The sequence below is a fragment of the Leptinotarsa decemlineata genome, unplaced genomic scaffold (assembly GCF_025532065.1).
Source record: "Leptinotarsa decemlineata unplaced genomic scaffold, Ldec_3_MD MMD2_tig00000199_RagTag_RagTag, whole genome shotgun sequence".
In the NCBI taxonomy this organism is placed as follows: Eukaryota; Metazoa; Arthropoda; class Insecta; order Coleoptera; family Chrysomelidae; genus Leptinotarsa; species Leptinotarsa decemlineata.
Genome location: NW_027412544.1, coordinates 6,620,238 through 6,908,595, shown reverse-complemented (window position 1 = coordinate 6,908,595; position 288,358 = coordinate 6,620,238). Strand labels below are relative to the sequence as shown.

The following is a 288,358-nucleotide window of genomic DNA, read 5'->3' as shown; positions in this document are numbered from 1 at the left end:
TGTCGCCATCCCATCATCAGTCATGACCCATTTGTCCCTCTGACAAACATCAGTCAAAAGGGTAAGGGAGCCAGGCTCCAACCTGTCCGAAACCAAGGTGGATGTCGGTAATGCATTTGTGGTTCAGCCTACCACCACTGATAAGACCTAAAGTGAGTCGAACCAGAGCTGTCCGGTGTTGAATAAAATATGCGTTGTCTCTGGGTACTGATCGCCTTGGGCAGCCTCGTTTATCTTTGACATTTGAGGATTGACTTCTCTGTCGATCCCATAGACGGCGTCTTACTGCATGTCTTACTGCATCTCGCCAATTTTGTTCTGTAATATGTTGTAAAGACTCATATAACAATTCACGTACAGCTTGTATTTTATATGACTTATTGTTTCTAGCCACATAGCTTTTCATTTGTGCCAAAATGAGTTCAATTGGATTTTATTCGCAGTGGTAGGGTGGAAGTCTAAGGACTGTGATGTTTCGTCTTTCCGCCATTTTGTCAACTACGTATTTCTTGAACTTAGATTTGTGTTGCCGGGCAATTTTTAAAAGTTCTGCTTTAACCATTCCATCTTCGTAAGGCAGGGACTTATTCCGCAGCCAGTCAATGATATCCTGTTTCTTCCACGCAGTCGTTGGAAGTCTTTCAACTAGTCGTGAATGATAAGGTGCATTATCTAATACTATAATTGAGTTTGGTGGTATATGTTCAATCATCTGCTCAAAATACTCTTCGAAAACATCAGCTGTCATCTCCTCGTGATAGTCTTTTGTGCTTTTGGATTCAAATTCCAACAAACCATGCTTAGCAAATCCTTTTTCACTGCCAATATGAGAAACTATTAATCTACTGCCTTTACCAGAGGGTGGGGAAATACCAGTAGACCAACCTTCCATAAAGGCTTGCCTGGAGCTTGATATATTTTTATCTGTCCAAATTTTTGTGAGAGTATGACCTGCGTTCACCCACGTTTCGTCCTGATAGTAAATTGGCCTTCCTTCAGTCCGAAATTTTCGTATAAATCTTAGATACTTTCTTCTCCAACATATTATCTCTTCCCGGTCAATCAAAAGTGATTTTCGGTCTGATTTCTCCCACCGGAAATTTAATTCTTTTAAAACTTGCCACAATTTGGTTCGTCCGACATGAGGCAAATCCGGGTCGTCTCTAACTTCTTGTAAAATTTTGTTTAAGTTGGGTATTTCTTTTTTGTAAAAAAATTCGTGAATTTTCCTTCGAATACCATTTTTGGCAAATTCATCAATTTCAATAGGTTTTCTCCCCCTCTTTAAGTATTCGTTTGTATTTGGGTTAGCTATACCTTTTTTTTTCTTTCTGATAGGAACCTATATATTGTTGACTCCCCTACGCCCGTCATGTTGGCACAACTCTTGATTATGTTCTGAACAGTGTTTGTGGGATTCTGAGAAACCAGAGCATCGTGAACGTTCAAAACAATAGTCTTCTTTCTTGGTGAATAGACAGACTTACTGACTGTACGCAACAGTACCGGTGTAAAACTTGATGATGTTGATGATGATGACGAAGCCATCGCAAGCAATCAAACAAAACAAGCAGGAACGAAAGGTACGTATATGTTTGTAGGAATATGGAAAACAGTTACTCACGCACTGCACAAAATTCGCAAAATAAATATTAGAGACGTTAATTACTGCCGTAGACGCCGAAACACCAACGAGCCGAGCCGTAAATTAAATGCGATTAAAAAATGTACTAAACCAAAAATTATTTTCGTTCGTAACAACTTCACCCTTTCAAGGCAAGTTTCGAATATAAACTGAAGCTTTATATTTAATGAATAAACACCTCAGGAACCTCCGCCTATGATTTTACGAGTTTTACGACCGTTTCATGACTTGGGCCCTCATTTTGTGCTATCGACAAATTATGAACGGACTATAGAATCAGATGCTGGGGAGTTTCTATGATAGCTGACCAGATCAGGAAATAGTTCATTAAAAACATTATGGGGAAATACAATCAAGTACACACATACTTATACAAAAGAGATGCCTGAAAAAAAAACATCAACAAAGCAGACGACTCAGAATAATTACAGTACTAACTGGACACTGCCCATTCAGAGGACTCTTGAACAAAATAACATTGCATAACGGAGCCTCACAATCAGGTTATGCAATAAACGGACAGATACAGCTCGTTATGTTTAATACAAATATGAGACACTGGATTTATGGAGAGGAAAAATTATGTCCAGAAAAATATGACAAACATCAAACAAATGATATGTACAAACTTCGCTGAAAGCACAAATCGGTGTAGTGAACATGAAAATGCAATAAACTGGTGAATTGACGAAGTACGGTAAACATATTGGTCTTCCTTGATTTTATTGTCCTCCCAGTTGTCGTCTACAGCTGTAGTTCTACAAATAGATGCTTCCTTTTCTTCTGCTCGTCGTTAATGTGAGCAGTCATCGGGACATGATCAGACTTACGATTGCACCTTCTCATCGACCCTCTCTAGTATTCCTGATTTGGTGTTGATTCTTTGAATGCTTGGGCATTTGCTACGCCCAATTTTCCCACAGTTCCAGCATCTTATTTGTTTTCTCTCGAGCAACACTCCTTTTATTACCTTTCTAATGATGGCCTCAATATCAGCAGGCAACTGTACATCTTTTTCGATAGTTCAATCTTTGCTCTGATTCTTACAGGATTGTTTTGCAGCCTCAAACTCCAGAGCGTTTGCCAGTGCACGAGATGTTTGGGACGAACTAGTGCCAATGCCTGCCTCGTTTCTTGGTCGATAAGTCCGTCCAAGAATGCCTGAAATGCTAACCGCTCCATTACATTTTGAGGTGTAGCAGAATATGCCAGACGAACCAATTGAGCAATGTCGGCTTCAAATTCCTGTAGAGATTCTTCTGATTTCTGGCAGCGGATCCTCAGCTGTGAATGTAAACGTGCTCTAGGTGCAGACCATAGCTCAAGATGCTTTATAATTTGGTCATAGTCTTCCTAGTGTTAATGCTACCGCCTTTTCTCCTGCATTTCATCCATTCGCTCTGGCCGCAGCTTCGAATTGTCGGCGGTAATTTACCCAAGGAGTTAGGGATTTAGTTTTGCAAATTGCTAATTGTTTCCTTCATCTTGCCGATTTCTGCTTGAACTCCGCCTTTGATTTCCTCTACTTTCGTGTTCATTTCCTTCCTGATTTTGCCTATCTCTGTCTCGCTGGTTCCTATCCTTTCTTCGAGTAGACACGCCACACCACAAAGTTTTTTTTTTAAGCCTTCAGCATTTCCTAGAAGTTCTTCCTTCGAGAATTCTCTAGAAATTTATCTTACAAACTTTTCAAATTTTTCAGAAGCTTGTCTTCTAAACTCTCGAATTTTCCAGAAACTTCTCCTCCAGGTACTTCGAATTTTGTTGAAGTTCATCTTTTGAACTCACCGAGTTTTTGCGAAGCTTGTCTTCCAAACTCTTTGAAGCTTCTCCTCCAGGCACTTCGAATTTTCCAGAAGCTTCTCCTCCAGACTTACCGAATTTTGTTAAAGTTCATCTTTCAGCGATTTGGTATTCTCAACGAGTTTGCTCATTATTGAACTCAACTCACCCTCAGAAACTTCGAATAAATTTGTTTCGGGATATTCTCCTGATTCAATCAAGTTATCCCACAGTCTCTTCTGGAGTACTGATTTCTTTCCAGAACAATCTAGCTCCCTTTCCTCCAATTTTTGCTTCCATTCGGCGACTTCAAAGTCCACTAGCCGCACTTTCCTCTAATTGTCTATTTTCCACAAAACTGTATAAGTTCACTTATTTTAATCGACTCCGAAAACACCTATTTTTCGCGAGAAAGGTCTAACAGTTTATATTTCCGTAGTCCGATACTGTCCACTACGCGAAACAACGAATCACCAGTCTCTCTGCCTGAACAAATAAGTCTTATGGTCAATTTCAACGAAATACAAAGATTGTTCACCAAGCGCTCAGATTTATTTTACAAATCCCCTTCTGATCACCAATTGTAACAAATTAAAGAATTAACTGTCTAAAACATTTCACTAACCACAAACTAATTTATTTACAACACTTAGCAACTAACGCTTAATTTATTTCCTCTATTTGAATTTCTGATTTAGCCGCTCGATCCACTTTCTGAACTGCCCTCTTGGGTCGGGAAGTCGTGCTTATATCAGTAACGGTCCTTTCTAGAAATCTGTAGTCGGTTCGGTTCTAGAGTTTTACCGGCGAATCCCGACTGCATTCTTTCGCGGTGATGTCATGTGTTTGTTCGCTGGCCGACATATCGGTCAGGGGGCGGCTTCAGATTCGTTACAATATATGCATATGACCATATGGATATCGTCAGTAACTTCATATTGTTAGCAATATCGTTTGATAATTCAAGATATGGTAATTGAATCAGCTATTACAGTTTCTTGCTGTTCGGGAGTCGTCTGTCGTTTTACGGAGCCTGAAAGAACAGGCTCCGTAAAAATAAAGAAGAGTTTTACCTTCAACAGGAGTGTTTGAAGCTGGAACAATGTGAAATCAACTTTCTACACAGCAAGTTGCAAGAAAAGTTATTTCTCATAAATTAGTGTGGAACGTATAAAAGCATCAAAGTTTTTTTGAGAATTAGACTGATGAAACATACGAAATTAAACTGAAGCTGAACGAAAGACAAAAATTAATATTATTGAAATAATAAAATCCAGCACTTTCTCATGAAATAATATATTTGGTATCCTCAAAAAAAAAAGTGGGCTGGAATTTAGACTGTGTTACAGGGAATTATTTCAAATTCTATATGGAGAAATATATCCCAATAGGTTAGATGGTACGACAGATCCTTCAGTTGTAAACCATTTATGAAATTAAATAAGTGAAACTAGGCAACAAAACATTGCACTAATACGGCCCTGTCAGAGATATTATTAAGACAACCGTTTCATTAGAAAAGTGAAGCCTATCTCAGCGGTCAAGAATAGTGAAATATTTTCTGTGAAACTGTCCATAGTAACTAAGCAGTTACTCTGAAATCATTAAGTCCTAAATCGTGTCGAATGAAATAGCTAAATCAATTTTATTTTTCAAGTATTTCAGACAAATAATGAAACTTTGCACTCATGGAGTTCTTGATGTCAATTTTTTTATAAATATTCCATCTGGCAACTGTGAAAGTTGACACCCTCTATATGAAGTAAAAAAATTGTACACATGTTATAACTTTTAATCGCAATTAAAGGCCTTTAAGTGCCTATAAGTGCCTATAAGTGCAATCTGAAACTTGAAACTGAAACTTAAAATAAATGAATTGGGATCCTCATAGCACAATACATTATCAACATTTCTTATTAACAAATATCAACTGTTTCAGGTAGTGATAAATATCCAAAGCATAAAACAACTTTTTGCTCTGAACTGGAAAAATATCTAATGTTTGAAAGTTTGGTGCACATCTAACTCCATTTTATAAAACTAATCAATCAATGAAAACAATTCATTGATAATTTTGATTATTATAACTATTTGTCAAAACACAATGATATATTTTCGGTCAACTATTTAAATATCCAGAGAATTGAGACAACATTCTCTTGTCTCTCACCACTGAATAAATATTTTTTTGTTTCATTCTATAGCGAGTATGAATTTTGGAAAGGAATACATCAACTTGATTATATTAGAAAAGAACATGTTGAATGCCAAAACATGCGCCAGAGAAATTTTTAATGACGAAACATTTTTCAATAACTTGAATCGCCAATGTTTTCACTCATGGATTATAAGAGAGATTTTTGTATATATTGATGTTGAAAATTTCAAAATCTCAGCTGTGGAAGTTCATCTTGTCCCTTTCTAGGGCGAATGTGGAATGAAGTTAGCAAGTCGATGACCTTTTATATTTCAAGTTCAATAAGTTATCTCCTTTGAACCACAATATGTAGTTATAATTGATTGATACCCTCCCGAAAATTATATAAGATCTGAATACTCACTGTTATCAGTTGACAATCTCTTCTCTCTTTCAATTGTTTTACTAGAGAAGGTCCTCCTTTCACAGGAATTGTAGCAATGACTTGAACTGTTTTATTATCGAAAACTTCCCTAACGTTATTCTGAAAGTTTTTACTAAACATTTCCATTTTTCCTATTTCATCTATCACCACGATTTTTTGTAGCTGAAATTTTCGAAAGTTACCCAAATAGAAAATAAAAGCAATACAATGATAAACTCACATTCTCAAAAACAGGCAATGCAAGTTTCTCAAAATCATCCACATAAACAGCATATTGACCAACTAATGGTCTCTGTATTCCATCCTGAGGGGGACTATAATAAACAAAGGTACACCTTATACAAAATAGCTTACCTCTGAACTACGCAAACAGCAATCGAAAGCAAATTAGGTACCCCTACATTCGATATCAGCTGAGTGCTGATGCGGGTTGAACCTTACATAAAGAGTTATTCTGTTACATTGTTACAGTCTGTCGTTTGTCATTTTAGAAGTTGAAGAATTTGATAAGTCTTTAGTATTTTGGGTAAAGCAAAAACAATAGTACTTTTAAATATATCTAAAAAAACATTCTTTCACATACCCGAACACACTCTAATTGGAGTCATACAGAAAAGTCGTATGGAAAAACGAAGAGGAAAGTAATAGACCAAGTAATAGACCAAGTAATAGACCAAGTAATAGACCAATAGAGGCTCCTAGTGAATGAAATGCTCATATAATCCCAACTTACATTTCACGTTACAAATATTGTCCGCACTTTTTGTACAGAAAATGATATTTTTCAACGCTTATAAAATCCAAAACTCATTCAAGAAACTCAACTGAAGAACGGTTTGGTATTGGGATAATATTCCAGTAATATTCATTACTACACCAAAGGTTCCAAACATTGCATCACAAGTGAACAAGACAGCTTGAATAGTTTGGCTTCAATGGCTGTTCATAGTCACAGGTAATGGACTAGTTCACACCCAAAAGACCAAGAATATTGAAATTTTTGATCCAATATATTTTTATTAGCGTGACTTTACTGTTGATTGTCTGATGAATTTTAGAGAACATTGAATGTAGTTGATTCCTGTGAAATTTCATTACTCATCACTGAGTATTACCAGTTGCTGAACATCAATGATTTGAGAAAGTCTTCAAGAGGAATTGAATAAGGGAGTACTCACTTACATTTGCACATGTGTAATTTTACTATTCACTTTTTTTTGTCCAGTGAACCTCCAAGAATTTATATTTTCTGAATTAGGAACAGCTGTTCGACCAACATTTAAGTACCAAGCACCTGCTAACTATGTATAGGTTACGATTCATAATTTTGTTAGTCTGCTCATTTGTTATGTTCAGTCTGAAGTCTAACAGAACTGGTGAATATTTCAAGAAGGTGTAATAATAAGTTATGAAAATGCTTGTTCCAAACAATAATTTGTAAATACTTGATACCACTTACTATATTTCAATATTTCATTCAATATTGAGGGTATAATCAGACTTAAGAAAGGAAGTACATAATTGAGGGAGATTTGTATGTGAATTACTTTTCTACACTTCAGGTTTACACAGTGTACACTACTACCTAACAATTCAACTTGATTTATATCACTAGAAAGACACTGAGATCTAATTGACAAATTTGAAAATTTCTGAAGATCATTTCAATGATTTAATGAACTATGTGCATATAGGTATTCCCAAATATTACAACCCATTGTACAGTAATTGCAAATTGTGGGTATAAGGTTTCCATGTTGACTCCTGCATTATTATCAGTGTAACTTTCTAATAGCTCAGTATGGATACAGAAAACCCTACATTTTTAAAAGTGCTCTTGAAACTGTTTCAATATGTAATAATAAGCAGCATATCTGCTTTTGATAAATATGTTTTTATTTGTCTTTTTTATATGTAAGTATTGATTGTTACAAAGAGTTTGTTTTGACATTATTTCAGATATAACTGTCGATCCTCATTAACAGGTCCATTATAGAAATAAGATGTGATTATGGTCTGTAAATATTACAACTAATCAACTAATCCAATAAATTATTCAGTGTATACAGTTGAAAATACCACAGTATCAGAAAATCACAGACAACTTTTTCCATTTCAAAACTTGAAGTTATTCTTGGTAGTAGGAATAGTTACCAGAACAGTAACTTTTATGTTGGAGTTTAAAAAGTCCTTATACACCTTGTAATTAGTACCTTCCCAAGATTTCTGAAATGACTAGTCTCTGAGCAGCTCACAGAATTATCCTTACATAATATTTCTGCATGATTTATTTGTCAATATAGTTATAGGGTGATCAATCTGTCAAAAAACTATACAATTAAACTATACAATTAATTTCAATAATTCATCTGTACAAAAGATCAAAAGATGTTATGTGAGGTGCTTCGAATAAAGTTGAGGCTACTGGTACTGAACTGTTTTACAAATATCAAATGGAAAATAATAAATGGAATGACAGTACCGTAAGGCATTTCGTCAGGTTCAAATTTCATTGATTCTCGAAAACTTCATTTGATCTGAACAGCCAATACTTTTCTGATTGATTCGGCCGTTACTTGATAAAGATCCATAGTAATTTCAAAAACTACACCTCACAATTTCATCTCCACAAACTTTATTTGAAAAATATATCACAACATGTATCGCTAACACAGTAGATTTGTCAATACTTACTTTTTCCTAGATAATATTGCCCTTTCGCCATTTAATGTCACAATATCAAATCCTATCCTGCTATTATAACTTCTTACTTCTTCTGTATAAAATCCTCCACATTCAACGTTTGATGTTTTTAGTCTATGGATTATTTTCTTTACCAAAGTAGTTTTTCCTACACCTACAATACTTCAAATATACTTACCCACACATTTTTTCCTTATAAAGAATTACCAGGTGATCCTGTTATCAGTATATTGTTCATATCAAAAAATTTTGAATATTATTTTCCCAATACTTATCAAATTCATAACCTATAAAAGTTGAGGTTATGTATACAGCCCAAACTTTTCCGAAATTAACACTACGACCTTTCTGACTTATAAGTACATATATTCAATTCATCTTGAAGAAATGTTGAAACTTTTTGAACCGTCCCCATAAAACAATATTTGTTGTCTGTTATATTTTTGTAAGAAGTAGCAGATGTGTCTAAGATATCGGCAACGACCAATTACTGGTACAGTGGCAGCTGTACAGTGGTACTTGGTACTAGGTGGCTCCGCTAAAATGTCAAATAGTACGGTAATCAACTTTTAAATTGTACAGTTATGTTGATTGATGTATAAGGTCACCTCAGAAAATTTACGTTAGCAACATTTCTGTCGAATAAAATCATGTAATTTCTATATATAGGTATTTATATGTGATCGCATTATCATTAAAAGACGGAAATATACGAAATGTGCATTTTTTATAATCAGAAAATGCTTGAACTTGTGGAAGAATCAAACCCAAAGCGCATGTGTGGTGCGGGTTCTTACAAATATACAAACCCAGGACTGTTCGAAACAGGAATTGATAGCTGCCCTGATCTTCTTCTTACGATTTCAATCATTCAATCCTCATTGGCTTTCGCTATTGCTAGCTGCATTGTCGACTGTGTGCAAAATATTTTGCAGATTTCTATGTGATTCTCTATTTTGATTCTCAGATTCTAAAATTCCTTGGTGTGGTGAATAAAAAATAAACACTCTACCATTATACAATGATTATACTCTATACACACAGTCGGTAGTCGATATTACAGATATCCTTTTAGCCGAACAAATCTGAAGTGACTTACCAATAAGGAAAACGTTGTATTTTTTTCCTTCTGAATGAATAATGTGGTCTTCAGATATCTCAAACATTAGGAGAAATTTACCTGAACTAATTTTTCTTCGGAATATTCGAATTTGTAAATAGCCTACGAATTGAACTGAATTTGACGTTGAATTCAAAATGAGTTGCTCAAATTCTTGTACCACTCATCGTGTTTATCTCATGAATATTCATAAAAACATTATTACAATTATAATTAAGTATCAGTAAGAATACAGTCGTCAAGTCTAAAGTAACAGAAAAACTAATTAATACAGTTTATTGTATGATTTTTACTATAAAGGGTTTTACAAAAACCGCGACACGTGTTTCGCTATACAATAGCCATAGCTGGGCATTAACTCGTTAATCCGTTAATCGTTAATTAACGAAGTTAACATTTTGATAACGAATTAACTTTTAAGTTAACTTTTAAAAATGTTAACGGACATGTTAACTTCCGTTAATATGCAGAAGCCCGTTAATCGTTAATCTAATGCCTACTATTTACCGGCACCGCGGCGCGGCGCGAAAAACAGGTTCAGACAAGTATGAAACGAATGACAAGTGCCGAGCGGCGCGTGGCAGCGCGTGAAACAAAAACAAAACTAGGTATATTTTGCCGGCACGTGTGAGTGAGAAAACTGCGAAGATATTTTTTCGTTTGATCATTTCATTACTTAGCGCCAGTGCTTAGAGTGACGAAAGTTTTGTTTGTTGTTATTATAAATTACTCTCAGTGATCATTTGCGTGTTGATAAAGAAGAGTGAATGTAATTTAGTTAGAAAAAGTGTAGGCTGTGCAGTGTAGTAATTAAAACCATATCATGGAAGACATGGAATCGGAATTCAGCGGTCCTGATGAGAATCCATGGCCACATTTGACTGAGTATGTGGAATTTGTATCCAGATCGGGCCAGCAAATAATTTTTGCGTGTAAGCGATGCTTGCCGAAAGACACCAAAATAAAAGTTCATGTATCAAGCCTGAATAATTTGAAACAACATGTAAGAAGGGTACATGAGTCACAGTACGTACAGTTTGAAGAGATTGTTAAGGCGGCCTCTAACCGGGGCAAGACAAAAAGGAGAACTCATTCTGCCGATGATGATAGCACAAGTAGCAGTAATCCTAATCCCGTTAAAAGAAGAATTCAACAGGGTCGACAGCTGAGCATCGGGGAATCGTTCGGGATTGCAGCTACTGGCAGCGGTGTACCCCAAGCCAAAGTGGACAAATGTATAGTAAATTTATTTGTTTCAAACATGATTCCTTTACATGTTGTCGAAAGCAAGTCTTTTGGTGCGTTGATAAAAACGTTAAACCCTAGCAAAAATTCAATTTCAAGAAGAACTTTGGGTAGACGCATTACTGACGAACACATTGAATTGAAGCAACACCTGATTAGGTAAGTAACTAAAATAAATACCTATTTTCTATTTATTTTTAACAGATAAACGTCGCCTTACGTATACGTATACCTACGTAGGTATAATTTTATTTGAAAAAAGTTAAAATAATTAGGGGTTCATAAAATAGGTATGCATGCATATACATATGTATATAATTTTCATTTATTATTAGTGCATTTTTTTACGTGATGTGTTTATAATTTTAATTTCAGTTTACTTGGAAAAATTGATTGGGTGGCAACGACGGCTGACTGTTGGTCAGCTCACAACAAAAGTTATTTGGGCATGACAGTTCACTGGTTAGATGCTATCACAAGAGCCAGAATGCATGCAGTATTAACGTGCATACGCCTAAAAGCTCATCATACATACGACATCCTGGCCCAAGTAATGATAGATATTCACTATGAATTTCACATAGATAAAAAAATCACAAGGTCAGTTAAGTCTATTTTTCGTGATGTGAGTGATGTGACCTACGGTGATGTGGATCGGTTACGTAATCCTTACTTAACATTATAAATGTGAATGTGAGTTTGTTCGTTTGTTACGCTTTCACGTAGAAACTACTTAGCCGATCAACATGAAATTTTGTACACATATTCTCAACGTAGGCTACCTTAAAAAACAGGCTTAATTTTATTTTAGGACTACTACGGATAATGGCAGTAACTTTGTAAAGGCATTTGTGCAATTCGGCTCGGAGATCGACCAAAAAATTATGTTGCAAATATTACCTGATTAGGTTAAAAAATTCACAACTTACCCCAAAAATTGTCACTGGTTCCTTTCTTTCACCCAAAACGTTGGCAATTAGGGAAAATAGGAAGGTGAAGTAGGAAAATGAAGGACATATGAATTTTAATCCGAAGATCTTCCGATAATTATTCCCCAGCACACAAGTAATTAAATTCAAAATGTATCACGAACCGATTGATCAACCAATAATAATACACCATAATACACCATAAGTTCCGTCTCTCATAAACGTAAAGAACATACTAAGTTGCCATCATGTGATTTAGAGTCTGAGTTTGACCCTGATATTGCCAATCTTTTAAATCCAAACTCAGAAGAAAATGATGACTTAGAATTTAATTCAGTAGAAAGCATACTGAATGCTCCTGATCGTCTCCAGTGCAATGAAATCAATGAACAGATATTAGAAAACTTTAATACTTTGCCAGTTCACATGAGATGTGCTGCACATACGTTCAATCTGGTCGCTAGCAAAGATGCAGATGCTGCTCTACAAATAACTGTTTTCAAGACTCCCTACAGAAGTGCCTTAGCCAAGGCACGTACTCTCTGGAATCAGCAATCACGTAGTACGGTAGCGGCAGATAGCATTCATGCTGAATTAGGCAGACGACTTGTCCTTCCAAATACGACGAGGTGGAACTCTCTGTATGATGCTATTGTCGTTCTCAACAGTATATTGGAAACAAAAAGGCCTTCTCTTCACAGGGTTATGACTCAACTAAAAATTCTAACTTTCAATGACCAAGATGTGACTGTAATGAAAGAGTACGCAAAGGTAATTTCATATATGTATATAGTTTAAATTAACGTTTTAGTAAAGTTATTTTCTTTCCACATCATATCAATACTTATATTAAATACTTATTTACAGGTTATGGCACCTGTCGCGAATGCCCTCGATCGTATCCAAGAAGAAGCTCAAGCATATCTCGGATCACTACTACCGACGATTGCAGCAACTGTCTATAAATTAAAAAATATTAAATCTAAGGGCCTAGTAAATTGCACAGCTTTAGCCAATGCCTTATTAAATGGCATAGAGAAAAGGTTTGGTCCACTCCTGAATGATGAACAGTGCCTACTTGCCGCGGCATTTCACCCAAAGTTCCGTTTGATATGGCTGGAAACGTATGACAGCAGTAGAGTGGATGCAGTAAAAAAGGTCATGGAAAAAAGCTAGAAGATGCTTTACGACAAGAAGCAGCAGAAAATTCGAAGGACAGAGATAGTTTAACTGGCGGAGGGAGCAATGCGAGTAACAACGATGATGACGAGGAGGAAGACTTTTTCAATTCTGTCACTCAGTCTATAGAAAAACCAAAGAGCTCCAACTCTTTAAAGTGTAAAGCGCAAAGTCTCGTTAAAATGTGGCTGGACATGAAATCAAAAGACTCGTTCAACGATGCTGCATTCCTCGGGGAACAGATATTTATAAATCTATTTATTAAATACAATACTGCTATACCCTCAAGCGCTGCAGTTGAACGTCTGTTTTCCACGGGTAAAGACATTTTAACACCAAAACGAGCCTCGCTTTCAGACGAGAACTTCAACATGTTAATGTTCATGAAGGGGAATATGCACCTTATGCTCGACGATTAAATTACACATTTGAATTATACAAGTATTTTGTTTTATTCCTAACCTGTTAACTTCTAGGTAGAACCTAAACCAACAAGTTCACTAACGCAACGATATAAAAATGCAATTTTACACATATTAACGGATTAACGATTAACGTTAACTTGCGTTAATTCTTCCGAAATGTAACGCTTTAACGCTTAACGAAGCTAACTTTTTTTGTAGTGGATTAACGATTAACGAAGTTAACTATTTGATTAACGGTGCCCAGCTATGACAATAGCTTCCTCAACCGCTTGATACTTTGCCAGGAGGTCAACGGGGGACATTTTTAACATTAACTGTAATAACACAAAAAGTTAGTGTTAGTTTAGTTGGCTTTCTGTTTGTGGTGTAATTGTTTGCACGGTTGAATAGAGAATATAGAGAATAAAAGCCCCTTTCAAATGAGCTATGAACTACCTATTCATACAAAAATGTACATTGTAGAAATAAAAAATCGACGTATTTCGGCTGCGATTCTCCCAACAAGAGTTGAGTAACGAGTTAGATAGGGGGTAACATTTATCATGCGCACTGTATATTTGGTCTGCTTTTACATTTTCCTACACTTATTTGGGTCTATTAGAGTATGGGTTTATGGGCGTAAATCATTTCTCTTTTGTGAAGCGTTGCGGCATCTCTGTGTGAGTAACTGAAACACATAAAAGGCAAGGAAGATCACTTCTACTAAGGTCCATTTTCAGGTATAATTATTCAAGTACTTGCAAAAGGTGTCGTTATACTGGGAACGAGTAGGAAACTGCTATTTAAAAAAAATATATAGCACAATTACCAACTAATTTGTATAGAACCAACCAACCCAATATGTAATTTAAATACAACAGTAAGTGATATTTGAAATTGGTGGTGTTCAAAAACATTTTTCAAATATGACCTAGAGTGAAGTAAGTTTCAAGACAATATCCATTTTCACAGGTATGTTTTCTAATAAACTTCTGAAACATGTGATATTTTCTATAGAAATTTCATTACTTATAACTGCTTCTCCAAGACTTCTAAATCTCGTTACTCTTGAAGTAGTTGAAGGAATATTATAATATATTTCATTCTAAAATTGGTGTTTTTAGAAATGCATTAAAAATAAAATATACTGCTCTTTTGAAATTGAAGACTGACAAAACATTTTTTATTGGAGATGAAGTGATTTTTGAAGTTGAAATGAATAAATTTTTGAACAAGTTTTAGAGCTGAATGTATTTTCTAATTATAAAAATATCAGTAGTTGAATATTTGCTAATCATGCAAACACAGTCTTGTACCATTACGATGAAAAAATCATGGAATTTTCGTACACGGAGTTCAATAATAACTGTTTTTACTAGTCACTTGAAAACAATATTCACAACTCAATTTTTCAAGTGCAAATCTCAAGCCAGAGTTGGTTAAATTAGACAAAAGTTGGCTATTTGGAAAAATTGACGAATTTTGTTTTTTGGCTCCATCGCCTTCACTTCTAATAATATTATAATTAGGCAGATGAATTTGTCAGAACAATTTCTCAATGCGACGTTCCGTTCATCGGTTTTCTTCTATCAAATACCTACCAAAATCTGGTAGCCACTTTTATATCAAATCCTGCCATACATCATATTCACACAATACATTAAATACGTTGAGACTAATATATTGACTTCCACCTGAGCGCTGTCCTATACAGGGTGAGTCAGCAAGATTTCCTCGGTCCATTGGTATCAGATGGAACAATTTTTCGAACTGTTAAATTTTTTTTGCAGTCACGTCGATAAATACTATATTTGAAAATTATTTTTCCGTATAATTGGTGATTCAGCCAAGCGTGGCCAACCAAAGTTATATTTTTTTAAATGATACATTCAGTATATGAATACGTCATTCCATTCCATATTTTGTAGCTCTCTAAGGAATTTTTGTTCTCGAATTTCCATTGCGGCATTGCCAAGTTATTCCAGAAAAACCTATTTTGTATTCGCCACCCGCATGTCTGTAGTAACTGAGTGGATTTTTTTAGGAATAGTTAGTCAACATCACTATGATAATTTCTGGAGTCTCAATTTTCGATAACAATATATAGGGTGCTCGGTAAAACCGGTCAAGTTTCATTCATTTTCAAACACACATAATTCAACTTTTTCAAATGGAACACGAAAAACAAATTTGAGTATTCACTTACTCAAATTTGTTTTTCGAATATTCAAACTAATCCCTAGTACGTTAGCTTTTTCATACCATCCAATAATAGTTATCGGCGATTTCCACCTAAAGAATATTTATACTGTTTTTTTCTTTAAAAACCCAGTTATTCATGACTGACATGATTGACGTCAATAATACCATGTGTTAAAGTTTCTTTCGCGTGTATATTGAACCATTTTCATTATAAATTATGTATTGGAAGATATGGTGCAAATGGTCTATGTTTTGCATCTAGGATTTACAAAGAGAAGTTCCCCGAAAGAAGACAATCAGATGGAAGGGCATTTCAGGATCTAAAAACAAGATTTCAAAGAACTGGTAATGTCAATCACAAAAAGTTCTAAGGTGACGTGTCTACCCTGTAACAAATGAAGAGAATACGTTTCAAATTGCTCTTCACCTTGTTGAAAATCCCCATGCGATCACCCGAGAGGGAATTAGGCGTTTTTCAAACCAGTGTGTCTTGAAATATAGGAGCAAGCAAATTTCATCCTTACCACATGCAATTGATGCAAGAGTTAATTAAGAGGAAGAGCTTTTGAAAAACGTGTTTAATTTTGCCGATGGGGCTTAGAAAAGATCAATCAGGAAAATTATTTTTTCAATTTCTGTTATTTTCTGATGAAGAGATTTTTCATAAAAATGGAACTGTGAATCGACCCCCATTTTGTTCGTTGCCTGAAGCATCAACAGCGTTGGTCACTGAATCTGTGGGGTGGAATTCTCGGAAAAAGAGTTTATCGGTCCATATTTTTTGGATGGGCATCTCTCTGGAAAAAAATATGTAAGATTGTTTCGGCATGAGTTTTTGAATTCATTGGACGGGGTTTCATATGAAACAAGACTTAGAATGTAGCTACAACAACAAACCAGAACAACGGATTAATGAATCCTCTGTTCTGGTTTCGACTGCGAAATGATCCTAAACTGTGTTGAACCTTCCCGAATCGTTCTTGCTCTCGAGTTTGAACTGTTGAGAACTGCGCATTCATATGGAAATATGTTTGGGCTATATCCTAGGATGTGTTTTTATTCATTTGATTCAAATAATTGATGACTGTGGTTGGATAACATTTGAACTGACTACAAGGATACGCTTCAGTGTCTAGTGATGTCTAGTTTCTGTTCTTTTTAACATTACACATGGGTGAACTAGATAGAGTATAGTGTTGTTGGGCGAAGAAGACAGTGATGATACAATGATATCCTTTCTCCTAATGCGTTAATGGAAAATTATATTATAAGTAAAAATAATTTATTATCACATGGGAAATTACATAAATTACACTAAGAACAATTCATAATATACAAATTTACATCCTTTCAAGCAGAATATCTGTGAATAAACTGATAGATCTAGAACTTCTGTGAATTTGAAAGGAATTTTTCTAATTTTCTCCAAATGGTATCTGTCGATATTTAATGTTATGAACTTACTACTTGAAAACAACAATTGAATTTTCTGTTACAAAAAAATTGCTACTTTGTGAAAAAATTGAAACATCAAAGAGGCAAAAATTTTCTATGAACAATTTTTATATCTCAATTAAAACATCAAAAGGATTCTACTGGTCGACAGGTAGAGGCTCATGTAACCAAGTACGATCTCCGCCTTCCGCAAAGTCAGCTGCGGCGTGATCAACCCCATTCAAAACCCACTTGGTGGTCAAAAGTCCTTCAACACCAACAGGACCTCTAGCATGAATCCTAGCAGTGCTGATACCAACCTCAGCTCCCAGTCCAAATCTGAATCCATCCGCAAATCTTGAACTAGCATTGTGGAAAACACAAGCACTATCGATTTTTTTCTGGAAGGTGGCAGCGCTTTCCTCTATAACAAATGAATCCAAAAACCATTATAACATGTTGAGACATATACAGTATGTCTCAGTAAGTTGGAATCGTATCATCCACATGAAAAACTGTTTCTTAATAATTTTAGAAATACAGGTATTTGTCATAAAGAGTTCTGCAAGAACTAAACACTGAGATGCCACCAACGGTTGTCAAATTTTGTCAGTTGTATACGAGGTGTGTCAAAAATTATTAATTTTGCTTAGGAAAAAAGTACTTTCATTTTTGACGATATCAAAAGTTGATTTTAATAAAATATCACGTACAGATGTGCAACTACATTGAGAAAAATATTTTGTTCATATAATAACAACTGAAGATTCAATTATATTTATTAGATATCTAAAATAGTAAGAAGACATTGATTTCGAAAAATAAATGATCATTATTGGAATAAACAAAATCAAAATAAATATGCAACAGAAATATTGGTAAAAAATAACAAAACCTGATTTTCGATGACAATTACCTTTTCTCCTAAAATCAGTTATCTATATGGTTCCAACTTACTGAGACATAATCTCCAAAAATGTCTTTTATATTAGGGAATGCAAATCAAAATGGGACACATTATTCTTCTTCGAAATAATGTTTGATTAGATTTTAGGAGGAAGCCATTTATTATTTCACTTACTGTAAATTTTTAATTCTTCTATAGCTTTGCTATTCTACATATGGTTCGTATAGTTTCCTATTGATTTTTTTTTTGAATTATTTTCATCATCATCGAACAAACAACTATCTTCCAATGCATGCAGCTTCTCATACAAAAAATCTGAATAATGAATATTGCTCCGGTATCAATGAAGTTCATATCAAGAAAGGCATATCACGATAAGGATAAACTTGAGGCATTGAAAGGGATATCAGCAATATCAGACAATATTTCTAAAGGAGATGGAGAAGAACTGAAGACATCGGGAAATCATAAAAACTGGACGTGTTCAAAATTTCGACGCAAAAATGAAAAATCTATAAAAAAATTTAGTCTGCCCCAGATAACAATACAAGTAAAGCGACAGAGTCTCTCCAGAAAAAAAACAAGAAAATATTCAAAACATTTTCATTTCAGAAACGACCTGAATCAACAACTGATAGTGGCACAGCAATCAAAAAAGACCACAGAGACAGAAAAGTGTTCCTGCAAATATGAACTACACACCAATTGATTCAAAATCTTACGTTGTGAATATTCATGTCACAATTAGAGAATGATCAATATGAGGAATATTCAAAACGAGGTTCACGTTATCAAAATTCCAAAAGACTCAAAAATCTAAAACATATTGTTGAGGTAACGAAGCATTACATATACATTATCATAGAAATACGCGGCAGCTCTAGTTTGGATAATAGTTTGTACTTGTTACCCAGAAGAGGAATAGCTATATAGTGGGAAATGACTTACATTTCGAAGTTAATTAAAGCCAATAATATCGTTTGTAAGGTATTCTTGTAAATTGAAACGTTTTTACGCTTTCAATTCTTTCTAAGTTCACAAATAGTTCAATAAATTGATGGATATAGCTGTTACTACGTGATAGGAAATCATAATGAAGAAAATAGAAATGAAACTTCCTATGTTTTTTGCCACTTTTAGTGGTAAAAAAGATAGAAAGTTTCAATTATCTTTTCTACACAAATAGTTGTTTACTCAAGTTTAAAACTGTATTCATTTCACATTGAGTAAATATTATTTATTTTCAATTTCACTTCCAATACTTTGTTCACTTATTTCGGATTCACAAATTGATAGCGCATCTGTAATTTTTTGTTGCCCCAACTGTAGACAAAAATACAGCAATATTTGAAATAGAGCAGATGAAGGTATACCGGAAAAATGCGTGACAACAGCAATCTATCAGTGAAAAAACTGTATAAGAGATCACACGAAACAATTAATGTGATACAATATTATTTCGCAGTTGAAAGATTTGTTTTATAGTATTTTGAGTTCCAATTAATTCATTTTAAGAAAATGCTTTTGTAATGTGATGGTATTAAAACTTTAAAATATTCACATATCACTTATTCATTCAATTTATTCATTCAGTTATCCAAGCAAGTCTGCTATGCCTAATTACATGAATCAAGTCGAGTATACCTCTCAAAAATGCAGTGAGTCTCAACAAACTGTGAAGCAACGTGAGGATAGAAGGTAACAAGTGAAGATTAACTGCAATTCATTCAATGTTGATTCAAATTCATTTTGTAAAAGGTAGTCGGAAACATACTTTATTCTATATACTATTCACTAGTTAACTGTATCAGCTATTTGAAGTATAACAAGAGGTGCATAAGAGTAATGGAAAAGTATACTCGAAAACACACACGGAAAATTTTTCATGAAAGGATTATCTGAGAAGAGAACGGAAGAACTACTTCAACAAAGTAGGGATCGACTGAAACAATTACAGGGTTACCCACTGGACACTGTTCGTTGAGAGAACAACTGACCAAAATAGGGCTGTGTAACAAAGACTTAAACTGCAGACAATGCAACAAAAAGGCAGAAACAGCTCGTTCCTATTTCAGAAAACCAGATCGTTGGAATTAGTGAAAAGAGGCAATAAGCCCATATGACTACAATTGATAAAGTATCAAGGTTGTTAAAATCGGTACAGATTGTTGGACTGCGTGTCATACAAAAGATGGGGAAAATACTCAATAAGCCCATCAAACTTTTGCAATTGATCGAGGGTTTCATTCTAGATCATTGGAGTTGGTATAGATTGTTGAAATGGGTGTCATACAAGAGATAAGGAAAATACCCTATAAGCCCACAAGACTCATACAATTGATCGAATGTTTCATTCTAGGTATTATCCTAGAACTAATCAGCTGATGAAAAATGGGCAATAAAGAAAATGTTTCGATGATACTTTATCGAATTCGATAATATATCAATATGCTATGAAATATCAGATTCCCAATACTACCATTGCTTGATTATTAATCAAACCTGGACAAAATACATTAATAAGCAACAGGAACCATCGGGAATATAAAGTTTTAAAAAAAAATCCAGTTATTTTCATAACTTACTATTTTCGGTAATGATTACTTCAGTGTGGCCACTTCCGAAGGTATGAATATGATTGATGGCTTCATCCATATTCTTAACAACCTCAATGCAGCACTCCAAAGAACCGTACTCATGTTTCATGCTCTTAGCCAGAGGAGGGCCGAAAGTCAAAAGTTGATTTAGAACGGGCCCTGCATTGATTTGAACCCCTTCCTTCTTGAAGGTGTTGCATATTTCGGAGAAAAAATCTCCTTCCATGAGGTCTTGATGAATCAAAAGGGTCTCCATGGCATTGCAAGCTGCTGGATAATCACATTTCGAATCGCGAATAATTTTAACGGCTTTTGATAGATCGGCGTCCTTATCCACGTAGACGTGACAAATACCTAAAAAATATGGATCCTCACAATTCAGAATGATACACTCAGATTTATAATTCAGTGGAAAACAACAATAAATATATAGCTACCAGAAAATTGAATTCAAAATAAAATGCATTTTCAAAAAACTTCTATAATAGTTTTGGGCTTTATTGAATTCATTTTTCTGGCCTCAGCGAGTTCGCAAAATTTCATCTTTCAATAAAAGGGAGTAGACATAAAGTGCAGATGTAATTATTCCTTCCTATTATCTTTTGAACAGAACAAAATGTCAATATCGGATGATTTAAATAAAATGCATAATTTTTGGTAAAAAAAAGACAGTGGTATTACTCAAGTGGGCGACCCTTTTTTAGGAAAATGGGGCGTTTGAGGTATTTCAATTATTCTTCTGGCACCTTTTTTTTGAAAATCGGATCAGCCGTTCCTGAATAAATAGCAGTTCGTTTCATCTGAGACAAGTTTTTTCACATTATTTCTGATGTTATGAAATCTGATACATTGTTTCTATATGGATTCAGATATCAAATGTAGCAAGCTATTCATTCAAACTTGTAACTTCATTCAAACTTATAACTGTTGATAATAAGACATTCTATTTTGAACAAACGAAAATATTAATTTTATATGTTTCTAGTATCGTTTCACATCTCACATAACGTCATTTCAATCACTATAAAAATTAAGTGATTTTTGCTATTGATACCCTAGTTTGCTTATTCAATGCGAAGTTTCAAAATGGTCGTTGTAAAGTTAACACAGCAACATCAACAACTCGATAAACGTGGAACTTTTCAATTGTTGATCTGACGAATGTACGTTGTAACATCAAATGAAATATTTCAAATGCTTCATTAGAATATCCAACAATCCAATCTTTTTCATGAATGTGGAAAGTTAAGTTGGTATTGTTTGAAATATTATTACTTCGGTTTCTTAAATCGGCCGTCACTGGCCGTCGTAAATCAATTGTGACGTGACCTAGAATGTGGACACCCCAACCAGCGTTTCGCGGTTGTTCGATGTTCGCATCGTTTCGATGGAATTCCGGAGAAGTCTCCACCGCTTTCGACGCACTTCGACTGCCATATATATAAACGCTACCCACGTGCATATCGATATAGTCAAGTCAAGTGAAGTCAAGTTTTCCGGACAGAGCGGTACAGAGCGATCTGATAACGTAATGTAATGTCCAATGCATCCATGGAAAACTTTCTTCAATCATATGGAATACGTATACTTTCTTCGCTATGTCATTGTTGCTGAATGCCTTCATGAATGCATCTACAAATGATTTTTGATCCACGACTACCTTGCCTACACAGTAGCACTGCTACATGGGTAAGCGAAGACAGCTCGTGACCGTTACCATTTGTTTTTTTTTTTCGATTTGATGAACTCCTGGTATGTTTTTTCAAAATCATCTTCCGATTTTTGCGGTGTTGACCGCGATTCTACTTAACTACATTTGATTCATTATAATAGTATCAAGATTCACAATAAGCAACCAAATGCCTCAAAAAATTTTGATGTGTTTATGTGTACAATGTTGATGATCATTGTACACATCACTTGGTGATCAAAGTACGTGTCGAAATGCTAAAAATAACGGTTTGATATTGGGATAAAACTTCAGTAGATAATATTCACACTATCAAAGTAAACCCCATAATTTATTTTTCAGTTTCAGTTTTGGTCTAACTTTTTTTTGCTGTGTTCGTAATTAGATATGTTATAGTTCCAAATGTGTTGGGAATCACACGTTAAAAGGTAAGACTTCGTCATTCTTTAGCTCGCACAAGTTTCTCAACTTCTGAGAGTTGTCGTTTATATGGGGGCGACAGCTGACTAACGGAAAAACAGATTTTAAACAGAATTATTCTTTTTTTCTTTCCCAACTATAAACATGTATGTTTCTTAAGGAAATAACTTTTTATCATCAGTATTATTGTTATTATTATTACTCTTATTTTTCCCTAAGGTTGCGCTGGTCGGGTCCTACATTCCCTGGTACATTCGGAAGGGCGCGTCAGCATTATTAACCAAAAACCACACCACACCGTGGGGTAAGTGAACATTGGGTTCGAAAATCATGTACCCCAAGCACATTATCATTATTACCAATATTATCTAAGTAATGGCACTCATTTTCAAGTATCATACAACTAGGTAAAACTGTGATAAAAACAATTATTTCCATTAAAGAATGGAAATTAATTTTACTACATCTAACAATTTTACTTTATCATTTCTTTCTTCAATTTTTGTAGTAATAATACATAATGATATATATTTTCAATACAAATTTTGAAATTATGAAACAACAACAAAACTTATTTGGCGCTCCGGAGCAACTTCATTGATTCCAGTGGCGCATTTGCTTTTTCAGCTGCAGGAAAACCCGGAGAAACCTGCAGCACCACATCATCTGAAGACCTTGATCTGCCAATGTCCTCTCTTTCCTAAAACATCGCCAAAACACTTGATACACGTGATATCTTACGACTATCGTCAAACTTAAACCAGTCCGTTTCGTCTTTGACCAAGGCGAAATAATGACCAGATTCAACGCCAGAACCACAGTGAACAATGACTGCTTAAAGATTATAATAGTAGTCGCCTAGATTCAAAAGCGTAACAATAAAAAAATAGCGTGAAATATTCGTGGTTAACTGGTCTTTAAAACACTCGAAAAAACCGCTCGTATTTTGAAGGCTTCAAATTCCACTCGTTCTTGAATATACTGAATATACTCGAATAATGATTTTACAATTGGGTTCTACCTTCAGCATGTCCCATGACTGGTATATGTTTACTTTGATCTTGAATACTGCGAACCAATTCTCCACTGCCCCTTGGAATGATCAAATCAATGTGTTGCTCCATTGACAACAGATCCCCGATTTCTTCTCTTGTTGATACCTAAAAAATAATTGTAAAATCTAGTGCAGTGTTTTCAGTAAGTGAGCCGTTGATTTGTACACTATACAGATCTACTACAAATACCAAGTCTTTTTAGTAACCCGAAATGTTTTCTTGTAGTCTTTCTTATAGGAAAAAAGTGCATTTTCATAAAATTTTCACAAAATATTTTTTTTTCAAATTAATTACATTTGAATGAATATTGCTGAAACTTTAAATGTAAAATTTTATCATCAATGTTTTTATAGATATAGTTAGTCATTCAATAAAAGTAAATTCCAACGTTTTTCTTCACGAATTCCTTGACTATATGAAAGGGCTACATATTTTTGAATTTCTAAAAGCGAACTTTTTGTAGTTTCAGGTGGCCTTAGTAAATATTGAGTTGTTGGATCCGTTCTCATTGATTTTAAACAACCCACAGACAATACTCTTACAATTCGTTATACAACAACAAGTTGTTTGATTTTGAATGGTCTAACCTTTTGAACGATAATTGCGATGTGTGTGGTATTGTAGTTCAACCAGCCATATGAAAGCAAAATATAGGTCTTCATATAGGTCCCGTGCAAGGGATCGCACATTGGAAGGTAAGATCTCATTGATCCTCATCTCTTCTTCTACTTCTCTGCTACTTCTAAGGATTCGTAGAGAGATAACAGCTGGTTCGTGGAGGAAATATTTGAAACATATAAAATTTTCCAATACCCAAATATCTAAATTATTGATTCATCTTTTTTCCTTACTAATTGCATTTGCCCTGGTTACATTCAGTTTCGTACTTGCTGACCGCACCAACTCTACAGCATTTTTCAATGAATCGTTGTCGGACTCGCTTGCGACTAGTTTCGTTTCCGAAAACAGAAAAAAGTTTCGAAAACAAATTCGAAACTTGAATTCCAAGAGAAACATACAAAAACTAGACTGACTCGTGTGTTTTGTGTGAAATGTTTTTAGTCGTGTCCACTACATAAACAATTTTCATCATAGCTTCTCTAGACTATGTTTTAATAATAGGCTGCTCTTACTATCGAACTTTTCAAGCGAGAGGAAAGTAGAAAGAAACAAGATACTAGATAAGATCATTGTTGAGAAGATGAACACCGAAACCCCTTGATCTTTTCGCCTACCGAGGGAACATTTCGTTGTTGACGAAAACAGTCGACCGTGATACAAAGTCTTCAAAATGTTTCTTATTTTGATAACTCAAGTTTTTGTTTTGTCGAAATCGACACAGTTGCAGTTTTGTTGTGTTTTGTCCATTTGGTGGAATTCCGCCTTTAGGTAACACTTAAAATATATTAGTTCTGTGATATGCAATTCATTGCGGTTACCTTGAAATATGAGAAACTTCAGGTTCTGTGATGTACGGGTGTTGGTCCATTGATTACCAAACCTGTAAACTTAAATTTATCCACCACATTGCGAATAGTCCTCTCAGAAGGACGATTATGGCAACCGTAAAACGGGCAAAGCGCGCGGTAAGTTGCCCAAACAGAACATCCATTTTGATGAAACATGTGATTTTATTATTTGCACGCGTTGTTGAATGTTATATCCGTCCATAGTGATTTGGCAAAACAGACTGAATAATTGACAACTAATTTGACAGACGTAGCTTCAACAAAATGGCCGTTATCAATTGTCAAAAATTGGAAGTCCCTGTTGTAAGACCTTATACATATATTAGGTATATTATTATACGACAGGTAGTTCAACAAAATGTATCGTCTATGGGCTGCATTACTTTGAGGGAAAAAGAATTAGTAGTGATAGCCTATCTACCACTATTCCTTCTTTCGAATGGTCTCAAAAATAAACGGAATCATGTTGTCAGGTTGTCACGTGTTCACTTTCAGTTGAAAGTGACGCTGTTTTTTGGAGAACATTTATTTTGATTAGCTATGAAAATCTCACCACGGATATTGAATTGCTTATCTGACAAACGATTGAATTATGAATCGAACGACTGGACCGATTCTTGATTTATTGGATTTGTCTTCACCCGGATTAGTAGAATAGCTTTTGAAACATTCGAAAAAAAATAAATGAAAGACATTCGGTTTGTTAAGTAATGACACTTGTTTATGGTTCGCGCACAGACATTTGAGGTTATGACATTTGTTATTGTGCGAGCGCATGAATAATTGTTATGTAATAACAGAAGCGAAGTCAGCAACAATCAACACGGTGTTATCAAAAATACCGCAAATGAGAAGATATAATATTTCCCAACAAAGTCGTAGTGAAATTAGTCTGCGGAATATTGCGAATGAATCAATCGCATTTGAATTAAAAATTGCAAGAGTGCACCATCTTCAGTGTTGCCAGGTATACTGTTTCTGCATTAAATATCCTGTTTTGGCTTTCGAGCTACTATTCTACTATTGGAAAGTTGAAATTAGCTGAAGTGAAAGATGAATAATGCAAAAAAATGCCTGGTTATCCATCACCCGTAAACAATTATAAATAACTTGGTTCGAAATCTTTTATATATATATTTTTTAATTTACACATTAGCATTCTTACAGTTTTTGAATTTTCTACCCATTACTTACTCGTTTTTGCTCAATTTTTTTGTTTGAAACAAACTCACTCAAATATTTTGGTGCAGTAATTTCTAGTATTTTCAATAATTCAAATATACTATTCATTCTCATTTCATTTTCTCTCAATCTGTTAACACCTTCCATAGATAATGAAAGTGCGACTTGTCAATCACAATGTTCTCTTTCAGACGCAATATTTACTGTTAAGCATGAAAATTCCCTGATGGAGTTATTATAACCCAGCTATCAACTTAACTCATCATTTATTATTTCTGAGGCGGAACGATGTTTGCCGAGATAGCTAGTATCATGTAAAATCAGAAAAAGTCATACCAACGAAATAGCTTCGGTTGCCCCTACGGTGTTCAAAGCCTCCTTCACCAGTTCCATCAAGGCTTTATTACTGTGTGCAGCTTCTTTGCCTCCTTTGAGTAACAATCCGTTTCCAGAGGCAATTGCCAGAGCAGCAACTTGCGGTAAAGAGTCAGGTCTCGATTCGAATATGACCATGAGTACGCCGATAGGTACTGTTATTTGTTTCAATTCGAGGCCATCTGCAAGCTTGGTCCGCCTAAGCACCCTTCCGACATTATTGTGACTGCTGTCTGCAATTTGTTTGAGTCCAACGGCCAAATTTCGCAGTTTTGCTGGAGTAAGTGATAGTCTGGATAACAACGGTTTGGCCAATCCCGATTTGGTGGCTTCTTGGAGATCTTTTTGATTGGCATCCAGGATATCAGCTTGTTTAGATATGAGGAGATCTGCTAAAGTGTGAACGCAGGATGCTCTCTGTTCGGGGGTTATTGTTGCTAGAATGCGTCCTCCAATTCTTGCTAGAAAGAATATTCAATTTAGAATAATAATGACTATTCGTCTACATAATGAATTTTGCACTCTGAAATGAACTGTATGATTCATAAACAATCAATAATAGTATACATAGTGGGCCATCAATAAAGTATCGCCAGGCAAAAATCAAAGAAGATGGCAAGTTTAATTGTGATATTGGACTGAAATTACCCAGTAACATTGAAAAAGGTGATGGATATTTGAATTTTGATTTAAAATCAAAAAACAAAAGTTTATATTCGTTGCCTATCACTGACACTGAAGTGATTGAAATGATAAATGATTAAAAAAATGAATCTGCTCCAGACCCTGATGAATTAAATAACACCTTACTAAAATCTGTTAGGTAATTCAAAATTCATAATGTCATACCAGTGTAAAAGAATGGAGATGAAAAATTTATTGATAATTATAAACCAATATCATTGACGAGTATTATTAGAAAAGTGTTCAAAAAAAAAATGGTCAGTTACCTTTCTTGCAAATGGAAACATTTTGTCAACTAAACAATTTGGTTTTAGGGAAGGAATGCTAACAGAAGATGCAATTTTCACTGTTACTATAAATATATTAGAAATATATAAAATAGTCTGAATACTAATAAAAAAGTGATTGAAATATTTTTATATATAAAGAAAGCTTTTGATACTGTATCTCACTATAAACTCCTGATGGAAGGAAATAACTGGGATTATTATTATTATTATTATTACATATAAATAAAGACTGAGAACAAAGTCCTATGTAAGCCTAAAAACAAAGGATATCAACAATACAATACAATACATGCAAAAAGAAGAGAAAAATAATTAATATATGCATAGAACCGATTAAGCAAATAAGCAAATGTCTATTTTGTTTTTGAAACTGTTCACTGAGTCAAAATTCATAACATCGTTGGGTAAATTATTCCATGTTTCGAAAATACGATTCACCAAAAAATATTGTCTCTGCCTCGTTGCGAATTTTTCCTTTCTTAATTTGAGTGTGTGGCCACGTAACCGCGAATCATTATTGAAAACAAAAAGTTCTTTCTGATTAGCATAGTTATACTTAGCTATACGGAAAGATATGATGAGGTCCCCACGGAGTCGACGTTGGTCAAAAGCTAGCAGTTGTGCCATCCTCAGTCTTTCGGGATAGGTTGGACGCACTTCACTAAAAGTCATACCTGTGGCTCGACGCTGTACATTTTCCAACAAGTCCCTATCGCGCACCAGAACAGGACACCACACTGGCCCTGCATACTCCATGATTGGACGAACGTAGGTTTTGTAGAGTTTTATGGAACTTGAATATGATAGATGATGGAACATTTTGCGGATGAGGTAAATCAGTGTGTTTGCGCGTTTGCATGTGGATATTATATGTTCGGACCAAGTTAAGTCGGTATTAATAGTCACTCCCAAGTCTACATGTGAGGACACTGTACGTAACGATTGGCCACTTATTGTGTACGTATGAAGTGGATTGTTCTTTCCTTGATGAAGTACGACGCATTTGTCGACGTTAAGAGGTAGAAGCCAATCCTTGCACCACTGACTAATCGAGTTGAGGTCTTCTTGAAGGGAATGATATTCGACTAAGGCATTTCCATACAGTTTAGTATCATCGGCATAAAAAGACTTGCTGGACTTTATGTGAAGAGCAAGATCACTTGCATAAACAACGAAAAGGAACGGGCCAAGAACAGATCCCTGGGGAACTCCACTTGTGACGTGTCTGTGCGAAGAAAAATAGTGACCCACTTTGACTGAGAAAGTTCTATCTGTCATGTAATTTTCAATCCATAGGTTTATTTGGCCTCGAATACCGTGTGTGTCAAGTTTGTGCATTAGCCTCCTCACTGGGACCCTGTCGAAAGCCTTGGCAAAGTCAAGATAAACGATATCTGTCGGTATTTTTCTATCGTAAGCTGTCGTCCAATCGTTGCATTGTAGTAGATTGCTGGTGGTTGATCTACCTTTGACGAAACCATGTTGTTCTGGTGGTATAACTGCGTTTTTTGTTAAAAATTCTGACATATCTTCTACGATAATGGATTCCATTACTTTGGAAGGTACAGATAAAAGACTAATGGGGCTGTAGTTAATTGGATTGAAACATAACTTGAGTTATGACTTGCTCGCACTCAATATCACGAAAACTAAGTTCATGACATTTTCATGTAGTGAAAAATATCAACCAGAATTTGATGAAATAAAAATTCATAGTTCGAAATATTCACAGAAACATTTTCAAAAATGCAATTGTATTCTTGAATTGGATAGAACCCCAGAAATGAAATATTTAGGAATTTATAAAGATTGTTGCATGAAGTGGAAAAAACATTCACTTGAATTAATAAAAAAATTAAGAAAATGTCTTCATACGTTCAGACTTCTGAGAAGTGAAAACTTAATTAATGTTATATCATCCATTATTTTTCAATAGTATGACCTATAAAATCAGCTTGGGGTGGTTTATATAAAAAATTCATTGAAATCTGTCAAGTCTATTCATAATACTGCATATGTATTGATTGCAAAATTCACAATATAAATCCACAATGAATTGAAAAGTTGAGATAAACAGCATTCAAAAAAACATTACACAATTGGATATTAGATCAATTATTGAAAATGTGCTCACATTAAAATAATTCAGTTCAACAAATAATTTATTTCATCCTCATTCATAACAAAATACTATTGTTAATACATTTCTTCATTTCAATTTATTTTTTCATAAACAATATATATTAATAGTTGGCATAATCTTTATTTTTCACCTAACCCAGTCAAACACAAGTGTTTACATTTAGCAGACTGTGTTTAAATATATATATGTACTATTTTTTTCAATATTTGAATTTTGATTGAGATGAGTGTTGACTATTTCAACACTTTCAACCCTCTGAGGATGAATGGTACTTTTGTTTTTTTTTTGAAAAATAATGGGAGACAAATGAACCTTGATTAAATGAAGTTCACGATTCGCTATCCATTGTTGCTTCACTATTGACAAACGGTATACTAATTCAGAAGATATGTAGCTTTGAAATACTACCTACTGAAAAAGCCAAACTTCGTAATAATTTCACATAAAAACTTATCGTATTGATCTAAATGTTAAAGATAAATTCCGTCAGAACAATTCAATTCAATTCAATTTTTTTCGTTAACCAGCTGTCGCACCCTTACGATCGACACCCCTCAGAATTCAAAACTTGTGCGAGCTAAGAATTAACGATTGTTTGAAGGTGATTGACAATGTTTCGTGATGAATTTCACTAGTTCGGACTTCCATTGTCTATTATATAAAATGATTTGAAATCCCTGAAACAAGTAAAAAAGAATAATTAAAAAAGAATAGTTGAAAATAACAATTATATTAAGCAACAATAAACCTGAAATGAAATGATAGTAAAATAACCTACAAGTAAAAATATAATAATTGAATAAATAAAAAAAATTAAAGGAATGCAAAAAGAAATTAATAAAAATAAAAATAAAATAAAAATAAAAATAAAAAGGTGTAGAGATTCCAAGTCACGTTAGTTCACGACGTTTCGATTGTTGGTATCTACAATCGTCTTCGGATATTTTTATTAATTTCTTTTTGCATTCCTTTAATTTTTATTTATTCAATTATTATATTTTTACTTGTAGGTTATTTTACTATCATTTCATTTCAGGTTTATTGTTGCTTAATATAATTGTTATTTTCAACTATTCTTTTTTAATTATTCTTTTTTACTTGTTTCAGGGATTTCAAATCATTTTATATAATAGACAATGGAAGTCCGAACTAGTGAAATTCAAGAATTAACGAGTTCTTACCTTTTAACGTGTGATTCCTAACACGGGTTGGACGATAGCAAGTGAAAATCGATCGTTCAGACTAGGGCTTGAACCACCGACCAACAAGGCAGTCAAGCCCTAGTCTAAACGATCGATTTTTACTCGCTATCGTCCAACGTGTTAGGAATCACACGTTAAAAGGTAAGACATATCAAAGACCTTAATTGGGTCTTTGATGTGTTGATTTTTGTAACGGGGCAGCAGAGGTTTTCCTTAACGTCTGTTTTTGGCTTGTGGCCCTGTAAACAGAAGTCGCAGCGTGCGTTCGTGGTAAAAGGTTTCCATTTCTCTTTGGTGCAGATAGTTACAGGAGGAGGCCTATCCGCTTATTTCGTGTTTCAGCCTGTGTCTTGTGTTCTTGTGTTTCAGCCAGGGCATCCGTGTCTTGTGTTCCATTGATTCAGGCAATGGGTCGTCTATTGTGTTTAGATTAGCCGGCTCGGCAACCTGTGCTAGCCTCTGTCTGGAGTCTTCCGGCAACACACCCGATTGTAGTGACGAAGCGTGGGTTTTTGGGTTGCTGGTCCGATCGATCTGGGAATTTCCGGACTTTTTCTCTTTGGATTGTTGAGCTAATCTCGGCTTTCTTCATAAATTTTTGCGTTTCGCTGGGAAACTCCGTCGTGGATGGGATTTTTTTTGGAGCTTTTGCCTCTCGGTTTTTTTTTTGACATATTATCATTGAAATCCATGTCACTGATGTCTGTCTCACTATCAATAGGTCGGTGAAGTTGGGGTTTTTCGTTTCTCATGTCCAGGTCCAATTATTGCATGAAATTTATATGCATCCACTAATTCTTTGCTGCTAATATCGCAGTAGTCTATAATTGTGTATATTTGGCACAAATGTACTGCTGGGCCCAACTGGACAAGCTTGAATAGGTGATGGCAATCACACCTCCCTTTTCGGAGACGTCATCTATGAGATCCACAGAGAACTGAAATTTTGAATATCGAAGATAAACGAGGCTCCTCAAAGCAGTTGCGAAACCAACCTTGAGCATCGATCGTATAAGTTTTTCTCATGAATGCATTATTTTTTTTTTATTACTTCACTTTAAACTGCCAATTTTGGCTCTTAATGAATGATAACCAACCTTCAACAAGCAATCCCGATTGTTTTGAATGTACAGATACCATAAGACCACCATTATTTGTTTTTCTAAGCTATATTTTTACTGACAGTGATATTGTTGATGAAATACCTACTTTTTGAGTTATTCTCGAAAAACGCCTGAAAACGTGGATAAATTGATTGATAAATTGACACTTTCGAGTCAAAAAGTATGGAAAAAAAACTTTGAAGAACAATATTAGCTAATCTATCTATTTCCGGCCTTATTTTCGATTAAACATTTTCTACCTCCGAGAAGGGATGGCATCCTCCCCTAGGGTAGAAGCAACTCCCAGTTGAGGGTCAACTTCTAAGTAGAGAGTGGAAATTGAAATGGGAGAATGGTAATTTGCTGGACTACGAAGGTGTGAATCTAGTATGAAAATCAGTATGGAGCACACATAATTTCCAATAAGCACAGACAAAGATCGCTTTATCAGAAAGTAAACAATATTTAACAGCCTATGGAACTTATTTAATTATTAAATGTACTGTAATAAACCAAAACTATACCCACCATTTTCTGCGATCACTTCCGTAGGGACACCACCACTCAAAGTATTCTCGGTGAAGAAGGTTCCAACTTTTCTTCCGGACAATATCGTTTTTATTGCTTTGTCCAGCATACCATTGCAAATCACCACTGAAACACCTCTGTCCAGCGCCCACGTGGCAGAATTAACTTTCGAATCCATACCGCCAGTGCCAACTTTAGACTTCTGTCCAAACTCAATCGTGTGCCTCAGATCTGATGTGAACGTATCTAAAAACTTGGCTCCCTGTTCCCATGGTGGTTTGTTATAGATACCGTCTACGTCTGACATGAGAATGAGTAGGTCAGATTGAACCTCAGCTGCCAACATGGCCGCTAAGCTATCGTTATCCTTAATTGAGATCCCTCTTTTACCAGCCTTACCACCAATAGGCTCATCAACTTGTGGAGGTGGTGATACAGCATCATTTGTATTAATGATAGGAACGATGTTGAGGCTGATCAGTTCTGTCAATGTACTTATCAGATTTTTGCGAGTTTCTTCGTTGTAAAAGTCAGGTTTTGTGACTAGAACTTGAGCTATTTTCACTCCGTATTGGGAGAACATGGCTTCATACAATGACATAAGACCTGATTGGCCAACGGCAGCAGCTGCTCTAGGTTCGAGAAGTGTGGAAGCATCCTTAGAAAGAAAAAATGCAATTATAACAAAAATTAATGTTTTTCAAGAACATCCTTACCTCTCTCGTATGATCTAGCGGTGAAAGTGTTTCTCTCATAGAAAGGGACATAAGTAGTTCTTGAGTAAGTTTCTGCTTCCCGAAAGCTACAGCACCACTGGTCACCATTATACACTCTCTGCCCTCAAGTTGACATTCGGCTACCTGTAAACAGGAAATTCGGTCAATGTAATATAAACACCATATGGCGAACAAAAACTCCTTGGAGTGATTTTTCATGCAGAAATTACAGATATATTTTTTGCCCATAGCTGGTAATGCTTGAGCTTCACTTAGGATTGTCTTTTTTAAACACAACTGAAACGTTAGATTCATTACCCAGCCATGCGCCACGGATCAACTCTGTCTATTATTTGATTACAAACGCAACGCTATTCATGAATAATGTGCCCAAATTAACATTTCATCGCCGTCTAACATTAGAATGCTATGCTATGAAATCTTCAATAATCCTGTATTCCACGGTACTTTTGATCCGAAGTGACAAATCTGTGTAAAAGTGAGAGAAACGGGTAATCAAATAGGCAATCAAAACCTCCTCTACATCTGTTTTGACCTGCATCAATTTTATACATTTTTTTATATTTACGTAAAGATACTAAACTCAGCTTGTTGGGCTGTATTGCCACTTTCAACACCAAAACTCATATCTTGAAATGCTGCGATATTTATTTATCGAATATTCCAAAGAAAACTTCAAAGCATCTTCAAATTGTGGAAAATAAGAATACTGAGGAAATACACCAAAAAACTGATGAGTCTACAATTAATGACAATAATATGAATGAATAATGAAAGAAGTGTAGATAAAACATGATAATAGGGGAGCCCAAGCGGGGATTTCTGGATTTACTAAAGCGCGGCAGATTAATATACAGAGGGATACCTTGTACATGGTTAAGTACCTCTACCAAATATGAGCCCCATATATAAGGCCGCCCGTGAAGGATAAAGGATCAGATTAGTAAAAAAAAATTGATCAGAAATTCTCGAGTGCGTCAGCTTAAGGTAGGGTGAGTTAATTACATGCTTAAAAGTATATATTCCAGTAATCCAGTAATCCAGTAATCCGACAATTTGAGAGTGACTTAATGAAAGGGGAGGGCAGCAAATTAGTAAAAAAATAACGTCATTTCGACATTCTCGAGCGTGGCTAATTTTTTTTTATTTTGAAGGAAATAATTCAAGGATAACGAAAAATATATAATCTGACGATTTCCGCAAGCCGAAATAACAAAAATTTGTCGATAAAGTTCAATGCGTGGAGCTGTGTGATACCTATATCTCCCTCTCCAAGTTTCTATTCCTCTTTCACTTTTTCCCTACCTATTACTCCCTCACTCCGTCCCCACTCTGAATTCTGTTGCCATGACGTCATCACAGATATTCACAGAGATTCTTTCGTGATAAAGATGACGATGATGATTAATTAATCAATTGATTATAAAAAATTAAATCTTTTTGAGCATTTTAAAAAAAATTATTTTCTTATAAATACAAGTATTCTACTTAAAAAACATACACTTATTTATTTACATGCTATTTCCTGAGCGTTTCAATTATTTGAGTTCAATGATTTGAAAAAAAATTAAAAAAATATTTTTTTTATCAGATTACGCAAATCCCTCTAGATAATCGTCAGATTATCTAGAGGGATTGCACATTATAATAATGGCCGCGAACTTGAGTCAGATCGAAATCGTCAGATTATTGAATGAGAGCTTTTTTTTGTTGCACTTAACACCTCCTTAGAAACGCGCTCGATTAAATTTTTTTTTTCACTTTTAACCCTTACGTACAACCACCCGCATCATGCAAACGATCAGATTAACATACGAACATTATTAAAAATGAGTAGGACATTGATGCTATCAATATCTGACGCGATCGAGTATGTCCATGCAACAGTATTTTTTTACATATTAAAAGTCTATAGCCGCTTCCCCCACCGATGGAAAGGTATATATTATATAACATTTTTATCTTCTTATCATCTGAGCTTTGCAACCTAATATGTCTCTGTGACGCTCGAATAAATCCTCATTTTGCATCGTGGGCTCCCCTACTATGACAGACAACTTCAATTGCTGTTACCATTTCTTACTGGCGAAAGTTAGTTGGTCTATACATTTTAATGATCATCCGAATGATCTTACTCGTGTTCAGAAATACATAGTGTTTCTCCCTACGGTACGAAACTTTAGAGGTTGATTCGTTAGGTCGTTTGAAAAAAAATTCTGATGAACTTATGTCCGGAGTTGCTTCGTTTCTGAGATACAGGGCGTTGAAGTTTAAAAAATGGCATTTATTGAATATTATAAAAATCTTTATACCGATTCAGTTGAAATTTGCTACAGTTATTTAAACTGATAAGATGCCAATTCAGCCTCAACTAGATTGAAATTAATAGGTTTAGTGGAGTCTCAGTGGACACCACAGCCAACAATATTGGTAAAAAAATACGTCACTGACTTGTTCCTGTAGTTTTTCATTTTTTTAAGATTATTAAAGTTTTTCGTCGCTTGTGCTTTCTTTATATCTAGTTTCGTTTTCGAGAAAAAAAAATTGAAGCCAATTTGCATATCATGAACATCTGCTTTGGAGACCAGCTCAGAGTGACAGTGTTGTCATATCAGTGAAAGCCAGAGTTTATTTATTTATTTATTTATTTATTTATTTATTTATTTATTTATTTATTCTTTTATTTAATTGTTTATTCAATACATCCAGCAGGCCCAAAAGCCCATTTATAGGTGTATACAATTAGAATTATGATAATTATACATATAGTAAGATCAATTTTGAATGAAACGGAGAACCTATTTTTTGAATTGTTTGAACGTTGAAAAAATATATCTACACTAGGGACATTATTAACACTTCTAAACATAGTAGTTATGAAAGAATGAAAATGATGCAGTGTATTGAAAACCGGGATATGAAATATGCTACAGAATCTAGATGAAATACGCGGTACACTGAGTGGCATTTGAGACAATAGAGGCGAATAGAATACTGTTCACGTATTATTTTGTATGCAAAACACATATCGCGGCTTTGCCTGAATTTTTTTAGAGATATCATTTGGAACTCTTCCAACAATGAGTTATAACTATAAACCCTCTCGGGATAAGCACCATGTTTTTTGCAATATGCATATTCCAAAAATTGTTTGAACATTTTCTAAATATATGTTTCATATGGGACGGGTTTCAAACGACACTGCAGTACTCTAATTTACTCCTGATCAGTGTTAGTAAACTGTTTTCAAAAAATGAAATGTCTTAAATTCCTTGCAGTTGCGTATCAAGAAACCCAGACTTCTCATTGAAGTTGATATTACATTCTGAAAATAATTGAAAACGTCAGTTTTTGATCAAACAAAACCCCCAGATCGTTTGATTCCGTGATTCGCGTTAAACTTTCATCACCCAGTACATAGTTGAATGTTACACTGTTGTCAATTAGCAGTGATTCCATCATGAATGATCTTACTAAAGATTAAATGCCTGACATATACTTCATTTATGAGTTTTAATAGAAATGTGGGTGGTGGAAAACGAGACTGTAACAACGCCTAAACTAGAAGAAGCTCTCTATACCAGGAAGATTGCACTGCAGCTGGAAGTCAGCCCAAAAGTCGTATGGACAGTTCTAACAAGAAACCCATATCACATACAGCGGGTCCAAGCTCTACTGCAGGTGGTTCATACGATGGCACAGAATAATAATTTTTTACCAAATATTTCATTTAAGGACTGAGAAAATTTTTCACGAGATGCTATTATAAGGTTTCACAATGACCATTTTTGGGTCGACAAAAATCCACACATTATTATTAAGTCTTTTTTAGCAAGAATTTTTGCTGAACGTTTGGGTAGGAATGAATGATGACTACATAATTGGCCCATTTTTTCTACCATCAAGATTAACAGATGAATACTACTCGAACTTTTTGCGATATCATTTACCCATTTTGTTAGAAGGAGAACCGGTTCTTGTAAGAGGTAACATGTGGTTTATGCACGACGGAGCTACAGCTCAGTTTAGTGTTCTTGTTTGTCAGCATCTCGACATCACCTACCCAAATCGCAATCAATGAAATATCGATTGCAGTTGTCTATTTTCTCAGAAGGTGGACATTTTGCTCATTTACTTTTAGGTCGAAATTGTTTATTATTTGCTTTCGGTTTTCATTTCATGTTGTCTACGAATAGTTTTTAGGAGTTATTTTCTTTCTCGAAAACGAATATTGATATGTAGAAAACACAGGCGATGAAAAAGTTGTATTTTTAGTTGCTTGATCTAAAAAATTAAAAAAGTACAAAAAGGTCTGTGGCGTTCCTTCTTTTCTCAATATTGTTGGCTGTGGTATACACTGAGACGCCACTGGACCTAATAATTTCAATCTCATTCTGGCTGAATGAGTGCCTCATTACTCCAAATAACTGTAGCAAATTTCAACCAAATCGATGATATTGACGTTATTTCATAAATACCCTTTTCTTCAACTTCAACTCCCTGTATCTCAGAAACTAAGCAACTCCGGACATATGTTCATAGGAAATGTTTTCTCAAAACACCCTCTGAAGTTTCGTATCGTAGTTAGGAAATACCCTGTATAGTAAGATTGTGAACTCTACGTTCAAATGTACATACCTGTTCGACAATGGAAGCTAATCGTCCTAAAGCCAAACCGTGTTCATCTTCTCTTGTGATGACAGCACTGCCTAATTTTATTACCAGTCTCCTTGCATATTTGAGTTGACTTCTTTCGGTAACAGTTGATTGTTTTTTTTCTAGAATTCCTTTTTTTTCGAATGCCACCTGAAGAAAAATTAATGTTACTAGTGATATGAACGAAAGTAATTTTTTGTGGAATAAATCCCAGTTTTTTATCACCTTCTACAATCTGAAGGGAACCAGTGAAAAACTCACACCACTACGAAAGAGTCTTTATCAAATAGTATCTTTAGATTCCGAAGTAAATTCAATGATAAATATTGTAAGAAAAATAGTTGAAGTACATAATGACAGACTCAAATATTTTTTAATAGTTTCAAATATATTTTCGTAATTGTTGATTATCGGACTACCAAAATTGGATCCTTGGATTTTCTATGAATGAGTGGAGTCTTCAAATTTATATAACAATCGCTCCAAACTGCTAACATATATTGATATCTCACCATATATACCAACCATTAGTATATTCAAGAACAATTTTCAAAATTTAGAGAATCAAAATGCTTATGAGAGATAAAATTCGAATTCTGTCATTCCAACATGATAAAATCAAGTCATTATTGTGCGTTTTCTTGAATATTTGAAAGGTTTTAACATATTGAGCGGTCATCAATATGACTTTCGGAAACAAACATCAACAGGCGACCTTTTATTTTATGTCACCCATATTTGGAATAATGCAATCGAGAAACATGGAGAGTCATGAGCTGTAGCGCTTGCTAATTCTAAAGCCTTTGACCGTGTTTGACATGAGGGTTTGCTGGCCAAACTTCGATGCTGTGTCCTGTTGAATCATTTTTGTGTATGGCTCTCCAACTTCCTGGAAGATATCTCTCGAAAACTTTCACCATCATCGCTGGTGTTTCCCAGGGAGTCATATTATCTCCAACCCTCTTTTTGTTGTATATCAACGAATTATCGGAAAAACAAATGTGCTGACAACAGCTCACTTATCTCGCTATTCCATTTGGATTCCAGGACATCGGCTGCGGATGCACATCTTTACCGGCAGCAGGAGGTAACATATCTCAATCAGAATCTAGTGATTTCGAATTGGGGTGAAAATAACCAGGTTCAATTTAATGCTACGAAAACCCAGTTTTCTCCAAAAAAATGAATATCTCCTAAACGGATATAATAATGTCAGGACAGACAATTGCTTGAGGCGAAGAAAGTAACCAGGTTCAATTCAATGCCAAGAAAACTCAAGCATCAATTTTTTCCAAAAAGATGATTGTCTCTGATCCGGATACAGACAATTGCTTCTATAAGTTTGTTTGGGGTTGAATTGGAAAGCAATATGTCTTGGCACAATCATGTTGCTGGAATTGCAAACACTGCTTCTCAAAAGCTTGAAACACCAGCAACTTTTGATGCTTTAGAAAGCTCAGATTAGACCTTCTTTGGAGTATTTTCACATGTATGAAGCTTCCCAAAGAATACCCTGAAGCTGCTGGATTCCATCCAGAAAAGAGTTATCCGCCTGCTTGGAGACACGAACATTACTTGCGAACTTGATAATCTAGAAGTGACTTGGCACATTTGATTCTACCAAGCGCGGTACATATCAGAAATACGCGACGGACTATGGCTGTTCATCGTTTTTAGGTTCAACTCAGTACACCTCGAACTTCACTGTTTGAAAACTCTTCCATTTGCAGAACTGCACTTGTGTGGAATGAACTTCATGAGAACGTTTTTCCAAATGAATTTGATTTGCAGCGATTCAAATCCAACGTGAATGCCTACTTTTGCACAGGCACCGCTCATAGACCGCTTTGAGGATTTGATTTGGTTGAGTATTTGGTTTTGGGTCAAAGTTTTTTGTCTTTTGTCATCTACTATTAGTATAATAGTTGAAAATTGAGGCTTTGTAATTCCCTTAATGTTAATTTACGCCGGCAATGTAGTATTCTAAAAATATTGAAACCAAAATTGAGTAACATTGTAATCATTTTAACTCACATTTGAAAAAAAAATTCTTTTTCCAACAGACTTGTAAACATTATCAGCAAAATGAACGTCATGCAATCAACGATCAAAACAAATTACAGTTATCTCTCATATTGATAAAACCTTTGGAATGTTCGGGCCAAAGTACAATCCAACCAACAAAATCATGTAATCGAAGTGAATTTAACGTAAACTACCAGTATGAAGTGCTTTAAAAAAGTAACGGATAATTTCCATAAAGTCGTTGACAAAAATATTTCATAAAATCATTCAGAAGAGTCAATTGAAATTTTTGAGTCCCTAGTCGAGCATGAAATTCTCAAGCCCTCATCCCTTCACCCTTGAAAGCTAGCAAAACAAAACGTTATTCCAGAAAAGTTGTTGAATCGTCCAAACAATGTTTAGTGTATCAATTTTTCACGATTCAAGAAGTAAGAGCAAAGTGAGCAGTAAAATTTTTAATGGAAATATAATTCGTACCAATGAAGGATTCAATATATTTCTCAACAAAACTCCCAAAAATTGTCTTTTATTACTGCAATCAAAGGTAAGTCGCGATCTCGAAAATGAACGAAATAAAACTAGGGTCAGATATGATTCCACCTTAAATACTTTTTTATGGATGCAAGAATTTTCTCACTAAGCATCGAATGTGGTACATCAAAAAATTCAGCGTCCAAACTGTTTCTCAACTTCAAATTATATCCATAAAAAAATTACTTCCTACCGACAAGAATCTACCGATAAATACATTTCATTAACAAGCACCATTTTTTAGGAAAATACTGGATTTTCTCAATAAAAGTTCTGTATTGATTGGAAATATCGTCTATTCTGATGAGGTAACACTTTAATTAAATGGTGCCACAAATAAGGAAAATTGCTGTTACTGGTTTTCCAAAATACACATTGAATAATTCCGAACACTCAATAGGTAATCTCGTGTGTTCTGAAAATATTAAAAGGAACGTTAGATGGTCCTCGACCTTCGTTCAAAGAACTTTTTCCTCTCAAGCAGCATTGTCTTCCATTGCAGGAAATTCTAATACACAGAATTTCAGGATGTCATCACACCAATGCGCTTTCCATTACAAGTCCAGTACAAGAGAGATTTGTGAATGGAAACTTTCGAAGGGACAGCAATATGTATAGGTTTGATAGGTGTATAGGTTTTATGAGGCAAGGGTTCTCACATGGAGAGAACAATACAAGAAACAAGGTAACGCATTCATTCTAGCAACTGGCAACTTAAAAAATTTATAGAGCTACAAGCATTCATCGTAATAACCAGTGTAACAACCCGCTTCACGGTGAAAATGATGAATGATATCATCTCCCCCTATGAAAACGCCATATATAGGACTCAATTCACGAATATCAAGACAAACTCTGTCTGGTGTTAGATAACGAGCCTTACGAACATATTTCATATATTTGCTTTGCAGTGAAAGACAGAGGAAAAAACCCATTCAGCGGTCGATGTTGAAGATTTGATTCTGCTATCAATTACGTCGAAACCAGCGCTGTGTGGTGTTGAGTCACGAGCTCTCGGACCCTGGTTTCATCAATTCTATCAGTATTGATTGTTGGACTCTCAAGCCAGTAACTACAATTATTTGGGTCAGGTACCTGAGAGGACCTGAAGTCTTTTTTTATTGGAGGCCATTGCTATTGGTGCCTCTAAAACGCATTTGGCATGAAACCACCAATGTTGGAATATTTTTTGAAGTATAGAAGGTATTGAAAGAAGGGATGAGAAGCAAAAGTGCTGGAGTGACTTTTTTATTTTGCCTCATGTATGCAAAATAAAAGACAAAATTCACTTCATTGCCTGATCAAATCTAGTAGTCGAATAACCAAAGTACATTCAGATGTTTCAATTACATAAATGAAATTGGGTTAGAATCTAGCAATGTGAGAAGCTGAAGTTCACTAACATACTTTTGTAGAGTACTTTCGCCAACAACAAAGAATGTTCAACATGTTCAGGTAAGTTCATTGAGGTGTGTTACTCACCAATATATAATTTCTGATAGCAATCTGAAAAAGTGGGGTAATGTCAATAAGTAATACATTTTCGCCTGTCGAAGTGTTAAGTAACATCTGATCCATACGCCACCAGCGATGACTTCAATTTTCTAAAGAAAACAAAATCGACGACAGTTGTACTCATCAATTTCTACGTAATGTAGAAAACTGAAGGGACTCAGGAACGATTGAAAAGCCATTTTTGAAAAAAGCCCCTCAAGGCCCAGAAATTGACTGTTGTAAGAAAAAGTATAGCAATATTATTACTCAATAAAACAGACAAGTATGTAGAGAGTATTAGTGATAGTCGATTGAAAGTAAAATGAAATGATTCCGTGGAATTTGTAGCAACTGACGTGAAGGAGCGCCACCAGCAGAAGAAACGAAATATCTCCTGGATCCGGTAATCGCTCACATCCAAATATTGCCTAAATATAATGCTAATTGTAGCCAAATCCAAATGTTCAAAAAATGTAAGGGTGACCTCCATAATGAAATTTGTCAAGAGTGCAACCGAAGTCCCGTGAAAGAAGCTCACTACCAGCATATTTTCAACAGAGACTTGAATTCGTGATTTCCCTCATCAAATTCCGATAGCTGCAAAATCAATGACAGTTTGAAGATTACTATACAACAACAACCCCAAAGCAGAATGAAAAGTAGAACTGGATCTCTGGCGCAGGATAATTACTAAATCAAGCTACTTCACCTTTTGAAGACGCCAACTTAGTGGGTGAAACACGCGTCGAGAATAGTGTTGTGATTCTGGTGTTTGAGAACAGTGCTTGTTTTGGACCTAAAGCCTAAATTCTACAGCGAAAAGCTAAACAAGCAGTTCGGTCTGTACAACAATACAACTAGATGGAGTGACATTTTGTTATTTCACTCCAACTTAGGAAGAGGAATGAAATACTCTGAGAGAATTCCGATTTTCAATTATGGAATATCATTGACTTCGGGTCGATGATGGTCACTATCTTGCACTGATGAGTGGCTAATGAGCCCAAAACCGGCCTGCAAGTGTGCCCGTTCCAAAATTGAAGGTCGACTCTTTCACTTTTATTGCCAATTGCATATGCAGGAAATTTTCTGTGAAGATTCTGCACTGACGCCTGTCGGATATAATCCAACGCCCTTCGTGGTATTAGCCAGGGTAGTAGTTGTTTTCTGATAGGCGTCAGTTCATTTAACCTACTGTGTAGGTATATTAGAGACTGGCTTGAACGTTTAAAGTTTCATTTCTTCAGAAAAACATTTATGTACATTATTCACTCTACACATATTCAGAAAATCGATTATCAATTTTTTGTTTCGAGACATTTCTTCACGGAATATAGTTAAAACTTCACCACAATTAAAAAAAAGAAGGATACCTCCAATAATTTCTGTCAGGACTAGAACAAAGCCATATAATTTTTGTTCCCACTATTGAAATATCAAATTCAATTTGTTTTCATGTATTTTAGAGTTATGGATCCTAAATATGATTTCAAAAATATATCACTTGAACGAAGAATCTTCAACTAGTATTTCTACAGTAAATATATTACCCTATCAGATGAATTTTTCTGCACATTTACTAAAAGATGTTTAAAAACGAAGCACTAACTGTACCAATTCCACCACAAATTAGAACCCCAAAGCAACTTAAAATGTTGAATTCCATTCCTTCTTTACATTTTATACAAATCTACCTTATACAGATGGTCATGAAAGGAAATAAAAGAAAGACTGTTCAAATAAGAGGATACATACGAGAAATCACAATTAGGTCGCCAGGCACGGTTGGAAGAAGAGTAATTTCAACTAGAACACGAATATATGTTAATCGAGTCTTATAGTGAATTAATATAAGTTCATTATTATGAACATCTTTTCCAAAAATATTTTCATATTGCTTCATATTGCTTCATCTTGCTAATATTTTAAGGGTCAAAACCGCCTAAGTGCAATTTTTTGCAAAAAATAAACAACTTTTCTGACATTTGCTACTTTGAAACAAATCATTCAGTTCAATGTATTTTTTTCTTGCATCTGTCTAAATATCCCTACTACATATTGAACTGTTTTTTATTAGTGAAGCCTCAACTTCTCTTACAATGTCATTTCGTAGCTTCTTCTGCACTACTGGAAAATATTTAAGGCGCTCTAAGAGCGGTACCTGTGCGAAAGTAACGATTCACATTGGCTTTGAATCGTTGGAGAATAAATCCATTTGAAAAAACGTTCACAGGAAGTTTATTCAGTGGAGTTCGATGTGTACTGAGTTGAACCTCAAAACATTGACCAACCACAGTTCGTCGCGTATTCCTGAAATGTATCGTTTTTGGTGGAATCAAATGTGTCAAGTCATTTGAACACTTCCCGTGAAAGTATCAATAGAAGACAGACAAATTCCCAACCTTTCTGCGATGTTCCAGACTATCAAGGTTGCAAGTGATGTTCGCGTCTCCAATCAGGCGTGGCTCTTTTCTGGACGAAATCCAGCAGCTTCAGGGTATGCTCAGGGCGGAGCTCTATACATGAGAACAATACTCCGAAGAAGGTCTGATCTGAGTTTTATAAAGAATCAAAAGTTGCTGAGGTATCTACAGTTTTCTGGTTCGGAACAGTGTTTCAAGCTTCTGAGAAGCAGCCTTTGGAATTCCAGCGACATGGTTGTGCCAAGATATATTGGTGTCCATTTCAACCCCAACAAACTTATCGAAGCAGAAAGCTGATCTGTCCTGACATTATTATATCTGGTTCGGAGATATTTATCTTTTTGGAGAAAACCGATGCCTGGCTTGTCATAGCATTGAATTGAACCTGGTTACTTTCACCCCAATTGGAAATCACTAGAACCTTATTTAGACATAACTAACCTCCTGCTGCCGGTAAAGATGTGCATCCATCCGTACCGATGTCCTGGAATCCAAATGAAATGACGGAAAAGTGTGCTGTCGTCAGCAAAATAATATATTGGATTCTTCGTTTTTGCTTCTGACCCCTTCATATGTCTTTTGTCCTACATATTTCATTCATGCATGTCTCTGTTTCTAATATTTGCCAGACGTGATTAGGGATTGAGGGTATTTCCTAATCTTCCTTGTTTTTTATCTACTTCGTTCATGTATATTTGTATTTTTGTCTATTTTGTTCACAAAAGTAAGTATGGTCACAAAAGATATGTAGCACCATGGACGGATAGTTTTATAGAGAATGTCATTAAATGCACAAGATATTATCTCGGGACTTTCCAAATATGAGTCAATATATTATGCTTTCAGTACAGAATGACGAAGAATATATTTTGGAATAGAAATTGACAAAAATGAAAATAACATAGTAATATAAATGATTGGGTACAAAAATAAATGGAAACAATAGGAGACCCCGATAAATTTCTTCTAGACAATGTTCTTCAAAGATTTGTAACTGAAACATAAAATTACTTGAAAATTAATGGCAGTTTTGAACATTTAACTCAGCTTGATAATTTTTTAGTACAAAATTGTTTTTGAATGATTTATTTCAATTTTGTTTTCTCGGTTGCATTTGAACACGTTTTAAAAAATATCAACTAATTTGAAAAATGTTTTCATCTCTGCATTGAAAACATTCATCAATTGAGCTTTGACAATTGGCATTTGAATTTGAAGTTACGGTTGACAGCCATTTGGAAAATTTCTGAAATATTTTATAGATCCCATTTGTAAGTTTTAGAAAACACTATAGTTGAAAAGTTGAGAACCTTCTGCATCAAAATCTGTTTTCGTGAATATGTTTATCATGAAACCACGAGCAAGGATTTTTTTCATATGTTCATTAATCTTTGACCTTCAATTGAGTTGTTGCGAGTGTTTATTCAGTCAGTAGATATCTGAACAGTTTTTCTTTTTGCCCTGCATTATATAACGAATAATTTTGAGAAATATAAACTTGCTTTGAAGATGATATTGAAATTATTATTCTTATGATAAATTACTTTTCATTGAATCTGTTTATATCGAAGGTAAATGTCGAACACAATTTTGTGACCGATGGAAGTAGAATACTGTCGTTCAAGACAGTCTGTAATTTTATAAAATACCACTGATGTCCATTACTGGCCACTTAACCGCAAATTGAGGGAAGTAGTCATTTTGCAAGAGTTGAACAAATCAATAATTTTTAAAAATAGGTATTCAGGAATGAATTGATTTGTTGATGAATATTGATTCTACACAAATATTCTTCAGAATTCTTCATAATTTCCTTCACTAATTTCGCTAAGGAATGTTGTTTGTATTTTTTCTTATTCGTCACAGACCTCTGGAAAAAAAATTGAATGCAGGGACTCTTATAGTTATATATGTATCAAGGGAATTAGGAGGGCCTTAATTACCGATAGCAAAGTTTGCGTCCCGAGGGCCTCTGGCCCGAGGGACAGCAATTGCCTGAGGTTATTAAGGCTCATTAATTCCCGTGGTACATAGATAATTTTATTTCTGACCGATTTCAATAAAATTTTGTTCATTTTTGAAACGGAAAAATGTACCAATTCATTACCTTCCCGGTATATTTGAATCAGGTACCGTTGATTATAGTAGAGTTTTCTTGTTGCTAGGTTGTTGCTATGTTACTTGTTTATAAACAGAACTTTGTTATCAAGCTGTGTTTGCGGTGAAAACGTGTTTTCTACCCCAAATATAATGGAGGATATTTTGAAAAAAGCTGAACAAGCAAGAGAATCATTAATTCCATCGAAAAGTGAAGCCGTATACCAAAAAGAATACAAGATATATCTGGACTGGCTGACACGGAAAAATGTTATGGCAAAAGATGTCACTGAAACTGTATTTCTGGCATATTTTCAAGAACTGGTAAGGAATTTTCTATGTTTTTCGGTAGATTTGGTAGTAATTGTGTTTATTCGTTTCAGTCAGAAACGTATAGTCCGAATTCTTTATGGACTAAATGGTCAATGCTAAAATCGATGGTGACTATACATGAGAAACGAGATATCACCAAGTTCAATGAACTACAGGCTTTTTTGAAACGGAAGAGTAAGAGTTATAAGCCGAAAAAGTCTGCTGTTTTATCTCCTAAAGATGTTATCAGATTCCTAAAGGACGCTCCTAATGATATTCATTTATTGCATAAGGTAATTTTTTTCTTATTTTCCTTTTTGTGTGTATTTATTTCCTTTTTTTGTTATATGTTGTTTTGATTATGGGTTATTTTGGAGGATGCAGAAGTCAGGAACTTTTGAATATGAAGATATCGGATATAGAGGACCGGGATTCCGTTATGGTAGTGAACGTACCGGAAAGTAAAACTGGTGTATCGAAGAAATTTACAGTTGTGGATGAAAAAGAGTTCTCCGCTTTGCCTTTATTAAGACTTTATATGTCTTTGCGTCCTAAAGGTATTGAACGATTTTTTTTGAGCTTCCGACAGAATAAATGTACATCTCAGCCAATTGGAAAAAATATGTTTGGGAAAATCCCCAGCAAAGTCGCAATGTATTTAGGATTGCCAAACTCATCTTCCTATACGGGACATTGCCTTCGTCGCACTTCTGCTACTGCTCTAGCCGATGCAGGAGCAACTATGACTAACTTAAAAAGACACGGAGGTTGGAAAAGTTCCACGGTGGCGGAGGGGTATTTGGAGGATAGCATCGAATTGAGAAATAAAACGGCGCGTATGTTGTCTACTTTGTCATCAGAAGAGGCAGGTACCTCGACTGTAGTGAACAGAAGCTCCAGCCATACAAAAGAAGAAATTGTTTCCAGTGGCGGAAGTAATTTTCAGGGAACATTTCAAAATTGTACATTTATTATTTGTAATGACGTGAATAAATAAAATATGGTTCAGTTTTCATTTCTATTTATTTTTACTTGTGAAAGGTAGAGGGAATTATAAAATCTATAATGTCCCAAGAGAGTTATGACCCTCTTTATTGATAGCGTAACTATGACGATATAAGCTTATAATATCCCGGTCAGAAATAAAATTTTTAATTTGAACTTAATGATGATAAAGTTGATAATAAGCATATTTATTACTTCAACGATATTCATGTACAGTATCAAGTTATAATTACATATTTGAAATTATAGCAAAAGGCGAAGTTCAATTTTCCCAGCTTTGCAAATAATTGCTACTGTTATTCAACTCAACCTAAAAAAAGTTTGTGATTGGGAAATAAAGTGGCACAGAATCGACATAAGTAGATATATGAATTAATGAAAAGATATCAGTGACTGACGATGTAGCTAAAAATATTATGATACAAAACAGAGCAAACAATCATTGATCATGAATCACCCAAATAGGAAAAAAATAATAGAAGAAGATAGAAGAGTGGAATGATGAAATGTTCATTGTGTGAGAGGTGTTAAAGAGCCTTTGAACCAGATGTTAATATCATGAACATCGAATCGAAACGTCACTTTTCTGTGTAGATACGAAGGGGCTTCATATAAGATAAAGACGGGCAACATGCAGTTTTCTCCTATTTTCCATATTTAGCCATCCAACTTCCTTGAGCTTGTCAGATATTCTGTTTCTTTTTCTTATTCCATATATTTATAAATCTCAAACAAGAATACCGGTTTCTTTGGTTTATAATGACTTGTCAGATTCGACCCATAAAGAGTATCAGAATTCAATTGTGCTAGCACTAAGCTCTCACATATTTTTCAATTCTATTGGCAATGCCTGTTACCATATATTAGTTTGAGGGAGGCATAGGCTCATTGAATGAATTGGTGTGTTTTTTAAACCTCACATGGGAATCAAATTAGAAATATTCAGGCGTAGTTATACTTATCGAATGTGTTCAATATACAATCAGGTCCCTACCATGTTCAAATCCTACAGTTTGCAAAGATTCAAGAAGGCCTATAAGAAACACTTATTTTTGATGCAATCCTGATATACGTACGATGAAAATTAGATTAGAAATAGCTGTAATTGTTTAACCTTGATTCTTTTATTCTTTTATATTGTTAAGTTCAACACATCTAGCGATATACTTGAGATTACGTGGAAGAACAGTTTATCAGCTGATTTTATGTCATCTTATAAACTGAACTTCGCCTTTTGCTTTGGGCCAAATTCACATTATATATGTATTCTTTTCATTCTATATATAGAAGCAATAAAGTCGTTCATTATTATTATTGAATATTTTTTTCTGTCAACCAGAAAAAAAGTGGAAATCGATCGTCCGGCCTTGCGGTTCGAACCACGGTTCACACAGCGGGCGATTGAGTGAGTGGAGCAAACCACCCACGTCAAACCAACCGGCTACTATCTCACCTTACTCTCCAGCATTACTGTTTTTCTGCTCGACAGTGACTAAATAAGAGGTTCTTCAATACATGTATTGATAGAAAAGGAGCAATTGAATGGTATCCGAAATCACCCGATTCAATTGTCTAAACTACTTTATTTGGATACTTTTTGAAACCGTTGCTCGAATCCCAATAGACTTCATTATTATTTTTATGTGAGACAATCCATGAAGTAATCATGATATGTCAAATCATGGAACCATTTTATTCAACAACAATCATGTGAGATAGCCTCGAAATATTTCATAATTTGAACGCAATGAAAAATTAATGCCAATTGAGTTCCGTTTCAATAACGCTCCTTTGAATGAAATTACAGAATAATAAATAACATGAAGGTTTTCCATTCAGGGCATACGAGAAGTCTAAAGGAACAGCAATACTTGCACTGGGTTTTTTTTTTAGTGGGACACCATCACAGGGGATTTTGTATAATTTTTCCAATGCACTAGTTCCAACAATAAATTTCGTGATGGGCTTCAGAAACTTTTGTGTTTCATTAGGGTGGCCCTGTAATGAGTAAGGATGAAATATGCATGATTCTGCATCCTAATTGAGAACTAGGTTGAACTATGTAGGAACGCATACACACTAGCGATCCGCCCCGGCTTCGCATGGGTACTAAATATAAATTCACCCACCGGAAATTCAAAGGTGTGGAGAAACACTGATGAACAAGTAACTTTATTTTATGAACTCGCCTTTTCCCCCTGCGGTAGGCGCCTCAGTTGAAATATTCAAAAACCCTTTCTTATCGCACATCTACAACATAAAACGAACCTACATACAAAATTTTAGCATCAGAATATTTAGCGGTACGGAGAATCAGTGATGAAAAGGTAATTTTCATATGTAAGAGTTATCCTTTTATCCTCGCCCCAGTTGGAACATTTGAAAAGTTCTTCTTATTGCACATCTATAACATGAAACGAACCTACATACAGAATTTCAGCCTACGAAAATATAGCGGTACAGAGAAACAGTAATGAAAAAGTAATTTTCATATGTAAACGCTCGCTCCCCTTTGATACCCCAGTTGGATTATTTTAAAATCCGTTAGAAGAACCTTTATTATATACTAAATTTCAGCTTCCTAGGACTCACCAGTATGGAGAAACAGAGATGACTGAGTGATGTTAAGTGAGTGACTTCGCATTTATATACATATATAGATTGATATAATCATAGAAAACTGAGACAAAACAACAAATAATTGTTTCGTTATTTCAAAATTTTTACACCAAAAATAATCGGAAAATGTTTTTTTCTTGATTTTTACAGTATCGTATAATTTGTATTAATATTCAAAATTTTGTTCACCAATTGCAATAATATCATATTTGGAAAGAAATTTTGAAACATGATTTCCGAAAATTAGGTTAAGCCACTAAAAATTCACAAAGTCAAGTATTATTAATACAAAATGTTTTATTATGTTTTTGTATACATAAACAATATCAAAAATATTTTTTACCTGAGCAGGTGTCCATAATCTAGTGCTGGATGAGGAAAACCTGAGCCCAGTTAGCACTGTTGGCCTAAGAGCAGCCACTTGAACGGGAACTTGAAAAATTCCAACTCCACATATTCCTAACAATCTTGGCCCCAACATTCCAATAATATTTTAATGATCGACTTCAACTTGTTCACACTTTCACTGTTATGGAGCCACTGGAAAATGTTTTCCTTTGGAAAACACTGTTTATTCCAATGTTCGGACTCTGGCCATCGATTCTGTGCTTACACGTGAATTCTAGATGGATTTCTGTTTCTGTTATTATTATGGATTCGTGTAAATATATTGAGCTTATCTCTTTTACGTATATATCTTCATTTCATAAATATTCCGACTAATGAGTGACCTATTGACGGGATGGCAATCAATGTGTTGATCATACAATTTCAATTCTTAGTGGAAAAGATAACTTCGATAATAAGCTTTGAAGGAAGGCGGAAACAGTAAAAATATTAGCAAAGTGAATTACTCTTTGAAATGCCGGTAGAAAAAAATAAAAAAACCGGTTTTACGTGAAGCTCCTCATGATATGTATCTACTAAAGTAAAATTGTTGACAATGGATTTTTATTCCACCTATCGATTTGCTTCTATTTGTAGAGTGCAGCTTTGGTTGATGCTGTTCTATATGCACATGGTTGCTTTTCTTTGGACACTCACTAATATATTTCTATATATCTTTTTTCTCATGGCTCTTTTCCAGATTGTTCTGCTATAGAGCATGATCGACTGGTCGACGGAGCAGATAATCCTTCTGCTATTTTCTTGAGGGTCCCCAACGTTGCGCATTATCCTGCTTATGTTGCTTGTGGTTTTCCCCGCCTTTTTTGCTATTTTTCTGACATATGCTACCATTTTCATGTTTCGGTCTATGTGGGTAACCAAGTATTTAATGAATTCTTGCCTGCAGTTGTTCATTTCCTCCAATTCAATTCTGAACTTTTGTACTATAGTAGTACTACTAGTACTATACTAGAACTATAAGTTTGAAAAAGAAAATATTGAAAACATAACATTTCTGACTTCAGCACTTCTGGCTCATCTATTTTTCAAAGTGAAAATTCCAAAATTTAAACATATACTTTTTTAAGAAGGACATACTAAGACGTGGATTACCTGATAAATAATAATTAAGGGAAATTTTTTAAAAACAATAGAGTCAAAAGTACAGTGTTGGAAAGATCAGGAGTATATAAGTTAACTTGTTCTTACTCAAAACGTAATACAGTGTGTCCAAGATAAGGATCCTAAGCATGGGAATCTCAGTACCTGTTGGAGATACAGCTTAGGTTAAATTAGGAAAAAGTTGTGTTCTTCAAAGCTTATTTACATGCCGTTCAGAAACTTGAAGAATTTTCATGGCTTGCTGAGATATTTGGGAAAAACGAGAATTTGACAATATCAATTTTATTTTTTTCTGACTTTATTTGAAAAGATATCAGAAAACGAATAACACTTTTTCATTGGCACTTTTGAGGTACTACACGATGGTATTTTTAGATTTTATATCCGACGTTTCGTTTTCAAGAAACCATCATCAACTTTATTTTTTTATATGACCCGAAACAAAAGTACACCCTGTATCTGATTCCATTTTTTATTACGAACTCAACGATGTATCACATGCCATTGTTTTCTTTTTAGTTTAAAGGAAAATTACATTTTTTCTATTTTTAAAAAATCTTTAAGTAGGCGTTGCAAACAAATGCTTTGACGTAAATACCTGTCACCGAGCCTGTCAAATATTATTTAATTACACGATAAAATAGTAATTGTCGTTGTTGTTAGCCTGTTTGTCGAGTTGTTGTTTTTAGAGTTATTGTTACTGTTGTCGTTATTATTGTTTATTGTTGAATAGATAATATTGTGTTATTATCGTCGAATATGCCGGGTGAGCATTATAGCCATGAAGAAAAGTTTGACATGCTAACGTGCTACATTTTGTGCCACAAAAATACTGTAAATACAGCAGCAATGTATCTTAATACATATCCAGAAAGAAAGCAGCCAAGTAAGTCCATTTTCTTAGAGCTGGCTTGAAATTTAAAAGAATATGGTTCATTTAAAAAGCCTGTTTTATCTCGAAAAAAGGAATCTTCAGAAGAAGCCCAAAATAATGTTTTACAAGCAGTTGTTGAGAACCCTGAAATATCAACTAGGCAAATCGAAAATAATGTAGGAGTAGCCAAATCCACAGCTCAATTTATTTTGCGTAAAAATAGATATCACCCCTATGAATTTAGGATTTGCCAAGGACTTAAACCAGGGGATTTCGAACGGCGCCGAAATTTTTGCGAATGGTATACACGCGCGTGTGAAGAAGATTATAATTTCCCTTCAAAAATAATATGGTCCGACGAAAGTATGGTCACTAATAATGGTATCTTCAACCGCCGCAATACGCATTACTGGGCTCAGCAAAATCCGCGTGTTAAGAAAATATCAACTTTATCATGATTGGCTCCATGACATGATCCTCAAACCACATATTCATATCAGTGTTACTATGGATGGATGCGTTAGATATTGAGAAATACTTATAATCGTTGAAGATTCGATCGCCTTTGACAACCTCAAATTCTCCACCGAATGTCATATTAACCTTTAAAAATGCATCTTTTTTCAAAGCATTTTGAATTAGTGTCACAAAAAGGGTCTTATAGTCGATCAAAAATGAGGTAGGGTTCTTATGCTTGAGATTAGTAATCACTTCAGTCCGGATACGCGAATTAAAAGCCGATTCTGAATCATCCCAATGTACTCGATTAGAGGATGCCTCTTTCCGGCTAATCAGGCCTGCTCCTTTCTTCATCTCAAATTTCATCTGAATAAGAATGCTAGTAGATTTTATTTCCCACCCATAGTAGTAGTATTTTTCAGATCTTTTTTTATTCGTTTAGAAGCCTTATAACACTGTTCAAGTCTATCCTTCACTGTTTTCTCCTTGTATTCATCAATTATGAGGCTCAAGATAGATGCGATATATTTCATCAAATCAGCAAACATTTTTCAAAATTGCAGAAGCAGGTTCAACAATGACTGATTGACCGAAATGGAGAGCCAGAAAAATATTCCTCGAACAGTAAATTAGAAACAGCACTACCTAGCGGGGAAAACTTTGCGTTAGAAATAATGTGACCAAATATGAATATGAATAAAATCTGCTATTGAGACACATGTCTTATGGAATCATAGTATATCAGAAAACTGAATTTCTATGATGATATATTAGTCTGAAACACTATATTCACAGGAACAACACTAAAAATGTTGACAAAAATGTTGATCACGCTATTACAGTACCCAATTCGATAGCGACAAGTTGCATTACTGTATCTTTATCATGCAGCAAGTAAATGTTCTGTTTCTGTTTGAAATCTGTTTTTCTGTTAATCAGCTGTCGCCCCCTTACGAACGACAACTCTCAGAAGTTGAGATGTTGCGAGCTAAGGACTAACGAGGTCTCACCTTTTAACTTGTTATTCCTAACACGGTTGCAGAATCATCGCAGCTTCAACCATATAAATTCTCTCGAGAAAAATACTACTAATGTGGTGTGCAATTTTAGGAACTGAAATACTAGGTCCGTTTTTTTACTATAATTCTTTGACCGCCGAACGATACCATCATTTATTGCAAAACTATGTAGAAGACTGTTTAGATAATTTACCTCTGGCACAGGCCAATAACTGTTGGTTTCAACAAGACGGTGCTCCTGCACATAATTCTAGACAAGTTCGAGAGTATCTTTCGCAGCGATTTCCTGGAAGGTGGATTGGAACCTTTAGTGAAGTGTCTTGGCCAGCGCGATCCCCTGACTTAACTCCTCTGGACTTCTTCATATGGGGTTTTGTTAAAAACCGGGTTTACCAAAATTCTTTTGAAACTGAACAGCAGTTACGAGAATGTGTAACTGTCGCATTTAACAGTATTACACCAGAGATGGTACGTGATGTTTTAAGTTCTACAGTTAGAAGATCATACTTATGTTTGGAAAATAACGGAAACCTGTTTGAACACTTCCTTTGAATTAAATAAAAAATGCGTTAATTTCTTTGTTGTTTTCATTACTTTAAAAAAATCATTATTAACCTATTTAAAAATACAGTTTAAAAATAGAAAAAATGCAATTTTCCCTCGAACTAAAAAGAAAACAATGGCATATGTTACATCGTTGAATTTGTAATAAAAAATGGAATCAGATACAGGGTGTACTTTTTTTTCGGGCTATTTAAAAAAATAAAGTTGATGATGGTTTTTTGAAAACGAAACGTCGGATATGAAAACTAAAAATACCATCGTGTAGTACCTTGAAAGTGCCAATGAAAAAATGTTATTCGTTTTTTGATATCTTTTCAAATAAAGTCAGAAAAAAATAAAATTGATATTGTCAAATTCTCGTTTTTCCCAAATATCTCAGCAGGCCATGAAAATTCTTCAAGTTTCTAAACGGCATGTAAATAAGCTTTGAAGAACACAACTTTTTCCTAATTTAACCTAAGCTGTATCTCCAACAGGTACTGAGATTCCCATGCTTAGGATCCTTATCTTGGACACACTGTATTGTCCAAACGGGGGAACCTTTTTCCAAAGAATAAAATAACATAGAGGTAGTTTCTCAAATGTGAAGACAACTTATACATTTCCAATAATTTCAATCTTTAGGAGTGCCTAGAAATTAACAGATTTGAGAATTTTGGAATCAAGAATTTACTGAATGATCGAATATAATAATTTGTTACCGCTTCTGAATCTATTTTCAATTTTGGTAATTGGTAGTTAGGTTACAAGTTCATTTAATGCGTAGGAAAAACTCTCTTTCGTGATGTTTACATTTTTAATTAGTTTTTACGTAGACTCAGGTGAAATTGTTGTTAGTCATCAAGTAGCTAAAACTATGAAGAATTTCCTTTCGCAGCCTTAATCAATATACATATAATATGAAGAAATCTCCGAAAAAATTAATGGTTTGGTTTACAGGGACCGTCTAGTATGGGGTGCCCCACCCTGTATATAGTTGTCGTTCAAGTTGACGGAGTATCAGAATTTGATGTAAAGTGAAGTGATATAGAATTTTTCAATCCAAAATAGAAATCAAATTGTTAATTATAAATAAATGGCGAGTTGTATGAGGATTCACGTTGTATAATTTTTTTTATTTTCAGCGCCTTTCGAATCATATTGTTGTTTCAGTTAGTATGTTATATATCCATTGTGTTTTTGAATCTTGAACTGCGGACAGAAACCACTGACGATGAATCAGAGTTTCAATAAAACAAAGTTGTACCAGGCATAACATTGAATAATAAATGATTTCTCACTTCAGAATGAACGTATAATTTGTTCTGTTAATCATTTGGGTCATTGGAAAGATAATAGGGGTATGACATTGTTCACCAGTTATTTACTGATGAAAGCATGTATTCCTCATTTGAAGAAAATGTGGTAAGGAAAATGATTAGTGAACTCGTATCCAAAATATCAGGGATATATTGATTGAATTCCTATAGCGTGTAGGATTTCCGGATTTATCTAGAGTAATAATTTGTGTATTCAAAAAGAAAGCTTTACGGCTTTCTGTCTCTTCATATTTATAAAACGTGAGGGAAGGGAAGAAAACATTTCAATAAACTCTGTTAGGAATCACACGTTAAAAGGTAAGACCTCGTAAGTCCTTAGCTCGCACAAGTTTCAACTTCTGAGGGTTGTCGTTCGTAGGGGTGCGACAGCTGGTTAACGGAAAAATAGATATTTCAAATAGACAAAGATCATGCATAGAAGTTACTTTCAGATTCAAACTGATGAAACTGAGATGAAGTCTTCTCGAACACATTTTTTCAAAAAAAAAAATTATATTATCTAATTAAAATGGGGTGATATACATTCTATATCAAAAGTAATTTTCAATTGGTCATCAATTCTTATAAGACAGGGACACTTTGAAAACAATATATTATTCATTTATTTTCAATTCCACCTTCTTTGGGTATGTTCACCTTCCACAATCAGAAAAATTTGAAAATTGTAAAGAAGTACTTTTGAAAGCACAAACCTTTTAGGTCACCTTGAGAAGTTACTGTGTAAATTCGCAGTATTTCTCACAAAAAAAGATGTTTTACTTATCAGTGAGTTATATTTATTCATTTTGCCAGTCAAAAAAGAAGCTAAGAAATTATACTATACTTCTCTTAACGTTTCGGAGGCTAAAATCTGCATCCGACAAAATTTACGTTCACAAGCAATATTTCTCTTGCTGATTTTTTCATTTCTCAACTTCGTCGAAAGATGTAAAACGAATTTTTTCGTTCCGGAATTACTTAATATGACGGAATTGTCATACGTTGTATACTATATTCATTTTAAAATAAATGTGAGTCAGGTTGGCCGAGCGGTCTAAGGCGCCAGATTTAAGCTCTGGTTCCCGAAAGGGAGCGTGGGTTCGAACCCCACACCTGACAAATTTTTGTTTGTTTTTTTTTAGCATTTTTAAAATAATAGCGCAATCAGATAGAAGTTTTTATAACTCATTATAGTATATCGAAAGTAAAATCACAGCAATATGTCATGCAATTAAAAAACTGAAATATGATATACTATATAGAATGGGATACGACTTATTCTTCTTTTCTTTATTGATCATTCCTTCCTCTAAGGCATAGTAGACCAGTCACCTCCTTCGTCCGGGGATGCCAGACCGTCTTGCAGTGTGATGCTACATCCATATGGTGTTGATAGACACAAGTGTCCACGTGAAATTCTGCTTTTTCTGTTTCGTAATTGGTTCGATCATCTATTGCAGTTTAAGTACTGACCGGACAAAGATTACACAGATGGAGTAAGAGATGGAAGATTAATTTCGGAAAAAAGTCAGGTTAACCTCAACTCTCCTTCTATAGTTTAATATGGTTTCAGGAAGGTCGCTTCTTGATTTCGTTGGACTCGCAAATTATCCGAACTTGTAATGTTTTCGCTGTGGCGATGGTTTTAGTGTTCTCAAAGTCAATATACCCCAGTATATAAAATTACAAGTTCTGATTGCCATAGAACATATATAGGCCAGACCAACAGACGTGTGACAAGCGGAGTATACGAACATCAACTTGCTGTTCGAAAGTAAGACCCATCCATAGCAATGTGCAAACATCTATAAGAGACAGGACACCATATAGACTTTGCGAACACGAAGACCATCGCCACAGCGAAAACACTACAAGCTCAGATAATTCGCGAGGCTATCGAAATTGGGAAGCGACCTTCCTGCCTGAATAAACACGACGATGGTCAGCGACTACATTTTGTCCTACTGTTTTTCCAATATTAGCAGCACCTATTTTTTTACTTGTCTATCATAACCCTACCTAGTTAGGACCCTTCATTACTTATTTTGTTTTTGTCAAAAACTTCCCTACCCTGTTCTACTAATATTTTATTATTTTCTTGGTGATACCTAGTGTTCAGTGTCGAAAATTCTTGCGGTTCTATATTTCAATTTCAATACTGTTTGTAGAACAACACTGCTGCTTCATATACTATAGAAGGTCATTTTTTCACGTATTTTTTTTGTCGTTCATTTTCTAAACATAGTCTTCTATTAGACTTGTACTCATGACCATCACAAAAAAGGCATAACACAGTTTTTATATTCGTCTTCTACTTCATGATGTGTTGTGCAAGAGAAACATTTTCTTCGACTTTTATAATTCTTGTTCCATCTTTATTAATCAAACGTCATTTCATTCGTTTCTAGCAAGCTTTTTTCCTTGACCATTTTTGGAAATTTGAATGTCGATATTGTTTTTGCTATTGCTATGTATGTGGATGGTTCGAACTTGCGGGTATCATACACCATACACAAAATGGCTGCCTACAACGCATTCATATACAGAATGCTGAGGATACCACTTAGCAATGAAGCCCGGAACGAGGAAAAAAATATGTACCAAATAGCAAACGAGAACGGATACACCCAAAAGACTATAGATAAATTAGAAAAGAACCAAACAAAACATACAGAAGAAGGATCAAACTACTCCAACAGATAAAGCAACACAACAATGGACTGCATTCACATACATAGGTCACCAAACTAAAAAAATAGCAAACGTCTTTAAACTCTTGAACATCAACAGCACGTACAAGCTGATCACGAAAATAATAAGAAGAAGACAAAAACCTAAACGGAGTGTATAGCATACAATTCTCAGATTGCAACAAATTCTATATCGGCCAAACCAAGAAAAAACTGATCTAAAGGTACGACGAGCACAAAAAAGCATACATAAACCCAATAACATATAAATCAAACCTCGCAACTAACACCATACAAAAAAACATAACGTTTCCCTACAAGAAAACATCAAACTCATAAAACAAGTCAATAAAGGAAACCGCATGGACATCTGGGAAAACCTAAACATCCATAAATTCAAGAGTCATAATTCCCTTATCGAGGAACAAATACAAATCAAAACACAACAAGACCTAACATTCAATATACCACACAATGCAATACATATTCTTAGAAACAATGAAACTAGAGAAACTCCAACACAAAGGATATTACCTGATGTAACCCAAATACACGCAAATTTAAGGAGTCATCCGGATGACAGGAGAAGATAAATACATATACATATATTGAAATAGGAAACCTAATATATACATATCTATGAGTGTAATAATAACACTAGCACAATGAAATATAAAAAAATGTATGCAAACATTTTTAAATTTAAACAATTTGAGATTTAAACTAGCATGTAGCCAGACAATGAACATTACATATAAAGATTTCAGTATCATAAGTTAAATAACATTTAAATAGATAATGAAATATAGGTACATATATACAGTAAATTATTATTAAAACAGTGATATTTGGTTTTATCACAGATAGAAATACCCTAGTGAACAATTAAAAACAATAGATGATAGCCAATAATGTCCCAAATAATTCCACATAACTATACAATTTGTATTCTATTACTTTTTTTTAAATTATTTAAGAGCTCTTTTAAAATATTTTAAAATGGATATTTTTTTCATTTCTTCCAGTAATTCATTGAACTCGTGGAAGCCCTTGAAAAATAACGAATACATGGTACTTCCGAGTGCCAGTCTGTTTATATGTATATTATTGAAATTTCTTGTATTATAATCATGAACGTTTTTATTGAATTTGATGTAATCTTTAAAATATTCTGGTGCAATTCCATTTACAATTTTGTATACTAGAGTCATTGTAAAATAGTAGAGTCTTCTTTCAACTGATAACCAATTCAAACAATCAAGCATACTTTTTATAGGAGTACGGCGATTCATTTTCAAGATTACTCTCATCCCTCGATTTTGTAGTTTTTGTAGCATATTTAATTCATTGAGGTTGAATAAAAATAATAATGACGCACAATAATCAAAGTGTTGTTGAATAATGGTATTGTAAACTGTTACTTTGGGCTGCATTGACAAATTTTGTGCTATTCTACTGAAAAAATATAGTTTTTTCTATGTATATATTCAAAGTGATTGTCAAAATTTAAAAAATTATCCAGTTGAAAACTAAGGTATTTGACTGATGACACAACTTCAATTTTTTCGTAATTGATATTGAGGTTTATGAGGTTGATTTCTAGAGAACTGTATTTATATTTCGTGGTGAATATCATTGCTTTTGTTTTTGTTACGTTTAACTTCAAAATATCATCAGCAAATAGGTTTATGAACTCAGATTCAATAAAAAGTTCAATACCGTTCAAATATAAAACAAAAATAAGCGGTCCCAGAACACTACCTTGGGGAACACCTACATCAATGTCTTTTTCATTTGATAGTGCATCATTTAAACAGACTTTCTGTTTTCTAACACCTTTCCATCAATCCCATACTGAAACATAATTTCTCTATCAATTGTCTCGAAAGCTCTTTTTAAGTCTAAAAATACAGCAATAACATATTTCTGGCTATCCAAGTTAGTTTTAATTTTACATATTGTGAGCTGTAATACTGTTTCACATGAGAAGTATTTACGGAAACCCTGTATAAAAGATTCATGGATATATTCTGAGAGCCCACATCAAGTGGCAATAGCAAAATGTGGACAGATTTTCAATATGTCTGCGAATAAAGAAGATATAGGCAAATAAATAATTTGGAATTTTTTGGTTTTTCCTGTATATCTCCAGAACCAAAAGAGCTATATTCGATTTCTTCACATCATTGAATAGGTCTCTAAAATACGCAACTTTGCCATAATTCAACCGACACTCTATCTCTTATCGTTTACGAGATCCCCATGTACAGAAACGAATTTGAGTAGCCCTATATACCGGGTGTCCCACATTTTATGTGACAGGCAATATCTGGTTTGTTGAAGGAGATACACAAAAATGTTTTATACAAAAGTTTTTAGGAGTTCATGAGAGCTATATTTTGATATAATTTTCAAATAGACAAGGTGTTTGGTGTAGGTGCTACAGACCAAAATTCCATTTTTTAAAATAGAACGCCCTGTACATCATTACATATTCAGATGGTACGTTAAATTCTGATATCATTTCAGGTTTGATTTTTGAAATTCGGTTACGGCGTTGTTGAGTTATTGCACTTTTCCTTAAATATAAAGTTTCAAAAAAACTTATTTACTCGTACACGAATCCAGTCTATATCTTTTATTAAATTGAACTAGACTACTACTGAATACAAACCATTATTCTCACCTCTACGATACGATATCGATATCAGTTGAATATAATATTGAAATTCTTGAGAATGTGACTAACTTGAGGGTGAATTGCTTTATATTGCACAATTTCATCTAGTAGCTTATGCTTGTTGATTCCATAGTAACAAATGTTGTTGAATTGTATCTACTTGTCAGTTCGATTCAGTGATTCTTTGCAAAACAGTAACTGTGTTCTTTGTGCGAAAACTCCAGTATGCCTTTCGCGTTTAGTCCAAGTGATTGCATTGATATGTTATTAATTTTTGGGGAATGTCAGAAAAACTGCCGTCAAGCAAAACGTCTATACCAAGAACGTTTTCCAGACAGACCCATTCCGTCACGAATGACTTTTTCGAGAGTTGTAGAAAAATTGCGAACTGGGTCATTTCCTTCTACTATAAAGCATCGTCATCATACGAGATCTGTTAGAACTGAAGATTTAGAGATCAATGTGTTGGCTTATATTATTATTCATCCACATGTTTCTATCCGTACTCTTGCAGAAGAAGTCGGTGTGAGTAAATCTAATGTACAGAGAATTCTGAAAGAAAATAAATACCACCCATTCAAAATTCAGTTGGTTTAAGGTTTGAAACCGACGGACTTTGAACGACGACTTGAATTCATTGCTTGTATGCAGGTAATATTACATGAAAGTCCTAACATATTCAGTCAGTCTCAAGAAAGTCCCCACTGGGTCCGCGAAAGTAATTTTCAAACTACTTGGGGTATTAATGTATGGTGTGGATTGTTCAATGGCCGCATCATAGGACCTTACTTTTTCAATGAAAATCTCAATGGATTGCGATATTTACATTTTCTAGAAAATGATTTGATCCAGTTGATGGAAGATATTCCCATAGCAGAACGACAAGGAATTTGGTGGCAACAAGATGGTGCTCCTCCTCACAATTCACAGGTTGTTACTGAATATCTGGATAGAACGTACCCAAATAGATGGATTGGTAAATAAGGGTCCAATTCGGTGGCCGGCTCGTTCCCCAGATTTATCACCGCTTGATTTTTTCCTATGGGGTTATTTAAAAGATATTGTTTTTACTACTCCCCCTTTGAATGTGGATGATCTGAAAATGAAAATTCGACTAGCGTGCAGTGATATTACGCCTGATATTATAAGAGCGACTTGTACGAGAGAAGTGATTCGACGTTTCGAAGCCTGTATAATATCTAATGGGCACCACTTTGAACAATTTTTATGACTTATTTCTAGGTACCTACCATTCTTATGAAATGATTTATCAAGTTATATTATTTACATTATTATTAATTAAAGATTTGTTTTCGAATACACCTCTTTCAATTTCGCAATTGTTTCATATTCAAAATGATTCCTGACTGAATTCCACAACTCAAAATTGAAACCATTACTTCGAACACCCAAAATTTTGACTAATTTTCATGTGATCTGATGCAGAGAGAATAATTTTGTATGAGATATTTTTAAAAATAATAGTCGTTCTCAAGACTTTACATTTCAAGCAATAACTCAACAACGCCGTGACCGAATTTCAAAAACCAAACATGAAATGATATCAACAAACCAGATATCGCCTGTCACATAAAATGTGGGACACCCGGTATATATATATATATATATATATATATATATATATATATATATATATATATATATATATATATATATATGTCACGCAGGTAGCTATAGCTGCCTACGTGGTCATGTTAGATGTAGCCTAGGAATTCTAGGTCTTCTAACTGGAACCACAAATGTACGATTGGCTTCTGTTGTTGACTCCGTGCGTATGTGTTGTTTTCTGCTTTCGGCCAACAAGTGTTGCCCATCTTTACACTTGGCTGCACCGCGCTGATGAGGCCAATAGCCAGAAACACGTGTCCGCGGTTTGCCCCTATTTTTTGAGTGTTGTGTCCACGAATTATTTCATTGTTGATATATATATATATATATATATATATATATATATATATATATATATATATATATCGTCAGTACCGAGCAGGCAGTCCTCGATTGAAGACAAAATGTGAAAAACCAAGAAAACAACTGCGTAAACGCAAGCGAGACATAAGTGAAACATTTTGTCTTCAATCGAGGACCGCCTGCTCGGTACTGTCGATGCCCAATAGGCTGAAACAGTGTTATACCTATGACTCTTGAATTGAAATCAATATGGGAATGATCAGAATGTTACTTATGTATTCATATTTTGATTTTCATGGAATTATTTTTCAGCAGCTTGATTGCATTAACCTATTGCATATATATATATATATATATATATATATATATATATATATATATATATATATATATTGGAGATGTCATTGTAACAAAACAAATGTTTTTTCAAAAATGTCTAAAACATTTTCTAACAAAATGTGAATCCTCATTCAACCTGTTCAAAATTTAGAGTGTCTCACCCGAAACCCATTTTTTGATTGAAGACGATTGCTGTGACTTTTGGAATCAATATTCTTCCATCTGTTAAAATGTGTAGCGATAATATTTGTTTCAGTTTTCATATTGCACTTGCATGAGAAATTACTATGGTATTCCTGCCTTTAGTCAAGTTAATGTGTGAGAAATCACATGAACTTTTCCAGAATATTTGATTTTGTTTCTAATTTATGTTCCGCTCTATACACGAACAGCTAGAGTAAACTGATTCATAGAAAATAATAGCTTAAATGGACCCTCTCTTAACCCTATTGCTTTTAAGAGCGGTAACGATATGCTATAACACGGTGAGAATATACCTGTCTGGAACACCTGTTTAAAACTGTATAACCACCCGCCTGCTCCAACCAAGCATATGACAGCCAATAGCAAACAGATAAATCACCGTTAAAAGCTCTTCAGTTCCCTCTTCAATGCCTACTGTGTTCGCAAACTGTTTTTACCATTTGATACTCATCTTGTTATACGGCAGGATTATAAAAATGTAAGATGAATATCATCTGATGAATCAAGAGAGTCCCCAAAAACAATTTTCTAGAAGGGTCATTTTGAAAAATATTTCTTTAGTCAAATTTTGATTTGAAATAGGTATATTTCATTTAAAATGCCAGAAATATCACGACAAAACGTGATACGTCAATCTTAGCTTGCTCAAGTTTTTACCTTTGAGGCTTGCACAGAAGAAATATTATCGTATGGCCAATCACAATACCCGTTGATTTGATGAAATAGTGAATCTGCAGATTTACTTCGGAATGTCTAAAAGATTGAGACTATCAAATCTTTTTATGTGATATAAATATTGGTATGCTCAGTGTCTCCGACTAGGTTTTGGAATCCGAACCAAATTTGAGCCCTGGTGCCCTGACCAGAAATAAATCGTCAGCGCCGTGGAATATATAAACATTGCTTGAAATATTTGAATGATCTCAACCCGTTCAGTTTGGTTTCTATGATATCTGTATTCGAAGGATTGCAAAGTCGTGTCTGGATTATTTTCCAGAACAAACAGAATTGAATTCTACTCTTCACTAATTATGATCGCTGACATAACAGATCATCAATGAGATGCATCATAGAGCTATGATTATAGATACTTATTCTATATTGATTACATAAAAAGTTGGAAGAAAATTTGAGTAGAATTATTTGCCAGTTATACTCAGATGTCATAACATAGAAGAAGCTGCAGATCTATTCAAGACTATATGTTGAATCAAAAATACCTCAAGATAAACGGAAACAAAATTAATTACACAACACAAAAAAAATATTTTTTGAATGTTTCCTACACTAAATTAGTCAATTTCTACTAATTTTGGGGTGATAAAAACGAAAATAACAATGACAAATTTTTATTAGCTCTGGTTTTTGAGATACACAGTACTTAATCTTAAAGAGTAGTTATACTATACGTGAAAAGTGAAAGTACATAAAACAATATTGTTATGTTTCTTTTAGAATATTTTAAGTACAAAATTAATAAAAAAAACATTATTCTTAGTGTTTTGACAAATAAAAGTAGTTTGTACCACCAAATTTCAATTATGTCCATCCGATTCATTGTAAGATCGCTGTCGTTTAGCTTGTCTTTTATAAAACACTTCTGGAGCATCCCTACACACAGACCAGCAGTAGTCTGCAAGCATTGCTTCATTCCAACGGCCCTGATATCTCTGTTCCATTAAGGCAATGTCTTGATGGAATCTTTCTCCATGTTCGTCACTCACAGCTCCACAGTTTTGTGGGAAGAAATTAAGATGAGAGTGAAGAAAATGAATTTTTAAGGACATGTTGCATCCAAGTTGGTGGTAAGCTTGAAGAAGCTCTTTAACCAATGCTGTGAAGTTATCATCTCTTTTGTTACCTAAAAACCCATGTACAACCCCCTTAAAGGCTTCCCAGGCTCTTTTTTCATTTCCTGTTAAAATCATGTCAAAAGCAGGATCATTTACGATTTCACGAATTTGAGGCCCAATAAAGATGCCTTCCTTGACTTTAGCATCACTCAACCTGGGAAACTTTGCTCTCAAGTACTTAAAAGCTTGTCCTTCCTGGTCCATGGCCTTCACAAAGTTTTTCATTAGTCCCAACTTAATATGTAATGGGGGAAGGAGAACATCCTTAGGATCTACAAGAGGCTCGTAAACTACATTTTTCTCATTAGGGTTTAGGTCTCGTGTAGGCCAGTTCATTTTTTTATAGTGAGATTTTCTATCCCGACTGTCCCACAGACACAAAAAACAACAGTACTTGGTGAACCCTAATTGCATTCCTAGGAGTATAGCAATGACTTTCAGATCACCACAGATGTGCCACTTGTGTTGTTCATATTTGATTGATTGGAGAAGTGTTTTCATATTTATATACGTTTCCTTCATGTGAACTGCATGACCTATAGGAATAGAGGGTAGCTGATTTCCATTATGCAGAAGTACAACTTTTATGCTTAGTTTTGAAGAGTCTATAAACAGTCTCCATTCAGATGGAGTGTGATCCAAATTCAAGCAGTCCATCAAACCATTAACATCAGAACAAACTACGAGGTTTTCTTTTTTCTCAAAAAAAGGAAGCAAATCTTTTTGACGCTGTCTGTACTGAGATATTTTCACATCGTGTTTCAGAAGATTCCACTGTTGTAGTCTTGACCCTAACAGCTCAGCCTTTTCCTTAGACAAGCGAAGATCTTTTATAAGGTCACTCAACTCTGCTTGACTAATTCTGTGCGGATCACTAGACCTATCGCTTACCTCAAAATCAGGGTCATAGGATGTAGAAGGATGGGTTGCTCCTTCTAAACAGTCTTCATCACCTTCCTCTAAAATTTCATAGTTTTGGGGTGGAGAAGGGACTGGCAAATTGTCTGAGTGTGAAACAGGCCGAAGAGCAGATGGGAGATTAGGGTATTTAACCGTTCCTCTTTTCTTCATAGATAAACCTTGCTTAATGGGAGGAGTTAAGCAGAAATAACAGTAGTCTGTATGATTGGTAGGCTCACGCCAAACCATAGGTACTGCAAAAGCCATTGGTGTTGGTAATGAAATATTTCATTTGTTGAAAACTCAATATACATATATATAATATAATGATACTATATATTGAAAACAAAAGCTAATATATAATTTTTATGGTCACTTTCGGTTTTAACACGTGGACATACATTAAAATCATCTAATTTCAACCCCGAAACAAAAACTTTGTTGTGTTGTGTAATGGAAAACAATTTTTTTAAATCAACGCAACTGAATCCAAATAACGTGGAACGGAAATCAGAATATAACAAGTTTAAAAAAATTTGAAAAAATCATACAGAGAGGAAAAAATAAATGTTATAGGCAGCTCATGCTTGAAAACACAAATAACAGAATGAAGCTTTAGGAAGCAGTACATTTGTTATAGTCCAAATCTGCTACTACAACATTTCACCAGTAAAAAATCAGTGTGGGGAATGAATGATAGAGTCAGGATATATCCAATGAGTTCAATCCATCAATTGAACTTGGAGGAGAACTAGCTGTATAGGAAACAAATTACACATTTTAGCCTTGTCCCACAAACGAAGATGGAATAAGAGAAGTCATTCTTCATCTCAATGAGAGAAAAACTTGTTCTGACAACGCCAAAGCAGAAATCATGGGGCGATATGGGATCCACTTACCTTTATCTACCTAACAAACCGTAGCACTGATACTGAAACGTTCAATATAATATTCAATATCGATCTCAACCCGTTCAGTTTGGTTTCTATGATATCTGTATTCAAAGGATTGCAAAGTCGTGTCTGGATTATTTTCCAGAACAAACAGAATTTAATTCTACTTTTCACTAATTATGATCGCTGACATAACAAATCATCAATGAGATGCATCATAGAGCTATGATTATAGATACTTATTCTATATTGATTACATAAAAAGTTGAAAGAAAATTTGAGTAGAATTATTACTCAGATGTCATAACATAGAAGAAGCTGCCGATCTATTCAAGACTATATGTTGAATCAAAAATACCTCAAGATGAACGGAAACAAAATTAATTATGGAAAACAATTTTTTAAATCAACGCAACTCTATCCAAATAACGTGGAACGGAAATCAGAATATAACAAGTTTAAAAACATTTGAAAAAATCATACAGAGAGGAAAAAATAAATGTTATAGGCAGCTCATGCTTGAAAACACAAATAACAGAATAAAGCTTTAGAAAGCAGTATATTTGTTATAGTCCAAATTTGCTAATACAACATTTCCCCAGTAAAACATCAGTGTGGGGAATGAATGATAGAGTCAGGATATATCCAATGAGTTCAATCCATCCATTGAACTTGGAGGAGAATTAGCTGTATAGGAAACAAATTACACATTCTAGCCTTGTCCCACTGACGAAGATGAAATAAGAGAAGTCATTCTTCATCTCAATGAGAGAAAAACTTGTCTTTAAATACTGTGAAATGTTCTGGAATACTGTTTGAAGTTCTTTCAGATGAGTCGTTAAGGTTCAAAGAGCCTATGGTGCACTAAGATTACTATATCCTCATAAAATGTACTTGAATTTACCCATGAAGAAAATGTTATGTGAGTCTCCAGTTTTATCACGATTCAATTATTGTTCTCCGATCTATGTACCTTGTCTTGACTACGATACTTAGTCAAGAGTACAACGTGTTCAAAACCCTGTATTCGTTATATGTATATATGGAATAAGGAAGTATGAACATGTGTTGCACAAGCTTACGGAACTAAACTGGTTCATCATGAAAGGTTCAAATTTCATTCAATATGTTTATTTCACATTATTAAATAATACACATGCCCACAACACAAAACCTTAGTTTGCTAGAGAAGCTTTTCGTATACGATTTTTCATCTTTATAATTCTATTTCCGATTCGCTAAAACAACACAGTAATTATGATTAATTCAAAAAAGAACTTGAAGGTTTTCTGCAAGTTAACACAATTTGATGCATTTTTTTTCGTATATCTCTTTTTTTTTTGTCAGCCTGGGTTTGACAAGTATTCATTTCTCATTATCTTCCATATTACTTTTTTTGTTGTCGTTGATGATTATTCAAGTGACCCAAAAAATACCAAAAACTGTGTGATGTAGATTTATGTTTTTAGATTTATGTTTTAGGATCAGTTATATTAGTTTTGGTGAACTTCCCCTTGGGATTTCTGAGTAGGGTAAGGCGAATATCATAATATACCATTTTATTTTTCATTGTAAATGAAGACATTATTATTATTATAATTATTATATGGGTTGGGCCACCCGTCAGTAGGAGAACATAAATCCAGATCTGTCGACCTCTTGTAATTTGAAGATTACATTCCCCTTAGCGAAAGTTATTCAGTAGTTGAACGAAAGTCATTTTTTGTAGGGAAAAATCAGTTTTTTATGGACCTTTTCTGGGTGGAAATATCCAAAAAAGATTGATGGAAAACGTATTTAGTAGCTTACTATAATTGAAGCTTGTACTTAAAAATGCAGGCAAATAATTATCAGGTGTTACATTTTTCTCAGTATAAGTATACTCAATAATTTCAATTGCTTTATTTGCTCATCTAGATCTTCAGCTAGAGAAAGTTCCCTAGAGCAGAATCAAACTGTGTACGAGTCCGTTCACTGGCTTACCAGATAGGTATCGTAGACGTTATTTTTTTCAGATTTTTTTTTAACAATTCACTCAAATAAGCATTCACAATGGAGTTTCCCAGGGTTCAATTATGGGTCCTATACTCTCCATACTCGATACACATTAATATTACTGGAGATATTTTCCCAACACCAAATCGTTATTGTTAACACCTCGACACGTGTTTTAATCAGTTTTAATCTTCCTTTTTGAAGATGATCACTTGGTGATCGAAACACGAGTCGAGGTGTTAAAAATAACGATTTGGTGCCTGAACATCGTACCCGACGATGCAAAAAACTTGGGAATCATACATAAATGATCTTCAGTGCTCACGTCAATTGAGTTATTTGGCGAGTCTTCTGCAACCTCAAGCTGGAAAAAGTTAGTAAAACTACGCTATATACGGCAGGGCCGTTTCGAAATGCAATGCCCAATGTCTTCAACTTGTGCCGAATTCTTGTGTGTGATTTAGGAAGCCTGCTTATGACACCTGGCCTGTGAAGTGCTGGGCTGTATTCATCAACGTAATATTCATCAAGAGCCATATAATACCACTTTCGTAGAACGATTTATCTTTTGCCTGAAAATATGCATCAGTTTCAGCAATAACCTCTTCATTCGAGCAGAATTTATTACCGGTGAGCAGTTTTTTGAGGTCTGCGAACAGCAAATAGTCGCTGGGAGCCAAATCTGGGGAATATGGTATATGCGGGAGCAATTACCCATTCCATGCAATTTTATCCTCGTTTCTATTGATTTGTGACACTGTGCATTGCCTCGATGAAACAGCACTTCCTTTCACTTCGAAGGGGATCATTTTCCGCACTTTCGATCTTCAAACTATTCAGTAAGGCTATATAATATTGACTGTTGATGGTATGCCCCTTCTCAGGCTAATCGATGAATATTACACCAGGCACATCCCAAAATACCGAGGATTTAACCTTTCCAGTCGATTGTTATACTTTTGGGTTCTTTGAACGAAGTTCACCAGTTGCTCTGGACGAGGTTCACCAGTTGCTCTCGTTTTGATCGTTTTGATTCCGGAGTAAAGTGATGTATCCATGTTTCATCCATTGTCACACATCGATGCAAAAATTTCGGTTTGTTATATCTGAACATAGCCAAACACTGCTCAGAATCATCAAGACTTTCCTGTTTTTTGTCAAGAGTGAGCTCGTGCGAATTATATTTCTCGTTCACACAAAAGGGTTTTTGAAAACTTTTTATTTGAACAGAGTAACAACTCATAACTATGAAATATAAGTACTGGCTATTACAAATCAATTGCACCTATTTATATATAAATTATTGCCGACTTTGCAGATATCAGCAAAATAATTGATGTCTTCGGGTCATCGAACAATATCCTGCCGATGTAAGGGGTTATCGAACTGTAACTTCTCCATCCCCTGGGGAAGTCTTGTAAGGGACGAACAAGACTGAAGATGATGCTTCGTGTTCGGGAACTGGTGGATCATCATTGGATGGTTCTTTCTTCGTTTGCCTTTTCAATCTGTAAATTACGTACAGAATGAAGATGGTGATTGAAATGTAAATGGGAGTCATCCAAAAATGGCTATTATCAGATTGTCTGGTTTCTTCTGAGATGAGTTGTAACCTCTCTTCTTCTAGGGTCAGATGTTGTAGTTTATCCAGGGGAATCTTATCTAATTTCAATGGTTTGAATTTCAGCGAGGAATTGATGTGTTGGTTCACATGACTTATTATGTTCCTTTGGTTGTTTTTTAGGGAAGCAATAGCATTCTCATATTTCCTTGCATCTTCTTGGTGCAAGTTTCCAGAAATTGCTTTGATCACACTTCCTAAGCCATTTATGAGTCCTCTTTTGGGTCTACTGAGATGATAAAGAGTCTGTAGCTTTTCCTTGGCAGTTTTCAGTTGGTACTTCAGTCCTTGATCGAAATTTTGCAAGAAGAAATAAGGGTCACTTAGTCCGTTACGAATTGCTGTGGAGACGGCATCATATTGGGATTCTATAGCGAATATCTCTTCGTGGATGGGTTGAAGATCGTAGTAGTGGATGAAGTCGTGGGTACTAGTCTTGATCTTTGCTTGTCCCATCTTGAGGAGAGCAGTCCTGGATTTGTCTTGAGATTCTGGATTTCGATCTCCTGTCCTCTCGTCAGATGAAGGCTGTAAAGGCACGAAGAATTTAGTTATCTTATTAGGCAAATGTCTTATATTTTTCTTGTGGACGTTTGCATTTTCTGTCTCGACAGTTACTGTTTGGTCTTTTTGGATGGATTTTGGGAAGAAGGGTGGTAGCAGTTTGTTTCTTTTCACTGTTTTTCTTGTGTACACCTTGGTGCAGGGTTTGTAGGTAATATGAGTTTCTCTTTTCTTGTTTCTCTTCTCTATGATATTTGTTTTCTGTTTCTGTAAATCTTCGTTGATTTTCCTATATATTTCCTTCGGTTTATCCCTGTGTTGTTGGACGTAGTTGTTAATCAAGGCTCGTCTTATGTCGATATCGAATGGGTCTTGACTATTGAGATGTCCGTTCAGAAAATCCAAAGGTTTCTGTCTTGTTGCTGAATGGATAGAGTTGTTGTATTCTAGGATGGCATAGAGCATCTGTTCTTTGATATCTCTTTCCTTAGGCGTATCTCTCAATATTCTCAAGTGCTCGATCAATGTGGAATGGAATCTTTCGACTATCTCGTTTGACTGAGGGTTTTCTGGAGTGGTATAGTGAATGTTGACTTTATGTGTGTCAACAAATTCTTGGATAAGTCCATTTTTGAATTCCGTTACATTATTATTAGTGACGCATAAGTTTCGCATAAGTTGATAGTTTCTTCGATATTTTTTTTTATATTGGGCCAATAATACAATCTTTTGATCCGAGTTTCCGTTTCGGTGATTCCTCTATGGTTTGTTTTTCCTTCATGCTGCTGCTTGATTATTTCTTTTTGTCTAGCTGAGCAATTGACATCTTCCAAAAGGCGGTTGCATTTTATGAGATCGAAAGAGGAATTCTTGAATGTCTCTCTCAAGAATCTGCACATTGTGAGGTAGAGTTCTTCATCTTCGAACATCAAAGCGTATTTCCTTCCCGGGCTGATATATTCTTTGGAAAAGTTGAAAATATTTTCGTCCATATTGTCGTTTCCCAACTGAGCATGGTATCTTCTTTTATTTGGGAATATTTCTTCTATCACCGTTCTTGCTGGGTTATAGCTTACTCGTTTGAAGATGACTTGGTTATTGAAGACATTGAGAGGTTTCTCTGATATTGGTATTTCTAATATTGGACTTTCTCTGGCTGTATGGTTGGTGATGCCACTAGTATCTTCGTCTGGGGTAACTTCCGGGTTCAGGTTCACGCATTCCTTGTCTCCTTCGGTTGGGGGGTTCATTCTGAATTTCTTGTTCTTGCAGTGTGGGGTCCTTATCTTCAGGAAAATGGTGATGAAAGCAATCTTTAAACAGATCGTTGATGATGTCATCTGCAGACTCACGAACTTCTGATGGAGGATGGTTGAACGAATGTCGTCGTCGTAGTTTGCTTCATGGAGCTCCTTTGTAAGTATCTGGAGAGCGCATCAGCGTTGGTATTGCTTGTGCCTTTTTTGTAGACCACTTCGTAGTCATACTCTTCTATCTTCAGGCGCCATCGGACCAGTTTTGAGTTCGGTGATCTGACAGAATTTTGAATTTTCTGCCGAAAAGATAAGGTCGGAAATATTTGGTGGCCCAAACTATTGCTAGCATTTCCTTTTCGATGGTAGAGTACTTCATTTCAGTTTCGTTCAGGGTCCTGGATGCATAAACTATTGGCTTGTCTTTTCCTATGGGTCTTTGGGACAGAACGGCTTCTATGGCGAAATTGCTGGCATCTGTGGTCAGATTAAAGGGCTTTGTGAAGTCCGGATACTGTAGTAGTGGTTCATTGGTAAGCAGGTTTTTACAAGTTTGAACATATTTTAGGAATTCTGGCGTATGCTCTATATGGGCATCTTTCTTGAGACAGGAGGTTAACGGTTTGGTAGTCTTGGCGAAGTCCTTGATGAACTTCCTGTAATACCCTAGGAGTCCTAGGAATCCTCTGATCTCTTTGACAGTTCGAGGTACAGGATAGTCCATGATTGCTTTGACTTTTGCTGGGTTTGGTTTTATCTCATTTGGAGTGACGATGTGTCCTAGAAAGATGACTTCTTTTTTCAGGAATTCGCACTCGTCTACTTGTATTTTGAAACCAGTTTCTCGTAGACGTTGGAAAACTTTTGTGAGGTTGACCATATGCTCCTGCAGAGATGTAGAGAAGATGATTATGTCATCCATATAAACCAAGCAGATAGTCCCTTGTAGACCCTTTAGGACATTGTCCATAACCGTTTGAAAGATCGCTGGGGCATTTTTCAGTCCAAACGGCATACGCAGTTACTCGTAGTGTCCGTTTCCAACGTTGAATGCGGTCTTAGGGATGTCCTCCTCTGCCATCTCTATTTGGTGGAATCCGCTTGCCAAATCCAGGGTAGTGAAATATTGACACCGGTCGTCTATTGTCTTCTCGTTGACTTTGCGGAAATCCACAACTATACGCCATTTTGCTTTTCCAGAGGCGTCCAGTTTTTTTGGAACGAGCCAAATTGGTGAGGACCAGGTTGATTGGCTAGGTCTAATGATTCCTTGGTCCAACGAAGTTATTTGCTTCTTGACTTATTCCTTGTGTACATACGGATTTCGGTATGATTTTGTGTAGACTGGGATTTCGTCTCTGGTTTTTATATGTTGTTTGACCTGATTGGTGAATGTGAGTGAGGAATTTGGATGGTGAAAAATATCAGCATATCTTCCGCATACTTTTCTGATATGCATCTCCTCTTCTGGATTCAGGTGGTCTGTTCTGATTAGATCATCCATGTTGTTGATTGGGTCTCTGTTTCCTGATGGGATTATGTCAGCAGAATAGATATGATGCTCTTGAAGATTTATTGGGCTGCTGCGTACTGGTTCGGCTAGAACGATTTGGAGTTTATCTGGACTGAAGTTGACAATTTCCGTCCAGGCTAGATGATCACGGGCATCAATGAGAGCTTCACGGATGTAAGCGCTTTGCAGTTCCTGTCTTGGTATCATGATAGTTCCATTCTTCTCCTTCACCGGTAGTCGTACTTGGGTCACGCTGTCTGGCTCCAATTGAATAGAGTAGAACTGGGTCTTATTGGTTTCGTAGTACTGGATTGGGAGAGAGGAGTATTCGGTTAAAAGGGGGGATTCAGGAAAATTCAGTTCAGCTTTGAGAAATTTCAGGTTGTCGAGTCCAATGAGGCCATCAAAAGTTTTGTGGAATTCGAAGAGATAGAATTTCAGAATGCCGTTTGAGTTAAACTCAGGAAATATGGGAATTTCTGCACTGTAATCTTGAGAATAGTTTTGGAAAATGGAAGTGACGACAAAGGGATCTTTTATGATGCAATCTTTGCTAAGCTAATTCAGAACTGAGAAAGGATTTTGTTGATCCGGTGTCAATGAGGAGTTTGAGGGGAGGATTTGCAATGGTTATATAAGGAAGTTCTCTCTTATCGTCGAATGTATGCAGTTCCACTATAGTTCTTGGTTTTGTCCTGAATCCAATGGAAAATTCACATCTGGTTCCTGTTGGTCTTCTTGAACCTGGAATTCTTCAGTTGGTTCTTGATTGGAATAAGAGCAGGTTTCTTCAATGTAATAGGGGTTTGCTTCATATCCAAAGTCTTCGTCATGTTGCTCAATGTTGAACATGGGAGCTGGATTGAAATTTGGTCTTGCCTGAGGTTGGGTTCTCATGCTCCTCGTTGGTGCTCCATAAGTATTTCTGGTACTGATGCTCATTGGTGTTGGTTTTTGTCCGTTCTGCCTGTTTGGTTGATTCTGTCCAAAACGTGGTTGGACTGAAGGCCACATCTGTCTCTGTTGAGTATTTGGTTGCCAATGTGGTCTGAAGGTCGGTTGTTGAAATTGTGGTTGGATTCCCATTGCCTGATGAGGTTGTTGTTGTCCGGGTCGTTGAAAGTGTTGCATGGGTTGATACATCCGCTGTGGTATTGATTGTTGGGCATATTGGTGATTTGCAGTTCTTTGCTGGGTCTGGAGTGGTTTCTTGGAGACTGATGGTGGTCCAAAGGTCCTTTAGTAAATAACGAATATTGTTTTCTTCTTGGATGTACTGCATTGCTGTTGCCAAGTCTATTGGTTTCATTGCTCTTATGGTGGATCCCATGGGCTCTCGTAGTCCGGCTAGGAATGTTATTAGAGCTTGTTGATGGAAAAAGTTTTTTTTGCTGATCTTTATCGTATCATCGGCGGTGTTTAATTCGATATAGTTTGATATTGTGTTTAAAAGTCCCATGACTTTTTCGTAAAAACGTTGTGGTGTTTCGTTCTGGTCTTGTCGCAGGTTTACCAAATCTCTTGTTAAGGAATTTTCATTCCGTTGGTCGGCGAAGTTTTGAATTAGAGTTCCTTTGATGCTGTTCCACTCACTACATCCATAAACTGAGATGACGTCTTTGGCTCTGCCTCGTAGCTTGTTGAGTAGTCCTTGTATCAATATATGGTTCTGAAAACAACCGGGGTCTTCAGTATTCCAATATTCGTTCAGAATCATTGTTGATACGTTGATGAACTGGTATAATTCATTTGGGCTTCAATCGTATTCGGGTACAATCCAAAAATTCTTCAGGTCGAATTGTTTTGCCATGTTGATGGGATTTGAAGGTTGGTCAATTGTTTGAGGAATAATGGATGGGAGAGAATTGGTATTTGAAGGTGAATTTGGTGAAACTAAGGTAGGGGGACGTAAAATAGTATTTGCAATTGATGAAGTTGAGTTCATTCATGCTTACAGGATGACGATGATGGCTCGTTGCATATTCTGTCACCAAAAACTTATTTCTATGTAGATATTCCTTGACGGACGATAGTGAAGAGGTATTCTTGTCTGAGGCCGGAATTCTTCCTGGAGTACTTGCTTCTCGGTGGAACTTGGTTCGGGAGAATAGTGGATAAACGTTTGAGAACACGAGGATCTTCTAAGGACTCTTCCACTATCCTACCGACTGCGCCAATTATATTTCTCGTTCACACAAAAGGGTTTTTAAAAACTTTTTATTTGAACAGAGTAACAACTAATAACTGTGAAATATAAGTACTGGCTATTGCAAATCAATTGTACCTGTTTATATATAAATTATTGCCGACTTTGCAGATATCAGCAAAATAATTGATGTCGCCTTCGGGTCATCGAACAATATCCTGCTGATGTAAGGGGTTATCGAACTGTAACTCGCGGCACCCACTTTGAACAGAGCTTTCTTATAGTCAAATGCTCATCTAATATATAAAAATAGATGTTTTTGTTGAAAAGCCACCATTTTCATAATTTGTTTTCGTTCACATTGTATATGTTTATAGGTAGGTAAGAGATTAATTTTGACATAATGAAAGTGTGAGTTGAGTTATCTAAAAAAAATTCCTTCATTCAAGAGTTTACTTGAGAAATTTCCTCTACTTCAACATGGTAGCAGAGCGTGGTTGGTTAGCCTGAGGTTCCGGAGTATAAGAAATATTTCCAATCATAAGAAACTGCTGGAATTTTCTTGCTGAAAATTTTTGACATTGATACGTGTTCTGAAGCAATCGTTTTATTCAGCCGAATCCAAGCTCTACCAAAAGCAAAATGGATGCAACTAAAATACAAATACGATTACTTGAGGGCAAGTCAAACTGGTCATCATTGAAATACAATACAATACTATTACGAAGTATTCAAGGCGGTACTGAGGTAGTTGAAGGAAAATTAACTTTACCCGAACCTTTACCAGAAAACGCAACCCAAACTCAGAGAACAAAGTATGAGAAGAAGTTGAAATACTTCAATCAAGCAGACAATAATGCTTTACTGGTTCTTACAGTAAATATAGCTCAAGAAACTCTTGCAAAACTGATAAGGTATAGTACTGCTCGTGAAGTGTGGCAAGAATTACACAGTCTGTATGATGGTTATGTTGAGGACAAAACATATGACACATGCATGCAATTCTTCAGTTACACACGACACGCAGAAGATGATATTTCATCTAATATTTCGAAACTCAAAAATCTTTGGAATATTCTGCAAAATGAAATATCCAAGGATAAAGTAGTAAATGGAAACACCTGTAAATGCAATCTACCAGAATTGTTGGTCATTTGCAAGATTTTGGAGACTCTTTCTACAGAGGATTATTCATTCAAGTCAAGTTGGATGTTAATGTCGAAGAACGGTAGAACAATTGACAGTTTAACTAACCAACTTTGTGCATACGAAAAAGCTTTATCATCCCAATCCTTGGTCAAAGAGGAAGTGATGTTCTCGGAAAGTAAAGAAAAATTCAAAGGAAATCACAATATGAACCTGTTTTGTAAATATTGTAAACGAAAAGGGCATAAAATAATACAGTGTTTCAAATGGAAAGCAGATGGAAAACCTTCAAAACCAGGAAATGAAAAACATAAAACTAGTGATACCAATGTGACTCTCGTAGCAGAAACAAACTCCGTGTTGTATTATATGAGTAATAAAGACATTTGGTATGTTGATAATGGTGCTAAGAATCATATCACCGATCAAAGTGATATGTTTCAAGAATACACACCTTTTGATGGAAATCACAGGGTCACAATAGCTAATAGAGATTCAATCCCAGCTCTAGGTCAAGGTACTTTGAAAGTGAAAGCTTGTGTAAACGGAAGAAAACAGATTTTCGCCATGAAAAACGGATGGTATGTTCCAGAAATGAACAAAAATTTTTTCTCTGTTTCATCCGTGCAAGATAAAAACACGGATAGCCTATTTATTCAAAGTGCTGAAAAATGTCAAATAAAACTCTCCGGAGAAACAATTTTTGTTGGAACATGAAACAGATATGGAGGATTGTACAAACTGAATTTGAAATTCGTCAAACCTCAGTAGCTATTTCCTCAACGGAAGCTGACATAGTAGCTGCAAGTGAAGCTTCCCGTGAACTGGTTTGGTTGAAACAGCTATATGAAGAATTATTGGATATGTAATGTAATCCAGTATTGATGGTCGATAACGAAGCTGCAATACGCTAGGCCCAAAATCCGGAATATCAAAGACGTACCAAACATATTCATATAAGACATTTCTTTGTAAGGGGACTGGTCTTAAATGGTGCTATTTCAATTCAAAAAATAGCATCAAAACACCAAGTAGCAGATGCACTTACCGAACCGCTGTTGAAGCCAAGATTGAATATTTAATGACAAACAATGGGATTGAACAAATTATTCGATGAGAGAGGGTGTTGAAAAACCACCATTTTCATAATTTGTTTTCGTTCACATTGTATATGTTTATAGGTAGTTAGGAGATTAATTCTGACATAATGAAAGTGTGAGTTGAGTTGTCTAAAATGAATTCATTCATTCAAGAGTTTACTTGAGATATTTCCTCTACTTCAACAGTTTGTTGGTTGGTCGGTTGGATGGTTGGTAAGTGATAAACTTCTATATCGCTCAACCGATCGTGATGAAACTTGACATGTGTGAGTAATTTTTCATAGTGAAGGTTTTTAGGCTATCAATTTTTCTGTAACTCGCCACTAGATGGCGCTGTAAAACAAATTTTCGAAAGCATTGTTCTATAACGCTGCGCACGCCTAAGTTCGTTGATTTTGATTCTGTCAAAACATTGGAACAGCAGCGATACAGCAACATAGTACTGATTAATACTACAACTACCAAATTATACGCGGGCGAAGCCGCGGGCAACAACTAGTGCAATATAAAGCCCACACATTCTTTTGATATCTTAACAATGTCGGCTAACTCACGCACTTCACTTTTTGATCATTCAAAACGATTTTGTGTTTTTTTATGTTGCCTAGTGTTACTGTCTCATTTGGACGTCCACTACGTCTCTACGACCACGTTTGAAGTCAGCAAACCAACGTTTAATTGTTATTTTTGGAGCGGACTCCTTATAACAAACACTTTTCAAGGCATTGCTTCGCTTGAACGGTATTTTTCTCATCAAGAAGCAGCGCGAAATTAAAACACGAAATTGTTTTTGATTCATTGTTTTGAAAACAACAAAAGTAGTGTCACTCTCAACACAATAACGCACAAACTCATGAGTAGAATACCATGGAATTTCAATAACTTTCTTTTGAAGGTTAGTACTAATAAAAAAATCGGTAGCGCCATCTATGTATTAGGCTCGAGACTTTTCATTCCATGTAGTATTTCAGGTCCTTCAAAAGAGCTTGTTTGGCTAAATTTGAAAAAAAAAATGGATAATCTTACATTCCGGAACTTTGTTTTACAAGATTATTTGTACACATGAGCCACGATATCTGTACATAAAATTTATTTCCGTAATGATGTCCATCTCGTAAACATTAGATTGAATTCTAAGCTCACACCACCTCACCATACCACAACCCAGTTTCGAAATTCTTTTCCGTATATGATCACACGGCTGTAGGGGAGACCGGGCATGGTTGTCTCACGGGTTGGTTGTCACAGCGGCCATATTGGAAAATTCAACGAACGGAAGAGATTATCTTTATCGTACAAAATCAGAGAATCGCCAGAGTAATATCTTCATCCTAACGTCACTTCAGTTCACTCTCATACTGTGCGAGGGGGATACGTACATTTGTTTTTTTCGGACGGCAAAAGTAACTTTTCCATAGATACTTAACATTTCATGTATTTTTGATGTGACATCTGTGGTTCATGATATCACTATCCGTTTTCATGAATGAATATTGATTCAGAGTTATTTCAGGGGGTTATGTTTTGAAATGTGTTTTGGGGCTGGTTGTCTCAACTTAACGGGGACTGTCACATATGACAACCAACACCATATATTTGCTGCATTTTTTTTTGCTTTTGAAGCTTCTGCACATACATTTTTGTTTATTTTAGAGAAAATCATAGAAATATCCTAGCATCATATGAGCAAGTGTGATCGACTAATATTACACGCAGTGATAATGCGTGCTGCAAGACAAGTGATTTCGGGATTAATTATTATCGCACTCTGACACGGTTTTGTATAAAATTTACTATCGAAGACAAAAGCAACACGGTGTCATCAATACCATCAACAAAAATTGGTTATCAAAGATATAGGCTAATCTTCACCAACAAATAGAAGAAAGAATTAGAAAAATACATATTTACGGCTTCAAGTATTTATTCCGGTTCATCTCTCAAGGATATTCGAAAAACAGAGTTACATTCACCAGGTTACATTTGCCATACCAGGCTACCAGGTTACTTTTATCATAAATGTAATTTCGAATCTCCATTGGATTTTAGACTGACTAAATATAATTTCGCTAAGATGGGTATGTTTTGTTTACGGTCTGATTAACTTGAATTTTTGGTATTTTATTTACCAAAAGGAAGTAATTTATTCGGAGGAAATATTTTTTTTCTTACAGATGGGACACTTTTCTTCTCTTCTTGGATATTATTAATTACTTATATTATTCCACTTTCAATTGATATATTCATGTGAATGCTTTTTATACCCCTCAATCAACTATGTGACTACCTGCCCCAGATACTGTGACAACCATCCCCGATCCAGGGTTAAAAGTCATACTTTTTTCTCCATAAGAATTGTTATATTACCTCAATGGATGATGTTGGAGAAAAAAATAAGATTTATTTGCAAAATAGTATAAAAACCCTATCGACTGATAAAAAAAATCATTGATAAATAAAGAAAAAGAACACTAAATATGCACAAAACAAAAAATGTGACTTCAAACCCTGGTGCCCCCAACTGCTGAATTCATGATGAATTCGAAAGATCGAATATGTTGAGTTTCAAGCGACAAATGGTAAGAAGACTTCACGAATGTGAGCTGAACTTCTGACAGTTCTTCTCGGTACTTCAACTTTTCGATTTTAGTTTTTTTTATTGTTGCATATCAGTTCGTTTTTTGTACTTTGTCTAAATGATTTTCTATAATGGGTAGTAATCTCATAATTGCATACATATGAAGAATTTTATCATTAAGTATTGTATTCCAGCTATAGTTACCATTTTTTTTCTGTTCTATCTTGAGGTGAAGTGTAAGACAGTATTCGTCTATCTCTTGTGGTACCAGTACTACCCTTTGATTGACATTCTCCATCTGTCTGTTCATTTATCTCGTGTTACTTCTGTATTTTTACGAAGTTTACATGAAGTTAGTCATAATTGAATCCCATGATAAATTTGATTTGAAGTTATCGCTCAACTCAATGCATCAAAAAACAATTTGACGAAAGTCTATAATTTATTTTTCTCTAGCATTCTGTAGGACTCCCTACATAGAATCTGCTTCTTGAAATTTGTCTCACTTTTTTGAAGTGAACATTTTGTGTCAGTGGCTTTGAAAATTATTCTTAAGTCAGATATTCCTTTATCTAAAATGAACTATATTTTGGAACCTCTCCTATGAAACCCTGAATTCCATCGACATTATAGATAAACATCACCTATACCATCGCCAACACGACCTCGTATAAGAAAAATCCAACTCAAACTAACTTTATCTGAGTGCAACTCGATATTCCGTTCAGGGTCTAACTTTTGTCTGTTTTTAGACGATATTCATCTCACCAGGAGCTCAAAACTCACAATATAACAAATATCTCATCTTTCTGTTGATCAAAGCGAATTACATCAATTACACTATTCATCTTTTAACTATATACTTTGTTGTTGATCAAAGAATGTAAACTTTGAAAACCGTAGATAACTGTGTCGAAGCTATTTTCGGTTTTTTTGACCATTCTCTGCATGTTTTTATGCCTGACGTTTCGTCTACTACTGCTTTAGACATTATCAAAGGCGTGGTTCGGTTTCTCTGGAATCACCTTACTTTGGATTACCTGACCTTCTATGTGTACAATTAAAGACAGGTAGTCAGATTTTAGTATTGTTCATTGCCTCTTCTTTTCTATTGAAAAACACAGGAATAATTTTAATAGGAATGAAGAGGCACCCGGGCTACCTGTCTTTAATAGTACACAAACAAGATCAGGTAATCTAATTAAAAGAAACTGAGCCACACCCACCTTTAATAATATAAAAGCAGAGTCAAATATCAGAATCATAGTTTCTGCGTTAGGAACAACAAAAATAACAACTAGAGAATTACATAATGTCTACTACAGTATTAGACGAAACGTCAGAAATAAAAACCTGAAGACAATGACCAAAAAGCCAAAAAACTCAAAAAATAACTGACCTAACTTAGTTGTTATCATAAATATTTCTATTAGGTTATTGATACATTTCGCTTACTCAATGATATTAATATCTGTTCATACAGCCCGAGTAGGCCAGTATACAGGAACCTAAAAACATAATCATTATCCCTGAGCCTTTCACTTCAATACCAAAACACGTTATTAACAGTATTTCGTTAATTAATGAAATTTATTGCAACACAAATAAAACAAAAGGTGTTAAATACATTATTATAGCCATCAATGTAAAATTTTGCAGTTACGAGTTTGAAATCTGTCAAACAAAACCTTAACGCAGAACAAATAGGACGTGATAAAAAACGAAGTGTGAAATTTAGCGGCAGCTTCACAATTACCAGTAGGTAGGAAACAAATCCTCTACGTAAGGATAGGTTTGAATATTACAAGCAGGCCAAGAATATTCTGTTGAACTATTGTGTTGAACAATAATTTGCTTACAAATGTATTCACCGAATCCTTGAGCAAGCATATGTAGAGTTCTTGAGTATCAGAATGACATTCGGTAGTTTGAAATCTGATCATTACACTTTCAGTTAATTTTTTTTCGATGAGATAAATGAGAACACGTATCTAACTTATTACTGACAGACATAACGTATAAAGTCAAATACTGACATATCAAACAATATAATTCCCAAATAACTATTAGTATCTATCTAAATCTGACTTGTATACTTTTATCTAGAATAACTGTTGTCTAGTTCGATGTGTGGAGTTTAGAAGGGTTCTAAAATATATGTAAGACCAACTACGTTTTTTTAAATGAATTTTCGAAGAAACTCTTATATTTTCACTTCATCATGAATAATCTTTGATTAGTTATTTGGACTGGACTGAGCTAGTTCCAGAACATCAAATCATTGATTTTCATGACGATTTAGGGTCTATCCAATTCGTCTGAAACTTGAGGCCAGTTCATTTCTTTCTCTGAGGTTCATTTTAAAGTTACTTGATTTTCTGATAAATTCATGAAGTTTGTCTAGCGTTCGTTTGTATGTTTATTCCTGATGCAACTGATAATAATACTCGTATACCTACACCAAACGGAAGTTTCATTTCAAGAGGAGATACTAAAGTTGTATCCTGTCGCCTCTTTCTTGGTGTCTCTAAGACAAAAAAAAGAAGTTCACTATGTCCTCGGCATTTCATTTTCCTAAAACAAAAATTGATAGGTACGAACTTGGATCTTCAGGTCGGACATAATTTTGATTGTGCCGATATTGTTTGTCTGTAATCCAGTGCCTCACGCTGATATAACAAATTCTCTCTGACCCTTTGTTGCAATGTGCAGTGTGTAACCTGTAATTTCTCTGAACCATTAATTGCTCTTTTGAACTTCTTAGGTGTTTTCTCAGATGTATCGTCATAGAGGTTTTATCGCATTTTCGCACTTTTCCTAACTTGATAACAGCGGTTACTAAAACTAAATTCGGCCACCAAACCATAAATATATATTTCATCATGTATCACCATGTATGTTTAGGACATATCTCCGGCACCAGCTCACATGTCAATGAATAGGTTAATCTAGCCTGCATCTATCTTCGCCTTCGTTTATTATGTCTAAATGATGATTTCAGGTCCTTCAGTTATAAACTATCGGATATTCAATCTATCACGATAACTGTATGTCTTTACCTTCAAGTTTTTGGTCTTCTTGGTAGATATTGCTACATATACTTGTGTAGACTTTTTTAGTTCATCTTATTACGTTTGCCCGAAACTAGCATGACTACATCAACATAAGTCACTACTGTACATCTTTTATGATTCAAAAAAGTGGTTAATTTTCCAATTTTCGCATAATATTGGTATTTAAATATCAGTCTATCCACCTGCAGCCTCGCAATCTTTCTGTCTTTGACGTTTGGTTTTGAGTACGTTTTATTAAATACACTTAATCATTATTATATCCAATAAATTACTCTGTACGAATTTAAGTCTCGATTTAGAGGATTAGCCAGTACATCCCGACCTTTCTTCAGCAGAATAAATAACGTACGATTATAATAATTTAAAAGTTTTAAATAAGTGTACAACCAATTTCATCTTTCCAAATCTACCACTTTCTTTTCCTCTTACTAATTAAAGAGTTTCTGTTCTGAATTCATTCAGAACTGCGGTGTTGAAGCAAGTTTTTTCATTTGTTTTTTAGGCTCTCTGTTTCCGGGAAATGTGATAAGATTTGATTAAGGTTAGGAATCTTCCTGAACAATGATGTGAACAACTTTTCTCATAAACACATTTCATTTCCGAACAAAGTTGCTTATAAGTAACATCGTATTTGTATTCAGGTAATACTGTAAAGAAGTTTCGTAACGTATATTTTAGATTTCCAAAATCACAACATCAAATCTAAGGTCGTCATATCGGGTGATCCAGCGAGTCATTTTTATTGGACTACTTTTGCCTATCCTCCGGTTTGCATAATAGTCATCCAGCCACTTTGAACCGGTAATGTGGAGGTGCTTGAAGGTAACATCAGTTGGGTTTTGTCAGATAGGCAAAAGTGGCCTTTAAATGGTCCACTACTTTACATGATGAGATAATTCAAGATATTTTTGAGGGGAAACGTGACATCTACGAGTAACGTAGACGATATACAACCACCACGCCGTTCATTTCTGAATTCGTGGATAAAAAATAAAGTGCTGGCAATGGATTAATTCAAAATGTAAGAAATGAATTCGTAAACGAACTTTATTATTTTCAGGAATGTAGTATACATCTACTTGAATAAACTGGATTAAGCTTTGAGTGCATTATTTTTCGAAATTTTGATATTCATCTTTTGTTTACACACTTATGTATAAAGAATTGAAATATCTATCAAATGGGAAATAACAAGAAACTTTTTTCTTTGAAACATTTTATATCTGGGTGACAAGTAATGCAATACTATTGTCTTTCATATCAAATAGTGCTATGTAATGTAATGTTTATTCACCAAATACAAATAGAAGTTATATATATTTCTCTCGTATAATATACATATACATATGAACGAATAAACAGGGTAATCACTGAATCTGAATTGGATACAGTTTGGGCGTGATGATGATGATGTGTAGAATTTTTTCTATATATAAACATGTATAATTGCAGATATTGATGTAATGTGTGAAGAAAAAACATGAGAGGTAAATAGCTTAGTGAAAAGTAGAAGTTGAACGAATATAAAATAAAATATCAATATAAAATATTATAAAAGTTAAATATAAATAAAATCTACATATTACATAATAACATAATATAAAATTACGAGTAATGATAATTATAAATGTAGATAAGCACTTTGAAAAAAAAATATAATTATAATAATTACTAGTAACATACAAACTTCAGAAAACGTGAGTATAGAATATAAAAGTTGATAAAAAAGACACTATAAGAATGTAAATGTAGAAGTTGAAAGAATATAAGATAAAATATTAATATAATGTATTGGAAAAGTTAAATGGAAATAAAATGTGCCTATTATCTAATAACTCATAAAAATACGAATAAGGATAATTATAAATGTAGATACGCATTTTGAAAAAAATATCACATAATAATAACTAGTAACATACAAAGTTCAGAAAACTATTGAGCTTATACAGTATTTGAGAGTGATTTCTTGTAATTTATTGTTAACTATATCGTGTAATATAATCGTTCCGTCTGTCGTAACCATTTCTTTTTATGAGTTTTGAATGAGTTGAAGTTTTCGATGGATTTCAAGTGACCTGGTAGGATATTAACTTTGGACTCAAAAATTCAATACTACGTTGCCTCACGCTTTTTTCACATTTTGGCACTGAAAGTTTCTTTTCTCTGCTTCGAGTACAATGACCATGTTTGATAGGATCAACTTTAATTTTTTTTTGGTGGATGCTGATTATGATTTTGAGACAGAAGAGTTGTCTCGGGTCGAAAAGTTGACGTTCCCTATACAGTGACAATATTATTTAAGTGACAGTCATTTATAACTCTCCAACCTAGTATACCGTACGAAATTTGAGACTGTATCAGAAAAAAATAAACGGTTTTCTAATGAGCTATGTCCAGTATTTCTCTCAAGTATTTGAAACGTGAAAGGAAACCTCTCACCTTGTTACAAATATGTTTTGCTTGTAAGTCCCATCTTAGGTGCCTATCAATAAGTATTCCTAAATATTTCTCTTCAGGTATTATGTTTTCCCGATCGACAACAAGATCACCAATGTTTGGTAAGTTTTTTGCGTATGAAGTGAACGGAAGGTATTTTGTCTTTTCTATATTAAGGGTTAGTTCGTTGTATCTCAACCATTCCTTGATTTTTTTTTGAGATCCAGTTCTACTTCATTTTTGAGGGTCTTCCAATTTTCAGATTGATGAAATATTGCGGTGTCAGCAGCGAAACTAAGGACACATCCTTCTATATTCATCGATAATAAGCTACTGATGTAAAGCGTGAATAGTAGTGTCCCAAAAACAGTTCCTTGTGGCACACCATTTGTGATATATCTTATTTCGCTGATGGTACCATCTATACAGACTTGTTGTTGACGATTTGAGAGATAGCTCTTCAATAGGGTCTATGCGTTTCCCGTAATCTCATATATTTACAATTTTTTCAACAATTTTTGATGGCATACTGTGTCAAATGCTTTAGAGAGGTTCCGTTTTCTGTTGAATTCATCCGACCTTGAAATTTGGTTCAGTTGAAAAGTTAGAAGCCGGGGTTTGTTTACATCCGCATTGTATGTAGTAACAAATTGAGTACAAACGTTGCTCTCATGAACCGGCTCAGTATCACTTCTGAGATCTAGGACACTACTCTATTTGGGATTGTCTGAATAAAAAACTATTCGGCTCTGGTATCACCTACTAAACGTAAACGGTGAGTACTCGAATTCAATATAGAAAACCATTGATTTCCTCTTGTGGATACCTAGTCATTTTTTCAAAATGAATTTAGTTCAGTATTAGAAATTCTTCATTTATTACACGGTCAAATGTCTCAAAGGAATCAAGAGTAACAGAAATAAAACATTCTTGATTCTAATACATATTCTTCTATGAGTGATTGAATTAGAACTTGTAACAAAAAAACACATATAGCGTGTCTAAAGTTCGGGGAGAGTTTCGTGATACCTTGTCCCGAGGTTGGGGACGATCCACGTGTACGAGCCATATTTCTCCCACACTACTCAAACCGGGAGAGTTTTTCATAACAGCGAGATATAGCCACATTAAGGGCCTATTGTGTTAGTTATTTAATGCGAACTGGTTAACAGGATTTCTGCCTTTGCGAGAAAGACGTTCAGAGGCGTCGGAGATGAAAAATTTCATTTTCGAGTATTTGGTATTTACTTAATATCAAAGTACTTTTTCAATGCTCCATGTGTTGAGTTTCAGTTCAGTATTAGACATGCCTATTTCAAGGTAAAACACGTGTTGAACTTTTGTAAGATAAATGGTGAATAAGTTCCAATGAAATTTTATTAGAAATATATTTATTTCAAAATTTCATCGAGTATCTGTCAATTTCATCGTATTAAGAGTACTATTTATTTATTTGATCTCCACAAACTTTATTTGAAAAATATATCACGATATGTTTCGCTAACACAGCAGCTTCTTCAACAGTGATTTGAATAACTAATCAAATCAAATTCAAATCACTATTGATGAAGCTACTGTGTTAGAGAAACATGTCGTGATATATTTTAACAGATAAAGTTCTTGGAGATCAAATCGTGAGGTGTAGTTTATGAAATTAAACTGATAAACTTCATAAATACATTGTATATTTCTTCATCTATTGAATTATAAATTATGAGATTTCAAATGAATGATATGAATATTTTGTTGAATACTCCAGAACCCGAAAAAACTTTCAGCGCCTTCTCTACTATTATAAGAAAGTGATAATTATGTTTCAGATTTTGTGGAAAAAAATTGTGAAATTCAAATTATCAACTCAGTGATAAATGTAAATTCCTAGTCTTTTGCTGAATTTTTGTTGAGGAATCTAATTTTATTTTTTGTGAATGGCAAATGTGGATAAATAGTGCAATCACGAAAACCCACATGTACATTTTTAGAGAAAGGCATATACAACGGTCACAAAAGGTGAACTGGCATTTTTGGAAATGCCATTATTGGTCCCTTCATCTTTGTTACCCTAGCATGCCCGGAAACACAATCGCTCCTCTGATAGCTAAGGGTCTAGAAGAGCATTTCTTTCATTTTTGGCGGTAGGGTGCCTTTCCTCATTATTTTGTATATGTTCTTTGCTTATAAAATCCTGCAGATATTCAAAATCTTGAAAATGAAATAAAAGCTGCATGTCTATCAATTCTCGATGCAATTTTAATAAATATAGGGGATAAAGGAAACAAGTTTGAACTATTCAGAGCAAAATAAACAACATTTCAAACACTTTTCAAGAAAGTAAAAATGTAGGTTTAATTCTTAATTTTTTTTCAAATGGAAGTTATTTTTGTTAAAGTATCAAGAAGTCCCACAATAAACCCTTGTGGGACTTCAAACTTATCTACTCTCCTACCAACAAAGGCAAAATGAAAGGTCTTTTCAATATACATGAACAATTCTGAACAGCAGAATCTTACAGATATCGAATTTGTTCCAATGTTGTTGAATGGTGACCTTTACTCAACCAGGTGTGTAAATGTTATGGGGTCTAATAACTAACTAAATCACTAGATTCATTATTTTACAGATTATTTTGAATATTCATTGAGTACTACTTGAATATATAATTTATAATCAATTTAAATAATGAAGTAACAGATCAGCAACTGCTACGATTTCTGTACTTGAAAAACTACTAAATTGATTTTCCATCATTGAAAATCAAATAATAAGAACACAAATTTCCCATAAATAAAATATAAATGAGACTAATAAAAGGTAAAACTGGAACCTCTGACTTTGTTTTCTCCTGAAGACGCCAACTTGGTTGGTGAAACATCGGGAAGTGTATCGTATTTCTTAGGATTGGGAAAGGTGCTAGTTTGGATTCATAAATTCGGCTCCATAAGGCACTCCTCTGCAAAGGATGGGTTAGGTTAGGTCCAAAGTGAGTGGGCCTATTCGACCTCCACCGCAACCCGCAAGGGTTTATTGTGGCTCACACATATTCACACTCGACTAAATAAACCCAGTTTCTTAACGAAGCCGATTAGTTTGTACGGTGAGTGCTCTTTCAAGTCAGATGGTAAGAGTACGGCTTTGCCGAACTCTGAAAACCTGATTCGGTCCTCAACGGGGCAGGCACAAAGTATATGCTCTGCTGTTTCATCGTTAATGAGGTAGTCAGATAGTCAAGGTGCAAGATTCCCACCTTGATACCCGCGACAACCTTCTCATATGGGGGTTTTTGCACGTCAGCTACACCTGACGATGCCTTAGATTCAACCGTGCAGGGCTTTACCACTTCTGGTTTTGGTGAATCATCAATGGAGCGAAAAAGTTTGCTAACCTGCTCATGGGGGTTTGTTCCTCCACCTGAGACGGATTCTGCTTACGCCGCTCAAGAATTTGGTGCGAAGCGGTTTCCTAAAGTACCCACTCTTGAGGAAACGACTCAATCACCACCAAATCTTTTTTTAGGTTCAGTTATTGGATCAGGAGTTGGAGAGTTGAGAAGCTCTCTCTCCTGATCTAAACTTACAAGGAGGTCAGTAGGAGTCGTGAGCTTGACAGCCTTCTGCTCTATAGACTCACTTCTGAATTAAATTTACAGGGAGGTCAGTTGAAGTCGTATGCTCGACATCCATCTCCTCTGTAGACTTAGCACCAGAAATAATTTTTAAGTTTACTCTGTCCATAAAGAGGCTCAGCTTAGGATTAAGCCATCGTTGGAATGCCATTCAGTTAGGGAATGACAGAACCGTAAGCGATTCTGTCATTTCCGTATCCAGCGGGGCTATGTGGAAGCAGGCATCCGATGGCCGGTTTGCTCAACCCCCACATCCCATGCCAATGCACTCGCCAAAAACAGCATACACAGTGGTTCAGGCAATGAAAGATGAACAAGGACAGCCTACCCGCCTCCCAATGCAGGGCAACTAGTTGAAACCAGAGACCAAAAAACGAAGTATTCATGATCAGTAGTGCTAGGCCAAGTCAAGATTGCAATGCTGGACTCAAGTGTCCTTGAAGGACAAGTTTGAGAGAGTAAAGGCGATGCCATCTGCCCTTATAAAGCCGTCGTCTGCCCTTATGACGACGACAGGATACTCACTCCACGAATATCAAAAATAAACGTGGCTCTCCATAGTGTCCCGTCGCAAAGCCAAACTTTGACATCATTTGCCGAACGGAATTCGTCCTCGGTCTTTCACTGATGAAACGTATGTTGTGTAGTGTTGGATCACGAATGCTTTGTTTTTGAGCTCTGATTTGAATTATTTTTCTTTCAGTGAAAGCTGCTATGAAAGTCAGAGGACGAATCTCATTATTCGGAGCTCTACTTCGAAGCTTGGCTATGCAAAGGACTGTTTTAGAGATCCTTGTTCATCTTTAATATACGTGGATATATAGTTTTCTGTAAAATTCATAGAGGAGATGTCAATGCACTAATGTTCTTGGGATTATCCTTCGAAGAAAGTTGAGTTTATGCATTAGTGGTTCGGCCTTGTACCATTGAAGTATCTATGATGGTTTGATACAGTGCTGTCTGGTGTTGGATCACGAATGTTTCCTTTTAGGCTTTGACTTCAACTGATATTTTATGAATTTATATTAACCTTACTTTTTGAAAGTATACCCATAATAGATTCATTTTTTTAATCAACTATTTAGATTAGTCACTTATACACCTGCTTCAATCAAACTGATTAGCATAGCATCTCTGGCATATGGTCATTTCTGAAAGTAATTCCAGCAGTAACTCAAGTTGTAATTGCATAAAACGAAAAAATAAAAAAAAATCATAAATTTCATCCAGATGAATTTCAACCATGAATTAGGGAATGACATACCTAAAACGAATGAAAGTGAAATTAAAATCATAAATTAACCCGATTAAAGTTAGTACGTACGCCAGTGAGTGCATTTGACAGCCAGATATAATTTTACAATGTGAATCTGCATTTGGTATCTTATTGTTTGGGTAATTGATACCACTTATTTTAATGGATTATCCTGTGGACTACTGGGTAGAGATAATTAGTTATTCAAGTGGTTAAAATTTGTACTGAAGAAATACGTGTAGAAAATTAAATGATGTTTTTTCAAGAAATAATTGTGAGATGATCTTTTGACAAATAGGTACATTCTAATTATTAATTATTAACTCTCTAAAAACAGGGTACTTAATTCACATATCCTGAAAGTAAAGGCAATGAGTTGATTAGAAACACAGATTCGAAGAGAGTCAAGATTTACCAGAAAATGATATAACAGAGTTATATCATCTTAGTACACACAAAAAAGCTAGGATCAAGTTCAACTCTGATTCATTCTGAAAAAAATAAGGTCTTCCAAAGTGTATTTGATTTCATCTTAACTCCTATGACAAGAGACAATCATCACTTGTGTAGTATTCAAATGAATATATTATAGGTAGAAGAAATTTATTGGGAAAGAAAGTTTTTGGCTTCCTACTACTCCATATGATAAAAAAAAGGGATGAGAGAATCTTCCAAAGAAAGGAAGGAAGTAATCAATTTGAAACTCATACATGAATGTGTAGATCATGCAAAGAAGTAACTTTCAGATACAAACTGAAAGAAAGTCCTCCTGAAACAGCTACTTTCATATAAACATTGAATTACACGAAAGAAAATAATTCTTTCGAAAAAAATACTTCTATATGAACACTGAATTATACAGAAGATACTTTTCTCTACTCAGTTTGTATTTCAAATATTTGTTGTGGAATAAGAATCAGATATCATTCACATGAGTTCTACTTTGAATCTACTTCATTCATGAATGAAGTGTGTGTATTTTCTATAATGTTATCCAATTTTGTACTGAAGAGCCTTAGGGCAAGTGTCTTAAGGCGAAACATCGGTGTATACCAGTAAGGGTGACAGTGTTCTATGTGAGTACAATTTATTACCATTCATTCAAAGTAGAACTCATGTGAATGATATCTGATTCTTATTCCACAACAAATGTTTGAAATACATACTGAGTAGAGAAAAGTATCTTCTGTATAATTCAGTGTTCATATAGAAGTATTTGTTTCGAAAGAATTATTTTCTTTCGTGTAATTCAATGTTTATATGAAAGTAGCTGTTTCAGGAGAACTTTCTTTCAGTTTGTATCTGAAAGTTACTTTATTGCATGATCTACACATTCATGTATGAGTTTCAAATTGATTACTTCCTTCCTTTCTTTGGAAGATTCTCTCATCCCTTTTTTTACATCCTCAGATTGACTGTACATTATGTTAAAACAATTCTGAATATTATTTCAAGTTCACTTGGAGTTTACATGGAAAAAATCTGGACTCGATTTGACTATAGTTTGGAGTCATGAAGAATTTGATTTAGTGTCTAGGGAATATATGTTATTTATAAATATGTATCACTGATGTTAAGTAGAACTTATTTTATACTCATTCCTTAGCGAATGTTATATTTGGTTTGATCAATCTTTTGAGTTATTGACTACACTAGAACTAATATCGTTTCAATAATGATATCCATTCACAAAATGAATTTGAATTTTTATCGTACATATAGAGACTGGGTAAATTAGTCAATAATTTCCCATTATGGGGAACTAGAATAACCTCTTTTCAGATCTTAAATATCATTTGTTTTTTTGAAATATACGCCAGCTGATTTCAGATCTTAAATATCAGTGGTAGTTTTTGAAATATTCACCAAAAACTAGAATTGTAGAAATTTGTTTTCTGGCTCTACCGCCTCCATTTCGAATGATATTAAAGTACAATGGAAACCAAGAGGCCCCACACACACACAGCGAGGAGAAACCAGCAAATCCGGAATAGCAGAGCATGTTTGGACTCATCAACATAACATCAAGTGGGCTCAAGCTGAAATCATCCACAAGGAGGAACACTGGTTCAAAGAGGCCGCATATATGTTGTCCAACAACGCATTCAGCTAAGCTAGCGTAGAGATACGTAACATATGGAAACCTCTAATCAAGCTGAACACGACCAACTCCCGCCAAACGGTCAGCTTTCGCTAAAAACCAATGAAGCGGAGGGAGGAAAAAAGGGATAGGTGAAAGCAGTCGAATTACCTATAAATAGTCAGATCTCGAAGGAATAGGTCCAATTATCACCCGAAGACGATTGTGGATACTAACAATGGAAACGTCGTGAAATAACTTTGGAATCTTTTAATTTTATATTTTACAATTTAATTTTTTGTTGATGATTTTTTTCAGCTCGTGTTAATAATTCACTTTTTTAATTTTTTTGGTTGCTACTTGTATGTTATTTCATTTGCTTATTGAAATTGTTATTTTTCAGCTAATCTTTTTCAATTTCTCACAGCTTCTTTCAGGAATTTTAAATCAATTTATATCATATTAGACAATGGAAGTCCGAACTTATGAAATGAACTCAACCAGAATTTCCGACAAGACTTATAAACATGATTTTCCCGTCAAAGATGTCTCAAAAAAGTAGGGTGTCTTTCACACAAATGCCAAACATTGACTCCTGATCTCTCTTGAAAATTTGTAGCTCAATGTAGAAAGCAATTTTCTTGTCTCAAGCTCAATGTAAGAAGCAATTTTTTACCGCCAGTGATGAATTTTTGTTAAACCATCCATTATTTGTGAATCTACTCTCATCACACCATAATTTTTTTACAGATTTCATTATCCTGATAATGTGATTTTTCTTCTGTCATAGTCCGTTGAACGCAAGTGGTAGATTTTTCTGACTTTGTAAGGTCAAAATTTGTTTTTTCTCATTTTTTTTCGAACTGACGCAGTCGATGTGCAATTTCTCTCAATGATACCTCTAGTTTTTCGATTTTTCGGTATTCCACAAATCCTGAATCGAGTGAATATCACATTATTACTGAACTTTCGCTAACCGCCAATTCCAGTGTCTTCCTTTTTGTTACTCTACAACTCTTATTCGAGGGTTTTTCAAATGAACCATGATTTCATGAACTTCTCTCAATTCGTTGAAAATATCTCTTGGATGGCTGACATCTCTCATGCTACAATTCCCCATACAAAGCTAGAGATCCAGTAGCATTTCTCAAACATCTCGCGTATATGAAAAGCATATCAACTTTCCCGTCATTAGAAAAATTTATGTTTTTTCCCTAACGAATTTACACGAATCGAATGGTTATATAATATGTACAGTAAGTTTGACAATTATACATATTCTGTTAATTCATGGCTAACATTAAACAAATCAATTCATTTCAGTACTCTCATAAATTGTTTCTTCACAATTTTTATTTGCCAGGAAACATCAGAAACAAACATTTATGTTTCATAAAAATTGACTCTCCCCTGGAATGTATGGGCGTTCACGTTTACTTGCAAATTTTCAAAAGATGTGTGGAATTCATGTATCTTTGAGTTCTAAGATATTTATTTCTACCTTTTAAATATTACACAAGTATTGACGATGTTTTTTTTGGAGACAGACGTCGTAAAACAAATGTGTTGTAATGCATAGCTGAATTTATTATTACAGTGGCTATAAAAAACTAGATTAAAAAAAATTATGATGAAATCTAATGAACGAAACGTCGCATTGCAAATTGATCTATATCAGATTATAACAAATATGAAACAATATCAAAAGTCCCTCTGCCTTTTTTTTTATAATACTCGAACTGTAGGTGGTGAAGCCAAAAATCGAATTTTGACAATTCTAGTTTTTGACGAATATTTCAATAGCAACCACTGATATTCTCAACTGATATCGGAGAGTACCTTGTATTACATCGAATATTTCAGTTGTCAATCAACAACATTGACATAATTTCATATTTCAAAACTTCTTTGACATCTGCCGAAGAAGTGAAGGAATAAGCTCTCAAAAAAGGAAATACTGCGTATATATTCGAATTTTTATCCATTTCTGAAGACGGAGGCAGATTTTGGCCTCCGAAACGTAAAAAATAAGTATAATTTCTTAATAATTTTTTTGATAGGCAAAATTGTGAAATACGACAAGTTACTGATAAATAGAAGATTTTTCTATGTGAAAAATACTTTGATTTTTACGCAGTAACTTATCGGGGTAAACTAAAAAGTTTGCCCTTCTACACTTGTATAAAGTTCTCCATTATAATTTTTATATTTTTTCAGATTGTGGAAGGTAACAATTATCCAAAAAAAGGTCGATAAAAAACTGATTTTCTCCTCCACAAAAAATGACTTTCGTTGAATATTTTTTTCTAGTAGTTGGTCTCCTGAGGTTAGATATCCTCCATAATAATAGGGTAAATCCTATTATTATGGAGGATATCTAACCTCAGGATTTCGGGATTTACTCAAGCGCGGCAGATTATTATACAGGTGGATACCTTGAACCCGGTTAAGTACTTCCATAAAATATGAGCCCCATAATCTGACAATTTGAGAGTGACGTAAAAAAAGGGGAGGGCAGCAAAGTTATAAAAAAATAACGTCATTTCGACATTCTCGAGCGTAGCTAATTTTTTTTTCTATTTTGAAGAAAATAATTCAAGGATAACGAAAAATATATAATCTGACGATTTCCGCAAGCCAAAATAATAAAAATTCGTCGATAAAGTTTAATGCGTGCAGCTGTGTGATACCTATATTTCCCTCTCCGAGTTTCTATTCCTCTTTGACTTTTTCTCTATCTATTACTCTCTTACTCCGACCCCATTCTGAATTGATTATAAAAAATTATTTTTTTTTGAGCATTTTTCAAAAATTATTATCTTATAAATACAAGTATTCTACTTGAAAAACATACACTTATTTATTCGCATGCTATTTCCTGATTTGAAAAAAAATTAAAAAAATATTTTATGGCAGATTTGGCGAATCCCTCTAGATAATCGTCAGATTATGAGACAGCACGTCTAGAACATAAAGATATATATCTAATCTCACGCGCTTGAGTAATTCAAAATGGCGAATTTTTTTTCACATCATAATAATGGCCGCGAGTTTGCGTCAGATCGAAATCATCAGATTATTGAATGAGAGCTTTTTTTTGTTGCACTTAACACCTCCTTAGAAACGCGCTCGATTAATTTTTTTCTTTTCACTTTTAACCCTTACGTACAACCACCCGCATCATGCAAACGATCAGATTAACATACGAACATTATTAAAAATACGTAGGACATTGATGCTATCAATGCTGACGCGCTCGAGTATGAACTTGCAACAGTATTTTTTTTACATATTTAAAAATCTATAGCCGCTTCCCCGCCGATGGAAAGGTATATATTATATAACTTTTCTTTTCTTCTTATCATCTAAGCTTTGCTTATAATAAATAATTAAATTTCGTCACTCACAAAAACAGTTGGCCATGAAAGTCATATCATGCGGAAAGAAAGTAATATGTCTCTATGATGCTCGAGTAAATCCCCATTTTGCATCATGGGCTCCTCTACTATAACGCAGTACCAAAATGGATTGTTTGAATTTAGTATTTTGATTAATTTAAAATATTCCATTGGTCTGAGTAATATTCATTCCATCATTTGATATTTGTTATAATTCATTGAATTAATTTGATTGAATCCACCCATTTATTCAAGTCAAAACATCCAAATTTCAGTAAACTGAAAATATCTGTCAGTTCTATTCAGTTGAAATAAATATTCGATCTTTTTTTCTAATAATTGTATAAAATGCAAAAAACGTCATGAAAATTTCATTTAGTTTTATTAATGAAATTTGGTTGTATTAAAAAATATTTCTGATGTTCTTATCTTTTATGTTCAAAACCAAAGGTAGGAGACACTGAAATATGTGAAATATAAACTTGAATGGTTATGAACATAATACTTATAATGTTATCCGTATTTGCTACTGAATTAAAATCAAAAGATTGATTTGAATTGATCAGTTCGGCATTTCAAAAGTCTAGAATACTGATCCGATTCAAAAAACTGTATACACCTCAGCAACCTTTGATGCTTTATAGTGATCTGATAGTATTGTTCTCATATATGGAGCTCCGCCCCCAAATACACCATGAAACTGCCGGATTCTTTTCAGAAACGAGCCATCCGTTTGATTGGAGACGCGAACATCACTTCAACCTTAATAGTCTGGAACATCAAAGAAAGATTGAAGATTTGTCACTCTTTTATGGATACTTTCACGGGAAGTGTTCAAGTCACTTGACACATTTGATTCCACCAAGAGCGGTACATATCAGAAATACGCAACAGACTGTGACTGCTCATCGTTTTGAGGTTCAATTCAGTACTCCTAGAACTTCACTGTTTGAAAACTCTTTTTATTTGGAGAACTGCGATCATGTGGAATGAACTTCCTGAGAACGTTTTCCCAAATGGATATAGCCTCCAACGATTCAAATCCAATGTGAATCGCTACTTTCGGACAGGCACCGCTCTTAAAGCGCATTGAGGATATTTCTATAGTGCCTATGTATTGTCCTTAAAAAATATATCGATTGAATATCAGCTCATTCTTTCATTCCCAACATACAAGTGGGAATGAAACTTGCTGATAGTCTTCTTGTAACATTATTCGTCAGTTCCTACACAAAAGTGAAACTTTATTTTCAACAGCATATTCAAAATTAGGAGCAAATCTCATTCCAACTGAGTAATATAGATATAATGAGAAAGTATCTAGTTTAAAAAAATAGTATACCTGTGAACTAAGAGAAAATTGGTATTTAACGAAAGTCATTTTTTGTGGAGGAAAATCAGTTTTTTTATCGACTTTTTTTGGGTATTTGTTACCTTCCACAATCTTAAAAAAAAATAAAAATTATAATGGAGAACTTTATACAAGTGTAAAAGGGCAAACTTTTCAGTTTACCCGGATAAGTTACTGCGTAAAATCAAAGTATTTTTCACAAAGAAAAATCTTCTATTTATCAGTAACTTGTCGTATTTAACCATTTTGCCTATCAGAAAAACTGCTAAGTTTTCAGAAATGGACAAAAAATTCTAAGATATTGGCAGTTATTCCTTTTTGATTATTTATTTCTTTACTTCTTTGACAGATATCAAAGGAGTTTTGAAATATGAAATTATGTCAATGTTGTTGATTGACAACTGAAACATTCGATGTAATACAAGGTGCTCTCCGATATCAGTCTGTTGCTATTTCGCCACTATGCAAATTTTCCTTCAAGGTGAGTAGCCAAGTACGTTTCTTAGGAGCTGTTCGAAATAAAATGAGAATGTATGCTGATTCTTTTAGCTTACGTCTCTTAGACTGAGGCTCATTGGTAATCATTCTTGTCCTATTCCATTCCACTCGATGTTCACCGTCTGATATTAAAATGTGTTCTGACAATTTTTATATAATCTCGATGTTCATTCTCACGCTCTTTCAATGGTCTCATGGTTTCACTAATGTAACTTTCACCACAAGAACAAAGTATTTCATAAATAAATTTTTTTGTTTTTTCTTCAGTGTTGTTGGATTTTGTATGTGTAAGAATAGATCTCAGTGTATTTTTTGTTTTAAAAGTAGTTCTAACATCATACCTATTTCAAATTCGTCTTATTTTTTCAGATAGTCTTAGAATGTAAGGTATAATGTTAGTTGTGAAAGGTGTCAGTAGATGTTGAGTCGGTAATTGTTTAGTTGGATGTTGTTGAATTTGTGAAGCTGTTTGTAAGTTCGTTTGGTTTTTAATTGACTCTTAATTTTTTTATTGCATTTATCGTTGAATTTATGAACGAATCTGGATAAGCATTATCTTTCAAAACAAATTTAATTAACCAAACGAACATGCAAACAATTTCACAAATTCAACAACATCCAACTCAACAATTTCCGACTCAACATCCACTGACACATTTCAACACTAAAGTTATACCTCACATAGAAGATTTTTCTTTGTGAAAAATACTTTTATTTCACGCACTAACTCATCGGAGTAAATTAAAAAGTTTGCCCTTCTACACTTGTATAAAGTTATCCATTATAATTTGTATTTTGATTCAGATTGTGGAAGGTAACAAATACATTGATGGATGTAGCCGTTACTATGTGGTAGGAGATCATGATGAAAAGAGAAATGAAAATTTCTATGTTTTTTACCACTTTTATTTGTAACTAACGTTACTGCAGTTTCGTCCTATACGGACATTTTCAAACTTAAACAATAAACTAAGAATGACTCATTACATTCGCTAATATATACCATTCAGGTACTTGATTGAGTACCTTAATTTACAGCTCACAATGCGCATGTGCCAATTCAAAAACCGGAGAGTAAAATAAATCGATTTGGTCATTTAACAGGTTGCACCCGCAATGTTTATGCTTGTGAATTTCCAAGGATTCTAAATGATTGAGTTTGCAACCCTTTCTTGCATAGTGCAGAATTTCCGTATCGTTTAGATTCGGAAACTTGCGGTTGCATGCCAAGGAATGGTTTGAAAACGTCGAATCATTTTTTCCCAGTCTGAAGGACCTTTCATGTTCCCCATACCGTTTTTGGAAATTTCGTCCGCATTGTCCCACATAAACACTATTACACTCCGGGCACTTAAGCTTATAAACTCCAGATATTTCCAACTTGTCGACCTTATCTTTGGCATTGAAAAGAAAATGAGATAACCTGGCATGTGGTCTGAATGCTACTTCCACATTGTTCGTTCTGAAGAAACCTGCGATAATTTCTGTTCTTTTCCGAAAATATGTTAGCGTTACCCATTTCTTGATTTCTAGTTATTTGACCTGAGGATATATTGATCTGCAAGTGAATTTCCGGCTTTGTTTCCTGACTAACTTCTGGATAGTATCACCCCCCACCTCACAGCAGACAGTCATAAATTAGCAGCCTACAATTCAATGTTGCACAGAGCATTCTCACTGCCTTTGTCTGCAGACAATCTAGCTAGGGAAATTGATACAATTACACAGATAGGTCATAATAACGGTTTCAACGCAGATACTATCCAGAATTTAGTCAGGAAACAAAGCCGGAAATTCACTTGCAGATTAATATATCCTCAGGTCAAACAACCAGAAATCAAGAAATGGGTAACGCTAACATATTTTGGGAAAAGAACAGAAATTATCGCAGGTTTCCTCTCCTCAGAAGAAACAATGTGGTATATATTAGCGAATGTAATGAATCATTTTTAGTTTATTGTTTAAGTTTGAAAATGTCCTTATAGGACGAAACTGCAGTAACGTTAGTTACAAATAAAAGTGGTAAAAAACATAGAAATTTTCATTTCTCTTTTCATCATGGTAACAAATACCCAAAAAAGGTGGATAAAAAAAGAAAACTGGTATTATCGATCCAAGAATGCAGTTATTCGAATTCGAATAAATTGATATGTTACTCTAAATTCAGACGTATTTTTATGAAGTTATACGTCTGAAATTAGAGTTATATAATCTGAAACCAACTAATTAATTATTCGCATTTCAAAAATATATTTTTGAATCGAATATACCCATGATTAAAGATAAGATGGTGATCGAAACACGTGTCGAGGTGTAAAAATAACGATTTGGTGTTGGGAAAAAACTCCAGTAATATTCATTACTACACCAAAGGTTCCAAACAGTATATCACAAATAACAAAGCCAGGCCGAAGTACCAAATGTTCTGTTTGCTCCTGCGGCTGACATCATCACTGGTGTATTATGTGTTGACTGCGAGGTTATATTTTGAAGTATCAGCAACGTTTCGAAATAAAAATGATAGGAGACTTACATCCACTAATTATCCAAGTCTAAAATGTGAATATAATTTTTAGGGTCCGTTCATTCATTTTATTATTAAATTCAAATTAATTCAATTATAGTATCAAATAATCCAAAATAATTGAATGAAACTAATTAACTGAAATATTTCAACTACTATTTTTTGAGTAAAACGTATAGTAAAATAGTAATTTTGCTTCATTCGATGAGTTTCACTTGCAATTTCCAAATGAAAAATATGTTTAACCGAAATAAAATGCATTTGAATCAATAACTTTTTTTGTTGTTTTAATTTCCAACGCCGAAAGTGTACATTCATTGTAGTTGATCAAATTGTCTCTCATACTATTTAGACTAATTTAGATTCAGGAGACACTGTAGTTTGTAACACAATTTTTTCATTAATGAATAATTGGCAAATACATGAGAACGTTTTGCACTTATATGGAGAATTTGGGAAAATTTCAAAACTGAAGTCCTTAACAAAGTCGAGGGCAACCTCTTTTAATCAATACATGCTCAATACTAAAAATGGGTGAAACTCAAGCTCATTGCTATGGGCCAGATGTTGATTAATAATTACTAACATCTCAGTTTCCGTCCATTAGTATATCAAAATATCAAAAACATTGAACATGATATTAAACAAGAATTAGCAATCATGGTATTACAATGCATAACAAAATGTACAAAAAATTGTACATTCCCCTCCCCACGTTCATATCAACCCAAAATAACATCGAATGAAAAATCAAGTACGTCCTTTCATACCAGAAATGATAAACGACCCAGCTCCAACATGAACTTATAATAAGGGTGGTAAACGGCAGAGAACACATGTAAAAGGAAGTGAAAAGGTGTGAAGATGGATTTTAGAGGAGAACAGACACGCAAAGTGCCAATCTGCTGCGGCGGCAGGTAAAAGATTAGGGGAAGGGAGAAAGTAGGAGGAGTCTAAGAGGTGTTAGATCATCTCTAATGGACCACAAAACGACAATACGGTAGCTAGTCTTGATTCTTTAGTCCCATCTTGGGAATTTGTGCAACGTATTCATATCGTTTGATCTCTTCAAGATGGAGCAGAGTGATCTGGATCCAGTTTCTGATGAAGAGGTGAATACAGACACAGATTTCGAGGATTCTGATGACGACAGTGTTGATATAGTTTCCACAGACTGTGATGTCGATAATTTTCAGAAAGAGGAATTTTCTTGTGCTGTTGCCGATAGTAATTGTAACAAATTTTCTATTGACAATATTCTCGGACTCAGTGAAGTGAAACACAGCTGTAATGACAAGAAGGACAGTGAAGATGATACTGAAAAGTGTTCCGTGGTAAGAAGAGTTAAGTGTGTCAAGCCAACTCCCATTTCAGCGGCAAGAAGTACAGGTTGGCAACATTTATTTGTTGTAGTGAAAGCTCAAAAATAATATAGCCAATAAGTTATTGTTCATAGTAGTAATCAGTTCACCTGCAAATAATTTTCCATCACAATCCGAATGAGAGAAAATGTTCCACTTCACAACATTTTTAATCTTATGATTAATTTAAAATGCAAGTCAAGTAGTTCAAGTATTATTTCAAGATATGACGCCAAACTAATTTCAAATTCGAAAATGGAATCGCATAATGTTAACCTCAACATTTCTTCTGAAGTGAATGAAAAATATAAATAACTAATGAGAATTCAATATACAGAGCGTTATTTTATATGAAATAGATTGTTCTTATACTTATTGGTGAAATGATAACATCTGCAAAGTGGCAGAGAAAAGTTGCAAATAATAATCTTTAGATTTTAATTTCAGAATCTACAGCATTCACATTAGAAAAATTTCATTGGCGATTTCTCATCTTTCTAGCGGAAATATTCATTCCTAAATATTTGCTGTAACAATTATTTCAAAGTAGAGATGAAGAAGGTATCTATATTCAAAATGTCATCTGATCAGCAAAAAATTAGTTCCGTCATTCTGAAAATTAATAAACCTGAGAATTGGGGCAAATATAAATTGTATAAATTGAAAGGGTAGGTACATTTTTAGGAGAGATTAACTTTAGGGAAAGAAAGATTTTGGCTTTCTACTTCTCTATCTTGATACAAAAAAAATTTGGGAATCTTGCGAAGAAAGAAAGAAAGCAATCAATTTCAGAAATTAACTCTATACAAAGATGTTCAGACAAAAACCCTAAGAAAAAGCTCTTTCGAAACAGCTATTTCTATGTAAACATTGAATTATTTGAAGGAAAAACACTTTCGAAACAAATACTTTTATGAAAACGTTGAATTATACGAAAAACATTCATTTCTATTCTGGTTGTATTCCTAATATTGGAATCGAATCAGATAGCATTCACAGGATTTCTACAAAACATAAAATATATGTTTTTTTCATCGAACTCTTGACATGAACATTATTATAGTATTTTCATTTTTCATAAGGAAACAAATATTTCCATTTTTCATAAGGAAATAACTATTTGATACATCCATTTCTCTCAAGCTACACAGTAGATTCTGATAAATGTATGTCGGAAACAACTACATGTACAGCTAATACCACGTTGAACATTGGATTATATCCAACAGACATTTATGTACGATACTTGACAGTCTTACAGATTTTGATGATCCATCCAGCTGCAGAGCCAATCTGAAATATTGAAAAAAAATTTACAATTTTGGGTTTGTGTATTGATTCTATCCCAGAAAAATATTTTCAACATAGCGATACCTCCATTCAGAGTTCTCTCTTGAAGATGCATTTTGAATCCTCTCAAATATCATATTTTAAAACGTTCAGAGCATTCAATAACTTCACTGAAGTTGATGCAGATAATACTTATTCGTTTTTTCTCAGACCCTCTAAATAAAAGTAGGTAACCAATCAAATGAAATATATACAACGTGGTAATACCAATATTTATTTTATGTTCATATTATGTAACATGTCATAAGGGTATTGAATGAAAGTTAAACAGTGTTGATTTTATTGATATTTTTTAAAGGTGACATTTACCAGTCAATTTTGGATCTTCATAAATACGGACGCCCGGAACCACAACCACCAGATCCGGGTTTGCATCAATTTCTACCCTCAAAGTTATCGCCTAGCAATTCAGAAGCATCATACTTGCAGTATCATCTTCAGCATGGTATTCCACCTCCATCCATATTCTATTCAAATTGGATAGGAGCCTCACCAGAAAGCAAAAACTCTAGTCACTTATTCGGATTACAAGGTAAGAACTTGTCATTTTGAAAAAACATTTTGGTGAAAAGAGATAACTACCTCGTCAACGGGCGGTAGTTCAAAAATCAAAAACCAAAAATTGGTCTTCACGGTTGGAACGCACCTTCAGCTCGTCGTAATTTTGTTGATATCATACAAAAAATTGTGTTTAGGATTATTTGTTTTGAATATCCGCCACAATATACCTCGAGAGAACATAGCAGATTTATTTTGAAGATCAAATCAAGTATCATATCAAAAGTGCACCATATTTAATCGACTAACATGTTTGCAAATCCATAACTTTTGAGGTTTCGCTAAGGAAAAAACTTATTATAATGTACGAAAACATTTGCTTATTTTGAATACTCTATCACTTAATAGAAATTAATAACACTATATCAATAATTTTGACAATAAATTTCATTCAAAACGCTTATCTCTACACGGTAGAGTTACTCATCAGTTACTGGTATAGTTCAAGTAAACGATATAGTTCAACCTACCTTCTAACAGCTCCCCTTTAATAATATAGTTAGGAGCTAACTAATTTCGTTACTCAATAATCATTTCTGATTATATAAGAATCACAATAATTATATAATAAATGAATAAATATATATATATATATATATATATATATATATATATATATATATATATATATATATATATATATATATATATATATATATTAATATATGTATAAATTGTAAACAAATTCACAACACAGTAAGATATAATTTCATAGATTGGATGAGACTACTTACTATCGTGAGTTTGAGAGAAGCTAGTTCCTTCATAACAATCAAACTTGTTGGTCATCTTATGTAGAACAGATAGTATGAAAGTAGTTTTGATTTAGATATTCTCTCTGTTTCACTATCACTGTCGTCATAAAAATCATTAATGAATTTCCTTCCACCATCAATATGGTGGAAGGTCTTTTTCAACCATATAGTCTTTTTCAACTAAAATTAGTTTCTTAATCGTTTTTCGCCAGTCTTCTTCGGTAATATTAGAGGATTCTTCTTCAATTGAGTCGACAGAATTGAAAACACAAAAATAGGGGGGAGTCTTAGCAATACTCTCAAGGGCATACACTTTTTCAAATGTGTTTGTCTGTAAAATTTCAAGTTGTTGGTTTTTGGTATAATGATCTTCAAAATACAAATTGTTATCCATTAAAAAACTTTGTATTTCATCTTTCCTCGAATATTCGGTACTTTGATGAGCTGTCGCGAATAAAAATAAGCTGTCGCGTTGTCAAGAACTATTAGACTATTCGCATCCAAATTTGGAATCAAACAATTCCTCGAAAATATTAGCTTCCATGTTCTTATGATATAGTCAACATTACAGTTCTCAAGTTTTTTTCCACATAATTTCAAAGAATTCGGAACCCATCCCTTACTTCCTCCGCAATGCACCATGATTATTCGCGATCCTTTGTTTGCAAACATGTTAGGCGTACACATTCTCAAACCATTAGTCCACCCTTTCGTAACTCTGTCGTAAGTGTCATATCAAGTTTCGTCCAAATAGAAAATTTGTTGTTGTTCTTGTCTATATTTATAGTTATTTGTTCTAAGTATTTGTTACGTAATTCCACTATTCTTCTGCTTTCCCAAACTGTTTGACGTTTGTTTATTATTTTGAATCTAAATCCTAGTTTCTTTATCCAATTCTGAAAGGTTTTGTCACAGCAGCACGTTATGGCCTCATTATTTCAGTTGTAGAAATCTCATTGCTTTTGTAATAGTCGTATTTTATTAGATGAATATCTAAAGGTTTTGGTAATCCCGTATAACATCGCGTCTTGCCTTCATAAGGTTTGTTTTTGACTATTTTACGTACAGTTGAGAAAGGAATTCTGGTCAAATCTGATGTTGGTTGTAAGAGTTTGTTGTAATACATTGAAACATACTCTCTGTGTTTCAATATTCAAATGCATCTGAATCCTATTCACTGGTATCTCTTTTCAGCATTGTTCACCATCGCTATTGGAATTACTGCATTCGAAAAAGTCTGCGTTGTTATCACACTCGTTATTACTATTAGTACTTGTCCAAGGGCGCCACTTTTCAAACAGATAACAAAAATTTTAGGTAATTATAACTACACCAATATCGAATTACAATAGTCAAATCGCGATTAGTTCCTGATGAATTGAACATTGATGGCACGACGGCGATAACCATCTCCGCATTCCCCGTAACATGACTTCGAATTTAATTTTATCAGTCTTCAGCCAATCATAAAACTCGGTTAGTGAAAATTATCCAATACGAATCGCCAATTCTACGGTCCACGTGGACTACTTCGCACCAGGTTTATTTTCATGTATTGGTTTTTTGGCCTGTGAGAGTGCCGCCAAGTTTAAGAGTGCACAATATCGTTTACTTCGACTATACATGAAACTATTTTATAATATATATCTATCATATAACAGTGGGTAATTAGAAAAATGATTAAATACGGTAAAACAGTAAATATCCTAGAAGTAATAAAATATTACTTCTAGGAAACAGATACAGATATATCAAAAATTTAACAGATAAATGATTATTTGTGGCAAAACAGGTAGATTTAGAAAACACAAATGAATATATTATTTTCAGGAAAAGAATCAATATCACAAAAAAAATGTATTGCTTAAAAGCACAATTTTTCATATATTCATTAATGGAGTTGCACGCATTATGATTGGTTCAACCTGGTGTACAGGGGATTGATGTTGAGATTATTTCCAGAAAAAGGATAATTAGGAACTCGAAAAACTTAAACTCAAAATTACTTAGGATTTATGTGAAATATGAAAACCGATTTATGTTAATTTCAATCGGATAGATGGTCTAGTCATCTGATCTCTGTATAATAACTTGCAGGAAGAGGGAAACATGGGCTTGTTTGGGTGGATTACAAATTGAAACGAGCCACAATAATCTCACGCATGTTGCAGTGGAGAGTTGGCTCAACACTTTCAACCAAACTCTAGCTAGTTGAGATCTAAAAGTTTTGTTTCACCTAACGAAAACCAAAAAAATTGTGGAAAACTTCCAATGGAAGAAAGCAAGCGACTAAGTTCAAAGTAAACTTTTTTCAAAAAGGGTCAGATCATGCATAGAAGTCACTTTCAGCTGCAAACTGGAAGAAAAAGTCTTTCCGAAAGAATTATAGTATCGCATGAACATTGGATTATACAAAAACAAATTGTTTTCCGAAATAACTCACATGAAGATACCTATGATTTTATACGAAAATCACTTTTTCCTACGCTGCACAATATAATATGTGATCTACACATTTTTGTAATGAGTACATTTTGAACTCGTTTGCTTTATTTCTTCCTTCCAAAGTTTGCTACAATTTTTGGCAAGAAAATCGAGAAGTGAAAGCCAAATCGTTTTCCTGAAAATATACCCCTTTCAATTTATTTATAGTTACATTTTTGTTCTGCCATAGTGTCACATCACCTTGTTCTTGAGAAATAGTCCCGTTTTTACCAGAAGGACGTGCTTTTGAAGATATAAAGCGTGACAATCTTCGCTATCTAGAAAGTCTTTGAACATATCAGAACATTTATTAGTGTGCGAAAGTATTCCACAATTCGCAACATCCCGGACTATTCTGGAGTGTGATGGAATGTACTTTATTCCCCATCCATGAAGAAGGATCTTGTTTATTCCTGAAAGGGTGATTTTATAGATATGAAGGCTATAATTATCTTAGAACTTTACAAGTTTCCAGAACCTTTGAGAGTATTGACAAACATTCCACAGCATAACAAAACATCGCGAATCATTCTGGCATGTTCGAAAACAGTCTGTAAATTTCAGGAATATCTTAGGACTTTTTCGTAGGTTATTGCGGAAAAGTCTTGAATGCTAAAGAATGCTCTGGGACATCGTGGTTCAATCGAAGCTTTTGCTGTACGGGTAAGGCTACCATATGATAGGGATATATAAAGCAGGATACGTTGGCTTCTTATAATTTGAAGTTTATACTTCTATTCCAACTACCACGCAATATCATATCATCTCTTTGAATGACACCGGGTAGCACTGCGAATTGTTCATAATTATTACTTTCAATTTCAAACTAGGTGAATATTTATCTTCCAAAAGACAAAACCAAAATACGACTTTCACCTTTGCCACCTTTCTCCATCACGCCTGTTGTATCAGTCTGGAAGGCTTGCTCAATAGTAAATGTGGCCAATAACTCCTAAGATATCAATTTGAATTATATGGTGTAAACGGCATTATAATGTCTATGTAATACAGCAAATAATATACTCATATCGTATGAAATTGCTTTCAAATTACTACTTCATATGTGACCATTAATTCAAACATCAAAATGGGCAAGCCAGTATTGAGGAATACACATATACGAGTATCATAACGTCAGTACCAATAAAAATATTCCAGTGAATTTTATATTATAACACAAAGGATAAGACAGCGTTCTCGATGTTAGCTCGCAAGGTAGCACCACCGCCCCATAACATCATCAACTAAATCACACAAAATAATAATACATTAAGGTGGAGTGGAGTGAGTGCAGATTGGTTTTTATAGAGTTAGACTTCAAACCTATAAATTTCCAATGTGTAACAGAAATACGTTATATCGCTGGTGAACAAAGCATTATGTAAGAATTGTTTCAGAAAATTTGTTATCACTGTCCCCGTTTTTACTTTTATACTCACATAATAATAGAAAATTTCATTACATGTCGTTAATCCGCACTTCCTCATCAAATCGGCACAAAAGCGTATATGCCAGTTAAAAGCATAATGAAACCTCATTTAAACTTCTTGGGGCAAGAGCGTAATTCATAGCAAATCTATATTCAACTGCTTTTCGCCGCATTCAGTTATCTTGCTTGGTTTCAGAGTTGATTTCTTTGAAAAATACAGACATCTTTTGGTGAAATTTTCAGCAAGGTTTTGGTTGATTGAAACGTCTGCGTATTGTGGAATATTCAAGCAAGCTCTATGGTACTTGTAAATAAACTGTTATGCAGTAAATATAAGGAAAATACTCTAAAACAAAATAAACTAAGTATGTATATACTTATACTGCCACTGGTCCCAAATATTTTTGCCATTGAAAACTATTTCGTCCAGGTTCCAGATTCTACTAGATTCGTTTTCTAACTCTAACTCCTTGATTGTATTTTTCAACAATGTGAAATATGTGTCGATTATGAATGGATTACAATTTCTTTTGCGGGCTACCTCCACGCTTTGTGGCTTTTTTATCGACTAATTATTTCTTTTGGCAAACCCAAGAAACCAACAACGGGGGTTCCGTCCTTGAAAGGAGTCCTGATCTTGTTTGACTGAACGAACTGCCCAACAAGCTGAAGTACTTTTTTTTTGGACAAACCAAATCCATATGTCTCCAACTTCAGATGACCCTCTGCAAGTCGTTTTTCGCCTTGAATTGGAATCGCGATGCTTCTGCCAAAATATTTTGGCATTATTATGTTTAATGGTATACTATATTGCTTGCTAGCTTTATAAGCATTATTACGTCCGCCTTCAATCTCCTTAATAGCTTCTTCTAGCGATTCTCTCGAATCACCCCTGCTGGTTTTTGTAACATAATTGCGGACCATGGGAACCCTAGAATGAAAAATTTAACGAATCGCAAAAAATCTAAATGAAGTTAATAAACAAAAAAATCCAAATGAAGTCAAAATTCTTCGCCAAATTCCAATGGTCATTCAAATAAATTAATAAGTAAGAGTAAAACCAAAATGAATTCAACAAGAAACGAAGCTGGGGCAAAAGCAGATCGATTTGCAGCTTCCCCGCCACGTTGGTCTGCACAAGCCCCAGATGGTAATATCAACGGGGCAAGAGCAGAGTAATGATTTTTGAGTAGATTTCCATGTCTAAAATAGAATTCGAACTATATTCTCATGTACTTACCAAAATCGCCACAGCTTGCAACATAATATTGTCCAATTAATAAAATAACTGAAACAGCACGAACAACTTTATTGTATACCACAAACTGACACCTGTTTCTGTCGGTTGGAGGCAGGAGGCTTTTTCACATTTCACTGAGCTACCTATATTAAAGAGATAATAGTAACCGTTTGTCTCTTTCTACATGTAAATAACAGTAATTCAATTCATATAATAATAAATATAGCTGATAAAGGCACTTGCCCCCGTTATGCACTTGCCCCCGTTACCCCACTTCACTTTATACACATACCTAACGCTTTCATTTGATTGATATCGTACATTGCAATTGGTGAAAATTGTATGAAAATCCTTTCCGTATTTTTTTGGCAGACAGACACGACTATGTTTATAGTCATTCTGATCGCTGGCTGTATATGAAAGGTATTTGAAAAAATACTATTATCAATAATATAATTATCGTAATGAAAAGGAAAATAATGATATTTAGATTTTTTCTCTGCACAGGCCGTTTCCTTTATCACATGGTAACATTGCTATATTTTAAACCGTAATAGATACGAAGACAATTGAATGGGAAAGAAAGGTGATTGTCATCGGAAACAATACAATGGTCGAAGAAAATTTATGAGTACTCCAGCCCTTCTTGAATTATACGGAAAAACCATTTTTCTTTTTTTTCGAATGGAATTGTTATTGTTACAGTAATATTAAAAAAATGTGAAAAAAAAATATTATTGTATTCGAAGTGTACTATGACGTTGTAATAATTAATATTCGATAAAACATTTCGTGTCAACATAGCCACCATCAACTTTTTTTTTAATACGGACTTGTCTTTTTATTACAGATATTGATGAAGCAATAAATTTAAAATCCAAGGGTATATCACATTTGATATTTTTATAGCACTGAATTTGAAGTAATTCCCAACTAGCGTATTTTATAAAAGTTGCGGAAACGTTTCGGAGAAACAAATTATAAAACTACATTTCTCCCAGAAATGTTTTCATGTGTTTATAAAACTGCTATAAATAGGAAATTGGCACCGTTTCATAAAACATTATAGTTATTATCAATATTTTGTAAGGCCTTTTACAAACACTACAAAACAGTTTTACAAACATTTTGATAGTTACTATAAAATTTGTCTAACACTTATTAGAGTTTTTTAATAGTTCCAAGTAGGCGTTATAAAATATAATACAGCCTAAAACGATAACAACAAAATGAAAAGGTGTTAAAAATGTTTTCTTGAAGACGCAAGAAGTAATTTTGTATTGGACACTAGGAAAATATAATTGATATGTCACCAACTGAAAACTAAGAAATAGGAAGGTTGAAGCCATTTTAAAATTTCACTTTTGCACTCATAAAACTGTTAAAGACATTGTTTGTGTTTCAAAGATTGATATTTTTACTGCAAATGAAATTTTATTGACAGATATATAGCCTATCATTAGCAAAATTTAAGCGCGCCACTCATTTATAAATGTTTTCGGTAGAATTATTAATTATACAAAAATTCACTCTGTCGAGGTATTAATTTTCAAGTCACAAACTTAACTCACTTCATTCTAAATAATATAATATTATAATATTTATGTATTTTTCAGCTGTAAATATCACTATATGTGCGGTATTTCATATTTTCAACTCATCTAATTTCAGTATCCCGGATCGCTATCATTTTAAATAGCGTCGTTCTATAAAATAAATTGGTATCAGTAGCAAGCATTTTAACGTATTTTAGCCACTATGTTACCCCTATAAAACTGTTAAGAAACACTTAGTTCTGGGAGTGATGGTATTGCGGCAGAGTCGGACTACTTTTAAAGCTGTAGGTTTCTACAAAAGTGCTTGTATGAATAAAGAATTTCTCACATACAGTTTGGATAAATATTATCTGTCTGGATGTTTTGGCTATAAAGTTTATTTCAAAGATTATAAAGGCTAAACGACGGGTTTTAACCATTATAATAACCTTTTCCTGTTTTTCGCCCAAACAAAAAATTGAAGCACTAGGCTAGGTGGGAAAGTTTTCAGTGTATTTTTTAGTATTTACAATATACAGGGCGACTCAAAGCTTCCAGAATTTTTTTTTATGGAACACCAAGTCATTTCTTCGTCTATTTGAAGCACCTTGAACTGAATCTAAAACTATTATATACCCCCCAATAAATGTTCAAAATTGCCGTCATTGAGTTATTATTTATTTTTATTGAAATATTCGGGATACAAACAGAAAAATCCACTACAGTATCCACACAATGGAATTATTATCAAATTGAAAGTATAACGTATATATGTGTATATATATATATATATATATATATACATATATATGCATATCATAGTGTCTAAAATTAAGGATGAATTAAAAATATTGAATTTACTTATGGGGTACCTATATACTCAATAAAAATCAAATATGTAGAAGTTGCTGAAGAACTAATTTTCACCACGATATCGATGGTGTCCCACTAGAATAACTAAACAAAAATATTCTTACTGAACATAACTGAAATTTTCAAGAATTTTTCAAAGATGTGATTGGGAATCGATGTCAGCTGGTTGTTCTTAAATGCTGCATTTTATTCTTGGTGGCAGCAAATATATCTATTAGCAGAAGCAATTTGATTTTATAATAGTTATATTAGTGTTTTCGAATTGTAGTTAATTTACTATACTATAAAATAGTTGGGAAATTTATCATTGAAGTGACAATATGATAATGAAAATAAAATAAAATCTGAAAGCATTCCAATGAAATAATTTCATTAAAGCTACAGAAAACAGTTATAAAATGAGCTTGAAATAGTTTAATAACTACCATAAAATCTCGCAGAAAAGTGTTATAAAACTGCTACATAACAATTTACTTTTATAGGAAAGTAAGTTTTATAAGTTACTTGCAAAAACGTTTCTGAGATAATTTCCTGACTATTTTATAATGGTTATTTAATTTTATTTCATAAACGTTTCTATGACAAATTTATAAAACACTTTTATTGCCTACAACTGTATTGTGTTCACCAATCATGTAATATAATCCATTAGCATTTTGGAAGTAATTATAAAATACTAATAAAATAAAACTGTTGCAACACCATGAAATTATAAAACAACTTTGCTGGTTGGGCTACTATCATCAGCGACAACAGTTTTCAATTACGGTGCTGTCATTACTTCTTTTTTGAATTGTTTCGATTTCTTCAAAATATAATTCAGCCAATCCAATAAATTCGAGAGGTAGGTACAATGAAAATTCGTAATTTTTCGTTTTGGAAATTTTTGTATTGCGGTAATCCTTCTTTCAAGGCTTATTTCTCCCTAATCAATTATAATTCGTAATATTTTTATGATTCTCAATCCTGGAAGTAACGAAAATATCAGTTTTTGGTCAAAATTCGATTGTTGTATAATTTGGTATAATCAACTAGCATCTCAATTCATTTACCATCTTTCTATGGCAGGAAAAATTAAAGCGTTGTTGATATCTGTCAGAACTGTCAGACGTTCATGAACATATCAAAAATGTATTCAAATGATGAAAGAACTGATATGCTATTTAGTTATGCAAAATCAAATAAAAATTTTCAAGGAATATGTATGTTGAGCAATACCCGAATCGTCGTATTTCGAACATCCAGATGTTTAGACGATTAAAAAGAAATTTGAGTTATGGGTAAGCAAATATTACTACAAAAAAAGTTACACAGTGAAAACATCTCTTTTTAAATTAAATCTTACCACATGGTATAAGAAAAGGCCTGTATAAGCGTTTATGTGCGATAACCTCAAATAAGGCATATAATAAGGGTATAGGTAACTGATTGTTAATGTTCCACATGGAAAATATTTCAAAAAACTATTATTGGGGGTCACAATTAAAACAATAGAACTCAATTCAAAGATTTTCAGTGCGTTTCATGTGCATTTATACGCATCAATCTCAAAAACGGGTTAATCGATTTGCGTTCACTTTTCACCAATGTACGGGTATTGTGGTGAGCTTCGCATAACACGTTGTTGGATTTATTCAATTCGGTTCATAAATGTGAATATTATGATTTGAAGAATTAAGCCAAACATTTGTTGAAAAAAAAATTAATAAAAAATACTGTTTCGTTGATTTGGCAAAAATTTTGGTTAATTATATTTTTAGTTTGTAAAACATTTCCTTGCTATGAATCCTAATAGACAAATACATAGGAATATTTCGCTGGGAAAAAACAAAACATTAGAGTCCACGCGAAGGAAATCGCGGAAGTCCACAGAAGGATGTAATCCTTAACAAATACGCTGTCTTTTCAAAAAAATAGGGTGAATTTTCATTTTTCTTAAAAAATGTTTATTCATCATCATTTTTTATGTTTTACCCTTCAAAGTAGTCTCCCTCAGGTATAATAAACTTATGCCAGCGTTTTTTCCAATCCCCAAAGCATTTCTGATATGCACTTTTTGGTATATCCTTGAGATTTCTCAGTGATTCAGTTTTTATCTCCTGAATTGTCGCAAAACGTCGTCCATACATGAGTCTCTCCAATTCTGGTAACAGAAAATAGTCGTAAGGGGGCAAATCTGGTGAATACGGTGGCTGAGGCCAACAAATTACGAACAAGTGAGAAAACAGTGCCATTATACGTCACCAGTTTCGACGCTTTTGAGCAAATCTGGATTGCCATTGACGGCATTCTACAATTCCTGAGCGATGCTCTTGGTCAAAATTAGGCAACTTTGGAATGAACTTCCCTGCCACTCGCTTCATGACCAACATTTTCGAAAAAATTGCATGACATGAGCCAACAATATGCCGGCATCCTCAGCAACTTCTCTAACAGTGATTCGATGATTCTTCATGATACTTTTCTCAACTTTCTCAACATTGTCATTGATTAATAATGTGCTGGGGCGTCCAGGGTGAGCGTCGTTATTCACATTTTCTCGACCTTCTGTGAAAGGCTTGTACCACTCGTAATCATGTTTCTGATTCAGAGTACAATCACCGTATGCCATTGTCAACGTTCCAAGTATGTGTGAACACTCAATTTTATTTATCACACAAAATTTTATGCAAATAGATTCTTTGATCCACTTCCCTCGATAGCAGAAAATCGCCGGATACGCAAAACTGTGAGCATATGTTCGACACGAGTGTACCAATGTAAAAATAAGAAAATCTCTAATCGAATGAACGTAGCCCGCAAAATTTGATCATTCATCTTATTTTTTGAACAGTCCACTTATACCTGTTTTCAGTATTTTCTGAAAAACGTAACTACCAATGCGGCTTTTCTTTCAAATATACCTTGCCTTCAGATTAACTTTTGTAGATACCAGAAGAAAAAACTACCCGTTTAACTCTGGTTCTCTTATTTCAATGGAAATTGTCAAATGTGTACCTACTGTTCTTACAACGATTATTGCAAACCCCAACAACAATGCAATTTATCGGCAAATCTTTTTTACTTTTTATTGACGTTAGTACATTGGCAAAAATTGACAACACTCATAACAGAAAATATTTTTTTCAATTAAACAAATATTACAGGGTGGTTTCATGGAACGCCGTTATACTTTCTATTGTCACAAATATTCATTCCTCAATTTATTTAACTAACAATTTATTTGTTCGAATTTAATTGATTCATGCATTTGTTCAACACATTAAAAATGACTGTTCCCAAAATTTGTTCTATTTTAAATGACAAATGATTTAAAACAGTTATAATATAGATTCATTGTTTAAAATTTTTGGAAGTAAATGTTTGTCATATATACTTTTTTTGTAACTATCGAATACCTAATTCACTTCAATTTCTGTGAAACATAAATAAAATTGTTTGTTGATAATTATAGTTACGTGAATTAAAACGATTGTTGATAATTTCAATTCGGCGCTAGTGTCGAGCGGATTCTTGCAGAAGCTGAATTTTTATATCTGGCAACATGATAGTCTAGTGATAGTAACACAATATTCCGTCCGACCACAGCGCCGAATAAAAATTATCAACAATCAATTTAATTCATGTATCACCTAAAAGCAACAATCAAAACAATTCATTTTTACAAAACACCAATAGAAAGTAAAACGACGTGCCACGCCTTTCCAGTGATACAAGAATTAAATTGATTGTTGATAATTTTTATTCGGCGCTGACGTCGGGCGTATTTTTGTGGAACTACTCAACTGCACATATGTATGGCGTTGGTCATAGTACAGTAATAATTCGTTCGACCGCAGCGACGAATTAAAATTATCAACAATCAATTTAATTCATGTATCACCTAAAAGCAACAATCAAAACAATTCATTTTTACAAAATACCAATAGAAAGTAAAACGACGTGCCACGCCTTTCCAGTGATACAAGAATTAAATTGATTGTTGATAATTTTTATTCGGCGCTGACGTCGGGCGTATTTTTGTGGAACTACTCAACTGCATATATGTATGGCGTTGGTCATAGTACAGTAATAATCCGTTCGACTGCAGCGACGAATTAAAATTATCAACAATCAATTTAATTCATGTATCACCTAAATGCAACAATCAAAACAATTCCTTTTCACAAAATACCAATTATTAATATTCCTTTGAAATGAGCTGAATTATTTTGTTTGTTGAATTTCAATGATACATGAATTGAATTGGTTGTTGATAATTTTTATTCGGCGCCACGGTTGAACGGCGTTTTGTCGTACTATAAATGGACTAGCATGTTGCCATATGTAACACTTGAAGTTGTTGATAAATCCACTCGATACCAGCGCCGAATTAAAATCATCAACAAACGTTTTTTAAATCATCAAAAAATTTAATTCTTTGTCAGAAATTAGCTTTTTAAAAAGATTGATGAAATAAAATGATACTTGCTTGAGAATGTTTTGCACAAAATTGTAACCAAATTTTAAATTGAATGCATTAAAGTGAATGTTGGAAATATTCAACACTTTCAATAAAATTGAAATATAACAATCTTTATTATTCATAGAAATAGTATGGAAAGGTAATTTGCTATATTTTCAGGAACAAAAGTCTATTTTTATTACCAAAAATGTTTCATGGGAAAACTTTGACAGTCATTCAAATATATCTATTCATTGAAATTTTATTCCCAAACTTACTTTTGGAAAGTGAATTTAAATTTTTATTATAATTCAACAGTCATATAAATAACTAACATTTTATTGAAAGGTCAAAATTATATGCGGAATTGAAACGTTTGTTGAATTTACTCGAATAATACATTCCATTGACTGTTGAATAAAAATGTTTGTTCATTGCTGAGTTGAACTATATGTATATAGATTATTTTTCAGCATTATATATAGTAAATTGGCGTTCCATTTTTCTTTGGAATCAATAAAAGCTTCAAGTTATTTCATTAGTATTTTTTATTCAGATAACAATTTTATTCATGTAACATTTTACTGGCCAACGTCTTCAGTTCAATCGGGATTTAGCATGTAACATTTTAAATCAAGTGTCATTTAAAATAGAACAAATTTTTCGAACAATCATTTTTAACGTGTCCAATAAATGCATGAATCAATTAAATTCAAACAAATAAATTGTTAGGTGAATAAATTGAGAAATCAATATTTGTGACAATAAAAAGTAAAACGGCTTTCCATATGGTTTGCTACAAAATTCATAATAGATTATTTGATATTTTCATAACAACTATTCTATATACCCGTAAATCAAATAACTTTTTGATATATATCATCACAAACATATAAACTGTGTTTTAGTTTGTTTTGTGCGTGTCTAAAACTAATTAGACAATGAAGTGATTTTCAATACATTTATCTTGGAGTTTCATTATTCATACTAAATATCTACTTTTCAATCAAACATGAATATATCTCAATATTCTAATATTATATCAATTCAAATCTTCTCAACTCTTGTATGGTCGTACCTCCGATGTTATTCAACGAACAGAATGAAAAAGCAGTGTCACCCCGTTTCATAATAAGTATTCCATTTATAACCAAAATTTGATCATTAAGCATCCCTATTCGGAAACAAAACGCGGAGTTTCACGTAATTAATAACATAATAAGAGGAAAATTGTAGTTCATTATAAAAGAGAACAAATGCAGGTAACAACAACGAGAAGGATAGAAATCCACCAAATGGCCAAATAGCGTGATGGATATAATGGACTTGCGGATTAGGTGTTATACAGACAATATACAAATCGTTCCTGTTATCGCCGATTACTTTTATGTGTGAGTTTATTGTGAATGGCAGTGTATTGCAGATTGTAATGGAAGGAAAGAGAGTGGGTAGGTAGGTAGTCACATCTTTTTTTGTGAATAAGGAGGAGTTTGAAAGGAGTTCTCAGCAGTGTAGGGAAAACACTCATCGCCTGATTTGAGATGAGTTTACAGAATCCAATTCTGCGATTCAAAACAGCATCATTCTTACCTCAACTCATTTCTCTCTTATCTGAAAACCTTAGAATGAACACCTTTTCAGTTCAACGTGACCCTCCATTGATCATGTCTTCATTTGTCTTTTTTGTAGACATACAAGAGTAAGCTGAAGTATTTCACTTTATCAGTTGACCAGGGCTGAAGCCTTCAAAAATGGTAAAAAGTGTAGGATAAAACCCATTAGAACAGGGAGGAAATATGATAAAAATGAAAGGAGAAATAAATTACGGATGGTCTGAGTTCGGGAAATGGGAGGGGATGGGTTTTTAAGGGTTAAAATGGTTTTTTTCGATTTCCGGCAAAAATACAAGACCTATGGAAAAAAGTTGAATAGCAAAGTTGTATTAGGTAATAAAAAGATCTACAACTTTTGTAATCATAATTTTTTCACATAACCTCAAAATTTATGTGAAAAATTCAAATAACCAAGTTTTTGGTTTTTTATTTTTATCTTTAAAAAAAATCCTACAAAATTTGGTGAAAATTCACCTTTTTACGTCCCAAATACACTAATTTATTTGATTGGAAATATTTGTTTTTTTACCTTATTTTGATTTAATATCAAAAAAGCACCCTAATTTCCAATCGAAAATTCTCACGTCAAAATATCAGTTTTTTTCAAAAAGTCGGTGTGCTTTTTGTTCGTTCAAATCATTACTTTCTGATGGTGAAAAAAATACATTACTATAATAAATGTTCTCAGAAAATGCAAAAAATCGAAAAAAAACTCGAATTCGAAAATTGTTTTTTAATCATTATGTACAATTTTGAGCTATTTATTGAAATTTACACTTTGATTACTCAAAAAAACCAAAGATTCCAATGTCACATTGATAAACATTGTTGGAATGAATTTTGGCACAGTAAAATATAAAAGGAAAAACAAAAGTCATGCCTCTAAAAACGGTTCAATCTTCCGCTTCATTATTGCTATTTCAAAGTATACCGTTAACGATCGACAGTAAAAAATATATAGAAACTTATTTAAAATACGAGTTTGCACCTTTTCCACTGTCAATTTTTACAGAAAAAGGCCTCAGGAAAAATTTAAAATGTCAACTTTTCGAATTATTTGTGACTGTGAATAGACCAACACATTCTGACGGCATACTGCATGTCGTCGACGGTGGATTTTTACTGCACAAAGTAATATGGCAGAAAAATGAAACCGTGGAAGAGATTAAGGATAAATATGTGCGCTATGTAGGAAAACATTACGCAGCAAGTAGCTATATTGTCTATGGATACCCCGAAATTGAAAAATCTGTTACTGTCACAACAGTAGCAGCAGCTACTTTAACTAAAAGGGGGACGTAGTCGTAGAAAAACCTCAGACAATATTCCAGAGTTTGATTATCAAAACCATACAAAATTACCATTTTTACGAGAAAAATTTTTATCTAACGAGAAAAACAAGGTCAACATGATAAAACCTTTAATGAAAAGATTATAATCACAAGGGTTTTCCTGTAAACAACTAGAAGAAGATGCTGATGCTGACATAATTAAAACCTCGATAGAAATTGCCAGAGACACTAATAAAAGTGTCATTGTTGTGGGTCAAGATATTGATCTTTTGGTCCTTCCCAATCAAATAAATTCAAATAATCATGACATGTATTTTCTCAAACCACATGCAGGAAATGTAAAGAATCTATCAAGTCTAATAGTTTCAAACATGAATCCTTCAAAAATATTGTTGCATTTCTGTATTGTTTTTCCAGTTGCGATACAACATCTGGATTTGCCGGAAAGGGAAAGAAAAGTATCGTGAATTTTTTGCCAAACCTCCCACTCACAGAATGAGTAGCAGGACAACATTGTTACAAGGCATATTATCAGCTTTGAAATTGGTTGGGTAACGAGCTAAAAACAACAGATTGGGCCAACTTTACAGAAGAGGAATTAATTCCGGTATCATTGCTTAAAACTATTTGCTGCAGCTGTGAAAATGGATGTAACAGTTTGGAATGTGGGTGTCGAAAACATAGTTTGAATGCACACATTTATGCTCAAATTGTCATGGTTCCGAAAATTGTTCCAGTATGGAAGAGGAAGTTAATGATTCAGATGAAATTGTGGATGAAGAACCAATGCAGACTGGAAATACATTGGAGACGGGGAAGGTGATGGTCTTGAAGATTTCGAAGATCAACTAGAATTGGAAAGGTTTGTCGAATCTAACGATAGAGAAATGCCATCAAAGAGAGAAAAAATTGATAGATAAGGGATTGAAATTCAAGATAAGGTATTCATAAATAACAAGAATTACGTTTTGAAAGTGTTATAATTAATAACGTGATCAGAATGAAGTATTTAAATTCAATAGTACGATTTATATGTATATTTATATTTTATGAGATTTCCTATGACATTAATGTAATTAGAATTTATCAAATAAACTTTTTAACTGAATAAAATTGCAGCAATCACAATTTTCTGATGAAATTATACATAATTATTTTTAAAACATCGACTTCGAGTTTTTTCCGATTTTTTGCATTTCCTGAGAACATTTACTGTAGTAATGTATATTTTCTACACCATCAGAAAGTAGAGATTCTAACGAACAAAAAGCACACATACTTCTTGAAAAAAGCTGATATTTTCACACGAGAATTTTCTATTGAAAATTAGAGTGCTTTTTTGATATTAAGTGGAAAAATGAATATTTTGAATAAAAAGAATTACAGTGTATTTGGGACATGAAGAGGTCAGTTTTCACCAAATTTCGTAGAGGAAAAAATCTTTTTTGAAAAAGATATAAATAAAAAACCAAAAACGTGGTTATTTGAATGTTCCACATAAATTTTAAGGATATGTGAAAAAATTGTGATTACAAAAGATGTGAATATTTTTATTACCTACAACCTCACCATTCAACTATTTTTGATAGGACTTGTAGTTTTGCCGGAAATCGAGATAAACCATTCTTCACCCTTAAAACACTCACCTCCTTCCATATTCCGAACTCAGATCGCCTGTAATTTATGTGTCGCGTCTTCGAATACTTAACAAATAATAAAAATGAAAACAAGAGTGGACTGTAAGAATTGTGGCATAAAGCGAACTCACCGAATTCCTAGCACAAATCCTTGCTTCTGAAAGGGCCCTTTCTTGGAGTGTTCTTTCTTCAGCTTCACTGGATTGTACAACAAAACGGGAAGTTAAAATGAGTTACCAAACAGTCGAAGATGACACAGAGTCTAGAGCACACACGGTGAAATAAGTAATTAGCAAAAATAATAGCGATTCACGTAGCGTACTTAGCATGAGATCGTAGATAGGTCTCTATTTATATGGTATAGATAGATAAGCATACTTCAATTGAGTTTTGAGCATGCGCCCTTAGAAGTCGCTCCATGCCAACAATAATAATAGTAATAAAAACAGAAAATTACAAATAAAGACGCAACATTACCGGCCCCCAAAATGCATATGATTAAATATGCATTTCCCAATTCGCCATATAATGCGTTGATAATCTTGATGATCGGGAGTGATTAAAATTATCCTGTACATTTTTTGCACGTCTGCACATGGGGTATATTTATGTATGCGTAAATTTAACAGGATCGTGACAATATCACGTTGTAATTTGGGACCAGTTAATAAATAATCATTAAGTGATAATTCATTTGGATCACGGGCAGACAGACGCATTGAACACTACTCTCAACTTTGTTGTTGAACTTTGAGGTTTAATTACGCAATGGTGCGGTATATAATAACTTTTCATTGGTACTTTGTTTTCCGAAATTAATTCCATGTTATTAAGGTCTAAGTATTCTCGCATAAATGAACAATAATTTTTATATATATGTGGTTGTTTTTGTAAACGTTTTACAAGGGCTAAAAACTCCTGATTGCAAGACATCTACTTCGGGAAAATACAGGGGGTGAGTCTCGAAAAGGTAATGAAACAATGAAGCGCCTAGACTGATCCCTTGTAGTTGACATTTTATATAAATCTTCAGCCATCTCATCTTCTAGTGATAAACAGGTTACATCAGGAACAAATTCAAGCTCCCAAAATTTTTTAATATTGTTTTCTAGAGTATATAATTGATCTTACAAAAAATGAATTTAGTGAAGGCGAAGCGTCACAGTTGAAATGACCCATTACAACATAACCAAATACTGTTTCCAAAGCGTACGGTTCCCCATTTCCACCCTTCAAATGATTTCCTAACAAAATTTTTGGAAATATATCTGCGCCTAAAAGGAGATCAATTTGACCTGGCCATATCTGCCAACTCGATATTGGAGATATGTGGCCATTTTGTAATAGAAATTTTGGTGGAGGGAAGTTTTTCACATATTTTTGGTAAAATAACAGCATCAGTTGTAAATACAGGTGAAGTTTTTCTATATGGTTTCTATACACAATGTTGCCCCACCTGAACTAGTAACAGTTTTAGTTTCACCTAATCCTTGCACAGCCAAAGACAAATGATATTTTGGCAAGCCTAAATTGTTGAAAGCTTTTTGAGTAATGAATGTACTTTGACTCCCTGGGTCTAATAAAGCACAAAATTTGTGATAATTTCCCCGATTACTCAAAATTTCAACGCGTGTTGTTGCTAACATTACCACTGAATTGCGCTTCGTAAATCCACATCCACAGTTGACAGTAGCAACTTCTTGAGCAGCAGGCGTGTTGCCAACAGTAGAATTAGATGTAGATGTTTGGGTTTGAGGCGTTGATGAAGTTGATTTTTCCATCAAACGTAACAAGGAATGATGTCTTTTATTACACCACCGACAACAGACATTTGACTTGCAGGTCCGAATATCATGCATATTTCTGACAATTAAAACATCGATGTAACGATTTACAAAGATTATAGCGATCTGTAACAGTTTTCTCAAGAAAGTTAGGGCAGGTATATAGTAAATGTTTGCTCTGGCAAAGTGGACACTGATTATTTGAAATGCGTTTTTCAATTTTAGCAAAAAATGAAGCATTTTTTGAAAAATTACCTTTACCTTTAGAGCGGAAATTCATACTTGACTTATTACTGGTATCTGAACTTTTATTTCATTTTGAAGTGAATGAAAAAGCTGAAGCTTCCATGGCGGTACATTGTTTATCCAAAAAACTATATAAATCCATGTATTTTGGAATAGAAGTAGAACAATGAATTCGCTCAAAATCTCTCATCATTTCTGGATTAATACGCTTAATCAACATTTGAACCAAAATAAAACTCCACTCATCAATAGGAAAACCCATCTTCCTTAACTCGGATAAATTTTCTGAAAAAACATCCAACAGATGTCGAAACGAAATTGGATTTTCACAATCAACTTCTAGACAATTTTCTAACTCATTCCAGTGAGCCGTAGCTCTGAATCTTTCTATATTTCTTCACAAGACTTGCATATGCAGTTGCATAACTGGGTCCTTCTAAAGGATGCATCTTTACTAATGCTAAAGGAGGTCCGTCTAAACATGATACTAAATAATTGATTTATTCAGAATCATTCAGTGATCCGTTATCATGAACCGTATTGTTGAAAAGATCAATAAACAATGGAAATTCTTTGTAATCACCAGAAAATGTCCTAAGTTCCATTTTAGGTAACCTTATGCGCGAATTATCGGAAATTGAATTCGTATTTTCAACAGTCTGATTCAATTGTAAACTATTTTCAAATAGATCTGTGTATATTGTGCGAATATCATAATATGATTCTAAAAATGTTTCCTTTGAAGTATTTTCCTGATCCAGCTCAAAGTTTGGATCGCTAGATAAACTAACCAAAATATTATTATGGTGTTTCATGAATTCATCTCTGAGAGTTTCTATCTCAGCATATCTAATTTTGAACAAAGTATGTTGAGATTTATTAGTCTTTGCCAAATTTGCGATTCCCTGCAAGGAATAAATTTCGTTAAGTGCGCTAGTCCGCCAAGACTTGTACCTTTTCAATTTATCTGCCATTATTGAACTCTAAGCCAGTACAAATTGTAAACAATTTGAGCGAATGCGATAAAATGAAGAGAAAAACAAATGTTTTTTTATAGATTCACTGTTCGTGATAAAGAAACAACTGACACCTGATTTGTATACTGCGATATCCCCACTACGATCTCTCCTTTGCGCCTGACTGAATGAATGGAATGCAACTGTGAGCGTTATCAAAACAAAAAATTGGATTGATAAAAAAATATATTTTCAAAGTAATCCGGCTCGAAGGACCAATGTCGCGTCTTCGAATACATAAAAAATAATAAAAATGAAAACAAGAGTGGACTGTAAGAATTGTGGCATAAAGCGAACTCACCGAATTCCTAGCACAAATCCCTTGGAGTGTTCTTTCTTCAGCTTCACTGGATTGTACAACAAAACGGGAAGTTAAAATGAGTTACCAAACAGTCGAAGATGACACAGAGTCTAGAGCACACACGGTGAAATAAGTAATTAGCAAAAATAATAGCGATTCACGTAGCGTACTTAGCATGAGATCGTAGGTAGGTCTCTATTCATATGGTATAGATAGATAAGCATACTTCAATTGAGTTTTGAGCATGCGCCTTCAGAAGTCGCTCCAGGCCAACAATAATAATAGTAATAAAAACAGAAAATTACAAATAAAGACGCAACATTATGTTTCCTTTCATTTTCATCATATTCTCCTCGTTTTTTTATTGGTTTCATTCCACTGTTGATATTTTTGGTTTCAAAAATGATCGACCCTGTTCTACAGGGATGATTCGAAGGATCAAAAAGTCACAGTTCACAAAGCTGAGGAGACATCCCAGCTATCTAAATGGAATGTGCGTCGAGAAGAGTATTGCATTTCTGGTTATTGGTAAAAGTGCTTGTTTTGGATTGGCCCATCCACTACTTTATGCGAATGTGTAATTGAGTTGAATTCTTCAAAATAATGTGTCAGAAGTATGCTAGTCCTATTAACGTTGAAGTTCTCTATCGAAATTAAAATCGACGGTGTTTCAGTTTTTTTATTCACATTTCGGAGATGAGGTGAATGAAAAACATTTGCTGGAATAACACTATATATGCCGTATAATTTACCACAAGATACAATTTTCAAAATATTCAAATCGCTTGTTCTTTTCAACTAAGTCTTGAAACATTTCAATAGTCGTGAATGAAATTCAACTATTCCTATACAAATACAAATATTGCCACCCAAACTTTCAATTTTTTCGACATTTTCAGGTATCTCTCAGTAGTTGCAGAACATAAACCCAAGTCTATAGCCGTATTTGTCCAAAAAATTTTGGCCTCAGTGTCAACTTCCTACATACATTGTGAAATGCTAATTTTAAAACTCCTAATGATCTCCACACAGTCCTTTAAGGCCTGCTTCTGTTTGACTTTTTAATAATTACCAATTATTCATAATTCCAAACATCTGCTCCCAAAAGACATCTTGGAAGTAAAACTGATCTAATATGCTCAAACTAAACTTTTGTTTGTAGGAATTGTTAAAAGTTTGTTTAAAACGAAGACGAGAATTTTTTTATTGTTCACACCCTTTGCTTTTCCAAGAATGCCGTTGTGTACTTTGTCCAATTCATATTTGCTCTATTCTGAACGCGAAATAGGTGGTCTGAAATTTACTTCAGATGCACACAGTTCAAGCGACAGCCGTTACACAAAAATTTTTATAATGACATGCAGTTATGAGGAAAGCGAAGTTCAATCTGATTGATATTTCAGAAGTTATCATTTCTTCTCAGATAATAAGTAATAGTAAGAGTAATAATAATAATTGTCCACTTAACCTCAGAATCAAAATGGTTTCCGGATTAAATGAAAAAAATATTGGGGATGATTTATTCTGGGACTAATGAAATACGATTGGGTCAAACTAAACGGACTTTTGAAACTCGTTTCAAACAGATCACGGAACATATTCGATTTCGTAGAGACAAAAATCTAGTTTTAGGTTACATATTTCATAAAATAGCCTTTGAACGAAGAAACGATCTTCAAAACTAATGGGACCAATACATCACTAGACTTATTGAAAATTACAATATATGGCATGTAAACTACGGAGTATTACTGAACTATTTTGAAACTGAAACTGAATTATCAGCTGCTAATTTTCGCTGCCTGATAATATTGGTTAATCGACAGGTGCTACTGATTTAATAGCTTAGGATATGTAGGAATTGCAAAGGAACAATTCTCCAGGTAGCTCGTTAAATGTGGGGTACCTCAAGTCACGATTCTCAGTCCTGTTCTTCCTTTGTATGTATACATGTGGAATGGGAAACTGACAGAAACATCCATATGATGATGGAATAGTTTATTTTTATTTTCATCCACAGGACTTGTCACAAATTCGTTAAATGAAGATATTGAATGCGTATTCTTCTCTGTTTCACTATCACTGTCGCTATTTAAAACAATAATGCATTTATTTCTACCATCAATATGGAAGTATCCAATCTCCATATAGTCTTTTTCAACTAAAATTACTTTTTTAATCCTTTTCTGCCAGTCTTCTTGGGTAATATTAGACACTTCTTCTTTAATCAGCTCTATTACCGTCTTATCAAATTTTGGAAAAGTATTTTTACGCCTGATGCTTTGTTCCAATTTTCCCCAAATGAACTCGATAGAACTGAAAACACAAAAATAGGGGGGAAGTCTTAGCTATACTCTCGAGGGCATACACTTTTTGAAATGTCCATGTTCTTGTCCTTTGTATGCATACATGTGGAATGGGAAAATGACAGAAACATCCATATGATAATGGGATAGTTCATTTTTATTTTTGTCCACACAATTTGTCACAAATACCTTAAATGAAGATATTGAATTCTTATTTTCAGAAGCACATTGTCAATTAATTGAACAAAGTCAAAAACCATGCAATTCGGAATGGATTAGGGTAAAATACATCTGGATTTGCACATGATTTAGGTGATGTTATACAAGAGAGACAAATTTAGTTTATTACCTGATAACTGTCTATGTATTAAACCACATGTGAATGAATACTGTCATACCTAGAGATTATATATCCCAATCGACGTTTTCGTTCCATAACCATAACCCTCAAATAATTTGTGTATACGATACGTGCAAGAAGACTTCAATAGATTTGAACGAATTCTAGCCGTTTTTTCGCGATTCCATTTTTCAAATGATCCAATAACGCTATGTAATAGTCGCTGTTGATGGTTTTTCCCCTTTCGAAATAGTCGATAAATATTATACCATTCTAACTTTGACAAATGATAACGGCCATCTTATTGTGACTACATCTGTCAAATTAGTTGTCATATCACTCCCAAAAAAGCTACACCAGGTCCAGTTGGGATTTCACAGTTTCGCTAGAAAATCCTAGCAGTATCCATGAAATAATTGGAATGTCTAAAGCTGTGTATCTAGATCTGCAGAAAGCTAAAGGAGAAAATTACAAGATTACTTATCTATTTCTCTCCACAAAACTTTCACATATGAAGAAAAATCATCAGATGAAATAAAAAAACTACTAATAAGAGAGAACATCGACATATTAGACTAGTAACTCCTTGTCAACATGGACAAAAATAACAAATCAGGGATCAACAATCGTACCCAAAATCAACTCAACCTATGTGTGTCAGCTTTCGGAGAACCACCACAATTTCGACATGGAGTACGACATATTACATATAGAAAACAAAGGACTGAAATTGAACCAGCTGAAATCTCTCCATCATGAAATTGAAGACACTGAGGAATAGTTGAATTTGCCATTTCGACTGATAAAACTACCGTGTAGTGAAACTCGTCTTGAATTAATTCATAGTTCAATAATTATATAATCGTCATCATGGATCGTGCTATTATTTTTTTCGTTTCAAACCATATTCTCATTTTCATTACTATAATTTTTTGTGTTACCTGAAGAATCTGAAGATTTTGAATCAAAGAGACTCTGGTTTTGTTTATCAGTAGTGTTTTTCATTAAAATATGGTAAGATTTTGTCAATTCTGAGGGTTATGTAAAAAATACTATTAGATGATTTCTTCATGAGTTCATTGAGGGATTGGTGAGACTAGCTATAGGTTTATGCGGCAAATAGGGGAAATGGCAGATGAGGGACACAGTAGTGTAGTGTCAAGAAACTCAGAGGAGATATGCTCAGGATTATGGAACTTTGTACATCTTACCGGAGACCAAGTACTCGATTGAATCCAGCAACTTCAGGGTATGTTTGGGGGTAGAACTCCAAATATGAGAACAATACTCCGAAGAAGGTCTGATCTGAGCTTTATAAAGCATTAAAAGTTGCTGAGGTGTGTACAGTTTTCTGGTTCGGAACGGTGTTCCAAGCTTCTGAGAAGCAGCCCTTGCAATACCAGCGACATGATTGTGCCAAGACATATTGGTGTCCATTACAACCCCCCAATAAACTTATCGAAGCAGAAAGCGAAATTGTCTGACCTGACATTATTATATCCTGTTCGGAGACATATCTTCTTGGAGAAAACCGATGCCTGGATTTTTGTGGCATTGATTTGAACCAGGTTACTTTCACACCAATGTCTAGATGAAGAAATATACCTAGTAGGGGATGATGAATATCTGGGAGTGAAACTAGTTCCCAGTTGACCAGAAATCAACACTTAGGACACGAAGGAAGGTGGTGGCAGCACTAATAAAAAATTAGGGGTATAAAAACAAACATCATGTCTATGGCTATAAACATGTGATTCAACCAATAACAACATATTCACTCGGTTTGGTGGTGGAAAATGAAACAAGCGGCAATACTATCAACAGACTAGCCAATGACAGCCACAACAACATCACCTCGGAGATAATTTATATCTTATAAAGTAGTGGATGCTTGTGTGAGTCAAATTATACTAACAAATTCAGCGATCTGCAAAAACCTGAAAAATAAATATTTCAGAAAATCATCACTCATTACATCAAAATAGACCTCCGTTACTAACTCCACAGCTAAATTCACAAACAAAGAGGAGCAAAAAATGAACACTGGTCTCAAGAAAATGCTCAGCAAAATTACTTCACATACAGATGGGGTGAGCACTTTGAGATACTAGAGAGACCCACACTATAGAATCAACAAACTTCATGAATTTTCAAATGAATGTATAAACTTAACTCTACCTCATTTTGCAGCAGACCTTGTTACTAAAAAGTATGGATGTAGAAGTTGCCAAGCGCAATAGCCCTAAAATGAGAATGAGAAGAAAAATAATCATGTTTCTCGTCAACAAATATCCAATTTATCTACAAGCAAAACTCCTTCATCTTTTAATATCCAGAATTCTAAAGAACAACTTTGCCATCTCTAAGTGGAACTGAAATAGTTAATTGAAAGTTCTACAAACAATTTGTGTTTATGCACTGGACTAGTATGTGGAACAAACTGTCAATAAATGGAATAGTGTCGATAGGATATACCAGTAATATTCAAGGCTTATAGGACAACACTCGTTTCCAATAGGATTGCCAGACTCAATTAGGATACAAATAACTTGGAAAGTGATTGTATCAACCTAGCTTCTAAAATGTATACCTTCAGAATAGAGGGAAAGATTGACATGTCTATTGGGTTTAAATGAAGTACTGTTAGTGGTGTCAGAAATAATTTGAACGTTTAACGAAATAAGCAACAAAATTATCACTTGAAGTTGATAGCAGCAAAACACGAGTTATAATTGATATTTTGCGACGTCATCCGAATGAATGTAACATCATGATTACATTACGACTGTCAATTGCAAATCAGGATAAATGTTGTTTCAAGATAAATTAGTTCGAATTCGGTTGCATTTTGATTCGTTCGAATGAAGATATGAAACATATCAAGATTGGGAAGAATATATATCTTTGCAAAACTTTTGTCAATGGCGGGGATTATTTACATTTTCTACAGACTCAATTACAAGAGTTATTGAAAGAAATTTCGATAGTCATGTGACGTCATATATTACACCAAAATGGTGTACCTGCGCAAAACAATATGATTTTCAAGGAATATTTGGATTACTAATAGATGAACTGAGACACATAAAACACTGGAATGGACAGTGAAATAGCGAGACATGACACAACTGGGCATTCTACTCGGGTAATATTCTTGAATTTGTGTAAAACATGGTCGTTATCAATTTTGAAACTGTTGTTGTACTCATTGTTATTGGCTTGAATTTCCGGAAATTTATTTCTTGGTATCCCAAATATCTTCCACACGACATGCTGCACGATAATTGAACCTATTCCAAGTTCAACTATTATAATTGTTTGAATAAACAATATTTCGAAATAATCGGTCTGTATTTTGGTTTCTGTCATGTCTGGTCATTATTATTCTTTGGTGCTGGAGGTTCTGACCAACTTGAGTTTTGTGTTGTACTGAATCCAGCTCCGACATATCAGTTGCTGAAGTACCTACCCCTGAACTGGAGTAACACGGCTTCCTTTACTGAAATATCTTTTATGAAATCGACAAGAAAACTCATATAACAAATATCAAAGAAGCGACTTTCTGAAAAGTCAAGCTTCAATATCTTTCGCCGAATGAGAATGCTGTGGTTCATCCAGTTTTTTCTACACAGTTGAAAAGAAGGTGTCTTCTGGAGAAAGACACCTTGAGATATTTATCCAGTTCTTTTCCATTGTAATATTGCTTTTTTTACAATATTAAAGAAAAAGTGTTGAATGTTGTTTTATATAATATTTCAGGTAGGTATAATCCTTGAATGGAGGTATGAATTTTTTTTCGACATTTTTTGGTCGGCCTGTAGCCAAGCGGTTCGGCGTGGGTACTTCGTTCACTCACTCGAATTGACTGCCGTGTTGGTCGGTGGTTCAAGCCCTAGTCTGAACGATCGATCTTCACTTGCTATCGTCCAACCCGTGTTAGGAATCACACGTTAAAAGGTAAGACCTCGTTAATCCTTAGCTCGCACAAGTTTCTACTTCTGAGTGTTGTCGTTCGTAGGGGTGCGACAGCTGGTTAACGGAAAAACAGATTTTTTTTTTACAGATGTGTCGGTGATTGGAAAAATTGTTTGTTCTGGATATACCATCCAAAATGAAATGAAACTTGATTTCTCGCACGAAAAACTTAGAGTCTGAATGTTGATTGACGGTCCCATTTCCAAGAATTCAAGAAAACGTTTATCCAAAAATCGAAATAAAACGTAACTTTCACTCCCTAATGTGTGTATATTTCTCTGATCTGTTTTGAGATGCGGATACATATCTAAAACAACAATACCAGATCCATCTTCATTGCAAAAAATAGAAAATCGGACATGATTCCGTAAAGGAGTTGAGGTTATTTGGTTTTAAATCACTTTCATTGAAAATACCATAAATCACAACGCAGGTATATCAGGAACGTATCACAGGCTAACATAACACTGCTCCGAGGCCAATATAGTACAGGGCGCTGAAGTCAACGAAAAGGTTTTCACGTCGGGATACGAAAACAACAAAATACTTTCGGTTGCTGTGAATCATCTCGGAATCGCGAAGAATCCAGATCAACGAATTAATCCGCTCATAGACTGCATGCTCAGGGCAGCAGGACGTTGCATATCTTAATGAGGATCAAGAAGTGATTTAGAATTGAGGTGAAAGTAAGCCGGTCCAATTCAATGCCAAAAAAACCCAGGCATAGGTTTTCTCCAAAAACAAAAAATGTCCCAGAATCACTTTCTGCTTCGATGTGTTTGTTGGGGGTTAAAATGAAGACCAATTTGTCTTGGCACAATCATGTCGCTGGAATTGCAAAAGCCGCATCCCAAAAGCTTGGAACACTGTTCCGAACCAGAAAACGGTATACAACTCAACAACTTTTGATGCTTTATGAAGCTCAGATCTGACCTTCTTTGGAGTATTTTCTCATGTATGGAGCTACGCCTCTAAGCATACCCTGAAGCTGTAGGATTCCATCCAAAGTAGAACCATCCGCCTGATTGGAGACGCAAACATCACTTGCAGCCTTGATAGTCTGGAACATCAAAGCAAGTTTGGAGATTTGTCTCTCTTCTACACATACTTTCACATTTGATTCCACCAAGAGCGGTACATATCAGAAATACGCGACGGACTGTGGCTGCTCATCGTTTTGAGCTTCAACTCAGTACACCTCGAACTTCACTGTTTAAGAACTCTTTCATCTGGAGAACTGCGTTTATGCGGAATAATTTTTCTAAGAACGTTTCTTCAAATGAATTTAAACTCCAGCGATTTAAATTGAATGTGAATCACTACTGTCGCACAGGCACCACTCTTAGAACGCCTGTAGTGCTTGTGTTTTGTCCTTGAGAAAGTATTGTGTTCCCACTGTTATTGAACGTCGTATTTAGAAGTTATTACATGTTTTGGACCGTAATATATAGAGTACGTACTATGTAGACATTTTGAGCAACCTAGTCCAAAAGGCAAATATGATAATATAATGAGGTAATGCATGCTGCAAGCTCTGAAACGGAATGGATCGACGGAGACGGATTGAAAATGAGCCAAATGAAATCGAACATATTATCATTCACCAAAAGGACCAATGTAGAGGGACTATGACCCAAGTCTTCTGAAATTTCAAGACGGAGAGATACAACTGTCGGTGGAGAATATACTATTCTTTTCTTGTCCTAAAACCAACATCTGGAGAAGATTAAAAAAAATGCGAGAAAATGAAGGAAATACATGGAGCTGAAACCATACAGATGTACTAACTAAACACAATAATGTTAAATGAAGCCCATGGTAACATACCTACGCAAAATTAACAAACAAGCAGTTTATGAAGACTTGAGTGGATGATGAACAGTTCTCCCTCAGCAGGAACTCCTGGTATACACACAGGTCGATCGAAAATCGAATATATGACGGAAGCAAAAATTCACCATTCAAGTGGAAATATAATATTTCAACAGGAGTTGATCAATTCTATTACAGATATCAAGTCTGCACTCGAGACTGCTCTGGAAATACCATGAAAACTAAAAGATACAAATAGGGTATCATGGCAATTAGGAATCAGAGAATACACAAAAGTTGATGAATATGCAGTATGACTTAGTTGACTGTTAATTATTTCACGCAAATTATATCGTGAACAATAACATTTGTTATGCACTGATTGAAATCTTTGGGATAGTAATGAATATTAGTGGATTTTTTCCACAACACCCAACTAAAACTGAGTTTTAGGTTAATCTTTTTCTTGAAGATGATCACTTCGTGATCGAAACACGTAGCGAGGTGTTCAAATACCTCCAGTAATAACCATTTGATTACGTAACTAAAACCAAAATTAGACTCTGAAGTTTAAACGAAAGTATTTCCATCCTATACATGTCGAAGGGTAGATTTGATCACCAATAACTTTCCTTCAAATTCTGTAAACTTCTATGGAAAAAAAAACATGTCGAAAAGTAGCTATTCTTCATTGCAAATACGCCTTGATAGCCTTAGGGAACAAGATGAACTGAATTCAGGTATCAAATTAGATATTATTGACAAGAAAAGGGTTTTCAAAGCCCAATCATTCATATCTAATTATTTAAAGGTGGATATCTAACTATATCTGACTATGTATAAAACTTCACGTTCAAGAAATGAAAATAAATGGAATGATCCTATAAACAGAATTATTGACTTTTTATATTAGATACCTTCTAATATAACATGACAAAGTGTCCACAAGGCAATCTGAATTACGCAAAGTGAAATCCCTGAGAGGAATTCACTCCTGATAAGAATTTGACGACTATTTCAAAGAGTTGACCGAAAAATAACCCACAGAAAGTTATTCTGAATATTGTTTTACAAGTAACGTGAAATTTTCATCTGACATTTGACATTTCACGGTAATGAATTTGATGATGAAATATCAGATGGAGATGAAAAGACAACAAAAAAAGCTTACAAGCACCCCACCAATTATTATAATGTGAAATGGTGAGAATGAAGCATATTCTTCTGAAACTATACCTGACAGTCACAGGTAGCGTCAAAAGCTGGTTACATATTTTTTTCATTACCGCAACAATTTTTAAATGTAGTTAAACATCAACATCCTGACTAATAACAAATCATAGACAGATAGGCTAGTTTCTATCACTCGTTATCAGTTCTGCAGTTGTGTACTACAGAGTAATGTTCTATATAGTTTTTGCCCTCTTCCTCTCTCTCTTGTTGAACTTTCGAGGTCAGAAAAGACTCCGATGGCTATAACATGAAGTTTTTAGGCCTTGAGCCAAGCCTCTGAGACTTTAAGTTCTCAAATTTTGGGAATATCGACTCATAAGTCTATTTTGAAAATTATTTGATAACATCTTCAATGAGGTGATAGCCTGATTATTATTTAATAATGAGTGAATATGTAATGAGAGACATATTCATCTGCGAATAATTTCTTCTTTTTGATTAAATTAGATTGGATTAAAGTCCAAAATGATTTCGTTGAAACCCGTCTATCACAGAAAATTTTGCGTGGCAAAGATAATTTGTTGGAGAGAGAGAGAGAGGACATATGCAGTCACTTTTCATGGCATGGAGAATCCACATGAAGGTGAAGAGTTATTTGATTCTTAATAATTTTAGACCAATATCCTAATAAGAATACTCCTAATTGATACCCTCAAACTAGTGGTTGAAATGTAATATTCTAATATTAGGTGAATATAACGTGAAGGTTCTTTCGGAAAAGTCGTGGACCTAACCGAAGGTCAAAGTAACGTAATTCTATCTGAAAATGTTATTTGGGTCATTTGTAATATGCTTTTGCTGTCTTTACTACTTTTGAAACACGATAACATCCTTTTCTATATTGTTGCCTGCACTTCTAATCTCATATGAACTTGTTTCAGCTCCAAAACCAGTCAACAGAAGGTCTCGGAAACCTGGTTTAGATAGAAAACCTCGTCAAGCCTACAGCGCCAAACAACTGGAACGGTTGGAAACCGAATTTAAAATCGATAAATATCTCAGCGTCAGCAAACGCATGGAGCTCAGTAAATCCTTGAATCTTACAGAAGTACAAATCAAAACCTGGTTCCAGAATAGAAGGACGAAATGGAAGAAACAACTCACCACCAGACTAAAGATGGCCCAAAGACAGGGACTCTTCGCTCCTCACTATTTTGCGCCGAGCGCGGTTCAACAGTATTCACCTTTATTTGCTCCATATTGTGCTCCTTTGGGGTGTGTGTTCGGTACTTCGACAATGGAGGGCGCTGATAGTATAGCAGATAATTCCATTAAAAGGAACACTTAGATATTTTTATGAATATTGAAGTTATTTAAATTTGTTAATTTATTCTTCATGTTACTATTTTTTTTGTATAAAGTTTGAAACCGTACAGAGTTGGAAAATATATACCACTAGCTGACCCAGCAAAAGTTGTTTTGCCACATAAATTATTTTTAGGTAATTTCTAGGGTAGAAAATTATAACTAACTCATTGTAAATGTGTGTCAAAACAATAACACTCACAAATAATATCAATCACTTAATGCTTTAGTGTGTACAATATTTTTTGTCAGTACATGTTTGGCCTTTTGAATTTATAATAGTGTAAATGCCAATCTAATTGGAAATTTCACAAGTCTGAAATGAATTGGCACATCTATAGGTATAATAGGGATTCGTGGTATTATTATATTTTCACCCCGGAACTTGCCATTCAATATGCTGGTTTCGACAACATTTTTCATTAAATTTTCAATTATTTATCGCGTACGTTGCTCAGCCGTGGTGGATAAAAATTACGGAGCGATCCAACCTTTAGTTGTAAATTTTGTGGTGGCTTGCCGAGCAAAGTCAATGAGTTCAAAAATTCTGTTGGATAATTCTCATCTTCCGTGACATCACAAACTGTATCTACGCTCGATGGATAAACAATAATAGTGACCAAAAACTGTATAGTGATTGAGGGAAGGCTTATTGCATAAAAGAGACTGTCACTGTTCTTATCCTTACTCCGTGATATTTACTGAGTGAGAAGTGACACCGATAGATGCCTGGCGTGAATAATTGATCTAAGATCAGGGTTAAAAATGAGTAAATTACTAAACTGACTATTAAAAAATAGAGATTGGTGATAGAATGGTAAAAATTGAGGTTTATATGTATTTTCTTATGCAAAATCATACAAATTTTGCCAAAAAAATAAAAAATAAATGTTTGGGGTGGAGCACCTTTATTATGAAAAATAGATTAAAACCTATTCTCAGATCTACCAAATATACGTATGAAATTTCATAAGAAGTGGTCCGAGGAGTATGGCAACTAACACAGTGACACGAGAATTTTATATATAGATTAACTGATTTTGTTAGATATATATACTTGTATCAAAGGAAAGCGGTTTCTTTTTAATTCAAATTCGTAAAGAGTACCCAATAATTCACTTCTTAAATAAGTTTGTTAAATATAATATCGTGTTATTTGTATTGGGGAAATTTTTGAACAAACTCAACAGAATAATAACAAAAACTATAATAAAAAAATTTTGGTATAATGAAGGAAAATTAAAATATTCTTTCGAGAGAAGTGAGCTCACTATTTCACTGTTCAAAATGTATTTATTCAAAGGAGTGAAAAGATCAAAAATACTCAAATAGAACTGTCAGCAATACTCTGATTTTCATTATGAAGGGTTTACAAAACATGTGTTTCGCTTGACAATAGCTTAATTGCAAGATTTCCTGCTTGAGAAAACTATCGTCTAGCGAAATAGGTGTCCCGATTTCATCACGAGTCGAGTTACATTTACAAGTATTCTCGATGAAAAACTCGGATGAAATATAATTCAATCGGAATCCATCCGAAAATGATAAATATTTTAAGGGTAATCTGGAGTTTCAAATGAACTGAGTTCTCCGTATCAATCAATAATATATTCAGCTTCTTTTTCGACAGAAAAAGTTAAATATTTAGGAATATTCGTAGATGCACTCTGTGAAACTTCGAAACGTTAAAGAAAATATTACAAAAAAATAAAAATGGTGCTTTGAACATTCATAGAATATCATAGCAGACGTTCTATGTTGGATGTTTTGAGAACGTTCAGAAAACCTATTAAGAATACTCACATAAAGTTAGGAGAATGTCCCCAAAACATTTCGAATGACATATTTTTAGCATATTGAAGAAAGGGCTTTGAAATATTCTTTGCAGTTAGGGACGTATGTTATTAGGTAACAAAATTATTTCAACAAAAAATGTCAAAGTATAAAGTATGAAATGAAACGACTTCTCTTTGTATTTGTATTCTTTGCGAACGAATGATTGCATGTTGGCCTTAACAAATGAATTCATCTTATATTTTATAATTATAAAATAAGAATTTATTGCTCTTCATAATACAATAGTACATAAGGTGAAAAGACAACAAACATAGTGACATTTGACACGTCAAACAAAAAATTCACACACTATTTGCATTCACATTTGAAATATAAGAGAAAACAGCGCCAAAGACATCATTTATTTTGTAAAATGCTTGGATGTGGCTTGGCTTACAAGCGCTCGCTGAGTTTTTTAATTGAAAAGTTTTTCCACTCTTGCGGAAAAGTATTATATATTTTGCTGAAAAAATGCTTTGGATTGTTTTTCAGTATTCACCAAATTAATTTTAGCTGTTCTGATGGTCTCCTTGCTTTTGGTATTGTATTCGTGTATCATTGCCCCAGTAGTGTATTTATCTTTATTTTTTTCAACGTATAATATACCTTCAAGTATAATATAAACGTGGGACAGTGAGAATCTCCAGATCAATGAAAAAAGGTTTTTCATGATCACGATAGTTTGCTCTAACCATCTCTCTGAATTTTTTTTTCGAAACGGCCTTTGGATAGTTTTTTATTAACTTCAATGATGTGTGTTTTCCAGTTTAGATTGCTGTCTATATGAAAACCTAGTAGTTTTTTTTTTGGATTTCACTAGTTCGGTCTTCCATTGTCTAATATATAAAATTATTTGAAATCCCTGAAACAACTAAAAAAGAATTAAAAATGAATAGCTGAAAATAACAATTATATTAAGCAAAAATAACCTGAAATGAAATAATAGTGAAATAAAATACAAGTACAAATAGAACGATTGAACAAAAAATATAATAAAAATAAAAATATTCAGAAATGAAAATGAAAATGAAAATAAAAATAACAAGATTCCAAGCCACGCTAGTTCATGACGTTTCGATTGTTAGTATCTACCAATCGTCTTCGGGTGATGACTGATATATTAGACAATGAAAGTCCGAACTAGTGAAATTCATCATGAAACGTTGTCAATCACCTTCAAAGAAAGGTTTTTTTGGTTTTATCTTTGTTCAAACTCAACACATGAAGCAATCTTATGAATAAGTAAGTACTATCAATACGTTACGAATTTACTGAAAATTTTGACAAGTTCAACATAGATAACCTGAAATTTTAAAAAAACAATATTTGTATCTAATGAGGCTCCCAATTCTACATATCGAATTCCATAATTATGGGTCTGTAATTCATATTATTAGGAACAACCATCACCGATGATTAGAAAAATAGTAGGTACACTCATTATATACATAAAATGAAATTCTGATGTCTCAAAAAACTATTGTGAACCCTACGTAAAGCGTGTCTCTCACAAATACTGTTAATACCTACCGTTTCAATGTTACGTCTGTCACTGTCATTGCGACAGGACGGAAACATGACATGAATCTTCGTTTCTGTTTCTATAAGGTTCGTTCCAACCAGCGTCAGAAACAGTTTCTGACAGTCAGGATTCTGCGCAGTAATGTGATTGCGTTCCAACGTGAGTTTCCAACCATTAGTAAACTATCAGTTTTCTGTTCCATCCAAGATTCAAACCTGTTCGAAATCTATCAGAATGGTTTGAGGATTATCTTCTAACCATCAATCTGACGCATGCGTATTCCGTATTACTGTTTCTGTTTTATGTTCATGCAACTTACAAACAACATAACCTGCAAAAATTGTAATAAAATAAATTATATATTTGCTGGCGCAGAAAAAATTGGGAATTCTTTAAGTGAACCTATAATATGAACATCTTCAATTACACAAATTAATTATTGCGGTGACCTCCCAGTTCCATGTTGATAAGTAAATAGAATAGAGATATAAAATACTGCAACCTTCTTTTACTCTCCAGAAATACACTTGATTAGATTTATTTTTAAAGAATTGAAGGGGTTATATTTTCAGGAGTGACATTCGTTGTGGAATGTTTGAAATACAAACTGAGTAGAGAAAAGTATCTTTTGTATAATTCAGTGTTCATATAGAAGTATTTATTTCGAAAAAATATGAAGGTAGCTGTTTCAGGAGGACATTCTTTCAGTTTGTGTCTGAAAGTTACTTCTTTGCATGATCTACACATCCATGTATAGAGTTACTTATTTTCAAATTGATTACTTCCTTCCTTTCTTTGGAATATTCCCTCATCCCCTTTTTTTGTATTAAGATGGAGTAGTAGAAAGCCAAAAACGTTCTTTCCCAAATTATTTTTAAAGGTTATGTTGAAATTCCATGCCAAACTTCAGTTGAACTATCAGCTGTTCCAATCAGAAATTTCAAATTAATCAGAAACCAATATTTACCAGACATGCGCGTTGACAACGATTCACAAACAGTTGGAAATCTGTTTGTGACTCAAGGTTGGAACGAACCTATAGTTTCTTGTAGCGGGACGCGCACTAAGAGAAACAACGGACAGGCACATACCAGGACAGGAACAGGACGCCCCCCCCATAAGAAACTATAGGGAAACGAAATTTCTTGTCATGTTTCCGTCCCGGCATGCTCACGTCCACTGCTCCCTGTGTGGCATGTTATCATAGAACTTAAGCGGGGTTTATTGAGAGCAAACAGTACCGCATCATCACACCATACACTATCGCTCAGATTGAGTTTGTACTATTAGTCTGGGCTATAAGTTTAGATTCGTGTTAAATGGACATACTATTAGTAAAATTAAGTGGTTAGACTCATTCGATCAGGAATATTGTCTAGATCATTGTAAAAAAAAGGAAATTAGTTCATAAAAAATTCTAAAAGTTATAAACAATTGGAGATTGTTGTTTATAGTTCGTAAACTATAAATATTTTTGAATTTTGAAATAAAGATCCTTGAAGAGCAGGAAATTTACTAAAAAAAAGTTCCGACTCCCGAAACGGTATCTCCACTATTTATAATTTTAATTTAACGCTAAAAATAGCCATCCGCGCGTCATTTTTAGGTTGCGCGCACGGGTTTTAAGCGAGTACATAACTTGAAAATATTTTTTTTAAGGTACTTTAAGTAAATAGAAAAATTTTAAAAATTCATGATATAATCTAAATACAATGGAGAACTGATTTCCTTTGAAATATTCCATTAAAGTCATTTTTTTAATAATCTAGACAACTGTTAATTAACAAAATTTTCTAAAACTTCCTTTATCGTTCAAAGTAAAATAAATATTTGAATAATTACCATAAAATGTTTTCCCTTCGTGGAGCCCTTTTCAAATACATACAAAAGAAGATTGCATGATAGCAGTTCTGAAAATTTTAATACTTTGTTCATAATAATTTTTTAAAGTAAACAAAAAAAGAAAAAACAATAATGTTGTAAAAAATATTTTTTTCTTCATTTATCACTATTTTATCGTTTTTATGTCGATAAAAGACATTTATAAACTAAAACGAATAATTTTGATCTCCATTTGTTTATACATTTTTTATTAACAAATGGACTATTTCAATAGTTTGATCAGACCAGATCAGGATAGTTTCAGTTATTTATTTTTTTGGTCTAAATATGTATTCTAACAGTACTCATTCTATTTTTCCAACAAGAAAAGTTCCAGTTTATATGTTAATATTGTCGTAAATGTTGAAATGCCTTAATTTTCATAATCAGTTATGAAATATGTTTTGACCTTTCGTAACTCATCAAGGACATTCATTCCGTAATTATACTTTGATGTAGAAATATTGAAACATTATCGAATAGTTCCGAGGTACTGAATTTATTTGAGAGACCTGGATGAAAATAAAATCTCAACAAGCAGTAGTTGGACTGAAAAACTCGTAAGCTAGAATAGAAAAAACAATGTTTTGGTAAAATTTGATTTCATTGTGCAATATGGTTGCCTTCGAAGACAGTACAAAGATTGTAGCAGTCTATTTTTGAATATTATTTTTATAGTACGATTCGTCTTCAGCCTCAACATAGGCCTCAGTTTTGACGATTACCGCTTTATCCGCACAGTGGATGCGAAAGCAATCAGAAGCCCAACTAATGCAATTATGCCATCGTTCTCATTGATTTGTGACACGGTACTTTATCTTGATGAAATAGCACTTTCTTCTTCTTCAAATGTTGCAGTTTTTCCACGATTCACGCTCCAATAACTTTATGTAAAAATAGCTGTTAATGGTTTTCCCTTCTCAAGATAGTCGATGAATATGCGCATCCCAACCCATAATCTTGTCAGCCGTCTGTTGCGTCTCTGTAGGATTTAGAGTTGATTCACCATGTGCTGTCCAATCAGAATTATCAATTTTGTGAACTGTGATCTCGCGCGGCACCCACTTTGAACAGAGCTTTCGCATACCCGAATATTCATGCACGATGTGTCCAACACATTCCTTTGATATATTTAGAGCAAAAGCTTTCTCTTTGCTTTCACGTTGCGGTCATGCAAAATCATTTCGTGGACTTTTTTTATGTTTTCGTCGATAACAGCCTCTTTGGTGCATTCACTGCGTCACCTCGTTTAAACTTAGCAACCCACTAATCAACTGTTGATTTTTCTGGTGCAAAGCCCGAATAATGTTTATCAAGCCAAGTCATGACTACAACAGTAGTTTTTTCCACCAAAAAATGAATGCTCCATCAACACACGAACATCCTTTTCATCCATTTTCTTTTAAAGTAAAAAAGTTGCTTAACCCAAAATGTTCTATCTCACAAACTGAAAGTCTTCTGACAGCTGTGAAATTTGTACAAGTGTCTTTTGAAAGTTAGGGTCAACTAATAATCATATGAATTCAATACTAGTGGCGCCGTCTGTGTGTTAGCCTACGAACTTTTCAGCCCATCTAATAATGATCCAATGTCGACAAAGTCAATAAGACATTAGTATAGATCCTGATAACAAATAGTTGAAATGTTAAAAAGCTTGCAAAATTCAATTCATCATTCATTAATTCATTGGGTTAGCATATCCGGGAATAGATTTTCAAATCCTGAGTACGATTCTATACAAAAACAACAAATATTCGCAGATAATATTTAATTTTTGGTAATTACAATGTTCTTTTTCGAACATTGAAGTAAGTGTTACTTCCATAAAATTATAATAAACAATTAATCACTACGGAATTCTATATTAATCACTTATGGTCAACATTGTTTTTGTCGAAAAAAAAAATGTGAATGCACGTTTTCACCCGTTTGTTCTTAATAAATGATTAACGCTTACCTAAACTTTTCTTTTTTTGAAAGCACTTTTGATATACCTAATAATAATAACGTTTATTCACATTGAAAAAATATACAAATACATATTACAAAAGTTACATACAATGTTGGTGTAGAATAAACAAATTACCCACAAAAATCTTAGATTGAGAGTGGGGTTTCATTTATCTAGTATACCATGTTATGATCTCTATATGTATTAATATACCGAAAACTTATGAAATACATTAATGTAACTAAAATTTGTTTCATCTATACGTATGAATATATACATATACATACACACACACATATATGGGTAGATAGTGTTTTTATTAAAAAGTTACAATGAATGTATCTCTATAAGAGAAAAAAAGAAAAGAATAAAAAAACAGTTTTTCTTCCATTTATAATTTATACCTAACAGTTTAGAATTTCAATCATATATCCATATATGATAAGATGATAAGATAAATATAATGAAAAAATTATTCGAGAAAAGAAATTATTAAAAATATTGAATTATTTTGATTTCCCATTGAACCACATATTTTTCCTAACAAAATAGGCAACATATTCGTTAAACTCATTATTCGGATCAATCAATTTACGAATATCCATTCTATTTGAATCAAGCAAATAGTTTTTCACTTTGGTTCTGATCAATTTTGTGCTATTGATTCCATATTTAATATCAGTTGGCAGGGTATTAAATAATCTTTCTGCAAGGTGGAATCTTTAAGCTAGAGTTCTTGTAGCCGGATTTGTTTTGAGATTTGCATTAGTTTTGTGCCTGGTGGAATATCGAAGATCTACAAATTGCATGTTTTTTTCTCTGAATTGGAATGAAACAACATTTATGAAGTAGAGCTGACTTATATTGAGGAGTAGTGCCTCTTTAAATAGTGCTTCTGAAGCGTAAGTTGAATTTTTTTGGTACATTATTTTTATGAACTTCATTTGTAATGATTCCAAGTTTTGCAGATGGGTTTTCGCAACTCCACCTCAACCAAGCATACCATTACCTCAACCTAGATTCTACAAATGCACTATGAATGATTCTCATTTGTGGTAAATTAACAATAGTTTGAATATATTTGAATTTCAATAGTAGGCTTCTCAAGTGCGAGCAACAGAGTTGACATGAGCTTCCCACCTAAGACATTGGTCTATAGTTATACCTAGGTATTTTATTTTCTCAACACGCATTATCTGGCTGGTTTCCCCTGTGTTATCTTCGATGACTCGATTATCAAAATTTGGCAAACCACTCCTGCTGTTAGCGAAAAATATAAAAATAGTTTTCTTGTAGTTAACCGTCAGCAACTTGTGATTAAATCACGTTACTATTTTCTAGAGGTAATTTTCAACTTTTTGTTTGAGATCGATCCAGTTTTTCCCATGGTATACAATAGCTGTCTCATCAGCAAAACTTTTCTAGAGGTAATTTTCAACTATTTGTTTGAGATCGATCCAGTTTTTCCCATGGTAGACAATAGCTGTCTCATCAGCAAAACTAATTATTATTTTTCCACGTGAGTTTATATATATATATATATATATATATATATATATATATATATATATATATATATATATATATATGTATATGTATATGTCATTTATGTCATTTATATATATATATATGTATATTTATATATATCACAGCATCACAGTTGCAAGTGTGATAAAAGTTCTGACTGGAACTGAAGTAAAAGTTTGACAAATTCATTCAAACTTACTAGCAAGCTCTATTGATAAACTGCCACCACATCTATAAACACAATGGAAAAGCTTTCTGGTTGAGAAGAAATCCTTTCTTCGCCATGAAACAAGCAATTGAAGAAAAACTTTCGATCAAGAAATATCTATCTACCCGGAAACATTATCAACACGGAATGATGAATATTCAGGTTCCACCAAGAAAACCTGCATAATATGTGAATAATATCCGACACCCAGTCGAAATACGCAATCAGTTCATGTCTTCTGACGTACAACAGCAATATAAATTAGCATGCCTAGAAGATTAATGCTTGTTTTTGTTGTCTATAGTCTCACCTGAAGGTGTTTTAAAGAAAGAAAGCTTGCAACATCAACTTGATAAATTATTATCCACTTTTTCACAAAAATAACCAACATAACGCATTTTCCTTAACTTCTGATCCAATGTTTGTATTGAAGACATTCTGGGCTCAAGATTCTTTCAGTAAAATTCAAAAGCTCCAATATTACGTTTACTGTACGTGCTTGATTGGATGAAGGAAGTACTGCTACACTAATTGACTCTTCAATTGCGAAACCAGAATTGAGTAACCCAGTTATGCCTTCGCGCTGTAAATGGACAGGTACCTAACATTTGTCATTTGACAATTCCAAACTAGTTTGAACAAAAATCACATTTTATGACCTTGAATTACCTGAACATTTGTTCGAGTTGGGTGCCTACCCATAATAATTCACTTTCTGAAATGATGTAGTTCATTGATTAGTTCTTTCTGCGATTCATGATAGGATTCCCATTCCAGTCAGAATCAAACCAACATTTTTGTTAGCAGAATAAAAAAGCCAAATACGATTTTGTTTCTTTAGATGCATCGAAATTGTATCGTATTTTTCATCAGATGTGAGAATGCTTATTCATTCCTTCAAATTGATAAAAAATTTGAACGGCCGTTTCTATAACGAAAACCAATATTTCCTGAATTTTCAAAGTCAATTTTCTGCAATCAATGAATCAATATTTAAAACATATTCTTTGATCCACAGCAGCCAATACAGTGGTCTAAGTTAGGTTAGGTCCAAAGTGATTGGGTCTATTCGACCTTTCACCGCAATCCGCAAGAGTTTATTGTGGCTCACACCTATTCATACTCGACCAAATAAACCCAGCTTCCTAACGAAGTCAATTAGTTTGTATGGTGAGTGGTATTTCAGGTCAGAGGGTAAGGGTACGGCTCTGCCGAACTCTAAAAACCTGATTCGGTCCCCAGCGGGGCAGGCACAAAGTATGTGCTCTGCTGTTTCATCATTTTCCAAACAGAGGCGACACACACAGTGTCTTCCGACTGTCCGAGTCTCTGCATATGATGATTCAAATGACAGTGACCTGTAAGAAAGCCTGTTAGACATCGTAGTTCATCCCTACTGTAGTCCAACAACTGTTTGGTATCAAGCTTCGAAGGGTGAATGCCTTGGAACGCCTTGGAGTGAGCCAATCCTGGAAGATTCTGCCAGAAGTCCATAAATCTTATTGCCAGGTGTTCAATATTTATTTGGCAAAGGCTAAAGGGATGCCAATGACAGATTCTAGTCTGATGAAGCTGCTTGCAGCACCCTCTTTCGCAAGGGAGTCAGCAGCCACATTGCCTTCCAGGCCAGTATAGCAGGGAATCCAGACCAGAGACAATATGTTCCAATGTCTCCTAGGGCCAAACGATATTCAATACTGAATTATATTCAACTATACTGGATGTTACAGATAAGCTACAAGAAATAAATGTATATTTGTAAAATCCCAAATTTCTCACAAAGGCGACTGATATTTATTGCATACTGTACCAACTGTAGCACTTTACCAAGCATTTTTTTGTAACAGTCACTTGGCACGTTGATTAATTTTCGGTTATTCTAATAACTATTACTATTTCCACATATTACAGATGAACGGTTTATAGTATAAAATAATACATAATTTTTTTCAACACGTCATACCGCTTTTTTGTTCCTGTTTGTTGTTAACTTGAAGAAAAATTACCTAAAACTCTTCTTGTGTTCCCAATTTCTTGTCTCAAATATACCTGGATGATAAATTTTTTTAACGTTTCTTCTGGACATATTTCCAAAATGTTTCTGACTGTATTTTGTTGTGCTTTCTTTTGAAACTCACGTTTTGAACCACTCCAACAAAAATAAAATTACAATCTTTAACTGAACTCTCGTTAATACGATGAATTTGGAGATTTGCGAACATTGAATTTAAAGTTCAAAAGAATCACCAATCTAAACATATTTTCCTCGAATGTGTTCAGCTTTAAAAACTGTATTCACCTGCCTCAAAGTATGATGGAATTTTTTTGGTACATTGAATAAAAAAAATGCATAATGGATGTATAATGGAATAGTCTGATTTAAAAAAAAACATCATGTTCGTGCAGTTTTATTTGAGGTTCATATACATGCTGAATAAAAGATAATATAAATAAATTAAATGAAAAATAAAGGAGTCAAAATAATACTCATAAATATCGAATGTGAAATGTACAAGTTTGCAAAACTTAAGATCATTATATTTATCAGATATATTATGTTGCATGAGTGAAAACAAAAATATTAACGTCAACAAAGAATAATAATTTGTTTGAAAGAGGTTAATTTTACTAATTTGGACTTCCGTTGTCTAATATGATATTAATACGATTTGGAATCTCTGAAAGAAATAATGAAATTAGCTATCTATATTAATTTTCAATTTTATTTGTTTTTTCAGAGATTTCAAATCATATTAGTATCATATTATACAATGGAAGTCCATACACCAAAAGAAATGCTATCTTGACTCATTTTCTCGCACTGCTCTTTACATAAACAATACATTCGAATTATTGTTACATTATAAAAATATGCTGCTTCATGCAAATTTCATAGACACAAAAAATAACATAAAAGTACTAAAAACAATGTAAAACTAATAATACATACTATTGCAGCTCTCTTCCATCTATAACCTACGTAATCAAATACAATATTGTTTATCACAATGACATACCGTGTATAACAGATGTTGAGCTTGACCAACTGGTTACTTTGCGTTTATAATAAAAAATAGTTTGTTTTATAATTCAATGAATTCAAATTCTGTGTACGGAACTCATCTTTGTCATACTTCACTACCCTTATCTGGTTTGATGATGAAAACTCAATATAGGATATCGACTGAGTGAAAAAAGAACTAATATATCGCATCGTTTTTCTGCACAATACACGGAAATGCGTCAATGACTTTATTTTTCGATACAAAAATCACGTGAATATTTCCCAAAGCAAATACAATAAGCACAGCGGCAGATATAAGTTGGATAAAATTTCAATTTACTTCACCATATTCAAAAACTGAGACTCGCCGAGAATAGTTCAATATTATCGATCAAAAATCGACTCTCACAAAAAAGTTTTCATGTGAACATTATTCAACAAATATCATCATTCACATGAATATAATGAATCATTAATAATCAGATATACTATCTTAAATAGGCAATACTATTAGTTCAGCGAACTAGCTTTGAGTAAACTCAGATCAAAGTCAAGTTTATAGTTTCAACAACATACTTAGGCAGGGCTTTGAACAAAACCGATAATCAGTACTATTGTCAACTCAGTGTGTTTGAGATCCTTGAACACGGCATCAATACAATATTCCCAATAGTTTATATATTTTGGTTACTCCAGCGATCCCTTTCCTGTGTTTGGCAGCATCAAACATAAAAGCCCGCTTCCTGAAAACGAAAAGATAGTGATAAGATAGTACAAATAGTAAAAATTTCTGATTCACTCGACCATTACTTGATGAAGATCCATAGTAATTTCACAAATTTCATGCTATCACAATAGCTTTTTCGTAGTGAATAACATACTGAAAGTTAATTCTGCACTCTAAATTATACAGGGTGTTAATTGAGTATGTACCATAAATTTAACAAACGATTCTTCAGGTAATTTTAAGACGAAATGTTCACATAAACATGGGTTCCCAAATCCTTCGTTCTCAAGATACAGGGTGTTAAATTAAAAAAAAAAAAGTTGTTCGTAAATATCTAAAATATCCTTTACCTAATTTTGTTGTAATTCGGCAATGGTATTTATAACATTACGGAGCTAATTTAGCCCGAACGAGATTTAATTTTTTAAGTCCAGTTGCGTCTTGAGCGGGATTTGAACGAATATTTTTGACTTTAAAATGTACGCCACTGACTTTTGTGCAATTTTTATTATTTCTTTGGATTAGGCAATTATAAATACAACTTCTTTTGTCTCCTGAATTTTTGTCGTATCTTGCTTTGTTTTAAAGAAAAAAAAGTCGACCTAATTGCATATCACTGGACCTTACAAGGAATAAATGGGGAATTAAATGTTTCTTTTGAAAATTATTATTTATACAATTTTTCATTACTAATTATGTAACAATAACAACACATATTGAATAAGATTAACATCTAGACTAACGTATTGCACTACATTAAGTGTTGGAAATGGCCTCCTTCGGCTTCAATACAACCATCTAGCCGCCGCATCATTAAATTCCGCACTCTTCTGAAAATACCTGGCGTATATTTTATCATGTCAAATGAATTAATGATTTTATTCCGTAAATCCTCTTCACTTTGAATGGCAATTTTGTATACCAACGCTTTGAGGTGTCCCCAGAGAAAATAATCTAAAGGATTCATTTCGGGCGAGCCAGGTGGCCATGGGTGTGGGCCTGCTCTCCCAATCCAGCAATTATGGTAATGTTCATCTAAAAATTGCCATGCCACTACACTAAAGTGTGGTGGAGCACCATCGTGCATGTACCACATACGGAATTTTTCCATGACTGGAATTCCTTCCAAAAGTCCAGGTAAAACAAATTCTAAAAACCTTCGGTATTCTTCTCCATTAAGTCTAGGTGGAAGGAAGTGTGGCGCAATGAGATGGTCACCGACAATTCAAGGCATGTGGATTGTTTTCGGCCCAAATGTGATTATTGTGGAAGTTCATAATTGAATTGCGAGAAAAACAAGGTTCATCTGTAAACAATATTCGACTAAGGAAACCTGGATTTCTTCTTATTTTACCACGTAACCAATTAGAAAAAGCTAGTCCTACAGGCAAATATCTGGGCAATAGAGCTTGCACACGTTGCTTGTGATAGGGATATAGCTGCTAGGCTCTTAAAATCTGCCACACTGTGACATGGGTAATATTCAGTTTTTCAGCTATTTGCCGAATACTGGTATGAGGATTTACTTCAATCTCATTTAAAACAACTTCTTCAATTTGAACTGTTCGTACCGTTGCAGGCCTTCCAATGACAACCGTCGATCTTTTAAAGCTGCCTGTTTCAGAAAGTCGTGCATGGAGACGTACAAAAGTTCTTCTATTAGGCACTACGCGCTGAGGAAATCTTTCATGGTAAATGCGTCTTGCAGCATTCGAGTTTCCGTGAGCCATTCCATAACAGAAATGCATATCTGCCATTTCACAAATAGTAAATTGAATCATGTTTTACAAAAATGGTTCGAAAAGCAACCACTAAACACACTTTTATTAACAATTATAAATTGAAAGCTTATAAAGTTGACAACAACTGTCAAGTTGTTTATTAAATGCTGCAATCGTTTTCCAAGGCAACTTTTGATTATTATTTATGATATTTTCAGAATCGTGCGAAATTCATTGATGCGGCGGCTAGACGGTTGTATTGAAGCCGAAGGAGGCCATTTCCAACATTTAATTTAGTGCAATTCGTTAGTCTAGATGTTAATATTATTTAATATTTGTTGTTATTGTTACATAATTAGTAATTAAAAATTGTAAAAATAATAATTTCCGAAAGAAACATTTAATTCCCCATATTATTCCTCGTGAGGTCCAGGGATATGCAATTAGGTCGACTTTTTTTTTCTTTAAAACTAAGCAAGATACGAAAAAAAATCCAAGAAACAAAGAAGTTGTATTTCTAATTGCTCAATCAAAGGAAATAATAAAAATTGCACAAAAGTAAGTGGCGTACATTTTTAAGTAAAAAATGTTCGTTCAAATCCCGCTCGAGACGCCAAAACTTGCCAAGTTTTTATGACGGTGTTGGCGGTTTGACTAATCAACCGACAACTACGGTAGCAGAAATTTGGAAAGCTAACCTGGAATAGCATCGGAAAACGAATCCACATATTTCTTGGAATGATGTGAAATCGAGAAAGGTTAATGTCAAGATGCTGGAAAATAATTCCATGAAAAAAAAAGTTAAATAGATAAGTACTATTTTGATCATTCCCACATTGATTTCAATTTAAGAGACACCGGTAGTGAAGAAAGACGTTTTAAAGCCTCAACCAACTTCAAATTCGGATGTGTTCAAAACCGTCAGTTAACAATAATAAAGACAAAACATCCAAATTCGAGAAATCAGGAGTATATGAATTAACTTGTGGAACATATCCTAGGGTAGGTATATATTGGTCAAATTGAAATAACTTTTGAGAATCGAATTCAGGAACATCATATCTTGTGCTATCTATTTCAACAACTTTTTTTTCGGTCTTATATTGAATCATTCATGCATTCTAATAGTCAAATATAGGATTGAAGCTTCCCATTATCAACTACATTGCCACCTCCTAAGACTGGGTTGACATACCCGAACTCGGGGTTGAAAATTAGATAAGGCTTCTCTGAAAGACATTTTCTCAGTGTTTCACAATCTCAAGAATAAACGAAGAGGAAGTAACTATTATTGAAGAAAAAAGTCCGAAACAGTTTGTAGAAAGAGCCCTCAATGAAACTGTTGGAAACAGTATTCAACATATATATATATATATATATATATATATATATATATATATATATATATATATATATATATATATACAAATAACACAATTATTCATCATAAACCTAACAACAACACACGTATCTCACAAATAACGTCATATATTATTTTCCTGGTAAGTCAGAAAATTTGAGATGAATCCGTTACAGTTATGATGTAAAAATAATGTTTAAAACACATTGAGATCTCTTCTGACAGAAAATAAGTTCGATAATACAGTTTAACACATATAAAGACAGCTGGGCATATTCTGAAATTATCTGGTTTACACGCAATAAAATGGTGTGAAACAAAAATTGTCACCAAGAAACTTCACGAGAAAAAGGGAACATTCAAAGGTACTGCATATATTTCATCATCTGGTAAAAAGTGTATTCCAAAATGTATTCTGTTCCTGTGGCTCAGTTTACATTGGATTTACCAAACACAGCATCAATACCAGGATACAAGAACACAAGCGTAGCGCCGCCTCATGCAACCATGAGGGGGCAGCTACGCCATCACGAGGCGGCAAAAATTCACAATTCGTATTGAAATACTGAGAAATTGTCTTGTCTAATTCAACACATTACTACGCACGACGCCATAAAGGGAGGCCATTGAGATCTATAAGCAACCCAACAATTCCAACAACAAAGAAGTTATGATAATTTTTCAGATCGATAAAGGTTGAACATCCGAAAAATAGTGGGAAATACATCTTCATACTTTTTTCTACGAGACAGAGTGTATTTGGAAAAATTTTCACATAGTGTAGGAGAAAGGATCGTGCAATTTATGAACAAATCTTTCGTTATTATACAGGGTGTCCCTGGACTTCCTCTTTTCCTCTCGGGAATGTATAGATGGGGTCAAAATATCACCAGTACTTCATATAACTTTTTTTCCTAAAAGTCTTCGTAACCAAGTTACGGGCCCTCGAAGTTACACCCCAAAACTTTGAAATGACAGATATTTTTCAATATTTTTCAACAAAATAAGGTTACATGGACAATTTTATGAATAAAAGTACTCGTGTGGAAAGTCGATCGGAGCAACGAGTCTTGATAAAAATGTAGTTCTACTCGACGACATCAAACCCGCTCGTCCACCATTATTTGAAATGAATAATTATCAAAGCAGAAATAATAATGATAACGTTAATTCAACAACATTTATAACAGGAATAATACAAAGTATGCTAAAATGAAGTCGTAAACAAAAAGTACAGTATCTACATGGAAGTTTAAGTCACAATTGTGATAGCAGATATTTTTTCAAAAGAAATATCAAGTTCTGTAGATTCGTGGTGTTTTTAAACTAACAAGCTATTCTACTATGAAATATCGAATTCATTCCATATTTTGTATGTACATAATACGTGTTGAATAATCACGTTTCGTGTTGATCAGTTATCTGAATCTCATGAAACTCAACATTCGAATGTTTCAAATTCTTCTTCACAGCTAAACTGTTGAGGAGTTTCACTGATAATTATAATATTATGGGAGAAATTCTTTAACACGAATCTAAATTTAGCTGAAAAAACGCACATCGGAAAAAATATTTACTATACTAATAAAAATCAAACGAATGAACTACAAAAACGGCTGCACATGATCAGGTGAAAAATATCCAGGGAATAATTATGTTCCATTCCTTTCACAGATGTTGACAAAAAAACCTTTTAGAAAGTTTTGATAAAAAATGAGAAACTGGAATGCGATTTTGTTTTGTTGAGTGGTGCGTTGTCATATGACATTGTATTGTCAATATTCTATAGGATATTTTGAATTTTTTTGATATGGCCGAAAAGTTTACATTCAATGAATATGCAGATATGCATGTATTTTATGGACGAGCATTTTGTAATGCTGCAGAAGCTCGTCGTCTGTATTCCGAGCATTTTCCCAATCGAACGGTACCGTCAAGAGAAACATTCGAGCGTGTCGATCGCAGCTTTGGGGAGACAGGTATGTAATAATTGATAATTAATTTGAGCACGTTGTTTTATTTCGATATTATTGTAGGTACAGTTTTGCCAAAACGAGGTGGTGAGGGCGCTCCTAGGACTGTACGTATCGTTGTATTGGAGGAAAATATTTTGGAAGCCGTCGCTGATGATCCTTCAATGAGCATCAGAAATCTATCAGAACAGTTCCATACATCCAAGTCCACTATTCATAGAATAATTAGGGAACAACTGCTCCACCCATTTCACATCCAGAAGGTACATGCCATGACACCTCAAGATTTTCCAGCACGACTGGAATATGCCAATTGGTTCATGGATAGGCAAAGAGAGGATATGACTTTTATTAATCGAGTTTTATTCACTGATGAAGCAGGTTTCAGTAGAGATGGAGTTATCAACTCTCATAATCTCCATATATGGGCCGAAGAAAATCCCCATGGGATATTGCAAACCAAACACCAACGGAAATTCAACGTGAATGTTTGGGCTGGTATCATAGGAAACCATCTTATAGGACCATTCGTTCTACAGGACCGATTGAATGGAGAACGTTATTTGGAGTTCATTCAGAACGATTTGAATGGACTTTTGAAACATGTTCCATTGCAAACCCGAAAAGATATGTGGTTTATGCATGATGGCGCTCCTCCTCATTTTAGTTTGATTGTGCGTGACCATCTGAACCATATTTTCCACAATAGATGGATTGGTAGAGGTGGGCCATATTCATGGCCATCGCGGTCTCCGGATTTAAATCCATTGGATTTCTTTCTGTGGGGGCATCTAAAAAGCCTTGTTTACGCTACACCTATTCACACAAGAGATGCATTGTTGAATAGAATAACATTACATTGTGAAGCCATACGAAACGACCCTGGAATGCTATTTCAAGTACAGAGAGGGTGTCTTCGCAGACTAAGAAAATGTATAGAGAGAGAAGGTGGTCATATCGAGCAGTTTCTGTAGCGGATTTTTCATTTCTGTTTGCTCTTGAGGCTCTTGAGTTTCGTTAGTTAAACGTGTTTGCATTATAAAAATTCGTTATGAACATCTTACCTATCATTTCCATTTTCCTTAAAAACTAATATTTTCGAATAATGGTAGACATCTCAGGATAAATGTTGTTGAATTAACGTTATCATTATTATTTCTGCTTTGATAATTATTCATTTCAAATAATGGTGGACGAGCGGGTTTGATGTCGTCGAGTAGAACTACATGTTTATCAAGACTCGTTGCTCCGATCGACTTTCCACACGAGTACTTTTATTCATAAAATTGACCAAGTAACCTTATTTTGTTGAAAAATATTGAAAAATATCTGTCATTTCAAAGTTTTGGGGTGTGCACCATCGGGGGTAGTCCGTTCCTAACTTTGTAGCAAAACAACTGACTCCTGCATGAAAGCTCATCGACGGAATTCATTTGTTTAGTCAATTATCAAAATTTGGATGATTTTGAATATTTACTTGAAAAGTTATCAAAAAAAAACATTTTTCATTTTGTAACTTCGAGGGCCCGTAACTTGGTTACGAAGACTTTTAGGAAAAAAAGTTATATGAAGTACTGGTGATATTTTGACCCCATCTATACATTCCCGAGAGGAAAAGAGGAAGTCCAGGGACACCCTGTATATTTCATGGCTTACCCAATAACATGCAGGAGAAAATCACAATGGGCACCACACAATTCAAGTCTATCAGAAAACCAAACAGAAGGTTTCCTAATAATGCTCCGCCTCTTCCAAAAGTGAGTGATAACGCAGCTGCCATTACCCTGAAAAAAATAAATATTTCAAATTTCAGGGTTGAATTGAATGTAATAAATATGAATCTTTTGATATTTTTGATATTTTATTCATAGAATATACTTTCTCTGGAATATATTAGGGTTAGTTATATTCGCAGTTATTGTTTTAATTCTCATTAATACAGTTCAATGTATGATTTTCACCATAAAGGGTTTTACAAAATCCGCGTTACGTATTTCGCTAGACAATAGCTTTCTCAAGCGTTCATTTGAAAAAGCGTTTTTTCATTATTAACTAATTTCATTTCAACTAATCTGTACTGAGCCTGAAATTGTGTCGTTATGGTGTCGTTATTCATCAAAATTATCTTTCGAAGAATTTGTATTTTCAGGCAAAAAATTGGTTCGCAAATTCGAACTTTTGAAAAAACTGCTCTCATATGAACATTGAAATATACGAAAACCACTTTTCTCCATTCATTTTGTACTCCAGACATTCGTTATAGAATCGACACAGATATTAGTCATAGAGGAGCATTACACAATATAATATACAGAGTGGTCCAACGAAAAGTATGCACCTTGCTTTTCTCCTTTTTTTGTAGTATAACGCAAAAATGCTTGAACAGGTCAATTTTGCTTTTGAGCGGGACACATTTTAGATGTGCCTTCAACCCCCTAGCGAGGGTGAGTAACAACCCTAAAATTTTAAATAGAAAGTGGGTCGAGTGATATATCATTTGAAAGGGCACAAAATTATCTTTCCAATGATACCTGATTTGTTGTATTTCACTCAAACTTAGTAGAATCCTACTTCAGCAAGTGCTGAAAATGTGACCCATTTGCTTCCATACAATAATACAGATTTTGTTCAAATGTATTCCTAACATTCTGTAGCATATCAGGTATTATACTTCTGCACTCTGCTGTAATTCGTTGGCGAAGATCTTCTATGGACTCGGGCTGCGTAGCAAAACATTTATTTTTCAAGTGTCCCCAAATGAAAAATTCTAAAGGCGATAAATCAGGTGACCTGGCAGGCCATTGGATGGAGCCTCTCCTTCCAATCCACCGTCCAGGAAACCGGTCATCTAAAAACTCTCTTACCGGAGCAACATAGTGAGGAGGTGCTCCATCTTGCTGGAAATGAAGCCGATCATCATTATAATTTTGGCCATTTTCAATTATTTCTGTTATAAGAGGATCAATTTTATCTTCAAGCATGTTCAGGTAGACCTCACCAGTTAAATTTCCAGGAATAAAAAGTGGCCCTACGATATGTGAGTTACTGTCATCCCAGTAACGGCAATTATGCCTATTCACAGCTCCATTCAAAAAAAATGTACTCTCATCGGAAAAGCACGTGTTGAATGATAGGTGCGGATCATCAATTAGTAGCTGGCTCAGTTGTTCACAAAATTGCAGCCTTCTATCAGGATCATCTTCATTGAGTTTCTGTACTAATTTAATTTTGTACGGATGAAATTTATAGGCTTTTAATATCCGTATTATGGACGAACGGGAGACACCTGAGGCTGCAGCAAGCTGACGGGTACTTTGAGTATGATCCAATTCAACATGTCCTAAAACAGCGACTTCCACTGCTTCATTTCTGATCGATTTCCGTGGCTGGTGTTTCACATTACAGACAGATCCGGTATCGACAAACTTTTGGACTAACTTGGCAACGTACGAATCATTCACATTTTTCCGGGATGACTGTTATTAAAGGGGCGAGCAGTAAGTCTAGCATAACTATTATGTCGATAATAAAGTTTAACAATTTCAACTCGTTCAGAAATGGAATAAACCATTTTTACAGTAAAGTTGAAATAATTTCATAAGCAACCGAACTGAATCAATGACCGTTTGCCTAAATTCTTTTTGTACACTTATCTGCTAATGTTATTTGAACCAAAAAACGCACGAGAGAAATTGAGGAATGTAGTAGTGATAAAAATGCCGTTTTTTCCGCATTTTCATTAACACCAAAAATATCGAGTAAATGTTCTTGCTTTTTTTATAACTATTCAAGTAAATACAACAAATTAAGTATTATTGGAAAGAGAATTTTGTGCCCTTTCAAATGATATATCACTCGACCCCACTTTCCATTTAAAATTTTAGGGTTGTTACTCACCCTCGCTAGGACGTTGAAGGCACCGGTAGAAAAATACATCTAAAATGTGTCCCCCTCAAAAGCAAAATTGACCTGTCAGAGCATTTTTGCGTTAAGTTACAAAAAAAGGAGAAAAGCAAGGTGCATACTTTTCGTTAGAGCACTCGATATGAAATGATATCATCTATCATGACCACCATCCAAAATGGCATAATTTATAGTTTCGGAATAAGACGCCTGATCCATCACCTCATCGGCACCTTTTTAGACAACATTACAAAACGAAACACTTATTTCATTCATGATATTACGACTCTATGAAAGTTGTTCTTTGGAACAACTTTTTCTTCCAGTTTGAATCTGTAAGTAACTTCTATACAGGATCTGTAAGTAACTTCTATTCATTTCGAATGAATTGAAAGAGGTATATTTTCAATAGATATCAATTATTTGGGAAGCAAAAATTTTGGCTTTCTGCTTCTCCATCTTCATTCATAAAAAAATGTGGGAATATTTCAAAAATAAAAAAACAATTAATTACAAAATGAATTCTTAACACCGATGTGTAAGTTGTGTCAAGAAGTAACTTTTAGACACAAACTGGAAGAAAAAACCCTCTCGAAACAATTACTTTCATATTATGAACATTCAACTTAACAGCTTCATTTTTTCCTCCGGAAGTTTCCCACATCTTTTGTATAAAACTAGAGAAGTAGAAAGCTTTCGTTCCAAAAACTAATTTCTCCTGAAAGATATGTCCCATTCAATTTATAAATGTGTAATTTTTTTAAAAGCACTCATTTCTATGTCAATTTCATCCAATAATGTGTTTACTTTTTACATCCTTTGGACAGTCCTGTAGTACTCTTAGATTCAGTTACGGTGACTGTCGAAAGTGGTGAAAAATGTTCATTTCTTGGATATAATTTTCATTATTGTTGTGAATGAGTAGTATTTGATTTGATTTATGTATTAATGCCACTTTATAATGAATATGTGACTTCTCTTTGTGATCTTTTTAATTGACATCTATTTGACAACTTGATAATAATTTCGACTAATGATATAACGGGTGTACCAAATATATAAATATATGTAATACACAACAATCTCCCACGCTTATTGAATTATTTTTTTCAACTACATAATCGTTGAGGCGCGATGGAAGTTTAACAGGGCGGCCTGATCTTCTCAACTTTGTTACGTTGGTTGGTGGATGAGGTATTTGATCATCAGGTACTTCAATTTGATCTGGTTCAAACACCTCATTTTGAATATTATCGAGTTGATTGGCTTGTTCATCTCGCACTGGAATCGTCACCAAATCAGTTATATGAGGCTGTTTGGATTGATCTTCATAAGTAACTTCTACTTCAGGTGCGAAAAAGACGGATTTACTTTTGGGCAAGTTGGTCGACCTTATCTGATCAATATATCTCTTCAAAATATATCCATCATCGAGTTTCACTTGATAGTGAAGAAGCCCAAATTTCTTGATAATTTCTCCTGTCTTCCATGACTGTTTTATTATTTGTGTAATACCTTATTTGAACTCTTTCTCCCACGCTAAATTGTCGTGCCTTTTTATTTGATGGTGCTGATTTTTCATGAACGGCTTTCAAAGCATCCAGCGTGATACGAATCTGTCGATTAAGAAAAAGCTCTGATGGTGTCTTCCCATTAGCCAGTGGCGTTGCTCGATAACGAAAAAGTATCTCACGAACTTTCTGTCGCATAGAAAAAGGTTCGTTAGCCATAGCAGCAAGTCTGTGTTTAAGGGTTTGAACGTTGCGTTCCGCTAATCCATTCGTAGCTGGGTGTCCTGGTGCGATAAATTTTTGAAAAATACCTGCTGATTGGCAAAACTTTTTGAAATTTTCACTGGTGAATATAGTTGCATTATCGGAAACCATAACATCCATTACGAGCCCATTTGGATTTTGCGTCGATAACGACAAGAAAATGATGATTCTGAAACGGTCCTGCATAGTCGATATGTATTCGCTGTCAATTATTTTCTGGTTCCATCCAAGGGTGCAATGGTGCTCTTGAAGGGTTTGGCTGAAAAGATGCACATGATGGGCAACTTCTTACCATGTGATCAATGTCTGTATCAATAGATTTCCAGTAAACGTAACGTCTGGCTAATTGTTTCATTTTAGTCATCCCAATGTGAGTATGATGAAGCTCTTTCAAAACTGCTGCTTGTAAAGATGTAGGTATAACAACACGCTGGCCTTTGAATAACACATCACAGTCTACAGTGAATTCTGCTTTGCAATTTGAATCCTGTTTTAGATCTTTCAAAAGTGCTGACAGTGTTTCGTCCTTAAGTGTTTCCTTTTTCAGCGTTTCATAAGACAATTCTGATGTAGTTATTTGTGAAATGTTTGAATTACATAAATGATGAACTTCGTTATTGATTACTGAATCCATTTGAAGTTTTGCTGAAAACGGTGCCCTTGAAAGGCAATCTACATTTGAATTATCTTTTCCTTTCCTGAAGGATAATGTGTAATTGAATCCAGACAAAAATGTAGCGTATCTTTGAAGTCGAGCTGAAGTCATCTTGGGAATCTTTGCGTTCTGATGAAAAATTCTTAGAAGCGGTTGATTATTCGTAATGAGTGTGAATGGGCGTGCAAACAAATATTGGTAAAATCGATCCACAGAAAAAATGATGGCCAAGTCTTCTCTATCGAGTTGAGAGTAACCTTGTTCTGCAGAAGTCAAAGACCTTGAAGCAAATGCGATAGGCCGTTCATTTTCATCCACAACGTGTGACAATATTCCAGCAACACCATTAGGACTTGCGTCGCATGCAAGTTGCACTGGTAACGATGGATTGAAAGGCATAAGAACTTCGTCACTGGCAATTTCTTGTTTGAGTTAGATGAAAGGTGCTTCACATTCTGTTGTCCACCTGAATCTGACATTGTTTTTCAGCAGGTGACGAAGAGGAGCAGTTTTACTTTAATTGTTAGGAATGAATCTTGCATAATATGTAACCATGCCTAAGAATCTTCTGAGTTCTTCCACTGACGTCGGCTTCGCCATGTTTATGATTGCAGCAACTTTTTCGGGTGATTTTGAATTGAATTTAATAACATGTCCCAAAAACTCAATTTGATCTTGAAAAAAAATTTGCATTTGCATATATTGAGGTGCAAGTCATATTTCTGGAATTGATCAAAACATACATTGAGATTTGTTGCACATTCTTCTCTACTATTTCTATGAACCACTATGTCATCAAAATAAAATTCGGTCTTAGGCACTTCTCGTGAAATCTGATCCATAATACGGTTGAATTCTGATGGGGCTGTTTTTATCCCAGAAGATAATCGATTCATCTTGTATGTACCTCTGTGCGTAGTAATTGTTTGAATTTCACTCGATTTCTCATCAACCTTGATATGAAGATAGGCTTTGTATGAATCGAGCCTACAGAAGAATCGAGAATTACGTAGACTATTCAAAATATCTTCGATTTTCCGAATTGGATAATGTGAATTCATAAGTCGCTCGTTGACTCCGACTTTGTAATCGAAAGCCAAACGTACGCCTCCATCTGACTTTGGTATTACGACTAATGGAGATCCCCAGTCAGATATCGATATTTTTGTTATGATTCCTTCATTATCAAGTGCATCCAACTCTTTTTCAACCGATGTGCTGAGTGCGTAGGGAATTTCACGTTCACGATGGAAATATGGCTGTACACCTTAACGTAACTTGAGAACAACATTGAAACCTGGAACATATCCAATTTTCTCTTCGAAAACATTTGGATATTTTGCGCTTAGTTCGTCTACACTCCACAGGATGAATCTTTCAGAGGATACTAAAGTGTTTTCTTGACTTAGTTGATTCAAATCTATCTTAAGGCGTCGGATCCAAACTCTACCAAAAATAGCAGCGTAATTATCTGGCACAATATAAACATCTTCTTTTATTTTGATGTTACCATAAGAAACGTTAACTACAATCTCCTCATCGGGTATGAAAACATCTTGAGTATATGAGCGGAATCCCATGGTTGCTGGTTCGAGAGGAATATTCAGATTCAAATCTTGTAATTGTTGACGTTGAAGAAACGTATAAGCTGATCCCGAATCTACTTCGAATTTGATTGTTTTTCCTTCTATCTTGACGTGGGCGTAATAACGATTCATATCAGTGCCAGAACTATTATGATTTTGATGAATATCAACAATATGTTGCACAACATATTGTCGTGCGATTTCATATGAATCGTCGCTTTGAATTTCAGTAGTATTCGATTCAGATTTTGTCTTTTTTGCAACTGATGAAGTGATGCAGACCTTAGAAACGTGACCAGTCCTGTTGCATAAGGTACATTTGAGTGAGATTTGTTCAGTGTGACAATCTTTTGTGATATGATTGGATTTCCCACACCTAAGACAAATATTCTGCAGTCCTAGTGATTCCAGGGGAATATTTGCTACTGAGTGGCCTATTGTACCTCGATTTTGTATTTCTTGAAGGGATATATGAACGTGAATGAGTTCTGTGCATTTTATGAACATGTTGGTGTGAACATTTGACTTTATTGATATCAACTGTTGAAGATGACGTTGAAATTGTTTTCTGGGCAATTTTATGAGCATCAATTTTCGAAGATTCTAGCGCAATTGCTCTCGTAAAAATGTCTTTGAAAGTTTTACTATCAGACTGAAGTAATTGTTCACGAATGCTATTATCGTATAAGCCACGAATGAATTGAGCTGTCAGGAAGATTTCTGCAACTGATTTCTTGCACTCGCATGTAAATTCACAGTCACTTATATTACTCTTGAGTGTACTTACAAATTCTGGAATTGATTGTTGTTCATTTTGATAGATTGACAAAAAGTGATGTTGAGCAACTAAAACGTTCTTCTTTGGTGCAAGATGTTCTTCCAATAACTTTATCAATTCATCATACGTCAACTGATCAAGAGTTTTAGGAGCAGCCAAAGCTGTAATCATGTTGAAATTTTGAGCTCCAATAGAATTAATAGCAATTGAACACAATAAGGCTTATTTGTATTGATCTGCTTCATTTGAAGGTAATTTTGGAACCTGCTTTTGTAATTTCTTTCTTGCTGTCAAAATTTTCGAAGTTAGCTAAAATGCTGTATTCATCGCAATTTCTCCCTTGCTTGACGATTCACGGTTTGTCTGACTCTGTGAACTTTGTAATTGAGAAAAGAGAGTAGATATCATTGCAGTTTGAAATTACATGCATTCTTTGAACTACTGGGCATCCATTCTTGAATGTTTTTTTTTTCGAATATTTTTTATTTTTATAATCTTTCTAATTCACCTCGTCCCCAAAACTGTTGTGAATGAGTAGTATTTGATTTGATTTATGTATTAATACCAGTTTATAATGAATATGTGACTTCTCTTTGTGATCTTTTTAATTGAGATCTATTTGACAACTTGATAATAATTTCGACTAATGATATAACGGGTGTACCAAATATATAAATATATGTAATACACAACAATTATTGCGGCAATGAAAAATGGATATGTTACGGGTAATGTTAGAAGACGGGGTAAACCCGGGTTGACTTAGTATTACCCAAGCTTTTTGGGTAAAGTCCGAATAATGAGTAAAATAAATTTCAATACGGGCTTTACCCATACTCACCTAGGTCTACCCAACTCTGGCTGGGTAATGTTACGTGTTGCGTCATTTTCGAGAACCCGGCACACTTATGGTTTAGCAACTGTTTCGAATTAACTTTCAAATATTCTCCAGGTTAGGTTAGGTTAGTCAAGTTACATTCAAATTGTACTATTAAATATTCTTATTCACATTATAGGTTCATTAACAAAAGTGCGCCGGTACCTAAAGTAGGTAATCCCTGCTTTCAGAAGGTCAAGGTTATGAAAGGTGTAATTGCAAAACAAAATGTGTTACAAAGGAGTGTTCATGCAAAGCTGCAGAAAAAGTTTGCAATTCAAAATGCCACGTTGCCACAATGTCAATTTCAATAACATTGATCAGTAGTACTTTTGTAAACTAATTGTCATAGAAAATTTTAATATAAGTTTGTGTTATTAAATGTATAATGTTCTGCACCCTGTGTTTACGGTTTTCAAGCGAATATGCGCCTTTGTGAGTTTAATTAATAATAACAGTATAAAAATGCCCTTAGATTTTAATTATTAATTAATTTTATTAATTTTCAACATTACCCAGTCAGCATTGAGTAGGTCTAGATGGAAATGCGTAAAACCCGAATCAAAATTTATTTTACTTATTATTCGGACTTTACCTACCTAAAATGTTTGGTTATTACTATTACCCGGGTAGGTATACTCCATCTTCCAGCTCTACCCGTAACAGATATATCAAGATAACATTTATTCACAATATGAACATCGAATGTACCAGTACCTGCATAGGTTTTGCAGAATTTTACAAATGAAAGGTCAACTTTCAAAGTTCATTGCTAATTTCCCAGCAATTCCGCTCTGTCATTATTCCCTTATGGCACACTCATGTTAATTACGATGCGGCACTCGAATTCATTGTTCTTTCTACCATTCGAGGAAAACAAATAAAATACGTCACAAACCTAGACATACCAATTAATGTGATACAGCATTCGAAAACAATTCTAATATAAGATAATTGACTATTATTGCACGCAGCTGACACTTTTGAATTCCCAAAAAAATTAAACGGCTCCGATACATCGGTTCAGTTCGGTTTACACCACTAACAATTGAGACAATAAGTTTAATTACTCAAAATTATTCGAACCGGATTGAACGAACTTTTATCGGATATACTGAGTGCTTCAATGGAAACTTACTCTATAATGAAGCAAAGGTTTTTTGTTCATTTTTCTGGACAGTTAGTCCAGTAGCGGGCAATAAATTCTCAGAAATATCTGATGTTTTCGCCTTAATCTGTCTTTTGCAATGGCGTATGTAAATTATACTGAACAGATGAGGATGATAAAATGATTCAATCTATATATATATATATATATATATATATATATATATATATATATATATATATATATATATATATATATATATATATATATATATAGAATCACAACCTTGACAACAATGTTTTTGATTTAATGTAATAATATTTACGAGAATTTACTGCCTACTATTATGGAATTTTTTTATAGTAGAGGATTTATGGGGAGCTGAAGGAACTGCAGTTCAGATCAACATATTCGAGAGGGTAGCTAATTCACCGCTGATTCCATCAGTCAGAGCTTTATATTATTGTTTCTTCAAGTGAGACATGTATTATGTAACAAAAAGTATTCGTAAATGACTACTTGATGCATATAAGTTATGAGAGAGTGCCACTGACCGCCTATATGCAGTTCTCTTGTCATGGGCAGTTGCCATTACTGTGAAAATCATTCCCATAACGCCAATAAGTATTAAGTAAGGTTGGTAGTGATATTTTTGTTGTAGATGAATAAGTGGAGAAACTAACAATGTTTTCTTCAGATCTCGATTGAAATAATCTTTGATCCAATAATCCAAGTTTAATTGACTAACTAAACGATCAACATGGAGTGAACAACTTTTCGTAAATGTTATAAGAAAATAAAAATAAATGAATTGAATTCACGATCTGTCTTTCTAAGTCAATGATGACTTTTGCAAAAATTCAATGATCACAGTAATAGATTGTGCATCTTCCATGACAAAGATTTTCAAGACCAGAGGAATTTGCCAATGAGACAATACATTTATTTTCGGATTTTCGAACCAATTCGACGAAAAGGAACGACCAAGAACCATTCTCCCATTGTATGAGATTTTGCGTGAAGACAACCTCCACGAAATGTCCCCTTACTGGTAAAGGCCTTACATAAGCCAAACATTACATTGTGTCTACTATTCATCAGCCCTTCTACTAATCAATCAGTAGAAACGGCAGTTCATAGTGAAAATCATACAATAAACTGTATTAATTAGTTTTAATATGGATTGTCATAAAGTATCGGCCAATTCTATTCAATTAGAATGGACAATTTTGTTCTGAAACAGATAAAAGATTACTCCTCCCGTTCTACAATGAACAAAATGTTCCAGATCTCGAAGAAAACAATTACAATCTTATTGTTTGAAATCGTCAGAAAGAACATTTTATGTTTGCTATTACTTCAAACGCATCCATCAATTTGTAAATTTTTTTTGTCGACATTTTGAGTATTTTCACCTTACACAATCTAAAATAATGTCATGGGGTTAGGCAAAGATTCCAGTAGCGCAAAATCGCATTGTAAGACTGATTTTTGATATGGAAATAGCTAAATACCGATATTTATAAAAACGGAGTATCATCAGTACCATCAATATATTTGTTCAAATGTGTTTTATGGGAATAAATCTGTCTACTTCTACACCCAATGCAATCTCCCGTAATTTTGCACTTGGCATGGCAATTTATTGGTAATACCATCCCGCATCTCATCAAAATGCAAAATCTCTCCCAGTACAATGCTAATCCGTTTTATAATTGCCTCATTTTTCCAGAAATCGAACAAAATACTCAACAACAATTCTAAGAGATTTTTGTGTACAGGAGTATCTAGATGGCCTCTTCAACTGAGTGTTGTTTTTATAGATTAATAAACTCTCATTAAGATTTATCAACTATATTTCTTTATAATGTTTTTATAGTTTTACATACTATCGCTAAAGTTTTTTCAGTATATTTCACATATATACTTGGTATAAGTATGGTATGACTGAGTTGACGTACTTTATGTACATATTGTATCCAGTGCATTGAAAATTTATTATGATTATTCTTATTATTACAAGCCAAATAAAAACAATGATGAAATCAAATTATTACCTTAAATTTGTCGGAAACAAATCCACCATAACACAGTACACAGTACTAATTCCCAAGCTCGTTAAGGCCTCAAATATACATGAAAGGACCAAATTCGACATTGTTGAGTTGACGAAATAGAGTCCAAATGTCACAGTTCCGGCTACGATCAAGCTGAATACTGAAAAAAAAAAGATTATGTTCATTATGTATTCCATTTAATGGAAAAAATATACAAAGCATAGAGATATGTTTTTGCTTCTGAAGAAATGAAAAAAAAATCCGTTTCACTGATTCCTAATTTTATCGGTATAGATGTTTGTGCGGAAAATTGTTCGATATCATGTTGAAAATTTCCCAAAGAAGTTTTTTTCTACCAATATATTTGTTTTTCCAATGTATAGAGTTTCATTTTTATCATTCCATATAATCTTATTTTAATACGTCATAGGAGTGATTGAAATCATGCTCCTATGGCTTAAGATTGTTTGCAAATGAGGAATTGATCTTCACATTGAAAAAACTACTCCTATGGTCTTTCGTTCTTTAGCAAAAAGTGTTGCCCGTTTAGCCAACATAAAGTTTCGGGCAAGAAGGACAAGTCAACTTGTATACTCCTGACACCGAAGTTTTGTCTTCGTTATATTCAATAAATTTTCTTTAATCAATATTTATTCCGTAAGCCACGTCCGAATCTTTATTTTTCAAAAATCGAGTGATATTATTGGTGGGCATACCAAAATATATCAATATCCTATGACGTTTATTTTCGTTTCCGGTGAATGGCTGGTTACTGAATGATCAAATCTGTTTCTGTTTAAAATATGTTTTTCCGTTAATCAGGTGTCGCCTCCATACGAACAACTCGCAGAAGTTGAGAAACTTGTGCGAGCTAAGAACTAACGAGGTCTTACCTTTTAACGTGTGATTCCTAACACGGAATTCTTCCCCAAGGTTTAAGCTGTTATGTAATGTGGAAATTGTTAATTGGTTTATTACATGTCGTTGAAATGATCTGGTTGAATTTATTTTGTAATGTTTACATTTTTGATTAGTTCATACCTGAATCCAGGTAAAATCATAAGTTATCAAGTATGTAGAACGTCATATGATTCAAGTTGTAATACACCATATGGGAAACTTTTTTTTCAAAAAGTTTTAATCAAGTTTAACTTCGGCACTTGTTTGTGCTTTGAATTTAACTTAAAATGATCTTTTTTTTTAATTGAAAAAGTGCATTTCTAGATAGAATTTAACAAAAAGTTACTTGAAAAAGTTGTGTCTACGGCTATTTTATATCCATATGCCAAATTTTATGCAACTAGGATGAAGTTAACGTTTTGCTTACTTTTGACAGATATCCCCTTTATTTTAAAAAACAAGTTCGGTTAATTATCATCAATTCATGTATACATAACAAACTCATAATGGAGTTTAACTTTTCTGATACATTTTTACTTATACGGACATTTTTAGAGAGAAATTAAAAATTTGCTATACAAATTTTAACATGACTGGTGCAAAGTTTCAAAAAAAAGTTGAATTTGACAAACACTGAACGTCAGTGGGTCGCAGTTGGCCGCATCATTTTGAGTTAAATTTAAAGCACAAACAAGTGTCGATGTTAAACTTCATTGAAACTTTTCGAAAAGTTTCCCATATGGTGCGCACTTTAATGGTGATACTGTATAAAGCACTAGTTATGTCGAATTCAGTGAATATAAACACGCCTGAAATAACTTTTGTATATCAAAAAATGTGTTACGGTTTTGTAAACTGTTCACTAGAATTTTCACAATATCTGAACGTTTATTATGGTTCTCTAGGTCCTCAGTACAGATATTCTGGTAATAGTTATTCATCAACAAATACGTTCTCGGTGTAAATAATAAAATGTTCTTTTCTACTTACCTAAGAAGAATTTTGCACCCAGCCTATGTACACAAAGTGGTAACCAGAAACTAGTTGGAATGCAGGCTAATCCAATGATGAGCGTATGGAGAAAAACAGAGTCAGCAATAGGTTCCCCACAAAATTCTGTCTGCTGCAAACTTGTGTTGTACGGTACCACCACTGAAGAAACTTCGCAAATAGAAGCACTTTCGTTGGGATGCAAATTTTCAAACTCCTCGAAGCGATAGAAAAGCTCAGGAAACCATATCATCAAGGTGTAGTAACTAAAAACAGAGATTTATGAAAATAACGCTCATGAAATAAGGTACTTAGGTTAATGCTGAGATTTTTTCAATGAGGAAAAAATTAATTTTTCATGATTGAATATAGCCCACCCTGTATCAAGAGCGGATTCAGATCTAAATATCGAGGGATATAATTTCAGGAGGAAGAATCTATAAATGAATATGCGTATGTGAGTGTATATTATTAATAATAAATGCTTTTATTGAAAGGTTACTCAGTACAAGGGATACTAATCTAACCTAACAAATGGTAGAATTCAACGTCTGCGCATGGCGAATCAAGGCAGAAATTGCTCTTCCATCCAACCAGTAAGAGATAACTTATAATAATACACATTGTTTGCTTAATTAAAACTAGAAAGAAGAAGAAAAAAAAAAGGAAAAAAGAGAGAGAAGCAGAAGAAAAGTAGAAAAGAGAGGCAATAAACGAATAAATGAAAATTATATGTTCTATGTGTGGAAAATCATGTTACAAATATGATGATAAATTTGATGATTTCTTCATATTTATTGTAAAAACATATGTATAGGTGTCAACTGATAACTGTTATAAAAGAAGACAACCGGATTGTAGCATGAATCTCTTCAAATTTTTCTTGAAACTAAGTGGTGATAGGGATTTGAATTCAATGGGTAGCCGATTATATAAGTGTGCAATGTTATAAGAAAAAGATCCTCGAAAAAAAGAAGTTTTATGTTTAGGTGCAGTCAAGAGATGTTTAAATCTCAAATTTAGATTATGTACATCGGTTCTAAAGGACAGTTTCGTGAATAGGTAGGCAGGTTTCCCAGTGGATATGACCTTATGGAATAAACTAGCAGAATGTAGTGTGCGCCTAGCATCCATGTTCAGCCACCCGAGTTGTTTCAAGTATTGAGACACATGCTCACGTCTCCTTACGCCCGTGACGAGTCTTATGCACGAATTCTGCAGTTTTTGAAGTCTCTGCCTGTCAGATTTCAAGAGTCCTGGACCATAAACATTATATTAAAATACCGATATAAAATATTCCTAACAAATACTGATGTTCCCAATTCCCAGAACCGCAACAATTTTCGACGCGCGGTTCATCAACCAAATTGGCGTCACCAAGTGATGAAGTAAACTAATTGCTTAGTCTAAAACTGGTCTTTATCTAACAGGATACACTGCCACATCGAAAATTTTGGGTAGGAAAGGAAAGAAAGGAAGATTTGGAAATAATTGAATGAGAAGGCAGACAAAGGCAATACAGTTATGATATTGGATAAGTGACATTACTATGAAAGAATTGATGATTCAATTGAGAACATATGACCAAGAAACCCATTGCCTGAAATGGTGTGAGAAATGGAAAACATATCGAGAAGCATAAAAATTGATCGCACCGACTATAAAAGGCTACAGGTTTCTAATCATAGAGTTCCTAAAATATACCAAAAATCAACACGTCTGTCAAGTCGGTGCGACCAATTATCTCCGCCAAAAGTCTGCCTACTTATAAAATTACTGATTGGCTAACCAAAAGCTCTCTCAATCTCACAATTGAGTTCAAGTATGAATTCATAGATTATATTAAGGATGTGGTGTTGCGAAGTGGAGAGATATACCCTTGTTGTTTCCAAGAGTCCTGATATCAAAAACCATTTCAATATTTGAGGGATCTTCAGAGGGTCAATGGTTTCAGTGAAGAAGTAATCAAAGACGACACTACATTTGCAACGATCCAAATTGTCTTCAGTTCAACAACTGTTTCTACAGAGAGCATGAAGTCACGGCAAATTGAAAACAATAAAGGAGTTATTATTCTTGGATGTCTTAGTGATTAGAAGTAACCAGGATCTAAAATTTTATGTCTATAGGACATCACAAAATGACAGGACTAAACTTTCTTGTCCATAGGATTGTTACGTCTCCTTTAAGTAAAGAACATACTCTCTGTGCAGATCCTTCGATACCGTTTTTATAATGAGAACCGTCTTGCCTCTCAAAATAGCCATCAACTGCCGACATCACTCCTTCGTTGAAAAATCTTTGACCACAGAGCCATCTTTTCAAGTTTAGGAACAGAATATAATCCAAGAGGGCTAAATCTGGAGAAAAGGGTGCATGAGGTAGCAATTCAAACTTCAATTCATTAATTTTGGTTACTGCGATAATGGATAAGTTCTCACAAAACTCGCCGTTGATAGTCATACCTTTTTTCAATGAACATTATCCCACGTGCATCCCAAAAAATCCGATGCCATGACTTTGCCTGCAGATAGAACGATCTTCGCCTTTTTGAAAGCCGGGTTCTCATGTCGAGTCCACTGTTTTGATTGTTCTTTTGTCTCGGGTGTAAAGTGATGGACCCAAGTTTCATCCATGGTTATGATACGACGCAAGAATTCTGCTTTGTTGTTAAACTTCGTTAAACACTCAGTTGAAACATCTTCACGGCACTGTTTTTGCTCGAGTGTGAGCAAACGCGGCACACAGCTGTGCCATGTCCAAATTTTCAGATAATATATGATGTACCCCAATTTTTCAGATGCCTACTGAGTCTGCTTGATCACGCACTTTCAGTCGACGATCATTCAATTCCGACTACTGCAATGCTCATCTTGGCAGCTCGTACGACCTCATTTAAACTCTACTATCCAATATTTTACTGTTGTAAACAAAGGTTGGTTGGGCCAAGGCCTTTCAAATAAAAGTATCGTACCACGTAACGATGACTAATTTTCTCCATTTTCACAAATTCACCGAAAACGTTTGTTATTGATGGCTCTCAAACAAATACTAAACAACGCAGAGTCTTCAAACTTGAAACATATGTTTTATAGCCGTCGAGAAGAGTGTTACAGTTTAGGGCTTGTTTTGGATTTATTTCACACCAGAGTTTCCAGTTCTAGATATGATCGAACAGACCAATATCCGTGATGAAAATCCATTATAAGCTATTCAAAAAACACACTTTGATGTGAGATTTCCACTTGAAAGATTCCAAAACAGCGACTCGTGTTTCCCTATAAAATAGCATACCCGGGCGTCACAATACTATTGTACGAGTATTGTATACGGGTGTCACAATACTATTGTACTGTGACGCCCGAAGATGTTATTGTATAGCGAAACACGTGTCGCGGTTTCGTAAACTTTCAAGTGGAAATCTCACATTGGAGTGTGTTTTTTGAATACGTTGAATGTTGATGTGGAGAAGGCGATAATTATCCCCATAAATCCCCCATTGGCCTGTACCAGTAATAAATGAAACTTGTGAGTGCCGGTAGTGCGAAATATCAGTTAATGAAGTTCGTCATTTATGATATTTCATTCAGTATCATTTCTTATATTTCCTCATGAAACTCACTGACATTTTTTTATATTTCCTCATGTAACTTACCTTGTCGTCAATCCAAATTGTATCATACAAGTTATAACGGTGTATCTGAGATGAGGGGGGCTACATAACGCCTTTGTTTGTTCCCAAATTTCTCGTAATAACAACTTAAGTTCCTTTGGTTTTCGGATCCTCAAACTACGAACACTTCGTGTAGATTGTTGGGAAACCACGCTCATTGTACGTATTTTTTCTCTCAAGCTAGTGACCTACAAAATGTATATATATTAACAAATATTGAACCGACCTATCCGATTTCTAGTTGTTCCTTCCATGTTTTTGTGAAAAAATGATTTTCAAAAATTTGTTGAAGTCAGAAGGTTGAAAATGTATACGACATAGAAAACAAAATTCACTCTAATTGGTCTTAATAAAAATACATTTTTGGCGAAATTGCAATTTTTATCAAATACATGATATAGAACTGACCGATATTTGATGAAAATCCATCATAGAGTATACAAAAAATCACTTTTCAATGTCAAGGGGAAATCTCATATTGGTGTTTTTTCAATGCGCTTAATCAGATAGGTCTATAATCAAATTATTTGATTGTTATCTTTTAAATGAATATGATATGCAAAAAAACAGATTGCTTCGCTTGAAATTCGTCTTCAGTTTTTCTGCTTAGTCAAACTGTTCAGTTATCTTCCAAAACAACACGTGAAAGTTTTTATGAGATCATATTACAAAATTGTCGATACAGCAATCAATGCATTTGAAGTAAAATTGGCCACTTCTTCAATTAGAACACAATTAGTCCAGTAATTTTGTCCTTAGCTCGCACAAGTTTCGACTTCTGAGGGTTGTCGTTCGTAGGGGTGCGACAGCTGGTTAACGGAAAAAACAGATTTTGAACAGATTTTTTTCAAACAGATCTTATAAGCATCATATAAGCTTGAGCCGAGCAAGTTTCAAAAAATCCAGAAAAAAAATCATCCACCGGTCACAAGTTTTTTTCAAATATTTCATTGAAAACGTATTCGATTTTTATTCATACTGAGTTCACTGACTATAGATCACGATGTAATATTGACAGCAATAACTAATTCCTCGAAGAAATGGAATGAATATCTTTTGTGTTGGAATTCAAAAAGCAAGCCAAATTATTAGTTGGGCCGAAAAGTTCGTGGGCTAAACCACAGATGGCGCTACTAGTATCAAATCCATTTGACATTTAGTCAACTCTACCCTGCAAAAGACACGTGTAGAAACTTCACAGCTGTCGGACTATTAGTTTGTGGGATAGAACATTTCGAATGAAGCCACTTTTGTAAGTTTGAAGAAAACGGATAAAAAGAAATTTCGTGTGTTAATAAAGCACTGCTTTTTGGCAAAAGAAATACTGTCGAAGCCAAGGCTTGGCTTGATAAACATTATTAGGACTCTGAACTAGGAGAATCAACCGTTGAGAAGTGGTTTGCTGAGTTTAAACGAAGTGAAATGAGCACGCAGTGGACGCTCCAAAGAGGCTGTTACCGACGACGAAAGCATCAAAACAGTCCTCAAAATAATGTTGGATGACCGCAAAAAGAAGTTGATGGAGATAGCTGTGGCTCTAAACATATCAAAGGAACGTATACGACATAAATATTTGGGTATGTGAAAGCTCTGTTCAAAGTGAATGCCGTGCAGTGTTTGAAGCTGTTACACCACAAAAACTTGAATTTATGCGTCATTATGTGATATCATTTTAAAGCGTGCAAAGACGCAATAATCGACTGGCAAACTTATGGTATCAGTATTTTGGGATGCGCATGGTATAATATTCATCGACTATCTCGAAAAGGGAAAAACCATCAACATCGACTATTACATAGCGTTATTGTAGCGTTTCAAGGACGAAATCTCAGATAAACGGCTTCATTTGAAGATAAAGAAAGTACTGTTTCGTCAAAACAATGCAACGTATTCACAAATCAATGAAAATGATGGCAGAATTGCATGAATTGGGCTTCGAATTGCTACCGCATCCACCATATTCTCGAGATCTGACCCCCATCGACTTTTTTCTCTTCTGAGACCTCAAGAGAATGCTCGTTGGAAAAAAATCAGTTCTAATGAAGAAGTATCCATGCAAACCGAGATCTATTTTGAGGCTAAAGACAACTCGTACTATAAAAATGGTATCGAAAAAAAAATTGCATGACCTCTATAATCATTGTTTCAACTATATTGAAAGATGAAGTCAACTTTCATCAATTTTTTCCTATATGGTAACCTTCGAATTTTTCAGCCAAACTGTTATATACATTGCCTTGAACTGAAGAGTCTTCGACTTGCACATGATAACTCCCATTCGTAAGATAGAACTCAGTGTGTGCTAAATACTCAGTGGAGTAGTTCCAGTATTTTTTTAATAAAGAGTATCGAAAGTTTTGTAGCTTCGACTTCATCTATTGCATCGTATATTTCATTAAATACTTCCATCATAACATACTGTGTGGACTTGGTATTACAAAACCTATATTGCATATCACAAAATATTTCATGAGTATTTCTGAAGGAAATTTCTATTTAATCTTGAATTATTATTTCGAATACCTGTACGATATAACTGATTAGTAATTTGGATAGATACTTCATAACTTGCTTCTTGTAAAATAATTGATTATGGAAGTGAGAAGTGATTTTTCAGAATTATTGATGAATTTCAGAAATAATTCCGTGTATACCAGTACGTCAGTTTTCAAATTCAACATCATTTCATGTCAAAACCGCATTTCATTGTCTAGTGGTCTAACATATTAACGTAATAAATGATTGGATAGACCCAAATTGGACATCATGTACCGAACTCATATCTACTCTACGTCGAGTCATTTAGACACTTGACACAATGTCACCTGATCATTTTACATTACTTTAAAATTAGCTGAAGTATATATCAGGTACAAACCTGAATTGAATAAAAAGATATCATTCAGTGTGGAAATTATTCACTTACCGGAAAATTTGCACCATCGTCACCTGTATTACTTGCATACATATCCCTGAGTACGTCGAGAGCAGCATCGGCTTCTCCACACTCCAGGAGAAACTTGGGACTTTCAGGAAAGAAAAATAACCATAGTCCTATCATTAGGCTTGGTACAGAACAAGCAGCTACAAACAAGTTCCAACTTGCAAATTTGAAATTGTCCGTTATATATTCAAATTCCATAGGAATTATAATCCACGCGATGCCTAAATAAAAAGAAGTCAGTTGAATATATGTGTATGATTGATGACTTGTTTATTTTATGGTAATTCATGATCACTTCAATGAAATGAATGAAAACACTTTTGTCCAATTACCACTAGTTGCTTTTATTTATACGACCGGTTTCAGGTTTAACCCCGTTATCAAGTACAAAGTTGACAAATTTTCCTCAATTCAGTGAAGACCTAATCAACAGTCAGTTAGCGATTACTTTGGTCAAGTATGCTACACAAATGTGTGACTTGGGAAGTAGGTGTCCTGTGGCGTATTTCATGGCTGCACGGTACAAACTGCACTCACAATTCGGGAGACGCACTTCTGTTCCTCTTACATAACCTGTAGCTATCCTGACTGGAAGGTAGCGTTTGCTGGCCTGCCCAAAGAGAGTTTGTTGACAGTATCAGGAGTTGATGAACTGAGAAGCTCTTTCTCATGATCTTTTGTAGACTCTGAGTCGGATATTCGGTTACTTTCTAATGCCACGGGCAGCTAGGGAAAGATGGTCCATCATGACAGAGCTCCGCATTACAAAGCTTTCTAGATCCGAGAGGGCCGTCAGTATCTCGAAAGTTTTTTAAGTAATACTGACAATACTAAGTAATGCATCCTTTCGGCACGGAAAATCGCACCTTAGGATGCGGTCCTCATTTATTTAGGAGGTTTTGCGTGCAAGCAATTTCGTCAAAACGGCTCGGCATACGTACACTTACTTCGAGTAACGTTTGATTTCGAATGAATCGAATGAATTAACTCCATGGTCTTTCCAAACAATTCTGATGTTATTTATCATACAATTTGATGTATTTAATCATTTCGGACTTCCATTGTCTAATATAATATAAATTGATTTCAAATCCCTGAAAAAAATTTTAAAGAATCAAAAGATTAACCGAATATACCAATTTTATTAAAAAAAAACTGAAATTAAATAATTAAAATGAAACGAAAATTAAATTATTGAAAATTAAATAACATACAAGCAACTACCAAAAAAAATAAAGGAATTTAAATATTAATAAAAGCTGAAAAAAATTAAAAAATATTATTAACGAAAAATGAAAAATAAAAATCCAAAAATTAAAAGATTCCAAACAAAGTTACGTCACGTCGTTTCGATTGTTAGTATCCACAATCAACTTCGGGTGATAACTGGACGTATTCCTCCGAAATGGCTATTTACAGGTCATTTGAGTACTTTCACCTATTCCCTCTTCCCTCTTTCCGCTTCATTGGTTTTAGCAGGAGATGACCGTTTGGCGGGAGTTGGTCGTTATTCGCTTGATTAGAGGTTTCCATATGTTATGTATCTCTATGGTATCTTGACTAAATGCGTTGTTGGTCAACATATACGCGGCCTCTTTGAATTTTCTCCTGAACCAATGTTCCTGTTTGTGGATGATTTCAGCTTGAGCCCACTTGATACTATGTTGATGAGTCCAAACATGCTCTGCTATTTCGGATCTGCTGGTTTCTTCTCGCTGTGTGTGTTTCTTGTGCTCAGCAATGCGAACTTTCAATGGCCTCTCTGTTTTACCGATGTATGATTCTCCGCACTCGCAAGGTATCCGGTAAATGCAATTCTTGGAATCGCAGTCCGCGTTTGGTGGCCTGGTTTTTGTGAGGCTGCTACGGATGGTGTTCGCAGATCTGAAACAGGTCCTGATGTTATACTTGGACCCAATCGTTCTTATCCTTTCCGATAATCCCCTGATGTAGGGAAGTACAAGTACTGGTTGTGGCGGCTTCTCTTCGTTGTGAAGTTCTTGCATGCTTTCTAGCTGAAGCCAGTACAATCACCCTAGAGTAACCATTTCGTTGAAGGTCATTTTTGATGATGCCTAGTTCTTTTTCGAGACTTTCCTTTGTATTACAGAGCTCGAAAGCACGGTCTAGTAGGTCTTGATGATTCCTCTCTTAGTCGATAGATGGTGGTTGGATTTCTGGTTCAGATTCTGTCCTGTGTGAGTGGGTTTTCGATATACAGATGTTTCCCATTTAGTGTCGGTCCTCTTCACCAATACGTCTAAGAACGGCAATTCGTTGTGGACTTCCTTCTCCATTATGAAAGTGTTGGAAGGACTCACGTTGTTGATGTGCTTCAGGAAAGTGTCTAGTTCTGCATTCCTATGATTTTATAATATGAGGCGTCGTCTACGTATCTCAACCACACTCAAGGCTTCTTGTGGGCTTCTTCAATGACCAGAGTTTCAAACCACACCACATATATATTGGCTATAACCGGTGAAAGTGGCGATCCCATTGGCAGTCCCCCATCTTTTGGTAGTTGCTTGTATGTTATTTTTTGTAATTTAAGTTTTTTGTTTAATAAAATTGGTATATTCGGTTAATCTTTTAATTTTTAAAATTTTTTTTCGGGGATTTGAAATCAATTTATATTATATTAGACAATGGAAGTCCGAACTGATGAGATAAACCACGAAACATTGTCAACCACCTTCAAACAAACATACAATTTGATATCATATCTCTGTTTGTTTCACTTTGAACGTTATTACTGAGTAGGTTCCCCACAATTTACGAATGAAGTTGAGAAAATGTTAAGAGTTAGTATTCAGTATATGATAAATTTTACCTGGTAAGACAATAACGCCGAAAGTCCAAAATAGTTCCATCCAACATAAAATCATTTCTCTATATTTGTTTGGCTGAAATTCTCCCAAATATGGGAAACATATTCCCATTGCGCCAGTTATACTGGAAAAGTACATAAATTTTAAAGTAAAGAATAAACGAATCACATTTCATTTAGAAAATTCAAATTATCAAATTAAGTGAATATCACGAAAAAACTATTTTACAAAGTACTTAATATAACCGAGGAAATTACGTCTATGTAAATTTTGTTTTGTCATTTTATATAAGTGTTCATGTTGTTCATTGATTCAATTCCATTTCCATTTAATTTTTGTGAGTAGATATCTTTATTCTACATTTTCATATACTAACCAACACATATTTCACAGAAAGTCTTGACATATAATATGATCAAGTTCAGGTGAAAACATCTCACCTTTTCCTCTCATGTGAACCTACGATTTTGTAGGTACGTGTGGCAGATACCCAATAAAAAAACAACAACTTACCCAGCTAATTTCGCGCAGAATACTGAAAGTGAAACCATCGGGTACCTGTGCAAAAGTGTTAACGAGTGTATCTGATATAAATCACAAAAAGAGGTGAATTAGCTAACTTAACTCCCAAAAACTGTGCAAAACTGCGGACACGTGTTTTTACTGGTCAGATGCAGCGATGCCGCCAAGTTTAAGGATGGGCAACATTTATTTGCCGAAAACTACACATATGCACGGAGTCACCAAAAGGAGCCAACCGCACATTTGTGGTTCCAGTTAGGAGACCGGTCATTTATAGGCAACAACCACGTGACCACACGTGTCCGCGGTTTTGCCCCATTTTTGAGTATTATACTCGTTAATTCACCTCTTTGTTTGTTTTAAATCAGACCCCCTCGTTAACACCTTTCTGTGTATTTATAATATTTATATTTTGGACCCGGATGGCACGCGTGGTCAGGTTGGTTGTTGCCTAACTGTGCGGTTGGCTCCTGTTGGTGACTCCGTTCATATGTGTAGTTATCGGCAAACAAGTGTTGCCCATCCTTACACTTGCCTGCACCGCGCTGACAAGATCAATAGCCAGAAACACGTCTCCGCGGTTCTGCTCTATTTTTCCATTCAGTTTTTTCGAAAGTAAAAGGTAGTTTTCACATGATTAGTCATGAAAAATTCAACAAAAACGTTCAATTTTGAAAATGTTCCTTTACTCTTGTACTTCACTGTCTGTCTCTAGTACACTACTGCATAACGTGATGTAGATGATCTTTCAGTCATATACCTGGGTAGGAATACAATTTGTTTATTCTGATGAACCAGAGAAGATTTTATTAATAATGTACAGTAATGACACTTCGTAAATCCATACGTTTTTCAGTCATCTGTCGTTCAAAATGTAATCACATTTCAGAGTCCCCTCCAATATGCTGATAATCATCTTTCTTAAGTCTCGGCTCGGCACACATTTCCGTTTGATTTTACCTTCGTATAAAAGGGTAATGGAAACGTCAATTCCGTTCAATCTATCTATCTCTATATTTCAGTGCTGTGAACTATTCTCACTCTATATGGACATATACTCTTTTAGGTGTATTTCACTCAGCGATGAAGTTTCGGATGTCAATAATTTCATATGCGATATCATTCATACCAGAAACTATTTTTTCATGAATGGAAAATACATGAAACGAAAAATATATACATTTCATACTCACGCGAATCCATTCAAGAATCGCATCAACATAAACAGCCAGTACACCTGTGAAATACTTGAAAGTAATCCACATATACCATCCATAAGAAGGGCAGCAATCAGTACAACTTTTCGTCCCCTAGTGTCAGCCAGGCATCCCCAAAAATATGAGCCAATGACCATTCCTGAAACATAAGAACACAATTCATAATCATTTGATGATCTCACGAACAATTGGACAATATTACACGTATTCATATTTTGATTTTAAATTTTCAGCAAATGATCTTACTTTTTTCATGTATCAAGTTTACACAAAATAGAATATTGTCATTTCTTCAAGCAACTGGATATTGACAAGAGATAGAAATGGCTAAAAAGCAAGAATATACTTGAGAAGATGTAGGAGAAAAAATTTGGAAAAAAAATGACTGCAAAATTTTCCAACATTAACTGGTACATAGAGACTATTCAGGTGAGCAACTTCATTCATCATAATCCAGAGGAAAAAACAACAAAACTGGAATTCAAGCCCTCCAAGAATTACTTCAGTAGTTTTGTCTAGTTTCTTTTCAAAATGTCAACACAGCAACTATTTTGTCTATAATCAATGGCTGCAGCGTGACGTCATAGATGTAAATTTCATGACACAACTTTATAAAGGTAAGGAAAAAGATGAAATGGGTTTGGTATTCGAGAAAAAATTCACAGAGTTGAATCACACGTTAAAAGGTAAGACCTCGTTAGTCCTTAGCTCGCACAAACTTCTCAACTTCTGTCTGAGAGTTGTCGTTCGTATGGGGGTGACAGCTGATTAACGGAAAAACAGATTTCAAACAGATCTTTTAAATCTCAGTAAAAAGTGGTATATTTCAAACTCTACCATTGAAAGATACTATGCTGTTCATTTTTTTGTGCCAGTAAAAAATGAAAGTTTCAAAGCTGATCTGTGTCTTTGTGAGATAATAACTACTCGCTCCCTTTCTAAACTCCAACGTGTAAGTACACTTCCATATTAAAGTTTAGAAAATACCGCTTCCAATCAATATCTTCCATCACTGCATCAAGTTATTTGACAATATTTCTATTGACGGTTTCTATTAACGCCATATTTATTGTGGTGAAAATGACATCTACCGTCATTTTAAAAAGAAATGGTCACTGAGAAAGAGTTTTAAATATATCCTGTCAAAATGGTCTAAAAAAATCACCATATGCCTATTTGGAGTTTTTGACTTGGATTCATTAATTTATCCGAAAATTGTTTTATCGGTGGATAAATCAGCTCCAAATAACGATACCTTCGTTTCTAATTTCACTTCTTCTACTTTACAAACCAGTGATTAGCATCGTGTTGTACGTGACAGCCAATATGAAAAGCCAATATGAAAAGAAAATATTGGAAAAACTAGCGAAGATGCAGATCAGACCAAACTTCATTATAATTTTAGTGAGGTATCTATCATAATTCTACTGTTACAAATAAAAAAGTTTCATCTTCTGCAAAAACTGTGATGTTTTCAAAATCCAAAATAATTTGGAATGTTTCATTTCATCGGCAGTGTAGAAACTAGGATGAAATAAACTTAATTTGACTATATTTATTCCATGGTGTTTATGAACGGCATTCCGTGAATGATTTCCAAAAACGAGAAAGTTCGTATCGATCACGACAATTTGAAAAAGAATATAATGAACTACATGATTTTAAAAAAGCATAAAGTCACCCACATTGTATTTAAATTAAGAAATCGCTACGGAATACTTTGCCAACATGTTCAATTTCGGGTTCCGCTGTTTGTCATTAAAATCTGCATTTAGAACTGAAATGCTAGCGGTAAAATTTCTGTTTTTCATGTGATTGTTTACCATGTTTCAAACTGAGTTATATTTTTATAATTTCATTGCACGGTATGAGGAGGAAGTGGAACATGAAATTAAATTGAAATTAATTTCAGGCTACAAAAAACTTTTCAATTACAAAGCGAATAGAGAAGTGTTTTCCAAATTATCGATCGAGAGCCCCTGGGGGTTCAAAAAAAAATATTTTTGTTGAGAAGATATTGATTGAAGGGCATTCATTGTGGGGCTAACACAAATTACCAAAATTTTAAAAAAATATTCATGGGTCATATTCATATTAATTTGAAGTGTGCGCTTGTTTTTCGTTAATCAATTTCTCTCATCGCAGAATCGATTTCAGATTTAGGATCGAATCGTTTTTCAAATTCAGTCGATTTCTCTGTTCGCTCTTCAGTGTTTCTCAAAGTGTGCGCCGCGGCGTCCTGGGGCGCCGTGGAACCTTTACTGGGGCGCCGTGGGCCACGGGTGAGTCTCAAAGTACAACGTTTCACAACATAGATAACTGAAAGTAAATGTAATACGTCGGTACCTATTAATAAAAATCCTCTGATAATATGATAATATCGGTAATTGCAAAATGCAATCTGTTCAGACAGACCTACCTAATTTTATTAATTAAATATCTAGTGTAGTCTTTACGTTCGGGGCGCCGCGATAACCTTCAAAAAACATAAGGGAGCCGTGAATTCGAATAGTTTAAGAAACACTGATTTAGGCCATTGACATGAGTACCAATTAGCATATAATATGAAATATTACGGGAGTTTTCTTTCCCAACCCCCAACCGTTATTTTAACACCTCGACACGTGTTTCGATCACCAAGTGATCATCTTCAAGAGGTAATCTTCCTCTTGAAGGGAAAGAATATCGTTTGGAAGTCGATGTCGAAGCTTAGCCTTGCAACAAACCATCATTGGGAGAGTACATAGGTTTCGTCCTCATGAGAAGACCTCCATCCCCTTCTCTTCATCATCATATATTATATACTAAATAGTAATGTAATGAAAGATGTGCCTGTACCGAAAGCATAGCTTGAAGTGTATTAATTGCTGACAACTATTTAAATTAACATTCGAAAACTAGTTGGTCTGGCCAACCCAGCTCTGCCTTATGTATTATTTATATAGTGTATCAAACTTGATGTCAAATAAAAAAATACAAACACATTTTTCGTCAAACAAACCTGTATAGGAACATACACACATCGGAAAAGTCTAGGGATATTTTTATAACATACTAAATATCATAAAAATAAATGCATGAGGTCGTTATATTTCGATTGAATTGGTACACTCGACCACCCTGTTGATTTCTATGGGTTGAACAAAGCCTGCAAAAACGGTAACTAATCTTTTTACAAACTGTAGGTTTTCGGCTAAAATGAATAATCTGAAAGTGTCGAGTTTGTACATTCTATGCAGTTCTTGCTCAGCAATTAAACTGGAAATATTGTGCTTCAACATGGAACGCCATCACTTACCATTGGCTGAGATGAATAGAGCTGTAGGGCTTCTTCAAGGTGGCATGCGACAAAATGATGTAGCTCTTCGTTTGGGGGTCTCCCAAAGTGTTATCAGTCGATTGTGGCGGCGTTTCCGTGAAACTGGCAGTCCAGCCGAACAACTTCCAGGGCGAGGACGCGCTACAACTGCAGTTCAAGACCGATTTTTGGTCTTAACCGCAAGAAGACAACCGACAATCACAGCACCTGAGTTGGTTAACGTGTTGCAGCAGACGCACCAGGTAACCATTGGTCGTGATACTGTCAGAAATCGACTGCATGAAGCAGATCTCCACAACAGAAGGCCACTTAGATGTCCACCTTTGTCGAGAGGCAATCGCGGTAGAAGATTAGAGTGGTGTCAAGAACATCAAAACTGGGATGCAAATGATTGGGCCACAGTTTTGTTTACAGACGAACCCAGATTTGGATTTCATCCAGATTCTTGTCGAGTACGACTGTGGAGACGACCTGGAAATAATCAACGTTTGAGACACGTCCAGGAAGTCCACACATACAGAGGTGGTACAGTAATGCTATGGGGCGGAATCATGATCGGCGGCAGAACCGATCTCGTTTTTTCAAATCACTCCCTCACAGCACGACAGTACCTCGACACCATTCTTCTACCTATCGTCCGTCCGTTTGCTGGTGCTGTTGGTGAAAACTTCCACCTAATGCACGATAATGCTCGTCCACATGTCGCGCGTCTAGTGACTGACTGGCTCACCAACGAAGGAGTTGATGTATTGCCATGGCCAGCACAATCACCGGACCTGAATCCCATCGAGCATGTGTGGGACATGCTTCAACGAAGAATTACTCCGCATATGGGAAACATTCACACAACGTTTCAATTGAGAGAGCTTTTAATCGCTGAATGGGCAAATGTATCTCAACAAGGCATTGACAATCTCATTTTGTCGATGCACGATAGATGTAGGGCCGTAATAAACCAGCGTGGAGGCCATACTTTGTACTGATTCCAATTTTTTTTGTATTATGATTTTTTTTCGGGGTGCCAAAGAAGAGCCATATTTTTTTTTAGTTTTGCTTATATGCGTACTCAGTATTTTTGACCATTCAATAAATTTTGTTGTAAGTTACATTCGTTTAATGATCACCCGTCAACTTTTTTTCCCTAAAGCGATATAAAAAAAATTATTGCCATTTTTAAAAATATCCCTAGACTTTTCCGATGTGTGTATATTGGCATGACATATATTACACGACCTACTCTCATACCTAGCAAATATACCTACACAAAAATATCATATAAATCGGTCGAATCAGACCACAAACACCGTGACACGAGATTTTCATATATCGGATGGAATTGATGCTAAAAAAAAATATTATTTTTTAATAATTAAATACTAATCATTATTTATCTCATTAAAGACTAATAATATTAATTATAATTTGATTTAATTTATCTCAATCAATAAATAACATCATTAATGAATCCAATTGAATGGACTCTATTTAATAATTCAGTTGTATCCAACTATTTGAAGTTTAATATCTTATTTACATAAATACTAAACGAATAGAAATATTATAATTATTGAGTTTTGTGGAGTTTTCCAGTTTTAAGCAGATCAATGGAGAATGAATCATTACCATAGACCATTTTCAAGTAAGCATTCCAATGGTTGACTGAGTATTAAATTCTAACAGAAAGTCAAGAAACGTTTTTGTGGAAACGTTTGTTCTATTTGAAAAAAAAATATAAATATGTCGGAAACTATTCGTTTTTCATTTTTTTTTAATCATTCTCATGTAGCATATATAAAGTTATACATTCATACATTTTTATTTATATTGAATAATTTTTGCGGAAGAAATATAAGGAAGAATCAGTATTTCGTGATTTTTCCCGAAAATTTGAGGTTGTGTTGAAAAGTAATTCATATAGAAGTTTTTCAATTATTTTATTATGTATGACTTTTTCATTGTAGAATATTTGGTCCAAGGAGGAGGAAAATGAATATTGGCCGAAAATTGACAACCCTGAACACCACCACTAGTGGGTGATATTTTTGCCTGCTAATATTTTTTTTAATCTGTTATTTGTACCAGCCTATGAGGCATGATTTGATTTAAATTTTTCTAATGAATCGTATTTTCACTTTCTCTTCATTTTCATTTCAGTCTATTCATATTGTATCTTAGTTTTTATCTGTTTTACATTCTCTCACATGATGGAAATGGAAACGTTTACGTTTCAAAAGAAAATTTTGTCAACCTCATTAAATTGTGATCGAATTGATGAAAGTAAACTTCAATATTAATTTTTCTAAAAACGAAACAGAAATACGTGGTTCACTGTATAATGGCATTCCTGGAAAAACATTGAGAGAAAATGAGGCATCTCATTATTTCTATTAAGTCAATTCATATTGGTAGAACGTTAATCAGATTCCACTTTCAACCATTAACCAAGTTTAAACTCATTTTATTTAGAATTTTAACTCATTAATGAACTGTTTATTGGATATAAATCGAATGAGATTTCATTCAACATTCATAAATATATAATTACGTTTCTTAATGTCCAACATGACATTTTTCTCTAATGTCTTATCCTTGCTCTAGTACAAGGCATACCGGATCAAGAGGAGTATCGCAAGTAATCAAGGTGAGCGATTTTCAGATTTATTGCACGATATTTTTCAAAAACAATTAAGAACTCGATTTTAAATTGCCATTCGCGACATTGATACATATCGGCAATTAGATACGATGGGAATTTGGCGGACTTCTTAATATTCTGTTACACCTACTGCCACGATACTAGGGGTATTCTTCAGGTTTATACACATATAGGCAGATTCATCAGAAATGTCAGATGACACTCGTTCGAATATAGATATAAGTTGTGAGTCAGAGTGTTTCAGATGTGATTCGGCAGGATTCCTACTGATCTTGAATACCTACAGTCACTAAAACATTTACGAGGGCTGTACTACAATTTCATACGAATACTAATGACACGATCCGGCATTGCACGGATGGCAAATTATCTATCTATTATTAATTTCAAAATAGTTAGAAACTTATCTACCTAGAAAAATCTGAAATGAAAATTCAACGTCAACCTTCGGAATGATTTACTATTTGAAACAAAACCAACGTAATTGCAACCTTTCTTCATCACGCGTGTCGCATCGGTTTGTTAGGTCGCTTGAATTCATTTTATTGCCGGAGTTTACATATTACGATAACTCTCAAGATGTTAGTTTGAATTACAGAGAGCAATTATGTGTCCACAATATATACAGTGTCACCATTAAAGTGCGCACCATATGGGAAACTTTTTTTTCGAAAAGTTTCAATGAAGTTTGACTCCGGCACTTGTTTGTGCTTTAAATTTAACTTGAGATGATGCGACCAACTGCGACCCACTGACGTTCAGTGTTTGTCAAATTCAACTTTTTTTTTGAAAAAAATTGAAAAAGTGCATTTCTAGATCGAATTTAACAAAAAGTTACTTGAAAAAGTTGTGTCTACGGCAATTTTATATCCATATGCCAAATTTTATGCAACTAGGATGAAGTTAACGTTTTGATTAGTTTTGACAGATATCCCCTTTATTTTAAAAAACAAGTTCGGTTAATTGTCATTAATTCATGTATACATAACAAACTTATCATGGAATTTAACTTTTCTGATAAATTTTTACTCATACGGACATTTTTAGAGAGAAATTGAAAATGTGCTATAAAAATTTCAGTTTCAAGTTTCAATCTCTTGGCTATTTTCTTAAACAAACGTCAGTACCTTCAATTTTGAATAAGCAGACACAACTCAAAAACTGCAATAAGTATTAATAAAATTACTAGAGTTGAAATTACATTAAAATTTCAATATTCAGTATTTACAGATTATTTATAAACACTTACTAGGGCGGTAAGGAAGCTTAATCACGTTGAATAAAATTTTCAAGTAGGTCTTGACAAACAAAATGCATGCTATGGTAGTTGTTGATTTATTTGTTAAATTTTTAACAGTTATTGTTGCAATAATGTTGTCTCTTCAGGAAAGAATAGAAATAGTTTTATTATGTGGTGAGAATACACCATACCGGCAAGTATCTAACATTTTTAATGAACGGCATCCATGAAAAAATGTTCAACATACTACTGTGTCAAGGATAATGTCGAAATTCAGAGAAACAGGATCCGTAGCAAATCAATTTGAGAAAAAGCACACTCCAAGTAAATATGATGAGGAGGCCCAACTTAACATTTGTTTAAAAGTTATTGAACACGGGCAAACGAGCATAACCGATATTATAAAAAGTACCGATTACAAGAAAGTGTTGGAAATTTTTTATTAAAGAATGAATTTTGGCCTTACAAGCCAAAATTTATTAACACATTGAAAGAACGAGATTTTGATGTCCGTTTGGGGTTTTCATTCTGGTTTCAACGAGAGAGAGAGAAGAAAATGTAAAGTTTCCGTATAAAATTTTATGGAGAGATGAGGCAACGTTCTCTTCAAATGGAACGGTAAGTTCTTAAAATTGCCGATGGTGGCCCAAGAAAATTCCAATTTCACAGTTGAATGTGGTGATCAGTATCATCCGTCGGTTATCTCAACCTTTCAAATCATGAGGTTAGTGAAGTTTTAGATAATATGCCTTTAAATATTAAATACGACCCATGGTATCAGCTTGATGGCGCATCAATACATTACACGGTTGCTGTGAAACAGTCCCTCCAACAAATGTTCAGAGGCAAAGTTTTTGGACGTAACTGGGAACATTATTGACCACCTAGATCACCCAACTTGACGCCTTCAGACGTTTTCTTGTGGGGTTACCTGAAACAAAAAGTGTACCGAAGTAGACCATTTACTGACATACAACATCTGGAAAATACCATTTGCAAGTGCTGTGCAAATATAAATCCCCGATTTATTAAAAATGCAGTTACGGATGTCAGTAGAAGGACCATAATTTGTATTGAACGTGGAGGACGACATACTGAAATGTAGGCTATAAGTGTTTGACAACCTCATTCAGATTAATAAGTAATTTTTTGTATCCATTTGTATTTTCTATAATATTATTGTTGTTTAAAATTTATTATAATAATAATAGTTCTATCGAAATTATTTGCATTTTTTTTTAGTTGCCTCTGCTTTTTCGAAATCAAAGGTTTGTTTGAGAAAATAGCCAAGTGATTGAAACTTTGCACCAGTCATGTTAAAATTTTTATAGTAAATTTTTAATTTCTCTCTAAAAATGTCCGTATAAGTAAAAATGTATCAGAAAAGTTGAACTCCATGATGTGTTTGTTATGTATACATGAATTGATGACAATTATCCGAACTTGTTTTTTAAAGTAAAGGGGATATCTGTCAAAAATAAGCAAATCGTTAACTTTATCCTAGTTGTATGAAATTTGGCATATGGATATAAAATTGCCGTAGACACAACTTTTCAAGTAACTTTTTGTTAAATTCGATCTAAAAATGCACTTTTTCAATTTTTTTTTTTTAAAAGTTGAATTTGACAAACACTGAACGTCAGTGGGTCGCAGTTGGCCGCATCATTTTGAGTTAAATTCAAAGCACAAACGAAAGCCGAAGTTAAACTTCATTGAAACTTTTCGAAAAAAAGTTTCCCATATGGTGCGCATTTTAATGGTGACACTGTATATAACCGTCATTTTAAACATTGAAATAGGTACAGTAAGCTTTCATTAAAAGATAGGCAAAAAATCGTAGACTTTTTTGTTGACTCATGAAAAAACGATATTTAGTGAATTATTTTGTTGTATCTCAAAGTGATAGAGGTACATGTATCGAAAATAACATCGTCATTTTTCAACCAATTCATACAAAACATGCATACAAACATGAGTGAAAACCGTATGGAAGTCCATTTGGTAGTTTTGGAGTTTGTCAGGCAGACAAAATGCAGAAGAGGCTTTGTAATTCATTAGATCCACCGAGAAGATATCCTGAAATCGCCTTATAGAGTAGGATATTCACATATGATATATGTGAATATCCTATACGATATATGTGAGAAGGAAATAATAACAATAACCAGGTAAGAGAAAGGTTTAGTAAATTAGATGGGTACTATGATTATGAGTTTTGGCAAAAAAATTATCGCAATGATCCTGAGAAATATTATTTTATAACTAGTTTCAGCAGAAGTTAACTACATAATAATAATTTCGAACACAGTGTCATTTGAGGAGGTAGATAACACTAACAAAACACGGTATGTTCAATTGAAGAAACAACATTTTCATTTACGTGGTTATTCAAAAGTTCTCTGAAAAAAATCTGAAAGCTGCTTCAGAATCCATACAAGCAGTCATTCAAAATCAAAGGATTCATATGAAGTATGAGTTCTACAGAGGCAAAATGTAGGTACTTTATTCGTTTGTTTTAACGATATTCAGCAACTAAATATTATTACTCTATACAGGAACAGAAACTCTCTGAAAAAATATAATAAAATATCCAGAAAGTGATGGTGGTTTAGATAATAAGAAACGTTGGAATAAAACTTTATTAGCTCCCAATCGAAGAAAATTTCATAATATCTGAAAGATTTTTTTAATTTTTGTTGAAACAAAATTGAAAATTCCGGAACCCCATAGTTCCGGAACTGGTCCTCATATTTTTCAGTTTTCTTTTTACTGAAGAGCAATAAACAGATCTATTTATCTCAGTCTTAAAGTTACCCACACAAGGTCATATGGTATACATGATTTTTTTCATTTTGAGTGATATATTCGATGAATTTCAGTATCAAAAGAATGAAATCAATAGTTCAAAACTGAGAAGCGAATGTGTTTTGGAGATATGATTATAAAAAGTAGTTTCAGACAGCTACGTTAGCACATCAATATTGCAATCAACCAAAAACAGTGGTGCCCAAGTCGGCGACCGTTTGAAATAATTAAGAACCATCTATTTCAATTCGAAGTAATTTATCACTGTTTTCAAGGATAGTGTCATGAAATGATGTGTAATAATTTGATGTCCTTTATTTTTCTAACGAGAAACGAGTTTTCATATCCTTCACTAATGAAACGATTAAAGAAAATCAGTCGAATGACAAAAAATTGAAATTTTTCACAGATACAACAAGCATTGAACGATTCAACAAAACTAAAATGCAGTCCTTCACAAACATATAAGAGATACATCGATATTAAAAGAGAGAAGTTATCTTACTTATATTAGTTATATCAATGGAGAGTATATTGAAATGATCTCCAAAGCCAGAAGTAAGAGTATTTCAAAGCCCACATCAAACGCGATGACATAACACATCATCATCAGTCTAGAAAAGTGATATAATATTTTTTGGCTACTTATTGAGAATTCTCATAACGTAACTTAGACTCATCGAATTGATTTGAATGTTAACAATTGTTTCAAATTGTACTCCAAGTAATGTTCAAAATTTAGGCATACTGCTACAACTTAAATTTTCTGGAATTTTGAAGATTTCGGCTGTCTGGTGGACGCAGAAAGAGTAATAATCCAAAATAAGTATTGCTCCCAAACACCAGGAAACTTTAGTCTACTTCATCTTTTGAAGGCGCCAACTTGGTTGGTGAAATGAATTTTTTTGCAGTTCAGGTGTTCGGAAACAGTGCTTTTTTTGGATTTATTTAATGCCCGAGTTTTCAGTTCTACCTTCCTTCAAGTCTGGCGATGATAAATGTTGGTGCTGTAACGTATTTAAGTGAAGTTTTCATGTACAGGTAATACCTGGGTTTCTGTCCTTCCTTCACATCAAAAACGACCAAATTGTTATTTTCTGAGTACAATGCCGTATATTAATAGCTGTAATCTGACGATGAAATGTACGAATAGACACGTATGTCTGGAAATTCTAATTCTGAGATGAAGAATTGTGAGTTCTAATGGAATACTTTTTTTATTGGCATCATCAGGAGATGTTCTTGTGATCTCAGGTTGAAGCGAACCCTGAACTCACCAGAGTGTTCCCAGTGTCATTGTTTATCGGGTTTGAAAACCGTGGATTTTTGGAAATTCTTCCTGACGTTTCAATGACACGGGTGGCTAGCTTCCTCAGAGGTTAATACATCCTGGGTTGATATATCCGATGACTGGTTATTACAGCTGCGTATCGCGTGACTATGTTGACTCTACAGGTGTTTGGAGTGCCTGGCTGAGGAAAATTACCTGAAGCATGCTTATGTTGATTCAGGTAGTCTGGTATAATAATACCTATACCTGGATTTGGTAAATTGTCAATCAAATTCGTTGACCCTTTTCTACCTGTCATCATGCTGTTTGCTATACTTGTTCTTCTCAGAATGGTATCCCATATTCGATTGAAGTTCACAGCTTATTCTCTTCTGTTGAAATTATCCGTGTGTTTGTGGATCTCTATTGGCTCCCGTATCAGTCGGCTTTGGCTTGCTTTTCAAACAGAATCCTGTGGTTTCCTTCACTGAGTGCGTACTCCGCCGCAGCTGACTTGTCCGTTTGGTCTGTCTGTAGTTTCTTTCATTCTCCTTCAGCCTTGTTTCCATAGATCATTTGATGATTCCGATATATAAATTCCTACAAGTATGCCACAAACTCCTGCTGCTGATAGTGCTGATATTGAAAACAGTTTCAATGATGTGTTTCCTCAAATTCAGGTACAAGTATTATCACACCAGACTACTTGAATCAACATAAACACACTTTACGTAATTTACCTGTGCCAGGTACAGGTATAAACACCAAATTACCTGAGGAGTCAACATGAATACGCATTACGCAGCCGTAATATTAGTACGGGAGCTAGCAACGTTGGGAAAACAAAATTTTTAGAACAGTTGGTTTTTTGATATGCTGTCATTCTTGCTCTTTCGGTTAGAATCCGGGCTACCTGGCTAGCGGTAGTGATTGCGTTTATCAATGCGTATGTTATCTGCACAGGTAAAAGTCTAACTTTAAAAGAATTTTTTACAGTGTAATTTTTAATTTTTTGCTTTCAGATAGATCCACCAGACATCAATTTTTTATTGCCAGGCATATTTATTGTTGTTAATTATGTGCCATACACGAGTTTTTATTTTTTTTAAATAAAAAATTCAAAGTATTTGAATTTTTATATTATGTTCTTTGAACATAAAATAATCTAAAATTGATTTGCCAGACGTTAATTCGATTGTTAAGTATCAAATATAAATAAAAAAGTAATGAACATTATTGCGGTATAATGGTTGTGGTTAGAGAGAGGCAGTTTAAAGTGCAAGAGAAATAGAAAGCAATGGCAGCGAATCGGCTAGTGTATAACAGAAAATTTTAGGAATGAGACAGGAAATAATTGCAAAAATACATTACTTACACTTGTTCTTGTAAATACAAGTTGGAATGAAAAAATTTCAACATAAAAATGAAAATATAATAAAAAATAAGTGTAGTTTGGTTGATTTACAATAAAAAATAAGTTCGCTATTTTTGGAATCACGTGTTTAACATTTGAAAGTCACCCATACGTATACTTCTCGAAATTTTTATCTAATAACTAATCAACTGGATATAGATCATATAGAACTGTGTTGTTTTTCCAAATATACATTGCCTGGTCTTTGCTACCTACCTCTTGTAAGAATCTTGCAATTGTGATAATATTTTATTCGGTAATAAATCAGTGTCCGTTGACGATGAGAACGAATTTTTTTTCTGATGTTCTAAAAGATCTTCATAAATGTGTCCTTTTACAAAATTGTATTTAGCATTCTTTCTTTCAAAAAACTGATCAAAATGTAACATCTGTAAGCCTAATGCTATCAATTATTCCATTTACAGACCCTGAAGCCATGATTTTACTCTCAATCATCATGTGAGATAGTTCGCACTCATCGATAAAAGTACCGACAACTTTAAAATATCCATCATTAAATAAAATGATCCAAGATGTATGAAAAGATTAGTAAATCTGAGACCTTCTGTTGCTTGAATTTTATAAGCTATTTCAGCAATTGCTAAATCATATGTGACTTGTACATAAGCTTGACCACATTCTCTACCAACTTTTTGTACTTGTTCCATTGTGAATACGACCACTGACACATTTGTTGGTGATAAATTGATAGGAGTCAGATACGATACTTTCTGTTTTGGACTATTGTCTTCTATCATTTTGTAATCAAATCCTGTCCAAGATGGTGTGTTTGGCACGTGAAAAACATATGATAGCAAATGTAACAAATTAATGGTGGGTAAACAAGAAAAATTTTCAGGTGATGGTGATGATTGATCAAAGTATGTGAAGTAGATTCACTGATACTATCTATTTCATTCGATGGATCACGGTATTTTGCCAATAAAGATGTGAAACTGCTGTAAAATTGTCTGTGATATCCATCTGTTTCATGTATTTCTGTAGGCAACTCGATGTCACTGTACTTTAATTTATATTTGAAACGTAGGTAAATTCAAAACTTCCTGTCATATCTTCAGTTAATCAACCACAAAAAGTATGATTTTATCTTTATGTCCTTCACAAAAAACACCTTTTATTTTATCACTGGCCATTGTAACAAAATTAATAAATGAACATCACAAATAACGTAAACACATAACAAATATGTGACTTTAGACTGACGCCATGTTGTCCATTTGCCGATACGCTGCCGTCGCTTTCTATATGTCTGGCACTTTAAACTGTCTCTCTCTAACCACAATCATTATACCGTAATACTTTACATTCCTTTTTTATTTATATTTAATACTTAACAATCGAATTAACGTCTGGCAAATTAATTTCAGATTATTTTATGTTTAAAAAACATAATATAAAAATTACAAACATTCAAAAATACTTTGAAACTTTTATTTAAAAAAAGTAATAATAGCATATGGCACATAATTAACAACAATAAAAATGCCTGGTAATAAAAAATTGATGTCTGGTGGATCTATCTAAAAGCAAAAAATAAAAAATTATCCTTTAAAAAATTCTTTTACAGTTAAGGATTTTTACCTGTGCAGATAAGATACACATTAATAAACGCAACCACTGCTGCCAGCCAGGTAGCCCGGACTCTAACCGAAAGAGCAAGAAAGACAGCATATCAAAAAACCAACTGTTCTGAAATTCTATTTCGGAAACGTTGCTAGCTCCTATACTATATACAGTCATCAGAGATATTAACTTCTATAAACTTCTTAGGAAGCTCGCGCCAGCTCAAATCAGGAAGAAAGAAATTCTAAAAATCTACGGCCTTCAAATCCGAAAAATAGTGACACTGGAAACCTCGGCCATAACCGAGAACGTTCATCAAACTATTTAGCTTTAGCTCGGCTATATCGAAGAAGGAGCAGAAAAGGTGTTTTACCCAAAAATCTGAAATAATATTGAATAAGTACTTACCAAGCATAGGGGCAGCAGTAAGCCACCCCTTGTCCGAAGAGGACATCTGAAAATCGCATGTCGCAGAAGGAAGAACAAACGAGATTATCGTTATTCCCACCGCAGTATTCAAATAGATGAGGCCGCATACTGCCAAAAGAGCGAAATGAAACTTTCCAAAACCTGAAATGAAATAGTTTGTCAGTTTCAAAAAATTTTCTCATGAGGAAAAATTTCTCGTGTTGTGTTTACACAACAGAAAATAAACTTCGCCCTTTATTTTCATATATGAACCTTGATTTCTAATATCTAATGTTTTCTTTTGAATGTGGAAATAATAAAGACGATTATTATTATTATTATAATTATAAATGAATCTATTGATATTGTGAGAACTTGGCTTTCCGTCAATTTATTACAACTAAATGATCAGAAAACTCAAAAATGATTCATTTTCAGTAACAACAACTATAAATCGGCTGCATATTGCAAACATCTTGTTATTATGAACGATGACTTCCTCAATTAGTATATGTATATAGAAAAATCAAACGATTGTCTACCTATTCTCTTATTTTTAATAGGAAAAGTTCTACTCGTATCGTCAATCCTGAAATATAAATAAATATATATTTTGGTCTATTTCACTTCCGGATTAGTTATGACGTAACCTTATGGGGTAATTCTTGCAATGCTGTAGAATTTCCTATATTTCGTGTATAAAATACACGAAAAGAAAAGATTTTATTAATTTTCCTCTGATATTCACGGTTAGGAAACTAAATTGAGTTCTGAAGTGCGTTTATTGAATAATAATGAATGGAAAAAGTTAGAAGTTCACGTATGAATCAATGTTTTCAAAATAATAATATTTATTCTAATTTATCCATTGAGGTAGAATCATTCACATTCATTTTTCGGTATTCAATTTTTTAAAAAGTATTTAATATATACGTCATATTACATTACTATGTCATTATTACGTTTTGCTGTGTTTCTGTATTTTAATTTTACTACGAATATTTGGGATACAAAATAAATGAGAAAAATTGATTTCTGTGCAATCCAATGTTCATATTTAGAAGAATTTATTTGAATATTTTTCAATTTTATCTGAAAGATACTTCTTTGCATGCTCTACACATCTCTGTAGAGACATTGACATATTTAATTTTTTCAGGAATTTTTCCACTATCTTCCACTGACAAAATTGATGAAGTTTTTCACGTAATGACCGAATCGTATTTCATGATTACCCAAAAAGTACTGATTAGAGTTGAAAATTAGTGTTTTTACCCGAGTAAAGTACTGAAGATTGACTGTTTTTCATATGAATATTTAAATCATATACTTTTTCATACTTTACTTCGTGTAGCATTCTGTATTACAATTTGTTTTAATTCAATCTTCTTGATTGAAAGTAGCTGAAAGAAATTTGTGTGCCTAATCTTCACATGTTTGTGAAGGGTGTTTATTGATATATTACATCTCTTTTGCTATTTTCAGAAATTTTACACTTTCTATATGATGATGAAGCAGAAATCCAAAAGGTTCATTCCCAAAAGCTAATCTCCAAAAAAAGCCACTTTCAATTCAAATGATTTTATTATACTTCCATACTCGTATCGAAAAACTTCATTGTGGAATTTTATTAAGAGAGATTTCAAAAACAAATCTGCTCTGCAAAACTATACCAATGAAAGACTCATTTATATTGATGTTACTATATTACTAATGTTCTTCTATGATTATTTGGATATCATCATTTATTTACGTCTAAAAAAATTCATGAGGTAAATAATGTGAGATTTTCACTGGACAGTTTACAAAACGGCAACCTGTGTTTCACTATACAGCAGCTTTCATCAGGCTTTTTGTCATTGACTGAAATCTATCTAGTTATTCAGTTATTCAATTAATTCCAATCGGAATTGAGAATTTCCTACTTCGAAATATATTCTAATGTCAAACTTAATCAATCAACTGAGAGATAGTTTTTAAATACATAGTTTCTAAATAAAAACAAGATACAAACATTGGCTTGGAAAGTGAAAACGGAAAATTTGTAATATGGCTGAAAACTTGATAACAAAATGAAAGTGATTGAAAACTCTATAACATCATTTCACAGAGATCTTGGGTTCAATCTCCGGTCAAGTCACATCTCTGACAGTTTTTTTATTTTCATTTGAATATATGTTATTCAAAATCGAATTAAATAACACTAATGAGATTTTTTAATGCTTTCCAAAGCACTTATTTTGAAATATTACCATTATAAATCATTGAAAAATTATAGTATTTCACTCACGAAAACTTAAGTCTCATTTATCGTCTTTCGAAAACAAGGATGAACCATAATTCAAAATGGAAATTGAAACAAAATTAAGAGAAGTTTTAATAAAATTTTAAATATATAGGGTAGAGTGAAGAGAAAATTTAAACCTCAATGAAATGCAATCACAGCTAAACTCAAAATAGTTATTTTAATTTAATACAAAAATCACTACTTTTTATTCAGATGTCATAAACTCAGTCACACCATTCGTGACCTTCTCGGTTTTGAAACCTTGAACTTGGCCTGAAAGAAAATCGAAGAAATATGACCAAGACGTGCCAAAAATTGATGATAATCTCGACCTCCGTTGGAAAATAAATAAACATTGGTTGTAACTACTGGCGCTCCGTTAATTGAATGATTTCAAGTGAAATCGTTTATTGTATGTTGCTGCAAACAATTGATACTTTGAGCCTTGAATAATAATAAAACCCGTGGAGAATTTCTCCAATTCAATCAAAAGCGATAACAATATGTTTTTGATCATTACTTAATGTCAATAATCCACAAAATGTTTTCTTATATATCTTAAAACACTATCAAAAGATAAAAGTAATTCAAAACTATCAAACGCTAGAGAGCTCCAGCTACTGAGTGAAGTAAAGTCGACTGAATTTTTATTAGAATATAATTTCGTCGTAGAACACTCAAAGCATAAGTATTTATTAAATTTCAGAGATGAATGAAAATTTTCTGATATTTCAGCATTTACTAATACAATGTTGAAATGAATTAGTACCTTTTATTCGTTATTGTTTTCAAAATTCTAAACCGCAGAATGGAGTTCTGGTATGGTTCATTTACGATTACATTAATTTCTAGTGAAAAATTCAGGTAGCTCAAATTCTATCAGCAGCATGAAACATTATTCGTTGAACTCATTTCAATATTCCTATATACGGTGTCATCCCCAAAGTATGCACCATATGGGAAACTTATTTATTAAGGGTTTTTCGACAAAATGTTATTCCTGATAAAAGTTTGTGCATTTCATAAAACCAAACATCCACCAATGAAATACAGTAAAACACACGTAATATACGAGGAGCCTTCAAATATTTGATTTTAGGACAAGAGTAAAGTACTCTTATTTTGAAAAATTTCGGGAAATATCAATATCAAAATATATATTTTGAGTATATATCATCCATCCTCTCACCACCACTAATACCCCTTGTTTGACTACCAGTACGGTTCTCGCGGTGAAAAAATAAGGTAATGTCTTATCGCAGAAGCTACGTAATGCAGTGAAATTTCAAATAGTAATTCGATATGTACTGTCTGATCTTCAAATTCAGTTATAGGAACTATCGGGAAAAATCATGGAATACGGTGTATTTGAAATCATGGAAGTCCGAAAACTTGTCAAGGAAAATATTTCAAAACTCTATTGAAATAGTAATTATATAGAGAAATTTCAACAATTTCAAAAAATGGGCGTGACATTCATCACCGATATCGTTAATTGTTAAATTGACAAGTAATTATCATATACTTTCGACACAAAACTGATTACAAAAGTGAAAAGTGAATAAACAGAAATATACTCTTACTAAGATTTACATGTGAGGATTATTTATATAATTAACACGTGGAAAATAATCGAGGATTATATACCGAGTGCATCTATTTCAATAGGTCAACAATGTGTGTGAATCCATGATTTTTAAAATGTTGCTAAGCAAATATCTTGTGTGTATAATAATTCAATCAATCCCTGAGATCCTAGGTCGAAATTATTGAACACGAAAGCGTTTGCTTGAAGCAAATTTTCAAAATTGTGGGATTGCCTGTAATTTAATCTCTTGAGCTTTAAGTCTACCAGGGATATATGTTGAGAATATTTTCAGAGAAACAAACGATTATATAAACGATAATTACAAATTCGAAAAGTCATGTGAAATATCTCAAAATTGATAATGTATTTCCTGATATTTATAATTAGATACCCGTGAATATTGATGTTAACAGCGCCTGTCATGGGTACCGACTCATGTTCATTCCAATCGGTTGAATAGGTCTAGTGCATTCAAATTTTCCAACGTTTTTGTGCGTTGGGAAAAAATATCATGAATTTTGTTTCAAATATTTCACTGATCGAAATTACTCAACTTTTCCCTATATAAAGAGTGAAACCCATACTTCAAATGAAACAATGAAAGTACTATGTATTGTTGCATAATTTTGTTGTTTACAATAAAAAAAACAATTGAAAATTTACATATGAAATTCGTTATAATGAGCCAGGTACACCTCTTTCATCTTTTGATGAAATGATTACTTCATCTCAGTTTATGTTAAATACCATTTTTGTGTTGAATTTGAAGAATTTCCATTAGAGATTCATATTTAAAAAATATATAGAAAAAATTGAAAAACTCACCAGTTTGATCTAAAGCTCTCTCAAAATCCTCTCCTTGTCCTTCAATGAAGTCCAACCCTGGAACCAAAAAGCACAACTTTTAGTCCACCAAACGAAACACCCATTATCTCAGAACACTAACCCATATTGCCTCAAGAAAAGCGATAATTCCAGTTCAACAAATGATATTCCAAATAAAATATCAAACATCAGTTTAGCACCTCGCAAGAGTCACAGATACAATAATTAATAGCAGGCGAGGTGAGCCATAATCATACTCTGCACGGATCACCTTCGAAGCTTATTTTTTATTGGTTAATTCTGACCATTATCAGTTCCAAAGCCACCTACCGAGATTTACTCTGTATTCCCGAAAACAATTGAAAAATGTAAACAAGTCAGGTTATTGATGCAATCATTATTGCTGAGTGAGGGAGAGTCCTCGCTCTAGACACTAATGCTTATCTCGAGAATCTGATCAATCTGAAAGCGAAAGGAACTGCATCAATGAGCGATTGGACAAAAATGATGGATTATGTTGCCACTATTTTTAGAAAAAATCGATGGCAAAAATAATTGCGTAATTGAATTTGTGTACATTTGTTGTTTCATTCGAATTAGAAGTTAATATTTTAGTTAGTACTTCAATATAACCCGGCTGGCATTCCGTTTTATTTACACTAGATTCCAAGATCGATAAAGCTTAATATAGTAAAGGTTACACATTGTGTTTACTGCTTATAGGGTGATGGGTCGAGATTCAAGGGAAAATCAATTGTGACAAGTTTAACATGGAATTTTCCTCAGCCATTGAGAAAAAATATAAAACAATATACGCTTACACCAGACCACCTTACTGACTAGAACACAAAAGTAGAATAATGAATAAAATTAAAAGAGATATGTCATTCTGCTGAGTATGGAAAAAATGTCAGTCGGGATTTATTGACGTTAGATTCGAATAAGGTGACGCTAAGGTAGCACGGAACACTGCAACCAAGAGTAATACCAATACTTCAACTATCAGCTTCCTCATTCACTGAATTTAAACTTTGAGTGTGACTTTTACTACATGGCAGACAAAAAAGAATTATTCAACTGATACGCGATAAAACATTTAATCAGCCGATTGCCATGTGCGGTAGCGACTTAATTCATATCATATTCTCTGTGCGATCCAGATATTTGAATATCGGTTCGGTTCCAATGTTCTATGGTCCATACTCCATAGAGCGGTTAAAAGTAGAAAAATGTATTAGTGTGTTGGCTTTTTTCAACAAAAATTTATGTGAGAGCTCACTGTATTCGTAAGGATATCCGGAAAAATGTGGGAAGGTTTCATACCTGTACAGAAATTTTTGCAGAAATCAAAAATTAATAAATATTTCAAATAACTGGTTTTTTATCACTGATGTATCTGTAGAGTAGGGAGGGTGAGTATAGGCCCACAGCACTTAGACTACATGTGACCCATCGTACATCCTCCCGAGGAGTTGTTCTTCTAGGTCATCGTCCATCCTGTCCTTTCCAGGAAGATGGACATCTCTGGGAGACATCTTCTTTACATCGGCAGATGTAGGCCAAGACTCGCCGAACACACACTCTCTTATTGACGATAACTCCGGACATAGGACGTGCCTGACAGTTTCATCTTCCTGTTCACACATCCTGCATAGAGGTTCGTCCACTAGCCCCATATTATGGAGGTGTTTCCTTAGTTGACAGTGGCCAGTCAGAAATCCTACTGTTAAGCGTAGATTTTTTCTGGTCATCGCCAGATATTTCTTCGACGCCAGCTTCCTAGGGTCGCCAAGGGTGATCCTGGCAAGATTGCATCCTTTGATTTCTTCCCATCTCTTTAGGGATAGAGCATGAGTGTGACGTTTGGCTAGTTCCGCAATTGTCAATGTCCTAAAATTCTTAGTCCAGCCGCCTCCTTGGCTAAAGAGTCGACAATGCGATTAGGTACCTTTACTCCTGTCGTATCCTTCAATCCACCTCAGGATAATGTTATTATCTGCCGAGGCTTTGGCTAAATCTTGGTGGCACTCTAGTACTCGCCCTGAGATAACACGTTGTCTGTTCAAGGCTAATAGGGCTTGTCTGCTATCAGTGCACATTGTTAAGTTTTTGCCAGAAATTCACTGATGTAATTATCCCTCACATGTGGTAATGGAAGGGTAATTTATTTATTAAGTTTAAAAGCCTTAACACCAATCCCTCTTAGCTTGGTTAGTTTGTTCTAGTTATATCATCATATCATAAAATATCATTCCTATTTCCAGATAAAGAGCCTACAATATGGTGGGTTCGAGTTAGTTGTTTCAGTTATTAATTTTTTACTTTCCATATTTTTTTTTAATTATATCACCATATCATAAAACATCATTTTCATTTCTATATGAATAGCCTGCAATTTAGTTGATTTGATTTGGTTATTACAGTTATTATTTTTCCATTTTCCATTTTAATAAGTTCATATTATTAAATATTATTTCTCATTCCATATAAATAGCCTACAATTTAGTTAGTTTGTTTTTTTTAGTTAGTTTAGTCTAGTTATAATATAACATTATAAAATATGATTTCTATTCCACTTCTGGTGAGGCTTTTACACAGGTGCTGGTTGCAGATCTATGTACTATTTCACATGGGTACTGATTGGAGTTTGGTTTCACAAAAGTGCTCATTTAGTTATTGTAATCTTGTGAAATATTACATTCCCCCGGTTTAGGTCATATTCTGGTTCATGTGTGGATTACTCAAATACTATTGTCAATAGATGATTCGTAATAAAGATTCTTGTAGAGGAAGACATTTCCAGAAAAAAGTCTGCTTTTTGAACGTCTCTTTTCTTGAACATTCTCATTTAGCTTGCCCCGTTCATTTGTTTATTTGTTTGGGCCAAATTCAGTTATCGTAGTTTGATCCCCTTCCTGTTGACAGATTGATCTGATATTTGGTACACAAATTTAGTTTTGATGACAATATAATTTAATGAATTCTGTATCATTATAAATCCAAGATGATCGCAGCTACAAAATGGTAAAATAGTGGTGAACTTTGAAAAAGATGGCCCCCAAGATGGCCCCAGCTGAATAATAGCGGATTACATATTTTTTCGCAACTACCTCAATATGGGTATCAAATGACAGGGCTTGACTAGTAAAGTAGTACCTACTATTTTTTAAAAAAGATGCAAATTCAAGATATCCGCAGCTACAAAATTGTGGATCACATATTTTTTCTCGACTACCTTAATATGGATATCAAATAACAGGGCTTGACTAGTAGAATAACTTGTTCTATTGATGGCCTATTAATTTTGTAGAAATCCATATTGAATGTAGAATAAAGAAAATAACTTTCGTCTGATTTCTACTAAGTTTATTATTTGTTATGACCAGTTTCCGTCTAATTGACCATTTTCAAGTAACTGATCATTTGTTAATTAAAAATGTTCTAATAAATCGAATGTGGTCGCAACAAATCATGAACTTAATAGAAATTAGACTTGAATTATTTTCTTCATTCTATATTCACTAGTAGAATGTTAGTACACTTAGAAAAAGATGCGAATTCAAGATTGCCGCAGCTACAAAATGGCGGATTTCATATTTTTTCACAACTACCCCAATATGGGTATAAATGACAGGATCTGACTAGTAGAATAGTAGTACACTTCGAAAAAGATGCAAATTCAAGATAGCCGCAGCTACAAAATGGCGGATTACATATTACCTTGTAATACTGAGGCACTAAATGCCTGAACTGAATGAGACAAATTGAGTAACAAAATTAAAAACTAAAAACTTGAAGATAAAATACAAAAATAAATTAAACGTGTTCAATGAACTAAACACTAAAAAGGAATTCGGAAAGTCCTAAGTAGCAGTCATGACACCACTCTCCTCAGCAATCTATAGTATTAATCAGATAAAAAAACGAAAAAATCGTTAGACGTAGTATTCACATATTCACTTAGGTTACGCTACGCCCAACGATTTTACTATATTTTTATCTGATCAATATTGTAGATTGACGAGGAGAGTGGTGTGATTACTGCTACCTAGAACCTTCCGTATTATTTTTTAGGTCTTGGTATATTAAAACCGTTTGACATAAAACTGTTTTTACTCATTTCATTAATACTGACATCTCGCATATTCCCAAAAAAATGTAAGGCCTTTGTCTCCAAAAAGTTCGTACTATTTTTCAAGCAGCAAATTCCATCACAATTTGTTGATGGATGAATTTACGAAATCTGAGGAATATGAAGGTGTGTTGTGAGAAACTTTTCCCAAACACCAGAACCGCAATAGAATATGAATTTTACCCCCATCTACTGAAGACGCCAACTTGGTTGGTGAAACGCTGGTTGAGTAGAGATTTGCATTTCTGGAGATTGGGAAAAGTGCTCATTTTGGATTTTTTCTGCGCCAGAGGTTCCAATTTTACCTTTTTCTCTAATACAGGGTGGATAAAAACTCTAAAAAAATTATTCCTTGATTTTTTTTTAAGAAAAACCCTATTTCATTGAAAATATAATTTCTCACTGAAAGTAACTTTTTTTAAATATTGGATTATTCAGATAAATACCAAGCGGTTCGAAATTTCCAAAAAAATGTTAAAAAGTGTATCGTTTTCAAACTGAACTTCTACAGCAAAAACTTAGAAAATGAAATTTCAGGATGGAATAAATTGTAACTTGATAGATATGCAGGTGAGCCACCCTTTCGGAATTATGAAAAGCAAATTCATATAATATCACTGCAACACGACGTCCCAACTAATTTTCCTGGGCTATAATTAACCCCTTTTCCCCTTGATAATTTTGAAATGTAACTATTATAGTTAGCATTGACAAGAGCATTTTTTGAGTTTTTTGGGAAAAAAATGTTTTGTTTTTTATAAGGAAATAAATATTTCGAAATAAATTTCGAAATATCAATCTCTCGAAATTTATTTCGAAAATGAGTGATTCGTTTTGGGATGTTATCGAAAACGGTGCTGATAAGGTGATGAGATAAGTGTCTCATCCCATTGAGGGTGATAAGTATGAATGATATATGTTTCACTTCCATGACTGTTAAAATCCGTTGAAATCTGGTTAATATGTTTTTTCGTTAACCAGCTGTCGGCGTCCCTTACTCTTCAACGTGCGATTTCTAGTACGGGTTGGACGATAGGTAGTGAAGATCGATCGTTTGGCCTCTCAGTCATCCTTTCACCTTTCGGTGGATTGAATGTGTGGAACAAACCACCCATGCCAGCCCAACCAGATACCGTTCCGCTAAAGGTGCGTATTCACCAAAATAGCAAGCACGAGCGAGCATGAGTGAGCATTCGTGTATGTTTGCTCGTGTTCGCTCGTGTTTGCTCGACATATTGGTGTCTCGTCCACACCAGAGAGAATATCTTCGAGTTCGTAGTACCGCTTTCTTCTCGATCTTTTCTGAACGAGAACAATCATACGTTCGCTCGCTCGCTAGCCTGTATTCACCAGACGATTATTGATGCAGAATGCTCATTCATTTTTGTTTGCTCGTGCTCGTTTTTTTGGTGAATACGCACCTTAACACGAATATGGTATTCTCTATTCCGTATTGTAGGATCTACTCCACGTATAGACTGCGGCGGTGGCATCATTTTAGAAAGAGGTTACGTGCGCTTACCCTCTCGAGAATGAGTTAAATTATTGTATCACCCCCATTTTAACTTACACTCTGTTAGGTGACACTGTAGGATGTAACCTTTCAAAGGAGTGAAGTAGTAAAAACCACCACAATATGTAATAAGAAGTAAGTTAGTTCTCACCATTCGAACATCTGTTGAAAAACTTTTAACCTGTTTTTTCGTTAACCAAGTACCACTCCCCACGAACGACAATCTCCTCACTAGTAGATACTTTTGCGAACTGAGGTTTAACGAGGCCTCACATTCTATCGAGCGGGTTAGACAATATGTTGCGAAATGCGATCGACCAGACGTAGGGTTCGAACCACCGTTCCACATATAGGTCGGCTGGATAAGAAGAACAATCCACTCACGTCAACCCAACCGACCATGGTTCACATTTCATCCAAGAGATGGAAGATATATAAACACACAATAATAACAACTGTAGTTTTAATTTTCGAATAAATGACCCACATATTTTGGTCTGGGTTTTAATTCCAAATGGTATCACGATCAAGGTATGGAAAAGTGATCGCTGTTATATTTTTCAGATTTGCAAAATTCATAAATAATGACACAACCAAACGGCCTAAAAAATTTCTTTTTTTAGTAAACAGGTTAAGATTGAAACTTCCAACCAATTAATTGAATACTGAGACGCATTAGCATGTTGAGTGGATATTTCAAATCATGACATTGATAACATTGATATACTCGTATAATCCGAGTTAGTACAAGTGTTGAATAACTGCATAAAATCGAAACGGCAAATACTTCGCCAGGTCAAGGACTATTTCCATAACAGGCTCTTGTAATGTTTTGAGAATTTCTTCGAAGTGCTTCACATATAAAATTGCAAAGATCATTGGGTACTTCATGAATATTGTGATAACTGGCCACCTGACCCAGCTTCGAATGGGTCGCACTACGTAGGTTTGGTTAGGTTACAGATTGTAGGTATTACTTTTTGGTGAAAAACGTTTCTTTTCAAATTCGTTAGCTAGGTTATATTATTGGATTAGTTGATTTTTGATATTTCAATTTTCAAAATTGACAGTCTCAAGTCTGTAGAACGTATGAGAGAAAACAGTTTGAAAATAATACAATATGTCAAAAGTGTGCCCATTATGGGTGGAAATATACGTCTTCTACAGTCTCATACGTTCTACAGTCTCAAGTCTGTAGAACGTATGAGAGAAAACAGTTTGAAAATAATACAATATGTCAAAAGTGTGCCCATTATATGGGTGGGAATATACGTCTTCTATATTTGTACGCAATGTGGATAGTTGTCTGGTTTGTGGTTACACAATTTAGATGTACGCATATACCATCGCAGACTATTTTGTAGACCTATACAAAAAGAACAATATGTTAAGATATATAGTGTTATATCTCAAAAGGATTGGGCTCGCAAAATGATTAGGTAGCATCACTTCCCGACTTCTAATGGAAAACATCGTCATATTTCAATCAATTCACACAAAACATTTTTAATTTTCCACGAGGTACTTTCTTTTGGATCACAATGGCCATTGGCGTTAACCGTATTGAAAATTTCGGTAGTTTTTGAATTTATAGAGTTCAGGCAAACGCAGCGGGGTACCTTTGTTTTATAATATTTATAGTTTTTGAAACTAATGAAGATTTGGAGATAGGAAAACAATGCAAGGACAGTCAATCGAATGTTTGTTGCCATCAGGTTTCGTTACCTGAATCACACATTACATGCGTCGGTTTAAGATATTTCAATTTTTTCTGGATAATTATCTATGGTTCTTTCAAAAAAAGTGATGGGTTGATAAAAAATGTATGACCGCTGGGCATGCCTGAAAGCAAGCAATGATGTTCACTATTCTTGTAAGAATGGGCAAGGAAATGACAAGTTTGCTTCGCTCAGTAAACCTTGAATCTGATTGGTAGTAAGAATGATGTCAAACGATTTTTCATATTATATTGTTGGCTAAGCTACTTCTTTTATCGAGACTATACTCAGTAGCTTGGAGACGTTTTTTGAGTCATGATGGTTCTAATTAAATGATGAGATTGTTTATTTCCAATAGAAATAGAAGTATTTATTTCATGTAAACAGTTAGACATGTATACATTCGTCCAGATAGTGATATGAATCACATAAGATGAATAAAATAAAATACTTTTTGTATAACTGTCATCAAAAATGACATTTTCAATGGCTGTCAAGAGTATTGAAAGATGGTGTTTACAAAGTAGCGTGTTGAAAATATTTTCAACACAAATGGTAAAAGTATTTTTAACACGATTTTATTCAAACAAATAGCAATAAACATAACATAATTATTCAATTTTTGATAAAGTTTTATTATGAACAATAGATATAGGTACAATTGAATTCTGTTACAAATAACAAAGCCTTATATCTGCAAAAGACAAAATAGTTCCACTATCAGCTGCCGAGGAATATCGTATACCATACCATATACCATACACCTGCAGGAAAGTTTATATCAGTACCACCAAAACATCGGAAAAATTGTAGATTAGGTCAAATAGACAAATTGGCACTAGCGGAACAAGCGCTTAGTGGAGGAGATCACACGATACTGTTTGAAGATGTGAAACTACTTGTCCCCGATCATGAATACCACGGTCGGCTTGTACGGAAAGCAATAGAAATCCATAAACATATGGAAAACTACAACAGAAAGGAGAAGGCTGTAAGGCTTAACCGAATTTGGAATACCATACTAAAATATGCTGACGTGGTAACAGCGCAATACAATGTCGTTAACAGATAATAACACTTCGGCCAATAGCAACGCATCAACAAGAGAGGCAGACTACCTGAGTCAATATAAATACAACCTACGAACTAGAAATCACCAGTCATCGGTGAATCATTAAGATGAATAACTCTCTGAAGACACCAGTCACTCGTGCTGGCAAAACGTTAGGATGCAGTTCCAAACTTCGACGGCCTTCAAACCCGAATGAAGACAGTACCACTGATCATTTGGACTTTGCACCAGGAAAATTTACCGTTGAGAAGTGGTTTGATAAGTTTGAACGGGTGAAATGAGGACCGAGAACAATGGACGCCCAAAGAGGCAGTTACCGACGAAAACATACAAAAATTCAACTAAATTTGTTGGACATATCGTGCATGAATATTTGGGTATATGAATGATCTGTTGAAAGTGAATGATTCCGCGCGAGCTCACAATCGACTAAAAACAACAACGAATTGATGAATCTGAGCAGCGTTTGAAGCTGTCTCACCATTAAATACTCGAATGTATGCATTGATATATGTAACATTTGATGAAACGTGACTTCAACACACACACAGAATCAAAACGATCGTCATCTGAGTGGAATGCGCTGACTCTAAAGCGTGTAAATACGCAACAGTCGGCTGGCAAGGTTATGGTATCAGTATTTCAAGATGCCCATGGTATAATATATGCATCGACTATCTTGAAAAGGGAAAAACCATTAATAGTGACTATTACATAGTGTTATTGCAGCATTTGAATGAATGAAGAATGAAATCGCGGAAAAACGGCCCCATTTAAAAGAGCAGGAATTGCTGTTTTATCAAGACAATGCACGAATGAAAACGATTGCAAAATTGCATGGATTGGGCTGCGAATTGCATCCACATCCACTGTATTCTCCAGATTTGTCCCATTGTTTTTTCTATGCCTCTTAACTTTTCACCCGAACTCATAGTTATTATAATGGATAGTGTTAATTTATCATGTAACTGGTCAACGTATTCATAAGAGAATTCCATTTTGAACAAAACAATTTAGGTTTTATCCTTATTTCAGTGATGGTTTTGGCTCACGTTGCACTGAATCACTTCGGCTAACGGAATCTTTCAGTAGATATCATTCTCTTTCTCTCGCCGGCCTAAGCGGGTCTCCCAAAGTCATTTCTGAAGTTTTATGGGTTACAATCCAGATATTTTTTTTTTTTTAAGATAAATGAAAAATTATGTAAATGTCATCGAGAGCACCGCTGAAAGTAATGATAGTATCGTATATTTATTGTCGGAGTATCAGGCGTCCTTTAAAACAGCTTCGATTATGATCTAGTAAGGTGAAGTCGTTGATCTTGACTCGCTGAAATCTGTTACACGAACGAGTAGTAGGTAGACCGTATTTCCTGTTGAACTGATTCAAAATATCGATGCAGAAAGTATGAATAACAATCTGAGAAAAATAAAAAAGTGAAATGGAGAACTTTTTACAGGCGTAGAAACGGCAAACTTCTAATTCACACTAATAAGTTACTGTCAGTAACTTGTCTTATTTCATAATTTTGCCTTTCAAAAAGAGAGCATAAAAATTATACAGATACTTATCTCAACGTTTCGGAGGCTTAAATCTGTCTATGTCTTCAGACATTTTGTAGAAAAACGAACAAAAGGAAAAACTGCAAGATTTTTTTACATTTTTTCCAATTTTGAAGACGGAAGCAGATTTTAGCTTCAGAAACGTTAACATACGTATCTGCATAGTTTCATAGCTCTTCTTTGATAGGCAAAATTATTAAATACGACCAGATACTGATGAATAAAACTTTTTTTTTCATGAAAAATAATTTTGGAGTTTTATCCCAACAACAAACCGTTATTTTAACACCTCGACACGTGTTTCGATCACTAAATGATAATTTTCAAGAGGAAGATTAATCTTATCGGGGTGAATGAAAAAGTTTGCCATTTGTACAACTGTATAAAGTTCTCCAATCAGGCTCTTTTCTGGATAGGATCCATACCCTTAAGGGCGGAGCTCCATACATGAGAACAATAATGATCTGAGCATTAATAAGCATAAAAAATTGCTGAGGTATGTTCAGTTTTCTGGTTCGGAACACTGTTCCAAGCTTTTCAGGAGCAGCCTTTGCAATTCCAGCGACATGATTGTATCAAGACATATTAGTGTCTATTTTAACCCCCAACAAACTTATCGAAACAGAAAGCGGAATTGTCTATCCTGATATTGTTATTTCGATTTCGGAGACATTTATCTTTTTGGAAAAAACCGATGCCTAGGTTTTTGTGGCATTCAATGGAACCGGATTAGTTTCAGCCCAATTCGAAATCACTTCTAGATCCTCATCAATATATGCAACCTTCTGCTGTTGTTGAAGATGTATATCCGCAGACGATGTCCTGAAATCCAAATAGAATGACAGGACAAGTGTGATGTCATCAGTAAAGCAATATATTGAATTCTTCTTTTTTTCCAATCAGTCGTTGATAAAAAATAAAAAAAAAGTTGGTGACAATATGGAACCTTTGATAAAAAATGAAAAGAGGGTTGAAGACAATATAGATCCTTGAGGAAAACCAGCGTAAAAGTATTCGAGAGATATCCATCGACAGCCACTCGCAGGGAACGTTTTTTCAGTAAGCTGGAAAGCCATACATAAAAATAATCTGACAAGCCATAGCATCGAAGTTTGGCCAGCAAACACGAATGCCACACAAGGTTAAAGAAATATCAAGTGCAACAGCTCTTGACTCTCCATGTATCTTGATTGCGTTATTTCAAATATGTGTGACATACTTTTCAGATTGTAAAACGATGAGAAACAAAATCATTAGTTGATTAAAAATACGTTGGGAACTTTCATTTGTTTGCTAACAACTGTAATACTGCGAGCTTTCCTGAGACCAAGAGGATTTCAATTGGAAATTTTCGCCACATTGTAACTGAAATTCCTTTCGAGTTGTGATGACTGATGCTTGGTACTTCTATAGAGATCACACTGCCTAAGCTTCTTTTCGTCAGTTTTCAAAATGAGCATTCAGGTATTTTGTGACGTTCAAACTTGAAATACTAATCATGAAGTCTGTTTGTAGACACAAACCCACTGGTAATATGAATATTTGAGAAATAATGTCTTGCACTTTTTGTAGCGCGTACTTATTATCTATGTCTAATAATGCAGGCCAATAAACTAGGTTACAAAACTCTACTTGTCACATAATCAAAGTGTTATATTATAGTATTCTAATATTTTTGTCTTGCATTCCTATGCTTATACAGCAACTTCAGCTTATAATTGTATCAAATGAAATTCTAAGCTCATTTGCACCAATTGAGAAATATTGATGCCAAAAATCTTCACCAGAATTGATGAAATTCACTAGTACTAGCGACTCGACCGGGTTTTGCAAGGTTAACAGAACATAAATACCTACAATTTCTTCTCTATCATAGTATCACATCAGCTTATCCATGAAAAAGAGGTTCCCGTCCTACCATGAAGAACATGCTTTTAAACATATCAGTCTTAAACATTTTGGAATATTGTGGAATGTTCGGGAATATTCTGGAACGTTCCGGATAAGTCTGGAATACTCCGGATCATTGTGGAACGATCATGTGATGTGGTATGGTAGCTCTCTATCATCTATCCATCGAAATGCTATTCGTTTTTACCGCATGCTTTTGGAAATATTAGCATCTTAAAAAGTTCTAGAACATTCCAATACATTCGGCAGTGTTTGGACTGTTCAACCATGTTACACAATATTCCAGAACATTCTCTATCACTCATCATTGAAAAAATATCATGATTTAACCTGAAATGTGTTTTTGAAAAACACTCGAGAATTTTTAAGAGCACTCCACAATATTTCAGAATATCCCGGAATGTTCAAGAATAATGTGGAATGTTTGTGTCAACCAACCTTCAAACAAATAATGTGGAATGTTTTGGGGAGTCTCATTTATCTTTGACATTTGAGGATTGAGTATTTTTTCCTTCAAAGACAAATGAAACCAGCAATACATTTATGGTTCAACTTGACACTCCATATAAAACCTATGGAGGGATGGAACAATGTTGTTTTTGATCTTCAGTTGCCTGCAGTGAAAGAAAAGGACGAATCTTGTTCGGTGGTTGACGTCCAAATTTAACTTTACAACTGATCACCTTGGGAAGGTCCGTTTATCTTTGAGGTTATCATCTCTACTTACTCAGGCTATTCTCAAAGGAAGGTTTAGTCTAGGAATCCATTTGTAATTCAGCCAAATACCCACTGATGACATCACTCGGAAAACTCGTGAATAATAACAACAAAATTTAGATGAGATCAATATGATGCATTTCTGAGCAAAAAGTGGAGAATATATTCAAAGTTTGTAGAATGAGATGCTGAGATGAGATATTTTGGTGTTCTCATCTTGATTTAACATTATGTCACTGAATTATTTAATTATGAATCGTTCATTTAATGTTCCTGAATTACCAAGGGTTGGTATACATCATAAATTTGCTTTTTCAACACATTGCATGAATTATCAAAAAAACTCCATCTACATACAAAAAAAAGTGGGAAACTTCGTGAATTTTTTCACATCTCTCGCATAAGGATGGAGAAGTAGATAGCCAAAAAGCTTTTTTCACAAAAATGTATCTCTCAAAATATTCCCCTCTGTCCAACTCTTCCTGAGAAGTTCATAAAAGTTAAAGTACTGACTATACTCTTTTGCTATACACAACTTTTTGAATAAAGTTAAGCTCAGTATAGTCCTGAACATAATTATTCATATCAGTGGTATGCCAAAAAATTATATTTTGATGATAACAACACCCTTTGAAAATTGATTTCAAATAATGTTCTGTAAAGTCTTCTATTAGAGAAATCAGAACGCTCAATTTAGATTCAATTTTACCCATTGAATATATCAAATCTGATGATCAATAATTGGCAATGAAACTAATGCAAGGCGATTGAAAACAATTCTAAATTTAAATCAGTTCTGTGAGGATCAATGAAACAAAAATAATGTCAATGTCACATACATGACAATAATACAAATAGTCGCATGGCCATTAATCAGAATTTTTTCAGTTCATACATACGAGTATATAAACTCTGCATATTTTAAAACAATGGTAAGTCAATACCAACGCTGAAAGTAGTAGTAGTATCAGTATTCCACTCATTACAGTGATCGGTGCATGAAATTTCTGGGTTATCATTAAAAATTCCGTAAGAATAATTTCATTTGTATCAATCGCTTAGATTTTTCGCAATAAAAGCTTATACAGTGAGAGTCTTTAACTTGGAACAAATTGGATGTTTGGACACATGGATTAGTATTCTAAGCCCTTATCTTTCGTACTGAAAAACTGTATATACTAAAAGACGTTTTCAATGATTTTTCAGATCTGAAATTTTTTAACGAAAGTTTTGAAGCTCACATTATGTTATAATCAAAATTAAAGGAGAATTCATGGACGAAGCACTCAGAAAACCTCAGACACGTGCTGACACGTGTTTCTGGCTCATTAGCATTTCAGTACGGTATAGCCAAGTGCAAGATTAGGAAACGCTTCGGTGCAGAAACAACACTAATGCACCGAGTTCCCAACATAAGCCAGCTGCTTTTATGATTTTGGTTAGGTCACCTCGTGTTTGAGCTATCACTAAAGTCACTACGAGGCACCTTCAACCACCTACGCGGCATCCGGGTCCAGTATAGATGATAATTTAGTAAGTGGATTTGATATAATCAAAAGTAGGAAAATGCAAACTGTTCCTGAATTGTTTCTGTCTTTGATTATATCAATTCTACTCACTAAATTATCATCTGTATCGTATATTGGACCTGGATGTCACATAAGTAGCCAAAGCTGCCTCGTAGTGACTTCAGTGATATCTCTAACTCGAGGTGACCTGACCGAAACCACGTTCGGCTAGCTTCTGTTGATGGTTCCGTGCGTTTTTGTTGTTTACGCAAACAAGTATTGCCTGTCTTTGCACTTAGCTATACCGTACTGATGACAGGTAATAAACCAGAAATACGTGTCTGCAGTTTGCATATTTTTTGAGTGCTCCTTGCGTTTAATTATATACGCTCGCTAATTTATCATATATATCGAGTTATATATCTTCGGTCTATCGGTTGGTCGGGTCGACCAAAGAAAAAATTCTGCTTTTCATAGTGGGAAATAATTTGCGACGAATCTTCCAAGTCGAAGACGTTGCACAGGTGCCTGATGGTTTTACTTCTACTCTCTGCGCGGCATTAGCTGGGTTAGTTGTTGTTTTTCCGTTGGGTGTCTGCCACACATATTTACAAAGTCGTAGGTCTGCATGAGAGGAAAGGGTCATGGACAGAACACTCAAAAAATAGAGGCAAAACGCGGACACGTGTTTCTGGCTATTGGCCTCATCAGCGCGGTACAGCTAATTGCAAAGATGGACAACAACTGGTTATCAAAGATAATAAACAGCTCATATACACGTTGTCACCAAGAGAAGCTAACCGCACATTTGTGGTTTCAATTAGAAGACCCAGCATCATCTAACATCACCACGTAGGCAGCTATAGCTACCTGCGTGACTTCCGGGTCCAGGATATAAATACAGAGATATAGATTTTGCCGAGTGTGTATGATATAAATCAAAAGGGGGCATGCGTGATGTTTCTGCTTATTAAAACACATATAATATATTTTTGATGAAGATATGTTTCAAATAATCATAAAAGGTTTTCTTATTCGAAGTTCATTGTAGAAAACGCTCAGAGCAATGGAAAAAATATGAATAGGTACCTAAAAATAAAAAAAACTCTCGAAAAACTCTACGATACATAGGGTTGCTATTATATTTTTATTCAACTCAGTCAACCAATTTCCAGGGCCGTAATTCAAAAGGAAATAATTCAAACAATTATAATCGAATATTACCGAAACAACACGAAATACAAAATTTAATTCAATTTCTCAGTATGAAGTGAACGTCTGCGACCCAAAAACTACAACAAAAAATACAGGTTTTATTTGAAAATTCAAAGATGGGGATGGTCCATGTCAGATGACACCCTGTATGAAAGATTCATGGATATATTCTGAGAGTCCACATCAAGTGCTAATAGCAAAATTTGGACGAATTTTCAATATGTCTGCGAAAAAAGAAGATATAGGCGAAAATATAATTTGGGATTTTTTTGTTTTTCCTGTATATCTCCAGGACCAAAAGAGCTATATTCGATTTCTTTACATATTGAATAGGTCTCTAAAATACACAACTTTACCACAATTTAACAGACACTCTATCTCTTATCGTTTACGAGATCCCCATGTATACAGGGTCTTGCAACAGTGGCGCGGTGTTCCATATCTCTATATAGGAAGCAGATAGGAATCTAATTTTCTATAATATTACCTTATTGCTCGAGCTCGACAAAATAAAAATATTGGCGGTCACACAGGGTGTTCGATTTTTTCTGGGCGGATCCCAACTGTGTCTTTTTAAATGGCAACCTATATTTTTATCGCTTTTTCGGTTTCTTCATAGAAAATAAAATAAACTTTATGTATATCTGCACTTCGAAAATATTGACGGTTTTCGAGATATCTAGCATGACAGGTTTTTTTTTCCAATATTCGTCACTCAGAATATTTGAAATTATAAAGTGGTGCCAAGTCCAGTTGAAATTTTTTTTTGGTCGAATATTCTACATTGGTAACTCTCTCAAACGATATATCTGAAATCGACCTGTGATATACAGGGTATGAAAAACCGCTTGCCAAATATTGTAAATGAAAATTTGCAAAATCTTCCTTAGATTAAATGGAACACCCTGTATATTATTGATCCATAAGAAGCGCCAACGAAACCTCTACAAATTTCATTAAGTATTCCCTATGGCTAAGTTCAATAGTTTTTCTTAAATGAGCATTTCTTTCGAAAAATGGTCATTTTTTCAAAGCGAAATCCATTTGACGACTGATAAGAATATACAAAAAATACCCTTTCCTTAAAATATCGCCCATTCCTAAAATTACCTGTTGCTAGATAAACAAGTTGCAAATTACACCACAAAATGGACGTTCTTGAATAGTTACAATAATTTCAAAAATCTCGGAATTTGTGCCATATTCTTTCGGTCTAAAACAACCTTTCAGCGAATGAAATATTTATTGGAAATCAAGTAGTCTGGCAAATGACAGAACGAAATATTTGGCTGCAATTGAATATTGAAATTTTTAGTCAATCGTGAAGTTGAACTGTCGGTATAATTTCATCAGAATGTTGAATGTTTCATCAAAAAGTGATTTGATTGATATGATTTTCATATTAGGTGAATCAGACAGGAATTGTTTATTGGCAAGTAGAATTTATTCTCAACGGTATCCAGATAGAAGGCATCCAGATGAAAGATCTTTCCGAAAGGTCTTGGGACGATTCGTTGAAACTGGATCTATTAATTATTCCAAACATGAGCGCATCAAGCCAGCTACTGATGAAGATAATGAATTGCAAGTTCTTCTTGCTGTTGAAGAAGATCCTAGTAGGAGTCAACGACAAATTGGGGAAATAGTGGATATAAGTGAGAGATCAGTGCAACGAGTATTGAAGAAACATCGCTTGCATCCATACCACGTTCAGTTACATCAAGAACTACTGTATGCTGATTTCGAGAAAAGAGTGAGATTTTGCAATTGGGCCATGAACAAAATTCGTCGAAACGAATATTTTTTCAATAATATTTTATGGTCGGATGAATCGACATTCCATAAAAATGGATTTGTAAATCGACATAATTACCATTATTATGCGACAGAAAATCCTCACTTATTGAGACAGGTGGATTATCAACATAGGTGGTCGATAAATGTCTGGGGAGGCATCATTGGAGAATATGTAATTGGTCCATACTTTTTTGAGGGACATATGAATGGTGCAATGTATCTCAATTTCTTACGAAATGATTTACCAGGTTTGTTAGATGATATTCCTCTTGACCTCCGCAATAGAATGTGGTTACAACATGATGGTGCACCTGCTCACTATTCGGCAGAAGTGAGAGATCATCTAAATGAAGTATTTCCCAATAAATGGATAGGACGGAATGGGCCTGTACGGTGGCCCGCTAGATCACCAGATTTGACGAAACTAGATTTTTTCTTATGGGGATATATATATATATATATATATATATATATATATATATATATATATATTAAGATTTTGCTTAAGAAATGATGTCAAATGGCGTCTACAAAATAGGTCACGTGATTTCCTTAACCTGTCAAAATTGACATTTAAAAAAAGAAACATCGAAAAATTACATTATTTTTCAAAATATCCAAAAATATCAAAGGATAAAAACATTTTCTTTTGTAATTTTATACCCACACATCAAGTTTCAAACATGATACATAAGCATAATTAAAAAACAATATCAATGAAAAGTCAATAATTTATTCTTTACTGTACTTTTCAAACAGTTAAACTTTGATTTACTAATTACGAAAAATTACAACGAAATTGAACTAAGGGCACTGTGGAAACAATTGAACTGAACTGAATAAGCAAAATATTTCATTGTCATATGACATTTGTTGAATAACTCAAAATAGTGTTTATCAGTTTTAGATTCAAAATAGTTTAGCCATAGTTTAGCCCACATCAAGTGCCAATAGTAAAATGTGAACAGATTTTCAATACGTCTGCGAATAAAGAAGATATAGCCAAAAAAATAATTTGGGATTTTTTGGTTTTTCCTGTATATCTCCAGAATCAAAAGAGCTATATTCGACTTTTTCACATCATTGAATAGGTCTCTAAAATACGCAACTTTGCCATGATTTAATCGACACTCTATCTCTTATCGTTTACGAGATCCCCATGTATAGAAACGAATTTGAATAGCCCTGTATATACCTGCAGTTGGTGAGAATAATTGGGCAATTTTCACAAATACATTTTTTTCAATACCGTATCTGGAATGTAAGGCCATTTTGCGATTTCAGGTCAATTTCATGAAATTCGTTAGCACTTCAATAATTATTCTGTAAATACATTTGCAACTTCATTATTTAGTATTCGTAATATCAGACAGAGTCGTATCCAATTTGCGGTTGGAATTTATAATTACGATATAAAATTTACTCACTGTAAGATATAAAATGTGTAGTATAAAAGAATTGAAACCATAGAAACTTTTCAATAAACAACATGCAAATATAAAAGGTAAATTGGAATGTCTGACGTAAAATGAATCTATTGAAAACACTTCTTTCACACTAAAATCACAGATATGCTAAAATAAAAATGTTGTTTCTACAATTATCTTACATCAAACCGTATCTTGATGAGAGATAATACCTCGAAACCGATCTGTAGGTGATTTACTCGAATAATTTCAGCGTGATCCTGTTGCTAGATGAACGAGAAACATCTGGGAGACTAAACTCTGTGACGTATATTGCATAAATGTTTGTCAAATATAATTCAATATCCAGCGTGGTATTAGCCGGGGAAGTAGTTGTTTTCCGGCAGGCATTTACCAGAACATACGGTGTAGGTAGTTGGAAGAGATGAATATTTCTAGATTTTATTTCTCACATCTGTTTTGTATTTTTTACTTGTAGAAAAGAATGATTCTATATGTAAGTGAATGTTTCATAATGTATCTTATTGATGATGCGTCGTGCTGGGTGTAATTGATCAAGATACTGTATACAAGAAGATGCAAATGCATCTTTTTACTTTTTGCGATCCAATTACAAAGCTCAAGTTAAAATTGACATTCGACATCAACAAATATATAATCTGTGGCCCGAACCATAGCACTGTTGCCAAATAACTTGGCAATAGATTAAAATCATCATACTAAGATGAAAAAAGACATCTTTTCCCAGGATTGTAATGAAAAGAACAACCCATACTTTCGAAGTTATAAATGAATGAATGAATGGATGAATTGCATGACTTGAATTCAACGAAACAACGAATAAGTCAAATGAAACGATGACATCTCCCCTAACTAAGACGACATCTATGGGATCAAGAGAGAACTCAATTCTCGAATATCAAAGATAAGCAAGGCTCCTCAAAGCAGTCAGTTGCAAAGCCAAACTTCGGCATCAATTGAATATGGCTCTAAAAAAACGTAATTAAAATTTAAATACGTATTCAAAAATCCAAAGTTAAATATATTTCAAATGAACTAGATGCAGAGAACAAAACATAATCCAATTTTTCTGAAAGTAAAAGTAGGTCAGTGGGCTATAATACTGTACTATAAAACGTAACTTTGCTTCACACCTCTATATTTATATCAATTTCTATATGTCTCTATTCAACCTATCTTTATAAAACTATAACCTATGTTAAATTTTACTTGATAAAACTTGGCAGCAAAACACAATGCAAGCTGAGCTTAGGTTACCTCAGACTGCTAGAATTATGAATTATTCCATATTGTTTATATAATATAATTAACGACATCAACATGAATAAAATATTATTTTGATTTTCTTCATTATTATTTTTGAGATTTCCATAGATCGGTTTCACGTACCCGGTATAACTTTTGACTAAAATGAAGTTGTCACTTTACTACATAATTTTTAAGAACTTGGAATTTTGCACAGAATTTTCACTAAACCTTGGGTTCAGATATAGGTTTATTGAAATCAAAATCATAAAGCAAATATCTCTATCAAATTATCAAGTATCATTTCGATGGAAAATTTAATTTCCATCTGAAAATTTATGGTACGCTTCACTTTCTGATTAGTACAAGAATATTTTTGGAGCTTCATTACAAATAATTTCTGTTTCATTTCAGTCCAGTACAGTCCAGTCATCACCCGAAGACGATTGTAGATACCAACAATCGAAACGTCGTGAACTAACGTGACTTGGAATCTCTACACTTTTTATTTTTTTATTATTTTCTTTTTGCATTCCTTTAATTTTTATTTATTGAATTATTATATTTTTACTTGTAGGTTACTTCACTATCATATCATTTCAGGTTTATTGTTGCTTAATATAGGTAATTGTTATTTTCAACTATTCTTTTTTTTTTTATTATTCTTTTTTACTTGTTTCAGGGATTTCAAATCATTTTATATAGTAGACAATGGAAGTCCGAACATAGTGAAATTTTTCATTTCTCAGTGTTCACACCCTTATACAAAACTTTTGATACATAATTTTTTGTATGCAAATTATCTGGGTTGAAATTGGTCTGAGCTCAATTTCAAATAAAAATGGTTTGAGGCGATAAAATCTGCGTCAAGGATTTTCCACTTTCACGATAAGATAATACGTATTTTCCAAAGTGTGAGGTTTGATATCGAAGGCAAGTGTTCAATTATATAATATTTCTGCGAAAAGCTCCACCATCTGTTCGTTCATTAATTGATTTCTTTGTTAAAGAAAGATTAATTAGTTCACAGAAAAACGTCCTCAAGTTGAAATTATCTCAAAGTCGTTCAAAGCTGCTGTTTAAATTGGTATGTTTCATTGTTTACATTCACTAATTGTTCATCTGATACTGATGTTTGTGAGGGCGGTATTTTTTATGGAAGGAGATGTTCAAGCACTACAGGAATATTCTTGAAACGCTGTGAGATCGGTGCCTGAGAGAAGATAGCTATTTATGATGAATTATAATCGCTCTAGAATTTTGAAAAACCGCCTCGGGAAGTTCATTTCATAACAACGCCATTTTCAAAATGGAAAATTTTCGAAGTGTTGTTTGAAGTATGAGTACCTCTGACCGGTTTCGCTCTGGGTGGAATCGAACGGAATGAGTCAATCGAACACCGTTAAGGAATCTATGATGTATTCAACTTTTCTAATGTTCCAGGCTTTTGAGATTTGTCTCCAACAAGGTGGATGATTTTTTGTGGACAGAATCTAGTAGCACCTTTCATTAGGAGCAAAGCAATTCTCGAAAATAAGTTTGATCTGATCTCCATATAGCATCAAAATCTGCTGGGGTGTGTACAATTTGCAAACTCGAAATGGCGTTCCAAGTTTCCGAGAAGCTAATGTTGCTTCCACGATAACGTGATCCTACCAAGGGATATTGTTATTCAATTTGAAACCCAAAAAATCTTGTGTAGTGACATTATCATGTACGGTTCTGTCACATTCATTTTCTCAGAGAATGATGATACCTGGATTCTCATAGCCAGAAAATCTCTTGTCGTTGAAGATACGCATTAGCAGCTTATGTACGATCATCGAAATAGTAAGAGGAGAAGTGTGCTGACGTAAACAAAACAAATTATGGAATTTGTGGTTTTTCAGTGTTTTAACAATTTATTGGCATTTGTCGTGCCACTTTTTTGGCAAATGTTTCGCTCTGTATTCTGTGTTTTTATTCCTCACATAGATGTTTTTAACAACGTTTCAACAAAATCTCATTTGCCATCTTCTGGTGTTGTCTGGAGTTCAGAAATAGACTGATTCACTCGAATCCTGCTTTTCAATGTGTAAGGGTGGATGCTATTATTTACCTGGATTCCTGCTACTAATACTACTTGTATATTGGCCTGATTACCTGTGCTTGTCTCGCCTGCCTTTGTCATTATACCTGAATTAGGTGCTAAGTTTTGCTTTTGGGGTTGTGTGGTCTGTTTCATTCTGTGAAGTGATAAGATGGATCTCCATTTTCCGCGTTATCCCTTTTGTTCAAACTAGTAGGTCATTTTTCAATTCCGATAGCCTTTCTGAGAGTAGAAGTTCTCATTGATGGCTAGTATTTTTGTATTCTCGAAATTGATGTTGTGTCCTGTCGCCAATACGTGTTGGAAGAGAGAAGTACTTTTCACTTCACTGATAATGTGTGTTCATCTTTGCGTATGTTGATTCGCCTCATTGTTCTGATACGAATGAGGTTGCTATGTTGTTTCGGTTCTATGGTTCTTTCGATAGATGGTAGTATGGTTGTTATAGCCCGTATATCTCGGGTTTTCTGCAGTATGACGTATGATCTTGGTAGCGGCTTTTATAATTTACATCGATGGAGTTCAACTCTTGTTATCTGTGTTAATTGTCTGTCAGCCTTCTTGAACGTGTATTTAGTGTTTAGTGTGGGATGGTGGTGTCAATTTGCGTTCAGGCATCTATTTGTGTGTGTTGCTTCACGATATACCGTGTGGCCTAGTGTACTATCCGGCTTTTTCACACATCGAGAAATGCCTGAATTTGGTCCGTGGATGGATTCTATTCAATTAATTGAAAAACCTTGAAAGTTCTTTGTGTCCATTTGTGTCCGACTAAATCGCGACAAATCTCAGCCACAGTTTTGGTTTCAAGTCTGACGTTGCCTCTACTACTGTAACTCAGAATTGAAGGTGAATTGTTCAGCATGTAAATTTGCTTTTTGCATTGCCGTTGAATCGTCAGTTTGTATAAGTAGTGAAATTAGGGCTTTGGTGAAATTTTCACCAACGGCTTCAGCAACTGATCAGAAAAATCTGGGAGCATTAGAACTGGCAAGATTTTCAAATTTGTATCTCATTCAATTGGTAATAAAAAATCGTAAGTTTCATGAGATGAAGTCACTTTGAAACTCTGTAATGGAAGTAGCAGGCCTATCCGACAACGAAGTTTTGTCTTCTTTTTTTTTAATAAATTTTGTCAGACTATTATTCGTTCTGTAAGCTACGTTTACGCATTCTTCCTTAAAAAAACTGGCAATATTATTGATGGGTTCACCCAAATATGACAATTTCCTATAGTTGACATTATCGCATGTTGAATTTGGATAGACCTGGACCATGGCTTGCTTTTGTAGTTTTTTGGAAAGAATGGACTCTATAATATTTACCTTATAACCGTTGTTGACCGCGATTTATTTGATAAAACTCAGCTCTCTCTGGAAATTACTCTCAGTCTGTGAAGTCGAATTAATTCCTTTGCAAACCACCTTTTAGCAGAAAGACATGAGTCCAATCATAAATACGACGTGTTACATTCAGAAGAGAAAAGTTTGAAACTCAATCTTCTAGAATGTTTAGAAATGAATAGATTCAAGAATTCGAGTAATTTACTGAATGACCAATTAGAATTGAATAACTCCCCGTTACTAAATATATTTTCAAATGTGGAAACTGGTACATAAGCTCAGGTAATTTAATTCAATACAAACTCAGGTACACATGAAACATTAAATGACCTGAGAAAAACTCAGGTACTTGAATTATAGGCATTTCAAATTGTGAAATTAGGTATATAAAGCATTGAATATGTACAATATAGTTAGTAAAAACACGCTCGAAGAAGTCATTGTATGGCGAAACACGTGTTGCATTTTTTAAAAACTGTTTAGTGAAAATCTCACAATGAAGTGTATTTTGAATACATTTGTCGAAAAATCTATTTTTTTTTAAATCATCCATAAGTATCACAATTTTTAGAGTTTTATTTGATATTCCTTCAAATAAGTTTCCAGGTGTCATTTCGATAATACGGGGCTCAATTTTTGGGAGCCACAGACAAAATTCATGAAAATTGCACCTGAGGACCAAAATAAAGATAAAATGGGAGTTAAAATAGATTCTCCAGTGAATATTTTAGTGCTTTGATATTCAATATCATTGAAAGAAAAATCACAAATATAATTGCTCATCTGTGATTCAGTGGAATATATTTTCATAACCGTCGATTGCACTCTTCTTCGAATTGCATTCAATTAAGATTTTTCATTTACCGAAATGATACAAGTTCACTGAAATAATATTGGTGAATGCAATAATTGAATAAAATTGAGTGTAAATTAATATGCCCAGGTGGAGCAACAAGTATGTAATCAATATAGTACGAAAAATCAGCATATGTATTTACTGCCATACTTCCTCCCAGTTCTTCATTTACACGTTTATTGTGTCAAACAAATGGACCTTGACATAAAGAAATCTCTTTCGAATCAATTGTTCCGTACACAATTTCGAGTACCTATGTTCGCGTTTTGATAATATTAAAATTATTCTCTCAATCATACGTGAATAGAAAAAAATTAACAATGCAGATCGAGCAAACTAGTTCTCAACTGTTACGTTGGTGATGATCAATTCATCAATTCAGTGACGTTTGATATGGGACATCAAAATATATCTTTTTGCATGATTGAAATAAAACATTCAACATCATGTCTGGTATCAGATCATTTTCTTCAAGCATACGAAAATACGTATTTTTTTAATCAATGGAAGTCTGTATTTCCGCAACTGAATTAAAAATGTCTTAAAACAAAAATGAGTTATCTCAATGATATAATATGATAGTCGTTTGAAATCCGAAATAAGGTACATACATACTGAGGATACCATTTCAATAATTCAGAAAGTCAAATCATTTTTATTATCTATAACACGATTCACTAATTATATAACGGGTTTTCCAACAAGGAATTTTTGACAATTGATAACGACCATTTTGTAGAAGTTACATATGTCAAATCAGTTGTTATTTATTCCGTAGGTTTTACCAAATCACCATGGACGGATATAGCATTCAACAACATGTGCAAATAATGGAATTGTTTTATCAAAATGGGTGCGCTTCGCCCATAATCGTCCCCTACCAGGAGGACTATTCGCCAATGAATGTGGTGGATAAATTTGAGTCCACTGGTGCAGTGAACGATCAACCAACACCCGTACGTCGACGAAACGCAAGATCTGCCGGAAACATCGCCGGTGTCTGTGAGAGTGTGCAGGAGGCAATCGATTTCGCTTCGCTCACACGAACTCGGCCTTTCGCGTACTACAACTTGGAGAACTTTGCGTCGTGACTTTGGCCTGCACCCGTACAAAATGGTAAACGTCAATAGACAACGACGTGTGTTCGCTGAATGGGCTCTGGAGCAGTTGGCAACTGACCCTAATTTTCATCGAAAAATCATCTTCAGCGATGAGGCTCATTTCTGGATGGATAGGTATGTGAACCAACAAAATTGTTGAATTTGGGACGATGCTAATCCACATGATATCCAAGAGCGTTCAATGCATCACGACGTCACTGTTTGGTGTGGATTATGAACGAATACAAAATTCTGATATCTCACAGACACTTTGTTTTATTCAAATATAAAGATAGGAAGCGCTTAATGAAAGACCTTATATTTACGAAGGCCATCTGAAAGACGTTTGTTTAGAAATATTTTTTTTCGTTTGAAAACTCCAAATAACATAAGTATATCTCCTACATAGTGATTTTCTTCGAGCTGATGGAAAACTAGATTTTTTCAACCAATGAAAAAAATTTATTTCCGTATCATTACAAAAAGAAAGTGAACAAAAATTTCAAGAATAAACTTACAAGTAATTCAGATATATTTTATGGACATATTGAAAACGTCATTTTAAAAATGCTGAACGACCAATTAGGTATAGTGGTTCTTTATGAAACGGTTTATACAGGGCTATTCAAATTCGTTTCTGTACATGGAGATCTCGTAAACCATAAGAGATAGAGTGTCAGTTAAAGTGTGGCAAAGTTGTGTATTTTAGAGACCTATTCAATGATGTAAAGAAATCGAATATAACTCTTTTGGTTCTGGAGATATAAAGGAAAAACAAAAAAATCCAAATTATTTGTTTGCATATATCTTCTTTATTCGCATACATATTGAAAATCTGTCCACATTTTGCTATGGGCACTTGATGTGGGCTCTCAGAATATATTCATGAATTTTTTACACAGGGTGTCAAATACGGACCTGTATTTTTTGTTGTAGTTTTTGAATCGTAGACGTTCAATTCATACTGAGAAATTAAATTAAATTTTATATTTCGGGATATTTCGGAAATATTCGATTATAATTGTGTGAATTATTCCCTTTTAAATTACGGCCCTGAAAATTGGTTGACTGAGTTGAATAAAAACTTAATAGCGCCTCCTTATATATCGTAGAGTTTTTCTACAGTTTGTTTTCATTTTTAGGTACCTTCTCATATTTTTTCCATTGCTCTGACCGTTTTCTACAATGAACCTCGAATAAGAAATCCTTTTATGATTATTTGAAACACATCTACATCAAAAATGTATTATATGTGCATAATAACATCGGAAAGAAACACTATAATTGTAATTAAAATTGAAATTAAATTATTTTTAATAGGTACCAAAAAAAATATTGGCGCAATGAATGTTCGAATGGGAATCCTTCCATTTTGAGACATTTTTAAACTCTGTTATTTATATTATTTATTGCCCTCAATACACTTATTTGCTGCATTGTTGCGAAATCATTCAAAATCCTCCATCTCGAGTCTTCCACAGTTTCTATCTCTCCGCCAGCGTAAATTCTATTTTTCAATGTCCCCCATTCAAAATAGTCCAAAATAGTAACATCTGGTGATCTTGCAGACCATCTTATTGTCCCATTATCTCTCTCGAAATGGAAGAACTCCAATTCGAACATTTATTGCACAATTAATTTTTTTGGGTATATAAATTACTTACTTCATTTCAATTTTCTTTATAATTATAGTGTTCGTTTCGGATGTTATTATTGCTACCATTATTTTTCTGCTTATCAAAACACATAAAATATTTTTGTTGTAGATATCTTTCAGATAATCATAAAATGTTTTCTCATTCTTAGTTCATTGTAGAAAACGCTCAGAGCAATGGAAAAAATATGAATAGGTACCTAAAAATGAAAATAAACTCTCAAAAAACTCTACGGTACATGCAGAGACGTGAAAGTTGCTATTGTGTTTTCGTTCAACTCAGTCAACCAATTTCCAGGCCCGTAATTTAAAAGGGAATAATTCACACAATTATAATCGAATATTACCTAAAAATCCCGAAATATAAAATTGAATTGAATTTGTCATTATGAAGTGAACGTCTAAGATCCAAAAACTAAAACAAAAAATACAGGTCCGTATTTAAAAATTCAAAGATGGGAGTAGCCCAAGTCAGATGACACCCTGTATAAAACATTCATGGATATATTCTGAGAGCTCACATCAAGTGCCAATAGCAAAATGTGGACAGATGTTCAATATATCTGCGAATAAAGAAGATATAGGCAAACAAATAATTTGGGATTTTTTGGTTTTTCCTGTATATGTCCAGAACCAAAAAAGTTATATTCGATTTCTTCACATCATTGAATAGATCTCTAAAATATGCAACTTTGTTATAATTTAACCTACACTCTATCTCTTATCGTTTACGAGATTTCCATGTACAGAAACGAATTTGAATAACCCTGTATATTATGTGTTGACTGTCATCTAAAAGACGTTTTCTTTGAGATATTATACAAAGTGGAAAATAAAACTTTCTAAGATTTCTTACACTTTTATTTGTTACTAACGTTACTGCAGTTTCGTCCTATAAGAACATTTTCAAACTAATACAATAAACTGAAAATGATAATTTTATTGTACCTATCAGTTTGAAAACATCCTCAAAGGACAAAACTCCAGTAACGTTAGTTATTGTTTCAGTATTGTTCAGTTACAAATGAAAATGATAAAAAACATAGAAAGTTTCATTTCCCATTTTTTATGATGATCTCCTACTACGTAGTAACGGCTACATCCATCCATATATAAATACACATCAATTTCATGTTTTAGATATCTGGTAATACATATTGCATCACAAGCAAATCTTACATCTTATATTATACGTTATATTCAATAACAAATTGAACAAATAGTTGAATGTCAAAATCATAGGTAAAATTAAATATCACTATCATTGAAGTCCACATTGGAAACCAAAATTTGAAGAATTGACAAAGATAAATATCACAATGTATGACCATACCAGTCATACATTTCAAATTCTGTCATGTTTCTCTTTCGACCTTTTTATCTGATATTTTACATTGCGGACGTTTTTGTATACGTTTCAAAATGCCAGACTCCTGATCAGTGGCAGAAATAAGTAGGGTGAAAGGAACCAAAACTCGCCAAAAGCCTTTGCGAAACATGCCACCGTGGACCAGCCTACCCAAGCTAAGGTGTAAGGAATCGTGCCGACAGCTGAATGGCCGAAGGGTGATATGTGGTTACGAACGATCCCCTTGGGGAACCAAGCGAAACCTCATTGTAATCAGCCTTCCTCTGGTAATGCGGGGCTCTGCCAGAGTGACCAACTCTTCCCCTGCTACTCGTGAGAACACACATGAATGAAACAAATATAAAAATAGACACAGAAAAAACAAAAACCAATCCCGAAGGTAGACAGAAATGCTCATCTCAATCTATGGCGGTGAACAGAAATGTCCACCCCAATCTACCGCTCGTGGTATAATACAAAGGCCAAGGCGTACGTGCATTTGCGGCGCCGAGGCCAAAAGGAGAAAAAGATCGAAAGAGGTAGGAGTAGCAGCAACTATAAGTGCACCCTCCTCCTCCCCTACTCCACCTCCAACAGTAAGGGCATTCCTGCGGCGGGCGTCAAGAGCTCCGCCTTGAATGAAGGCAAGGAATTGGCTGCTCCTGCAGGAAAAGGCCCTTACTTGAGCACCTCCATGGAGGAAACCCCGCGCAACAACAGTAATGTCGCTGCATCTTCCAAAACCTTCACGAAGGCCGCCGTGAAACACCTCAAGGTTGCCAAAGAAAGTGTGTGTTTGACGAGTCTTGGCCTTCACCTGCCTAAGATACATCTCCTAAAGGAGATGTACCTTAGTGACCCGTCCACCTTCCTGGAGAAGACAGAATGGACAATTACCTAGGAGGACAACTCTTCGGGAGGATGTACACATGTGGCCTAAGTGCTGTGGGTCTACACTCACCCTCCCTTCTCTACAGATATAGAGAGAGAATGCCTGAGCTTCAGATGATTATATGCTGTTTCTATTCTACAAAATATTAGAATTTTTTACATTTATTCCTCATGAAGATCTGTGGTTCAGATCGTTCAGTGTTGGCTACGTAATAGGTAGTCAGTGAATGACACATGCATATATTTTATGATGTTATTATGACGCTGTTCATCATTATCAAAATTTCTATCAAATTTTGTATCATTTACGAAACCTCAATATGATTCATGTTATTTACGTTTATACAAAGCTGAAAGAAATATATAATGGGATCACAATTTTGGCATGCTCTCCATAATTTTCAAAACAAAAAACATATGTTTCTTATGTATAAAGAAAATATTTTTACTGAGTAATCACCTGAAGATCTTTTAGAGACAATCCATGATATCATTTACCGTGTGATTTCGTAAGAAACGATAATCTTTTGCCTGTCATTTGAGCCCGGTTTAATTGGCTTAAGCGCCATCCATGGCTTCCTGAACTTGTCCAATTCCACTGTTAAGTCTGAAATAATTGAGTTGTTTCGCGAATGCAATTATTTCTGTTCCAAATCCCTCAAATCAGCAACGGAGTCAGAGAATTAAGACTTATATGGACTTTGAAGATACATCAAAAGAAATAGTTATTGTTACGAAACTTTCGATTTATATTCTCTATTTTGTGAAAAGTGCTAGTTTTCAATCAATTGTTAGTCTACTCTCACTCTCAATTAAAAAAACAAAAATCCATTTTCTTGGTTTAGAACATGTTCACTAACTAAAGACTGGAAAGTTCACTATTACAGTACTGATGACTGTGATTACAGGAATAATTCTTTGTCATAACTTATAGACAAAACTTCAGGTTTTTATCGATTATTAATTAAAATTGAATATGACGAACTTTGATGTGTTTGGTTACAAATTACACTTTTTGGTACAATAAGGATTAAAATGATACTTTATTTGGTTGAAATTTATGATTGACGTTAATGTGATTCATTCATTTTGTCATTAGAAAATATAAAAAGCGGTTTCTCTCACACCCAACCCATGAGATGTAAAGAGAGAAAATTTTAAAATGCACCAAAAATAAAGTTGAGAAGAATTCCATATAAGTGTTAACGAAATAAATTGTTGTTTTGGAAGAGTTTGGAAACATTTGAGGTGGCTCAGGAGCGGGAAGAGCATCATTTTTCAAATTTCAGTATCTCAAAACTAAGCACTATTCAAACTCAAGAGGCCCGAAAGTTGTAATTTCAAGAAAAGAAAGGTTTTGGTCTTCTACTTCTCCACTTGAGCCACTTATATAGTCTTTCTTAGAAACTTTCATTCATAAACTTGCAAGCATCACCCTCTACAAACTGGAAAAAGTTCATTCAGACACATGACTTATGAAAGTAACAAACAAAATGTAAAATGAATATAATTTCAATTCGTTTTTTGGTTCAGGTTTCATGCAATAATTATTTTTCAAAACCTCGTTTTACTTTGAATTGTCTGGAACAAATTTTGACAAAAATGAAAAACTATGGCCACCATCCCTCAAGAAAAATAAACTAGAGGAACAACAGAGTTAATTGATCTTTAATAAAGGTTGAGTGAATACCTGCCGACAAGTTCAGTCGTTATCAAAAAGGAAACGATCACTTCTAAAAATTATAATCACATTTCATAAGCTGTGTCTTCAAAGTAATAGCGAGATGTCAATAATGAAGTACCTAACACAACTGGTCCAAAAACTTCGAATATGTTCAAAAAATTGGATTTCGTGCTATATCAGTAAATTCTGAAAAAAAAATATTTACTATCTGAATTCTGCCGGTTATTTCCTTTTTTATAACTCTTTGCTATTGTTGATGAACTATCCTCTAATTCAGTTGCTATCAACGTAATGAATTCTTGCATCGACCCTGTATCTACTCTACCTAACCCCATTGGATATGCTAGTACTCATACCGTCTGATTGTTGAAAAAAAGACACAAAGGAAAGCAACCAATCAATGGTGGATAACTTCTACAATACAATGCTATTTTAAGTGCATAATTTCAAATGGTATTCCCCATACCACCTGTTTGTACAAAACTCTGCCAGAGAACATTGTTTCTGAAATCAATTCAAACCTACCAACGGGAACCTACTGAAGTTCATAAAAGAGAGTTGATCTGTGGAGAACTACCAAAATGAAGAATAGCCAAATCGCTATAAAAATCGAGAAGACTATACTTGATGTGGAAATTTTTGGTGGTGATGCTGAACGCCAACAGGGGACTCTAACTTCAATTTTTCACCTCTACGACTTTTATAAATATAGCCTCAATACCCTTCATTAATAATAAGTGGAACTTTGATCCAGAGAAGGTATAACCTCTTGATATTTAAGGAAGACCGAAAGATCAACCAATTTTTTTCCCACAGAAATTAGGGTTTCTGTTTTGTAAACACCGTGTGTATGTATATTTCACCAATATGAGTAGAAAATAAGAGAGGTCCAAGTACAGACCTACGGTGCTCCTGAAGGGGTTAGTGAAAGCAAAGAACTTCACAATCAGAGAATTACGGATAAACTGCTTACCAATCCCAACAAGTTTAGATCCTGCTGGACGGTAGCTGAAGTGGTTAATTAAAACTTCACAAAATCCACAATTCCACCACTAACATTAGTGGATGGTTCAATTCCAACAACAGCCATAGAAAAAGCAAATCTTCTAGCTGAACAATTTGCATCCCACAACATTATTCGATTTTCTGGGAAAGGCATGATCCACTTTTCCCATATTAGAATTCACAATGCCAGAAATTACTACTGGAAAACGTCTAGTCAAGCGAATTTTGAAACAACTCAATACATATAAACAAAGCGTCTGGTCCTGCCCGTTACCGTACCTAAAAAGTGCGCAAATGAACTAGCACCAGTATTTTGCAGACTTTTCAACTTGTCTTACAAGGAAGGGGTTTTTCCTTCTTGTTGGAAGATTGCTCGCGTTCAGCTTCTTTCCAAAAAGGACAAAAAAATCTTCCAAATAACTATAGACCAGTCGCTTTGCTATCAGTAATATCAAAAATCATAAAGAAAGCCGTAAACCGCCATATCCTTAAATATTTGGAAGGTTTTAACATCTTCAGCGATCATCAATATGGCTTTCGGAAACAAAGATTCATAGGCAACATTCTATCGTATGTCACCCATATTTGGAATAACGAAATCGAAAAACATGGAGAGCCAAGAACTGATATCTCTAAGGCCTTTGACCGTGTGTGGCATGAGGGTTCGCTGGCCAAACTTTGATGCTATGGTTGTCGGATCATTTTTATGTATGGCTCTCCAGTTTCCTGAAAAAACGTTTTCTGTAAATGGCCGTCTCGAATACTTTTACCGTCAATGCTTGTATCCACCAGAGATCCATATTATCTCCAACGTTCCGACTTGGGTATTTGAAAACACGAAGAATTCCATATATTGCTTTGCTGACACATGTCTCATCATTCAATTTGGATTCCAGGACATCGGCTGTGGATGCAGATCCTCACCGGCAGCAGGAGGTTGCATATCTTAATGAGGATCTAGAAGCGATTTCGAATCGGGGTGAAACTAACCAGGTTTAATTCAATGGTAACCGCGGATGGTAAGTGAACTTCTATTGTGAATGCGGGTTCGTTATCTACTTTGGAACGACACGTTCACTGGCTATCATTTGAGTCGTTCAAGAAACCATACATTGGAATTTTAGTCCTTGGTAATTCTTAGAGGGTTGCCGCTTTTATGGAAACACAGCTGATAGAGATTAAATTATCTTAATATTAGGCTTCAATTGCTAAGCCAAAATCGTGCTGTCCAGCAATGTTATGAATGAAAATCTTTCACAAAATAACCTCCAAGCAATATGACACTAATTCAATTAATATTTTCATCTAATAGATTATCCTATACGTATGGTAGGTACTTAAGCTAATATATTTTTAGCACATAATTTGATGAGCTTGCTTCAAATAATACATTTTTTAATCTATTCTATTAAATTCTATTATTGGAATTTTAATATTCTGTTGAGTTGCCAAAGCTGTAAATAAAATCAATTCCAAATGTCTATATCTATAAGTGAAGTTTTACGACGCTCTACGAGGAAAATAAAATTGTAGTTAAGCATTTCGAAACCATTTAAATCTCAATTCACGCCAACTATGCAACAAAGTACACACATACTTTGAGAATCAGTTTCCCAAGAGACTGAATTAAATTCCAATTGCAAAGATATTTTCTTGTTGCGCGCAGGATTCGAGGTATTCAGCCCCTTTTATATAATTTGCAGTCCGCTTCAAGACAAACAACTGGAATCATCAAGTTGGTGACATGTGAAACCCTAGAGAAATGAATATCTATCGAGCAGCGCTCGAATTGATTTTTCTTCGTAATTAAATTATTAGAAATGGCTGAAAAGTTGTACGAGTATCAGGAGTGCATTGGGAGATTTCACGTTTTCCGGGATGATGTACGAGAAAAGTACATATCTTGGAGAGAAAGTAATTCGGGTGGAGTGGTGGGGTGGGTGAAGGAGAAACTTTTTTCGAAAAAGTCTAGTGATGGAAATGAAAATACACGAGAGGATTTCTCCCATATTTACAGGTAAGATTACTAAAACTGAAAATTATATAATATGAGCGCAGACACTGAACTATAGCTATTACTTTTCCTATATTTTTTCGGAAAGATAATGGCAAGTCTATCCAACAACTTCTTTTTCAATTCATTTTGAACGAACTCATTAGGATAGAATTATACAGCATTCTGAAATGAAGATCATTAATATTGATATTTGGAAAACTGATAGATTTTGATTTCTACCCTTTTATCATTAATTTCAATGAAATGTCATTATTCATCTCGAATATTTCATAAAGTATATTCGAAATTGCAATTTTGATAATTCAATTGATCAATATATGAATGACGTTATACCATTCGAAAATATGATAACATATATGATTAACAATAATCGAATAATGTTTTAGAGTGGAAATTAATTGGTGTTTTGACTCAGATTATGAGATTTTGCACTACTTCAATACTATTCATTCTTTTTCGAATTGTCACAAATAGAAAACAACACCTAATATTGAACACTTACTTCAGTCACACTATTTTGAGATTTCTACTCAACCCCATAAGTGAAAGTATCACAACAAAGAACTATTTCAGCTTGGTTTCCAAGATCTGTTTAAATCTGTTCAAAATCTGTTTTTCCATTAATCAGCTGTCGCCCCTATACGAACGACAACTCTCAGAAGTTGAGAAACTTGTGTGAGTTTACCTTTTAACGTGTGATTCCGAACACATTTATCATATATTAGCCTATTTCATCGCATATTACTGACCAACTGAAAAAAATAGAAACAAATTTATCTTTCAATTTTTTTCGTTCCAGTTGAATGAAAAACAATGTATCTAAATATTCATTTTTGCAAATTTTTTTCCTGAGTTGACAGTTCAATTAACAACTTGAGAGAATACTCGATTATTCTAACAAACCAAGAACATTTTAGCATTTTTCATGTGCTCAAAAATGTTCTACTAGTTTTTAAATACCTTACTAAAGAGTACATGATTTCAATAATACCTAATAATAATGTATACGAGGTGTGTTTGCATATAATTCAAGCAATAATATGTTAAGCAACTCCTAGAGCTGGATTACTGTAGGTCGACCACTTAACAGTACATTGTCAAATATCTGGTTAAATTTTTCTGGCTGTTTCGACAGCGCTTTGGTTCAATTAAGATTAACTGAAAAAAATGTGCCGAAAATCGCATAACAACATGTAAGTATATAGTATGAGCTAAAAAGAGGTAAAAACTCAAAATTTGGAAAAATGAACAGCATCAATGTATAGAGTATAACATTTTCTATCGATTAGTATATATTATTACACAGTAGAATGAATATTTATACATGATATCAACACGGACAAAACTTTTGTAAGAGGTACACAAGACATTTTTCATTTGGAAAAAACAGGCTACTGTTGTAACACTCTTCGATATTCGGGGTATGCATTTTCTGTTGAATCCAAGCAATGGCTTCTTTGTAAAGGCTCACACGTTGAATCTTCCCAGTTTGAAAGCGGCTCAAAGAATTGTCATGCCCACTTTTTCCAAGATTCAAATTATACATTCCATTACTTCGAACCTCCATTGTCTAATATAATATAAATTGATTTAAAATCCCTGAAAGAATCTGTAAAAAATTAAAAAAGATTAGCTGAAAAATATAACAATTATATCAAGCAAAATCAACTGAAAAAATCAATTAAATAAAATACAAGCAACAATCAAAAAATCAAAAAAATTGAAAATAAAAAAATATTTCATTAGCAAGAAGTGAAATTTAAAAATTAAAAGATTCCAAACCAAGTTACTTCACGACGTTTCAATTGTTAGTATCCACAATCGTCCTCGGGTTTTTTGTCTAATATAATTGTTACTTTCCAGCTGACTTTTTTGATTTTTTACAGATTCTTTCAGGGATTTCAAATCAATTTATATCATATTAGACAATGGAAGTCCGAACTAATGAAATTAATCATGAAACATGGTCAAATACCTTCAAACATCCAAATTCTACTTTTTAGTGATAATTTATTCAAGGTCGAAAATTACTTCTCCTTTTTCTTTGCTGATAGTTTGAGTTATAACTATATATTGAAGTTTTGTTCAAATTGAAGGTTATTCATAGATTCAATTTCATGATTTTTGTTAAATCGTTGCCAGATATTAAACGAAAACATTCAGAGTGTAGCAAATTGAGGGCAACTGACCCATCTCACTAAGAGAAAAGTGAAGATGATCCGATTTTACCAATTATAATACAGGAAACAGATAAAAATTACGTTCAAAAGTTAAAATTGCTCAGAATCAAAAAATAGTTTTTCAATTGTTCATCCGTGCCTTTGCTCGTACATCTCTCGAACTGTCTGAGATATAAAATGGAATCTCGAAAAATTATAAAATTGTACTATATACATCTACGAAACTACCTATTGTTTTTCAACAAAATCAAAAAATATGAAAGTTGTTTTCCCGGCACCTATTCGATTAATTTTTCCAAAAAAAAATCAATTGCCGAAGTTTATAGGATTTTTTCTGTTTCTATCAGGCATGTTTGCAAAAGAGTTTCTAGGTGGAGTTGAAACCTCTGGCGTGAAATGAATTTAATGAAAACACGTTAGCGTCATCGGGTTGTTTAGTGCTGGAAAATTATTTTCTACAGATATAAAAAATGAAATAACCATAGCATTGTTTCAATACTGCAGGAAATACCAATGCTTATCAAAAGGTCTACTGCAGGTATTAAACTTTTCCACTAAGCCAATTTCGTTCGCCTTTTGTTATACAAAGAAATCTCAATTTTAAATTTGCCGTTATTGTTATAGTTCAGGAAAAATTGGTCAAAAATTATTTGAAATATAAAAAAATTCCATAGAACCAGTTTTCCTAACCGCAAAAAGTTCAGTATGATAGTTTCTCAAATAAGATAGTTGCAATTGAGTCCTCCTCATGAACTGAAAATTGTTTTCTCTTGAAACCATAGTCGATGCATTCATACCTTTAGTATCCAATTTTGGCAAAAAAGTCATATTGAATAGAGTTAAAAATATTATCGGGTCATTGTTTCCAATGATAGAATTGAAAAATGTATTAAACATGAAATAGAATTCATCTTTGACTGGTTTGCATTCCGTTATAGACTTTACATCTTAAAATTTATCTATGTCAAGACCTTTCAAGCTATTCTACATCAAGTGAGTTGCTAAGATTGCCGTAGAAACATTTGTATTTTGTAGAAGACCAAACAGTAAAGTTTGAGAAGAGTTCATATTTTCCAAAAAAATGACAATTGAGAGTGCTTGAACCCTAAATCAAACAAAGAAAATAAAACACCAAAATCAATTGAAATGTCCAATCATCAGAGGTGTTTCCGATTCATTTCATATTGTTTCAGGAGAAAAACTAGAAAGGAATTAGTGAGAGTATCAGCAGCTGTAATGGGTATCGAATTCTCATATGCTGCTGAAACGGCGTTTGTATCTCCAACTTTACTTAAAATTGGCGTCGAACACAAACATATGACTCTCGTTTGGGCTTTATCACCGCTTATTGGATTCTTTCTCACTCCAATATTAGGATCGCTAAGTGATAGATGTCACTTGAGCTTCGGAAGAAGGCGCCCTTTTATTTTTATCATGTCAGTGGGGGTTCTCATCGGTAAGTTGATTTTGTCTTTTAGAATTTGTTATCGACTAATTCAGGACTCTATAAACAGTGGTAGAGTTTCGTACTATAATTGCCTTAATGTTTTTAGTATGAAAAATAATGTTTCAAGTACAATATTTAGGTACCTCGATCAAAATTATTTGGTTGTTAGAGTAAAATTTTACAGAATCTAAGTTGTAATAATTTCTTTTCACGAACTTTTATTCAACTTGCTCTGCAGCAAGATAAATATCTCCGAACCGGATATAATAATGCCAGGACAGACGATTTCGCCTTTTGCTTCGATAAGTTTGTTGGGGGTTAAAATGGACACCAATATATCCTGGCACAATCATTTCGCTGGAATTGCAAGGGCTGTTTCTAAAAAGCTTGGAATACTGTTCCGAACTAGAAAACTATACACAACTCAGCAACTGTTAATGCTCTATAAAGCTCAGATCAGACCTTCTTTGGAGAAGGGTTCTCATTTATGGAGCTCAGTTGGAGACGCGAACAACACGTGCAACCTTGATAGCGTGGGATATCAAAGAAATGGATTTGTCTCTGTTCTATAGATACTTTCATGGAAAGTATTCAAGTTACTTAGCATATTTGATTCCTCCAAGAGCGGTACATATCAGAAATACGCGACGGACTGTGGCTGCTCATCGTTTTGAAGTTAAACTCAGTACACCTCGAACTTCACTGTTCAAGAATTATTTCATTTGGAAAAAAGTGTTTATGTGGAATAAACTTCCTGAGAACGTTTTTCCAAATGGATTCAATATCCGCTCTCAGAGCAGCTTAAGGATTTTCCTGTTGTGCTTGTGTTTTGTCCTTTGAAGAAAGGTATGTATACTCGTATACGCAAATCTAGGGGGAAACTCAAGAATTCTCTCTCTGTCTTTCTCGCTCACAGTGTCTTCTATCAAGCAAGAACCATATCGAAATTTGGAAAGTTCTTCATACATTTGATAAGATATGTGTCAGTTTAGGTCAAATCTTGCAACTGAATTTTAGTATTGATGACAATTCTAATTAGCCAAGTGATGCCATTCTTCGTCCAATATGGTGGACTATCCAAAATGGCTTACTAGTTTTTGCATGAAAGGATTTGCTGAAAATAATACGAAGAATTGCATGAATTCACGCTAAATCCAATACGTCGGACCGCCCAAACTGGAGCATTTTCAGGCACTCCCCTCAATGTGGGTTTCAAATCAAAGTTGCTGCAAAGAATACGAACAATAAAAAAGTCACTTATCCAATATGGTCCGTCAAGATGGTGCACTGGTTTTTCAGCCCCCTCCCCCTGAATGATATGGTTATCAAATGAAAGAGATTTGCCGGAACTACAACGAAACTAACGTGAGGTCTCCCCAATCTTGTTAGGCTGACCCGGTTCCTGTTATATTTTTGAAATTTATAAATGTGTATTACCCATGGTAATTATACAATTTTCACACTATATATTTTATTCAAGACGCGTTTCACTAGCAAGTTGCTTCATCAATTGGAGTGGTACTCATATCGTATTCTCAATATAAATTTAGAGTTCAAACCAATTTTGAAGTTGATAACTAATTATCAGAAGAGTATTTTTCGAATTATTTTCCTATGTTCTATCGTTCACTTTTACCAAACCACTCAACTAATATTATGAGAAAAAGGTTTTGGAAACAACATACCGATACATTTTCAATACTCCCTTCAATAATATTATTAACAGAGTAGACCAAACTAAAGATCTTGGAAACTATTTTGATACAAAAATGACTTTCAATCATTTAGATTACGTAATAAATTCCTGCAGCAAAACCTTGAGATGTTTCTACAGAATATGCAAACACTTCAACGATGAGGCGGCAATCAAATCTATTTACTATGCATTTGTTTACAGTAAACCTAATTTTGGAAGTTTCATATGGAACCCCCGTTATAATACACATAAATTACGATTAGAAAGACTACATAACAGATTTGTAAGGTTTTTACACTTCAAAATAAGACTTATGTAACACTTGGCATTAGCGAAATTCAATTTCACTACAGAATACAACTTCTAGAACAACGAAGAACTGCTATGACTCACCCAATCTAGTGTCGAATACTGTAATAGCGTAGATGTTTTCTCTAAAACGTTGAATTCCTTTGAAATAACTATGAAAAAAATGTTCGACACGTAGCAAAAATAATGAATAATTGGTTGGTACCTAGGAAATTTATTAATTTTTTTTTCTTGTATCTGCTGACACCCAGTATCTCTGGGTGTCAGCAGATTATTAGTAGATGCTATCAATGGTTTGTATTCCAAATTTTTATTGAATGAATAAATAAATAAATAATAGATAAACTCAAAAAAAATTTTTATTCTTTCACATAAAAAAATCTACTTCAAATTTAAAGGGGAAAGAAAGGTTTTACTTTCTACTTCTTCGTCTTTGTATGGAAAAAAATGTGGGAATCTTCCAAAAAAATGAAGGAAGCAATCAATTTCAATAAAGTAACTATTTACTATACTCATTCGCTCATTTTTTATTTTATTTTATTTTATTTATTTATTTGACACTTTGGTACATTGAGTACATGTGCTAAGTCATAATTGAAAAAAAAAATTAAAACTACAGAAGTTGAACAATACATAAACAATAAATATGGTTCACGTCCACAAACTTTCACAACATAGAAGTATTATATAAAAAATCGGAGAAGCTCTAGCAAATACTCTCAAAATGTCATCAAAAAGTGTCGTGCAAGAATTCCTCAAGACTGTAGTAACACTTCTGTAAGAGAAGTTTCTTCACCTCAATTTTAAAAAGTTTATCTGACTCGATTTTCCTAATAGATGCCGGCAAGTTATTATAACAGTTTGTTGTATTAAATAGTGGGGAGCATCTAAAGTGAGCCGTTTTGTGTGAGGGGGTTCTTAACAGTTTCCCATGACGGATGTCTCTACCATGTATATCCGCATTTGTGACAAATTCAGTTATATTGTTACGGGCAAAAGTGACACACTTCAAGATAAATAAAGAAGGTGCCGTCAATAGGCCCTCTCTTAAGAAAATTGGTCTACAACTATCTTGAAAATCTATATTAAAAATTAGTCTCAGCAATCTTTTCTGAGTAACAAAAACTCGTGGAAATTCCCTTGCACATCCCCAAGAAATGATATTAAAGCTGATGTGAGAATAAGCCATAGAAAAATAGACATTCATCAATCCAAAATTATCTCGAGTGTTTTTCAATTGTTTGATTGAGTAATATGCTGAATTGAGATTGTTGTAGACCTTCTGAATATGACCGCTCCAGGTCAAATTTTCGTCTAAAGACGTTCCTAAAAACAAGACTTCGCTGGAAGATCGAAAACCATTTATTGTGGAAGAGTCACTGCTGAAATTTTTCCTAATAAATGATTTCATTGAAACAGATTTAGATTTATTCATTTACTATTGTGTAGCAATCCTGTGAATGATACCTGATTCAATTCCATAACGAATGTTTAGAATACAAACTGAATAGAGAGCAAATTGTTTTTTGTATAATTCATTGTTCATATAAAAGTATTTTTCTTTCGTATAATTCAATGTTTATATGAGAGAAGCTGTTTTAGGAGGGGTTTTTCTTTCAGTTTGTGTCTGAAAGTTACTTCTTTGTTTGATCTACACATTTTCGTATGAAGTTACTTTTTTGAAATCGATTGCTTTCTTTTTTTCTTTGGAAGATTCCCACATCTTTTTTTCAAAGATGGAGAAAGAAAGCCATAACCTTTCTTTCTCAAAAAAAAAAATCTTCGTCGTAACATTTAATTTTAGCACCTTTAATTTCATAAGGTTTGCAGGGCGAACTAGTATAGTATTTTATTCATTTCAGCTAGTGCATTGTAACATACCAATTATTCATTACAAATTAAGTTGTTATTGTTTAATCAATTTCGGAGTTAATACAAAAGTTAGTATAAATTATGTAGTTATTACAATGTCAGAAGTATTCTCTTTCACCGAATTTTTGTAACACATAGTGTAAAACAGGTGTATATCAATATTCCAGCATAAGTGATGCGATCACAGAAAGGGATGTTTTGATTTTGTGACATCATAAACAGTATCGGTGGGCACAATGTATATGACCGAAATCGATTATAGGTTTATATCAGGTTTGAGAGATTAAAACGAAGAGTATATTTTGTGTTTGACTTCACATAAAGAACAATTGCAGAGTTGATTTTATTTTAAATTTTGTTCTATTTAGAAATATAGACGTGTAGGCTTTTTCAGCGATGCCTAATGCATACTCAATGGTCCATTTGGAACACATTAGATTACCTATAAATCAAAAGTATATTCAAGCCGAGTCGAGCTATTATTATTCATTTTTTCTGTCTTGAAAAAATATTCATTTGCCAATGACCAGCCCTATAAAACTCAAACGTGACATATGCACCTTGGCAAGGAAATTTCACCCCTGAGGATGATACTCGAGGACACTTTCATAATTCTTAATATGTTGCATTTTTGTTAGATATGAAAGGGCATAGGACAAGGATAGAAATTCGAAAACCATTTTTGTGGTTTTTGAATTTCTATCTCAGAGGGAACAAAAAGTGAGCTAGACCTTACCATGGTGGTAGCCTACTCCCACCATTTCCGACATTAGAAATCCGAAACTCGGAGTAAACTATAGAAGAAAACATTTCGATACCAAAGATAAACCGCGTACCTCCAAAATGTACGATTTCTTAGGAGAGATAAAAAACATTTTGAAAAATTGAGTTGTCCTTCTATAGTTTGTGTATATTTATTTCTTTCAAATATTTAGCATGATTTGATTACAGTAACATTTAGAATTTCGAGGTTATTTTCTGAGCTGAGCATTCACCCACCTTTGGAATTGTGAAATTTGCAAAAATGGAAACTTCAGATGTAAATTTCATTTTTGACCATTTATCATGCTCATTTTTCTCTATCAAATAAACAACTTCAGTTTCGATATGTGATGTCGAAAATGAACCCTTGATCAACACCTATACCTTGTTTTTTTTTCTAAATTTGCCTATAATGGGTGGAAGGGGTCAGGAGTCAGGACCCTCTCATAGTTCGAGAAATCTGGTCGGACTGATTTCGATCAATTATTGAAACCACATTCAACATTCCTTCACATCAATTATTTTGGAAATTATTGATTTTACTTGCAAGTACGAATAATTGTGTGAAATGAAACTGAAATATTGAACTGCTGTTAGTATCCAAACGAAAATCTGATTGACATATGTATAGCATAGGTGGATGTGGTAGACTGCTACAGATTGTTCAACAGATTAATGAAATAACAGAAAAGTGAGAAAACTGTAATTTCTTTGAGTAACGATTCCTGAAGATGTATTTATTAAAATCGATCTGTAAAGGTAATGCATTGGGCCCGAGAGTGAAACCCTTTAATTAATTTTGAAAATTCCACAAATTCACGTTCGTTGATAAATGTTGAATATTTTGGTAATTATCAACATTTGTGAAGTCGCACTTGTAACACATCAAGATTCCTTCAAGGTTTTATAATGCATTCCAGAAAAACCAGATTCATTGTTTAATCTGTTTGTTTGGAATGCTTTCAGATTCAGTGCAAATAAGTCAACCATTTCTTAGAATGATAAGTATTGACAAGAGGTACGTTATCAGTTACTGTGAATTCTGTAGATGTCATCCAAATAAGATCATTCAATTACGTGAACCTTTACAATACGTCTGGGTGAATTTCCATCGAAACCCATGACCAATAGTCACCGATAGATCCCAATGAAAATTTCAATAATGTAATCCAATTTGACTGAATTTGCCTAGAAAAGTTATTCATTTGGCGTGTTCGTCGGAAGGTGTCGTTAGTGTGGAATAATTAGAAATTCATACTCTCTTAAGTCTATGTACCAACATCATAAACTTCACGTATAAGAAAAGAACTAAATTAGAGATTTCGCTGTTGAGGACTTTAACGAATTCAGTGTAACAATAGCAAAATTTTTCACAACAGTTCACAAATTAAAACATATCACCTAGGTCGTCCTTCAGGAAATGAATCATTGAAAGCGGATAATGAAGCATTCAACGAAAAATTTGGAGACTAATTTCCATTTTTGAACATTATTTTTTGAATTACCTGGTATATCTGAATACTGTTTGATACAATAGTGCCTATCATGGAACTTATTCGGTACAATTCAATCTTCCATTGATTCCATACCTTTCATTCTCTTTCAATTTTTCAATTTTTTGAAGGATGACAGTAGAATAAATTATTTCCTTATTTTCCACTAATTTTAATTCACATTGATATCTGCTTCGATGTAAAATGTATTTCTGAAACATTGAAAAGAAACAAAACGTTTTAACTGAAGTATGTAGTATAAAGTATTTTAGTTGAATTAAATAAATAATTTTATTTAGTAAAGCAAAGGTGAAAGAACAGTTTTATTCACCTGATCGTCTACATTCTTGTTTAATGTTTTTCTCAAATGAGAACAACTATGTGAGTAGTGACTTAAACTACATCATATCTTCCGTTGATGAAAATCACTCTGGAACGTAATGCATGAGAGTTTCTTATACTGTAACATTTTATCATATAAATAGTTCATCGCAATATTTCAATCGAGTATGCATCATCAAAACCTGACTCCATTCCATTATTTTTCAGGGCTAATATTAGTTCCAAATGGTGAAAAATTGGGGTACATGATGGGTGATCCAGTGCCTCCGAATGCGAATTATTTCCAAATAGCTTCCCATAGGACAAGTGCGGCAGCTATCGCAGACCACAAAGTGAAAGATCTTGATGTTGCTTCTGATAAAATCAACAATTCGAAGTCTATTTCTAGCTACGAATCTATTGAACTTCCCTTGTATAACAACTCCCATCCATGGGGTGTATTCTTCACTGTACTAGGAACAGTTTTGCTCGATTTTGATGCAGACTCTTGCCAAAGTCCTGCGAGAGCATATCTTCTTGACGTTACTATTCCAGGTAAGAACTCATTCAATTATCTACTATGATATTAGAGAGAATTAACGTTATGGATAAGTTGTTGAATTTGATTTGAGAAATTTATTGATGAATATTATTCCACCCTAATATATTTTGTATATATTTCTCTATATTACATACTTTTTCCATCTTCGCTGTTTTGAATAAATAAATGTAATCTCATATGTAACCGAAACACAAAATTCTTTCGATCTGAACTATTTCAAATTTCATTTGGGAAATCAAATATGATAAAGCAGAAACGGATTCTCCCAAAGCTGTGTGTTGTTGAAATCTTCTTTTAGTCACTCCAACTTGTTTGGTGAAAATATATTGATGGTATTCAACATAAAGATGAGTAATTATGACCAATTATTTAAAAATTCATCTAATTACTTTCATTTCACCATTTGTGTTATCAGCAATTTCAAAATTAGACAAGTAAAAATTTTATAAGATATTTCAAGCGCATTCAACAACCAACCAATGATAAAATCTGTATAAAAATATCAGCTAACCCGTCACGAAACAGAGAAACATTATTCAATTTTTTGTTTAAATATTTTCGATTGAATTTGGTTGAAATATGTTTGAAGAAACCACAGAAAAAACAGTATATCAAGTCATCAAATTACAATTCATGATTCAAGAGATAAAAACAACGATTGTACTTTATCTTTTGCTAGAAATAGCACAACTTAATTGAAATTTTCAGAACTGAATAATGGAAAGGATGGGTATGATACCTACTGCAGAGGTGAAATCACTGAAACATTTATCATAAATATTAGGCTGAAAAATGAACCCTATGATTATTCGCAAGTTATTTATTAATGCAACATCACACAGTTAGGGTAATTTTTCTTTTCAAGAAAAGGGATTGTTAGATAACATGAATATTTTTTTTCTAAAAAACCAATTGTTTTCTTGTCAACGTTTCTTCTTCTTCATAAAAATACCTCTCGTAAAACTCATAACTCTTTTTTTTTACAAGCCATTCTCGTTTGAATCACTCACCGGAAGGAAGTTTTTTTGTGTTGAAAATGTAACTATTTCAAAAACATTTGATATATCAGACATATGATAAAAATAAAAAAACGAATAAATCTTTGTAGATTTTTCATTCATCGCTAAAGTTATAAAATTATGGAAACAACAACAATAATACACAAATACATGACTTTATCTTTGATACTGATAAGGTGGTGTCTGTCTTTATCTACTGACCCTTATTGAAAAAAAATCACTAAACCAGTTAATTCTTATATCAATATCAGGTATATATTTCAGGTTAAAATATTTTCTATCCTATCGAATATTCTAGTGATCATTTGCCATAAGGTTATCATAATAAAGTAATTTTATGATCAATGATGTTTCGTAACACTCTTCCTTTTTTTTAAGTTTCTTTTCACATCTTCAGATGCTAATGTAGTCAAACGATGATTGAAATTTATTTTCAAAACTTATAAAGTTGAAGATGAGTATATTTTGAGTCCGCGCAAGACATACAAACTTTGATATCAATACAATAAAGACGTTATGATATATAAGACAGCAAAAGGTACTCTGTCATCTTAATGTACTTTATCATGAAAAACGTTATCATAATCAAATTAAATCATAAACATATTCCATCATATTAATATCTTATCATATTCTTGAACCATTAAAACCGAGTTACAAACAATTCGAAATGCATCGAAATTGTAAATATTTCTAAAATTATTCGATCACAATCGTACTTGATCATAATCGTACTCGCTGAATCTTATAGTTCGTGGGCTTGAGTACAATATTAAAGACGTTTTTAATCATTTCTGTTTTTGATGAATTCAGTGGAGCATTATGGAAGTAAAAATGAATTCACAACATATAAATGTTCAACTACTCTTTGATCATAATTGTAAATAATTTTTGTTTTGTCAATAACAATGTTAAACAATTAGCTAACCTGATGATTTACATCAAACATAAATAGAGAGCTTTAGGTTCAAAGTTACTATACAGAGTGTGTCCTAATTACGATAGGAAACTACAGAGGGTGGTTGGTTAGGTCGTTTCAAGTGTTCATGAACATATGTCTGGAGTTGCTTCGTTTCTGAGATACATGGCGTTAAATTAAAAAAAACAGTTTTTATAAAATATCATAAATATCCTTACCTCGATTTGGTTGAGATTTGCTACAGTTATTTGAAGTAATAAGGCTCTTATGCAGCCCTAACTTGATTGAAATTATTAGGTCCAGTAGAGTCTCAGTGAGCACCAAAGCCAACGATATTGTAAAAAAAGTACGTCACTGACTTGTATTTGTAATTTTTTATTTTTTTAGATCATTCAACTATAAAATCAACTTTTTTGTCGCTTGTGTTTTCTTCATATCCAACTTCGTTTTTGATATCATGAACACCTTCTTTAGAGACCAGCTGACAGTGAGAGTGTTGTCAAATCAGTGAAAGTCTGAGTTGTCAATTAGCAGTGGTTCCATCATGAATAACTTTACTAACGCTGAAATGACTGATGCACTTATTTATGGATGAGCAATTGGAAATGCGAAAGAAACCCGGAGAATTAACCAGGACAGATATCTTAAGGGGTAATTCCATGTCCTGAAACATTTAGAACGCTGCATGCAAGATTATATGAAACTGAAAGTTTTAATAAAAATTCAGGTGATGGAAGACCAGCAACCGTAACAACGCCTAAACTAGAAGTGAAAAAAGAAACCTCCTATACCCATATCATATACCGCGGGATACCGCGCTTGGATCGCGGGATACCGCGCTTGGATCAATCCAAGATTGATGTTTTGCAGATGGTTGATTCATACGATAATAATTTTTCACCAAACATTTTATTTACGGACGAAGAAAATTTTTCCACGAGATGCTATTATGAACTTATACCGTGACCATTTTTGGGCCGACGAAGATTTCCATGTTATGAGAAAAAGTTGTTTTCAGCAACAATTTTCGCTGAACGTTTGGGTGTGAATGATTGATGACTACCAAATTGGCTTTTTAGTGTAGAATTTACCAACACCAGGTAAATTCTACACGGACTTTTTACTAGATCGTTTACCCATTTTGTTAGAAGTGCCGGTACTTATAAGATGCAGCTTAATCCCATTATCAATTATAAAACTAAAATGTGAAATTTGAAAAACTCGGTTATATAGGGAGTTTTTAGGTAAGATTATATGGGTTGTTAAACTAATAAATTCAAGAGTGAAGACCTACATAAATCGAGTTACTCGTTTGAGGGTATATATTTCTGGTTTTTAATTGAATTGTTAATTTCCATGGCTTCTAACAAATTCATTTTTTTCCTTTATTACATATGTGTAGAATGTTGAGGTTATCTTTACTTATTTTGTATTTTGATTCTTAAAGATGTTCATACATTGTAGATTTTTTTGTCCAAACAGACGTGTTCACGGAGCCTTACGTCAAAATTTCTACCGGTTTGGCTTGTATATACTGCAGAGCATTCGCCACACTCTATTCTATATATATATACCTGATTTTTTTATTCTCGTTTGGGTTTTGCATTGAATAGAGTTTAATGCAAATATATTTTCCAGAAATAACTTGATACAAATATATTTCAGAGGACCATGCCCGAGGTTTGAGTACCTTCACTATAATGGCAGGTTTGGGAGGATTTTTCGGATATGCCCTTGGAGGTATAAATTGGGATGCAACTTTTATAGGTCAGTGTCTATATCCGTACTTTCATTATCAATATCGTTAATATTTTTAAGGGGAACTTCTTGGTGGACATGTCCGAGCAGTATTCACGTTGATCACCATTATATTTGTAGTTTGTGTTGCATACACTATAACAAGTTTCAAGGAAATGCCTTTGAATTTGTTAGAGTTGAAAGAAAATGATTTCCAGTGTTTGGAAAATTATAACGACGACGAAGAAACTGTATTTGCAGAGAATGTTGAAGGACAGTCTTACGGCAGTATAAGGAATTTTGAAGAAGAGAATAATGTAAGTTATTTGTATAAGATGTTGATTCGAACAGAGATATTTTTTTCAATATGTTATATATTGTTCAACAAACAACTCAAATACTAATTTCCAGATGGCTTGTCTTCTAGTCTGTGTCTGAAAGTTACTTCTTTGCGTGACCTAAACATCTTTTTATAGAGTTACTTTTTTTGAATTGATTGCTTCCTTCCTTTCTTTGGAAGATTGACTAATTTTTTTTGTATGAAGATGAAGCAAATCAAAACCCTTCTTTTCCAAACACTAGTTTACTATTTCGAAAGTATATATTTCAATGATGTCTCTTTTCCAATGTATGTGATCTACACAACTTTGTAAACAGTTTATTTTGACATTAATTGCCTTCTTCCTTCCTTTAGAAATTTAATACAGTTTTTGTTTGTAAACCTAACATTACATAACCTTACCTAACCTAACCTAACCCCTGCAAGGAAAAATCTAATTCATTAGATTTTTAAACTTCAGGGTGAATGGTGTTTATAATGTTGATAATTTACATTAAGCTAGAATTAACATTTAACATTTTACTATTAGAAAAAAGAATAATTATCTCGGATTTGGCCTTTATGTTCAAAATCCTTAAGAATTACTATGATGCTCCAGAACTACTATACTTAGTATCTAATCATGTACCATCAGAAACACCATAAATAGGCAATTTCTCAATGTAAGCTCTAAACATACCAATTTGGATCAAAACACCCCTATTCCTAGGTTTAGCAATAGTTTCAGTAAATACTGTCCGGAGATGAAAATTTGTATGTCTTTGTACGTCTTTATCTCACTTCAAAAAAAAACACAAAACACATTTTTCTCATGTAATCTATACCTGTATAATGAAATTCAAGAATATCTATACTTTAATTTTTTTTCTTTGTTTTTGTAAACTGGAGATATGTGTTTGTATCAGTGGATATTGTTTTGGGTTTATACTTGTATATATCCCAAATCTGAATAAATAAATAAATAAATAATTAAAAATTAATGATTAGAAAGCCCAAACCTGTCTTTCCCACTAATTTACTGTTCTGCAACTTTCATCAAACTCACAGGTTTTGTGATGCATTCTATATAGAAAAATATTTCAATCATGAATATTCGCAAGCAAACACGATGATAATCTTATTTTATGTAAAGTAGTACTTTCCTTTCTAAGATATACTTCATTCCAGGATCAAAACTCAGCAGTGGATATATCTATCCAGGAAAATGTACCCAAAACACCGCGAAAAAGCATCAGTCCGGATCCTAATGCCTCATTAGTTCTGTACCTTATGAGCATCGTATACATGCCTCACTCTATAAGAATGCTGTGTTTGACAAATTTGTTCTGTTGGATGGCACACGTTTGCTATTCTCTTTACTTTACTGACTTTGTTGGAGAAGCGGTTTTCGAAGGCAATCCAACGGTGAGTTGTCAAATTGGTTTTTATGATTTTGTAAAAATTAACTATACCTAGAGACAATGAATACATTTTATATGGCGTCATTCAGTTGATTGTGAAAAAAAAATTGAAGTTTGGAAGAAAAGTATTAGAATTGATAATGAGATGAAACAATTGAAAATTCTTTCCGGTTTAATCGGAATTGATCTCACCTCTAGAATTTTTACTAGGACCTTGTATATTTTTTAAACCATTAAATAGGATCCAACAATATAACACAAGTGGCCATTTCTATTCAAACAGGCGGCGTAAGAGCCTTTTTTCCAAATTCAATTTGGCGGCAATTTGTCGCCATCTAAGGAAATAATTTAAACAACTTGATGTAGTGAGAAACAGAAGACTGAGATTGAATTATTTTTAAGAAAAAAAACCAGTGTTTTACTATTTTATCTACGTTTTATATATTTTTACTTCATCTATCACGAAAATCGTGATAGAAAGTAGTATTTTTTCAAGTCACACATCAAAGAATTCCCTTTGTATAAAAAAGATAATGTAACACTAATTTTTTTGTTCCAATGAAAATGTGCTATTCAATCACTTTTTCACTGGTAAAAATGGACCGCTCAATAATTTGACATTTTGACAACAATAAATCCTTCCTTATTACACATCTACACCTTGAAACGAACCTACATATTGAAAATTTCAACCTCCGAAAATATAGCACTACAGAGGAACAATGATGAAAAGGTTACTTTTTCCCCGCGGCTGGCCCCCCAGTTGGAATTTTGAAAAATCCTTCCTTATATATCTACAACATAGAACGAACCTTCAAATAAAATTTCAGCTTCCCAAAATATAGGGTTACGTAGAAACAGAGACAAAAAGGTAATTTCCATATGGAAACGTCACCCTTTTATGTTCAGGGGGCGCCCCAGTTGGGATATTTAAAAATCCTTCCTTATTGCACATCCACAACATAAAACAAAACCACATACGAAATTTCAGTCACCGAAAATATAGCAGTAAGAAGAAACAGTGATGAAAAGGTAATTTTCATATGTAAACGCACCCCTTTTACCCCCCTCCCCCCTCACCACGGGGAATATTTGAAAATATTTTCTTAGTGCGCATCTAAGACCTAGGAAGTAACTATGGACTGAATTTTAGCTTCCTGGGTCTTACCAGTACGGAGAAACAGAGAATAATAATAATAATAATATATAATAATAAACGTCTTTATTACTACAACTACTAAAAAAAAACAATATTAAGTTATAACTACATATATAAAGGTATAGTAAAAGACGAAGTTCAACTTTCGCAGCTATGCAAATAACTGCAAAATTTCTGAGCGAGAAAGATATTTTTATTGCACAAAAACGAATTTTGAGAAGTGTCCATATTTTTGAAAATAACGCTTTCACTTTTATGTAAATTCATCAAAAATAAAAATAAATTCATGTGCTCCCAATCATTTTGGCTTCAAAATATTTAACTATTTCCTAGAAGAATAGAAGTATATAAATAAATTGTCTGCATTCAAATATGACTCAAAGAATTTTTTAATTGAAAAATGTTTTATAGTATATGTGATTTTATAAAAATTGTGATGTAAATTTTAGTGTTAGTGTATTTTCACCTTTTTATTTTCTTTATGTAAATTTTTATTTTATTTTAATGTACTACTTTACCTACCAATTAACAATCCCAATACATGTAAGCCACGTCGACACATGGAAATAAATAATGATTGATTGATTAATTAAGTGAGTCACTTTCGCATTTATGAGTATCGATTATTGAAAAGAGAATTTTATACTCTATCAAATAGTCTGAGAAATATGCCTATTTGAATTTCTGAACAATTTTTTTGTCGGTAAAAATATTGGCTCTAAGGAAGTTTCAAATTTCAAATACTCTCACTCCACAAACAACTGAATGACGCAGTGTACATGATTTTGTTGTTATCTCAGTGTTATGGTTGAGTCATCACATTAAGATTTTCGATTCCTATTTTTGATGCATATAAACATCCAAATAAAGTGTACCTAATGATTCTACACTATGTCATATCACTGAGGGATCATGGATTGAAAAAGCTTTTCTTATGTATTCCATCTTATTGAAAAAATAACAGTTACCACGTGCGAAAAAGCTTTCGAATTTGCATCATTATAGGACATATTTATCATCTCAAGAGATATTAATAAAATATTCGACTGACTATGTTTTTTATTGAGTAATATTGCAAAAATTACTAGTAAATGTATATTCATACTAGCCTTGATACAAAATATAGTACTGTTCAATGGAATTATTTGATGAAGAAGTCTATCAGAGTGGCAGTGGGTATAGACTTGGATCAATGAATGATGATGCTTTGGGCTGATTTTCATACCTTACTTTGAATTGTGAAATTCTCACTTCTCTTGGCATGCAGAACTTTTACAAATACTTCTGAGAGATGTTGCCAGAAAGCTTATAATAACTAGGTATCTGTCTAAACCTAGCAGTTTTATCGAACATCAGAAGAGTCCCGATCTATCTTCATGTACATTCATTGGGGGCTTTAACCATCTTCGAGCGATTCATTCGTGAAACTATTTTCTACTATGTATAACGTATTACTCACGTTCATTTTATTCAATTGAATAATATGGTATATCCGCTGAATATGTATAAAGGTTTACTCAGCAATAATAGAGTTTATTGGCAGCTGAAAATGTATGTGGAAAGTATTTACAAATATCAGTTTCTCAATATTTTTGGAACCCACACTATACCAAATTAAAAAAAATAGAAATGGTTTGTGCATCTATGAAGACCACAGATTGAATCATTGACGAAATAGTCATTCAGCTATTGTTACCATGATTATCGACTGATTATTCATCGCGTGGAATGATAATTTTAATAATAAAAAGACTATATCTTCAACTTCGTAAATATAATGACTGTATCCGTATAAATGAAGTAAAAATCATATATGTTATGATCCAGAACACATATTCTTGATAACTGAGAATAATCTTATTTTCGTTTTCGGTCAACATGTGGGAATATACTATACTTATATTCTAAACTCGGAGGCTGAAGTAAATGGAAATATCTGACTCCACGTGACCTTGAGAAAAATAGACGGAAATTCTGAATGATTCCATCCCTGTTATCCTTGTTACCAACATAAACATTCAGTTAAAAAAATAAAAGTACAAAAAAGTAGTAAACGTTCAAAATGAACTTGGGTGACATTTGAATTGAATTGTTCATTAGTATGAGAAAATCACCTTGTTTGTAAGGTAAAATATCCATATGCGGAAATAATAATCTGTTTAAAATCGAACGACAACTTTCAGAAGTTGAGAAATTTGTGCGAGTTAAGAACTAACGATGTCTTATTTTTTAAAGTGTGATTCCTAACACATATTACTGAAACCTAATAGAAATAATTCATTATCAAGCAATACTGATGAAATGAATCAGTTGAATTACTATCACAGGTTGAAGACTCTGAAGATCCAACTGAATTTTATGTAGAATAAGTAACACAGCAAGGAAATACAAAACCATAAAACGGAGTTTCGTTAATTTTTTTCTACAGGTTCCAGATTTATTGAAGATAGCATATAGCATATAAAAAAAGTCAACTCATCAAAATGAAAAAGAGTTTAGAACAATGTGAAACCGTAGTTGATGCAGCAGACTGGTAAACAAATTGTTCGAGTATTAAATCGGGTCATTATTATACTTTGACTATATATAGAACGACGTCCTAGTTGGTTCTGTTCTCTTTCAATTGTCATTTGACACTGGTCACAAAAACAAGTCCTGAATTTATATAAAAATCATCAGATTTTAACAAGAAAAACTCAAAACATTAGATTGGCTTCCCTATTTTTCGAAGTCAGAGTGAAATGAGATATTTTCAATATAATGAAAATTCGCAAATTTGGATATTTTGTCAGTTGACACCTGCATTTTTCTTGGACTTCGTGATGATATACTACAGGGACAGATAACTTTTTCAAAACACTTACCAAACTTGAGATTTGCATTGAATAATCACCTCAATATTATAATGAAAAATTCGTATCATTGAAAAAATTGTACCTGGATATCACATATTTTTTACTTTTTTACGGTAAATGTTACATACGGTAAATTGTGTAACTAACCAATATTGGCAAATTTCTCTACATTATCACTATTCTCATCATCTACTTCGATCAACATTTTTTCGTGGTCTGTGTGAGAGAATTGGTCTTGAAGCCTAACATGTATTTACCTTTTCTATGTGATCTCTTGAAGTTTGATGTTATGTTATGGTAAATAATAAATCATTATCATTATTATTATTATCTCTGATTATGTAAGCGTTTGAGTGAGTGAACTTGTATTCAGTAATAAATATGACTTTCAGGTCAGGACTATAACTTCGAAGATAAACTATAGAATTTGAAGCCCGATTAACCAGGGACCCCAAATTGTTGAAATATGAATATTAAATTGCAACTCACATTTACTCTGTATAGTATGTATGTGATTATTCAGTTCAACTGTGTCAATTAATTTTGTATTATCAACTTCGATATTTCGTTACGATCCACAGTTTCAAGTACACAAACGATTGATCAACAGAATTATAAAAAGTAATAAAACCTCATCGATTCCAAAAATGTTTTAAAGAACATTCAATCTAGGAAACAATAATAATTATTGTTCGAAATATTTATCGAAAATCTCGATTACTCAACAAAGTCCACATAGGTTATTTTAAGAAAAAATGTAAACATTCGTATATATAATTCATCCCTCCACACGGAAACATTTCCTAGTGGCATTGTTATGCCACTCCTCAAAAGTGGTGTTAGGGCTAATTGAAATTATAGTCCATCAGCAAATTATGTATTCCTTGAAAAACTGTTGGAAAAAATATTTGCATATACTCGAATTTGAAAAGCTCTGTTTACTGTTCACCTATTATTTTATAAACGTGTTACTGCATGTATAACCTGTATACAGGGTGTTTATTAAACATGCGGTAAACAATCAAGGGACTATTTAATGGACTATTCTGAGGATATTTTGTCCTTCGATAATATTTGATAGGGCGCTTTGTTTCGAAGACACGGAGCGAAAAAGAATTTCGGCAATAACAATTTTGGTAATTTTGAAAAAGTACTACCCTGGACCTACCAAGTAATGAAAAATCTTACAATTCCATAGGTACCTATCAACAGCATTCCGATTACTACAAACGGCTGCGGACAATTTGAATAGTATGTCTCGTAAGTGATCATTTGTATGTGTCGAATATTCAATATTCAATATTCAATATTTATAGTTTTGTTAGTGAAGTCGTCTATCATGTATTGCTATAGTAACGCAGAGATGGCTGACATGCATTTCATTTATGGACTTGCTGATGACAATTCCTTGGAAGCTAGGCGGTTGTACAGTGAAAGATTTTCTAATCGTAATGTGCCTAACAGAAAATCCTTCCAAAGTATACATAAACGACTTCATGAAACAGAAACATTGAAGCGAAATGGAGAACCAGGAAGTCCAATGACAGTGAGAACGGTGGAAGTAAAAAAGAACGTGCTGGCCATGATAGAAGAAAATCCATGTACCTCTACTCGAAAAATTGTAAATGCAAGTAACGAGACAATTTGGAACATTCTTAGATATTATTTGTTGTACCCATACCACATACAACGAGTTCAGGCACTTCTTCCTGGAAATTGTATTCCACGTATTGCATTCTGTCATTGGCTTTTGCGTACATTGGTTCAAATCCCCCAACTACACTTATTATTTTTATCGATGAAGCCAGTTCCGTAACAAATGCCATAAGGATTTCCACAATCACCATGTTTGGTCTGAAGTAAATCCACATGAGGTGGATTTTGGATGGAAATTGTAGGTGACTTCATAATTGGACCGGTATTTCTGTCAGGAAGACTTACCGGCGAGGTATACTGCAACTTTTGGGAAAAAACGCTACCTCAGTTTTTGGGGGATATACCATTGGTTAAAAGAAATGCAATATGGTTTATGCACGATGGTACACCAGCGCATTTTAGCATATTGGCTCGAGAGTTTTCAACGGAGATCGCTGGATTGGTCGAGGTGGACCTCACTTATGCCCTGTCCGATCACCGGACTTTAACCCCTAGATTACTTCCTATGGGGCCACCTGAAGTCATTAGTTTATACTACTCCAGTGGAAGATGTGGAAGATTCGAGAAATCGGATAACTGCTGGGTGTCACGCAATCAGAAACGATCCTAGTGTTTTTGAAAGAGTTCGGGAGTCGATGAAAACAATATTGGATCCTTTGATCCGAGTGTTCCTTATCTTCGAGACAAAGCTGACCATCAAAAATCATCAAAGGACAAAATATCCTTAAAATAGTCCAAGAAATAGTCCCTTAAATTTTTGCCGCCTGTTCAATAAATACCCTGTATGCAATATTTGTTCAAGGCGATAGAAGGAAGTACATTACGAGATTTATATGAATCTGGAGTAAGGTTTGGATGCTGGGGAATGTCCATGTACTCTCTGTCATGTGCTTGCTACTCAACGAAAATCGAAAAACTAATCAAACTATTTGGGTGAGTTTCTTACCTAAACCTAAATCATAATTTCTCTAGTTCTCACAAATACCATTTCCAACATTTACTTCATCAATTTCTCCTAACAATCCACCATGTTCTTGTTTTGTTAACATCACGGATAATAGCATAATTTTTTTAGAAAACTAGTATAGTTCACGAATGTAACCAAAAACTTCTAATATCTCAACTCATTCAAATTGAAACAGCTCTGTCTGCCTTCCTAAATTCTGATACTAACAAATGCTTCATTTTCCACATGATTTGTATCTTTCGTTTTTCACTAGTATTTCACACCAAACAATATTCTCTTCTCCCCGAAATTGAAACTGAGGTACTGCTTGTAAATATGAGAAATAATATTGCCTCGACTGCAACAATTTGTATGTTCGTCACTTCAACACTCTCTAAACATTTCAGCGCAAAAAAAGTTTACGTCGGTGGATTATTAGTATATTCAACTGGTATGTTTTTGATGGCTATCACCAAACACAAAATTGGAGTTATCCTCTTTAGTTGGACAGCGGGTGTTATGTATTCCACACTATTCACAATGCCATACCTGATTGTAGCCCACTACCACGCCAAAGGAACGGTAAGTGTTATCATCTTGTACCAAAATTTTGCAATTCGCAAGTAAGTTTTATCAAATATTTTAAAGTTTCCTCACCACATTATCAAATCCACAGTTGTTTGTGCCATCGTCCCTTCGAGTAATTTAAAGGAGACTCAAAATGTCAAAAACTTGAGAGGATTAATCGTTATATCGTTAAAAACATATTTCTATGAACATATGACTATAGTTGTTTCGTTTCGGAAATACAGGGCTTTTGAAGTTGAAAAAAACGGTATTTAAAAATTATCATTAATATCCTCAAACCGATCTGGGTGAAACAATATATAGTTATTTGTTAGGAATGTAAAACCTCGTTAATCCTCAGCTCGCACAAGTTCATACTTCTGAGGGTTGTTGTTCGTAGGGGTGTGACAACTGGTTAACGGAAAAAACAGATCAAAGCTCATAGTAAGCCTTTACAGTGGACACTGTAGTCAATAATATCGAGAGAGAAAAAAGTATGTCAGGGCTCCGAGCTAGTAATCAAATTTTACTTATTCAGTTAAGAGGTGTTTTAGAAGGCATTTGAGTTGAATTCTGTAACGCCACTGGTTTCAAGAGGTTCACCATCGAAAATAAATATTCATCTGTTTTTTAACAAATCATTGCCAAGTCTAACCAAGTACCTACTTACCTGCTTTGGAGGTCAGCCGATAGTAATAGTTTATTTTCATATCAGTAAAATTCAAAATTGCGATGATTGCCATGATTCCAACATGAATGATTTTACTAACACTGAAATGACGGACATGCACTTCATTTATGGATTAGCAAATGAAAATAAGAAAGAAACACAAATCTTCTAAAAGAGTTATTCAATGTACTGAAACGTTCAGAACACTATATACAAGATTTCGTGAAACTGGGAGTTATAATAAATATGCAGGTGGTGGGAGCCAAAAAACTGTGACAACGCCTGAACTAAAAGAAAGCTGTGCTTAATGCGATAGAAGAAGATCATTCAAACTGGGCCAGGAAGATTTCACTGCAGCTTAAATTCAACCCAAAAAAAGCTTGTGAAGTTCTAAAAAGAAACTTCCAATACCCATTTCACATAGAACTAGGTTCAAGCTCTACGCCTAGGGATTTTCACCTGAAATCAATACAGGTGGTTGATTCATACGATAGCACATAATAATGAATTTCTACCAAATATTTTCTTTACAGATGGGGCAAATTTTCCAAGAGATAAACTAATATCAACTTTCACAGTGACCATTTTTAAGCTAACGAAAATCCCCATGTTATTAAAGGAAGTCATTTGAGCATCAATTTTTGCTGAACGTTTGGATAGGAATTATTGATGACTAACTAATTGATGGCTCTTCTTCACCAAGTTTAATAGATAAATCCTACACGGACATTTTGCGAGATCATTTACCCATTTCGTTAAAAGTGCCTGTACTTCAACAGTCAACATGTGGTCTATGTACAACAGGGTTCCAGATCCATTTTGTATACTTGCATCTTGACATCACATATCCTGATCGCTGGATTGGACGTGCAGGACCTCAAAATCGGTCAGCTCGCCCTCCTAATATGAATTCTCTAGATTTCTAGTTATATTGTAGGGTACCAATTTCAAATGGCTTCAACGATACTCGTGATATTTCATCCTTAAAACTTCAACGCTATGTGTCTCAGAAACGAAGAGACTTCTGTTCTGTTCATAGAATCTATTTACTCAAAACGACCTTACAAATCACCCTGGAAAAAGATTAATGATTACCTGAGAAGGTAATGAAGGATCTGAAGAAGGTATTTCATTCACTCCAGTCAGGAAGTGTTTCGTGTTGAATTAAAATGAGTGAAGTTAGGATCGATTTGAGAATAACATTCATTGAAACTTTCGTTCGAACTATAAATAGAAAAATTTTTATCCAAGTCGATGTATTTGAGAGGTAGGGATATGATTAAAAATTTGAGTCAAATCTTGAGGAGCTCCATAAAATTCATTGATAATTTAAAACATGAGAACTTAGTATTCTAAAATTCTTTTTTGTGTAGAATTGAAATATTGTATTATTCCCACCACAATGACATTTTTTAGGTTTCATATTCCGTTTACCTTGAAAGAGAGGGAATTTATAAATCTATGTTCGCTCTTTCTAGACGTAACTTGTTATGTTTATAGCGTGAGTTCCACCAGCAAAACTCAACATTATGTATATGTAGGTGAAGTAAATTGACTTTTTTGCTTTTTTTTGTTGGAAAGTGTTTAAAAATTCTGCTGATGAAACCTAACCTGCTGCTATATCATTCGTTAATAATGTGCTCGATATGTGAATTGTAGTTCAGCGTGCTGAAAAATATCACTCCTCAGTCACCCAAAATATTCTATGATTTGATTCACTATATTGACCTCATCTCTGCACTGATGAATATCTTGATTTTCACTAAATTATTTTCTGGCAAAATATACGTTATAAAGAATGTTTATTTTTAATTTCAGTTTGAAACAACGCAAGACGGAGAAGAGAAGATATCGACACAGATTCGAGGTTTGGGTACAGACATAGCATTAGTTTCCAGTATGGTATTTTTAGCCCAGTTCATTTTATCTGTTTGTATGGGTACTATAGTTAGTGTCACAGGAACCACTACAGCTGTTGTGAGTGTAGCTAGTACCCTAGCATTTTTTGGGGCTATATCAGCAACACGTGTGATGTATTTGGATCTCTGAATCATCGTTAGTGAAGAAAATATTGTTAACAGTTTATGTGTTTGTGTAAATTTGATATAAACCAAGAAAGAATTTATTACAAAATGTTATTGATTTGAATGTACTCAGCCAGCTCAGTTAAAAAGATGAAATTCCGTTCAGTGGATTTGAATGACTTTGTTGTTATTTTATTGTTCATATAGTAATAATCCAGACAGTCCTAGTCCAAATTTCCCATTTTATCTTTTCTTCAATATTCCTCCAGAAAGTAATGGCAGACATAATCAAATAATAAAACTGATACCCTTAGTCTAGTTTCTCCAAAATTTTCTAGGAGATTTTATAATGTGTATAATTCTACAGTAAACTGTAAATGGGTAGGGACAATGACATCTTCCCTTATGAAGACGTAATTATTGGAATTGACAGAAAACTCAATCTTCGAACGAACTAATTTCTCCGAGGCGATCAGTTGCGAAGCCAAGTTTCAACACGACTATGGACTAGATTCGTCTTCCGCCTTTCACTGTAGCTTTCACAACAAAGCAACCAGTTGAAAACTAGAGCCCAAACACAATGCATTTATGATTTAATCACCAGACAGTGCTCTTTCGACCCGTTATAGGTATCATCAGTGGCTAAACCACGAATGGACAAACCTAAGTAAGTAGAGGCAATGACATCTCCTCTCACGAAGACGCCATCTATGAGATCAACTTTACAACTGACCGCCTCGCGGTCAGTTGCCGCAAGGCGGGGATTAAGTTTTCTGTCGATCCCAAAGATGGCGTCTCGGTAAAGGAAAATGCCATCATTCCTATTAACTTAGGCTTGTCCTTTAAGGACAATTGTGTTCAATTATTTGTAAATTACATTTAGTAAAATGACATCAGATGAAATCAGTAAATCACGAAAGTGAAAGCACCTAAAGGCAGACTTTCGATCGCAGGAAGTCAGATGTCTATCTTGCTCAAGTGCCCATCAGCAGGTTGGGGTCCACTCAGGGATGAGTGGTGGTACTTCTGCACACAGTAACCGTGTGGGTAAAATTTCAGGGCACTCAACCCCGGGAAGGGGGCAGGGGGGAGAATGCATTTGTGGTTCAATCTAACACCACTAATGAGACCTATAGCGAATCCAAATAGCACTGTCTGAGCTGTGTCGAAGCTGTTTTCAGGATTTTTTTTGGCCGTGGTCTGCAGGTTTTTATACTTGTCTTTTCGTGTGCTACTGCGGTAGACATTATCGAAGGCGATGAGGTAACGTCGAAGTGCTCGAGTTGCTGTTTCTGTTGTTACCAATGCAAAAACCACAGTGCTGTTAGTAGACTCATGTTTTATATTAATATGGGTTGACATAACATGGTTCCTCTCAATTGGATTACGTGATCTTGTTTGTGTACAATAAGATCAAGGTAGTCAGATTTAATTAATGTTTATTGCCTCTTTTTTCAATTGAAATTATCCCTGTGTTTGAATTTCTCCTCAATTCTACACAAACAAGATCAGGTAATTCAATTATGCGAAACCAACCCACGCCCACCTATGATAATATAAAACAACTCGAGCATCTCGATCGACCTCGACCTTATAGCCTTTGATAATGTCCACCGCAGTAGTAGACAAAACGTCAGCCATAAAAACCTGCAGAACACGACCAAAAAACCCGGAAAATATCAGCTTTGACACATGTTAGAGATCATTAATTTTTATCGTTTTCATTATTCTTATCATTATGAATTTATTTTTCCATATTCGAAAACTCTTCTGGCAAGCGTTTCACAAACAAAGTTGATGTCTTCAGGAAATGAAATAGACTGCTTCCTGAAGACGCCTCCAGGAAACTTTAGCCGTTCTTGTATTTGGAACAGTGTTTATTTTGGATCTATTCTAACCAAAGATGTCAGTTCTACCTTTCAAATCTATCATTACTGCATTTGGGAAAATAAAAAAAACAATATAAAATCAGTTATGTAGTTATGTAGATTCATTTTAACCCATTATGTGTCAAAAGCGCTTGAATTTCTCATTTCCACTTTAAGAAATATTACCAAATAATCGTTCAGAAATACAGTATGAGAATCGAAAACTAATAACTCATCCAGTGACATATACAAAAAGATAATGAAATACTTTCCAGGCTCAGGTAAATGAAAATAATATTTTATGTTTCAACCATTCAACCATTGATCAAACGAACCGTATTGTTATCAAAACTGAACTAAAACTGAATCCAGAGAATTTTCCAGAAGAACTCCTGGTAATACTTTTGAGAACATCTTATACACTCATTTTCAATTTTCCAAAAACGGAATAGTATAAAAATGAATACTGACACTGTCAAACTTCAATAGAGTATCAAGAACTGGTTCTCAAGTCTGGTCAATCATGTTGGTCTGATTGAAGAAACAAAGCAAACGTCTCGAAGGAGACAAAAGTACTTTTAATGTAAGAATACGATAAAAAGAAGATGCTGATATTTTCTTTGAATAAATATACAATCCATCATATAGTTGATTCCCATATAAAAATTATGAAATATTTCAAGTTTATCGATGAATCATATCGCGAAATATCAGCATATTATATTTTTCTATTGCCATCGGATACAGTGAAAAAACTCAGTCATGGATACATTTTATCATAATTGTGACTTGTTGAAATTATCAACATATAAGAGGCCACCTGTTGTTCCTAGGTCTTAGATGCACACTAATGAATATTCCAACTGGGGCGCCCCCCGTGGGAGTAAATGGGGAGCATTAACATAAGACGGCCACTTGCAGGAAACGTTTTTTCAGAAAGCTGAAGAGCCATACACAAAGATGATCCGACAAGCTATAGCTTCGAAGTTTGGCCGACAAACCCTTATGCCACACAAGGTCAAAAGCCTCAGAAATATCAAGCGCTACAGCTCTTGACTCTCCATGTTCCTCGATTGCATTATTCCAAAAATGGGTGACATACGATAAAAGGTCGCCTGTTGATCTTTGTTTCATTTTTTAGTCACCTTACATTTTTTATTGAAGAAAAAATAACTCTCCCCAAATTGGCTAAACCTCGTAAGTCAAAATTCATCAAGTATGTTTCCGATGAGATGGTGAAGACTAAAGGTTCTTCAGTTGCCGCCTTATCATCGCAGGGAATAACGACCTTCAAACTGTGTGAAGTAAAGAAATGCCTATACAGTTCTCTGGAAACAGTCGACAAAGAAACTTGGGAGAAATGTATGCACGAAACAATCAGAATAGAAACAGAGATGTGGGATCTGGATGATCGCGTAGATTCATTAACAGAAAAAATTATTCCAGCTGTCATCAATCCCAATGATACTGATTCATCCAGTGAAGAATCACCCAACGAATCCCTGTACTCTTTTCTATAGAATTGTTTCTGAATCAACTATAAAATCCAGTAAAAAATATGAATCTTCATTTCCAAACCACCAAGAAATCGTTCAACTAGCTTTCACTCATTTTTGACTTGGTTTTTTGTTTGGGATTGTTATCGTCCATACACACATATATGTTCGGAATGTATTTTACTGTTAATCAGGTATCATCCCCCTACGAACGATAACCCTCAGAAGTCGAAAATCGTGCAAACAAGCAAACTTGGCAAGTTGACTTGGATGTCACACCAATAGGTGGTTCCACTTATGTCTCGCTTGCGTTTACACAGTACTTGGTTATTCACATGTCTTCAATCGATGACCGCCTACCCGGTACTGATGATGCCCAACTGGCTGAAACAGCTGCCTACTGGTGGCTCTTACAGTGAATCAATATGGCAATGAACAGAATAGTACTTATCTATTTATTTTTTGATTTTCATGTAATTATTTTCCAGCAGCTTGACTGTATCAACCTTTCTCGATTTCATATCCTTTTTAGAAACATGTGGATTCGTTTTCCGGTGGCATTCCAGGATATCTTCCCAAATTTCTGCTACCACAGTTGTCGGTTGATTGGTCAAACCACCAACACTGACATTAAAACTTGGCAAGTTGACTTAAAAACTTGACAAGTTGACTTGGTGGTCACACTAATAGGTGGTTCCGCTAGGTCTCGCTTGCGTTTACGCAGTTATTTTTATCAAGTACTTATAAGTTATTTACCCGGTATTGACGATGCCCAACAGGCTGAAACAGCTGTCTACCGGTGGCTCTTAAATTGAAATCAATATGGGAATAATCAGAAGAGTACTTCTATATATATATATATATATATATATATATATATATATATATATATATATATATATATATATATATTAATATTGATGTAAGTCACAAAAAAGATTTGAAGCTTTATAACTTTTATTGAATTATCTGCGAGCTCTACTTCAGTAAATCCTAGATATATAAAGATATATATAGAGCTTCAAATCCTTTTTGTGATTAAAATTACATTAATATTAAAATACTGAAAATGAAAGAAAATTAGTTGCATCATTCAAAAAAAAAATATAGAGGAACGGTAGTCGTTGCTGACTAGTTAAGAATAAAAACTGTTGGATAGTGGGGTATTGCAGCAAGTAAATGAGTACTATTTTAAGTTCGTCCAAGCTTTCGGAAATTTTTATTTCCATCATCAGGGAAACTACAATAATATAAGTTTTAAGGTAAGATCAAAAATATTAATTGTTCATGACTTACATCTTATGTGAGGATGGTTACATTGATGTTGAAGAAAAAATGTTGATACATTGGAGAAGATGAAACTTGATATACAATTCTAAATGCTTGAGATTATTTTTTATAAAATATTGTTATTCGTCAGACCCTTATTCACATCATGCGTGCAGGATTCAAATGAACGAGTCTGAGAATAGAACGTTAAAATGCCAGAGTGACATCTGTCAATTGATAAAACTTATATATTCTCACTAGGAGTACCAAGTGTACTCTAGTGTATAATGTAAAATTTATGTTTGTGTAAAATTATTATGAAAGATTAAATTTAAGATATATTATACAATGGAATTGTTTAAATTGATATTGTTTTTGTAAAAGCTTTTATCTAGAGTCAAAAAGTAGGAATAAATTTCACTCAAGTGATTAATGTCTGTTTTTTTTATTCATACAATTGTTATTTTCAAAAATGTAAGACATTTCTAGAAAGGACCTCTTAACTGAGGTTGATTCAGTGGTTAATACTTTCATTGAGTTATAATTCATATGGTGGTCAAACTTATTCACATGGTCTGCTAAAGAGCATCTTTCTGGATGTAATCTACAGTCACTTTGGTGCGAAGTTATTCTAGCACCTAATGATAGTGAAGTTTGGCCAACATAAATCTTATCACATGATTCACACGGAATACTATACACAACATTCACTAGGTTTGTTAATGGGACCTTGTCTTTGACTTTGCTATGTATTGATTTTATGGTAAGTACCGTTTTATTGGCTATTTTAATGTTAGGTAAATTCTGAAAAATCCTCGATAGTTTGGGAGTTATCTTCTTAATGAAGGGTAAGGATGTAAATATGTATTGGACTGGGGCATCACTAGTTATATGGTCATTTTTCAGAATTTACCTAGCATTAAAATAGCCAATAAAACGGTACTTACCATAAAATCAATACACATCAAAGTCAAAGACAAGGTCCCATTAATAAACCAAGTAAATGTTGTGTATGTCAATCATGTGATGAGATATATGTTGGCCACGATCATCAGGTGCTAGAATTACTTCCCACAAAAGTGACTGTAGATTAATAATAATAATAATAATAATAATCGTCTTTTTTTGTTACCCAGCTGTAGTTAAATACAAATATTTAAATAAATTAGAGAGCTAGTTGCTGACATAACAAAAGGCGAAGTTCAACTTAGTTAGCACAAGTACTACTGAGTTGTTCTTCCACTCCAGAAAGATGCTCTTTAGCAGACCATGTGAATAAGTTTGATCACCATATGGATTATAACTCAATGGTAGTATCAACCACTGAATCAAGTTCAGTTAAGAGGTTCTTTCTAGAAATGTCTTGCATTTTTTAAAATAACAATTGTATGAATAAAAGTACAGATATTAATCACTTAAGTGGAATTTATTTCTGGACAAGAACTTTTACAAGAATAATATCAATTTGAACAATTTCATTGTATAACAAATCTCAATTTTATTCTATTTATGAAAATTTTAATCAAATACAAATAATACATTATAAACTAGAGTACACTTGGTACTCCTAGTGAAACATTTCAAGCTTTCTATCACTTGTCACATGTCACTCTGGCATATTTCAACGTTCTATCCTCAGACTCGTTCATTTGAATCCTGCACGCACGAGGTGAATAACGGTCTGATATAAACAATATTTCATAAAAAAAAATTTTTAAGCATTCAGAATTTTATATCAGCGTGACTTACGGTCGATGGTAGGTTAGACGTTTCTGGAAAACGCAAAGCATGATTTTTCTGAAAATTTCACCTCTCACATTTCCTTATCTGTTCTATCGATCTGAAATATTTTCAGCATTGCGGCGTTGCCACTTCCATCAAAAAGTCCTAGCAACTTTATTTTTTTAAATGGAACACCCCGTATATTAATACATTTTTGGAATCGCTCTGGTATTTTAATACTTTTTTATTAATAATGTCCAATACCTATCTCTATCTGTTTTCGAGATAAACATAAATTGTGCTAAATATGGTCCAAAACAAAGCCTTATTTGAAATTAAGTACATCGGTACTCTCAATTCATGAAAAGTTCATATTTTGATGATACTTTCGACAAACTCGAAATATTCAAATAACACCAAGAAATCGACCCATATCATACGGGGCGTGCTAAAATTATATATATATATATATATATATATATATATATATATATATATATATATATATATATATATATATATATATATATATATATATATATATATATAATATATATATATATATATATATATATATATATATATATATATATATAATATATATATATATATATAATATATATATATATATATATATATATATATATATATATATATATATATATATATATATAAATGGCTCACATTTTGGAGCCATTTTCAAGAATTTGTGGCTTGACGCCGGGGCCTCAATCTGCCTACTCCCCAGGTCTCGTTACGAGTTCTCTCTAAGGTCTCAATCTGCCTAATCCTTAGATTTAACTGGCGTGTCGATGTGTGATCGGAAGCGGAAAGATGATGGCGGGGCTTCGGGTGATTACCATCACCGGACGTCCTGGTGGGGGGTGAGCATCAGGAAATTAGGGGTTACCAGGCAGTTGGAAGTATCTGATTATCATCTCGTGTTTCAGCCAGAAAGGTGTTTTCGCTGTGGCGATGGTCTTAGTGTTCGCAAAGTCTAAGCGTTGTGTCCTGTCTCTTGATGATGTTTGGACAGAGCTGAGCTGCAGCTAGGGTCTTCGTCATACAGTCCATTATGTTTGGGTGTCTCCTCAATATGTAGTTGTCAGTGAGTAGCTCTAAGATTGTTCTGGAGCCGATCCCAGCTTTGTGGAAATAGTTCATCTTTTTCAACGGTTCCATTATAAAGGTTTTCTTGTATGTGTTCCCGAATATACCTTTCCAGTACTCTTTATGAACAGCTAGTACAGCTAGTTCAGAGTCTATATATGGAATTGATGATATCATCAGCTTTTTCGTTGCCTGCGATACGTTGTCCTGGTACCCAGTATAGGGTCAATCTATCCCTGTCCGCAAAGTTCCCCAGTTTTTCACGGTATTCCCAGACCAGTCATGATGTCATTTTTAAATTCATCAGTGCCCCAAGTGCAGCCTGGCTGTCTGTGAATGTATTGATCCGCTCAGTTTGTGTGAAATTGTACTGAAGGAAGGTTGAAGTGACGTCGTTCAAAGTAATTATCTCATCGATGTCAACATGTTCCGTTATTTCAGTTCAACGTGTCAAAAAACAACCATTTATGGAGTATTCCAACTTCAAAATGAAACTTTTTCGTGAGTTATTCTACTCGGAGTGATCACCGTTGATCACTTTAACATAGTCTCAATTATCATATTAGCCATTTTTCGTGAAAAATTCAGTTAATTTTAATAAAAGGATGGACTGAATTTTCATGCATTTCAATCCTAATTAGCAGGGGAGAGTGGTTGATTCAATTTTTTTGACTGAATCAATATTCTGAAGTTGACGTTCATCTCCTATCAAATTTAAATCATCATCAGCATGATTGCCATTCTACTTTTAGTGTTGGCAGCAATAAAGCGGCAGCTTCAACTGGCACCGGCATTAAATGTTTCCAGAGAGGAAAACTTATTATTTTCAACTCACAATTTTCACACTCACCACAAAAAACATCCCTTTTTCTTATGAAGAATGAATACAATATTCCATTATTGTGAACTTTAGGAACTGTAATCTTTTTGATACATTTGAGCTCATCATTATTCGAAATTTTTACGAAGGAATTCATTTATGGAAACAGCAATATTTTCTGTGGTAAAGACAATTTTCCAGGAAAGTGATATTATTAAAATACTGGATTACATTAGGGTTACGGACAGAAAATATTTCCAGTTATGATACCGTAATATTGAAATTCAATGATTCACCATTTCCATTTGATTTCTGTTCCAACTATATCATTCAAGTAGAGGTCGTTCCAAAGCTTATTTCTTGAATGTTAGCAAAAACTGTTGAATTTTATTCATTTATGACAATAATAATTGTTTTGTTTTCACTCGGTTGAAAATATGCTTATCTGGTGCGACCTAGCTCGTTACTTTGAATGTCACTGGCATAGATAAAAAGTTATATTCTCAAAGAACTATGACACTCATTAGTCAATGACATTAAATGTTGCTACTAACGTACTATTTTTTACGAATTATTGGACTGTACTATCGATATTCTTTATCTAATTCTGAAATAAGTTCATCTTGTTCAGGCGATGCGTTTCGTTAAATGTTCAGTGCAAATGAACTAACCTTATTTTTAATAATAATCTCAAAATCATACCGGCTTGCCGGCAGAAATCTTAGTCAGACAGATGCAAAATTTTGTCATTCTTGACTCAGTGCGCTTGCTAAGGGCACATGATTCTCGGACCCAATGATCACTTATTCCACGGTGTGGGGAGTAGTCTTTGGTTGATAATGCCTGCGCGCCCTCCGAATGTTTTGGGGCTTCGGGGGATAAGGCCTGACCAGAGAAAACTTAGGTTGAAATAATAATAATGTATTTCGTTAGCTCGGACTTCCATTGTCTAATATAATATAAATTGATTTGAAATCCCTGAAAAATCTGTAAAAAAATTAAAAATATTAGCTGAAAAAACAATTATATTAAGCAAAAAAAAACTGAAAATTACAATGAAATAAAATACCAGCAACAACCATAAACTCAAAAAAATAAAAAATGAACTATTAACACGAGATGAAAATTTAAAAAAAACATTAACAAGAAATGAAAATTTAAAGATTCCAAGCTAAGTTAATTCACGATGTTTCGATTGTTAGTATTCACAATCGTCTTCGGGTGATAACTGGACTCATTTCTCCGAGATCTGACTATTTATAAGTCATTCGAGTGCTTTCTCCAATCCCCTCTCTCGGGTTCATCGGTTTTAGAGGGAGCTGACCATTTGGCGGGACCAACTCTCGAAAACGAATTTAGATATGAAAAAAAAAACAAGCGACAAAAAAGTTGTATTTATAGTTGTTCAATCTACAAGTCAGTGGCGTACTTTCTTTTTCACAATATTTTTATCTGTGCTGCCCACTGAGACTCCACTAGACCTAATAATTTCAATCTAGTGAGGGCTAAATAAGCGCCTTACTACTTCAAATAACTGTAGCAAATTCAAATCAAATCAGTGTGAGGATATTTATGATATTTTATAAATGCCATTATTTTTTAACTTTAACGGAACTTTTTTCCTTGAAACGACCTAACGAATCGATCTTTAAAGTTTCGTACCGTAATTAGAAAACACCCTGTATAGAAATATGTTATTTCATGTGTTAGTGCAAAATAATATTTAATCAAATATCCCACGAACATAACTAAGTGAACGAAATTTCATTGAAAACTGATTTGGTACAACAAAAGTTATTCCAGTATATTCACGTAACCCAAACAAAATCTTTTGTGCTGTTGACTTCGTTCTCGCGAGTTGCTGCAAAAATAGAAAATGAATTATTATTCACATCGGTGTTCTTTAATGCCGTTCAGTGTTTACCAACACATCAGCAGATTTGTATTCGATAATAATTCCATGGTCTGGGTCTAAAAATATACCTAGATACTTTATGATAAAAAAAATCGAGATTTCCACACTGGCACATACGCAAAAGAATTTGGCAGGCCTACAGTTAAAACTCTACGGGTTATAAATATTATCGCATTGAACGCAAACTTGAAAAAAGTATGTCAGCCATACTTTTATCGTCGATAATAGCTGTCTGGATTTATGAAACAAACCACTTGGTCAGGGCCGTAGCGAAAAGAAAAACCAGGGGGGGGGAGGAAATCCAAATTTTCCCAACCCCACTAGCAAAATTTCGCAACTTTCGAAGAAATGAAAGCCGAGGGATTAGTGTTACTACTATAATATATTAATTTTTTTACTTAGCTATCCAAAGATTGGCTGAATGCTTATGCCCGTTAGGGTATGCACAAACAAAAACAAATTTTGGTGATTATAAAAATAATAATGGGAATTATTCTACATTGAACCAAGGTTCTTGGTCTTCCACCATGTAAACGAATATTCAATACAAATGAAAGGAAACAACACTTAAATAATATTGTGCTTATTGTTTTCTACTATTATTTTTTCTATCTTCACGGCCCGAAATTTCCCAACTTCTCCAAGTCGACAAAACCAGCGAAAAGTTGGAAATTTTGTAAAATTGTCACTTCAAAATTTACCAGGACTGTTTTCTTACTTGAAAGAAATTGAACTTTGAGAAATCCCAACCCCAAGCAGGGGGAGAGGCTTCCACCCATCCCCCCATGGCGACGGCCCTGCACCTGGTAGTTCGGAACAGGTGGCATCTTGTCGATAAACAAATGCCAAAACTCCCCATTTCGAAGCATTTTCGAAGGTACCAAAACAGTAAATTAAAAATAATCAAAAATCTCAGTCGAGCCAATTCAGAAATCAAATCTAAAACAGTTTTTTCGTTCGGCACCGGCATTTTTCTATTGAGATAACCAACCAGTATCGTGGACAGTTAAATTGAGAAAATGATATATCGTGAACTATAACACATTTACCATAATTTATGTGCGTGGAACAACGAATTAGACGGATATTAATAACTCCTCATTATCAGGTGAATTTTGTCATCAAATCACCATAGGAAAATCCTCAACACACTCTGATGCACAATGGATGTCAATCACTGATTGAAAATATGTCTGTGTGAAAATATGAATTTAATCTATAGCTGTACCAGCTATAGATTAAATTCATTTGGAAAACACTCTTTCGAAGTTTATTCCACAAGGACACCGTTATCAAAATAAATAAAATAGGTAAGAAAATATGTTAAACGGTTTTATTGAAAAATGTAATGAAAACTAAAAAATAATTCGAAGGTCCTAGGTACCAGTCAACACACCATTCTCCTCAACAATAGCAATCTACGGTATAGGTCAGATAAAAAAATGATGAAATCGTTGAGCGTAGCGTAACCTGACTAAATATGTTCCAACGATTTTATTATTTTTTTATCTGATCAATACCGTATATTGCTGAAAAGAGTAGTGTGATTACTGCTACCTAAGACCTCACGATTTTATTTTTTTAGTTTTTAGTACATTTTTAAATAAAAGCGTTTAACTAAAAAAAATGTCTTATTTTTATTATTAAAATACTTATTTTATTCCAAAGTTTTAACCATTTACCTTAACTTGGGTGTTGTATCGCTAACGACGTATCATTTTCAGCCACCTACAAGCCACACAGTCCTCGACCAATACAAAATCTTGACTAGGGTGCGATATCCATGCTTTTACCCCGATTCTGACTTAACAAAGCTCTTTGTATACATTACATTGGATTTGCATCTTTTTCATAGTATACTACTATAGTACAAATCAGGCTCTGTTAGGGGAGTGTGTATGAAAGAGCCAGTTTTGGAGAACATCAAAAACGTCAGGTGACGGTTATTGAATAAAATTACTTTTTGTAAATTTGTAATTTTGTTTAATAGTCATTGTTATCCAATCAAAATAAAATGAGATACTATGACAGAAATTATTGATATGGCAAATTTAAAAAAAGAAGGGAAATCGTCTCTTTCAAAGCAACATGTGTATGAAAGGGCTCGGCATGTGCTTCAAAAGAGCCGGGTTACTCTTCACAAGAAAACAGTCTTTCAGCAAATAAAAATTACTCAATGAACTATTTGACTGTTATATAAATTTAATCAAACTGTAAAATTGCTTATATCTGTGAAATATAATGTTATATTTCTTTAATAATCAGTCTTCATTATGAAATAAATAATTAACTAGAAACCTTGTAATGCCACAAGGCTCCTCTTTACAAAAAAACAGTCTTTCAGCAATAACAATCTCTTGATAAACTATTTATCTTTTATAAAAACCTAATCAAACTTTAACAATAGTTATTTCTATTAAAGTCACATAGTTTCAAATAACAATATTACAATATTCTTGAGCATCTTATTTCATTTATTTTTTTCAATCAGTCTCCTTATCAAATGATCAACTAAAATTATTTTCGGCAAAAGAAATTTGTAACACCTTCAATGCCACAAGACTCGTGCTCAATCATCACAAATCTTACACTGGTACAATTCTACTTTGATCTTAGAATAATCTCCATTACATACAATATAATAATTTTTATCTTGCTGTGAAGAAATCTTCTTGTTTTTCAATTCCAATAGATTGATTTCATCATCTGAGCTTGTTAATGAGTAATCATCGTGAAAAGTTATGTTGGCGCTGGAATCACTGGACTCATCACGTGCCTTGGAACTTAGTTTTTTTACATTTTGTTTTGGTGACATTTCCTCAACATCAACTTTCCAAGGTTTATTTTCCTTCTCTTTTTCCTCATTTTATTTTTTTCTGGAGCTGGATTAGGTCTGCTGGTCACATATGATGCAAGGAACGTATCGTAAGAAAATATGTTAGAATTAAAGGGATATATGCCAGTTTTGATGAATTTTTGAGTATCATTTTGTAGGCTGAAAGCTGAAGCTGCTAAATAGGCATCTCTAACAAACTGCGCAATTCGGTTGTTTGTAGTAGGTATATTGAAAGATCCAGTTTTCGTGCCATGAAAGAGCCGCCTCTTTCAAAGCCTCCACAAGTGGTTCTTTCAAACATTTTGTCAGTTAAGTTGTAACCTCAAAATACATTTCGCGTAAACATTATGACATCAATATTATCGTAAAATAATGCTAAATATATACATAGCAATACAACATATCAATTTTATCAACTTATGCTGCACTTTTCTTTGTGAAACAAATTAAGTAAACGCAAACAAATATACTTTTTGGTCCTAACATCTTTGACGTGGTGTACCAATGCCACTCGTTTTCGCAAAACTGTCAAATGTTTGTGGATTACAGCTATTCAGTGTTGCCATACAAACATTAAAATAAAATTATGGTAGGATTTTGGTAACTGGTAGAAAATCACATCGGCTCTTTCAAAGCCTAATGGCTCTTTTATACACTCTCTCCCCCTATTTGATACACATTTTGAGGTAGTTGTGGAAACATATGTAATCGGCCATTTTGTAGCTGGAGCCATCTTAGATTTACAATGATATTGAATTGTATTGCAATCTGAATAAAATCGTTTAAGAAGTTCTCAAAAATTAAATTCGTTGTATAATATATTCAGTTGATTTTCGAAGGGATGACATATACCATTCTCGGAGAAATCAAAAGACGTAAGTCGGTCAAGCACTTAAGATAAGTACCCATTTTCCTTTCGATATTCCTTTGCTTTTACAGATAATCACGATTGCTTGTGATATTTGTGTATCTTATCAGGTAGATGATTCTTTTTTGGAAATAATCTGACAGCTTGAGGGTTTGCTTGTCGGCGAAGTTCCCTTACATATAAAGAATATACAAAAGATTATCTACTTTCGGCTTTAAAAGTAGCTGAGATGCGTACAACTTCTCAAATCGAAATATTATCCGAAGTTTCACAGAAGTTGCTATTGAAATTCCAGTAACGTGATTATTTAGAGACAAATGGTTTCCTGTTTGATACCTAGCAAATCAGTCGACGCAGCTGAATGAATTGTTTGTCCCTACATTATTATGTTCGACTTTTGTATCTTCTTAAGATTAAATTCTACTTGTTCAACATCATTCCAAGCCAAATGTTCCTTAAGATCCTGATTAGGATATAACACCTTGTCGGAAAAATGTGCAGCAGGTAAATGGGAAGGAGAGGAAAATGAGCTATCGTGAGCAAGTATAAAAAAAGTTGTGGCAATATGAATTCTTTCATCGAAGGTAAAAGTATCCGAGAGAGAATCATTGATAGCTACTTCTGAGGAACAAAAAAATGGCAAATCAGGAACAAAACGGATAGAAAACCATAAGAAAATTCGATTACTTAATTATGTTCAAGGACCTTGACAATATCAAATTCGATAACACGAATTCCAAATGATTTCCAAAGGCAGGTACCGTATTGAAGGTCTTCTGTTGATCTTTGCTTTCAGAAACCCTATTGATAATAGGGCTGAGTTGGCTGAGACTTCGAGACATAACATTCGTCCTCGCAGTCAATGCATATACGACTGATGATGTCTGCCGTAGTAGCAGACGAAACGTTTGGTACTTCAAGTTTCATTCGACCACGTCCAACCAGAGCGGATTTTCTTTTATCTTATCGTGACTCCGGCCGTGAAAGTCTATATTGTCATAATGATTTTTGATAAACTTCACTCAAACAAAAGTAGGTTCACAACTATCAATTGTAATTTTGAACAGCACAAAATAAAATGCGACCTTAAACTACACGATATTATTCAGAGTGGAATCTTGTTCATAATATTGTATTCAAGTTAATGGTACTGAATTCGCACAGTGGATGAAGTTAATTTTTCTGTTTAGTTTCACTTTATAGTTCGAAAATGAATACAAACTTGAAAAAGTATTTTATTGTTTCCAACATAGCTTATCATAATAGTAATAATCCAGACTACTCTGTCAAGATGGTTGTTCTGATTATTGGAGTGGAGTTGAATTACGCCTTCTCTATTCTTGAATCTCAAGAACATGCCAATTTGCCGCATTGAGCCAGAAATTTTAACCGGACAAATGCGGGAGGCTGTCATTTTTTGCTGACTGTGCTTGTGTGGATAGAGCCCAACCAGCGCAACCTTAGATAATTATTAATCATTAAGAATAAATTCACAATTTATTCATTGTAGATTAAGTTCATAGAGCAGTTCGATTCTTTCCAGACTTAACCAGAAACAATTGTTCTTACACCAATCTCAGCAATTCCACCAGGCGCCTATACTAAAAGCAGACCACAGTGATAACCTGAATTATGACAAAAAAGGACAAAAAAAATCCTAAATTTGAAAAATTGATAGTCTCAAATTGCTTTTTCAAGTGTTGCCAAAAATGGTGTACTCTGGGATAAACCATTATAAACGTAGCAGATTTGGTAACTGAAAGATGGTTCATAATATTCAGTGGGTACGAAAGAAAGGAGGTGTTGAGGTTCCTTTGTTACATTGACATTGTATCTATCTGTTCTATATTTATTTTTATGTGACATGTTCAGCCAACCAACATCTTTCAATTTGTGTGAGATTTAGTCATATTTAAAATTATCTGAAAAAACAATTCGTTCAGGCCAGTCTCAAATTACCTACACAGTAGGTTAATGGACTGACACCTATCAGAAAACAACTACTCCCCTGGCTAATACCACGAAGGGCGTTAGATTATATCCGACACGTGTCGGCCTTCCGACTGTGAGTTGGGCGCACTACCACCGCGGCCAATTCCACAATTTCAAGTTATACAATAATCCATTATATATGGTTTATACGGTATATGAGAGCAACATAATTTTATCATTTTTGTATTCAATAAATCATTACCAGAAAATATCAGAGATAAATTGTCATCATATTGTCAAAAATGTTACAAGATTAGCTAAAAATATTAAATGATATTCCAAATAAGGTATTACTCGACTATTATACCCGTTTGAAATTTTTGACATGTAAGTTGTTACCGGGAGGGGGTGGTGGATGAGGGGTGGATTTTGACAAAGAAATGTGGTATCCCGAAACTTGAAGTCGATGTGTTCCACGATATCAATATTTGAACTTACTCAGGGTGGCTTTAACTGGACTTCTCTGAATGTGAAACCTGTTATGCACAATTCGAAAATATCGCAAAAGGAGGGCAAGCATTCGTTCAAGATGAGTAATGTCTGATTGATGTATCTATATACAAAAAATATTTCATTTAAAAATGACATAACTTTCGAAGATTCACAGAGTTGTCACATTTGGAACCGTTTATTTAGTAAGTGTAACTATCAGCAGACTGCATGACAAGACCCTGACCTTCTGTTGTAACAAAACCCAGACGATCAAGGTCACCTCGTGTATTGTATTTGGATTTATACTAATCATTGCCAATGATAAATTTTCCCAGGAGTGTAGGATATTTGGATATTTGCCAATCATATGCGAATAATAATCAACAAAACTAATATATCAGGTTAATGTAATCAGAAATTATTTCGACTGTGCATTTTATATTGTGCTGCAATCAACACAAGGTTTTCCACTTCATGAAAAAAAATTATTTGAAAATGGTTGTGATGAAACCATAAAAATTCCACCCACTTTTTCAATCATCCATCACATCCAAATAAATGACTGATATAACTTATCTGGAACTCACGTTCCATATAGTACCTACTTATCCTTTCCAGAATAAAATATAGTTTTCATAGATTTTATAAAAATATAATATCCTTTCCAGGAAGAAGTTCTGTTCCGCTTACAAAGTTTGCTATCAGATAACAATTGAACATTGTTTACAAATGTTCAAAAACAATTGTTTTAATGACATTTTTGTAATGACACTCCAATCAAATTAGTAGATTACGTTAGGTTAGGTCTGAAGTAAGTGGGTCTATTTGACCCTTCACCGCAACCCGCAAGGGTTTATTGTGGTTCACACCTATTCACACTCGACCAAATAAACCCAGCTTCTCAACGAAGCCAATTAGTTTGTATAGTGGGTGCTATTTCAGGTCAGATGGTAAGACTGTGACTCTGCCGAACTCTATAAACCTGATTCAGTCCCCAGCGGGGCAGGCACAAAGTATGTGCTCATTTTCCAAACAGAGGCGACACACACTGTCTTCCGACAGTGCCAGTCTCTGCATATGAAGATTCAAATGACAGTGACCTGTAAGAAGGCCTGTTAGACATCGTAGTTCATCCATACTGTAGTCCAACATCTGTTTGGTGTCAAATGAGTAAATGGAAAGATAGACAACGAACTATTCATTGTAGTTCATCATAGTATGACTCATTTAGTGAAGACTCCTTGTAGACATGATTTTGCTCGAAGCGAATAAATCGTAGCAGTTCAGACCTTAGTTTCGAAGATGTGTTCTTCTGAGGAGGTTCATGAGTATATTCGAAACCCTGTAGGAGTCATTTGAAAAAAAAATAGATTGGCTTGAAAGTGAAATTGACAGTTTTCGGAAACAAATAAGAAGCCAACGAATAGTGACCAAAAGTCTAATTGAAAAGCAAGAAAATAATGACCGATTTCCTGGAAGATACAATTTTATCTTCCATGAAATCCCGCAAAAAATCTATGAAAATACTACCGAAATAGCTCAAACGTTCATGCAAGAAAAAATTGAAATCAATATTGATGAATATGAAATTGAGAGAAGCTTCAGGTTGGGTAAATCAAATGGAGGAAAATATCGACAACAATTAGCGACGTTCAGTAATAACTGATAAAGGAAATCAAGTGTATGTAGAAAAGAAGTCGCTGAAAGGTTCCAAATCAGTGATTCGAGAAGATTCAACCCAGGAACAGAATCATATATTCAAAGCAACTACACTGAAATTTGGTAATGCAGGTAAAGTGTAGACCAACTCTGGAGCTATCTTTGTTGAATATAATAAAGGGACTAGTATTATAAAAATATAGAATATGGAGGACGTAAATAGATTGTTTGAATAGTTTCATCACGTTTTCAGTGATAAACATAATATTAGTTTTCAATTTCACTGAAATACGTTTTCCAGATGCATCTTATACAATAATAATTCAATTCGCATTAGTGCAGTTTGTTCAAACCCTCTGGGAGGGCTTTCATTTGTTGTTTTTGCTTTTTATTTTATTTTTTCTCAACACATCCATCAGATAAATTTGTTTGTCCTGTGTTTTGAGACTTTATGGCAATAATATATCAATTTAATATAAAATGTATGAATTTTGCATGGGGATATGCTAGAATCATCCATCATCCTGATGTATATCCTATAACAAACTACCTTTTTATATTTTCACAATTATAAAGTGAAATCAAACACCCTATTCGACATTAAAATGATAGATGCTGCTTGAATGATGAATGTTAGTCTTACCCGGTAGTGTCCTGTGACAGGTGTATCCTGGTGTGAAAAAAATTGCATTATGGTGCTTTCTGAAATCGAAGTACCCCAGAGGTGTAGAGTTTCAGAAAACGTATATTAGTTTCTTCTATTCGAAAACCATCATTTCTGCAGTTATCAATACACCCAGTAGCAACTTACCTCTCAATTTATACTATACTAGTTGTTGCCCGCGGCTTCCCCGCCTAGAATTTGGTAGTTGTAATACTAATCAGTACTATGTTGCTGTATCGCTGATGTTCCAATTTAACAGAATCAGAATCAACGAACTTAGGCGTGCGCAGCGTTATAGAACAGTGCTTTCAAAAAATTGTTCTACAGCGCCGTCTAGTGGCAAGTTACAGAAAAATGGATAGCCTATAAACCTTCTCTATGAAAAATTACTTATATATGTTAAGTTTCATCACGATCGGTTGAGCGATGTAGAAGTTTTTATATATTAGATTGAAGAAATTGAGTCACGTATTAATTCATTGCACCAATATATACGGACGAATAATCAACATATTCTGGCCCTCATCAAAACCAGAGTAAGTCCTATTTTCTGTATCCAGTATTCATTTCTTAGGTATTTTCTTCACTTGCGCTGTCGACTTTTTGCGTATCAATTATCCCAATACCAAAATTTCCATATCATATGACTCCAATATTCAGACAAACTTTCAAACATCAACAATGAGCAAGGATGTAAAACCAATTTTGCAATAAAGTGGCCTCACACATATCATAAACAATGCAACATGGATTCCTGACTGGGATGGAGAATTGCTGATTTTCTTCAACGTCAACAATCAATCTCAAACTTCGCAAAATCACTGTAATGCCTTCATTTGGATCATCTAACCATAGACTCACTTCAGTTTGGTTGAATTGCAAAAAATATAAGTCGCTCAAAAGTTTTTCATAACAGCGTTATTAAATGAAATGAGGCGAATCGGGAATAAACGAAAGGTGAGACCTGTACTACCAAAAAAACAGCGTTCTAGATCCTTCTTGTCAGTAGCTACAAGGTATCACCAAATCTCCAATGGGGAATGTTCCTCAATTTGGGTTATTACAGCAAATGCAAGTTTCAACAAAATAAAGTTGAGTTTAATTCATGAGTTTTTCGAATTCACTTTGAAAAGTATTCAAATTGATGTTTCAAATGTTGAGTTTTAATTTTCAAAGGGATTTGTTTCTGATTCACATATTGGCAACAGCGCCTATATCAAGTTGAAATAATTTATACGTACCTAGATATTCTCCTTTGAAGAAGGGAAATTATCTTTAAAAATCAACAATTAAGGCAAAATATAAATTTTAGTTCAATACTACCTCCACAAGCCACATAAACAACAGTTGTTTTGTTATTTATTTATATAGAGGAAGATAGGTTAGTTGCACAAAATATCGTATGTCACAGAATGTATCGGATCTCGGAACATAAGGAAACAAAACAGCACGCCTCTGAAATATGTCATCTTTGTTTGTCTCATACAGGTAACAGATTCGTTGTCCTTCATTAGCTATAACCGACGTTGCCAAATGGTGAAATAGAAACGAATCCCTTCAAATGTTGAAAGCATTATTTCATTCTTCCTTTTTAAAAATTTAAATAATTTTTTAAAGAAAAAGGTTGAAATGATAAGTTTAAAATGCGTTGTTTAAGACCTCTTTTATGAAAACTACTTGATTTTCGTCAGGAGGAACATTCCCCATTCTACCACAAACACAAACGGATGATCCAGTGGTACCAACAGCGATAACAGATTTATTAGTCTGACAGTTTGCACGCTTCAGTTGATCTTTGTTTTTTGAACTGGTTCTTTAGTTCTCTTCTCGGACCGTCTATTTATGAAGGTTCTCTCGTGCGTTTTCAATGACATATTTTACAGTACTCTTTTTGTTTCTCATAGACTCACTTTCCATTCTCGTTCCATACCAAAGATTTTGGTATCCCCACAGTTGATAATCCGTGTCTGGCACACTCATCAGCTTCTTTCGTTGCCCGTGATACCTGAGTGTCTGATACCCGGTATAGAATTAATCTATTCCTGTTCGCCGCCAGTTTTCTCAGTCCTTTATGACATTCCCAGACCAGTCTCGATATCACTTTTGGGTTCATCAGTACTCCAATTGCAGCCTGGCTGTATGTGAAAATATTGATCCACAAGAATGCATACACTCCTGCGAGGAACACTGATGTGTACTGTCTGTGCGGTAACTGAAATGAAGATTTCTCCCCGCAGAGTAAATTCTAGCTACCATTTTATGTTTAGTTTTCGACCCATCGGTAAACCAAATGTTGCAGGTGAGCCCCACCATCCGTGGTTTATGACTGTAACCACGAAGTTCGTGTCCAAAAGATATTTCGGTGTCATGTGGACCGACAATTGTGGAATTTATTCCTCCATATATTCCTGAATTTCTGTTTTACCGATTCCATGTATCTTGGTGTATTTTCTAGTTTGGATTAGCCCACCCTTGCCTTTCCCATTATTAGAAGATGTAAAGGGGTACGATTCGAATATCTCACCAATTCAGCTGTTGAAGTGATTTTCATTGCTTTCGTTATCCCCAACAAATATATCGTGTCTGATTTTAGCCACCATGATTCGCCATAGGTGCGTCTGACTAACATATTTATCTTTACTCTTTCTTAATTTTGGTACCACACATCTGATATCACATCCAGATATTTGACATTGCAGGAGGATTAATCAAAAGTCATCGATGGGCCTTTCTATGATACTTTCACTATTAATGTGTGAATTTGAAAGGAAACTATTTCGAACTATTCAAATGAGACCTTCTTCAAAATATTATTCACATATACAGGCTAAAACCACTATTGCTATCTCGAAAACGGAAGACCTACAAGTTCGGGTAAACTGGACAAAAGTTTTCTACTTCAAGGAACTAGAATACAAATTGGGAATATCAGTGGCTGTTTTAAATATATTTGTCAAAAACTAGAGTTGTCGGATTTCGTTTTTGCCTACACCGCCTCCATTTCGAATGATATAAAAATAGGTATAGAAGAACTTTCAAAACTGTTTCATATTTATCATAATTCGATAAAAATCAATTTGCAATGTGACATTTCGTTTATTAGATTTGATCATCAACTTTATTTTTTTAAATACGGACCTATAGTTTTTTATTTGCATTTGGTAGCCACTGTAATAACTAATCCAGATATGTATTACAATGTATATGTTCATCATTACTATATGGTCATACAATTCTCGCTCAGAGCTACGTCAAAAAAGTTGGACCAATATTTTTCGGGTCTAGAACTCAAAGCTATACATGAACTCCACATATCGAAAGGACATATAATATAGCAAGTAACAAACGTAAACAAAAATGTCATAATGGTCCTATCCATCTGCGTCGATTACGATATCTCTTTAAATTTCCAAATTGCCATCCTTGAACACACATTCGCTCTTGCAATATAATTTTTATGGCAAGTCTCCAATATTTGTGAAGCCAGGCAAGCTCTTCTAATTGTTTTTTTCAATTTGTTAATATTACAAAAAATTGAGCCGAATACCTTGTCTTCAATGAAGCCCCACAATGACAATCCCAGAAGGATCAGGTCAGGTGAACGTAATGGCCATTCAATTGGACCATTGTTTTCTATCCATTGTCCTGACTTAGTAGTATTGAGAAAATATCTGCAAATAGTGACTGCAATGTGACGGAGCTCCATCACAATACTAATATTTCCTCAGAACATTCAAAGGCAAATCTTCCAACAATTCAACTAGAGTATCTGATAAGAATTCCAAGTATAATTCCGTCGTCAAAGATATCTCAAAAAAGAAGGGGAGCTATAATCTTGGTGTTTAGCACATCAAGTCTATCATAAAAATCATTTGTAGCTCTACGTAGGAAGGAATTTTTTATCGCCAGTGATAATGAATATTTCTGTGTGAAAGCTATTTTCAGGGTTTATTGGCCGTGAAATAGCTGAAAAATTGTTGTCACACAGTTATCTCCAGCCGTAAAAGTTCTTCAATGAATATTTCTGTCAAACCATCAATTATTTGTGAATTTTCTCCCATCACACCATAAAATTGTATTGAACAAAAAATATTTTCTCCAATCACAATATATCTCAATAATACTTCTTTGTTCTCAATGTTTCAGTATTCCATAAATCCTGAGTCAAAAGTAAATATCACTTTATTATCACCGAGAATGTCTTCTGCACTTACCCAAAACGGCAATTTCACTATCACCACCTCTTTCAGTTACTGTACAACTCTTACTCGAGGGTTTTTCAAATAAACCAAGATTCTCTAAACTCCTCTCAATGTGTTGAAAATATCTTCCGGATGGCTGACTTACAATTCCCCATACAAATCTAGAGACCCAGTAGCATTTCTTAAACATCTCAAACTCTTCACAAGAATCAAATGATTATTTACGTACTCGACAATAAATTTGATAAATAAATCATACTAATTCTGTTTATTCATGGCTCACGTTAAACAAATCAATTCACTTCAGTACTCTCATAATTTTTTTCTCCACTTTTTTGTTTGTCAGAAAACATCAGAAACTAACATTTATGTTCCATTAAAATTGACTTTTGAACAGTTCTTCCACATTTGTATAAAAGATTTTCTTATTAGTCAGTGGGTTATGCTTGAAGACGGTCAGTAAACAAATCTAAAGAAGTAAACATTTAAATTTCATTTCTTTAGATTTTTTCAAAAGATGTACGGAGTTGATGTATCTTTAAGTTCTGAGATATTGGTTTCTACCTTTTTGAGACTACACGAATATTGATGATGTTTTTTCGGAAACAAACGTCGGAAAACACCTGTACACAGCTGAATTTGTTATTACATTGAATACCATAATCAATGGAAAAAAACTAGAGGTTCCTTTCTAAAAAGAATAAATTGATGATAATGAAATCTAATGAACAAATCGCCGTATTGCAAATTGGTTTATATCAAATTATATCAGCTGGTTAACGGAAAAATAGATTTCATTAGATTTTGACTGATTTCAACAGATTTTTTGACAGATTTCAATAGATCTCTAACAGATTATAAAATATGAAACAGTATTGAAACTTCCTCTGCCTTTTTTTATATCACTCGAATGGGGCGATAGAACCAAAGAAAAAACAAATTCGACAATTCCAATCTTAAGCGAATATTCACAAAAAAACCACTGATATTCTTGATCTGGAAAGAAATTATTCTAGTTCACCAAAATAGTAAATTTTTGTCCAATTCAGCCGATCTTGTAGGTCTCGCTGTTTCCGAGATGGTTTATATTATATATCAGCTGGTTAACGGAAAAGCATATTCTAACAGATTTTTAACAGATTATAACAAATATGAGACAGTATTGAAAGTTCCTCTACCTTTTTTTATAACATTTGAATGGGGCGATAGATCCAAAAAACGAAATTCGACAATTATAATTTTTAGCGAATATTCACAAAACAACCACTGATATTCTTGATCTGGAAAGAGATTATTCTAGTTCAACAAAATAGTGAACTTTTGTCCAATTTAACTGACCTTGTAGGTCTCGCCGTTAACGAGATAGCAATAGTGGAATCCGCTTAAAAAACGGCCTGTATGAAGCTCTGCTCCTAGGTACATCCTGAGGCTGCTAGTTTCTATTCTGAAAGGAGCCAACCGTCTGTCTGGAAATCGAAACATCAAAACTAGCCTTTAGAGTCTGCAACATGAAAGAAATGTTGGGGTCTTGTCTTCAATATATAGGTGCTCGGGTGTTGTCCTCATGATTAAAGATACATTCACGAAAAGTGTACGACTGGCTCAATCTTCTGATTCCATCAATAGCAGAATATATCTGAAGCACGAGGAAAACTACTGCTGTCCATCGCTTTTTGAAAACTGTATACCGAGTAAATGATCGAGTAAACGATACACAGTTTTCAAAAACATTTTCATTTGGAAACCGGTGTTCTGATAAAATAAACTCCCCTAAGAAGGTTTCTCCACGTAGATAAATCGTCACTTTCTATACACACACCACTCCCAAAGTATCGATCAATGATTTTCCTCCAGTACTTGTATATCTACAATGAAGTATCAAGTTCAGGTCATCATTTCATTATTGGTTACTATCAGCTCATTTTATATAATAAGATATCGATAAAGAAAAATAGCGTTCCATTCAAATAGGGAAGTTCGTGGAAGTTAAAGGAACTTCATTACCTCAAAAATTATTCGTAAAAATGAAATTTTCCGTATTCCAATTTCTATTTGTTTCCTGAATATAGTAATCCAGTCATGAAGTGTTTTCAACATTGTGTCTGCACAGTGACAAAAAAATTATTTTCACGGAAATAATCTAATAGCTTTCAGGTGAGATGATTTTGAAGGCAAATTTACTTGGACTCTTAGTTGAACCGCATATTTTCAAAATCATATTTTTTTAAAAAGTTCATTTTATAGTTTTTCTCAGTGAACTTTTCATCTTTTTTATCTTTTATCAATTATGCTTTTTATAAGAATAGAATCATAAAGATTTAGTGAAGATTTTTTTTATTTTATAATGATGTTTATGTAGCTTTGTCATTTGTCGTCAATAAAATAACACAACTGTTGACAGTCCATATAATATTTCTATAAAATAGTTTTGTAAAAAATCGTTCCTAATTGTTATCTGGATTTCAGACCTTTCACAATCTGATAAATACATAAATCTAGATCAATAGAGGATCTACTTAAGTATAATAAAGGAATAAATGAAAATTTCATCTCAATAAATTACTGTGTAATATAATCTTTTGGAAAGTACAATCATGTAATCAGTAAATTGTGGTATTTAGGTATTAATTTTCACTATAAATGAAATTAATGATTGGAAAGTATTTTTTTCAGAGGATATCATTGATTGATTTTTCTCAATACATTTCATTTGTAATAACTTAACTATTGCATATTATTTCTTTTGATGCCGTAATGGTGGTCTTTACAATGAATTTTCAAAAAATATTCATTACTTCTGGAAAAATTAAAAAATCTATATATTGACGAGAAATGGATCTCAATGAAATAATTGAGAATTCTATTTTGTTACAACACCTACGACGAAATCAGAAATCAGAAAAATGATTCAAAATGAGTCTGAAGACTATATCGAGGAGAGATACATACGTATAAGAAAATAAATATTTTGAAATGAAATCTCGGCTACGTAGGTGTAGGTACGTTGGGAGAGATCTCCCAACGTACCTACACAGTAGGTTCTGGTAAATGCTTGTCGGAAACCAATTATTTCCCCGGCTAATACCATGCTAGGCATTGAATTATATCTGACAGCCGTTTATGCAAGATACCTCACAGAGGTTATTCTTGCAGATGTTTCTCCTCCATCCAGCAGTAGGACCATGCTAAAATCAGTCGACTAGATCACCTACAGATGGGTCTCGAGTGCAGAAAAGATCCTTCCCAAACAGCAATGTGACTGGAACTCGATTGATTTCAACGCAACCAGAGCCTATGTAGGTACGTTGGGAGAGATAAATGTTTCATGAAGAATCTGCGGAACGATTTGAACTGTTTTTTTACTTTTTTTTACACAAATTTTCAATACTGGAATTTTTGCTGGACCCAACTAACAGAATATCGATCTGTAGAATTACGATCGAGAGTAAAATAATTTATTTATGAACCTTTTTTGTGATAAGCTTCGGTGGATTATAAGCTTAAGTGGTTGAAGTTCGTATTCGAAGAAATAATTTTGCGAATTCAAAAACCAAAATGTATTTTGATATTAACCAAAAACTAAATATTGCAATCGGACACTAATATACTCCACTCATCGGTATTTATTTCTGAAAATAGCAACATAAAACTCTAATCAGTGAAATTCTTTGTTATCGGAGCCAATTATTTCCATATTCAAAACAATGGCAATCGAGAGATAAAAAAGAAATAAAAACACGCATTATAAATGCTTACATGCCGAACTCACTGACCATCGTCATCCACAAAATTTTCCTCAGGTGGCGCGAAAAATTTGATGATAATGTCCGAACCAGCCCAAGCTACGGCGGCTTTTACATCCCTACTGGCAGACTTGATCATAACGCCACATTTAAACACTACCGAAACTTGGTTTTCACTGACCAGGACAAAAACAATGTCTAGCAATGGATTTCGTAACACGTGCACAGCACTAACTCAGGCGTTATTATTTTAATTGATCTTTTATAAGTTTTATCGCTGCTGTTGTATCTATCCCCTCTCGTGGAGGATTCTTTTTGCGTGCAGCTTTTCTAATAAAGTCTTAGTAAATGAGCTAAAAATAATATTGAATCCCTAACTGGTTTCGGCCAGTATTCCGCGTTAGTACTTTCAAGAAATTAGTTTGACAATGTTCCAATATTCATGGGAAAACAGAGGAGATTACTGCGCAACGTCGAAGTAAGGTTAATTACACAGGGTGGCTTTCGAAACATCGCAAAAGGTGGGATCGTCTCGTGCAAACGACGTTTGCACGCGATTGTTGGAAAAATTATTAACCAAATGGATTGTTTCAGACACACACCCTTTGATCTATATTTTCACACAACCTGGTTGGCTCAGTTCAGCAGGGCTGAATTTAAATTCTTAACAACAATACATATTGACAACTTCATCAATGCTGAATTCAAATATTGGATTCAATTCATGAATGATTCTATAATATTAAATGTGTTTTAGGAAACCGTGAAAAGGTATAGACACATAGGTACATATAGGTCCTATGGTAAAATCTGCTGAATACATTCTCAAAAATGACTACTTTCCAAGCTAATAGCCCGATGAATATTGAATTATCTCTCCCAGATATTTGCGCAAGTTTCGTCACAGTGAAAATTTTCGTCGTCAGCGATGAAATGTCGATAAATGGTCTTGGTTTGATCTAACGTGAACTGAGAAGGAATAATATTTCGAAACCAGTATATGGGTGATCATTGTTTTAGATAGTAGTAAGGTCTTCATGCTGGACGAACAAGAAGCATATGCAAGATGTTCATTGTAAGTTACAAAAAATGCTACCGTGTGACTACATTTCAAGATGTTCATTCACACGTTTATTCACTTCCCAAACGTGCATAAATGTTTCTCGAATATAATCAGGTATTTGCCTTGATACTAGCAGATAAATTAGTTGTTTTTCCGATAGGATTTGTCAGATCCTACTGTGTTGGTAGAGATTGAAGTATTCAATTTTCATTCGAAATCAATTTCTTGGACAATCTCAAGCCCACTGTCTTCAAATCAAAAAGACTCTCATTGCATCTACTTAAGACAGCCAAGCCAATGATCACCCCACGGTTGTGGTTGGTGAATATTTACCATTGCCGGTACGCCCAACAGCTTGGAGCTTCAGATACATAGCAGGCTTTTGGTGGGTTGCCACCATTTAATCAAGCAAAAAGGTACAGAATGAGAGTCCAAGCAAACCCGACAAAAAATACAAATTTTTCTTCCTTACCAGCAGTATGTCTCCATGACACTCGTTTCACCAACCAATTTGACGTGTTCAAGAGATGAAGTAGACTGCGTGTAGCTATGTAGCTTCTTTCTGGTTAAAAGTAGCAGATTTACCAGCCATAGGAAACCTGAATCATTCCCGTGAAAATCATTGAAACAGGTAGAGAGCACTACAAACTCTATCTAGCCTCTCCAAACACCGCTTCGAATGTATGAGTAGGTTTATAATGTATCAAAAAAGACTACCATGTGACAACATTTCAATATGATCATTCACACGTTTATTTGCTTTATTAATATGAGGAGTCATCTCCGGTCTTGCAGCTCCAAGACTTCAAAAATATTTGTACAAGTAGGAAGCTAGGATCAAGTCGATGAAAAAATGAACATTTCATATCCAGTGTATGATAAACTGGAAGGTGGGTAAGTGACTGCAAGTCAATGGTGTGGGGTAACGCAGTAAATTTCGTGAAAAGATTCTTCGAATATTACAAAAGCCTCCATGTGATACATTTGTATAATTCGCCGACTGGAAATTATTATGTAACTCCAAATGTATTATGAGCTTCTTCTAGCTAGAGGGT

The 288,358-nt window shown here is 34.1% G+C and overlaps 7 protein-coding genes, 1 long non-coding RNA gene and 1 other non-coding gene across 13 annotated transcripts in view; 6 read left to right on the top strand and 3 right to left on the bottom strand.

Annotated features, from left to right (window-relative positions):
- The window catches only part of LOC111509884 (cancer-related nucleoside-triphosphatase homolog), an 11,577-nt gene extending 2,368 nt beyond the window's left edge, over window positions 1-9,209 (bottom strand). The window contains exons 1-5 of one of the 3 annotated variants that reach the window (XM_023165737.2): window positions 9,057-9,209; window positions 8,920-8,999; window positions 8,704-8,866; window positions 6,230-6,344; window positions 5,989-6,171 (exon numbers count right to left, since the gene is read on the bottom strand). In XM_023165737.2, the coding sequence (XP_023021505.1) occupies window positions 5,989-6,171; window positions 6,230-6,344; window positions 8,704-8,866; window positions 8,920-8,950 (492 nt within the window). In that variant the 5' untranslated portion in view covers window positions 8,951-8,999; window positions 9,057-9,209. Of the gene's footprint in view, window positions 1-5,988; window positions 6,172-6,229; window positions 6,345-8,703; window positions 8,867-8,890 lie in introns of all 3 variants that reach the window. The other 2 variants (XM_023165741.2, XM_074172868.1) reach the window with 2 other exon arrangements.
- Window positions 9,210-12,250: 3,041 nt separating this feature from the next.
- On the top strand, window positions 12,251-13,603 carry LOC141481398 (uncharacterized). The gene is made up of 2 exons (XM_074172865.1): window positions 12,251-12,777; window positions 12,874-13,603. The coding sequence occupies exons 1-2, from the start codon at window positions 12,433-12,435 to the stop codon at window positions 13,180-13,182; spliced, it is 654 nt and encodes a 217-aa protein (XP_074028966.1). The 5' UTR covers window positions 12,251-12,432; the 3' UTR covers window positions 13,183-13,603.
- A 3,448-nt stretch (window positions 13,604-17,051) lies between these two features.
- On the bottom strand, window positions 17,052-51,416 carry P5CS (Delta[1]-pyrroline-5-carboxylate synthase). The gene is made up of 8 exons (XM_074172864.1): window positions 51,113-51,416; window positions 38,246-38,413; window positions 33,587-33,730; window positions 32,871-33,528; window positions 26,882-27,381; window positions 23,861-23,999; window positions 20,718-21,083; window positions 17,052-17,649 (listed from the first exon to the last, which is right to left on the bottom strand). The coding sequence occupies exons 1-8, from the start codon at window positions 51,248-51,250 to the stop codon at window positions 17,384-17,386; spliced, it is 2,379 nt and encodes a 792-aa protein (XP_074028965.1). The 5' UTR covers window positions 51,251-51,416; the 3' UTR covers window positions 17,052-17,383.
- LOC141481397 (uncharacterized) lies at window positions 46,539-48,160 on the top strand. Its single transcript, XR_012464936.1, has 2 exons — window positions 46,539-47,157; window positions 47,217-48,160. It is a non-coding gene; the product is annotated as an uncharacterized lncRNA (long non-coding RNA).
- A 6,111-nt stretch (window positions 51,417-57,527) lies between the features above and the next one.
- TRNAL-UAA (transfer RNA leucine (anticodon UAA)) lies at window positions 57,528-57,611 on the top strand. Its single transcript has one exon. It is a non-coding gene; the product is annotated as a tRNA-Leu (tRNA).
- Window positions 57,612-77,657: 20,046 nt separating this feature from the next.
- On the top strand, window positions 77,658-78,878 carry LOC141481524 (uncharacterized). The gene has a single exon (XM_074173148.1). The coding sequence runs from the start codon at window positions 77,658-77,660 to the stop codon at window positions 78,876-78,878; it is 1,221 nt and encodes a 406-aa protein (XP_074029249.1).
- A 24,182-nt stretch (window positions 78,879-103,060) lies between these two features.
- LOC111510546 (uncharacterized) lies at window positions 103,061-137,100 on the top strand. The gene is made up of 3 exons (XM_023166468.2): window positions 103,061-103,466; window positions 105,087-105,320; window positions 136,543-137,100. The coding sequence occupies exons 1-3, from the start codon at window positions 103,151-103,153 to the stop codon at window positions 136,947-136,949; spliced, it is 957 nt and encodes a 318-aa protein (XP_023022236.2). The 5' UTR covers window positions 103,061-103,150; the 3' UTR covers window positions 136,950-137,100.
- An 11,188-nt stretch (window positions 137,101-148,288) lies between these two features.
- On the bottom strand, window positions 148,289-286,649 carry LOC111515596 (synaptic vesicle glycoprotein 2B). Of its 3 annotated transcripts, none has more exons than XM_074172861.1 (11): window positions 286,271-286,649; window positions 199,886-199,942; window positions 195,186-195,347; window positions 180,466-180,628; window positions 178,753-178,874; window positions 175,905-176,143; window positions 172,961-173,166; window positions 169,306-169,571; window positions 167,416-167,575; window positions 156,333-156,460; window positions 148,289-149,638 (listed from the first exon to the last, which is right to left on the bottom strand). In XM_074172861.1, the coding sequence occupies exons 1-11, from the start codon at window positions 286,377-286,379 to the stop codon at window positions 149,583-149,585; spliced, it is 1,668 nt and encodes a 555-aa protein (XP_074028962.1). In that variant the 5' UTR covers window positions 286,380-286,649; the 3' UTR covers window positions 148,289-149,582. The 3 variants fall into 3 exon arrangements, with proteins under 3 accessions (XP_074028962.1, XP_074028964.1, XP_074028963.1); XM_074172863.1 differs by having other exon boundaries at window positions 286,254-286,394; XM_074172862.1 differs by lacking the exon at window positions 286,271-286,649 and adding an exon at window positions 200,007-200,182.
- lovit (loss of visual transmission) lies at window positions 233,276-259,824 on the top strand. The gene is made up of 9 exons (XM_074172860.1): window positions 233,276-233,710; window positions 237,084-237,346; window positions 244,019-244,345; window positions 247,956-248,057; window positions 248,109-248,344; window positions 249,535-249,771; window positions 256,240-256,370; window positions 256,791-256,965; window positions 259,439-259,824. Exons 1-9 carry the CDS (start codon window positions 233,514-233,516, stop codon window positions 259,667-259,669), a joined length of 1,899 nt encoding a protein of 632 aa, XP_074028961.1. The 5' UTR covers window positions 233,276-233,513; the 3' UTR covers window positions 259,670-259,824.
- Window positions 286,650-288,358: the final 1,709 nt, after the last annotated feature.

Coding starts and splice junctions, on each gene's coding strand:
- LOC111515596 (XM_074172861.1), bottom strand. CDS start 286,379: ATGATCAAGTCTGCCAGTAGGGATGTAAAAGCCGCCGTAGCTTGGGCT. Junction 199,943..286,270: donor AAATTTTGTGGATGACGATG/GTCAGTGAGTTC, acceptor TTTTGGTTCCAG/GGTTGGACTTCATTGAAGGA. Junction 173,167..175,904: donor ACGATGGTGCAAATTTTCCG/GTAAGTGAATAA, acceptor TACATTTTGTAG/GTCACTAGCTTGAGAGAAAA.
- LOC141481398 (XM_074172865.1), top strand. CDS start 12,433: ATGAGATGTGCTGCACATACGTTCAATCTGGTCGCTAGCAAAGATGCA. Junction 12,778..12,873: donor TAATGAAAGAGTACGCAAAG/GTAATTTCATAT, acceptor ACTTATTTACAG/GTTATGGCACCTGTCGCGAA.
- lovit (XM_074172860.1), top strand. CDS start 233,514: ATGGCTGAAAAGTTGTACGAGTATCAGGAGTGCATTGGGAGATTTCAC. Junction 248,345..249,534: donor ATTTTGAAGAAGAGAATAAT/GTAAGTTATTTG, acceptor ACTTCATTCCAG/GATCAAAACTCAGCAGTGGA. Junction 256,371..256,790: donor AAACTAATCAAACTATTTGG/GTGAGTTTCTTA, acceptor TAAACATTTCAG/CGCAAAAAAAGTTTACGTCG.
- LOC141481524 (XM_074173148.1), top strand. CDS start 77,658: ATGGATGCAACTAAAATACAAATACGATTACTTGAGGGCAAGTCAAAC.
- P5CS (XM_074172864.1), bottom strand. CDS start 51,250: ATGTTGGGGCCAAGATTGTTAGGAATATGTGGAGTTGGAATTTTTCAA. Junction 38,414..51,112: donor GATTATGGACACCTGCTCAG/GTAAAAAATATT, acceptor ATTTTTCTTCAG/GTGGCATTCGAAAAAAAAGG. Junction 24,000..26,881: donor CAACCGAAGCTATTTCGTTG/GTATGACTTTTT, acceptor ATTATTTTTTAG/GTATCAACAAGAGAAGAAAT.
- LOC111510546 (XM_023166468.2), top strand. CDS start 103,151: ATGGAGCAGAGTGATCTGGATCCAGTTTCTGATGAAGAGGTGAATACA. Junction 103,467..105,086: donor TTCAGCGGCAAGAAGTACAG/GTTGGCAACATT, acceptor TATTTTTTAAAG/GTGACATTTACCAGTCAATT. Junction 105,321..136,542: donor TCACTTATTCGGATTACAAG/GTAAGAACTTGT, acceptor AACTTGTTTCAG/CTCCAAAACCAGTCAACAGA.